General features: G+C 46.6%; 4 protein-coding genes across 7 annotated transcripts in view; 2 read left to right on the forward strand and 2 right to left on the reverse strand.

Moving 5' to 3' along the window:
• Nucleotides 1-10273: 10273 nt before the first annotated feature.
• On the reverse strand, nucleotides 10274-128787 carry LOC146196564 (neprilysin-1-like). Its single transcript, XM_084598311.1, has 18 exons — nucleotides 128540-128787; nucleotides 120599-120646; nucleotides 120421-120496; nucleotides 120231-120336; nucleotides 118982-119091; nucleotides 117713-117803; nucleotides 116194-116365; nucleotides 112119-112317; nucleotides 104292-104361; nucleotides 101958-102098; nucleotides 71557-71886; nucleotides 63408-63642; nucleotides 42948-43286; nucleotides 35690-35893; nucleotides 28742-29271; nucleotides 17943-18311; nucleotides 15569-15841; nucleotides 10274-10944 (listed from the first exon to the last, which is right to left on the reverse strand). The coding sequence occupies exons 1-18, from the start codon at nucleotides 128567-128569 to the stop codon at nucleotides 10824-10826; spliced, it is 3444 nt and encodes a 1147-aa protein (XP_084454437.1). The 5' UTR covers nucleotides 128570-128787; the 3' UTR covers nucleotides 10274-10823.
• A 21349-nt stretch (nucleotides 128788-150136) lies between these two features.
• LOC146196565 (replication protein A 70 kDa DNA-binding subunit-like) lies at nucleotides 150137-181277 on the reverse strand. Its single transcript, XM_084598313.1, has 16 exons — nucleotides 181089-181277; nucleotides 180946-180993; nucleotides 180749-180824; nucleotides 180480-180588; nucleotides 179437-179555; nucleotides 172628-172678; nucleotides 172359-172455; nucleotides 168567-168738; nucleotides 167584-167785; nucleotides 163418-163557; nucleotides 161048-161117; nucleotides 159367-159510; nucleotides 156329-156570; nucleotides 155404-155520; nucleotides 150691-150777; nucleotides 150137-150406 (listed from the first exon to the last, which is right to left on the reverse strand). The coding sequence occupies exons 1-16, from the start codon at nucleotides 181119-181121 to the stop codon at nucleotides 150299-150301; spliced, it is 1815 nt and encodes a 604-aa protein (XP_084454439.1). The 5' UTR covers nucleotides 181122-181277; the 3' UTR covers nucleotides 150137-150298.
• A 172-nt stretch (nucleotides 181278-181449) lies between these two features.
• On the forward strand, nucleotides 181450-233930 carry Mer (ezrin/radixin/moesin family protein merlin). The gene is made up of 16 exons (XM_084598312.1): nucleotides 181450-182035; nucleotides 182253-182381; nucleotides 186136-186258; nucleotides 186546-186629; nucleotides 190166-190317; nucleotides 191875-191950; nucleotides 193815-193949; nucleotides 202705-202779; nucleotides 203426-203539; nucleotides 205972-206094; nucleotides 208151-208282; nucleotides 209231-209316; nucleotides 213831-213942; nucleotides 214519-214703; nucleotides 215490-215649; nucleotides 233770-233930. Exons 1-16 carry the CDS (start codon nucleotides 181949-181951, stop codon nucleotides 233818-233820), a joined length of 1824 nt encoding a protein of 607 aa, XP_084454438.1. The 5' UTR covers nucleotides 181450-181948; the 3' UTR covers nucleotides 233821-233930.
• A 7676-nt stretch (nucleotides 233931-241606) lies between these two features.
• The window catches only part of LOC146196567 (transducin beta-like protein 2), a 262041-nt gene continuing 215289 nt past the window's right edge, over nucleotides 241607-288358 (forward strand). Inside the window, exons 1-3 of one of the 4 annotated variants that reach the window (XM_084598314.1) lie at nucleotides 241846-242030; nucleotides 245293-245484; nucleotides 247722-249329. In XM_084598314.1, coding sequence (XP_084454440.1) covers nucleotides 241892-242030; nucleotides 245293-245484; nucleotides 247722-248767 — 1377 coding nt within the window. In that variant the 5' untranslated portion in view covers nucleotides 241846-241891 and the 3' untranslated portion in view covers nucleotides 248768-249329. Of the gene's footprint in view, nucleotides 242031-243167; nucleotides 243324-244040; nucleotides 244433-245292; nucleotides 245485-247721; nucleotides 249330-288358 lie in introns of those variants that run through there. The other 3 variants (XM_084598316.1, XM_084598317.1, XM_084598315.1) reach the window with 3 other exon arrangements.

Below are 288358 nucleotides of genomic sequence, written 5' to 3' on the forward strand. Positions count from 1 at the left end.
ATCGGAAACCAATCAGTAAGACCATGCCCAGTTCTGACTGTGGCCTCTTGCCCTTCATAAAGGTTCCTGAGGAGACAGATGAGGTGAATTGGAACTCCCATCTCTTGGAGAGCTTGCCACAATCTGCTGCGATCTACGCAGTCAAACGCTTTCGCATAATCAATAAAGCAGAAGTAAATGGGTTTCTGGAACTCTCTTGCTTTTTCCATGATCCAGCGAAGGTTGGCAATTTGGTCTCTAGTTCCTCTGCCCTTGCGAAACCCAGCTTGCACGTCCGGAAGCTCCCGATCCACATACTGCTGCAGCCTACCTTGCAGGATTTTTAACATCACCTTGCTAGCATGCGAAATAAGCGCGATCGTGCGGTAGTTGGAACAATCTTTGGCACTGCCTTTCTTTGGAATGGGGATGTAAACTGACCTCCTCCAATCCTGTGGCCACTGCAGGGTTGTCCAAATCTTTTGACATAATGTATGCAGTGTATTAACAGTGCTAATAAAATCAGGACAACCTTAGACTACAATCAAGCAAAGGATCAAGCAGGCTATATCGATCATATCCATACCATCAACCAGGTGATTAAGAAACGCCAGAGTATAAAAGCTTCCAATCCAACAGATCAGATAGAATTGGCAGATATATCAAAGCTAATCAATAAGTGCAAAGTGGCCGATATAAAGAAGTATAACATGGAGAACGTTGAGCATGCTGTAAAGAAGAGGCATATAGCAAAAATCAGATGTATGCGCTAAGGGACAAGGCAGGTAACGTCATCACGAATATAGACAAGATAGTCAAAGTAGCTGAGGAGTTCTATACTGATCTCTACAGTAGCCAAAGTATTCAGGACCGTAATGAGATTGGCGGTAGGGAAAAACAGTCAGACGTTCCACCAGTTACGGGAAAAGCAGCTGGAGATGATCAGATAACTATATATTTGTTGAAGGACAGGGGGAGGGGGATATCGTGCTAGAAAAACTGGCCCCCCTTTATACGCAGTGCCTGGTGTCATCGACGCTACCGGAATTATGGAAGAACGCAAACATTATCCTCATTCATAAGAAAGGGGACGCTAAGGACCTTAAAAATTAGAGACCAATCAGCTTACTGTCTGTTACGTATAAGGTATTTACTAAGGCAATTGCTAATAAAATCGGGACAACCTTAGACTACAATCAAGCAAAGGATCAAGCAGGCTATATCGATCATATCCATACCATCAACCAGGTGATACGAAAATGCCGTACGTGAAAGTGCTGGAAGATATATATAGTGGCTGCAGATCAAGCATAGTTCTGCATAAAGAATAAAATTCCTATAAAGAAAGGTGTTACGCAAGGAGACACAGTCTCCCCAGTACTATTCACAGCTTGCTTAGAGGAAGTATTCAGAGACTTGGAATGGGAGCAGTTAGGGATAAGGGTAGATGGAGAATACCTCAGTAATCTGCGATTTCCTGATGACATTGCTTTGCTAAGCAACTCGGAGGATGAACTGCAAATAATGATTGATGACCTAGACAGGAAAAGTAGAAAGGTAGGCTTGAAAATCAATCTGCAGCAGACTAAGGTAATGTTCAACAGCCTCGGGAAGGAACAACAGTTTACGTTAGGTAGCGAAGCACTGGAAGTAGTAGGCGAATATGTCTACTTAGGACAAGTAGTAATCGCAGATCCGGACCATGAAAAGGAAATAACAAGAATAATAATATTGGGATGGAGCGCATTTGGCAAGTACCTGCAGATTATGACTAGCAGCTTACCGGTATCGCTCAAGAGGAAAGTATACAACAGTTGCATCTTACCTGTACTCACCTATGGGGCTGAAACGTGGAGGATAACCAAGAGGGTTCTATCTTAAGTTGTGGACAACGCAGAGGGCTATGGAGCGAAAAATGGTAGAGGTAATGGTCCATAGGGTCACGAAGAGTCGGACACGACTGAACGACTTAACTGAACTGAACATTAAGAGATAGGAAGCGTGCAGAGTGGGTCAGAGAAATAACTCAAGTTACTGACATTCTAGTGAAAATTAAGAAGAAATGGGCACGGGAAGGACATGTAGTGCGAAGAGAGGATAACCGATAGTCGCTTAGGGTAACAAACTGTATTCCACAGGAAGGAAAGCGTAGCAGGGGGCTGCAGAAAATTAGGTGGGCGGATGAGGTTAAGACGTTCGCTGGGGTCAAGTGGATGCAGCTAGCACAAAACCGGGTTAATTGGAGAAATATGGTATATATATATATATATATATATATTGCGAGCACTGTATGGCGCTTCATCTTTCACACGGGTGAATGGTGAATGTGCTGCTTCATTTGCATACTGCTCTCTCCTGTATATACCCATCGCCATCGCTGAGTGTGGTTCGCTACAGTGTGCGACCAGGGCTGCAATAAACCTGATCCGCCAAGCCCGACCTTCCATGTGGTGGAGGTGCGCCTTGATTTCCCCGCAGCTTCGTCACCTGCATCTACCGCAGATGTTCGCCGGTCTCCGCGGCGACGACGCTGATGATTGGCTCGACAGCTACGATCGGGTCACTGCTTTCAACCGGTGGGACGATTCTCTTAAACTAATTAATGTGTCCTTTTATTTGACGGATGTGGCTAAAACATGGTTCCTAAACCATGAATCGACAATTCCGGACTGAGCTACCTTTAAACAAACGTTACGCCAGATTTTCTGCGCTCCTACTGTTCGCACGGAGTCCGCAAGGAAGAAGCTAGAAGTCCGACTTCAGCGGACCAATGAGACCTATACCTCTTACATAGAAGACGTTCTCGCACTTTGTCGGCGCTTAAATGATACTATGCCAGAGGCCGAGCGGGTTCGGCATGTCCTTAAAGGTACTGGGCCACTCGCCTTTGACGCCCTGGCTGTGTAGAACCCTACCATCATCGACGCCATCATATCGACTTGCCAACGTCTGGACGAACTACAGTCGATATGCCTGCAGTCTGATCCCACTTCCTTTGATTCCACCGCCGACTTCGACCTCCGCGCGTTAATCCGCGGATTAATTCGTGAACAGCTCTTAGCTCAAGGTGATTTGTGCCGCCCTGCATCTGAGCCACAGTCTTCAAGTGCCGACCTGCGCAGCATTGTCAAAGAAGAGTAGGTCTCTATGACTTCTCCTCCCTCCCCCAACACTGGCCGCTCCTACCACCTGTCATGTGGCAACGTACTCCCAGGTCACGTCCTCGCCGCCTGCATTTGGAGCGCCTACGCCACCGGCGCCTACTAGTGCTCATGTCCGCATTGGCACCACCTGCCGCGGCGCCGACATAATACTCCACCTTGCTTCCCTGATTATCCCTGATGTTCATCACCCCTGACACAAAGTCTCGCTCCGCCTCGTGGTTATAGGCCTTCAAGACGCCGTTCTCCGCCTTTTAGCCGCTCAACCTCGCCGCTCCGCCAAGCTTCTATGACGCCCCCCTCCCCCCTCCCCTTCTATCTGAATGCAGTTTTAGGAAAGAAAACTGCACTCTTCGGCCATCCCAAAAATTGTGCGGAACGTGCCTCCAATATGACTTTAGTTTGGGTTGAAAGTTTACCTGTTGGGACTTTGATCGACACGGGCGTCGCTGTTTCAGTATACTGTGCGAGTTTTAGTTCACGGTGTCCGCCACCATGTACAATTTGCCGTGATGTCACCGTGCGCTCACCCAATTATTTTAGGCTGGGATTTTCTTTTTGCAGCATTAGCCAGCATTTTGTGCCGTGACAGGGTCATATACATGAACGAGAGCGATCCGTCTTCTGAACCTCCCGAGCTCCGTCATCGCCTGCTTTCCGCTACCGACTCAGTGTTGCCCCCTGGATGTGAACAGCTTGTCGAGCTTACTTCTACTGACATTGATAACGGGGACGTGCTAATCCTGCCTTCTGATCGCCATCTAACCCGTGGAATCGCGTTACCACCAAGCACGGCACAGCGCTTTGAGTGGATGTTCATCGATTCGGCCGCTCAAAGTGCGTTAAATTAGTCTTTGAAACTGAATCCCTCCCATCCCACGTTAAAGTGGGCTATGTGAGGCACCCAGTTCGGATGTATGTTCCAAGACCTGTTCAGTGCCACAAATGCCACAAGATTGGACATGTGAGCGCCGTTTGTCGAAACGAGGTATCCTGCCGTCGATGCGGCGGTACGCATCCTCATGACGCATGTGAGACGGAGACTGTCAGGTGTTCTAACTGCTCGGGTGCCCATGAATCGACGGCTAAGGACTGTCCTAAAATTCGGGATGAAAAACGTATACTAAAAAAGATGGTGAGAGATAACTCGACTCATCAAGAAGCGGCCGCGTCTATTCGTCGTCGCAAGCACCGTTCCCGACGCCGGCACAAGGAATCGGAAGGCAAGCCTAGCCTGGATAAGTCAACTTCAGAGTTAACGTCAGCTCAGGTGCCACAACAGATTGAGTCTAATCCCGCTAAGAGTACTCTTGCTGTAATGTCGCAGACAGTGTCACATGCCAAGGATCAGACAGAGGCTGTTGTATTACCTACCGCCTCTGATGCTGAGTGGCCAGCTCTACCATCAAGGGCCAACGCCAGGCCTAATCCCAGTTTGGTTGCCACACGTACTGAAAATTCCGACAACCCCGACAGCCAGCAGGTAAAAGAAATGCTGAAACAGCTGGTTCGTTCAATGCGGGTGCTGCTCTCCAGCATCAACACGCAAACAGCAAAGTTTGCTGTTCAGTTTTTGGACGCATTTGAGCCGCTCTTGGCGGCATTGCAATAATTCACAATGGCGCAACAAACTAACCCCACCTCTGTGACGATGCACTTGCGCCGCAGTGTTGTGATGCAATGGAATGCCCGAGGCCTGCGTGGTCGGCTGAGTGACTTCCGACAGCGGGTAGAGAAGTACCGCTTTCCTGTGATTGTGATCTGTGAGCCCAACATGCCGGCTGCTTTCCGCCTTTCTGGATATGTTCTGCTATGGTCTAGAGAAGCAAACGAAACAAGCAAAGTGCTGGTATGTGTACGCCAAGACATTGCGCACGTCCGCCATGCTCTGCAGCCCCACAACACGAACCACTACATTTGTTTGACGTTAACCCTGAAAGGACGAGTATGTTCTGTAATTGGCGCTTATATTCCACCGAGGGATGGCTTGGACAAATCATATCTATTTTCAACAATCCAGTGTTGTGCAGCTCCTCGAATTATTGTGGGGGACTTTAATGCTCACCACCCTCAGTGGGGTAGTGCAATAATGAGCAATAGAGGAAGAGACCTGGCAGACTTTATGCATACGCAAGATCTCGTCAATATAAACGACGGCTCACCGACGTTTCTACGCGGAACAACCTACAGCAGCTGCTTGGATGTGGCGTTTGTTTCCAGAAACCTCCATCCCTCCGTTTCTTGGTGTAGTGATGTGGAAACACATGGGAGTGATCATATACCAACGTACATATGCATCAAGTGGTTTGCACCTGCCACTTCACCTCGTGTGCAATACACAGACTGGCCCGCCTTTAGGGCAGCGGTGGAGACTTCCAGCGTGGACCTCCAGTCACCATCTCAAATAGAGGGACTCATTACTTCCTCTCTCAGTGAGAACACTCGCTATGTTAGTGTGCCGGTGTCAGTGTCCAGCATCGACGTGGAATTCGAGCGGCTTCGCGCGATCCGTCGGCGGGCTGAAAGGAAGTACAGAAGAACGAAATCCGCGCAAGATCTCGCACTTTCTCGCCGAGCTAAACGTCAAGTTTTGCGTCACCTGGAGAGGTTAGGACGACAACGTTGGAGACAGTTCTGCTCATCACTGGATCCCCGTAAGCCCCTGTCGCATATCTGGCATGTTGCGAGAAGCTTGCGCACACCTCCGCGAGAAAGGCACCCTTTTCGTGCCCTGGCCCTTTACCAACGCCGCAATGAAGTTGACGTAGCTGAAGATTTTTGTAAAATGGTTGTGGGCACAAACCAGGCACAGTTACCAATTTCAGAGGTTTTTGCACCACCTTCGCCGAATGATCAATACGACGTGCCCTTTACAATAGCTGAATTAGACGCCGCTCTTGCTTCTTGTCGGCATTCATCTGCACCTGGTCCTGACGGGATTACTTATTCAACCTTATCGAACCTAGGCAAGGATGGTAGAACTGCACTACTTAATTATTTCAATGATATATGGGCTTCTAGTACTGTTCCTGAACACTGGAAAATTAGCCGCCTGGTTGCTCTTTTGAAGCCTGGAAAGCCTCCTCTCGAACTTACCTCATACCGGCCAGTTGCCCTAGCAAGCTGTGTTGGAAAAGTTATGGAGCGCATGGTGCTGGCAAGACTTGAGTGGTATCTAGAGAGTAATGATCTTTATCCTAATATGATGACTGGATTTCGCCGCGGACGCTCTTCCATTGACAGCGTCATCGACCTTGTGGCGACAGTAGAACACGAAAAGCGTCACCGTCGACTAGTAGCTGCTGCATTTTTAGATATAAAGGGAGCTTACGACAACGTCCTCCATGAAGCTATTCTTGATGGACTTGACGACGTGGGAGTTGGTGGCCGGCTGTACTTGTGGATTGTAAGCTATCTCAGCGGCCGTTCTGTTTACATGACTACGCCTGAAGGAGATACTACCCACTTTCAGGTCGGTCGTGGAGTTCCACAGGGAGGAGTTCTCAGCCCAACTTTATTTAACGTTGCGCTAATTGGCCTGGTGAGTGAACTGCCAACTAACATCCACATAAGTGCATATGCTGACGACATCTGCATCTGGGCCTCTGGTTCGACGCGCCCACAACTACGTGCGAGACTGCAACGAGCTGTGTCATTAACATCGATGTACTTACGGCGTCAAGGTTTATTTTTAGCGGCAGAAAAGTGTGCAGTGATCGCGTTTACGGGAAAATGTGTCAGCCGCTACCCGATTACCCTTCATGGAGTCGTAATACCATACGTCTCCAGGCACAGATTCTTGGGAGTAATTATTGACCACCGACTATCCTGGTCGAAACATATTGCTATGGTGAAGAAGAGGCTAATTAATTTTTGCCATGTACTTCGTTACATAGCTGGCAGCAAATGGGGTCCAACTGAGCGCTCCTTAATACGCCTTTACGAGGCTCTGTTTGTTGGCTACATCCGGTACAGTCTCCCAGTACTCTCTAGTATGAGCATTTCCTGCTTGCGGACTTTAGAGAGCGTGCAAGCGCAGGCACTGAAAATATGCCTTGGACTGCCCAGATGCACCTCTAACAAAGGCACAATTGAAGAGGCACACGCTCGCCCAATGTCCATATACTTGTCACACGAACCACTTCGTGTATATTTACGAGCACTTACAAGACACCGTTTTCACCCACTCAGCAAGATTCTGGATGAGAGGCCGGACTGCAGTTTTACAACTGCACTCCGCTGCCATCAGTCGCAAGTACCGACAGGATATGCCCTCCCATATCATCCCACCCAACCACCATGGACGATGGATAAACCTTTTGTGCACCTTCGTGTTCCCGGAATACTAAAGAAATCAATGGTACCAATTAGTGGACTCAAACAACTTACTCTGGCACACATCTGGTCAGAATATCCCAGTTATATTCACATATACACTGATGGATCTGTGTCAGCACAGGCATCCGCTGCAGCTGTGGTCATACCAGCTCGGAAAACGACTCTGCATTTCCTTTTGGGACATACCTCTACATCAACCGCTGCCGAACTTGTAGCCATTCGAGAATCTATTCGCTATATATGTGGGGAACCACCTCAAAAATGGTGTATATTCACGGACTCGAAGACTGCATTACAAATTTTGGAAAACTTCTTACGCCACACTGCCTATCAGTCCCTGGCACTAAACATTATGGATCTCATCACATCTGCCCAGCTGCAAGGCCACACGATAATGTTTCAATGGATTCCTGCCCACTGCGGCCTCCATGGGAATGAGCAGGCCGATGTTGAAGCGAAAAGCGCACTCATCAATGGCTTCCAAACAGCTGTGCCTTTTTCAAGAGCGGATACGACGTGTCTTCTAAAGAGTTATATGAATATTGCTACAGCAGCTTACTGGGCTCAACCAGACGCCCGACACATCCGTCTAAGAAGGCTTGATCGAACATTTAAATTTTATGTTCCGCGTGATATTCCGCGTCATCAGACATGCTTGATACATCGACTTCGTTTAAACGTGGCTTTCACGCGCAAATACTTACATTTAATTGGACAGCTGGACTCACCGGAATGTTTAACTTGTGGCATCCCAGAGACTGTGGACCATGTATTATTGGTGTGCCCAGAGTATGCGAACGAAAGAAATGTGCTAGCTGCTTCCTTGAAGCGTTTAGACAAGAGGCCTCTGTCGGAGGAACTGCTGCTGGGCGCTTGGCAGGACAAGGGGAAGGGCGTCCAGGCAGTGCGCGCTCTTTGCCGTTATTTGAGCGCCAGCGGACTTGATTCACGTTTGTAAAGCAAGCTGCTGTGTCTGTATATATATTTCATATGCCTTCTCCCACATCGTCACCCATCATGACCTTCTTTCTTCTCTCCTTCCCCTTCCCCAGTGCAGAGTAGCAGGCCAGATTTGAATTATTCGGGCCAACCTCTCTGCCTTTTCCTTTCAATAAATCCATCTATCTATCTATCTTTGAGCACTTCCCCAGAGCCCATTGTGCTGACTAAAGGGACATGTTTTCCTTGTGCCCTGGACATTCAGCCGGTGTCCCTCACCACACTTTCCTGCAGCTTCCTCCAATGCCATTGTTCTCTTTGGCACCATCAATCCTGAGCTTCCTGCATCTCACCGCCAAGCTTTGCAGGAAGGAAGAAAACAAACAAAAAAAGAAGGGTCTGGAGAGATTTGGTGCGTTCCATTTTACGAGCCTTAATGCTTCTCTCTCGTGATTGTCTTACTGCACACTACCTCCTCATCGCCACGTACAAACTTACCCGACAACTTATCCTGCTGCCCCCTATTATGTGACGGGTGAAAAGAAACGGCATTAAAAAAAAAAAACTGTCATTTGTTCAAACGAATTCACTTGGGACGACTTCTTTCTCGGCAATTGTGAACGATGATTGATATATAAATAATTGCGATTGCGCTCACTTTTTCAATCCAATTCACTCCGGGCGACTTCATCTCGGCAGTCGTCAACTACCTTATAATCACTAATTCGTGATGTCGCATCGATCGTGTTATGATCGCGCTGTTTTGTAAGCGCGCTGTTAATTAGCAACTGAATCTTTCCTGGTGTTTATTGTAGTATATACAACTGATTTTACGTTATTTTTCGTGGTCCCCTACACAATTACGCGATGCTGATACTATTTCAGTGCACTCGAGAAGCTGACAGTCTCTCGCTCATAATAGCAGTATGTCGAAGCAAAGGTGCTGCGTCCAGCACTGGGACACGGAACAAGAAGATCAGCTGGTTAGAATGGAAAACATTATATTGCGCATCATATTTCCAGTATTTATATTTGTCTTGTTTTGCCGACCAACCCAGTCTCCTCTGAAACTTGAGGCTTCCCTTTAAATCATCGCTTGTTTGAAACCTGGAAAGAGAAGTTAAAAAACTATACTCACTGCATACTCCTATGCTGTCTGTTCTTAACGTCCCCGCGATCGCATAGTATGCAAGATGTTGATCATTCAATACTGACCACAAACCAAAAACAAACCACAAACCCATATGTATTTGTAGATTAGTCTGCGTGAATCAGTAACAGGGAAATTGTTTTCGCCACTTCACCAGCCCTAATAGTCTTATCTTTTCTTTTACCACGTATCGCACTGGCTTTCGTGTGGTTTGTGTTTTCGTGTGGTTCAATGATGGCAGGGCTTGACACCAACGCAAAGCGCCAAAACGTGGTTTCAGAATTCTAGGCATTAAAACGTGTCTACAGAAATTCAGATTTAAATCAAGCGCAGCCTGTTTTTTCTCACGCTATAATTTCGTGTTGCCCTAAAGAGGTAACTACAGCCGCCTGTAGACAAGTGCCGCGTTTCACCACTTAAGCGGTTCAGAAACGACTTAAGTGAACGAGCGGTGTCATTTCATCAAAAATTTCAAATCGATTCGTCTGAAAAACAATAATTTCTGCGCAAAGATTTCGCACCTTTCACGAAAGCCATAATGTGTATGCACTTATCTTGCAACACAGTTTTCACTACAATTTATTTTCTCACGCTGCGCTCGGGACTTGTTTAAGCGCAGCAATACGATTTCAGAATTGTGGTCATTAATGTAGTCCAATCATTCTGGCTACTATAATCATTTACTCTTCGAAAAAAGCGCCAATAATTCCTATCAACACAGATATCGAAGCAGACACCTAGTAAAAGTGCCGCCGCGAACCTCTATCGGATCGCCGCATTTGTTTAGGTTATGCAGTGTTGCCAGACACGTTTCTTCTGAGCTGCGAATTGCTTTAATACGCGCATGCTTTAATACACATAGGTCGCAGCGCACAAACCACCAGCATACTACGGCAGGAAGTCCAATTCATTGTGCACGATTGCATGCCAAAGCTGTAAATATCAATGTTTGTTTTTTGTTTGTTTGTTTGTTTTAAATATCCATGAATTTTCTTTTTCTTCACGATGCGCACAAAGCGAAGCACCCGGCACGGCACTACCATGACAAGTTGCGGCTTTTTTTTTCTGAAATGGTTGCGCACCGTGTGGCGCGAAAAGCGAACAAATAAAATAAAACATTAAAAAGTCGCCATCAGGCGCACGTCATCAAATGCGTCCATTTGACGCCGCGCCGTTCAGCAGCGCGTCGTCGCCCGTGCATAACATGCATAGCAGCACACGACCCAAGTTGGGACATCGTTGGTGTATCCGCTGGTCTAGGCGAGAACGAGGTCCGGGTCGAGTAGGGAGGACAGGCCTTTGTGCTCGACCTTCGTGCGTTGATGTTGAGCGCCGGAACCACTGCGGCGCCCCCTACTGTAGCCGTGCTTGAAAATCCTGCGCGCGAACAAGTTAGTTTCACGAAGACAATGTTAAAGGGGTCATGCTAGCTAACATTTGAACACGAACGTATTTATTGCATTTTACTTCACACGCGCGAAATCATTATTTCTCGAAATCTGAGCTTATTCGGAGCAGAATATAATTTTAATTATATCTTTTTTTATTATTTGAAAGGAGCTTGATGGTTTGGCAACCATAGGCCGCGGACGCACGCCACAATAGCCTAACATCCATGGAGGAAGGAAAGCTTAGGAGAGGCCCTGACGTCACTTTTTTGAAGCCGGCGAGGCCGCGCCGCGACCGGACGCTGCAACGTCTCTCCTCCTCCTTTACCCTTTCTCCGCGACGCTCACGTACCTAGGGCCCTTAGCACCGCTGTTGCTAGTGGCCCGAGTTTTCATAGCAACGCGTCGCCGTTGCTAATGGCCCGACTTGGCTAACCCTAAATTTTGACGTCACTTCCGCCACACTTTCTCCAATGCATTGGGAATGGCAAGGGCCTCTCCTAAGTTGTTTCCTTCCTCCATGATAACATCCCACGGCGTCTGTTATTCCAGGGGTCTGCTGCGGCGGTTGATAACAGTATTTTTCTCTTCAGCAAAATGATTTTATTTCCATATTTTCCATTTCTTTTGAAAACGCTTCACTATAATATGCGACCTTAGTGATCACGGAGAACTGGACTTGTCTGGGCTCATGCTATCTTATTAAGGCATACAATAAGAAGCATACTCGTATATTATGACAGTTACCTTCTTGTAGCAACCAAGCGCTCCCGCATATAGAAAGCGCCAGGTCCAATTCTTCCTTCCGCCGTGTGCACCACGAAAACCGGAGGGTTTAGCGTTGCGTTGCTGATTGCTGAGCATTTGCCCGCCGATCTTTCGGTCAAAACGTTAAGAGTAAAACCCAAACAAGCATAGGTTGATTCCAGAGCACATCTTATGACATCACAGGAGCATATAAAACTCTTGAACGCAGCGGCACCTCTGGAAATGCGTCAAACGTAATTATTTTAGGCTGGTAAAGCCTTCTTGCAAAACTGTAGTGTTCAGTTTGGCCACAGCCAGCGCACGAAAGCATGCGCCGCCGACGCCACTTCAGCCCGCACTAGGGCACTAGGGTGCCTCGATGTCAGCGCCGCCGAGGCACCCTAGACGCCCTAGATACCAGTGGCCGGGTGAATAAACCGGCGGTGGAAACTAGCAAAAAACGACTGGAAGATTGGTGGCTTAAAAGCAGAGAAGTGACATAATGTTAGTAATGTAGGAGCAAAATTTAATAAATAGAATGATGGTTTCGTTAACCAATCTAAAACAATAATTAAGATATAGGGAGAAAAATGAGCATGATAGCTACTGCTATCACACCGTTTCAGAGGGGACGCTCCTATATTCCATCCATCCATCCATCATAGCCCGCACCGAACAGTATGCAGACGACGCCGTCTCGCCTCCCCCGCAACCGCGCGTGCTGCGACCGGCTCCCGAGCTTAACCTAGCGTATTTCTGGTGCTTGTCCAGCAAATGACTCGCGAGTGCTTCAACGTAAACAGACACCATTTAGAATTTAGTGCGTGAGGCCTAAACTCCCGCAAGAATGTGCCGCTTCAAAGCTTACGACTGCGCCCCCCGCGTTTGGGTTTGTTTACACAGCTATTGTATGTCTGCTGCTCGTTCGCACGATGCATAAAATGGAAGCAGAGCTAGCAGTACCCATAATATTTTCTTCTTTTCACACTAGTTGCACCTGTATGGGTTTACAAACTACAACAGCGCTGCAAGAAGCGCCGAGGATGCGACGTCTCCCACCTGCTCCGGGTGCCACAAGCAGCGCCGACAGCTGTGCACGCACATTGCGATGTAATCAATCCTCGATTTGGGGTCACTATTTCCAGAACTAGACACGATGACAACATGCAACCGCTAAAACTTGTGAACGCACGCTTCGTAATCGTTGAAATTGCAGACCCGAACCTCGCATATTCGCATTAAGCCTACTCGTCGCGGAACGGACCGTAAGTTCGGCGCCGACTGACATTTCTGGCGAAGGCCATTGCTGACTAGACGGGGAAACGTACGAAGTGTACCTGCTTGTTTCCCTTTCTCTAGCAGCTGTTCAGGCCGTTAACTCATCGGTCGTCAAGTTCTTGTTCAGCCTCCGAAGTGACCAAAACATTGGGCGACCGTCCGCTGATTGCAGCCTGCATCGCAGACGACGCTCCACCATTTATGCTCTTGTGACGTCACAGAAATATCAAAATGGCGGTCGATATCAAAGGATCGAGTTTCCCGATACCGCCTAGTATCGAGTTTTTTTGTAATATGCGCCACGTGCTATGCACTAGAACTTTGCGAGTAGTCACAGACTTGCTATTCACAGAAGTATAAAACTCAATACTTTGATTGATCCTGTCATCGCCTCTTTATGGTTGAAAGCCTTACTGGCTCTGTTTGCGAGAACTAGTCCGAAAAATGTCGAAGAAAAACGTGGAAATAAAGCACCGAAGCAAAATTTAGAAGCAAACTTACGTCAGGTATATATGTATCATTTACTAAAGAAAGAAAAGTACACGATAGGGGCTATACAAAGCTGAAATCAACACACATTATTCATAAATGTATATGAATACAAGATTATATACCCATTATTTTGCAACACACACAACTACTGCAATAGCTTCGCCCGACGAGATCAACTGAACACTAAATGAACAATAAGTTGTCTTTTTTAGGCTTTGTCTCAGTAGCGCCATCAGTTGCATCTTCTAAGCTTGAAATAAGAATCTTCGCTGCTTTTCGACTTCTCACTGTTTAGTGACCACCACATACACGCGCCGACTGTTTTTCATTCTCTAAAGCGGATGTGAGACATATCCCTCCCTTGTAATAAAGAGTTCATTCTTATTCATTTATTCTTTCGTGGCTGCTTCTATCCGCATCGCTCGCCGTTCATGTCGTCAGGTTTGATTTTAATTTCCAAACCATCTGTTTACGGCAGACAACGCGCTGCAGTCGGTGCTGTTTTTACGTGAACGAACAGGATTTTTTTTCTACTGAGCTGGCTGCGGAAAGGACTATGTATTCAACATTGGCCTTGTTGTCAACGGTAATGCAACTTAAGGAGTTTCAAGCGCTCCCGTCGCGACAAGCAAAATGAAACACGTGCGAAACCGGCAACGACGTACGACCTCTCTCAGCCTTGCCGTGTAGGAGTAACTCCGGCGGCGAGAAAGCCGGCCGCACTCCGACTGTGTGCAGCGCCACCGCTGCATGCATTATGAGAACGGTCACCCCTCCCATAGGGAGGAGCGCGGAGACGGAATACTAGCAAGTTTTTCCAAGGACCACAGCGATGATGACCATTCTGCGATGACGCCATAGACATGTTGGTGAACCACTGGCTTCCATACAGTGGTGATGATGTCAGTGCGTCCGGTTGACCGCGTGGTTAGTTACGAATGACGTAATATCTATAGTGGCGCGCCACCTTGGCCACCATAGTCGACACACCTTGGTCACCACCTTATAATCGGATATAGGTCAAGAAAAAAGCTGCAAACAGCCCCCAAAGGAACCCCCCCCCCCCTCCAGCCAATGGCATTGCTACAAATGTGTGACGTCGCGTCCCAAACGGGAAAAGAAAAAGAAACAAACAAAACGTGTCGCCAGCGGTGCCACCTCATAGGCCTTCACGGCGGAAAAGAGATGCAGTGAAGCGCAGAACAACGAAGCGGTTTCGTGAAAACTCGGCAATGCTAAAATTCCCCATCAGAATTCGTCATTTTACCTGTTGTACCGTGATGAGCAAACGACTATCAATCGAATTGGGTAAATGCATGTATTTTTGCTGGACCTCACGAAGCATTTAGGAACTATTTGCCAGCACGGATTCACTCGAAGAAACCACGTTCCAAGCTCTAGGTGCAAGGCGGTCGGCCGTGACGTCATGGTATAACTCGGCAGCTATTGGTTGGAGGGGGTCCTTTGATAGCTGGGTGTCACTTTTTGCTTGACCTGTATCTGACTATAGCTTACATGAAGGTGGTCACGTGCTTCAATGAAAAAAACTAGACTGCAAAACTACGGCCGTTAATCACATACACGGCCGCTATTTCGAATTGAGAATGGTCATGAAATGTACAAACGTAAGTAGCATAAGAGCTCTCTCTCGGTAACTCTCGGAACCAAACAAGAATCGGGCCCTGAGGACCGAGCTGGAGCGATGACGTAAGGAACGTTAAGGCTAGTTTGCATGCAAACGGTTAGAAGAACTCAGCGATGAGCGTCAGTAACACGGTGAGAAATTTCCGACGCGTTGCAACCGCGTCGCTATGGCTGCTGCAACCACCACGGCCGCTCAAAACAGGCTTTCACGTCGCGGGGGCAGAAATCGCGATTGACTTTGCTTGCATGTGCACTGGCTTTTAGCACGGAGCACCACCGTCGCCCAGCCGCCCGCTTATGCCCATTGTTCAATTGCATCATTGCCTAGTTCAGCTATTTCTCCTTTTAAGCGACGTAACTACATATGGCATCGAGACTACGCCACGTCCGCTCTATTACTCATGATTTTAAAGTATACCGTCCAGAAAATGCCGTCCAATTGCAGCGCGTACCTGCACGGAGGACTGTTCTGACTGTTGGACTTAGTTGACCCGGTGCATCCGAAGGTATCCCTGAACGCTGGGACGCTCCGAACGGCAAGGTTGACCGTCTGCTCAGCAGTGAGCGTACTTCTGTGTGCACTCGTGTACGCCTGGTCCGCCACCTCGCAGTGGTCGAGTGCGAAGTATATGAAGAACAGGTGGTCAGCCGTCAAGTTCCCGAGTCCCTTGTAGCGGAAGTCCAAGTTCCAGATGCGCCGTACGTGCAGCAGCTCCCGGAAGGCCCTGGATGATGTTCACACACGCGTCATACGTACTCAAATGACGTCAAAGACCGCTCGCTCTAGGGCCATCTAGCGGTAGAATGGATGGCACGGCCGAGGCTTCCTATACACACCATCCACCGGTGACACCGCTTGACCTTCTCTCTGGTCTTTTCTTTGGTGCACGTTTCACGTCAAGTCCTGTTTCGGAGCGGTAGATATTATTACTACCACCCGCGGTTTCTCTAACGAGCACTTAAATCACAGGACATCACGTCACGCGTCGTAAGTCTCAAAGGTCGCCGATTTGTCAAGAATGCATTGATAACGTCAGTGCGATGTGACATGGTCCAGCGCCGATTGGTCGCATAGTTGTTTAACGTTATAAGATAACGTAATCTGTTCAATAAACTACTTTCCCCCTAATGCTGTCAGTTTTATTGCGAAAGCAATACTACTCTAGATTTCGAGCCTTCAGCGTAGCGCGGCCGGTGACCACGTCTTACTCACGTGACGCTGTGACGTCATCCCCACGTGACTCTAGGGTGAGAGTTGGGCTACCAACCCAAGCGGTCGGCAGGAGCTGCCAGCTTGGGTTTCTCATTTCACATGGGACGGCTATGTCAGAATCAGTCCGCTAGGACCCTGGCATTCACGTTACCCCTATAGGCCACTACGGCATGCACGTTCATACGGCTTGGTTAAATTGGTGCTTTATATATATGGGCTGAAGAAAAAGAAAAAAAGAAGAAGAATGCTCGGTCACTCGCAGCTAATGCTTTCGCTCAATATTTGGTTCCGCAGCGTTGAACCCTTGTAATTTTTTACTCTTAATTTGAATTAGGCGTCTTATTTTGCACTTCGCTGCTATCGAAATTTTATCGTCGCGGCCGACATTCGCCCCAGTTACCCTGAGCCCTGCAGCCCATTGCAAGGGCCATTTTATCCCTCTCACTTTGTGAACAACGTGAATGAACTAAGCGTGGGTAATAATTAACTGAACGTGTGAAAAATATTCGAGGTTGATACACTGTACTAACGGAACAGTGCTTATCTAGTCGTCATTGCTCGGCCATATGTCAGCTTACTAGCACAGTGGCAATAATAATAATAATAATAATAGGCTCACAGGAAGGGAAAGGCGAAGTATCTGTCACACTTGCTCTGTGGACACCTGAATCGCACCCGTAAGGGAAGGGAGGAAGGTGGGAGTGAAAGTGGAAGGAGAGAAAAATGCTTGTAATTTTTCGCCGATAACGCCAGATTTTCCGGAGAACACATCATTTAGTGCTATCGAGTTAAAAAGCAACCATGGTGCAAATTTCACTGGACACACGGTTTCAATTTTTTTCACACCCATCCCTCATATACTCCAAGATCATGTCATGTATGGAAGGAGTGGTGTCAAAAGGGAGCTTGGCTCAGTGGAAGTAGCGGAACCGATTCTACAAATAGCCGCTTTTTATATGTGCGTCCCTCTTTAGGGAAACACAATGAACTTAAAGGCAAGTGTCAATCTCCAAAGCAGGCGCCTCATATGATGCGTTAAAATACACCGGCCTCGAAATGTCACGTGCGTGCATTAATATAAAGGCTATTCTGACTGGGCGTTTATAAAAACAGATGTAGACAAAGCTTTCGAAAATTACACTTCAGTGCGCCACTATGAATGCACCTGTTCATCAAGAGCTGGCGAGCAGTTCTGCAGGAATAGCAAGGGTTTATATATTAAAATAACCTATATGAGCCTTGGAGTCATATTTGCAGTATGGTCTAATAAATAAATAAATTGTTTATGATTTATTAAAAGTAAAACTTTTGCAGTCCAGGTATCTGCTGTTCAGTTCCTGAAGCATGCACGTGAACTTGGGCGACGAAAAAAGACATGCAGTGGCATTCCAGCATTCCAAAGCTAGTTAAATATTCTAGTCGACACTAATACCACCGTTAAGACTATTAATCAATAGTGTCAATGGCTTCCGTTTGCGGCGTCCCTCGCGAATCATTGCGTGTACATACACTTCAACTGCCACTCGCTTAACCTCATTAACGCGTGTCCCTATATTGGGCGACACGAGCGCCACGGCGCTCCGCTTACATCAAGAAACGGAGTTGATCTATACCTGTATGTGAAACCCAGGGCAACGGCGTTCTCCAGGAGCTCTTTCTTGACGGCCTCGTCACCAGAAGGTAATGAATGAGGGTAGGATGATCGCGCGTCGACGAGCAGGCATTGTTTTAGGCTGTCGACGGCCTGCTTCATATTTATACCCGTCCCTATATTGCGCAGGGGTGCTTCGAGCTCATACGGGTCCTCAAAGAGCACGTGCACTAGCGTCCGGTATACACGGGTCCCGACTCGCGACAGGTGGAAGGCGAACACCGAACTGTTCATGGGCACCGAGTCGTTGAACAGCCCCGACGGCACGAGCATCACACGGTGCGGCGCGTCCAATGTTGCGTACGGGTGCAGCACAGACGTCTCGGGGTGCCTGCAGCCGAAGAATGCAAACTTTTTGTGAGAAAAGGCCTTGGCAAATATCATCTGTGTGTTAGCATCAGTTTCTAGAAGGGAACAGTAGTTCAGGCGGTAGGGTTTGATCTCGGAGCGTCCAGTAGAAAAAGCAGGGCAATCCCAGAGTAGATGAGATATGCCGCCGCGAGTTTGAGTCGTACAATGGGGGCACGTAATCATTTTCTCTGTATACTGACGCCAGCGGGCCATAATACGTGGCGTGTAAGCCGCATGGGCAATGAGCTTGTTCAAAAAAGGACATTCAATCAATCAATCAATCAATCAATCAATCAAAAGGTGTCGAAGTGGACACACACTCAGTAGACCAGACAGAGAAAAACAAATCACAGGGGCACAATTTTGGATGCGCCGCGGTGGTTCAATGGTTAAGACGCTCGTTTAATGAATCGCAGTACCCTGGTTTTAAACCCTACTGCGGTGGCCGCGTTCGGCTTCTGCAGGTCGAAACCTTTTCAATTATATATGATTCGACGTTGTAGGGTAAAGTTGTTGCTAATTACAGTACTAATTAACGGTAACTATCTAAGACCTGCAAGCAGTCCAGGGCAATCAAGCTCGACATAAGCCATCGAACTATATATTACTTATTAGCGGTCATTACGTCCAATATTAATCAAGTGAAACTTCACTTGGCATAAGCTTTCCAACGATGTGACGATGTTGTAGCGTAATATTTTAATGACAGTTAACTAATTATCAATCAATAAATAAGGCATACAATTAGTCCAACGCAAGTTATACTCAACATGACCTATCCAATAATATACTACAAATCCTTAGCGGAAAGTTTAATTTAATCCCAATGATAATTAAGACATAAAATTCGTACAGCGCAATTATTATTGCTATAAGCTATCCAGCTCTATATGACTTAGTGATTTGCTCTAACGCTCAATTTTTAATCGCAATAACTAAATAACTGCAGTCAACTAATTGGTAAAACGGTATGTTAGTCATGTTGTCATGAACGGCAAGTCGTGCTCATGCACTGTTTCCCCACAATACTCATGCATACTAAGCAGGACTTGCAACTAGGCAAACTAGTATCCAACTTAACTAGCCGATGGCTGTTTAGTGGGAAGCGAAATGGTATGACACTACCCTGTACTTTGCGCAAACGACAGTTCCGTCCCAATTTTTTATGAACTCACGTGCGTGCGTTTTCTTACAAGTACGTTTAGGACGATGCCAAAGTATTTTCCAGGTACGGCGACGTCTTTTTGAAGGAGCACATGCTGTTGTGTAAAAATTCGGGCACCCATAGGTTTTGGGAGCGAGCTCCGTGTGTGCGAAAAAGCGACAGGGCGAAGTGGCGACAGCGGCCGTCGTTTTCTCCGTCCCTTGACCCTTTGAGGGTCGAATTGTTTGAAAAGCTCCCCCAGATTGTCAAATTACTTTATTGCGGATTTTGAAACTTCGATATGAGTAAAGTCGAGGAAAAGTTGTAGAAAAATATTAGGAACCGTATTTTGAAGTCAACGTTGCTCCAGAGTGCAAACTCAGGAACCTCAGGAAACAACAAAGAGAGCAGGAATACCTCGTGAACGTGGATGATAAACAAACTAACAGCAGCCCCAATAAAGATGGAAATTAGTTTCTGTGGCCCCTGCACCGGGAGTGGCCATAATGATAAAAAGAAAGTTTTGCTCGCCTCTATTGCGACAGGGGGAAGGGGGAGGGATAACTGAAACCATGTGTGGGCCTTGCCGCAGACCGGGCCACAAGCTGCAGCTAGGAATCAGTTCTGTTTATCCCTGCAGGGAGGAGGAGGAGGAGGAAACTTTATTGAGGAGAATTTGGAAAGTTCTTTCTTCGTGGGAGTTCGCTTCTCCTCAAGCCGCCCCAAGGGTCGTCATCGCTCGATGGCGCTCGACGACCTCCTTGGCCCAAGCCGTGATTGCGTGTTGCCGGCTTGGATCAGAGCTAAGCAGAAAACGTGGATATTGACTGCATGCTGCTAGAAATTATCCCTGCAGGGAAGCGCCCATTAAGATAGAAATCAAGTTTCGCGCCTCCGTGGCTATCCCGTCGCGAAACCGAAACCGCGATAGGGCAACGGCGTTGCCGCAGGTATACTGCTCTAGAAGATATTCTAGAGCACTATACCGCAGGTCAGGCTGCAGCTAGGAATCATTTCTGTTTATCTTCGCAAGAAGGCAGCACCATAAATTTTAAGCGCTTCTTGTAAGCCCTAGGAGGTGACAGCACCTCCCAGTGAGCATGCATCCTCATTAGGGCGCGAAATTTCAAGCGGCGGATTGAAACCGTACCGGTACGGCAAAAACCTTGCGGGACAGAAAACCGCCGCCGTACATGTACGGCAAAAACCCTCAAAGGGTTAAGTGGCGAAGGACATTGCTGTCCACATTATGGAAATTATTATGATCAAGATGCTCCCGAAGAGCACGAACCCTGTGCATCACGAGGAAAGGAGAGAAAGGGCAGGGTTGGAGGGGGGGAAGCACTTCGGCGAGGATTCGAAGAAAAAAAAAGTAGTTGCCTCAGCACAAAAAGAAGAGAGGGTATCGGTTCCTTCCGACGAGAACCAGCAAATACACGCTTACTGCACGGTCAAGAGCAGTTCCATAGTGGAGGCAGAAGTTACCATTGCACTTGCATTAAATATGCCAATGTCACAGGAAGCGACTAAAAGAGCACAATACTGTCACAAAAGCGGTCGCGTCCTGCCGTGGCAGCAAAAGTCCTGGGAAAAAATTGATTCGAGTGCCTAGCGGGGAATGAGGGGCAAATGAACAGTGCAGGCTTCCATCCCCCTTCACACCGCTCCAAGTCTGACAACGCTAAGTTGATAGGATACAAGGAAATAGATAGACTGAACCGGAAGCTATATCCGGAAGCTGATCGCAAGCTCCGCAGAAAGGCGGAAGTAATAGTGAAGCGGTTGCAGATGTGAACATACACGAATCTTGAGATATTAAGTAAATGGTGAACGGAGCAATACGATGAAAACGGACAACAGTTCAGGCGACATGCATGACATAATAGACATGATATCGACGCGAACACACACAGTTGGAAAAAAACATTTAGGAAACATTAAAAACAAAGACAATTGAGAGCTTTCGATCTTCAGCTCGGACAAAAAAGTTATCAAACTCAGGCAGCTGCCTGGTCCCAAATCAAATGTGGTTGACTAAATAAGGCGCTCTCTCTGTCTCTCTCTCTCACTCTCTTTTTCTGTCTCTCTTTACATCGCTTTCCTTGCGCAACTTCCTCCTCTGGCTCGAACAGGAGCACCCAACTGAATCTTCCTTCTCTTCACTGCCGTCGTGTCAGAGTAGATATGATTTTTCTGTACACACTCCTTCATGGCCATGTGCCCTCCTTAGAGTACACCCTACTGCGCGTTCCGCGAAAGAGCATGAGGGAAATCGGATCATTTCAAGTTTCTCCGTCTCTTCCTTCCCATTGCACTCTGGGCAGAATGCTGTGGTTGTTTAACTCCTTTTGTCCTCACCATGATGCCTTCCAAAACTCGCTCTGTTCATTTATGTTGGATGTTCGTAGTGTTGTATTCTAAACAGTACTTTATCACATATAACTTCCACTTTCTAGCCGAAATATTGTATTTACTTCAATTTTTTTTTCTCCTGTTCAATGCTGTCTGTACCTTTCGAACTGCTTTTTATCGGTTTATTATTTATATTTTAACTTTAAATTTATATTTAAATCTTACTCCCCCGCGTTCAACTCTATTTCTTTATAGTATTTCCCTCTATTTATAGCCTTTGTTTTGGATACCAAACACTTGTTGCGCCTCGAGCGGTTGTTTATTTTATGTACTCTTCTTTATTACTCTAGTCAACGACAGTTATTTGTTGTAGTTTTTTCTCTATCGTTTTTTTATTGTTTTTTCTTTCGTGATATGCTCTAAAATTCTCTCACCGTGTATACAAGACATGCTATTCATATATTTCTTACTCTCCGTGACTCATTTCGTCTCAGTTTCATTTCGTGTGATATTTGTTACTTCTTTCGTGTTCTATCTGTGTGTGTAAACTTGTGCTGCAGCATGAAGATCACATGGTTGTTCCTGCACTCATTAAATAAAGATTGATTGATTATTATGATTATTATTAAAATCTTGTGGCTTGGATCTTTTCGTTCTGCAAGCTTCTTGATGCCTGGCAGTTTACAGTTTCTTTATTCGAGACGATTGACATCAAGCAATCAAGCATAGTGAAAAGGGAGCGGGAAGTAGGACAAAGAAGAGAATCTCCTCTCCTGAGGGAGATCGAACTAGTATGGACCCCAGCTCATGCGGGAATCCGGAAATAAGGCTACCCACCAATACACTCGAGAATCAGCCGGCGGAGCGGTAGCGCAAAATCAGGAACCGCGACCCTTCGGTGCGCCAGTCTTATGATACCACGAACTAACCGCACATTACAAAGCAATAATTAGAGCACTCCCACCACCCCAAAAAACCCTGACCCGACAACAGCAAGTCTTATGAAGACAGCTACAGACGGTGACCCTCCCCAACCCTAATTACATATCAAAACTCATAAATAAGGAAATGAATCCTTTCTGCCGCTTTTGCAGCGAGAAAGACAACCTCGAACACATGATCTGGGCGTGCAAAGCCCATAGGCCTCCCTCAGAACTCTTGCCTGATCCCTCTAAAGAAGCTTGGGACAAACTAAGGTCCAGCGATGACCCTGGCATTCAGTTCAAGGCTGTCAATCGGGCCGCCTTCGCAAAGGTCTCCACGGCCTGCGGCACGCTAGCTGACTTCCCCGGCCGCGGTCAGTCCCGTTCACCTTCGCCGCCCCCTTACCACTTGCTCAGCTCTGGGCGCCCGACTAGCTTCGCTGGCCGTCGTTCGCCGAGCCCTTACCCGGAAAACTGACACCAGAGACCTCTGGAGGCAATGCCGCTGACGTAGCAAGGTGCCAAGATCCTCACTCGCAAAATGTTCCAGCCGACGATACCCAGGCGCAGTCAGGCAGCGACAGTATCCAATCCGCTGTGGTCGATTTTCATGTAACAGTTGACGGCGCCGATTATTCAGGGATGAGCGGTGCATTTGCGCGAGAACTTAAGAAGATTCTGACAGCGTGGACAGGAACTCATATTAGCACTGCTGGGGGCCACCTGATTCCCCTGTGGGTATGTGCACAGCGAGGGTCCGAGTCCGCGGTTTCATGTACGCCGGTGAATTCATCGTCCTATCTGATTTTTCCAGGGATGTAATCCTGGGAATTGATTTCCTGCAGGCGAACGGCGCCATTATTAATTTCCAAGACTCACGAGTCACGTTCTCGACTAAACAGGTAGTGGCACGCGTCGACACCCGAGATCGCTGTTGCTATGCTATGCACACCGTGGCGGATGATGTCACGGTGCCACCACGGTGCAGTGTGCTGGTGCGCGTGCAGATTGACCTATTTCATGACTTTGAGGGCATAGCGAAGGACCATATCCCACTGCTGCTTGAGAGGGGTCTCATCGTTGCCCGAGGTCTCGTCCACCTACGGGATGGCTGCACTACCGTTCTGCTCACCAACTTTGCGAACGAATTTCAGCACCTCGCCAAAGACACAGTGATCTTCTTCCTCCAAGACGTCGCGGAGTGTCCACATTTGTGCGCCGTGGAAGGAACCCTTCAAGGCGATACTGGACCATCTCATGTTCGGTCACCTGTCACAATAAACACGAGTTATCGCCGGCTCAGAAGGATCTGATTTCGGCTGGCTTGGAAGACTTAGCAGACTGCTTCCCCACGTCTTCCAAAGTGGGCCGAACATCGGTCGCCAAGCACGAGACCACGCGCCCCGTATGCCGACGTCCATACCGTGTCCCTCGAACTGAACGATCAGCAATTCAGAGACAGGTAACCGAAATGCTTGCCGATGATGTCATTCAGCCGTCTACAATCCTGGTAGTTCTCATCAGAAAGAAGGACAACACTCAGCGGTTGTGTGTCGATTACACTTAATTTCGTCACCAAAAAGGACGTTTACTCGCTTTCCTGCATAGATGACGCACTCAATCGACTGCGAGACGCCCGATACTTCTCGTAGCTAGACCTAAAAGTGGATGCTGGCAATTAGAGGTTGGTGAGAGAGACCGGGAGAAGACAGTTTTCGTAACACATGATGGGACACCGTTCTGTCCGGTTTGAAGTGGTAGTCGTGTCTGGTTTACCTGGACGATCTCGTCATATTTTCGACTACCTTTGACCAAAACCTAGAACGGTTACACCTTGTGTTAAAAGCTCTCCGAGACGCCATCCTGACAATCAAACCGGATAAATGTCACTTCGGTTTGAGGAGCTGCGCTTCCTTGGTCACGTGGTGAGCGCAAAAGGTGTTTGCTGTGGGAGACACGTTTTAATAAGCATTTCTGTATAGTATTAATCAACAATTACAATTTCATTAGTAAGGCACCTAAAAAGATAGATGGTGCACTGAATAGTTCTGGCAAAGTGCAGTTTATGAGAAATTTTATTGCTTCTGCATATGCGGCAAGCATTACATGAAGCAGCAATATATAAACTCTCAAGCTTTGTTGTTTGTTCAAGGACTAACGGGGGTATTGAAGGGGATCATTTTATGCTTCGTGAGCAAGAGTTTTGAAGCGAAATACAGTCTTGGAAAAAGTCATTTGCACATGCATCTGTGGTGTGAAACTAGCAACTTATGTAGAAGCAGAATTTTATTGCCATGCTTTGCATAATTTTGCATCTGTGACATCACTTTAATAATGCACATCTGCAGAAGGTGCTTCGGATGCACCTTTCTCTCATTATGCTATTGGCATGAAATTTCCCATCATATTTTAGATGTGGTATCCTGCATTTTAGAAGGCATGGACTCTGTGTTACATCCATGCATTTCTCCGGGAATGTAAACTGCACTAAGGGCAGGGACAATAAAATGGCCTTATAAATACTCCTGCAGGAATAAGCCTCATTCATTATGTTCATGGAAAATTAATTTAAAGAAACAAATGCAAGAAAAGTAACCCCCCTCCCCCACCCCAAGAAAAATATATATAATACGATTAAAATGTGCAGTTGTTACCAATGACGGATGATCAGAGGTGCTACTAGACAGTGTAGTCTCAGGAAAAAATTAACACTATAGGCAATAAGATATCGTGAGGAACAAGAGGCACATTGTTTTCTAGGAGGTGGGTCAGACCCGTCTCACTCTAGAAATAAGACCACTGAGATGGTCAGATGTGAAAGCAAACTAAGATGATTAGGCGATGGAATCGTAACCAACAAACAAAGGCAAAAAAGTATCCTGGTAGTCTAACATCTGCGATGACTATGCTTTGACCCTGCTCCTAAAAAGGATATATCTCATTGTATATTGTGAATGTTTAACTGAGATTACAGTGTGCTAATTATGTATGTGTTAGTGGCATTGGTGTAGCTCAGATATGGAGATTTTTCGCCTATATATTGTAGGTTCACTTCTCACTATATAAACACTTGAAAGCCTGTATTAGTATACTATTTCTGTGCGTCTTCCTTTTTACCTGCATTTTGTGCAGGTAAATGTTTATGCGTGAATTAACTACCCCATGAGCAGATTCTGTGAGACTTTCTTTGTGAGAAACCAATAACAAGTACTCTTTTTGTGCAGGTCAAATACGTGGTACATCCCTGCCCTGACTGTGCGGAGAAGATTATCCAGTCTGTTGCTGCAATTTGGGTGTGCTATGAGGTGAAATAAATACCATGGTATGTTATTTTCACCGATTGTTCTGTGAATTCATTTTGTTCATTCTGCAGAAGAACCTACGGCTTTTACGCAAAATGACACGGCCCACCTCGCCTGAAACAATACTCATTTTCACAATCCAGATGACATAAAAGTATTGCAACCTTTCAACATTACATATCATTCCAGAAAACTTTGAATCATTTTGGTCAGCTTTATTCCTGCAGTTTGCGATGCAGATTGGTAATAGTACTCTTCTGTAGATAGCACGAGATGATGCATAGATACCTTGTGTAATATGGCATTACTTTAAACTGCTTACAGTGCAATATTATCCATCTGCTTGTGGTATAAGCTTGCACCATAAAGGTGCAAAACTCTGCTCTCTTTGTCGCAGTATATATTTATACTCTAATATGGTAAATTTGAGCCTGTGCGTACAGGATAAGTTTACGTTCTCAAGATTGAAGGGTATATTTATTCCATCCACAGAGTAAAACGTAGGTCTTTATGAAAGGTGTAAAGTTATACCTACATAGCTTACAGTTACACTACTTGTGAGAGTGCAAGTTTACACTACATGCAATGGTACAAATACTTAGTCTCCAAGAAACACCGTAACCTTACCCCCAAAAAGGTGTCAGCTCAGCGACTTAACCCCCAAAAAAGATACAGTTCACACCACACCTTTTTTTTAGAGTGTAGTACCTTATGCCTGTCTACTGTTTCTCCTCTGAATTCATGGTCCCTCGTTTCACTCACCGCCAATGATAAGATAGCGCCTGTTCTGTCCGCACGTCGTCCTTTATCTGTCAAGGGACTGCCGAATGAACAGTTTGTGGGCACCGCTTGTAGAACCTGATCGACGAGAAGTCAGAGTCCCGGGTCGGAGTTCCTTCATCCTCGTCTAGCTTCCTTCCGTTTCACTCGATTGGCCTCCTCATAACAGCGTTGTGCTTCGACTTACCTCGCCTTACACTCAGGGTTCGTTGCAATCTCTTCGAGCTTGGCTTTGGTGTCTCTCGCTCGAAGCTCCGGATCTTCAGCCCGGTGCTTGCTAATGGTTTCGATATCCCTCGCGGCGCCTTCTGGATTCGCACGACGACATCGGGCTCGTTCGCGTGCCAACTCTCGCTTCTTTTTCAGGACTCTCGACTTTATCATTTTCTGAACACTCAAGAAAATACCGCTAAACGTACTCATCTGTATCTGACCGCTCCTGCATACCATGTGTTGGGCTCACGCTCTCCAACTGGTGGACTGTTCCCTCGCTTCCCCTATACCTGCGCTCGGCGCATGCTCTCAAATCGCGCCTTGGGTCCGCCTTCCTGCGCGTACAACCCCCCTCAAGAGCAGCTCGCTGTTAAAAGTCTTTATGCGACCATTTAAGCAGTGTCTTTAAAAGCCTCATAAAGGCATTGATACTGTTGTCACCGACGTTGGGTTTTCGCTGAACACGACCGAGCATGTTAAGCGGGCGCAGCGAAGCACCCTAACATTTCTAGGAACAGAGTGTGTGTGTGTGTGTGTGTGTGTGTGTGTGTGTGTGTGTGTGTGTGTGTGTGTGTGTGTGTGTGTGTGTGTGTGTGTGTGTGTGTGTGTGTGTGTGTGTGTGTGTGTGTGTGTGTGTGTGTGTGTGTGTGTGTGTGTGTGTGTGTGTGTGTGTGTGTGTGCGTGCGTGCGTGCGTGTGTGTGTGTGTGTGTGTGTGTGTGCGTGCGTGCGTGCGTGCGTGCGTGCGTGCGTGCGTGCGTGCGTGCGTGCGTGCGTGCTGGTCGAGTCCAATGTAGTGGCCTCTGCTTTTACGCCAGTATGTGCGTTGTAGAACTTCACGTAAATACCTCGGTGCCTGCAACGCTTGGCTGTTACCTCTTCACGGGAGTGAAGAGATGCACAATGTTCGACACATAGAATACGACTCTCACGCTATCCCCTCAAATACCACTCGTGTTCAGGCTATATTCCAACTTCTCGGACGCGCTAGAAGTATTGTAAAGTAGACGCTTCTCTCTATCTCACTTGTAGCACGGCTGACATATTTAACAAAGTAAAAATATTGAGATTGATCGCAATATAAAAATATGGAGGGTATCTATCCTGCATGCTATGTCAAGGAGAAATCGTATGACATTAACCGGGATGCTGTATGACGGACCGTTGAAAGCCGGAAAAGGCAAACCATTAAATATTCATGTGTGGCCGATTTAAATCACTGCAGGAAGCTAGCCTCAAACTTGGCTAGCGGATGTACTACGTTACATGCAACGACAAATCATGTGGCGTCTCCCAGAATGTGTATACAAACGGTGCGTCACATATTTCATACAAAAAGAAAGCTGGCGCTACATGGACTTCCATAACTATTCCGTACGAGCAAATAGAGAGCCGGACGCTATCAGTAGAGGTGACTACACTACGAAGGGAACATTCGACTTCTGATTGAATCAGGCAAGTGCCCCAAACAAATTTGGTACTAAAAATATTGAACAACGAATGCCATTTATTTGCGAATGAGCTGCGAGGACTCAGCGGTTTACCTGCAAGCTCACTCGCCGCTTCGATGGCTAGATGGTGGCCGTTGCGATACTATCATTTTAGGGCCGTCTCTCGGTCCAATAACAGTTGCCGATAGAATTCCGCCCAAACAGCCATTTTTTCTTAATCCTATGAATGAATTCCGCACATACATACCTCAACAGATCCGCGTCACCACTGATGATACCGTTGATCCTCTGCTTCTGTCGGAGCTTGGCCACCTCGAGAAAGAAGTCAAGGGCATTGGTCCGAGAGAGTTCTTCCGCAGAGGAAGGCAAGCATTCACCATCATAGTCCATCAGGCGAACGGTGGGCCCCCGCTTAAGCCGGTAGCGCACGAACAGAGCATTCAAATCGTCCAACCAGGTCAGCCCGTGGAGGTTGTTCGCGAAGACCGTCTCGAGTTGCGACAGCCACTGACGGGCCAACACGTCTTTGTTGTCGGAGAACCAATTCCAGCTCGCCGCCTTGGTGAAGCACTCGGGAAGCAGGCGCTCGGTGGAGCGAAGGCACAGCATCTGCTGGTCCTCGTCTTCGACGTCTCCCGTCGCACGGTGCATGACGCTGTGAGAGAAGAGTAACCTGAGCAGTTGAGTAGGGCGTTCAACGCTTTCGGGAAGGTAGGGCGCCAGCCGGACCATTACCAGGAATCCCACGTAGTTCAACACGTCGACTGTGTTGCTCTCCTGCGAATGCGATAAGTTTTTTTTTTTTTTTTTTTTTTTTTTTTATGGCACAGAAGGCCGGTGCGAAATGTATACAGGAAAGTTTGTATACGCTAACATTTTTATGCCAACAAATCTGTAGACATATTAAAGATTTCCAGGGCCTCAGTTTCGCTGCAAATGTTTCTAAATTCATAATGTTTAGGCATGTATGTTACACACTAGAAGTTTGAGGGTTTGTTAGGCCTGGTAGCAAGAAACGGTCAAGTGCATCCTAAGTTTCATCTGTGTGTTTCACGCAATGCTTGTTTATCGAGACCTGTCATGGTCAACACTAGGTCGGCGCAGCCTCCAAGTTTGCATTGATATTATTAATAATTTAATTTCCTTACTCATCTGAAACTCCCAAGTTGCACATGGCACTACGCGTACACTAGGTGCCCTCTGACACGTTGGACCAAATACCAGTAGTGGCCTATAAAAACAAGCTTTAAAAATCACTGCGTGCGCCTACACTGTACAGGGCAATGTACAAGACAAGACGTCTTGGAAAAAGAATGTCGGACATATCAAGGCGAAGTTGTTTCTTTTTCACTTCGTACAAATATTATTTCGAATAGCACAGAGAAAGATATTTGACGGCTTCTATAATTTATTTGCACTAACCAACCCCCCCCCCCCCCCCTCCTCCCCCAAAATCTCTTTAGCGGACATAAAAACTTAGGAAGCAAGAGCCTCAGCTCGGAGACATTTGATAACCTCGCTTACATTCTCTTGTCCCATATAACAACCGCGAAATCTAAACGTACATTTTAAAGCGAGCAAAGGAAATGAAGGTCCCGCATTTCTTTTTACTGTGGGGAATGCATCTTTTAATTTGGAAGCATGCCAGAAACAAAATATGTATTTTTCCATTCTTTGGAAGGTGTTTATTTTTGGGATACATTCCAAGGATCAATAAAGAAAGAGCTACGACTAGAGGCTCACGGTATTCGATATTCAAGCCCGGACAAGGATTGGGGATTATTTTATTTAATAATACTCATGAACCTTAACAATGTATGGCACTCGAGAATGATCTACGCCGCAGTCGCTCTTTGTGCCTGTCCACCTTCAAGTCAGCACGAAGAAGCTCCTGCATACATCCATCCAACACCTCCTGCTCAACCGCCACATGGTCGCACACGCAAATGCGAAGTCTGGTGCACTCGCGGTCATCACCCACTGTGCTGCCAGCAACTGCTTTCACCGACGAATGGGCCTGCCGGGATTTAGTGCCGATGGGCGAAATACGCAACGTGGTGAACGGCTCCCTGGCACTGACGCGTACTTGTCTGGCCCGTCCGTAATTCCCTACGATTATTCCCGGTCGCCTTCACACCGCTACTACTCCGCGCATTTGAATTCATATTTGTATTACATACTCGTAGTTCATATCGTAGTACTTCATTTTCATATTGACTACTCCGTGACAATATGAACAACACCGATAGAACAAAATGTAGTTGTTCCGCGCACAAAAAGCGCAATGTCAGATCAGTATGGGGTACCGCTTGATACCAACGTTTTAATGAGTGATACCAATGTGGTATTAGTGGTTCCATGTGGTACTAGTACAGTAATGAGTGAAACCAGTTTGAGCCATATGGTGCGATAATCACTGCTCTCACTTAGAGTCAGTGCAGTGCGGAGTAGTATCTTATTACAAAATCGTACACTCCACCTTGGGAGATGACACTAACATACCGTGGTAATGAGGTGTGGCACAGTAGTTCTAGTGCTATGGAGTACCTATATACCAGGTAAATATAGGCAAGAGTAGTCATTCGGCAAGCTAAGCTATCAATGAGCGTAGGTGTATTATTTTTCCCCTCATTATTCTTTTCTTTTTTATATGGATGCAACGACGTAAGTGGCGAAGCAAGAGCCTTTATTACCAACCACTTCTCAACTCGGACATCTCTAGATTGACTCAACGTAGAGTACAAAGACATGAACAAATATAAACTCCCCCCCCCCCCCCCAACAGTTCTTTTCGTAATTTTTTTCACAAACACACATATTTAAGGTTGGCCTTTGAGATAGAGCTTCAGCGATTTATTCATCTAATATCGTTCGAGCTCAACAGGCTAAAGTACTGTGACAGGACCGCTGTACACTCCTCGAGCATCGAGGCTCGAAAAAAAATGGGCATGGTTATTTTTTTTTTAATTCGTCCCATTTGTGCTGAAGTTCAGCAAGGGTTTATTTTCTTTTTTTTTTTTTTGGCTTTTCGGTGGGCCCTAGAAGCTGCTTGGAGGTTTGCTATTGCCTCTTTTACATCTACGCCCCACCAAGGTGTTGGTATCCTTTTGTCTCTCCACTGGTTTATCTTTAGCACCAAATCTATTTTCTGTCTGAATTACTTCATTATACCACTTCATCATACGTCTTTGAGCGATTTGTGTCCTTTCTTATGTGGTTCCTTCCTTACCCTTTTTGATATGACCATCGAATGTTGGTCGCTCCGAAATCCGCACTGTACGTCACGTTTCCGCGGTCCAGTGTTATCCTTCCCGCTATACCAAACCTTACCATTACCCTTACGGTTAATGGTAAGGTCATCATCTATTTTCATCCCATATAGTATTTCATATAAGCCTCCCGTCATATACGCAGTCGTCAATGCTGGAATGGGAAACGCCAGATTCCCACGTGATTATGCCATCACATTTTGCTTCTCTGTTTACGATAGAAGGAGGAGGGCGAACACCAAATCCGCCTCTGAGCATCTTTAATCCCCGGCTTTCCATACGATTGTCAGCATGCTAACATGGCGCTCTGTCGCTCTGGAGCGCCCTTCCAATCCCAAACCTTGTCTTCCTTCTCTTTGTTCTTATTGCAGATTCCTATGCGAATCTGAAACTCTTCTTTCACATTGTCAACGTGATTTTTCCGATGCAGTCAACAAATACATCCATTTCTTCTATGTGAGCATCATATCTCCTAGTAGAGTACCTCCCCTTTGCCTCGCATTAGCCTGATATCTTCCGGTAGACATTTCATCAAAGCTTCGTTTCTAGACCTGTTGTTGCTTCCTGTCCTCAAGTACACTACTCCTAACAGTACTTCCTTGCCAGCCGTGTTGCATTTAACCCATACGCGCTCCTCAGATCCTTCCTTTACTCGCTTCCAAGTAATTCCATGTCTAACCAACACACCTACGTCAGCACCTTTGCGTTCTCCGCCCTGTCTATTGCCTTCCCAACTGTAACGTGGGATAAGCGGAACTTGTTCGAGATCCCCAAGGTGCGTTTCTGCAAAGCCATATATCGCAATAACCTCTGCTTGCTTCTATCTGCTGCTTGATTTCAAGCCACTTTACTGCTGATCTTCCTCCCCGTACATTTATGTAAGCGATAACCTTCTTCCTCCCTCTTTTCTTACGACTTGTCTCAGTCTCATTGTTCTTGCATGGTTGTTCAGGGCATCTTTCGTGCTCAGCGAAATAGCCTTCAGTGCAGCCCATATGTGCCAGAACCTGCCCGTCTCCCTTTGCGTCCTCTTTCTGAGCACTTTCGGGCCCCCTAAAAAAGCTACAGCTTTACCCGCAAGAACCGGCGTCACCTGGCGACAGATGGCAGAAATATTGTTAAAACGAAGAAAAATGCAAATAAAGCCTCAGCTTCTAATCGCTTCTGAGGCGCAATGGTTTAACGCTGCATTTTCTAACGCGCAAGCAGTGGTTCGAATCCGCTTTGCATTTCTTTGTGTACTTTTTCTTACAAGTGGCAGCAATTGAATAAATTACTAACACATTTCAACCGGATGCGTTCTATTTTAGGCTGCTTTATGTGATGTTTTTGCTTATAAGTAGCTGTAAAAGTAAAACCAGCCGTGTGTGAGCCGGGAGGCAACGTCAATTGGATGCTGTAGTATGGCAGCACTCAAACAAATTCCATATATATTTTCAGTAATTTTGTTCCCGCCTTCAGTGGGTGTGTGTTACATTTCGGTTGCGTTTAGAGATACTTCTGCATCGGAATCATCGTTTAACTCGCTGACACATACAACCCGTGAGGAGGAAAAAGTTCCGGGACCCTACCATTGAGAGATCAGAAAAAAGTGCTGCCGTTCTTTACAGCAAGCTCAGTTATCTCAATGTTAAAGTTTATTACGTGTGACGCGTATTGATTATATAGCTTTGATATTTCTGCAAGTTCTGTCCGATCTTTTAATTTAGAGGCTTCTATGCGCTCGCATTTCTTAAATATTTTCGTAGTTAGATTGTTTACCAGTATACTGGTAAACAATTTAACTACGAACTTGAGAGAGGATATATCCTCTCTCAATATCCTACCGCCTGCTTCCGCTACACACGCATTTATGATATCTCCAAAATGATCATTCGCTCTTTGTACACTAAGATCATATTCCTCGGTTAAAACGGAATATCTGTTATGCAGTGATATACTGTATCCCTCCACTTCCCTCTTACCATAAATTTATTATTGGACTTCTCCCTGACTGGCTTCTTCTATCTCGCTCCTCTCCTATGCGCCTGCGTCGTACTTTTCCTTACCTCCACACCATGCCCAATGCCAGGTGTACAGCTTTCTCCTACGACCTTTTTCATGTCTACTTCTGGTTCCTTCTTGGCTTGAATAAAGTTTATAGGATTCGTAAGTTATTTCCTTCTGCAAACTCCACTACTAACTCTCCCCTGCTATCTCTACAGTCTCTATACCAGCGATATCAAACATGCGTCCAACCAGCGCGAAAATTTTGAATCTTTGTTCCAAAAGCACGTGTCAAATTCACAGGTCGGCTTTAAACCAGAATATTTTTCCCAAGTGAAACCAACTGAAATGTCACGTCTTCAGGTGGCAAACGTTCTTTGTAAAAAATGAAAAGAGGCATCATCATCTCTGGACGGACACCAGCTGTCTTCCGAGGGCAATACGACGGATATATATTTTTTTCTTTCAGTGATAAGTGGATGCGGTATTTTTAACCGTTGCGCCACTTCGGCAGGTCTTGCCCCGTCGCCATCTTGAACAGACGCCTGTCCGACGTTTAGGGAGAATCAAACAGGTACCTCTTTTCTTTTTCACGAGGAATAGCAAGATGCAATCTGAAAACGATAGTTTTTGTCTTACCTTGATTTATTTTATTATTACTTGCTTGTCTTATTTTATTGGTCTTCTTGTTTGATTTCGTTATTATATTTTCCCGATCCTGACCCACCAAAAATTTTCTCAACGGAGCCCGCGTAGCAATACGAGTTTGAGAACCGGGCCGCGGGTCGCTTATTACCAAACCATATCCCGTAGGAGCACTCGAGCAGACGACACTCTGGCGCATGATTCCTCCGAGCAACGCCACCTGACGATAAATTGTGGATATATTGTCTATACGAACAATAACGCTTTTAGAAGTCACTGTCCCGTCATTTTTTGTGGCACAATGGATTAACACCACCCATCTCTGCACTGATGCCACTGAAACGTCTGTTCGACTCCTGTGTTGTAATTATTTTTCTGAATTTTTGTTCAGTTGCCTTCACCGTAATTATTTCCTGCCTTCAGTGAGTGTATGTTACCTTTAGGTTGCGTTCGCTGACACATTCCAGTAACAATCGGTATAGCAATGGTTACACTAAGCAATTACCTTCCCCGTAATTATTTCCTGCCTTCAGTGAGTGCATATTACCTTTAGGTTGCGTTCAGATATATCTTTCAGCAACAATCGCCGTTTACAGTGAGTGTATGTTACCTTTAGGTTGCGTTCAGAGAGACCTTTCTGCCACAATCGCGGTTTAGCTCGCTGAGAGCGTCGTCTGCTGCAGTGCGTCTACGGGATATGGTTTGGCAATACGCAACCGGGCCTGCTCTACGTCATATTCACCCACTGCCTGCTCTTCTGCCCCAGTTCTTGCCAGCCTTAGCATTCAAGTCACCCATCTGTGCACTATACTGTGTCCTTACTTAACCTATTGGAATTAAATTCTACGTCTTCACGCAAGCTTTCGGCTGCTCGCTTACCATGACTACATGTAGGCGCAGAGGCCCGCAAAACCTTATTCATACTTCCTGTTAAAATTAATCAAGATACCTGCCACCATCCTGTTCTTTCTAAAGAACTCCAATAAGTTATGAGTTATGCAAATAGAGCAGGAACCTTACACCTAATTCTCGTCTCTCCGCCAAACCACGAAAGCAGAGTATGTGTCTGTCATTTGGCATAGTGTGTATGCTTCACTTGTCCTCTAACCTCACTAAGCCTCATTATACCCCATTCAACGTCCACTAGTTCCAGGAACTTATCTGCAAAGCTAGCCTACTAAATAAGGTTATATCATTAACCGTTTTCAGGTTCAGCTTTTAATGACGGTTTGTTCGGAGCCAGTTAGCTACTTATAGTTACATATAGCAAGTGAAGGCATAACAGGAAAAACTACCTTCACGGCCTTCACGATGCCTCTGGGGCCCAAGTATAACGGTGAGGCCACCAGGATGCGCCACTTGCTCGTATCTTTCTTGAACACTTCGAGGAGGAAATTTTGCAGGTCGGGCTGAAGGCGCGAACTCATCATCACACTTTCGTTGCGGGGCTCCGGGAGGAACGGCTCGAACTTCGAGTGCAGATCGGCGACATTGCGTGACTGCGCAGGGAACAGACGAAGTCGCAGATTAGAAGAGAAGGTTCACGACGTCACCTTACTCTAAGGCAAGGTAAGGTAAGGACAGACACTGTGTGTCAGAAAAAGTCACTACAAATTAGCTTCGTTTAAACATCGTGAGATGCGATAGCGCCGGCCAAGGCGCACGGCACACCTCTATATACTCGAGACAGACGCCAGGGATCGTGTGTCGCCATGCAGCTGCTTACGCATTAAGCTACTTCCCACGTAAGTTGACCTTTGACATTGAAATTTGGTGGGAACATAGTTCCAACTTGACCTCGAATGTATGAAGGTCATCGGAAGCACACGGTGATCTTGGCATTTCGCGTAGTGAAGAAAACGGAGAGGAAAAGCTCGGAGTGTAGGGCGTAATTTCGTAATGTCTGGCCAGCTGCAGCGTACTAGTGAGGCAAGGGGTGAAGGATGTTGGGAGATCAGGAAAGAAATGTAGCAGAAACCAGAATGCATAAACTGCATATACAACGCTGTTAACTAGATAGAATTTTTATCGTCTATACTGGCTGTGTGCCACGTACTCATTTGCCTTCCAAACGCTGTAATACATCCTCATGTGTCAAAATGATACAATAGAAACGCCGAGATATTCCTTTACAATTTTAACGACAATTTCAGGGGCTATCTAGCAATAACGTGTAGATACAAAATGAAAGCTGAGGAGCTCTAAAATGTAATATTGGAGTCCGTGATACAACTACCAGCGGAGAAAAGAGTCTGCTATGTCTATTTTGTGGTCGTCCTGAAATTAAACTCCATATGCTTTCCGGGGGCGTTTGAAACTCCCCAAGGCCCTAGGCCCGCAGATAGCAGCAGTCAAACTGCAAAATAGACTGCCTGCCACTTCCTCTTATGAAAGCTCCGATGGAATTGCGTTTAAACGATTGCTACGGCATTTGAAGCAGCATTGTACCCTATAGACAATACCAGTGACATGTGTAAAGTCATTAGGTAGATTAATTCATGAACGCTGGTTCAAGATCAGTCTCGAAATTACTGGTGACAGTTCATTATGCTCCTGGATTTCTTGGATTTCGCTACTTACCAGGAGTAATGTTTTTCTAGAGTGCGCATTTACACTGCGCTAGCTCGCTACATTCGCATAGTTTTGCTTCTGTGGAGTTGCGTACAGTTACAGAAGCTAAGATGAAAACGAGTTCCAACCACAAAGCGCAGAAGACTCGCAACAAATGCCGGCTTTATTTCATTTCTCTACCCATTTCTCCATTTTCTCATAGGCGAAAAAAAAAAAGCGTTGAGGTAGAGTAACAGGGGGCGGTGAGGCTCCTCACGTACAGGTTTACCGGCGTCCGGGGCCTCTTTCTACATGAAAATATTACCGCTCCATTCGGGGTGTGCTTTACCCCACCACCTCCGCGACGGAGAAAAAGCCGACTGGGAGAATGAGGCCTAAGAGTGTCACATGATTTAAATGATACATCCAAATAAACCTTTCGTCTGATGGTCCTACAACCTATCATGTCATTTTTTAGCGTTCTCTCTATACAAACACACGATGGCTAGACTTGTGCAGCAGTAACTGAACCCCTGCTAGTTCCAGTGCTTCGCTGCCTAACGTGAAGTTCTGTTCCTTACCGAAGCTGTTGAACATTACCTTAGACTTCTGCATATTGATCCAATCTTACATGACGGCCCCGGTGGCATCGTGCCGGGGCGTAATTCATGGAATCGAGAAAGGTCTTTCAGAAGCCTAACTTTTAGATAGCCTTGAATCGTGGCATGCGACGATCTTGTCCGCTCGTATGACGGGACAGACCGAGTCTGTATTAATAACTTTTGAAGGCACCCATGTACCTCGACAAATTCTGTTCCGCCGCGTCTTGTACAGATGCAAGCCTGAAAGACCAAATGCTTTGAAGTGCAGCAGGTGCCGTGAATATGGTCATCGGCTGCTGAACTGCCCTCACCCTCCGACATATCAACGCTGCCCCACCTGCTCAGCCCAGCTCAGCCAACAAGATGAACCATATCGTTGCTCCGCCTATTTCTTCCACTGCGGTGGAACCCACCCAACTTTTGACCTCATCTGCCCTGTACAGAAACAACAAGACCAAAAGAGCCACAAGGCTGCATATGACCGAAAGAAGAATCTCAGGGAACAGCTGGAACCTTCTGTCCAAGAACAGAAAAAGCCATCTAATTCCCAGCGCCTCACTACAAAGCGACTATTGACTACGCGACAAAAACGTCTGGTCACCCTGGCAAGAAGAATACGCCACCCCATCATCCTCCGACTCGCGAGGACTTCCCCCCTCTGTCACATGCAAATCAAGAGACGGCACCACCCCCTCGGACCAATGTCTGGCATCAAGAAGTTCAAGAACTGCCAGCTGCCCCACGTCCGCTTCTCAAGCCAGCTAAGCTCCCACCACCGGGTAAGCCGAGCCCGCCACTTCCCATTTCCCCTCCTAAACCTTTCTCTTATACATCTTCCGATTCTACACCAGTTATCACATCTGAGAATTATATGCGCCACATAAAATATCGAAATGACCCTATTATCTGGTACCTTGCAGAAGAAATTTCCGCCATTCGCCAAGCATTCCAACTCATGCATACCCTCCTTAGCAATCTCCTGCAGGATGACGAACGCATGGATTTCCTAAATCATTCTCTTAAACGGCCCCGTCCATCTACATCCCCTGAAGCAACTGCTGCATCCTCTTCTGTCCCTCCCGAGAAGCGCGCTAACGTAGCTTAAGAATGGCAGGGAACAATCACATACACATTGTACAGTGGAATAGCAGAAACCTGCGTACTAATCGAACACTCTTTATCCAATGGCTCCTGACTTTACCCTCGCAGCCCCACGTCATTCTCATTCAAGAATCGCGTGCTCTTAAAGGTATTCCGGGCTACCGTGCCCTACATGCAGCGCATGACAGCGACTGTGCCCCATTAGTGAGCACTTATATTCGTCGGGACATCCGATTTGAGGCCATTGAAGTCCCCAGTCGTCTTGAACGTCACCTTACTGCATTTACACTGTATTCTGATCACTCATCTCGCCCTTTATCCATTCTAAATTTTTATAACCCTCCTACAGAGTACACGCTTTTCAAACCGCTAATGCACTTTACTTCAAGATTGTTTCGAGACTCCGACTTCTTGATAGGTGGGGATTTTAATGCCCCGCACGTTATCTGGGGTTACCCACACACCTTCCGACCTGGCCGTCTACTCAACCACGCATTAAACGGAGCTCAATTAACTGTCTATAACACCCCAAACTCCATTACCCGGGAAGGTTACAGGAACCAACAATCCACCATGCCAGACCTCACAGTGGGCCGCGGACTGCGAGAGGTCACCTGGCAAGTTACAGATGAAAAATTGCTCAGCGACCATTACATTATTAACATCGCTGTCCCTAGCCGTACCCGTCCGCGTAAACGTAAAATTTCCCACACAAACTGGAATACCTTTCGCACTATACGCGACACCTCTCATACTACTGGCAGTCTTCAGAGCTGGACAAAAGCACTCAAACATGCTCAGAAACAAGCTACGCTGGAGAGTTCCACTTCAGCCCCGTCAGATAATCCGGACCCTTACCTTGTACGCATCTGGAAGAGGCGGAAACGACTCTTGCGCACTCTTCGCACTCAGCCCAACAATGCTCGCCTCTCCGACCGAGTCACCGAATTGACGCGACAGGTTAAAGAACACTGCGTTACACTTGACACCAATCAATGGAACAAAATTTTTAACACCATTAACGGCACACTAAATCAAAAAAGAACCTGGCATTTACTCATAGAACTACTCGGGCCTTAACCGGCGCCTGTTCCCACTCTCGAGAAGCACTATTCTCAACTAGGCGCGGATGCCTTAACAGCCCAACTCCGCGATCTCTACATTCCTCCTCCCCTACCCAGCCTCTATACTCCGTACACTGGTGCTTCCAATGTAGAACTCGATCAGCTGTTTACCCTCTGGGATCTCGACAGGGCGCTAGAACAGCTAAAGCGGAAGTCAGTCCCAGGTGAAGACCAGATTACATACTCACTCATTCGAAATCTCTCTGACAAGGACAAAGAACATTTTCTGAGCATTATAAACTTACATTGGGAAGAAAGCACACTCCCAGCATCTTGGAAACAATCACTTATAACCCTACTTCCAAAGTCAGGCAAAAAACCTGCGCTTCAAAACCTCCGCCCAGATTCTTTAACATCATGCCTGAGAAAAACCATGGAGCGGATGGTGCTCAATCGGCTCGAGACTCATCTTGAATCCATAAATTTCTTTCCCCGTCAACAAATTGGCTTCCGAAAAGGTGTGTCTACTCAGGACCTATTTTTTCTCCTCATGCACGAATTTGACCCTCCGCCCACTTCCCAGATCCAAGCCATAGTGGCCCTTGAAGTGCGAAAAGCTTTTGATAACCTTGCCCACGATCCTCTTTTAAACATCCTTGCCTCTACTGGCTGTGCTTCAAAGATGTATGGCTACCTCACAGCATTTCTCAGCGACCGTACGGCCAAGTTCCGTCTCCCCGATTCGATATCTGATCATTTCCCCCTCACACGTGGTACTCCTCAGGGCGCTATTCTGTCACCCACCCTTTTTAACCTTGCAATGGCTCCCCTATCTCGTACTTTAGCGTCTATCCCAAACCTAAAACACACATTCTATGCAGACGACCTTACTCTTTGGTGCACTTTTGGGTCTCCTGGAGCAGTAGAGGAGACCCTACAGCAAGGTATCGATGCAGTCGTTAGTTACCTTGATAAAGTCGGGCTATCTCCCGCACCTGAAAAATCCGAATTGCTGCTGATTGCAAAAACTCGCTATCAACGCCAACATAACCAGCTGATCAATCTCATAATGGCAGGTCACCCCATCCCTCGTGTATCATCCTGCCGGATCCTCGGACTTCATATCCATGAGTCAACCAATCAGGCCAATGTATCTACAACCGTTAAAGTTTGCAATCAGCTTGCGCATCTAGTTCGCCGCATAGTCAATAAGCACGCCCGGCTACGCGAGGGTCAAGTCAGGCAGCTTGTCCACGCATTAGCACTTAGCAAAATTTTATATACGATTCCTTACCTTACACTAACTTGTCGCCAAAGACATCAGATTGAGGTTGCGCTTCACATATTGTACAAGGCCGCCCTTAACGTCCCTGTACATACGTCCACGGAGCGCCTATACTCTACGGGGCTGTTCTTGCCCCTGGGAGACCTCATACAACAACATCGCGACCGGCAAATGGCACGTCTTTCCAGCACCAAACAAGGACATTGGATACTACAGCAGGTAGCACTCAAACCTATAGACCTCCCTATAATTACCCTTCCTTCTTCGCTCCCCGATAACCTCAGAATAATCCCCATTCCAAAAAACGTTGCACCCGACACTAACACAGGCAGACGTTCCGCTCGCGTTTCCAACCATGTTCAACCGACAGATTCCACGATCATCTACACAGATGCATCACGAACTAACGTCGGAGAGGCTGCTTACTCAATTCAGAGCTGTAGCGATGTAGTGACACATACCCTCGGTCCTTACATAGATCCTCCTCTTACAGCGACTCTCGAGACCCTACCAATAGTTACCAGTATTCAAGACCTCGCACAAGCACCCCCTAACCCTTCAGGATATACCATATACACTGATTCAATACAAGCTATACGCGCCATTCACACGGGTCGCATTCCTGAAGAACTACACGATGATCTACACAGAGCTCTTATCAAACTACGTCCCAACACTGTAACACTGAGGTGGATTCCTGGTCACGCTGGAATCCCAGGCAATGAGGTAGTGCATCGCCTCGCCCGCGAACTTCAACACCGGGCGCCTGGGATTCCCTGGCCTTATCCACCAACGTGGGACACTACTCTTCACTACAAAAAAGAAATCAACGTTCACTACGACAACATTAGAGAAACTCTCCGTACACTTCCTCTTCCTGATAAATCTCTCACTACCACGCAAATCCGCATTCTTAGACGCATACAACTAAATACACTGCTTACTCCTGCCCGATCTTTTCTATACAGAATCATACATTCCCCTGCATTCCCAAATTGCCCAGAACACTATGCAAACTTGGGGTATTGCATCTTTTCATGCCCTGTCGCCCTCCAATCTCCTCACTTTCCACACCCTCCTCCCCCAACGTGGCGGGCTTGGTTAGCCTCTGACCAGCTGCAAGATCAGTTGGCCTTGGTGACCCTGGCCCAGGACATTCTTAACGCTTAATGTAATGCGTTAAATAAAGTTGTTTCCTCCTCCTCCTCCTTGATTTTCAAGCCTACCTCTCTACTTTTCCTGTATAGGTCATCAATCATTTTTTGCAGTTAATCCCCTGAGCGCTGGAAGTAGTAGGCGAATATGTCTACACAGGACAGGTAGTAACTGCAGATCCGGACCATGAAAGGGAAATAATACGGAGAATAACATTGGGATAAAGCGCATTTGGCAAGCACTCCCAGATTATGACTAGCAGCTCACCGGCATCGCTCAAAAGGAAAGTATACAACAGTTGCATCTTACCTTTACTCACCTACGGGGCTGAAACGTGGAGGCTAACGAAGAAGGTTTTACTTAAGTTAAGAAAAACGCACATGGCTATGGAACGAAAAATGGTAGGGGTAACGTTAAGATATAGGAAGCGTGCAGAGTGGGTCAGAGAAATAACTCAAGTTACACTCTAGTGGAAATCAAGAAGTAGGCCTGTGCAGGACATATGCGAAGAGAGGATAACCGATGGTCGCTGAAGGTAACAAACTGGATACCAATTGAAGGAAAGCGTAGCAGGGGCGGCAGAAAGTTAGATGGGGGGATGAGGTTAAGAAGTTCGCGGGGGTCAAGTGGATGCTGCTAGCAAAGGAGCGGGTTAATTAGAGTACATGGGAGAGGCCTTCGCCCTGCAGTAAGTAGAGTCAGGCTGATGGTGATGATGATGATTATGATGAAGAAGTGAACCCCATTTATTTTTTACCCAGTGCACTAGACGGATAAAAGCGATAAGTGTACAGACCATAGTTATCAGGACATCTTCCTCCGGATTGCGGCCAAGAGCAATGACGGCTTGCTTGAAGGCAGCTTCCAGCGCCTTCTTGACTTCAGTGGTATTCCTGTGCATCGTCTTGTACAGCCCCTCGGGTTCAGCTAGCACAGCAACGGCCTTGTCGGGCACCATTGGATCCGCGCCCACCTCCAAAGAGACGAGTGTGGCGAGCCCCAACTGGCGCATCACATCGGCTGCAAACTCCCACACCTTCTTGGTGTCTTGATTGCCAGTTTCGGGTAGTATAGGCCATGAGTTGATGCTCCAACTTTTGAACAGGGTGTGTATTATATCCACCGAAGAATCGGCCTGAAAGTAGATTTGGTGCAATTTTTAATCGCTCGAGAAAGACGAGTTGATAATCCTTTGAGGACATGGCCCGGCATGTTTTATTTAGTGTCCTCATACGGACATAAGGAATCTTAATCGGGTTCTTTAAGGTCGAAATTACTCCGGAGCCCTCCCACCCACGGCACCCCTTTCTCTTTCCGCTTTCACTCCCTTCTTCCTCCCTACCCCTACGGCGCGGTTAAGGTGTACACAGAACAAGTGTGACAGATACTGTGCCTTTCTTTTCCTGGGAACCAATTATTGTTATTTAATATTCCTCATGAGTACTTGACGTGGGACCTTCATAAAAAAGGCCTTCATGGCGACCTCATTTGGTATCATGAGGATCATTAGGTTTCAAACATTTAATTGACCCTGCCTACTCATTAGCATTCCGGGGTGGCGCAGTGGTTAAGGCGCTCGACTACTGTTCCCAAGGACGCGGGATTGAATCCCGGCCTCGGCGGCCGCTTTTCGGTGGAGGCGGAAAGCAAGGCGCCCGTGTGCTGCGCGATGTCAGTGCACGTTAAAGAACCCCGGGTGGTCGAAATTTCCGGAGTCCTCCACTACGGCGTCTCTCATAGCCTGAGTCGCTTTGGGACGTTAAACCCCACAAACCAAACCAAACAAATCATTAGCATTCTCGCCAGTACTTCGCAATGCCTTCGTAAAGGCCTCACTCCAGCTGGCCCTAGTGGCATCGATTAAGGGTTACCCATCCGCTGAGAGCGCACTACCACCTGCAGCATACAGCTAGTCTATTTGGTAAAAATAAATAAAAAAAACGTAAAGGTGCTGCCTCAGGCATTGTTACGGTGGATTCCTGTCATGCACTTTAAAGGTCAACTGAAACTTCTGCTGTTGTTGTTGTTGTTGTTTTTGTTGTTGTTGTTGTTGTTGTTGTTGTTGTTGTTGTTGTTGTTGTTGTTGTTGTTGTTGTTGTTGTTGTTGTTGTTGTTGTTGTTGTTGTTGTTGTTGTTGTTGTTGTTGTTGTTGTTGTTGTTGTTGTTGTTGTTGTTGTTGTTGTTGTTGCGAGAGAAGGAAGAAGGAAAAGAAAATTCATGGGCCTGCTTCTGGCACTACAGCTGAGCCACAATATAGCGAGAACCGAGAGGTGGTCTAAGTGGACGCAGCAGAATATATGTCAGGCTCCCGCGTGGTCCTAGCTGTAGCCGACAATGAAGCAAAGCTGCTTACTTCCAGCTCTATAATCACCAATTCTACCACAAAAGCAGAGGAGGCAGCCATCGCGCTCGCTCTCATCTCTACATCTGCCACAAAAATTATCTCCGACTCCAAATCTGTGATTCTAAATTATGCCAACGGCTATATATTCCGCACCGCTGCTCGCATATTACGCTTCTGGTAGCCCCGGCACAGCATAAGCCTTATCTGGACGCCAGCACATACCGGCCTCCCTGGCAACGAAGAGGTTAGCTCCCTAGCCCTAGGTCTTTCATTCCGGGCTAGAGAAGTGGAGCCCTATCTACAGGCAGGGGAGCGCCTGCTCCCCTTCCGTGATATTCTCTTGTACTACCGCTACAAATGAAGGAAATATACACCCCCAGCCCCCTCTCTGACCATAGCGCAGACCGTACAATGGCGAAGCTTGCAGACTCGGACTGCTCCAACCCTACACTTCCGCATGCCCGGTACCCAGACCAGTTTTCCTCATCATGCAGACTCTGCAGCAAACCAGGACGTTTCCTACATATCCTTCTTACATTCCCCACCTTTCCTCATCTCCCATCACCGAACGTCGCAGATGCCTACTGGGAGTCTCTCATAAAGAGCACTTCAAGTGAAGACCAACGGAAGGTTATCTCCAGTGCTATGAAGAGGATTGCTCTTCAAGGACTTTCTTTTGCCTTAAAAGGGTGTCTTCCATGTAGTTAGGGAGTACCCAAGTGTCATGCAGGATTCTTCGTCCCCACTGTGGGAGGAAACCCGCTCAACTTCTTTCCACATTTGGACTTGCAATTAACACTGACCCCGGCAACCAAACACGTGTCGGAAATTCGATTCAACGAGACACTTGCCCGGACCTCACATTTACACTCAACATATTCCATGTCGACTGGCTGAATACAGCGGAAACTCTTGGTAGTGATCACTGTATAATCAAGACAACAATCGCCCACAAACACAAGCCTTTGTCCCAGACTGGACAACTTTCCGCACATATCTGTCTATCATAGACCCCCTCCAGTCGGGACATGAAACTTTGTGCAAATCACTCACGTCTGAACTGAGACAACACGAAAAACACATACAGCTCATGGAAACGCAAACGGACGTGGATAACCACCTCCTACACCCTTGGAAGGCCCGCCGCAGCCTCACCAAAAGATGGCGAAAACAGAAACATAACAGACGACTCAAGAAGCACATCCTCGAACTCACACACCAAGCCGCGGAATATGCAGCCCAGTTAGCCGACACTAACTGGGTGGACAGGTGCAACACGGCTGCACGCCAAATGTCTGGCCGCAATACCTGGCGCCTGTTTCGCGTTCTCATCCAACACAAACACGCACATAAACTCAGCGCCACTTACATAAGGTCATGAACAACTTCACAGGAACGATAACACAGCTAGCACACACGCTAAGGGACCAACACCTGTGCACCACCAAGGACCCCAGGACGGTTATGTACTCGTATGCAGGCAAAGAGAACACGGAGCTGGACACACCTTCCAGCTGCACGACCTGCGGGCGGCATTAAGCAAGATGAAACACGGAACTGCACCCGGGCGCGACAAGTTTACGGTCAAGCTTTTGACCAACCTTCCCGACGCAGCCTATGCCGTGCTTCTCAAATACATTAATAGCATTTGGGATGGAGAAACTCCTCTCCTTCTCGACTGGAAGTCGTCTCTCGTGACCATCCCGAAGGCAGGCAAACCTATTGATGTGGTGAACTTTCGCCCTATCTCCCTCACGCCTTGTGTCGGCAAGCTGATGGAGACGACGGTGCGTGACAGACACCAACACAACGCATTTTCGCGGACACCTTGTTCGGTTTCCGCCCTCATAAATCAGCACAAGATGTACTTCTGCAGCTCTACCACGACATCTTAGATCCTGTCGAATGTCCCCACAACGACAAGGTAGTCCTGGCCTTAGAACTTAAAGGCGTATTCGATAATGTTAAGCATGAAGTAATCCTCAACCACCTCAATCACATAAACTGCGGCCACGAAACCTTCAATTACATAAGACAATTCCTTACAGACCAAATTGGCTTTTCTTCCAGGGATACATCACGCTCTTTACGCGGTCATTATCACAATCTGGGCAACGCAAGGTAACCTGGGCCACATAGAGTCTTGCCTGCAAGCCGCGGCGACCGTAGTCGACGACTACGCGACCTATTGCGGACTGCAGTGCGCGTACGTCCTTCCCCTCGAGACAGAATTCAGCTTCGCATAAGTCTGCCCTCGGGACCGATCCGGGAGGCCAAAGAGATCCGCGTCAATGGCCTCTTCATACATCATCAACGCAGGGCTGACACCACCCTTGCCAAACTTCGCACGGTGGGAGACCAGGTGGGCCGTATGGTCCGGCGGGTCTCCAACAAGCGGAGTGGATTACGAAGCAAGGGTTCACTGCGGCTTGCCCATGCTTTTGCAACGAGTAGAATCTTCTACTAGACCCCCTACCTGCGCAAACACGATGATGACCAATTGGAGGTCATCCACCGGAAAGTCATCAAGCAGGCTCTCGACCTTCCGGTCAGCCCGTCCAACCAGTGACTTCTGGCCCTTGGCGTGGTGAACACCATCCGGGAGCTTCGAGAAGCCCACTTACTCAACTAATACACGCGTCTTACACAGACCACGTCCGGTCGCCGCCTCTTGGACCGGCTACGTATCCAACACGAGTACCACATTGAGGAAAGGGTGAGATTTCCAGAACCCTGGAGACGCGCCCTCCTGGTCCGACCCCTTCCCCGCAACATGTCCAAAGAAGACCATAGTGGTCGTCGCCAGGTACGCGCGGAAGCGTTGGAGCGACACTATGGTCACCAACAACACGTGCATTATGTTGACGTTGCCGGCCTACACCACGGGGGTCGGTATACAGCTGCCGTCGTACACAACACAAACACAGTTAACGGCCTAACGTTCAAAGCCTACAGCACAACGCACGCGGAGAAGATTGCTATTGCTCTGGCTCTCAGTATTCCCATGTCAATACAAATCATCACCGACTCGCGAGGGGCCTGTCTGAACTATAGGCAGGGGTGGGCTCCCCCGCATCCCCGGCGTATACTGCAATCTAGCTGACGATACATAGACCCAACTCCGAATAACCTAATTTGGGCACCCGGTCACCAGGGGCTCAAGGGAAACGATCAGACCGATCAGGCCGCCCGCGCACTCTCTCCCCGGGCTATCTCCCTGTCCTTGGAAGCCTACTCCCAATTGGACAATCTGGCCCTTACATTCAAAGACATCACCGATTACTACAAGGAGGAGCACAGGCGCTACCCGGCCCCTTGTAAGGAACTGGATCGCGCTGACGAGCGCCTCCTCATCAAAAGTTTTTACCAATACTGTACTGTGCCAGGCGGTGCTTAAATATTTAAATCCGTCCTTTGATTGTGCGTGTCAGTACTGTGGGGAGGTGGCTGATACGTTCCACGTGGTTTGGGCGTGCCAATCAAACCCATCCATTCCCCCAACCCCAATCCCACCAGAGAGGACTGGGAGATAGCCCTGCTCGGCTGCCAAGACCTCAATGCTCAAAAGGCCTTGGTTCAACGGACATGGGCGGCGTTGCTTGCCAATGGGGCCCCGGAATAGGGGCTCCACCAAGTATTGTGAGGGCAGGAGTCTGCTAAGTCTCTAACCCAATCACCCCTCCGTAACTATTTAATGGTTGATGTTTTCACCACCACCACCACCATCCCACCTGTTTGTTCAATAGCAAGAAATTGTTTCTACAACCACACCTTCTGCTGCCTCGTGCGGACCGAAGAGAAAATAGAGAAGGAAGACACAGAGAGAGAGAGAGAGAGAGAGAGAGAAAGACGCGCTGTTGTTGGTGGTGTGACTGTAGGAAGAAGGAAAATAAAATACACGGGCCTGCTACTGGCTCTGTAACTGAGCCACTTCCGCTGCCTCGTGCGGACAGAAGAAAGAAAGTAGATAACAAAGAAAAAGAAGAGGGAGAGAAAGACGCGCGCCGCAACAGCCGCCGTCCACCACCTAAGCGGTGGCGGGTGAAATGACGGCCTGTTATACCCACCATTTTTCATTCCATATCTCTCTGCGTTGTCCTCAACTTAAGTAAAACGCTTTCCGTAATCCACATTTTCCTTAACGGAAGAACAATATAGCTCAGGGCATAGAACAAAACAGAACAATGGTCGCTATAGTATTACTCAGACGCGATTCCCCGGCCATGGCACAAACATCATTTTAGCATGAAGCCATGTCTTAAAGGCCCACTGTCCACCCTCCGATCGAAAATATTTTCTTCCCCGGTAACTGTGAGACTTCGCCCCTAGAACGCAAGGCCGCAAAATGTTTTTGAAAAGAGTAACTAATAACGCAGTTACAGCCACCGCAATCACCCGATTCTGTCATGCTTCTCTCCTTCCGTTCCCTCGCAAAGGTTTTTCGCTCTCCTGCCCGAGGTCGTCTAGCCTCCGCAAGAGAAATTCCCCTTCCTCCTCCGCGTTTGGCGGGAGGTGGGGCGTGGCACTACGTGAGCGCGAAAAAAAAAAAAACGGTCGAGGGAGCGCGCGCCGCTGGATTCAGTCTGGCCGTGGCGAGGGAAAAGCGCGCAGCGAGCGGTAGACAACCATCCTTCTCCCGTCCGTCAGCGAGACGGGCCAATGGACGTCGTTCGCGGTACGTACGTCATTATTGTGGCCCGTCGGGTCAACGCAGGAAACGGGGAAGCTGGCTTCCCAACGGAGAGCATGAGTGAGCTTTGAATTGTATTTTCGATGCTTTGCGGCGCGCGTGTCACTGTAGCATTTTGCACGGACTATCTCCGGTACCTGATCGAAACACTGGGCTCCTTTGCTTAAAAGGGCCTTCCCTGGACAGTGGCCCTTTAACAAGGTGGGTTGATGTGCGCATTTTAAACAACGGTTTTGCAGCAGAATAATTGTATGTTCGCTTAACGTGCTGTACTACGCAAGTGTCAGGAAACACTTGATAACGCTGTCGATACAACGGTGGCTCAGCAAGGACCTGGGTCATCTGCCTTCTGGACAGTCTATATACAGGCCATCTAAATATGAAAACGCTCTCGGGAAAATGAAGGTGTACGAGAGTCCCTTCACGGGAACTCCGGACGGTGCGAATAGATATGACAAATGGGCACTGAAAATGCGAATAAATAATACTGCTAAAAAGGGGTGGCTGACCAATTTCAGAAATAAAAAATACGAAACAAGTGGATGGACGAACAAGTGAACAAGGCCTATTCTGCTAGACTCTTTAGGGAGGAGCAGGTTATGCATCTCCCATTGAAATCATCGCTCAAAGGTTCCGAATATACTGTGTATTATATGCATTATGCTTTATATGCTTTATATGCTTTCTCGCGCAATTCAGAACCCACAATAAAAAGGAAACTGCATGGAAGCGGCTGATACAAACGGAGCTCAGGCTGAATGAACTCGCACGCTCAACAGCAAGACTCGAATAGCAAAGTCGGCTAGGCAGCAGCAAGGCTGGAAGCAAGTCTAACAATCTGTTCTGCCTAGTGATCCAGGTCACTGTGCTCCTACATGGGGAGGACTCGAGCATGTAGCTGCTTTCCCGAATCAACGAGCTCTGTCTAATCAGCCGAGTTGTGACCTCATCGTCCATACCTGGCCATCGCTGCACGATCACTGAACCGTGCATCGCAATCATCTACAAGCCGCCATGGAAACAGTACAAAGTGACGTCACCTGACGTGACCACAACAAGCGGCGTAAATCACCCGACGAAGACAACCTGCACTTGTGGGCCAGGCACCAGCAAAGGTGTAAGCGTGCTTAACAACCCGTTCAGCTTCGGGATGCCGGTCAGTAAGCTTCCCACCTTAAGAATCCCACTCTGAATGGGAGACTCACGGAACCTTTATTTGCTGGCGTAATTAACGCTGCCGCACATTGTTCCCCATAAATTCTAAACCATAAATTTACTATTCCTTATTCCTTTGCCACATTCAGTCTACTCTAGTAGTGCAACTACAACCAAAGCGAACATGAACAAGCTTTTTGTGAAGAACAGGAAAATGTTTCGTTTGATCGTAAACTTTGAGTCAACGTCAAATATGCGTTTTATAAAACATCACTTAACATGATTCGTGTGGCTAAAATTTAAGAATATCGCTTAATATAATTAACTTGCTTTGCTTCCACAGATATGAGTAATTTTTTGGCACAACTTGCACCTCTTAAAAGTCGTACTACAATTGTCAAAACCAGATGTTCTAACATGTGGTTATTACCGCAGTTTAGGACGAGTTACAAGTTGCAATTTTTGGCTCACAATCTTCCATTTTGCTTCTGAAGAAATATAGAAACACTATTAGTTTTAGTCCAAAGCCACTGAAAACTTCGTGTAAACTTCATTTATATTCATGTGTCGTTAGTTGAACCTCCCATCTTTCATCATTAACTGCTTTTATTCATTATTGAACTGATTAAATATGTTTTTCTACTGATGAACCTTTTATTTGTTTTTCTTTTTGTTTCGCTGTAAATTGTGCCTTATAAAATAATTTTTGAATGTATGCTTCTGTAAATTGTGCCAAATTTCTGCTATTGTTGCTATTTGCAGCTGTCTTGTTGCGTTATAGATCTTTGTACCTTTGTCTTCAAACCGTTTACACAGCCTTTAGCACAGGCAATCATCCACTTGTTGATATATAATTTGATTTTATTTGACTTTTACTTGCCACGACAGCTATGACAATCGGTTTTTGTTGCTGCTGCCTTGCCCAACAGCCTTGAAATATCTAATTGTTTTTTTTTTTTTTCGTGCTCCTCTCTACCTCTTGCTTTGCGATTATGTGGAAGCTAATCCCGGTTCTACTCTTGAGGAATTGCTTACTGAGCTTTGGAAAGGCCTAACAACCATCCAGGGGGTACTTGACACTACTGTTGTAAATCTAGAAGAGCTAGAGGAGTCGATAGTCAAAAACCGTTATGAGCATACAAAAAAAAAAAAAAAAAAAAAAGCTTACGGACTTTTCGGATGCAACTAGACAAATTAGAAAGCACCTCTGGGAAAGTGCTGTTCTGCAAAAGCTGGCAGGAACCAAAGTGAAGCTTTGTTATGGTGAGATTAATAAAGATGATAAAGTGTTTGAATCGGACAGCGTACACAATAAGACGATTCCTGTAGCTGGTGTTAAACAGACGCAAAGATGCGGGATCGAATACCGGCCGTGGTGGCCGCTTTTCGAACCTTTGCAGACGAAAAGCAAGGCGCCCGCGTGCTGTGCGATGTCTGCGCACGTTAGAGGACCCTACGGGATCGAATTTTCCGGAGCCCTCCACTACAGCGTTCGCATAGCCTCAGATGCTATGCAACGTTAAACCACATAGACCAGATCATACCTGGTCTTAAACAGCCGATATCCCCTAGTAGGAGAACGCCAAAGACTTTTCGATGTCTTAACATTAAAGGCCGCGGCGTAATAAATAAAATTGTACATTTGGAAAGCGTCATTATTACGATGACCACCAATATGAATCATACCATACATACTGGCAGTCCCAGAAACTTGTTTAAACCTTAGTAGTGACAAACTGAAATAAGACCACCTGTTTAGAGTCAGTGCGGGCTAAAATATTTATAAATATTCCTGAAACGGAATCCTTTATCTTCAAAATATTCCTGCAAGAAATTAAAATAGTGATTGTGGGATTGTATGACAATCGGAACTGAAACACGTTTTTTAGCTGCTTGTATGAGTTTTTGTGCCCGAAATTCAAAGTGCTCTATCCTGTTATTTTACCACGACCCAGTTGATAAAAAAAAAAAAAAAAAAACACCCGGATTCAGAATTACGCATTATCTGTATTAGTCTTACTTCTTCTCTGCTAAGCAATACTTCGTCGAAAATATAAAATCCACATATCTGAAGGCAATTCGCACCAAGATAGTATACTATGCAATACAGGTGAATGCACTTCCACAACAAGAAACGCAAGAAAGCGGTGTTAGAGGCAATGGATAGCTATTTGCCTTCTTTGTTTGTCTTTGTAATTCGAATCGTAGTTCTGTTCACAAGCTATGTCATTTTTTCAAGGATTTTGTTCTGAGGTGTATGAAAGATTTTGCGTCCCTTTTGGCACAATTCTAGCACTTGTTTAACAAAAAATCATCCGGCTTGAGCGCAAAATTTAAGAACAGGAAAAATCATAAGCGACACCCGTCACGGTCAACTCAATGAAGGTATAGTATCTAGAGTGGGCGCACTGTTGAAAGACGTATGAAGAGGCCAAAGCTTGTTACAAAATATGTCCCTGAAAAGTTTTCTACGTTCGCCCCCAGGAAAGTTTTGCCGCTCCATTGAGCCAAAAGAGAAATCCTTCTAGAGTCTGTTCAAAACTGGCAAATCTGACACTGCAAGCACCCTCAATCATTGTTTTTACTCCGCCTTTGCAAGTAATGATGGCATAAGACCACCCTTCAACTGCTATAATGAAATCTCTGCTATCAGCAATGTTTGCGCTAAACTCCAACTTATGGCGCATTCGGTTGGGGGGACGAGAGCAGAGGCGCCGAGCATTGCAGAGCAATACAGGAGCACGCCGAGGGAGGGTGTAACTGTCCTCCCACGGGAACGCTCTCTGCGTGTCGAGAGCAGCGCGCCACGACCACGTGACCGCACTTCCCTCCCCAGCATTCTCCGTCTGCCGGCAGTGGCGGCAGTTGCAACCCGCGGAGAGGCCAACGCTCCGTGAAGAACCACTTGTGTTTGCCTTTGTTCTCACAGCGCGGCGATTTGCCTCCTTTGGCCCTAATTTTGACGCCAGCAGCGACTCTCAAACATTCATACAGCACCTGAGCAATGCTTTCAGCTCGCCGAGCACCGACGCTCTGCAGCCGCCATTTTGAGTGTCGCCGACTCAAGAGAAAAAAGATGACGTGGATATGACGCTTCATGTTATGTGACTTCCTCCACTCTCGCTTTAGATGAGGGAGCAGCCGGGAGTGCACTCGAGTGCTCTGAGCGGAGCAAAAACTCTCCTCCTGTACTATTGGAAGCCAGTGATCCTACTCCTGCTCTCCCACTGGAGGGCGCCCGCTTGTCTGAGAGCACTTTCGAGAGGTGCTCTCGAGTGCACCTGCTCTCCCACTCGAATTCGCCATTACTCCGCCTTAGCCCATTAAGGCACTCAACTGCTGTACAAAAGGATGCGGGTTCAAATCCCGGCCGCGCCGGCCGCATTTTGATTGAAGCGAAAAGCAAGGCGCCCGTCTGCTATGCGATGTCAGCTAGTGCGCGTTAAATAACTTAAGATGGTCGAAGTTTCCGAATCCCTTCACACGGAGTTTCTTATAAACAAGCTATTACTCCACTTACATGCTAAACAGTTGTCTGGAGTAGATGGAATATAGAAGTGTTTTTAATAAGGTATGCCGAGTGGTGCACGAAATATCTGTCCCGCAACAGATCTTTCACATGAGCCAAATCCTAGCCTACTTGAAATAAGTACCAGCCCAAATCGTTTAGGCCCATTGCACTGTTGTGAGCATGGGAAAGAACCTTGGAGCATATAATTTCCACATGCGTCGCTCTTTCTTGAAAATCGCACAATATTTGATATGCGGCAGCACATTTGCCGAAAAGGCCCTGTCTAATGTAACCCAGCTACCCAAACAATTCACCACCTCGTGGCAGCCTTACACAATCATAATATGGCCGACATTATCTTTCAGACATGGAAAACATTTTCGATAGCGTATCTCGTTGTAAGCAATTGTTGAAGCTGAAAGCGGTGTTGAAAAATGATATCCTTCTTGTATGGAGCGATGCTCGTCTTTCACGTCTTCATCAGAATCTCAACATGGGCAATGTGTCCTCTAGACTTTTTCCAGTTGAATCAGGAATTCCTCTGGGATCGGTACTTGGAGCACTCTTATTTTTCAGTTAATTTTTGATGACACTGCTTGTGACATCCCTGTGGAATTCATATCTTTTACAGGCGACTGTGCAATTTACATCTAACAAACTATCTCGGATCGTTCGTAACTATTAATCCGATATAGTTTGCTACTGTAGCAGAGTGTGGTTGCCAGAGCGAGTGAACACGGGAACTTTTAATTCTGCCTTTAGTGAGTGGCATTCATAGTGACCGTCCTATGGTAATTATTTACTATTTGCCATGTTGTTTACTATCCTTGTATTTTTCACAAGAGATGTGTCTCTCTGTGCTTGATAAGATCTAAAGATCAAGCACAGAGAGACACATCTCTTGTGAAAAATACAAGGATAGTAAACAACTTGGCAAATAGTAAATAATTACCATAAGACGGTCACTATGAATGCCACTCACTAAAGGCAGAATTAAAAGTTCCCGTGTTCACTCGCTCTGGCAACCACACTCTGCTACAGTAGCAAAATATATCGGATTAATAGTTACGAACGATCCGAGATAGTTTGTTAGATATGCTGTAAACAAGGCAATGAATAATTTCGAATTACCTAAGAAGAACACTAGCAAAACCGACACGCTGCATAAAACTTCTGGCATATAACACCTATATCAGGTCGATATATTGAAATATACATGCCGCTGTTTGGGACCCCTCCAAACTAACATTACCAAACTGTAAAAACACAACATAGGTCGGTAAGGTTCGCTTCGCCGGTGTGGCGCAGTGGTTACGGCGCTCGACTACTGTTCCCAAAGATGCGGGATCGAATCCTGGCCTCGGCGGCCGTTTTTCGATGAAGGTGAAAAGCGAGACGCTCGTGTGCTGTGCGATAAAGATCCCCAGGTGGTTGAAATTTCCGGAGCCGTTCTCTACGGCGTCTCTCATAGCCTGAGTCACTTTAGGACGTTAAACGCCACAAATCAAACCAAACCAAAAGAGATCGGTAAGGTTCTCGCATAGCGCATATAACTGGCGCACATACCCAACCCAGTTCTTATCAGATGGCAAGTTGGGAAGCCTGGCTTCAAGGCGTTACCAGGAAAAGATGAAACTCTTACTTGCTTTACCACGATTAGTTAGGAATTTACAAAACGGTTTACACTGAAACCGCTAACCCTCGCGCAACGTTCTCCTGTCACCATAGAGTTCCTTACACTACCTAGAGGGAAAGCTGAGGGCGCTGCACTTCAGCCACCTTGGGCGCGCTAAGAATCATGGGCCGGTGTGCTACTTGTTGCGGGACAGTCGGTTTTTCTCGGTTGCGTGGAGTGGCGTTACTGCGATGTTTCTTTTTCGTCATCATCATCATCTGAAGGTGCGTACATAGACCGCGAAAGCCATAGTAGCGAAGGCGCAAAAGCAGACGTCGCCAATAAATGGTTTCTGTTTCCCGAAATGCCACTAAAAACTCCTTAAGTGATTGCACAACGATAAACATTTTCGTAACATTTTTTTTATTTCAAATTTTGCCTATTAAGTGCGAAATATGGGTATTTGTGCTGCTCAAAACTAAGCCAGTGGGAGAAAGAGCCATCGCTTATATTGGATAAATCTCACACTAGCATTCTGTTTCTCTCTCTTTTTGTAATTTGTAGTCACAATATTCAATCTTAGGAGATTATTTATGGTAGAACAACGTTTATCTTTGCATTAGTTTTGGCCAAAAGTTGTAGTTCTGCACTCGGTAGCTCTCCGGCCCATGATGTTTGAGCGCCCATGGTGGCTGAACTGGCCGTCTGAAAACTCCATGTAAACTTCCATAGACGGCAGCACAGCTTTCCCTCTAGGTAAGAGTAAGAAACTCTATGCCTGTCACCCTAAAAAAGTTAAAGCATACTTCTGGAAAAGCAACATGTTTAAAAAATCATTTCTGCCTAGAACGGCTCACCAGTAGAATAATTTACCTCCTCTTGTTGTCCAGAATACAAATGCATCATCAATCTGTCGCGCGCTGTCCTGGACATATTCAATGCGTCCACTGAAGTGTTTACTGACATTAAGGCGCTAAATCGGATTACCTATCAGTTGGCTCTCCCGCCAGGGGGCGCCGAGGAGTGAAGACGCTGCCACGTCGAGCTCTGCTGTTAATGACCTTTTTCGGCGGCTTTTGGGTGCACCCAGCAACATCTCACTTCGGACCGATTTTCGGAAGTCCCGAGGATCAAGTGGAACCAACTCTCTAAAAGGTGGGACCACCAATTTGGTCTTTACGATACTTTGAAGTTCGGAGCAACAACGCCGCCAAGTTAAGCCTAGCGTCCGAGCCTAGCGTCCGGCCTAGCCGCCCTCGAGGGAAGACCCTCGGAGCGTGGACGGCATGGACTGGCAGAGCGAGGAAAATCAGAGCTACCAGCCGAACTCTGACACTAGTAAGGACGGAAATATGGAGGCGGTTGAGGCCTTAGAAGAAAATTCATGGTTCCGCCGACAAGGAGGCAGATATGTGAAGGAATGCGACGCAGCGTCCCAAGCGAAGAAGGAGGCACCCGTGAAGGGGAGCGAAGGGACCGAGGCCGCCAAATCGCGGCAAAAAGCGATAGGAAGGTCACTCGCCGAGAGATCCGTAGGCACGGTCAGATCGAAAATACCGAAGGAGATGTTCCGCGTAGTGCTGCGACCGCACGGCGGCGCCGATCAGCTGACAAGGAAAGCGGGACCGAAGCTGCGCCAGGTCCTGGTTACGGCTGCAGGCCTCAACCTGAACGGGGAAGACAGATTCATCGCCAACCCGAAGAATCAGTCCCTACTAATTATGACCCCGGAGCTCGGCAGGGCAAAGCGGTACGAGCAAATTACGACCATAAAAATCGGGCCAGTTGAGATAGACGCAACTGCTCACGCGGCCATGCCGGAGGGCGGCAAGGGCGTCATATACGACGTTCCGCTGGACGTCAGGGAGGAGGAAATTCGGCAGGGACTCAGAGATAACCCTGGCTACATTGGAGCGAGGAGGCTCGGGAAAAAGTCTAAAACCGTGCTCATCATTTTCGAAGACCAAGAAGTCCCGCGAGAGGTGTGGTTCAACGGATTGCTATACCGGTGCAACCTCTACAAAAAGAAATTCGATGTGTGCTACGCATGCGGCAACCTAGGACATCGGTCGGACGTCTGCCCGGACCCCACCAGCCCTCGATGCCGAGGGTGCAGAATGCTTAATCCACCGGAGGGGCACGAACAAAACTGCGAGCCGCAATGCCTACTGTGCGGCGGCTGCCACCCCCTGGGGCACAACCGCTGCAGAAGCATGTACCGGACCCCGCACATTCTCAAAGTCCGACAAGCAGAGAAAGAAGCCACCCAGGCTCAAAACAAGCAGCAAGAGCCAACGAAAACCCGGGGCAGATCGAGAGGAAGAGGCGACGCCGCGGGCACAACGGGCCGTGCGAGAGACTCCAGCGCATCCGTCACCAGAGATGAGCCCAGATCCAAGAGCAAGAACAGGGGGCCGCCACAACCACCGCCACCCAAGGAAGACAAGAACCACTGGCCGAAGCCCGGGGAGACGCCGGCCGGACAAGCAAAGGCGAATGAAGAAGTTAACGCAGGCGGTAAGTCGGTCAGCTTCGCTAGCGGGGTCTCCAAAGAAAAAAACTTGGAACTTTCGGAATTACAACAGACTCAAGCCGAGCATAGCAAAGAAATCAGAATCATTAAAGAAGACATCAAAGAGATTAAAGAAACCCTCAAATCTCTAGTCGAGGTAATTAAAGAGTTAAAAGAGGCAAAAGCTACACCTGCACCGGCACCTCCGATGCTCAGGCCGCCCGTCATTCGGGGCCCCGGTGGGGCGAGCGAGAGCAATTGTGGCAGGGACAGTGACGACTCAGATGAAATGAATATCGATCAGGCTAGACCTGCGAAACGTAAATCGGACGACACTAGTGTAATTGGACAAGCCAGAAAGCACGTGGCTTTTAGAAAATTAGTCAAGGATGAAATCATAGACTTCGAATTGAACCTGAATAAGAAACTTGAGGCGAGATTTGGAGTGCTAGAAAAGATGCTTCAAGCCCTTTGCAACGCATCGGGTATACAATATCAAAATCATAATGGATCCCAAAACGTCTAAAATTTGGCAATGGAATTGCCGGTCGTTGTCAATGAAGCGATGGCTCTTGCAACAGTACGTAGCTACCCAGAACACACAGCCTTTGGCAATGGCTCTGCAGGAAACGCGAGGTGTATGGAAGCTTTCGGGGTACAAAAGCTACGATAGCGGGAAGGGAAGTAAAACACAGGTCGTGACGTACGTCAAAAACAACGTCGCCGTCGTCCAGCACGAAGTAGGTAACAGGGAGACCGAAACGGTCTTTGTGGAAATCCTGACCGGTAAAAAGAACAGAGGCAGCATATTTCTACTCAATGTGTACAGCTCCCCGAAGTGCACGAAGGCGAGGTTCGGCCCGATATTTAAGAGAGCGATTAGCCTGGCAGGTAAGAACCCACTAATAATAGCCGGCGATTTTAATGCCAGACATCGAGAATGGGGTTACACGACCAGCAGCCCGAAGGGTCAAACGCTGTTGGAAGATATCACTGAGTCAAACCTCTACATCGCTAACGACATTAGATGCCCGACGAGGGTGGGCAACAGTGTGTCAGCGGACACAAACCCGGACTTGACTCTCTGCCATAGAACTGGCATAGTCAAGTGGACGAACAAGCATCAGGATCTAGGTAGCGACCACTACGTGCTAGAGGTAGAACTAAGTAGGAAAGTGAGCGTTAAGCGCGCTGTGTGTCGGACGGAAACCCAAGTGGATTGGGATAAATTCAGACAGATCAGAGAACGGGAAGAAATTGGAGATATAGAGTGCATTCAAAATTGGGCCGCCCAATTAATTACCCATGTCAACGAGGCCACCGAAGAAATTAAAGGCGAAGCTCTGCCTGAGGCGATGGATAGCAGGTTATTCGGCATGTTCAAAAAGAAAGAAGAGCTAACGAAGAAGCTCAAAAAGCAAAAGTGGAACCGCAATCTCAGGAGAGAGATAGCCAGACACAACGTCGAAATAGAAAAATACGCCCGGAAACTCGAGTCGCAACGTTGGGATAACAAATGCGACGAGATGGAGGGCACCATGAATGGGGCCAAGACGTGGCAACTGCTCAGGTTCCTGATAGACCCGACTAAGTCCAAAACGGTCGCCAATATAGAACAGGTCAAGGCGAGGTATAACTTTAAGGGTACGGACAAACAGCTCATTGACAAGCTCAAGTCCATGTACGTAGCTCCCCCCGCCACAGCGCATTACAGAGATTACAACGGACCGGCGAACAGCGAGCTTGACGCGTCCATAACAGTGGCAGAAGTCAGAGCGGAGCTGCACGCCCTAAAAAGACGCTCGGCCCCCGGGCCGGACCTCGTTAATAACAAGATGCTCGCAAATCTGGACGACGAATCGATCAATGCCCTAACCAAATATTTAAATCAGGTGTGGGAGAGTGGTCAAGTACCCCAAGAGTGGAAGAGGGCTAAGATCACCCTAATCCACAAGCAGGGAAAACCACCGGGCTTGGAGAATCTCCGCCCAATATCGCTAACATCCTGCGTAGGCAAACTACTTGAGAAAGTTATTCAGAGGAGGCTAACCAAATACACCGAAGAGAATGATGCGTGGCCGGCTGAATTGGTCGGATTCAGGCCCGGCCTTTGTACGCAAGATACCATGCTCAGACTACATAACGATGTTGTCAGAGATTTCAGGAAAAAAAATACGAAAGCTATTCTAGGCTTAGACCTTAAGAAAGCTTTTGACAACGTCAGTCACGACGCCATTCTCGACGGGCTCGCTGAGCTTAGAGTAGGCGAAAGAACCTACAACTATATTAGATCATTCCTGCGAGACAGGACGGCGATCATCAGCTTTCAGGGCTTATGTTCGGAGGAGTTCCCGCTGGGTAACAGAGGCACTCCGCAGGGGGCTGTGCTCTCACCTTTCCTTTTTAACATCGTAATGAGGAAGCTCCCCAGTAAGCTTGGCCATCTCGATGACTTAAAACTAAGCATCTACGCGGACGATGTGACCGTCTGGATGTGCGAAGGGAACGACTCGTACATCACATCCAGGCTCCAAGAGGCAGCAAATATAATCAGCTATCACGCAGAGGACGTAGGTCTATGCTGTTCGCCAGAAAAATCGGAGCTTCTGGTAATGACCAGCAGTAGTGGGAAGATAACTCCAGATATCAAAATTAAAGTCAACGGAAACGAAGTCCGGAAAGTAGATGAAATTAGAATATTAGGTATGATTATCAACCGCAGGGGTAGTAACAAAAGCCTGATGAAGAAATTAAAAGATCAGGCGGAGCTCGTAGTCAGAGTATTTAAGAAGACGTCCAACAGAAGGAGTGGTCTCACGGAGGCTAGTAGACTCAGACTCGTACAAGCTTTTGTCACGAGCAGAATGTGCTACGCGACTCCATTCCTAAATATCAACAAGACCGAAGAACACAAATTAAACACCATAATTAGGAGATGCACGAAGTGCGCTCTAGGACTCCCCATAACTACTTCTAACGACATTCTAGAGAAAATGGGGTTGCATAATGAGTGGAAAGAGCTAGCTGCGGCGGTCAGGCTGTCCCAGAGAGAGCGACTCGCAGGAACGGCAGCGGGTAGGCAAATCCTCGATTGGGTAAACCTACTAGCGCCCGGGGAAGGCGAAAGTGTCAGAGAAAGCATAGATCGAGAAATCAGAAAGCATCTATACGTCTCGCCCATACCGAAGAACATGCACCCCGTACACGACGAGGGGAGGAGAAAAAGCAGAGCTAAGCACCTCGCTAACAAATTGGACAAACTCCCGCCGGGATCGGTCGCCTACACCGATGCAGCGATCGGGAAAGAAGGCGACGTAACCTCGGTCGCCCTATTGGACACTGGGATCGCCATAGGAATAGAAAGAAATCGAGATCTACCGCCGGTAGAGGCGGAGGAGATTGCAATAGCCATTGCCATTGCACGACCAGGCGTGAAACACGTCATCAGCGATAGCAAAGCGGCGGTTAGAAATTTTAGCAAGGGTAGAGTCAGCAATCGTGCTGCAAAACTTCTGAACGAGTCGTCTCTCGCCGAAAGCGTGACCATAATCTGGACCCCAGCACACGCCGGTCTCGCCGGCAACGAGGCTGCCCACATGCTCGCCCGCTCCTCGCTACCTCGGGGTGCTGCGGACGCCTCCACAACATCTAAAACCAAAGAATGTATAGGTACCTTTAGGGATGTAACGGACAACTTGAAGAAAGACCGGAGGATATATCCGCCACCGGTTAGATCCCTGAGTAAAAAGGAATCGTATGACTGGAGAAGACTCCAAGCTCGAAATTTCTTTTCGCCCCTGTGGAGGAGTTGGACGGGTGCCAGAGGGCGGAAGAGGGACGGTGCAGAAACCGAAATTTGTAAATTTTGCGGCCACGTGGCAACATTAGATCATATAATATGGAGATGCGTTCGTGCCCCAGGGCGCAACGCGATTAAAACTAGCGATGAATGGGAGACCACGCTAAGAAGCTCCGACGAAAAAACACAGCGATTCGCCGTCCGCCTGGCGGCCGAGGCTGAAGACCTCTTCTCCTAGACGAGGCCGGGTGTCCTCTGGCCGCGGTGTGACAGACTGCCTCCCCGGACGCCTGCGTGCGGACTCGTAGGTGGCTGCTGCACCATATTCGGCGGAAATAAATGTTCTTCCTCCTCCTCCTCCTATCAGTTCTGTTGCAACGCGTCTTTCAGTGTTTTTGTTTTGTTTTGTTTTGTTTTGTTTTTTTTGTATTGTAATGTACTCCTTGCTGGCCTAACGCTGGTTTGTCTTTACAATTAGTTACTGTTCCATACCTTTTATCGCTTTTTTCTGCGATCTTATATATGCATTGTATGCCTCCGACATTCAGCCTGCCAGTAGTTTGGGCTTGTTTTTTTATTCGCGTCCTTGGAGCATTAAACTGCGCATGAGCGCCGCGCACGAACTGCATTTTTGGTATACGTAATCATCATTGCATGCCTGCTGGCGCTGGCTTTCCGCATTACCAGATGTGCAATCAACGCTCAGTTTATTCTTTTTTCCTTGCGTGGCCCTCGCAATTATCGACGGATATACAAGTACTTTTTTAGACAAACACAAGTAAGAAAATAAAAAGGCAATGACATTCATTACTGGCGCATAACAGTACTGACAAGATTGCGTTTTGTGCGCGACATACAACGTGGTTATGCGTGCTACACCGAAAGCTTGGCTGCGGCTTCAACAAACGCAAGACCGATGATAACTCACTAGGTGCGTTGCAATTGCAGAAATTCCATACGAACTCATTACAGGTATATTTTTTATGATATTTTGAATATGGAGCACCGCAGGAGGCCATAGGTAGAAATTTGTTTGCAATAATTTGTATTCAGCGAACAAGCATGTTGTGCTACCCGCGATAGTGCCTCTCCAAGCTATAATCGGTATTGTATATTTTCGATTACTAACGTGCATAGATCATTGAAGCTGCGAACAATGTTCCCTCGTGTGACCGCTATTAAACTAACTGAAAAGGAAGTGATTTTTCTCCTCGCTTCTATCTTTTTTTTTTTGCTTGTTTCAGCGTCCTTAATTGATTACGTGTCTCTCTGTGACGTGTTGTGAGACTTCTATGTTTCTTTTTCGAGCATATTTTATCTTTTTTTTTTTTTTGCTTGTGTTTCAGCGTCCTTAATTGATTACGTGTCTCTCTGTGACGTGCTGTGAGACTTCTATGTTTCTTTTTCGAGCATATTTTTATTTCGAATCGCCATTTATATTTGACTGTCATAAATGTTACATTTGATGTAAAAAACTGCGCTTTTTTCTGTGGGTTGAGTTACCGTTTGGTACCGCCCTGTTCAATATCTTTTCAGTGAGCAGTGCTTTCTGAAAAATAGCGGTCGGATACCATCTCTCGTTAGTATCGCTAAAGCATGAGCATTCTGAGCAATAAAGAAAAAAACGCACCATTTCACGATCTGTACACGTATCGTAGATTGTGCTGGCGGTTGAAAGGTCCTGTGCTTCTCCCATTGCAAAAAATGTTCCTAGAAGTGTATGAGCCAGCTTGTCTTGCAAGAGGCTGTCCGTCGAGACAAACGTGCTTTTGAAGCGCGGCAGCGGGTGCTGCGCTGACCAGCCACCGCAGATGTGCTTGTAGAAGTCGTCGCACGCCGATGTTTTGGAGGCGTCCAGCAGTGACCTGAAGTAGTGACAGTAAAGGGAGGGCGAAGGTCAGCGACAAATCACGATTAAAACTGCAGCAGCCTCGAAGACAAACACTGTGGCGACACACGGTACGCACGATGCTACAACCAACGTTACTAAAACCAGCTTGTTCTAGTAAAGTTGGCTAAAACTGCGATTAGGATCTTGGTCTGGGCTAGTTTGTTCATAGCTGTCACGAAATAAACACAGCGCAAAGAAACAGAACACAGAACACAGAAAAAAAGACACAAGACGGGACTGGCGCTCGTGTCTTTTCTGTGTTCTGTGTTCTGTTTCTTTGCGCTGTGTTTATTTCGTGATAAAACTGCGAGCATAGGACTGCCGTGCATTGGTACGTTGTTCTGCTCGCAACCGCTGTCAGTTACCAACAGAGCATGGATTGCAGACTGGCGTTTCTGTTAAAAGGCAGCCACTGTTATCCGTAAATGCAGGTACTCAACATAGCTTCTGCAGTTAATTAAAACATGACAGTATTTAACTATTGCGCTTTCATTACTGTTTTCTTGTGATTTGCAATGTAGTCCATTACTTTGCAAGCACCAATTTCGCAATAAAACTTATTAATTCGTTTCTAAATTGCTTTTACTATAATATAACTCTGCTGTTCGTGCAGGTAAAACTACGTGCGCATCTAGTAAAGCGCATGGAAAGTAGGACTAAGTGCGGCAACCCAGGCTCAGTGTAAAGAATCAGCAAGAATGGACAGAAATAAGTAGGACTGCGCGCCTGAGACCTCCTGTACTCTGTGTTTTCGGATCACTTGCATCGGGTATACTACGGGTTGTTGCGACCATTCCTCAAGCATCATTTAATATGCGAAGTAGAGAGGGACCGCCGAATGGGGGAAAACGGCGCAAGACCGGATTCAAAACTAGTCAGAAGCGCTCAGTGGTATATGTCTTTAGGTTGCGTCGGCTGAGAATAGAGTGGATGCCTGATTACACTCATCACCATAGGACAGAAGGAAAGGCAAGAAAGGTTTGTTCATTTCGCAAACATTACCGGTCGGAAACTGCCGAAGTCGACTCTTGGGAGGACTACAGAAGCAATTTGTAACCTACCTCGGCGGCTTCAGGCGGAATAGACTGCTCGGGGCAATCAGTCACTACAGGTTCGCCCCTCGCTGTCTTGAGTGCCATGTTTTTGCCATTTCCTTATCTTTTTAATGCCTTCTAAAGGAAGAAAAAAAGCGAATAGTTGTCTGGTAAGGAATTTGGCGGAAACACGAATATGTAGGTCGGACTGTCGGAAGAGGTTGCAGTTTCATTATTTCAGTTTACTCAGTTTTTCGCATGCATGCATGAAGAATGGAAAGAAAGTAATTCAGAAAATTTCATTACTCTTCAGGATTAATAGTAATGCAGTGTCATTCTTGGGGGCGATGTGATTCGGTAATGCAACTTAATTACCTCTGCCTGACCTTTAGTAAGGTCATTTACAATCCTGTTCAACTTAACTTATTTTCAAATGTAATTTGAAAAGGGACTGCAGTGTGCTCCCAGACTTGCCCATTGGACCATCAGCATGTTTCGCGGATTCAAATCACTGATTACATTGGGCTGAAACCCTGAAGCCTGCGTTGCCCGCTGTATCGCGCACAATACGGAATGAAAGATGGTGAATTGTTTGTTTATGCATGCGGAAATGCGGCCATATTTTTCAATACAACAGGAATGGCTCTTTTCAAGCACGTTTTCAAGCACGGGAGAAAGCAAGACGGCGGGGGGGGGGGGGGGGGGGGGGGGGGTAGGGGGGGGGTGAGTGTGGCAGTCGCAAAAGTTAAAGGAGATCTGCTAGAAGGTACATCCAAAAGTTAAAACTCACGGCGAAATAGCATAATGTTTTGGTTGTCATTTTGCCTATGAGTGGGTTTTATAGTTATCTCAAATTCTTCTATGGATTTTCTATAGCCAATGATTCTATATTTTTTTCTATAAATCTTATACTCGCGCAAAGCTCTGAACATTACCTATATTATTCCAGAATTCGGTGGCTTTCGACCGATGTTTCCGCTACATCGGAATCAAAGGGATTACCACCTCGAAACAGTTGCATACAGGCAAAGGCTACTTTAAGGTTAGCAACCAGCGTTACACATCAGAGCAAAGTCACAGACAGCGCGTCTGGAACGTCAGTTTTCTCTGCGCAATTGCAAAAAAAAAAAAAAAAAGACAAAGAAATATACCCGTAGATAAGAAATGGGACACATGAGACTGTGGCGATGTGAGCCAATCGCACCCATATGGCTGTTTTAAACATCAGAGGCAAACCCAGGCAACACTTTCCTACCGCCTCCTTTAGGATGTGTTGTGACAGCGATTCATGGCGAAGTGCTCCTCTGGTGCTTATTGCGCTTTTGAAGTCAAAGTCACGGTTCAAAGTCACGGTTAAAATCAAAACGAGTTCTTGCTACTCTAAAGTTCTAACACACGCGTCGTGCCTTTGATGGGGCGTGCCTAGAGATTTTATTAATCTCAGACGGGCTGCATCGGACATCACTGAAACTGACCCTCGCCACAGACACACTTTCGTTTGTATGTTGGTGAGTACCACGCCACAAGCTTGATTACCTTTGCCCTTTCGGGCAGTCTTATTTCTTACAGGTGTCCGTACACACGTGTACACGGAAAACAGTGAGCGCAGATCCGTACCGCGAAAACCACATTTAGCTTCGAAAACTATTTACTTTTTGATGCTTTTTTGGGCATTCTCAAGACATGGAAAGCGGCTTATAAATATCCCTATCAGTATATAGGCTAGTACTGACATGATATCATCTTGTCAACACATGGAAAAGCTTGAAATGAAATTGTGGAGCGGTATACGGAATAAACGCAATTATACCTCAGATGAAATAAAGAAAAAAAAAAAAACTCGCATAGGACAAGTATACAACTTCTTCGCTTTTTTTTATAAATAGAATACAGAATTTTTTTAAACCGAACATTGCTTCAGAATGACGCGCGCGGTAACAGACACTGGGCTGAGGACTACAGTACGAACCTTGTAATAAGCGAAATGTTTAAAATTAGTTCGGTGATTGAATAAACACTTTGATGACAGTTTTCTAATGTTTTTTGAACGTATGACATATTTCCAAGATTTCTAACTCATATTTCGAATAGTGTAGCGGAGGAAATTTGTGGCGCGCGTTTTAAAAAGCACAAATGTCACCGTGATAGGCGGTTTCGCACCGTGACACAGCGGCAGTAAGTGTGTCGGGCGTAGATTGCTTCTACTGGCGCTTTCCGTCACACTGCTGACGTCATCATGTCAATATTGACAGGAAGTCACGTCAATACTCGCGGCAACATTTCTGATGCCCAGACCGGTGCACCGTGGTTACCAGTTTCGCTTCGTCCGCGACCTCGTTGATTGCGGCCGAGTCGACCGAATGCGTGAAGTCATTGGCTTGAAGTCCTGTTTCAAAGCAAGCGGCGAAGCACCGGGCGAAGCGAGACTAATAACGGTACCGCCGCGCCCTTGAACGCAACGTGTGCAGAGAGATTAAACGAAACAATTCATCCAAATCTTCATCAAAAATTCTCAAATTATCTCAGCTCAGAGATGGGAATATGGCTGGTTTGTCGTCTTTCGTTGTGGCGACCGCGTGAGCAGCGATATTACACTTGGAAAAATAAGGAAAAACAGTGGTACACTCGAAAAAATTTGGCCAAAACACAACACGCGGCGACATAACTCGGCGACAAGTAACGTTCTCGCATTTTCACATTGTGAGAACTACTTAGGTGCCTTAAAGTTTGTTACCACCAAGGTAAGTTCGACCACAAAAAAATCGAAACAATGGAGCGCGTAGACGCTGCACAGCTCGCATTTCTTTTCATAGAGATCAAAGAAATGCAGCATGCAGGTGTCAGCTAGGCAGATGAGAGCGGGAAGTCTCAGTGGCCGTGTCCGGCATCGAATAAGTTTTATTTGGGATCTATGAGTGCAGATTGCCTGCGAACGTGCCGGAAACACGAAAGAATTAACGCTAAGGTTTCTCGAATTTGTAAGAAAGGTGGAGTTTTCCACTTGAAAATCCCGCCAATAAGCTTACTATCAATTCCCTACGAGGTATTTTGAGGTAATTAGTAGTGGAATCGGAGCTTAGACTGCAGTCGACCATAAGGAGAGGCTACTTACTCGCAATCAATCATAATAGACTTATGTGGTGGTGGTTTGTGGTTTGTGGGGTTTAACGTCCCGTTCGGTGATGAAGCGATCAGCAGAATATAACCAGCCCCGTTATAGAGGGTGGAATATTTTAATGAAGAAAAACTTGCTTCCGATTTACTTTAGCCCTGCGGTTGTATATGGGGGGCTGCGAAGGGCAGAAGGTAAGAGGAGGCATAATCATTTTTTTATTGGTAACTAAGTATGCCAATTAACTTTTCTAGTTTTCTTTTCCGGGGAATATCAATATTTTGGGGATTGTATCTCACCCTCTAAATAGGGTATATACCGGAGTAAACAAATGTCCGATGAACAATCTGTAACGCGTAATACTGTGGGCACAAATGTGAACCTGACAAGCGGCTTCCCACAGGCAGCGAACGCTTCCGGCGAACATCACAACCACATAGTCGCTTCGCAGCTGCATTGTAAAAGCGAAAAATGCGCCTACTATTGGACATTGGCGCGGGGATAATCAGCGATGCCGTGGGCGAAGCGAAGCTAACATGAAACCATGCGCTTCTGTCTGGGCCTCAAGTGACGTCTGCAATGCGCCAAAATCGCTGTGCGGACTATCTACGTCAGACACACGTGCTGCCGCTGTGTTACGATGCGAAGCCTCCAAAGGCGCACTACAGTTTTCATTTTCGTCTTACTATTCGCAGGACGGGTTCCAATTGTGCTAATACAACATGCCCTTAAAGATGAAAACTAGAAAGAATTAGCGAACTAATTCATAGCATTCTAGGTTTCTAGTTTTTTTTTTTTTTTTTTTTTTGCGTCCCGTAGTCTTAAATACAATCCTTGTGCAAAAAATACCTCTAAAAACACCGTATATGGCCGTACAGATCCCGGGGCACCCCTGAACTAAGTCAAACCTTAGCAGACACGCATGTATTGCTGAACCACGGTGCGTACGTGCGTGCGTGCGGGCTTGCGTGCGTGTGTGTGTGTGTGCGTGAGTGCGTGTGTGCGTGCGTGTGTTTTTGTGTGTATGTGCGTGTGCGTGTGTGTGTGTGTGTGCGCGCGCGTGCGTGCGTACGTATGTTTGTGCGTGTGTGTGTGTGTGTGTGTGTGTGTGTGTGTGTGTGTGTGTGTGTGTGTGTGTGTGTGTGTGTGTGTGTGTGTGTGTGTGTGTGTGTGTGTGTGTGTGTGTGTGTGTGTGTGTGTGTGTGTGTGTGTGTGTGTGTGTGTGTGTGTGTGTGTGTGTGTGTGTGTGTGTGTGTGTGTGTGTGTGTGTGTGTGTGTGTGTGTGTGTGTGTGTGTGTGTGTGTGTGTGTGTGTGTGTGTGCGTGCGTGCGTGCGTGCGTGCGTGCGTGCGTGCGTGCGTGCGTGCGTGCGTGCGTGCGTGCGTGCGTGCGTGCGCGCGCGCGCTATATAAAATACAGCGACTGCAGTTTCGCCACAGTAGTTCCTTATAGGGTAGGTGATGCGGTTCTTCAATAGGAGTATCAGGCAGGGAAGCGCATTATTTCGACGTTTTGCCATGGATGTTTACCTGCAGTACAAAATACCTAAACGGGAAGAATCTGGACAGGAGTTAATGGAGAATAGGACAGTAATCTGCGATTCGCTGACGGCTTTCCCTTGCTGGCTAACTGCGAAAAAAAAAAAAAAAACACTGCAAATCATTGCAAAGAATGGCCAAAGAGACGTCGTAAGGAATGATCGGTATAAAAATTATTAAGAGTAAATTTAAAATATTGTTCAGCACTCCTAGAAAGACTCGGCGGTTTACGAAAGGCAGCGATGCATTGGAAGTTGTCTGTGAATACATCTGCTTATGGCAGGTAGTGACCCCTGACTGGGACAGAAGAGTTAAACGATTATAAGAACAGGGTGGAGGCGGCCACGGGTCATGCGTAGCACAGCACCTAACCAGTATCCCTCGTGAAGGAGATATGCAAAAATTGCATCTTGTCAGACCACCTACGCAACGAAACCATAGAGACTAAAGAAAAGGCTCGAAATTAAACTGCTCATCACACAGCCAACTTAGGAAATTAAGCTAATGGCTGTAATTTTATCAGAAAGAGAGGAGAATAGATCATAGTACGAAAGGCGAGTTCATTAATTTCTAATAGCAATCAAGAAGAAGAAATGGGAGAAAAGGTCAAGCGTAGCATCAGGGGAGGGGGTGAGGGGGGCAAGAAGTTTCCAAAGAGTTCCCACGACAGACAGCGACCATCCATTTGCTTTGCTGAAGCATATGAACTGTACGGTATGTTGCAGGACAACCTTTAGAAAACTGCTTCTAAGATTCGCGCCTTTCTTAAAGTCCCGAATCAAAGCGCCTGCTGTTTCTCTCATTTTGTAGGTACAGTGGTACAGTGGTAAGACGCTCGACTACTGTTTGGAATACCCGGGTTCTAACCCGATGTCGGCGGCTGCGTTTCGATGGAGGCGAAACGAAGAGGCGTCCGTGGGCTCTGCGATGTCAGCGCACGTTAAAGATCCCCAGGTGGTCGAAATTACTCCGCAGCCCTCCACTACAGCTCCTCTTTCTCTTTCCACTTTCACTCCCACCTTCCTCCCTTCCCTTACGGCGCGGTTCAGGTGTCCACAGACAAGTGTGACAGATATTACGTCTTTCCCTTCCTGTGAACCAATTATTATTATTATTATTATTATTATTATTATTATTATTATTATTATTATTATTATTATTATTATTATTATTATTATTATTATTATTATTATTATTATTATTATTATGCTCCGACATTCGGATAGTATATAATGTGCACTTTTTATAAAGCTTTATTACCTATCTTACCCTGTTCGGTGCCAAATATTAAAATTTACTTACCTATATTTTTGGCGCATAACACGCGCATTTTAGTACCTAAAGAACCAGCCTGTTCTCAGGTCGCAGGAGTCTTTATTAGAATGAATAATTGAAAAATTATAGCATTAGTTTCATCAATGCTATATGTTCTAGACGACTGATTCTTAATCATACAGATAGATTCGAAAGGTAGGCGTTAACAGCGTTTTCCATTCATTAGTTTGAGCCATCAAAGAAAATATCTATGATCGGCATACACTATTAATTAGGGAGATCCAGGTATAATCGTGATATCATTAACGTGGACCTAGAGCAGCAGTGGCCCCAAGATGGATCCCCGTGGAGCGGTTGCAATGTACAACTGTCATTATGATAAATAGCATGTGAACACCTAACACTTCTTTCAATTACCCTCAGTGCAACTCTTCTTTTTCTATATGCATCTAGTTTCTTAAGCAGTACATAGCGATGAACAGTGTCAAACACCTTTTTAACATCTAGAAAGAGACCAAATGTAAGGACCTTGTTTTCGATATTTGCAGTTAATTTGCATATATACTACTGGTGCCACTTACGCTTACTTACTATTAAGAAACTCTTAATTAGCTCTATTAATTGTTTGATATTTGTCAAAAAAACTTGACATGCAACCTGACATACACCTTGGTTCGACAAGTGAATACATATCCCAATTAAGTGCATGAGTTTCCTTTTTTTTTTTCTTTGGAAGGCAGCGAGCCACAGGCCAGTGCTCGTGTAAGCGCTCATATTTACGCTTGTAACATGTATTTTTTTTTCTTTGTAGGGTCATTTTAAAGTAATCAGGCAGCGATGTTGCTCAAATTAAGTTTACAAGCAACTTTTACCTCAGCCTTATTCAATATTAGGCGCTGACTTGATTAGGGTCATAAACAGTCATACTACCTGAGATAGGCTCCTTCTCTTTTACAGTAATCCGTCGAGCATTCGTACACTCCCTCCAACGGCACGGGTGCCTCGGTCGGCTCCAGTGTCGTTGGGATTTCGGGTGGTTCGGGTGGTCCTGGTGGTTCGTGTGGTTCGGGTGGTTCGGGTGGCCCTGGTGGTCCTGTGGGTTCGGGTGGTTCGGGAGGTTCGGGCGGTTCGGGTGGTCCGGGAGGTCCGGGTGGTCCGGGTGGTGCGGTTGGTCTGGGTGTTCTTGGTGGTACGGGTGTTCTTGGTGGTACGGGTGGTCCGGGCACAGTCTCTGTGGTAGTTTTTCTTCCAGTAGCAGTACTGTGCAAGGTGAGGAAATGAAATGACATCAATAGCTCCATCGTCCTGACCAACCATGCGCGGGCTCTTAGAATACCTTCGATTGCAAAATAGTATAGTGTAGTTTGTCGACTATGTTTTAAAATCATTTATTGAGTGGTCCGAGTTGAGTGAATAAAATTACAGCATAGTCCTGCCTACAAGCACTCCTCCATAATTTGCTTCAAAGTACGACGACCTTTCCGTTACATTAAAACTCAGCGCCTGCTTACATTGAGCTGACCGAACATAAATAAGTAGGGTTTAAAGGAGTATAAAAACCTAAATTTTGGATGCGGGATTTTATGGAATATAGGGCAAGACAAGAGCGTGCGTGAGCAACGACGCGGCTTTACCTACTTCCCCTAAAGTTATTGATTTTTTTTTTATCATGCAGGTGCGGTTTCCGTTTCAACTACCGGCGATGCCTGTGACGTCACTGGCAAGTTATGGTCAAATGAATCATAAAAAACCGCAATATATTTGCCGCTTGTTCATTTTTTATACCAAAAGTTATGAATTCTTATGTGAGAGCTGGCACGAACAAACAATAAAAAAGCAGCGACAATATTACAGTTTTTGTACGTCTTCAAGTAACCCAATATCATCTTTGACGTTAAACCCACCATTAGGCAGTTGAGACCGAAACTGGAACTGCATGAGAGAAAATTTACAAAGATACATTTCTCCCTTTACCTTGCTTTCGTATCTTTATTTAATATGCGGGGCATCATTCCGAAAACAGAACACACAACTAAAATTTCGTGCGTCTACTCTTTGGAATCCCAGCTGAAAAGTCTACACGACTATAAAGCCGCTGTCCAACAGTTGTTGGTCATAGGCATCATTGTAAATATAGCCGGTAGCAGGTTCCGCGGCATTGACTCAATTTAGATACACGCGTCTTGTCCTATTAAAGGACAGGGGCAGGGGGAGTAGTCAAAGAGAGTGTTTCGTTATCAGAACCCTCCCCCCTAAATTTCCTGATTACTGGATCCCCCCTCCTTTCGGTTTTTTTTTTTTTTTTTTCAGCCTGCGGCGTATAACACCCAACGAAATATATTTCTGGATACGCCTGAGTAGCTTTGGGAAATCAACCCAACCACCTTTCATCTGAGTTGGTTTGGGGCATTACGGTGGGGACGTGGAAGCTCGCTTCGCAGTACGAAGAAGCACCTTCTACCTATGAAAACTGTCTCGCATTCAGTGATGTTGATGCTAGTACGAGTGTACCTGATATTATGCCGGTAGCTATCTGTAAAGTATGGAAAAGCGTGTTTAAAAATCTACGCTTAGTTACGGGCTTGCCTAGCGTGTATGAGCGTCCTCGAGTTTCTCTGGCAGGTAAAGAAGTTTGCTAAATTGATGTAAATTCTCGCTGATTAACTAGCGACGAGGTCTTTCTGTAATCGGCGAAATATAATTACGGCCATAAGCTCAAGCGTATCATTCGGTTAATTGATGCAGTTTCGTAGGCTGAAAACGCAATAGCGATGTCAACCAACGGGAACCAACCGCACAAGGCAAGCTTTCCGGAAAATCACTTTCAGTTGTGACTCATAACCTGAGTTGCATTAAGGTATATAACACTATCACCCAAACAAATTTCATATGAGTTGGTTCGGAAAATTAAGCCCTAAACAAAGAACCAAACACCTTCAACTGTGAGGAAACTGTCAAACTAAGATGCTGTTATGAATATAGTGAGGCTAATAGTGTAATCATCCGAAATGTAACGGAATCTCGCTCTTAAAATTAGTTCGGCGCCCTCGATGAGCAGTTAAGAATGCCATGATAGAAACAATGAGGCGAGTTTGGACAATGAAGAGTATAAAAGAAAACAATCCCTTAGGGACATTATTTGGAGATTCGCGTATTGACTGTCACGGTGCAATCTTACGCAATCCGAAAAATTGCGTTCGTAAACAAATTCCCGTTCGAAATATTCATTTGTCCAGAATATCTAGGTATGGGCGCTACCCAAACTACGTTCATGTACTATCTCGCAGTGCACGTTCGTGATGCTCAAGGCTACACGCAACACAAGTAGCTAAGGCTCGTGTGGATCCGAAGCCTGTGCCCGTATTCTGCAACGGCCGACCCAAGAAACGTACCGTACTTGGTGTACTCAGACGTACTCATGTAGTTGGCGTATCCTCATCGCGCCACGGCTAGCGTTGCCGCTGTTTTCTGTGAACCGGTCACGTGTTAATGCTTTAACATTATTAGCTTCATAGGGAAAGACATGCAGCATTGGTCACATCATTCCAGATGTGAAAGTGACGTCACCAGACCAGAAGTGATAACTGTACGTGTCTGTATATCTTGATCGTGTCTCAGCAGCCAGCTCTAGACATCGTCCGGGAAACAGCTAGTCAAATGACTCAGGTGTGGCTGCGAATAAGAGTGCTGCGTGAATACAGCCCTGAAAAGGCTGATACAACACTTGATGCAAATGCGTTACCAGCTTCCGATACTATAACTGCGCTGCTTGCACATGGTATATATTAAATATATTAAATAGGAGCCCCTGTGAATTCTGTACCTCTTAGTTCTAACCTGCGTACGTGAATGTATTTTGCAACGCAAGCTGCGCCTCTTAAGGCTTCAAAGGACTCTCCTGGGGAAACCAGTAAGACCCTGATGCCATGACGCCTACATGGCGTTAGCCGAAGCATCATCATTTGCTCAGCGCATGCGCAATGGTATAGTGCATGCGCATAATGAAAGTTCCTGCTCTGGCATATATATGGTATGAAGCACCGAGGCACTGAAGCCTCTCCGCCGTCGTCATTGTGACGTCCCGCGCCAGGTGATAGGCCCATATTAAACAAAACATATAAGCAGCGTACGACCACTAACCTAATTGGGAACCACGGCGAAGCGCGCAGGTCAGCTTCCGTGGCCGCCACGTTAGGCAACCTAGCCTTCGCTGCACCCGACAGCGCACATATTAAATTACTTTCTCGCTCTGTGCATCACCATATTCATTGTGCGCAGGTAAGTCACAAAGGAAGACCACATAAGTGCAAACAAAAATTGGACCGCTTGGAAAAAAGCTGCCTACATCTCCTTGTCAAAGTCCCCCAGGGTGGATCAGGTTTGTAATAAAGGAGCAATTACACATTTCCATCGCACCAAACGGCAGCCATACGGCTACAAATGAAGCACTGGAGCTTTCTTAACAACCAAATTTGACAAAGCTGCACAGCTCTTTCATAGCCGTACGATTGTATTCGGCTTGATGCTAATGAGTAATTACTCCCCTATTTCACTTTTGTGGGTCAGGGGAGAGGAGAGCAGTTGGTAACAATGAAGGCTTCCACCTGTCAAGCCAATCCGCTCGGGCAGTCGTGCCTTGCCGCGTGTGCTGACATTTGTGCTGCTCTATGTCGTTGCTGTAAGAACGAGCAGGGATAGAGCAAAGGTTGCTGCCTGAGCTCCCGGCCTAGTTCAGAACCTTATATCACAAAGGCTGATGTGCCATGCCTCTAATCTTAGCTCAATTAATTCTTTTTGGTAAGTGGGTCGTCCACAAAAACTTTTAATATGGAATAAGTAATAGGGGTCCGAAGACCAGCGCCATTTATACAGGTCTCTATAACACCTGTTGCGGTGATAAAACGAAAAAGACATTGACCATCGCATACCCGTTCGCTGTCGTCAGAGGCAATGTTATGACTGTGGTAGTATCCGGGTTCACATTGTGAATTAGCAAGTAGACGGTCAGCACGCCAAGGATGAAAAGACACACGGCGGACAGCACGCAGCAAATGGCGATGAGGCCCTGGTTTCCCTGCTGCTGGACCACGACCACATCTCCGGGACTCTCCTTGGCACCTTTTTTTCCATGCCTCTTCTTCCTCTTTCCGTGTCCCTTTCCACGTTCCTTTCCGTGTTTCTTTCCGTCTTCCTTTCCGTGTTCCTTTCCGTGTCTCCTTCCTTTCTTTCCCTTGCGTCCTTTTTTCTTCTTCTTGGAGTCCTTTTTCTCTTTGCCTTTCTTTGAATCTTCCTTTTTTTTCCCTTCCTCGAGCTTTGGCGAGACATTTTCAGCCTCCGGCTTCGTGATGTCCTTTTCAGTCTTCTTCGGGACATCCAGCAGACATACGTCTTCGTTCCCGACCTCCGCACATGTTTTGAGGAGGGCCCCTGTCTTCAGCTCACTATGGAGAGCGCCATCCGCTTTCAACTCGCTAGCCGCAACCGCCTCGACAGGTGCCGCAACTGCGATGCCACCGGGCACCTCAGCTACTACAACAGTCGCTTTCTTGTCCTTCGGCTCTTCGGCCTTTGAACCGGCCTTCTTTTTCTTTTTCTTTCCTTTCTTTTCTTTCTTATCGGACTTCTTCCCCTTGGACCCCTTTTTGCTCTTTTTTCCTTTCTTGTCCTTCGCTTTTGTGGGCTTCTTCTCTGCGGCGCCTTCTCCTGGAGCGGTTTCACTGGCGGCACCAGCAGAAGGCACTTTAGGTGACGCGGCGCCTTGTTCTGGAGGCGCTGCTGGCTGTACGGGTTCCAACGTCGCTGATGCAGGTGCTCCCTTGAGATCACTAGCGCCCACAGATACACTTTTCCCGGCTTGCTCAGGTCCTGGCCCAGTCGCTGTCACAGTTATTCCAGGAACACTCGAACCGGCGGACGTTGTGGCGACTGCCGTGCTTGACACAATTGTCGTGGAGGCAGGAATATTGCCCGCGAGCAAGGACGGCCCCTTGTGTTTCTTTGGATGTTTTTTCTTCTTTTTCTTCTTCGTTAGGGGTGGCTTCGGTGGCTTGCTCTCCTTCAGGGAGATGCTCTGTGGGCAAATGCGCACCACACTGGGCCGTCGTTGAGTAGGCGGTGACATGACCCCCGGAGAAGTCGGTTGTGAACCAACCAAGCTTGTGGACCACTTCATTTTTTGCGACGGCTCAGAGGTCAGAGGTGACCCCATGCCCCAGCGGTGCGTGGAGAACAACAATTCATGCATATAACTGGGCAACGTAGACGTGGACCACTTGAAAGTGCTGTCACCTAAGTCGGCGGCGCCCGCTTTGTCCCGCTTCTTTCTTTTCAGACCTTTCTTAAGTTTGGCCGCATGACGAGCGGTGGCCGTATATATGTCCACTTCCTGAGGAGCAGTGGGCTCGACTTGATGCTCTGGAGAAGCCGCGGCGAAATCCTTTGATTCGAAAGCGTCTTTGTCATGATCCAGAGTGTTGGCCAGCCCGCTTATGGCCTTTTTCTTACTCGCAGCTGCTGTAGGCCGGGGCCCTTCGCCCGTAGCAGTGGAGTAAGCTTCTGACATCGCCTCAGCTTCCTTGTACCCACCGGCAGCGCCAAATCCACCGTCCTTCCTTTCACCTCTAGAGCTGCGATGTATTTCTTGGCGCTCACTAGCAACATCTGAAGTTGCTCCTGTCTCCACAGTCATCGCTTTTTCAGGGCTATCCTGCCTTTTCTGTTTGCGAGGTTTCTTTCCCTTCTTGCCCCTTATCGATTTTTTCTTCTTGGTGACCCTGGAAGCATCTTCGTGCTTTCCTTCAAACTCTGATTCCAGCAATGTTGTGGTCGTGGAACGTCCTTCTGTGTCTTTCTTTGATCTCGTTGTGCCACCTTTCATAGGCATACTGGTATACAACGCTTCATGCTCTTCGCCTGGCACACCCAAAACGGAAGCGGCTGTGCTCTGCTCCACGTGACCCACGCCTTTCTTCTTTTTCTTACGGTGTTTGGAATGCTTTTTTTCAGTTGTCTTCCCTCTACCTTCCTGTTTTTCCTGCACTGAATCCTGCACAGTCGCTTCCCCCTCAAGATTCTTGGCTTCGGCCACCTGTGATACTAGTGACTCGTGAATTTTGTCCAAAACGCCTGGGACCCCAGTAACGGTTTTAGGCCACAACGAGTCCTCACTTCCCTCGCCTTCTGCTTCCACCGGACCCTTTTCAGAGAAGACAGGCTGAGCTTTTGAAGGTTTTCTGCGTTCGGGTACGTCTTGTCCCTCCGGCGCAGCGGTTTCACCATCGACGGGCTGGGGCTTCGATGGCTTTCTGCGCTTGGATAAGTCCTGTTTCTCCTCTTCTGCAAGAACCTTCACGTCATCGATTTGGGACACTATTGATTCTTGAAACTTGTCTAGAACGCCTTGTACTCCACTAGTAGCTTCAGTCTGAATGCTTTCTCTGCCTTCCTGAGACCTTACATGCTTGGGCCCCTTTCGAGCCTTCCCTTTTTCCTTCTTTTTCTTCTTTCTGGCTCCCCCCGAAAAAGAACTTTCCGTTTCAGTGAGCTCAGCTTTCTCTTTTTTTCGCTGTTTGGACGTCTTCAGTTTTTCTTCTTCAGCAAAACCTTTTATGGCTTGCATCTGGGATGCTAGTGAGTCTTCGAACCTATCCAGAATTACCGGAACAGCGCTTACAGTTTCGCGGCTGAGAGATTCTTTGCTGGAAGCTGTTCTACCTCGCTCGACAAGTTCCGCTGGCTTGTGTCCCCGTTCTCGCGATTCTACGTGGCCTTCGATTAGATGCTTGCTGCTATCAGTGCGCGGTGGACCCAGTAGGCGCCCAACGATTTTCTCTACCTTCATCGAGATTGACCGCAGCAGCTTTCCTGCGCTCTCTCCTTCAGCAGTGGTTCTGCTGAATTCGATGCCGATGTTGACTGAGCGTTTCTGTGCGCCCTTCCCAGAAGAAAAATTGGAAAGTGCCACAGCGGAGGACACCTCTATTGAAGACTCAGCTCCGTCATCAGGGGCCGAATCTTCCTGTGGCGGCGGCTTGCTATGTTTGGCAGTTACTGGCTCCATTCTTCCACGACGATTAGAAATCTTCGACTTGTGATGTACTTTCACGACCACAGAGCTTGAATCCGAGTCTGAGGCATTGTCAGCAGCCACTGCGAGGTGCTTGTCTGATGCCTTTGAGTACCGTTCACTCCGTGGGGACTGCGGTTCCTGATGCACGCTCACCGAGAGACTGGACGAGCTGTAGGGTTCCTCGGCGAAGCCGGCCTTGGCCATCAAGCATGTCGTGTCGCCCATCTCGTGTCTTTTGCTGGCCATGGAGGTGGTGACAGCTTGGTGACCTTGCAAGATCTTTCGGAACTTTCTTGAAGCAACATCTCGTGTCCGCGAACTTGGGGCAGTGCGTGGACTGGCGCCGCCCGCTGACGGCGACGGACGCCTGCCGTCAGCGGTTGCCGGCAGCCTTGACGTTACGTCCGTCATCCTTGGCCAAACCTCAGCATCTGAAGAATCGCGTCGTCGCGCCCTCTGCCGCGTCGAAGAGCGACCAGAGGTCAAAGAGGGTAGTTGCTTTCCGACGTCTCGCGTTCGCTGTCTTGGAAAGCCCGGGCGGTCTCCGCTGCGATGGCCGCTGCCAGTGCTCTCTGCGGAGTCGCCCATGACGGCAGAGGGAAGGCTTGGGCGAACTAAATATGTCACGATGCCAGTCGATTCTGAAGCTGGGCACGCGGGCTCTGGGCGTGCCCCGCGAGTTGGGCGACGGTCAAGGGAGCTTCGTTGTCTTCGATATAAGCAGAACGTGTTAATTGGCTTCTCCCTTTTCTTCAGATTATTTTACTACAATTGTTATTATTATTATTACAAGTGTGATTCTCCTTACAGCTGTGAACTGTCGGAACATGATTGCCGTAATCTAGTTGTGTAGTTCATAAGCGTTCCATACAAATCCCCTCGCTCAGGTGCATTTGCGGCAATAAACGTTACTATTCATCCTCATCAAATCCCAACGCTCAGCTCGGGTACACAGACTAAAAAAAGTGGTGACTTTAATTGCGACTTCATGTTCGAAATGGCCAATGCTGTTACTTAGGTAACATTTTTTAATTAAAAATAACAAGTACCTACGAGCTGCGTTCGCGGGTATAAAATGAGGCATGTAGCCCCGGGCTCTGACGTCATCACCAAAATGTTAACCACCCACTCATAGGAGCCCTGTAATATCGCACCAAATACTTCATGTGATGGTAGAGCGGAGAAATTTGGAAGCTGCCGATGTCATCTATATTTCAAACCTGGAGAGGACGTAAACCCCAACCTGCTGCCCATCTCTCTACCGCCCTACACAGGCAAGCTGAAAGGATGGTGCATGACCGGCTCACCAGTCATTCATACGGCCTAGCTGCATCTTTCCTCACTTCCTTAGGGTTTCGGTTAAACATCTTCACATTAGAGGTACTCCTCTATCTAAAATTGGAAGTAATTAAATCTCCTCGCAGACTCTCCATGAGAGCCATCCTAGCTGTACTTGTGTCCGCCTATTCCTTCACGTTTAACCCTCGTTTCTCGCTCTGTACCTCGCTCTGGTGAAATGCTTTCAAAGGGGCGTTAGACGATAGAGCATGCGGTGATTCTGGGAAGCTCGCAGAAACCATGCTGGGGCCGAAGAAGGTGCGGTTAAATCCGTAACTTTCTACGAAACCAGACAGTATACCCATCGACCTGGGAAACAAGAGGTCGAACCCAATTCGTATTAGAGACAGAGGCATAACGCAAGAAGCCGTTTTTTTTTTCCTTCATCTTGGGCCTGGCGGTACGTAATCTAGCTGAAAACCTTAACCACATATATTTGCAATTCGAAATGCTCTTCACGCCGATTACATCACAATCTCGACAACAATTAGAAACATATTAGACATGAAGAATCCGAACTTCGAGCAGCTGCCGCCTTCCAAAATTATGCCGAGGGAGACGGGCTGAAGAGATCACCCAAGAAGACATAACTCATTGGCTCCACTGCCACGCCGACGTTAGGGCGCTCTATGCAGCTATTGATCGAAGTCGTGCCCAATACGTAGAAAACACAACAAATGGTCTTCATATTAACAGCCGAGGAATCAATGAAACAATCCTGGTGAGATTGGAGACCTGTGAAGCCCAAATGAATCGAAAAATCGGCAGCGTCACCCACAGCAGAACCGAAACGCTAGAAAAAAAGACTCCGTCCGCTTGGTATAGGCATTCGTGACCAGCAAGATAGTCATTACGGTAAAATATCTGAGCACAAACAAACCAATGTTAAAATTTTAACATCATCACCCGCAAAATTTTAACCAGCCCCATAGTATCACTGCGTTTGGAGCGTCTTCTCCTCAATAAAACGGCTTTCATTCTCTCTCCATTGCAACAAAGGCGGTCGTTATCGCCTTACCGGCCACGCACGTCACCTCAAACACACAATGTCTTATCGCAAGTTTCGTTTCGAAACCTTCCCTCCAGACACCTTTCTGTGACTATACTGTAAAGGCTAGGCGGGAAAGAGGATAGGCTTTTGTCCTTGTCTCAAAAATAATGGACTACCTCAACCCTACTGCATCCACACTATCCTTCCCGCTCCTCCGTTCACCCTATCTCCCTACTCCAAACAATACACTCCATGGCACGGTGACTAACACAGATCTCCTTCCCTCTCCTGCCTAGTTACCGCTGCAGAGCCAGAAAATATTGTGTGCGAGCACAGACTGGATCTCCGCTGACAGTGCCCATTTTGAAAACGCCAAGTACATAACAGAAATATAGTTTGGGTACTTGGGCATCAATGGTGCACTGGAAAGAGTACGCACACTTTGTCGCCGGAGAATGTTTCCTCTGAGTTCCTCAGTTTCCTCTCGAGGAGCTAAAACACGTAAGCTTGCTGCAATACCACAGACTTAAATGTAAACGGCATCGCCCGCCAGCGAAAAACCTCAGAAAAATATAAGCAATCAGATATAGAGGTTAAGTTAAGAGGTTAACCACCGATCTAGATTACACATCACGCATCCAGGATGTAGTAAAGAATCCCAGTTTTACGGAGAGAAGGCGCATCTCTTTATGTGATGTGGGCCTGCGAAGAAAAGCCGGAAGTCAATATAATAACTCTCTAACAATTGTCACAAACAATAACTAATTTCCCTTGTCTGGGTAGACTTACATGTGAAATATGTAATGACATCGGAGGTGCGGCATCGGAGTCATTACTAGAGACTTTGAGCACAATATGTACTACTGACAATGACCCATCTTCGTGAAAACATGATGATGTGGTCCCGATCATCAAACCCAAACGCATCCTACCAAGTTAAGCAGCCTCCTACCGACAGTTGTTTGCGTCTACACTTTGTAAGCTATACTACAATGTATACACGGCTATCATGACGGCTGAAATCGGTGCCGCTGACACCATCCGGCTCAAACTGACTTCCGCCCTTCCTTTTGTCCTCCTCTGTTCGCGCTGCCTCTTATAACTATAAATTCTAACCAACAGGCCCAAACCAAGATTATAGTTGGTTATCAAGCCCCGTTCCAATCCCTTACCCTAAGAAATCAGGACCCCTTCCAGAAAGACAATAAAGGGTTCATGCAAGTTATCACCGGTCTTCTTGTTTGACACTTAATTCACTTCAAATTAACGTTTAAGCAACCCTTCAACACCTACTCTTCCGCATTTTTTTTTACTCTATACTCACCCGCTACTTCAGGCAACACCTCGGAACCCTATCTTGTCAGTGAGCTGAAGTCACAAATCGACGTTCATTTATTGGCCCAGAATAAGAGATCATCAAGCGCAAACATTGTGCACTAAATGTCATGCTTAACTTTCAACGTTAACTAGAAGAAACTGACACCCTCCGCCGGCAGACTCGATACATGCGCCTCAAGCTTACGTAGATGCAAAAACGATACGCCATGATTTGCACGCAAGAATTGTCTGTGCAGCTTTCCTTGATGTACGCAAAACATGTTCATATGTCACAGAACCGCCACTTCCCTCTGTTAATTACAGCAGAGCTCGTAGCCATTCATGACGGTTTGGTACTTTACCGGGCCGCCTGTGTGTGCACCACCGATTCATATGATCTTATATATATATACGAAGTGCAAAACAAACAATTCAGGCGCTACAGCGTGTATCATTATGACATGTATCTACTACCCGGGAGATGGTTGGCGACGTCTTCCACATGATATGATCGTTTCTTGCCCTCTCCACGTTGTGTGGCATCGGCCACAACGCACCATCTCAGGTAAGCTGACAATACATCCGACAAACTGAACTTGAGATACCTGCTGTCTGTGCTGAAGCGGTTCGCTGGAGACGCCGTACTGCCTGAAAACGAATTTTCCGCCGCTTAACGCGTTCTTAACGGCGTCAGTCCGACCTCCCTGTTGGAATTTCTTGCCGTGAGGCGGCAGTGTTCTTGAAGATCCGGGTGGGTAAAGCGCTGACTCCTGCGATCAACGCCTCCTGGACATAGCTCGCCTCATGTGCCCCTCCTTTCCTACTCCCACTACAAAGGCGAATGCAGACCTTTTTTTTTTTTTTCTTCTTTTTTTTTTTTGGGGGGGGGGGGCAATTCAGCGCGACCATCGACAGAACACATGCTAGAGAGAGGATTACCGCCCTCGCTGGCCACCAGATACAAGAATTTGAACAGATGAGTATTACCAGCTGAGGTATTCCAAACTGGTTTTTTTTTTCATTAACGCTGTAGCGAAGTTTGCTCCGAATGCAGAAGAAAAAGAAGGCGGGGTGCCCAACCGAGGTACGTTTGTACTCACCCTTGTCCGCTGGTGCGTTTCGAACCAACGATCTTCCGAAGCCGAGCCTGACGCCCAAGCCATCATTTCTCCGTCACCTCCCACTCTCCTCCCCTCTCCCCTAGTTATGGAGGGGGATAGACATCTCCTGCACTTTGCACCTGCTAACGGAAGCCCGTGCCTCTGCGTACACTAAGCATGGAAGTGAGGAAAATGTTAATCGGATGTCACGCACTAAAAGGCCAATCTACATACGATGACGCTTTCAGTCGGTAATCAGCCAGCGGCAGCTGGGGCCATCACAGCGGCTCCGATGTTCTTTCAGAGGCATCCAAAATGCGCACTACTTCACTAAAGAGTATATAGAATTAGCCTTGCATCACGTTCAAGCTACAGCGAAAATGATCCTTAATGTTAGCCGATACAGCGAAAGCAGTGCTACTCTCGTCCCTGTTCGCCCATCGCTGTGGTCCCTGATTGCCTGGCGTCTCGGCTAAGTATGCGCACCGCTGTTGTCATTGTTAGTTGCGCAGACCGGAGCCAGGTGCGTTGCTCTGTACGAACAACTTTACCGCTTGTCGACGACACTTTTTAATGGCACACAAACATTTATTCACGAGGATTTTATTTTAATGGGCTGAAACGCTAAGTCAATTGTGGATAACCAGAAATAAATTAAATATTTTCAGAACTCGGAAATGAGAATATTTCGGCGCCGCTAACGGTGTCTATACAGCGAAATAATGAGAAGGGTGGTGGTGGCAAAAACATTTAATGCCAATGATATGAATAGTGGGGGCGAAGCTGAACCGAATATGGAACGAAAGCATTAGCAGCGGGTGACCAAGCGCTCTTCTCCCTCTTCTTCTTCCTCTTCCTCTTCTTCTTCGTCTTCTAGGCGGCTGTTGAAGGTCATTCGTGACTGCGGCTACGGACTACGCGACGGGCCGAAACGCGTAGTATAGCTTTCGCTATAAAACACAGCAGGAAAGCGAGTCGAATATCGCACCGAACTTGTACCCCCGCCGCGGTGGTGCAGTAGTTAAGGTGCGCGTGCATCACCCGATGTTAAAAGGTACCACCCAGTGGAATTAACTGCAATGTTAGCGAAAATATTTGGGATTGTTCTCCGAAAGCCATGCGCATGATTTAACAAATGGCTACCGATTTCGCGTGGTTAGGCTATATGCGAGCTAGGTGGCTAGTGCTTCGGCTTTCATTTCGGTTTCGATTTCAGGTCACACTTTCTCATTAAGATACAGTCGTAATATAGCACGTGTTAAAGAGCCCCCGAAAAAGATACAAACTCTCGCCTTAACCAAGGCGTACGAACCTGCCTGCATGGCTTAGGAGTAGTATGGGCTGGTTGGTGAAGATTCATGTGAAAACCAGCGCACATGACACCAGACACTCGCCGCGCTGGTGCAGTGGTTAGGGCGCTCGACTTCTGTGCCCAAATATCGGGATCAAATCCAGGACGATGCGGTCGCTCATCGATGAAGGCGAAAAGCAAGGTGCCCGTGTGCTCAGCGATGTCACCGCACGTTAGAAAACCTCAGTTTGTCGAAATTCCCAGAGCCCTCCACTACGGCGTCTCTCAACCCAAGTCGTTTTGGGACGTTAAACCCCTTAAACCACTGAGACACCACTGAGACACCAGACAAAAAACAAAAAGGAAACAGCGCCGGAATCATGACAAAGTCATCCGAGACGTTATGGAAACCTTTTTTTATTAGAAAGTAAGCTGAAAGTCGTGTTAGCGCACCTTCTGTTGGCCTGGTTGATAGGTAACTTTATTACTTGGATGACCAGGTGAACCCCGCTTCTAATTAGTAATATTTGTCATGTGTGAGCTTGCTTACTGGCTTCGCTAGGATCATCCGCACCCGGTGCAAAAGCATGGCGCGCACCCCCTTTTTCGCCCATGTTTTAAGCAACGAATCGCAACTTCAGTGGCATTTTTTTTTCTTTTTAACCCTTCGACGCAGCGATCGTGCCCCACGACTGACAACTCAGTAAAACACATCAAAAGCACATATTTCCGAAAGAGGCAGAAACACTAGCACGTGTAAGTTGTGAGCAAATTCACTGAACAAGCGGCTTAATTAAGACAGGTGACGGCCCTGTAGGAAAGGTATGGGAAGCCAACTTGCACCTCCAAAAAGTGCAAATTGATTTCCGCATCCAGACTGCAAAGTTACCAACGCTTATTGACGCCATCAACAAAAATATTAAGCGCAAAATCGCTTTTTGCACCTGGGAGACGGCGGACGTCTCCAGGCTCAATGTTCTTTTTTACCACTTTCAGCTGCATTTCCCATTTTAACAATGCCTTTTTCAGAGAAAAAAAGGTAAGAACCGCATAATGCACTGCATGATCACCCTTGGGTACATTCACTCTCAATTCCCCTTTTAAAGCACCTGGCTTTGCTAAAGGTTCCCTCCTTCTTATTATTTTATTTATTTATTTATTTTATTTATTCAATACTGCAGGCCTTTACGGCCCAAGCAGGAGGGGCATACAAATGACATCAGCGTATTTTTTTCTATTCAGCGCATAGTGATCATCAGACTTGCCAATATTCCACTGAGCAGAAGGCATTCCGTGCCTCTCGGCGTTTTGAAAGTGTGAGGCGGATGTGTAACTGCGCCGAGGAGTGAGAAAGGCATAGGGGATAAATGAACAAGAGAACTGCCGGAGAGATCCTGCCAGCGGTGCTCGCTTGGGAAAGGAGAGTGAACTGCGCATACAGAAATAGAAGCGATGCGGCGGCGCGGCAGCAAACGGTTGACGTCTAACGTTCTCGCACACAGGTTTCCGATGGGTACGGGTTAACGCTGGTATTTCCATGGTACACGCACGTACAGGCTCAGTCCAACGTTAAATTCGCGTGGAGTCTCTGGCATAAACTAAGGCATGTGTTCTCATACACTCCTAACAGAATAATTCGTTCAACAAGTATGTGACACTGGTCAGTCAGTGTCTCAGCGGCACAATGCACGCCTTTTCGCGTCTTTACACAATAATTGATTTCATTCCCCGCCAATTCCCCCCTCTCACTGCCCAGCTGCCACCCCCCCCCCCTTCCCCCCGATTGCGGCACCCGGTGCGGACCGCACCCTCCTCACGACGCCACTGAGCTTGCTCTTATGTGGAAGTGACGTGTGCAAGCGGCTACCTAATTTATTTGCTCGTTTTCTTCATTAAAATTTCGGTTGCGAGTCAGTGCTTGTGGTGTTTCCCACTTGTTATGTCTGGTGTCTCGGTGTGCGCTATTTTTCACCATGAGTAGCGTGTCCTAGTCGGTATTTCAGGGTCCCGGTGGGTTCGACTCCCATCTCAGAAGTGCTGCCCAAAGTGGCGAGGCTATTCAAGTTCCGGTTTCAGACATCACACCACGCCCAAACGGCTCAGTGGCAGCTCTAGTGTTAGCGTGCTAAAAAGTTATCCACTGCTCAGCCCACCTCGTAACAGAGCTTTGACAAAGCTTCACCCGCGTCACTAGATTTCTTCGTCAGCACCGGATGCTCCGTATGCCTTTATGACAATCAGGTCACTCGAATCGTCATTTCTTGCTCAGGTTGCTCCGGGTTACAAAGTACGTACGAGTGGACTATTTCTTTTTTCTCATTTATTTATTTTTGTGTTCCTGTCTTTATTTTTGTTTTTGTGTTGTTTATTTATTTTGCACTCAGGGGTATATACAGCACGTAACAGTCTCCCTCTGTTTGAGCGTGAGAGTGCCTTCCTGACTGCTACACTCCTCCGCTTGGACTCTCGCCCTCTCATACAAGCTAAGATTCTGGGCCCTTGGATGACACCTTCATCAGAAAGGGAAACAGTGAAGGCGCTCTTTAAGTTTTTTTAAGCGACTCGGGGTTGATTTCTAGACTAAGTGTACGCTCTCTACCCCCTTTCGCTATAGATCTCTGGACATGTGACAGACTTCTTTATTTGGCGCTATTTGTTTCCTTTTTCTCCCTTTGGTCCCCTCCCCACGTGTACGGTATATCATACTGGGCATCGCCTATAGTTAAGCTCCCTGGCTTTCTATTCTAGTTCTCTCTCCCAAAGAACTTGACTCGATCATTCACTTTTTACTGCTACTAAGAGACCAGAACCTTGTGGCGTGACTGGTTCTCTTTGTGTAGTTTTGGACAGTTATCGCCGCGAATGTGAAATCTACATCAGCATTTGGAGTGCCCATTCACAGAAGTGCGCTAAAGTACACAGAGTTCCGCGGGGCTCTGCACTTGTTGCCCTAGCATTTAAATATTGGTTGGCTCAATGGCTGTTACAGGACGCTCGACTTATTGATCCCAAGGATGCGTGTTCGAATCTGGCCGCTGCGATTGCTTTTCGGTGGAAATGAAAATCAAGCTGCCTTTGTGCTATACGACGTTAATGCACATTAAAGAGAACCATGTGGTCGAAATTTCCAAGACCCTCATCTATGATGTCCCCCATGGCTCGAGTCGCGTCGGAATATTAAAGCCCAAAAACTGAACGTCAACATTTACGCTGACGACTTGCTCGTCCACTGGTACTAAAAGGACAGGTTCAATAAGCTGTTATGGCTGCATCTAATAACCGACATAACGCATAAAGCTTCATGCATACCTCTTCAACATACTCTGCCACGCTACATTATGGCGTGAACTGGTGCGTTTAAAATGGCGGTATTTTGAGACCGACCAAAGCGTGGATCACTTCCTCTTGCAATGAAGTGTGAACCTGTTGATGCTTGCTACTCACCAAGTGGTGATAGCCGGAAGAAAATGAAGAGAATATCGAGATCGCGGTTTTAAGCGGACGGCTGCTTCGCATTTAGGGCACGTTACCTGTTTTACCACTGTGATTCTTCTAAATGCCGTTTCACACATGTATTCAGACTATTATGTTCGCCCGTGCACCCTAAGCTTGAATTTCGAATCGTTTGTCTTTTTTAACTGTATTGGGCTTAAAAGGAGCATGAAAAGCTTTTTACAACGACTAGAAACTCGCACACGAGCAATCGGTATTCCATCAGTCCCATCTGCAATGTGAAAATATTTAAGCTTGCTTCACTATAACACTGAAGATATAGCCGATCAGAAACCATAAAATGATGCTCCTCCTCTCCTCCCACAACTCCGCTCTGGCAAGAAAAAGAAAACAGCTCGGGACAGCGTTCACAACGCCCCGTCCCACCCCGGTAACTTGGACGCGCCCAATGAGAGGCCGCAGCCAGGAAGCCCAGCTGACGTCACTGGGAAGGGGCCGGCTATGAACGCCTTACTCGGTTGTAAGTGGTTACCAGGAGCGCTCTTTTCAATTATTTCTAATTTATACGGTCCACGCTGAGCTTTCAAATATGAATACACCCTCCATGGATTTTCTGCATTAGAATATTACAATAAACGGTGGTTCAGCTGGTGCCATTTAAAGCACGAACTGAAAAAGTTCAATGCAGTTTTCTTCTCATGCATTATTAGGTGAAACGCGGTAGCCGAAGCTATCTGAGATTATGAGAAACATCAGTGAGTGAAACCTCGCAGATTTTCCTCTCAGGCAAGACAAACTGAATCTAATCTCCTTAACAAACAATTCCGAGACCAAACTGATTGTTCTCATAACCAAGAATAACCGTGTTTTAACGCACCGACAAAACGGCACCGGCCCCAGAATCTTTTTTTTTTCCTATTATTTCGTGAAAACTTTGTCGTACTAACACTACAATGGGCGCGTAGTCATTGATGGATAATTCAGCTAACCCCATTGGTGACTATGCTGTTAATATTTTGTGTCTTCAAGTCGGGAATTCAACGTTATTTTCGTACGATTGTGGTGTTCGTTTATTTTAAATAAAGCTCTGCTTGCTCATGGGCGCAGAAAATAGACAAATAAACTTCATTTTTCAGCTAGCAGTAAACGTTTCTCGTGAGGTCATTTGAAGTGATGATGAAGTGCTTACTGATGAATTACCTTTCCAGAAATTTATTGCGAAGAAAGAATAATTTCTAATTATTCAATTTTTAATTTCAGAGCACATCAAAAAGATGTTTTAAAACATGGCAGGCAGGTTTATTGTCAAACTAGAATTATTCTTGGCTGCGATAATTTAATCTGTTCGTACTGCATTGCAACGTATTCGTTCCAGCGCATACATAACAGCGTCAATCACTAACTCAGGCGGCGCGTTCCCATCAAGATTCTTCTCAGCTCAGCAATGTCCCCAAGGAGTTTTTGTGTTTGTTCGACGTAGTTCACGGGATTAACGGCAATCGCGGAAGTCCTCAAAATGATCTCGCCCTGAAACGAAAAGAAAAACATGTGATTTTTAAAAACAACTTCCGTTTTTTTTTTTTTTTTTTTTTTTTTTCAAAGCCTTTTGAGTTAATAACTGCATGGCATTCCCTGGAGTTCCCAGTGTTTGGCGCAAGAAATTGCTTTTTATTATTATTATTTTTTTTTCAATATGTCAGGTAAGTTCATTTTAAAACAATAAAATCATCAAACCCGAAAAAAAAAAACTTTGTTCGTGGCCAAATACACTTTTGAAAACAGATATTACTGGTGGAAAAAAAAAACTAGTGCGCACGTTGAATGGCTGAAATAGCAACTTTAAATGATGACGCTGTTCTGATGATGCCTAAGACGCTCTATCATAAACTCTTTAATAAGTTGCGTGTCATTAATGTTACTAACGTCGAAATAGGAGTGTTTGCCGCCAAATCTTGTTTGATGATGTCACAAAATTGGCAAATGTTAAAACCGATTTGCGTAGTTATGAACTGCCTCGTGGCTGCCAAACTTGGCGAGAATGATAAGGTGGGGAAAAAACCTACAGTGAAATTTTGCTTTGAACAAGTGAACCTGGAAAATTTTCATAAGTTGCCCTTTGAAGATTTCAGCCAAAATTTATTGTCGTGACATGATCAGAAGAGCAGCCCATTTCATAATCTAAAATGCAATCCATTTTTTTTTATTTGAAAGAATACAAAACTCCTTACTCTAGGCATTGATCCAGGCAGATTTAATCAAGAGAGTAGTAATTCTGAGCAGGAAGCAAGCAATAACTATTAGTCATGTGACGTGAATTACCTCAAAGCGCAAATCTCCTTTTGTGAAACACGAACACTACGGGAACGCTTAAACTACGGGAACGCGATAGCATTAGAAGCTATTACGGTAACTATTAAGATTACTTTTTGGTGTGTTCTGCGCAACATGAGAAAGTATTCAGGTTGCGAACGCGCAGTGATTGTGAACAGCTTTCTTTTCTACTGAAATAGCCAGTGAAGGTCATGGTATTAGTATTTGAGAACTAATACTCTCTCAGCGCTTAGCAATTAAAGCTAGCGATACTAAACCTATACATCTATACTCATGTCACATTCCTTAGAGTTCACTTTCTAGTCACAATATATAACTTCTCAAAATACGAAGCTATTTTGGAATCTACGAAAACAGTCAACCAAAACCGAGACTCAGCTGAGGGCCTGAGGCGATGTGACTGACTGATTCAAAAAACTATTTCAAGGAGGAACTTTGAGGTGGCCGGGTGTTCATGCGTGAAGCAGCGATGACATCACGAACGTTACTTGAAAAACGCACACGCGCGTGTTGAAAAGCTGAAGCAGCGTGACTGTAAATCGTTTTTTTTTTTTCTTAAAACGTCTGTGACGATCTAATAACTTTCTAAAAAATTTTTGTTCAGGTGCAGCGAGGAGAGCTATTAATGATCGGGTGTTTCTGGCGTCGAACATGAAGTGCTGTCCGTATAAATCCTTTAAACCGAAGACAGGGGAATGGCTAAGATTAACATAAACTTGTGCCCGAATTACACGCAGCATGGCTACTAAACCTCGCATGCGTGATCATCGTTAAACTAGAAAAAAACAGCAGGTTAAATATAGTATGAATATGTTAACAAAAAACTTCAGAACTTCTCTTTAAAAAGAAGTTCAGTTAAAGCCAGTCTTTTAAAACGCTTGCGTTTTCTCTTATACTTCAATGCAACGTATCGGAGCGTTCAAGAGCTCATCTAGAGATATGAGCCACGTAGAAAAATAGTTAATATCAAAAATACATATAAAAAATAGAAATTCTCACATTGTAGAATTCCTTCTTCACTCGTAGCGTGAAAATGTATGGCCTAAAGAGGATATCGAAAAGAGTGTCTTCAAACCTCGTGTCGTCCTGCACGCAAAAACACGTAGAATTACAAAAAAGAATACTTAACCAAGAGATAAGATCTCGACGTTCTTATGTGCAAGGCATAGGCCCGGTGGCTATAAACCATGCCGGACACTAAACAAAGTTATTACTCACTCGACCATTCACTATATATATATATATATAAATTGTTCGTGTTATTAGGCAGCGCACAGCTGTGGCGACTGGAGCATATGCTCAGTATTAGCAATGTAAAAAATGACCATCAGGGCCTACTGAATGCTGAATGACCCTAATGCTCAGATGGATGAACCATCTTTATCCTGACATCCTCCTCCTCCGCCTCGACTTCCTCGCCAGGCTGCAGGGGATCGGTTGGCGGGGAGAGGAGGGTAGTTTCACACTACTGTTAAAGGCATCAATTGTACACTCCACTTAATAGAGCTGTTCAAACGACACGTAATCTATCCAAACTACCTTCCTCGGCTACTCATACACCCCTTCTTCCAATTCACCCCGCCGTGGTGGCGCAGTGGTCAGGGCGCTCGAATACCGTGTCCAAGGATGCGGGATCGAATGCCAGCCGAGACAGCCGCTTTTCGATGAAGGCGCAATACAAGTGTCCGTGTGCTGTGCGATGTCAGTGCACGTTAAAGAACCCCAGGGAGCCGAAATTTCCGGAGCCCTCCACTACGGCGTCGCTCAGCCTGAATCGCTTTGGGAAGTTAAACCCCATAAACCAAACCAAACCTTCTTTCAATTCAACCTTGATCCCATAGTCAGAGAATAAAAACCAGCCAAGGGACGAGGACGAAGAAAGACGATGTACACACGGAAGCTGTGTACATCGCTGTGTACCGTGTGTACATCGTCTTTCTTCGTCCTCGTCCCTTGGCTGGTTTTTATTCTCTGACTATGTACCAAATGACCCAGATTTCAACCCTCCTTGATCCCATAAATCGCCTATTTGGCTAGCTGCGCGCTCAAGCCCGAAGCGCACTTCTACATGTGACCAAGAACACAATTTATAATTTAAATTTCTTTTATGTGCACTTTTTACTCCGAGAGAGAACCGTGGCCGAGGCGGACGGCAAGAAATGCAAACGTACGTGAGCTGCACACACGTAGACAAACGAAGAACCTTTGGAGACTATTTCTTTAACTTCAAAATGCCAATTAAAATCTCAGTCAACCTCGATCCACTCACGAAACCCGGGAAAATGTTATAAACGATTCAAACCTTCTTATACCCTCCCTCTGTTCCGACAGAAGCAGTAGCATCAACAACGACAAAAAAAAAAAAAAAAATCTTGTGATTTGATTGGCTCCCCTTGTGTTGTTCTGATGTAGATTATCTGGGTTCGAGAGGACCAAGCGAGAAGGCGGGGAGGAAGAGAGGAGAAATTAGATGCATCCACTTGATGCCATATGCCTATCACGCCTGTTAAACAAGAAACATATACCGAGCACCAACAAATATGACAAGAGATGAGCAGCAGAGAAGAAAAGAGAAAGAAGATTCGTCGATATCTCTACATTGTCTTTAAGCAGCTTACCGACGCGATTCAAGCGCTGTTACCGATATCCAAAGAACGGTAAGACAGAGATTTGAATAGGGAGCAATTACGGTTCCCTAGAGGCATGTTTTGTTTCTTGTCTTTTTCATTTCACAAGGTTTCAATGTGCAGACATCACTAGCGCAAAGCAGCCCTGAATGAGGTCTGCACTTTTTGAAAATATCCCCGCTATTGAACATGAACTTACATTGCTGGACAAAGTGTACATCTCTCCCAATTCTTCTGCAGACTTTCCAATCAGTTTTTCACCTTCTTCACCAAAACAAACAACCGACTGTTCACCGCTAAAGTCTGCCAAAGTTACCTGCAAGAACAAGGCACGAAGAACATGTTTTAAAGTAATTAAGACTGAAATCAGTGTGTGTGTGTGTGTGTGTGTGTGTGTGTGTGTGTGTGTGTGTGTGTGTGTGTGTGTGTGTGTGTGTGTGTGTGTGTGTGTGTGTGTGTGTGTGTGTGTGTGTGTGTGTGTGTGTGTGTGTGTGTGTGTGTGTGTGTGTGTGTGTGTGTGTGTGTGTGTGTGTGTGTGTGTGTGTGTGTGTGTGTGTGTGTGTGTGTGTGTGTGTGTGTGTGTGTGTGTGTGCACGTGCGTGCGTGCGTGCGTGCGTGCGTGCGTGTGCGAGCATGAACTCTTCTCACAGTGACCTACGGAAAAAGAACTCTATAAGAAATGCCACTTGGATCGAAGTGAACGACCATAGAATTGCACCTGAGACATATTTTATGAACCGCAAGTGGCAATGGGACAAGACTTCGACACATCGCATCCCTCCACACCACCGACAGAGAGTCTGTACGCTGTGGCGTATGACAATCACAATTAGCGCACAAGAATCGCGCAAGAAAGCTCACGTGTTGTTTATTAGCACGAAATGCGACAAAAGTGTGTTTATTTACCATGTTAAGAAAGTACCTCAGGTCCAATCAGAAATGCCGGAAAGCAAAACAAATCGCATTGTTCCGTATCGAAGTATAACATTGGCTGCTACCTGCGGTACAAAGCGTAAAAAAGAGCAGTAAGCTACGTCTTGATGTCACTCATTGAAAGCTGCTTACTCCTTGAGGCTTCCCATTTGCGAATTTGCGAGTTTTATGCTTAAACGCTGTGCGTCCCATCCACACCCGTGCAGGAAACTGGGAGATAGACATTAATGGATGCATGTTCCATTTTGGCGTGGACCGTGCACTGTGCACTAGAGTGGCCTAAAATTTCACGACCGCGAACTAAAATCCTTCACGCACTCCTCTGCGCGTTCGCTCGCAACGAGCTTCTCGTCCTAAGACCAACGCCTATTTTTCCTTTCACAACTTTCAGGAAGTTAATTCTCTCTCCTCCCTATTGCTAGCTTCAGCATCTCTTGCTCCTTATCTTCTCCTTTATGCCGTAGCTGCACATGATCGTCGCAAAGCAGACCACCAACAGTGCAAAATTCCAAACGATGTGGCGAGAATCAAACCTAGTAATGCAAAGTACTTGCAAGACCGCAACGGCCATGGCACATACCGATATCAGGGGCCTCCACTTGAAATCCTTTGTTTGTCGATTGCACTTCTCGCAGTGAAATTTGCCGTTCTCGAGGTCAACTATCTTCTTGCAGCAGGATTCCTTTGGGCAGGCTTTGTACATGGCGTTGTTCTTGTTGATTACTGAAACGTATGCCTTGACGTTGTAGTAATCTGGTCCATCTTGGCCCAGACGCTCCGCCCTAGTTTGAGCCAGACTCTTCCAGCGGACTTCGGCCCTGGCTGTGAACAAGAGAGGGAGCACGCACGCAAGCAAGAGGTCGAGCGTGTATGGAGAAGAGAGTCCAGTGCTTCCAGATGAAGGTATCGTACAGGAAACTAAACTAAACATCGTTAAGCGTAGATATATCAATATTATTCGAACTACTTGTCATATAGAACGCAAAGATTGTCTCGCGCAAAAGTATTGACCAACCCGCCATATATCGATCTCCAGTTTTACCCGTCGTTCGATATACTGAACAATGTATCACGCCTTTACGTGAGCTGCTGTCCCGAAGAGCACTTTTCCACCAGTTTCGCACGCAACAAATTGAGTTGCCTGCGTAGGGTTGCCTTTAAGCAACAGTCCTCGCGTGGTGTGTTTTGTCCACTTAGCTTTCCAAGCCACTGCAGGAATGAGCTGTACCTGATATTAATGAGTTACTACCATGTTTACAGTGAAATTGCAGTACAATTAGACATCTTATTAAAGACAGTGAATAGTTCTAAAGTAGCATCCACTACGACTTAATTGCGAGGTAGTTGAGCTCCAGATTGCCTAGGGGGCATTGCGCAGCCATTCCGTCGAGAGTTGTAACGTCGCTGATAAAAGCATTCCACTATATATGGGCACTATTATGTTTACATCTAGGCTACAACTAACCTTTTTTTACCGTAATTTTTCTTACGTCGGGTAACCTAGATATATTGACTTATTTCTCCATCCGTTCTAGTTTGATAGATATGTACTGAGGTTCGACTCTACGCCACGATACGGCGTTGTCAGTTTTCGCATGCAGTAAAAAAACGTTCATATCACAGGCCGTAGATATGTCTTCGTCACTTGCAGAGTTCTAGTCTTGAATATTGTTATTTATAAAATACAGCAGGCATACCACATCGAAACAGGAGGAGTCAGTACAATCAACACTTTCCACATCCTACCATCCGCACCTGTGATATTAATCACCATGACTTCCATAGTCCACTGTTTGGGATGAAAGCAATTGTTATTTAGGAGCACGTCAGCACTTCAACAAAGTACTGTTATATGCTACGACCCTGCGTCGTAGCCACGAACTGAAGTCTACAACGGCACTAAAATGAGTCGGCCAGCTACTCAACCTCACGACAACGTCCTGGGTCGACAATCCTTCAGGTCGAAAACATCTGGCGTTACTGCGTTGCCGCCGCTTTTCTGGGCCAGAATCCTTCCATAAGAGGATTTCAGGGCACTTTTGACCTCCTGAGATTGCAAAGGAGGTATTACAGTTGAAAAGCCTAAGGGTTCAACCGAAGCATTAACCTACCTCATAAGTACGACGACCACAGGTGGAATCGGGAACTATGAAATCCAAAATGAGACGGGTGACTTTCGCCATTCTTTCACACGCTCCTCCCCACATGCGAAGCGCGAGGGAGGCTTAATACCCACGACCACTTTCGGTCAGACAGAAATGTTGCAAGCTTTTGAAGCAGTGGCTTCACTTCGGCTCTCTTCGGCGAACGCTACCTATGACCTTCAAGGCTCAGCTAAGGTCAAACCTTCAGTATAAGTTCGGAGAACACTGGATGGTCAATGGTCAAGCCATTGCATACGTCAAGGGCCAAGGTCAATGTCATTTCAAGGACAGGTCAGGTGAAGTCAATGACATCAATGTCACTTCAGGGTCAACCAAAATTTGGTCACGTGATCGACTGGGCTCGATGAGGAGCCAAAACGCGGCATTTATGCGATAGGGCGTGACGCCACTTCATCCTGCACCGAGTACATGACGGAAGGAGCCCCGGCGCGCCTAGTCGGCTAGGCCATGCTGTGTTCCCGTGCTAAGCCGCGACATTACGGCCTCTTAAATCGAGTGAATAACGGAAGTAGCGCAGGCACGCCTGGCACGAAGTCCATATGTGTTCACGTGCTAAGCCTTGATGTCAAGGGCTGATCATCGGCGCGCCTACGCACTAAGTCCGCATGTGGTGTTCACGTGCTAGGCCGTGACGTCACGCGTTCATGTGAGCATAAATAGAAGATTCGCAGTCAGATCCACGGAGTCCAGTACCGAACAAGAGTGTCCCTGCACGAGATACAGCCGGCGTTTAGCCTCGTCTGACGATCCGGACAGCATTGCGATTCGCCAGGAGGGTGTACGAAAAGTTCACGAACGGGAGAGGGCAAAGAGAGCAACTGAGACACCGGAGGAGCGGAAGAATTATCGCCAAGCGGCGCCGTGGCGACGCAGCTAGGCGGGAATGCCGCGCGGCTGAATCGGTCGGCACTGCCTCTACATCTGAGATGTGGTTTGAAGAGCAAGGAAGTTCATAGCGAGAGACCGATGAAGAGCTAGAAACTAATCTGGAAGCGGTACGCAGGACCAACAATGTCATGCGACTTAGTGAGTTCATAGCTGCTACTCGTCAGTTTAATCAACGCCTCACACACAACCCATTTGGGAGTTTCTGGAAGTGTGTGACCGACTGTGGCACAAGCAGGACCTCTCGTCGGTAAGTGAAGGCCTGCGGCCAACTATTGCGTTAGGTTTTCCAGGCTGGGATGAGGAAACGGTGAAGAACACGGTCGTGTGTCGGACGTGCTGGGGCAGTTTGTGCAACCAGAAAGGTCTCTGTTGTATATCGTGAGCAAAGGGTACAAATACCCACCGATGCCACTCAACTCGCCGCCACTAAACAGCGTAGCCGAACTACTCATATCTTCTCGCATCGCATTCCTTCAGACTTGCTGCTTCACAAACTATCGTAACGGCCAGTTTGGGATAAACGGACCGATCGTAAGTTCCCATAGACACCTACCAGATGCTTCAGCTATTGCCGTGAAACATAGGCGACCAGCGGTCGGTATACTGGTGAAGATCAAACGACGTATGTTCGCCAAGACCACTTACCTTCCACCATGTCCATTGATTGACATGCTTGAGCCTAGCAAATACCAAAGAAACGCTCGACGAACAGCATAACAAGACTTTGCCAGGCTAAACCATCGTGAAGCTACCGCTTCTCACTCGGTTTACCTAAAGCTAAACCACCATAAATATTTTTATTGTCTGTACTACTCGCTTTCAGCTGCGACTCAAACCATGTTCTAACAAAATTTGTTCCGCAGTAGGATCTCGGTTTTTTCCAGACTACTCAAGAACTAGAAACTTTTTAGAGTCTTTACATATATGTCGACTTGGTGACCTTGATATCCTCTGTGTGAATGACATGCATATGAAGAGCACATCAAAACGCTTAATGTTGATCCACCACCTGTGGTTTGACGGGTAGTGACTTGCCACATCCGAAAACCATCTCGTCCAACATAAGTCAAGACAACTCAGTGCTTATTCGCTCTGCCGGCAAGTGTACCATCGTCTGCTGCAGTTGTTTCCTTCAATGCATGCAGCATGTTACAGAGCAGCGGTGGTATGAAAGTGCGCTAGAACTCAAGCTCTTCTGACCGCACCTTCGATTAAGTGGCGTCTATGACGTTTGATCTCTTCGAGTATACTGCCGCAAAGTAAAATGGCATTACCCAGATATGTCGAAGATATTTCTTTTCCTGCTGGTCCAAGTGACAGGTGGGCCCTGTGGGGGCGGCCATCAATTCTCATAATAGCGCGGGAATCAATCCGATCATCGCGTTTTTACATAGGGATTAACATCCGAAGTTATCTTCCTTGTTACAAGCTCTTCAAGTCATCAATAGGCTGTACACACAGAATGATGATTAACTTCATTTGGGATAGATGTTCAGCACAATGCGAAGATGTTTTGCAGAGTGCTTGTGACCTGCGGCCCTTAAATACATGAGCCCACCTGTCCGCATATGGCGGTCGATCAAACTGAGATGGCTGTTCTCCTTCATTCGTCTTCATTCACTCCCCTCCTGCTTTGAAGGGGTAGCGTTCACTGAGTGAAGTTTGGAGCTAAGATGGTTTGTTGTTTTGATCTTGTCCCTGAAAGACATCATGAAGATCTTGCGTTTACTTCAAGCCCTCTGTGATCCGCCTCTCTGGAAATCACTGTGCCGACTTCTGTTCGGTAGGATTCACCCCTGTTGCTCAGTGCAGACAGCCCATTCGAGTTAAATTAGGGTCATGCTTTGAAGCTCCAACTTCAATAAGCACATCTCCCGGTTCCCTCAAGTACTGGGTATTTTTGTCAGACAGCCTGCAGAAATGTGAAAGTCTGTTGGAGAAATCTTCTATAACATCCGGTCGGCCACAGCATTCCTAAACTTTTCCTAGACTTCCTTAACTCAACCTCGGCTTTTCGACGCGCACTTTATACAGATTGTAGTCTGTACCAAGCTATCACACAAGAGGGTCGAGCCCTGCGCTTGTCGGAACATGGAACGTCTGTGCCATACATGTGAATGTATGCTTCCACGACCGACTGTTTTCAGGAGGGCTGTCTGACTTCGTGACTGCAATTTCATGAAATCGTATCAAATGGTACCATTCGCCTTGGCTGTCAGTTCAGGAATGTTAACTTGATGCACTGAACCACGCAAGCCATTCCGCGTGACTTTTTAGAGCTTGAAGCGGCCTTCAGATTCCTCAAAGGCATTCGAACAGACATGGAGCTTCCTGCCATTGTGCTGCTGTGGTTGCGAGCACAGGCGTTACACACAGTAGCATGGTCACGCCCTTAGTCCAAGGTGCCCTGCACGCGTCCTCGGACGCCTCGCAGAGTCCTATACATGTGATGCTCCCGCAGGACTGGTCTACGGCAGCTTCCAGATTCTTCACATGAGCTTTCGCTGCAGCACTCCCGCTTATATTCCCAATTGTAGAACTTCCAAATCTGCATTCAAGCAGCTAAACTTTCCAGACTTAGAATGCTGCAACTGCATTTTGTAGCGAGAGCTACATTGACCACAGTCTCGCCATTTCACCATTGCTCTCCGAAAAGCGAAGGAGGAAGAAGAAGACATATAGCTCGGTATTTGGTAGAGGCGAAAGACAACAGCGAGTTGCTGGGACAGACGGTTCATTCGAACGTTGTGACGACGGTGTGCGCCGTAGTTCCACGTAGAGACGATGTCATACCCCTAGAAGTATTCTACACAGAATGAGAATGGTCAACGACGAAAGGCAAGGGGGGCTCAGTGAAGTGATTCCCCTATGGCATAATAAAACTGAAACCATAGAATAAACTACAATGTGCCAAACCCATGTCTTTACTATCAAGCCGAACCCAAGCAAAGCCATGTAGAATTTCTGTCGCGTAACTCCGGGTTTAACTACAAGCTAAACTACAGCTAATTTCTTCTCTTTATCTTTGAGTCTGGTTCTTTTTGGTTTCCCAGTGGTGGCATCAGCCTTACTCTGGCCGCGTGCATGTTTAGTGTCGTTGAGGCCGGTCGCGTGGAAAGAACTGACCACTACAAATGCCTTGACAGCTGGTCGAGTGTCCTTTTCTCTGACCGACTATTCCGGACCCATGTAAGCAGCGGGCGCCCAACGGTCTGGTTGCTCCATGTAGTCCATGATTGAAGCCATGATCTTTGGCTAAGGAGCGGAGTGAATTACGCCTTTCGAATAGTCAGGAGAAGCGGACCTTAAGGTTCCGCGTTGCTGTTGCTGTTCCTAGTCTGTAAGGCCATTCACCAACACAAAGACCACAGCCCATGCACTACCCCCCCCCCCCCCCTTCCCATTTTGCAGCTTGAACCAACGAAGCATTCGAATAAGTTGTTTTTAAAAAGCACCCCTTTAGTAAGACGACTTTAATTTAAGGGATGTGTATGCACATACTGAGTTCGAACCATAGTGCTACTCAGTCTTGTGATAAGATCCACATTGCTTCCTGCACAAAGCTTTGTTGCCTAAGTGTGTAGCATCGTGCTTATTTTACACTGTTTCCCTAATTATCAGAACATAGCTCGATCATGTTCACACAACAGTGTTTCCACACAATAAATACCAGGTACGATGAAAACGCAGCTGAACAGTCAACGATATACAGAACAAACACACACACAAGGACGATGCTTCACTGACAACTGAGTTACATACACCCGCGCACTTTCTTCTCTCTTCTTCTCGCTTCTGTGCCTATCCCACATAACCAAAGTGGGGCATTAGCCAGGTTTCAGCGCATGTGCAAAACCTGCATGCATGTTCTCTCTTCACTAACACTTCCTTCACTTCGTTGTCCTGCCAGTAAGCGTGATAACACATTGTTCACCAGACACTTTGACCGCCAAGGCTTCTAAAATCTCTTGCGTCAACTTGTCCTTATTCTTTTTCGAAACTTCAATGTCATGCAGGTCGGCTGGGCATTTTTTTTTTTTTTCATGCATATCTTACAGTCTTTGCAGCGCACCGTAAGGTTGGTGCCAGACTTCTCCGATATTGCGGCGACGTCTTCTCTAACTTTATTTCACACTTATTTCCGTCTGGCCATCATACGTCTTCCCGCAGAACAGGGGAATCAGATACACAAACCCTTCAATGCATTCAAAATACCTCGTTCGATGCGCATTTTGGCATCTTAACTTGCTCCCCTGCCCATTGTATAAATACTGTGTTGAAAGTTAAACATTTCGATAGATTTGCCTGTCTAGTTGGACTGAAAACTAAATGAAACTTGAAAATTCTCCAACCATCACTGTTTCAATTTACAAAAAAAAAATAATAAAAAAACGATGTTTCGGAGCCATCTCGGTTCCTTTTTCAGGGGTGCATGACCAAGCAAAGTTTCACTAGATACTATGCTGAAAGGAAAATGCTTCATAGCCTACTGGTATAGGGTGCCCGTCTCGCTCCTATGATCTATAGTTCCGCTCCCACCAAAATTCTCTCAATTTCGTTTCGGGTAACTTGCTCTCTTTCGGTTATAGCAACATCCCTCAAAGCTTTTGCGACAGTTTGAACATTGATTGTCCTTTTATGAACTTTGTGATATTTCATTCATGAACTTTTATTTGATTTTATTAGAGCTTTCCCCTCCCAGCCGTAAACGCCGGTGCCAACGATGCCGGCTTTTCTGCGATATGGGGATCGATCTTTAACGCTATCACGATGAGGCGGCCCCAGGGAAAGAGAATCAAAGATGGGCATGCCTCCCAAGTGTTGCTTACCGGCTTCCCTGCCACCGGAAGAAATAGAATGCGGCTGAACTTGAGCGCCTTCTCTGCTGTACCACTCGGAGAGGGGACGGCATTCTGGAATGTCTGGATTTATGTGCAGCGCGCCTGACGAAAGCAAGGAGAGGGAAATGCCTGTAAAAGGAACAAAAATGGAGCTCTAAATATCTGCGCATGCTATTAGTAATGCGGATGCGCAGATTTCTGAATCCAAGCTCAGCTAATTCGCCAAGAAATACTCCCGAAGTTAAAATTCTCACGTTGGCATTCGGATAAGCGTGAGACTGTTTTGAGCGTTTCCTTCGGTATGTACATACGTATTTACATTACATTTTTTTTATATATATTTGCCGGATGTGTGTGAGTGGACAACATAAGTACGTACGATCCGTTAGGCACTCTAAGCAAATGCGCTCCAGAGCGACGTCACCATTCCGCTGGCCGATGACTTGCAAGGGCCTGGTCTCCCCCACTGGCCGATACGATGTGCTCATTGCGATCACTTATGTAGTACATCCCCTTCATGGATCACTGCCTTGTCGTGGCGGAGGGGCTTGCGAAACTCGATGAAGTCGTGAGCTCTGCTGTGTAGGGCCACCCAAGATAGACAGGTCACGGCAGAGAGTTCTGACAAAATGTGATTCACTGGAGAAGGTAATGGCAACCCACTCCAGTATTTCCTGCCAAGAAAACCCTATGGCCAGTCACAATACCATTAAAGGCGTGGCGTGACATGGTCTATAGAGTCACGAAGAGTCGGACACGACTGAACGACTGAACTGAACTGATGTAGTACATACACCAGTGCAGGTCAGTATTCAGTATTAACTTGAATATCGCAATCCCTTGATCCGCCTCAATCCAAGCTCTGTAGTAGATTTTGAGCCGTTCAGGAAAATGCGCGTGCTGAGTAGGTGATCCTAAAAAAGGTACAAACAATGCGAACACAGCAGCCAGCAGTTCAGAGAATCATGTCACCAACCAGCCCGTACGCGTTTTACCGAGTTTTATGGTGGTTCAAATAAAAATGCCACCAGCGTCCCTGTGCGCCACCAATGCTTCTACAGCGCTTCTGGCATTGCGCCATCTCCTTCGGGCGCAAGTTCGACCATCATCTCATCTGGGTACCACCAGTGCTGCTCCCGATACACGATAGCTACATGAGTTGGGTTCTAAGGCCATCTTGTCCGTGATCTTGATTTTCATCTCGCCCAATGATATTTGCTCCCTTAAGCTCTTTATCCTACAGTCTTGAACGGCCACCGATACGTGAAAGGCCACCGACATAAACATAAAGCCGTGCCTGCGTGGCCTAAAGGCAGCGTGTCTTACTCAGAATGCAACGATGCTGGAAGACTGATTCTGATCTCACCCTGCCATATCTGAAAGGAGATCCTCCAGTTGGCAGCCCTTACCTAATCGGCCATGTCACGTGGCCGCGTGACGTCAGACAACCCTATGGCCAATCAGTTACCAGCCATGCTAGCCACCAACTGCCACCAGCCAGATTTTTAGCTCAGATCGCTGACGCTAGATTTTCTATATAACGGCGCATTTAACGTCATCGCATCACCGCAGTTTATACATCGTCCTTGGCTTTATGCGTCGGTTCTGATCTACGTGCTCTGGAGGAAAGAGGAAGGGTAATGTGCAAATTTAAACAACAGAGATTGATAACCGTGTCTCAACCCACCTCTCTACATACGTCATGAGTGCACCTACCCTAGGCAAACTCGGCGCATAAGACCGGGGCTATATCGCACCTCTCCAGTTCGTATGTTCTTCAAGGCTCAGACTCAGCGCATCTGAAACTTTGCCTTTCGCCGCAAGTATTTGTCAAAAAGAGGTCTTTTAGTCGCGAGATCCGTTAGAAAGTAGGTTTTCGGCTGTGAGGTGCTTTAGTGGGTAGATTTTTAGTCAAGAAGGGTAATGGGCACAAGGTTGTTTGTACAAGTTTCTCGCATAACCAGAAATTCATTCGGCCACGAGGTTGTTTAGTTAGGAGATTCAATAGGCTAGGAAGACAGGAGGCTTCTTGGCAAGGTTCTTTATCCGGGAGGTTCTTGCCAATCACGTTCTCTAGCCAAGATGTCATTGGACAACGAGGTCCTTCGCCAGCAGGCAATGCGAGAGTTCTCTCTGACAACATCCTACTACGTCGGCATCGTTTGCCAAAACGACGTCCTCTTTACAGCTTTACAACTCTCTGGCTCACAGAAGCTCTCCGCGAAATTTGCGCAGAGGTTAGAGACGTTGACGAAAGCATAAAACCCTAGAAAGAAGCGTCAAAATTGGGCCGAGAGAAGCACTGTTATATAGCTGACTTACCATTGAAGTGAGTTACGCGAACTTCTTTCGCAGCCACCACGGGATTGTCGTGGCCCCCAAATTTCTCCGCCTGGAATTTTCAAATGATCAACTCCTTATTGGTCGATATGGCTTCTGCAATCGGAACTGTTTTGTTCCCCAATATCTCCCTGCCTCTTTGACCTCAATGTCGATTCCATTACCCGTCCTTAGCCTACGACTAGCACAAATCACCTGCATAAATGACACAAACATTTGTTCCTCTATGCCTTATAACTGAGTCGCTAGGTAGACACAAAATATAAAGTAGATTAGAGACACGACCAGTGACAGCATTCCACATGCAGAAAACAAACTCCTAGCCGAGCCACAGATCGCTCATCATTTTCGTGAGTAGGCCGTGTTTTCTCTACAAATCCATAATCAGGTACGCACGCATGTACAGGTGCCCACAAAATCTTGTGCAGCGTTAAAGACACAGGACATTTAATTTCCAAGCTTCCTCGAAGGGCATCCTCATATTGAAAGAGTCCCTGTGCAGGTATGTGTGACCAAGTACAAATTATAATTTTCAGTCTGTAACTGAATGCTCACAATATAACGTAATTCATATTAAAAAAAAAAAACTCTAGAAGGCTCTTTGGACCACTAAAGTGCGATGAGGCGAAAGCCTCTATTGTGCAGTGGTTCGAAGCACTTAACTAGGGCACCTCTTCTTTCTCTTCTTTCTTTTTTCACTCCCGCCTTCTTTTTCTCACGACTCGGTTAAGGTGTCAGCGGAGAATTGTGACAGATACTGCGCCTTTTCTTTGCTGTCAACCAATCTTAAACGCCGCTGAGGCCTGCTGTACTGCGTCTGTTTCTGAATGCTATTTGGTGCGTCATTCGAGGAAGCGCCAAGTGAAAGGCGCTGCACGAACACCTGGATCGGACACCCGGCGGGGTTGGAGTCCTCGTTGTTCGAATCCGTAATAACTCGGCAGTATTTTGCAAAACATTTCAGGTATCGGCTCCGGGGCGGCAGTTTCTAAATATCACTCATAGCGGGACAGCCCAACTAGCAGTCCCCCCCCCCCCCCCCCCAAATCATGTTAACCACTACTGGTAACGCAATGGAATTGTAGGGGCTTCAGGAACCGCCAAAAACGCGCGAATCTGCGCCTCTACTTAGAGACATTCGAAGCTTTACCCGGCGTGGTCGCCCTCCAGGAGCCAGGAACGATGGCCAAATTAACAAACTACACGACGTTCCAGCGATACCCCTCGTCCTGTCTGCTCGTACACAAATCATGCACGGCCACAGAAGTGGATCTAAACCTAACACTCCCATACGCGCATGTCATGGTGAAAATCTTACCTCTCCTCCGCTCAGATCCTCCCATGCACATACTGAACATATACTGCTCCCCCAAAATAAAGCGAGTTACGTTCGCAGACATATTTAGCCGCGCGCTTAAGACAGCGGGTTGAGACCCCCTCCTGATATTGGGTGACTTCAATGCCCACAGTCAGCTCTGGGGGTACCATAAAGAGGGGGTGCGAGGACACAAACTGGTGGAGCTTGGGCCTACACTGGGCCTCATCCTTCACACCAACCCCGTTTACCCAACACGCGTAGGTAACTGACGCAGGACACGTACGACTCCGGTTCTAGCCTTCACTCGCAACATACGACACGCAGACTGGGTTAACACCGAGTAACCCCTCGGCAGTGACCACTGCCTCCTCAATACAACGATCTACACACGCCTCCTCAAGCGTCCACAAGCCCACATCCCTATTTGGACTACCTTCCGGAGAAATTTTCCGCCGCTACCAAGCCGCCCATAGCACAGCAAGGGTACACCAACTGGTCCCGGTCACCGATATCGCACCTTCACACACATGAAACGCAGTCCAGCACACAGAGGCAGTAACGGACGTGGATTATCACCTCCTTCGCCTCTGGGAAGCTCGCCGCAGCCTTAGATTCCGCTGGCGTCGCTAAAAACACAACCGCAAACTTAGCGTTTTGCCGATATCACCCACAGAGCCGCCGAGTACGCGGCCCAGATCCACCCAGTACGTGGACTCGAACTGGGTAGATCTTTGCAGTGCAGCGGCCCGAAAAATGTCTAGCCGTAATACATGGAGGCTCTTCCGAACTCTCATCAATCTAACGCAGACATGCACCGAAACTCAAAAACATTTACACCGAGCAATCCACTCCTTTAAATGCAACACTATGCAGCTGGCACAGTCATTCCGGGACCGCTACTTGTGCAAAGCCAAATACCCCCGAGGATCGGTCTACTCCTACGCAGGCAAGGAGAACTCGGAGCTGGTCAAACCTTTCCAGCTTCGCGATCTTCGAGCCAGTCTAGCCAAAATAAAGAGAGGCACCGCGCCGGGTCGGAATAAAGTCACCGTCAAGCTTTTAGCGAAGCTACCTGACACGACGTACCAGTGCCTGCTCGAATACATTAACGCAATACGATTGGAAAACGACACTTCTGACTTTCATCCCGAAAGCCGGCAAACCGATTGACATGGATAACCTCCACCTTATCTCAAAATTGCACCTATACCGGGGACCCCACTCACCGGAAAAAAGTATGGGCTCCTGCTCATATGGGTCTCGATGGGAATGAGGCAGCTGGCGCCGCCGCTCACGCGCTTTCTTTCCGGGTTTCGCATCTCGACCCCCCCCAAATCAGGATCTAGAATTCGAACCCGCGTATTTTTTTTTTTAAGATTTTGTTCTTTATTATTAATCTTGCCATAGCCTTCACCATGCATCGCCCGAGTAAAGGCCTATCTAAGACAGAGGAGCGGCTTCTTCTTCGTCTCTATACCAACACTCTGCCGTGCTCGACAGCACTGAAACATTTTAATCCTTCCTTCACGGGCAGTTGTCCGCACTGTGCGGAGAAGTTTTTGGTCATCTACCACATGGTGTGGGCTTGCCCATCCAACCCAGTTATTCCTCCGCACCCCAACCCCACTCGGCAAGACTGGGAGGCGACCCTGCTCGGCTGCTATGACCTGCAGGCCGAAAGGGCGTTGGTAGAGCTCGCCCGTACAGCGGCCGACGCCACTGGGGTCCCATACTAGAGACACACCTAGTATTTGTAAGGGCCGGATCTTCAAAGATCCGGCTCATGCATACCTCCACCCCTTTTGAAACATTAAACTTGTTTCACCACCATCATCTCTATCACCTCCTGTATGGGCAAACTGATGGAGACTATGGTGCTCGACCGGCTATCCGAGTTCCTTGAACACAGGCCAACTTTCGCGGACACCATGCCCGGATTTCTCCCACACAGATCCGCACAGGATGTCCTTTTCCAACTTAACCGAGAAATTTTCAACCCAATCTCTCTACACAATTACCGGGTTGTACTCGGCCTAGACTTGAAAGGCGCTTTCGATAACGTACGTAACACACGAAGTCATACTGACCCACCGAAGTCAAACTGCGGCAGCAATACTTTCAATTATATAAGACAATTCCTTACAGACCGAAAATCCTAAAAATCCAACATCAAAATACAAGACAAGGAGCACGGACCATTCATGCTCGGCACGCGGGGCACACCTCAGGGCGCATTTTCTCCCCGCTGCTTTTTAACATTGCCATGATGCGTCTGCGGGCCAAGCTGGCTGAGGTTGACGGCGTGCAGCACGCGCTCTACGCCGACGACATTACCCTCTGGGCCATGCAGGGCAGCGTGGGTGACATTAAAGCCTGCCCGCAAACAGTGGCAAGCATAGTGGACCGCTATTCCCGGCGCTGCGGTCTTCAATGTTCCCCCAGAAATCGGAGTTGGCGCATCTCCGCCCCTCTCCAAGATGCGCCTCACAAATTTCGCTTTCGCTTCGCTTGCGAGCGATCCCATTCATGAATCAAAAGAAATCAGAATACTCGGCCTCTTCATCCATCACCAAAGACGCCCTGGCCCAACACTAGCCAAGCCCCGCCAGGTGGGGGACAGGTGAGCCGCATGGTCTGCCAGGTGTCTGACAAACGCGGGAGGTTGCGAAGTAAGGATGCCTTCTATCAAAACTTGCATCGCAAATACCCTAACCCCTGCAAATGGTTGGGAAAAGCGAACGAGAGGCTGCTCCTGCGCCTCTTCACCAACGCGATGCTGTGCCCGACAGTACTTCAACATTTCGACTCCCAATTCATTGGCCGGCGCCAGTACTGTGGAAAGGTGGCTACCACCTAACTCATCCCTTCTCTTCATCCCTAACCCTTCCCGGAGTACTGGAAGGCGACCCTGCTCAGCAACTGAAACCTACAGGCCCAAAGGGCCTTAACGCGGCGTGCGCGGACGGCGGCAACCGTCAATGGGATGACTAGGGGCTCCATCTAGTATTTATAAGGCCGAGGCAATTAAGGCTCCGTGCATACATGCCTCCTTGTAAATATCGAATAAATGTTTTACCTCCACCACCCGGCGGAGTCAGCTTCGTATATGCGCAAACCGCCTGGTGACATCATGACCGAATTTGACGTCATCATGACGTCAGTTCCGGTTATTATACATAGCCGGAAGTGGTCATGATGACGTCACATTCGGTCAGGTGATGTCATAGTAAGTCATCTCTGTCGTCATCATCACTGTCACTATCAGTGGCTACCACTATCATTAGCGGCCAATGTCTACCACTAACTAGCGACGGCGGTCTCCATGGCAACCACGCTGATATGACGCTGGACAAGGAGAACTAAGATACGTTTCTCACGTGGCCGGCATGGCTGTCAGGATGATTGACAGCTATAGTGGGACCGAACGAACGACGACAGTATGAGCCATTAAATATTGTCCTCGCGCGAGCAGAGAAAAAAAACAAAGAAAGAAAAGAAGAAGAGGGAGAGAGAAAGACGCGCGTCGCAACAGACGTCGTCTGCCACAGAAAGGTGCAATGACAGCCTACAACAGGTAGAACCGCCGGTGGCAGGCGAGCACCCGCCGCAGACGGCGGGGGCCAACCATTCCGAGCCCCGTTGGGCCCGGAGCAGCCACCCTCCATGAGCTTTTAAAGGCTTTCGCCTCAAAAAAAATAGAGGAGGATGTCTCTAAAAAGAATGGCGAAACCCTACCCTTCCTCTCCTATCACTTTGCCTCTCCTATATTGATGTTATGGACATTCGTTGCAGTGCTGCATATAATTATAATTGGCTTACAGGACAGGCAAGACCCAGTATCTGCCACACTTTCTCCGCAAGTGTGACTTCGGACGGTACACGCGCACTATCACTCCTGTTACGTGACGTTTCTTGGTGCGCGTAAATAATAATTGCTATACAGGAAGGGGAAGGCTAGGTACCTGTCTTACTTGATTCTGTGGACACCTGAACCGCGCCGTAAGAGAAGGGAGGAAGGTGGGAGTGAACGTGTAAAGAAAGAGAAGCCGTAGTGGAAGGCTAGCGAGAAAAGAAAGAGGAGACGTAGTAGAAGGCTACGGAGTAATGAGAGGGGAAGGGTGGCAGTTCCTGGCCCTATGGGGCTTGTCCTTGTGTGCGTGTGTGTGCTTCTTATGCTTTGTGTTGTTACCTGCTCTGCTGCCTTCTTCCAGCTGGGACGGTAGGTCAACGCCGCTTGCGGCGGGGGCTAGCCAGCCACTGATTTTTATCTGTTGCGGGCCGTCATTGCACCCGCCACCACTTCGGTAGTGGTGGACGACGGCTGCTGTTGCGGCGCGCGTCTTTCTCTCCCTTTTCTTTTTTTCTTTGTCTATTTTTTCTTCTGTCCGCACGACGCAGCGAAGGTGGCTCAGCTACAGAGCCAGTAGCAGGCCCATGCATTTTCTTTTCTTTCTTCCTACAGCTACAACAACAACAACGGAGTAATTTCGACCACATTCGACCACGCGCGGATTCGCGCGCGTATGCCTCACGTGCCGCCTAGCCTGCAATGACTAGTGCTCTGCCCACCGCTGCAGTAAACGCGCCGCTGTAAAAAAAAAAAAAAAAACGCACCCTTGCTTGACTATAACTCACACCCTCGAGAAAAGGTGCACTGAGGTACTGATGAACCCTTTTATTGGGTGCGTTGCGCCCATTAAAAGGGTGCACCCTTTTTTGCAGGGTGCGAGTTATAGACACGAAATGTATATTTAAGGGTGCGATTTTGTTTACAGTGATATATAGCGTTAGTACACCACATTGGTGCACCATATAGAGCACCATATTCGCGCTTTCTATAACAAAGAGGCTTCTCTTTTTGCAGATTTTGTATATCGAACTTTTCCGCGATTCGTTTCGATTCAATATATCAGGGATCAACTGTACGAAGAGTAATTCTGAATATGTGAATTACACGGTGCAGAGATAATTTTCAAGCAATGCAGACTGAAAGCAGGCAAGACCGATTTCCTGGCCAAAGTTGAGTGGGATGAATTATGACAGCGTCTGTTGTGCAGTTACGAGCATGCGATGTACGAGACCTTTGTATTTTGAACGGAGGTTTCACCTCCAGCCCCGGCAGCGATTCGATGAAAAAAAAAAAATGACATGTCTCATAGCAAACAACCCTCACTCTACGCGTTTCAGCGTTTCACCGGCCTCTCAAGCAACACTAAGGATGATAACTGGAAGATCGCGCGCCGTGTGCAATCGCACCTGATCTCCCCAAAGCGTGAGGTACACCTCAGTGCCGCTCTGATCCATGAGGCACACATCCCGCTTCTTCAGCTCCTGGTTTGTCTTGCGCGAAGTCACCGTCTTCACCTCACCTGGCGATGTGCAGACTCCGATCACGTCTGCGAGCACAGTGCATATTACACATACATACATACATACATACATACATACATACATACATACATACATACATACATACATACATACATACATACATACATACATACATACATACATACATACATACATACATGCATGCATGCATGCATGCATGCATACATACATACATACATACATACATACATACATACATACATACATACATACATACATACATACATACATACATACATACATACATACATACATACATACATACATACATACATACATACATACATACATACATACATACATACATACATACATACATACATACATACATACATACATACATACATACATACATACATACATAGACCTTAAAAACCCAGTTGACTTTGGTGACCCTGGCCCAGGACATTCTCGACGCTTAATAGTGCGTTGAATAAAGTTGTTTCCTCCTCCTCCTCCATATACATACATATATCTGCAACACTCAGGAGACTGCTGGCGTGCCAACTGCTTTGGCTGTAAGCGTGGCAGGTAATAAACGATCTGCAAAGTGTCTTAAATCGCCACGTGAACAAGAATTTTAAAGCCCGCACGTTGATCTCAATGGCGCAGCAGAAAAAAAATACCATAGGCTTATGGGACGTATGGCAACATATGGGACGTGCCTCTTTTTACTGAGGGACAGACAAATTTCAAGAACGTAACGAAAAAGCAGCATAGCATTAATGATGCATACTACAATCGCTCGCTGTCACGTGTTAGTGTCGATCTTCTAGATATGTTAAAGAACTTAACCTACTCAAAAAGCATATGGCGAAGTATTTTGTATTCTGAATAAGGCAGGCGCAGCTAGCGTAGGTTTTAGTGAACATCATTGCTAGATAGAGGCCTTCGCCCTACACTGGACACAGTACGATAAATGCTCGCAATCGTTCTAACATCGGCTGTAAGTAAAAGCAACACATAAAACATGTATTTAACTGAAACTTTTTCACTGAGTAGTTCCTTACACGTATGCTTGACAACGACATGCTAATTTTTTTATAGACATGACTTCAGTTTATGTTACGAAAGAAGCTCGAAAGAGACGGTGTGCTCACCGACCACGCTGTCCTTGCTCGCTTCATGCAGGCGTGAAATAGATGTAAAGTTGAACCGCAGCGCAGGGATGTTCGAGGTGTCATCTTCGCAGGGCACGAAGGTTGTCCCCGATGTGGCAATCATCTCGCAATCATTCTTGATAGAAGACGAGTAATTTGATGTAACCCTCCGGACATTGGCTTTCGAAATGTAGTAAACCTAAAACACAGAAGTAGAGATATGCGGCTTTGTGTAGATGTCGCTCCCTCAAATCAATGTTGCCATCTTTTTCTTTACCTCTCGCCTCTTTGTCTTGCTGTCGCGCTGGAAACTCGCGTGCAACGCTAACTACATTGCTGCACGGACACTGCTGTGTTTCCAGGGTAGACATCGCGCACTATGCGATTTCACGCTTCCAGTTTCGTTCGTTCGCATTATAAGTTACATTATCACCCAAAGTGTCCGAAAATGACGTGTAAGGCCCCAGTATGGAGAAGCCAAGGTGGCGATAGAGCAATCCTGTTCTGCTCTGATTTAAACTGATTTGTTTATAGGAAGGGAAAGGCGTGGTAGCTGTCTCACTCGTTTTCTGTGGACACCTGAACCGCGCCGTGAGGGAAGGGGGGAAGATGGGAGTGAAAGTGGAAAGAGAGAAAGAGGGGCCGTAGTGGAGGGCTACGGAATAATTTCGACCACCTGGGGATCTTTAACGTACGCTGACATCGCACAGCACACGACGCCTCTTCGTTTCGCCTCCATCGAAACGCAGCCGCCGAGGTCGAGGTCGAACCCGGGTACTCCGGCACAGTAGTCGGGCGTCTTACCACTGCACCACCCCGGCGGGGCCGAAATTACTCCGTCAGTGCATATATGAGGACGAAAGAGGGGAAGAAGACATGGAGAAGACGGGTGGCAAGGGGAAGCCGCAGTCTTCCATTAAAGTCGAGAGGTGGGGAGGGTGCAGAAGGGGCACAGCGTGTCACGTGGGTTGATTCTGGTATTGGGGGATTTATGCGGGTATGGGGTATCGCAAGATTATTGACTTGATAAAAAAAAACAGCGCTACAGACGTGGACGGAGGTCAAGAACAAACAGGACGGGCGCTGACTCACAACTGAACAGATCGCTTTAACAGATAATGAGGTCGGGTTTCTTGAACGTGATGCGTGTGTCGGGTCATCATGATTTGGTTTTTTGTTTAATGTGTGTTTTGGTGCTGCTTGGCTGGGTTATTTATATTCTGTGTTTTTTCAATGAGCTTCAGTTGCGAGTCAGCGCCCGTCCTGTTTGTTCTTGACCTCCGTCCCCGTCTGTAGCGCTGTTTTTTCATAAATGTCACCGTACCAACTCGCCCGGATGTCTCTTCTATTATTGACTTAGTGGTCAATGGCTCCCGCTCCAAGGGCTTGAACACCGTCCGGGTGGAACACTAATGCTTACATACACATGCCGAGCGAACCGCATTTACCGAATGTGAATTCCAAAATCCAGCGTTTTGCTGGCGTGAGCGGAAAATCACAGACACGCCCTTGGCACGTAGTAAGCGGCAAGCGACATGCACTGATCGGTAGGCGAGTTCTGTGACGCAACGAGACCAGAGGGAAAGCCAGGAGCTGCCAGTTCAGGCTTCTGCTCAGAGACGGGAGGGTGAGATGGGAATATAAATCTTCGCTCCAGGACCATTTTATCCCGAGTAAGACACTGTATACTTCTTGGCTACGCAAGCACGCGTTCGTACCACGGCTTGGCTAAAAAGGGACTTTGTATCTATGTCGGATGCTCCAGAGCGTAATACGGTAGCTTATGACTGTATGCCAATTAGTATGTGTGGCACAAATTAAGGGTCCATTTCTTAAGCAAGTAGCAAAGTGCATGTACGCGAATCAGGATCCACAAAGGGTGAGCCGCAGTACAACTCCTTATCGCGTCACCTCCCCCCCCCCCCCACCCCCTCCAGCCATTTATTTTCAACACGAGCCTTTATCTCGTGAAACTACTAGCAGCAGCTCCATCTCCCTAGCTGAACTAAGTTTGCTATAATGCCTGTGGTTAGCGCTACATGTCAAAATAAAATCCCCCACTGTAACGGTCGCTGCTTCTTGCCCATGGCATGTGCGGCTTCAGTTCTCGCCCCATGGAGAAGAGAGAACGACTGTAAAGGGCCCACACCAATCGTCAGTCTTAAAGCAACCGTGAAATGCATAAAATGAAGTTCTGTATATAAAGAAGACGAGCGATAGGTACTTCCGCAATCATTAGAGCTTCATTTTGGGCACTTTGGCGCATCTGAAATTTAGGGAATGTAACAGTGCGATAACATGCAACCGCGGGACATAAGAGAACCCGACGTGACACAAGAGCTTTTGCACGACGTGTTTTCTTGTATTCCGTGGTTGCATGCCTTTGCGCTGTTCACGTCGGGTTCTTTTGTGTCTCGCGGTTGCATGTACGTCTTTGCACTGTTACATTCCCCTAAATTCATGACAGTCAACCTATCGCAAGAATTTTTGAGCTAGCTTCGTTAACATCAGAGATATCGGCGATTGAAAATTTCGCCTTTCCTCTCCCCGCTCCACTCAACGCTCCGGAAAACGACTGCGCCGCGCCCATGAAACGCCATCGGATGACGCGGAGTTCGTTTGCCACCGGTCAATGGCTTTGCAGCCAACGATATAACAAGGCGCGCAGGACACCTCCTGCAGGGCTACCGAAAAAACGTTGCAGCAGCGGTAAAGCGAAACCGCGTGACGAAAGCAGTGATCTCCCTTGCGCGTGCCTAAAGGGTTTAGGTAGCGCGCGAGTTTCGCACCGGAAGTGTGGTCATCGTGTCCACAGCATGTCGCGTATGATCTAGAGGAGAATAGTTCCAAATCTCACCACCACGCGAGGAAGAATCAGCCCGGGAATTTCAAAAAGCACTGTTATAAAGATTTATTATAGATCTCTGGCTTCGTTCCAAGGAGTTATACTTTGGACGAATGCTAAGGAGCATTTGTCCTACGCATTGAAAGCATTTTTCAGTGGCCTTTTCAGTCATTTGTTGTATCTTTTAAGGCTAACACTTCACAGTTTCGCAGGGGCATCGTGTCGGATTTGCGCGACACGCTGCAACATTGACACACTCCCATCCTTCCCTGACGCCCCGGGCCATCGTTTTATCATACTTCTTCCATCTACATCTCATCTACCGCTTCCTTATACTATCGAATAATTAACCGGAAACATTACGTAGCTAAACCTTGATTTTTTCCTCTTTTTTTTTTTTTCTACATTTGGTCCGACTTTCACGGCCGATCGCCTACCATGTTACATTGTTTTCTAGCCGAAAAATCCTGCTTCAATTCCATTCCCCCTCCCCGGCAATAGCGTTTCGCTTTCTGTCTCCTTATTTCCTGTTCACAACGAAGCGTACAGTGTGGTTAAAGTAAGACAGCACTGTGTTGCAGAAAAAGGTTTAGGTTAACCAGCTCGATCAAATCTGGCGTCCATTCAGGTTTCTCATTTTGGGGATTATAGATCGCTTTCATGTAACACTTTCAATGAAGTACTCGCTGAGCAAGCATCTATGTCAGCGTGTCTCAAGGCCATTCTCTTTTCGATACACTGCGAAGGCAAAGCAAAATTATCAAGTCGTATGGCACAACCCCTTGATTATGCACAAGAAAGAACCGTATATCATATGGAGTGATTGACAGGTCCTTTCTTTAAGTCATCTGCAACCTTTCCCAGAGAAATACTGAATCCCAACAGTCAAGGCAAATATGATCTATGGTCTCCGGTTTATGGTTTATGGTAAATTAAGGTGTCCACCTACCATGGGACAAAGAAGACTTTTTTCCTCAACATGTGGTTTAACGCGTAATGTACCACTGTGCAAAGGAAAATAAGAAACCTTTTCTTGACGATCGTAATAGCATCTTTCTAACTCATTTTAAGAGGTCCTTACCTTCCCCTCCATAGTGTAATGAACGATACAAAGGCACTGGCAACGTTACGCCAAGCAAGTGCCTCTACAGGGGCTTTACGTTACAGCACTTAGATATTCCAGTGAGAATCTCACTCTTAAAATGTTACAGGCATGACTATTTAGCATACCTTGCTGTCCTCAACGGTGCTGTATAGCCGGTCGCACTCGTTCTTGAAGGCCACGGTACGTATCTCTCCGCTTTCATCCAGCAGGATCATGGAAAAACGTTTCCCTTGACTCTTGGCAGTGTTATACTCATGGACGCCCGATTTGTTCGTAACACGTGCTCGGATGGTCCACCTCGAGCGTGCAAGGAAGAGAGGCAAGTCAGCCCACAAGAACATTCTATAGTGCAAGCAAGTCTTCGTTCGGCGGTTCAAGCCACACGCAAAACTCTTAGGACGCCATTTTCATCCTAACCATTCGCTTGAAGTGAACACAAAAACGCCACTCTCGACTTTAATTTGAATTCGTGCGAGACGTCTTTGTAAAAGGTAAATATCTCGACCACGCTCATGCTTGTTGGCGAAAAAATGAAACCATAGGTCAAATTAATGCACTTCGGCGAATTTCGACGATTTCCGGCTCCCGTCCACCTTACCAAAAACTAAATGTTCCTATGACAAAAACGCAAACACCAAGGATATATAGGCATGCCGAATATATATATATATATATATATATATATATATATATATATATATATATATATATATATATATATATATATATATATATATATATATATATATGCTATGACTTGCTATATATAGTCACCAAGACAACCATGAGTGCATGACCAAGGTAAAACCTGATTAGGAGATTAGGAGTAATTAACCATAATTAAGAAAATGACCATTATGGACTACAGCTTAGAAAACGATAGACTTGGCGTGTCTTAACACACGTTGGTGGAATTACACCGTCATAAGCCTCAGATTGCTAAGATTACTTAAGCCTGCACTGGTCCTAGCTGAGTCTACAGCTCTGTAATGTGACATTACAACAGTACAGTGCCGTCTGAACGATTGCCGTCTGAACACACATAAGTCACAGTTACGCCTTCCTAAGCCTAATGAACCTTCATTAGAAGCTCAGCTAAACGACTAACTAAAACTATGGGTTACGATTTGTTTTAGCACGTAAAGCTTGTACTTAGCTATGGAGAAATGACTTTTGCGTAGACATGCTCTTCTCAAAGATTAGGTTGAATACATGAATGTAAGCTTCCTAAGAAGGCACAGCTTAGAAAGCTGGATACAGTATACGGCAGGTAAGGCAAGATAGCAGTAGTCTACGTTGCTTTGTTAGATCACGTTTCTTCAGCTCATGCACGATCTATTCGAAGGAAAGTGCAACAGCCGAGCTTCACTGTAACGGCAAATGCAGTAATCGTCTCATGAAAAACACAGGTCTCAGATATCCACTGACCGTCACCGCGATGCGTCCTTGAAATAAGACTCCACACACTGCCATGCACTGAATATGAGTTTAGACAGGGCATTACGAGCATAAAACTGAAAAGTGATGCTGTCATAGTGATGCTGCCACGGAATGAAAACAGTTCTCATGGCTTTGGAAAAAAAAAAAGCTGGTTAAAAGAAAGCGCTAGCATGCTGTGGTCAGTTGAAACAGAACTTAACTTACCCGTTGTAAAAGGGATATAACAGTGCAATAGGGACGATATCACCGACAGAAGTGAGGCGCGGACAGTTGCTGAATGCAGGTGGCGCTGATGCTGAAAATGAACGAGGTTGTCATTTATGATATCGGTGTACCCTGTGCGTCCATTTGCAAATAACGTAATCGTGACCACATCGTGACTGATAAGTTCGCATGTAACATGTTCGCACACATAACTTTGCTCAGGCTGGACAGCGCTTCGCGTATACACTCTTCAAGCAAAGCTTTTGCGTCTCTTTAGTTGTTGTTGTTTTTTTTTTTTTTCACTTTCTAACGAATTGTCACTACCGCATGTATTATTCCACATTTTTTCATGTGCATTCCTTAGCTCTTGGCTCCCTCCGTGTGCATATATAACTTTGTTTTTAATCTAACAAAGTTACTTCAATTCTGTGATAATTTTGCGTATAAGTACACGTAACGCGGGTACAACACTGCTGCAGCAAAGCTGCTTCACGCACGCTGAAGAACTACCTTTACTGCTCAATCAGCAATGGCAATTGTCTCAATGAGGGCATTGTAAAGCTAGGTTGATAAGCTTGCACGTACGTCAACAGAACTGATTTGCTGAATGCGCATGTGTCATCACTGAGTTTATCCCGCTCTCATTTTTTAGCTCCTCTCTTCTATCGCGATATGGAGCATGCATTGTTGCTTTGTGTATATTTACCCATATTCCGCAATTCTATAGTCTCAACCGAAAAGCTATAAGCTAAGCTTTTAGATGTTCTAACAGTACACTTGCAGCTATTATTATCACGCAGTTAAATGCGCGACGACAGAGCTGCTCTGCGACAGGCTAATCAATTCTCAATCACTCTGCAGCTATACCAACAGCGACGCCCCCAGCAAAGATTCTTCGGACTCGAAGGAAGAAAGGTCTGGCGTAAAACAGGGCTGCTTTGCTGGGGAGAACATTGATGTGCTTCTGAGGCATATGCTCTGCATTGCCGCTGTGTAGAGCACTCGGGCGGCGCCTTTCTCTTTTAAAAGCAGATCTTGATCGGAAGCAGAGCCACATAGATCCGACAGAAATGAGGGCACGTGCACAAAAGCTCAAAAGACGTGGACGCATTTCTATATTCAATTTTGACCATGTGATGTCCACTGCGAGAGCGCTTACGCCAGGGCGATGCGATTGTACACTGTTGTTTAATATCAACAAGAAAAACAACAAACATGAGGACGATGTATCGGTGAAAAGATGGCGATGCGGCTCAGAGCTCTCCTCACCTTCACATGACGCACCTGGCAATGAGGATAGTACAGGATAGTTTCCCAGCACATGACCCAGGGCGCTTCCTTTTTGTATGACTGTCAGTCCTAGCACAACCAGGACGTTCCTGAAAAAGTTCAAGGCATAAAGGTAAGTAAAGGACAGTCACAGCTGCCCAATACTTTCAGGGCCGGCGAGGTAATTAAAGGACGATCACAGCTGCTTAATAGTTTCAGGGCGGCGAGTCTATTACATATAGCAAGCCAATTCCTTAGCATAGGGTTTATATATAGCAGTGTCTTAGATAAAGAGCGAATATTACGAACAACGTGTGACCACCAAGTCACTGCAGATGCATCGGTGTGCATAAAAAAGTCAAATCAGGTGATAGCTGTCACAACAGACGTGCTTCTCAGCTAGAATGTATTCCCTAAAACTGTTCGGTCGCCCACAAAGGATCGCTTCCGATCTTTCAGTAGGCAGGCCAATTTAAATTACTATTGCGGATTGCGGATTGCTTAACCAGTGCTTATAAATAAGAATTTTATCACAAAAAAGTGTTGTATACTCGCCTCTCTGGATTTAATTTCCACCGTTCGGTTCCCCCCTTCTTTCGAGCCGCGCGCTTCCCGAGAATGTCGTGACTGTGGTTCGTTGATAGTAGTCCCGGCACGTCACGAAATGACGTCATGACGTATTCAGTTTCGTGTGCGAATGCGGTCCAGATCAAATGAGGGATTTCTTCTAACTTTTCCACTCCATATAAACACTCCTGAGCGCGCAGGAAACGCTGACAGAGCTTCAGGAAGGTAGTCTACGCGAGTATAGACAGTCAGCATTTTCCTTTAGTATACATCTGTCTTCTCTTACCGCCGAATCATGTGGAGCGGCGAGCATATCTTCACCAGCACAATGCAGTGCTCGCTGACCTGAATGCGATGGCCATACGCAGTTGACTACAGGCCGCATCACAGAGGCTATTCGGTGTTTGCTGGAAATAAATGCTTTCTGCATGTAGTACGGTTACAAATTACGTAAAAAAAAATAAAACGAACGGAACTCCGATCTGAGGCGAGTGATTCGGTAACGGATTTTTTTTTTCTTTTTGTGTGTGTGTGTGTGGATTCAAAGCTTTGATTCTCGATCCGCGTCGTCTTCTAAAGCGTCGCAATATATCGTCCGTACTGTGCGTTCGCCCCAATATCCGCACCAAATGCATGAAACTACATCAATTGTAAACGTCCGCGAAAATTGTTGGAAATGTACCCAAGCGGCGCGGAGTAACACAAGTAGTGGTCCAACTGAACCACTGCGAACTTTTCGATTTCGTTGTTGTCGACCATAATGTTGAGCTTGGTCCCCAGCATGGCACCTGCACAACGAAGGCGAAGCAGTTATCAATGCACTTTAACCAACGTTCAAAACTACGAGGCAAGCAACAAAACTCGTAACTCACGCGTGCACCGCTGCTGTCCATCCCATAGCGTTATTTTGTACCTGTTGCCAGAGGGGCTTGGTATGGGAGCTAAATTCTGCAAATGAGCAAAATATTGATGCGAGCAGGGCCGCTACCATTTACGGCAATGGTTCAATGCAAACACAACATGTCAAGCTGAGCTTAAACCGGTACTAACCAATATCTGTATCCAGGGCTTGTCGACTTCTTGTCTGCTGAAGATACGCTGCGTAGCATAATAATAAGATAAGAATAAGATGCGCTACGAAGCCTATAACAGATTTTTTTTTCAGCGCTCATTCGTAAGCAGCGGATTTTACGGCTTTCAGAAATGTAGGCCTCTTTATTTCAGAATAACGTGAAATTTATTTCTCGTTTTCGCAAAGTAGCCCAATGCACAAAGTACAGGGCCAACCTTTAAATTAAATATTTGATTTGCCGACCCGCTCTTATTAAACAACATACTTAATAACCTTTTCTGTGACAGTTATAGAAAAACGACTGCTTTTAAATAATATTTTTACTGCGCTTGAATCTAAATAAAAAGTGCTTGAACATTCACGGCATTTTGTTCATCAGAGAAAGCTTAATGCTGAGGATGCGTGCGGCGACGTTAATAACAAACGTGCGTGGAAGCACACGCAAAATAGAACGTTTAACCATTTGGTGCGAAGGGACCAACAAACAACCACCACGCCTTGGTTCACGGACCCTAACCACGACACTGTCAGGAGGTCACCGAGGAAGCACAACTCAACTCACTCGTACTGTCTGGCGTCGGTATTGACAAAAGGAAGCGGGCGCACATGAAGAGAAAAAAAAAAAAAAGGTAAACAATTTAACTTAGGTCAAACGCAAATTATAGGTACACTATCACTTCGGTCTTCACTTCGCTTTCGGGTAGCTCATAATCACCAGCCTGTAGTCGTACTCTACATATTCATATTTACAAACATGAAAAAGAAGTTTCCTTGCGCTTTCGTTTGCCTCGGTGGCTGTAGGCTCCCTGCTTATGCAGTTGGCAAAGGCTACACGAATGCATTTATTTCATTTTGGTTTAGTTTATGGGGTGTAGCGACGTCGGCAATAGAGGATCCTCTGCACCCGCCAGGCGGGCCCCGATGCGCGCACTCGAAGCCCATATACAACAGCCGTGTTTCTCCGGAGACAGAGCACCGGGACGGTAGGAATGCATCGCTCTCCGGTTTCGCATGTGTCTGCAAAGAGCGGAACTTCTCGGGAGAAACCGCCAGACTAAACATTGCTAACGGCGGGCAATGCCCCCGCGGGGAGAGGCGATCATCTCAGCTGTCTGCCGCGTGAAAGTAAAACGTACACGAGTGACACGGCTCGTAAAACAGAGAGAGGGAGCGCTGCGCGTCGGGGGGCTATGCTACGGCGGGGAGGGAACTCGAGTTAGAACGGAGCCGCGTCTGTGAGCAGTCGCGTGGTTTGAAGCTCCCGCGGTCGCCCTAGGGCTGCGCGTACTTACGGGCAGTCGTGCGCGCCTGGCCCGATTTTTAACGGCTTGCGAGCCGTGAGTGTACCGTGCGCGGAACTACTAGTACGTTGCGGTGTACTGCTTAACAGTTAGTCTTTTGTGTGTGTGTTGTATTATGACCAAGGCAACCAAATACACGCCTGTTGTGCTATCTTGAACGGCACCGTCTGCTGAGTACCTTCTTGGAAGCCGCTCTCATCCACGAGCGGACACCCAAACACAGAAGAGAACATTACTTGGGGTTTACCACCCAAAAGCGACGTCGACTCTGGGGGACGGCATAGTGGACGGCTCCATGCAATTTTGACCGCTTGGGCTCTTTAACGTGTACTGACATCGCACAGTACTCGAGTGCCTTAATTGTACATGATGTGAATATGTCAATAGACTGACGAATAAATGAAGGCATCAGCCGAACTTGACACTCTGCATGTCATTGGAAAACAGGTAATTTGAGGGTGCAGGCGAAACTTTTTAATAAAAAAAAAATCATTTTTGCTGCGAAGAGGGCCTCCTGGGACAAACAATGAGACACGAAATGAAGCCATAGCAGATATAGAAAAAAAAAAAAACGAACTCCTCGCCAACCGAAACAGCGTTGCAGGCAGGAAGGTTATCGCTCCTGCTTCGCCAGAGATCTTCCCCGAAAGCGTTCGCGCTTCCTGTCACTTAACGTTACACCAAACATTTTCCGTGTACAGCTCTCTGCCTTGTCCTCAATTTCGTTTGAGCCTTTTCATTATAGCCTCGAAGTTCCAGCCCCATTCCTCTGGCAAGCTGTTATTTGTGACCTGAAAGCGCTTGCAAACCCTGATCCAACCCAATTTGATTCTTCCAGTTATTTCCCTTTCGTGGTCCGGATCTGCGTCCACTACCTCTCCAAAGTGGACGTATTCCCTCACCACTTCCAGCGCCTAGCTCGCTGGCTATCGTCTACCGTTGTGCCATTTCGAGGCTGTTGGCCATACCTTTGGTCTTCCGCATACTTATCACTATCAAAATATGTGTGGAAGATCTCTTTCACAAGAAAACTCGATGTCGGAGTAAACGTTGTAACGAAAGCTGGTAGTTGGCAAGTGACATGATAGGGCTCTGATTGGTCGGCGGGTTGTGTGACGTCATGACACCACGTGACATGGCAAAGTTGGCAGGTGTGACTAACTATAAGCAGCTCCTGGAAGGGTGGAATGGGGATCGAACTTACCGAGACTCTTCGATTTCAGGAAAGACGCGCTATTCCTAGGCCACGCAGGCACGTTCGAACGGCGCGGTTAAAGCGGGGCTCTACTCCATGTCGGTTGGCTCTTCTGTTGTGTTGTGTGGTCATTCCTGTGTTGGCGTGCCGGGAGGCGACCACCAATCACGAAGGCCGGGAGGGAGAGCGAGGCGACCAAGCCGCTCCAGAACAGAACAGAAACTTCTTTATTTCCAGCACATATCCGCCTGGGCTTCAGCTTAGAGGGCGCCACTGGTCAGTCAATAGGTGGTGACCCCAAAATCTCCCCCCTCAGTCACGAGTTCAAGCGGTCCAGTGTTACTACACGGCGGCCTCTACGGGTAAACACGACACCACCACCAGAACGTGAAGAAGGCCCTGCTGTTCCAGGCGGCGGATAAGGTGCTGCTGCCACTTGTGGCTGGAAATGTGCGGGATCTGCTGCCCTCAGCAGAATAGGAACAGGATATTGATGATTCCGCTGCAGAGTCGGTATTCGCTCCATTTCGACGAAAAAGGGCTTTGGACGCTGTGCCTTGCTTAGAACTGTAGCACGCACCTGGTCAGGTCGAGCCCAGACCTGTTCATCGGATTGAAGTGATGGCAGATCCCTGACACGATGACGTCGGTTGAAGTCCTTCGCAGTCGTTAATGCTTCGCAGTCTTGTAATGGCTATCTTTAAGTGCTACCTCCTTCCTTTTTTGCAAGTGTGGGCTAAGCTTCCCATCCAGCTTTGAGACTCGACTTCTCAGTTGCGTTCCTATATGTTCTGAGCCGGTCTGAAGCCACTCCCGTCTGGTGTATCCATATAGTTGAGAAGGGCCAAATGAGGATCTTTTGACTTACGGAAGTTGCCTTTCCCAATTCGGATAATTCGTCCCGCCTCTCAATTAGACTGTGAGTAATTGGGGATACTGGTGATGTGGTCGCAACCATAGGATGCAGCGAATGCGACAAACTTATGCGAAGAAAGGGGTGGACCGTTGTCTGACTTTACCTGTTAGGTGTCCGACGATGGGCGAACAAGCTTTTATGCGCCTCAATGACCACTGGAGCTGTTGCACTTTTCAGTGTCACCACCTCCGGGAACCGGGAGTAGTAGCCCACTACCATCAAGAAGGTTTGAGAGTTGTGGTGAAAGAAGTTCATGCCCAGAACTTCCCAGGGACGACCAGGGAGGTTTGTAGAAAGGCGTGGTTCTGCTGAATTCACTTGATTAAGAGCACACCTCTCACAGCTGGTCGCGAGAGAGGTAGCATGTGCTGTTGTGCCAGGCCAACATACAGATTCACGAGTGAGGGCCTTGGTTCGACTGATGCCCTGATGTCCTTTATGAAACGTCCATTCTGCTGCCCTTATTGCTGAAGGGATCAAGAGGCGAGTGCCTTTTAGAAGACCATCACAAGCAGAAAGTTCATATTTCACTGATTCCTACTTTGACACGAGAAGAGGCATCTTTGACTTCTTTGGCCAGCCGTGATGCTAGAAAGAGATGAGCGTGCTGCATTCTCCATCCCAACTTTGGGCATTCCTGATATCCTGCATGCTCACAGGAAGCACATATGAAGCGGAAGCCACGACTTCGGTAGCAAAAAAAATTTAGTTGTGGTTTAATTCTGGTTAACCCTAGTTGAATTACGATAGCAACGGTGGAAGCTTCTTTTGTCGGCTACATCATTCTCCTATCGCCCTCTCAGTGTAAGGTGCTGCATTATTGGGGACACTTAAGCTCATCCTTTAAGAGTATGACGCGAGAGCGTAAGCTACCAGCCCACATATAAATGAGAAGGGTTCAATGCTGCTGTACCGAATGTGGAGCGAAAGCATTAGCTGCCGGTGACCGAGCGTTCTTCTTCTTCGCGGCTGTTCAAGGTCAAACGTGGCTCTTCCCGGGACGACGCGACGGGCTAAAACCTGGCGCAGTATTGCTATCGCAATAAAATTCTACGGAATCTACTGGATGCACTTTGGGAGGGATGCGGGACAATACATCCGCTGTAGCCAACTATTTTCCAGATACACACATTATCTGAAACTAGTAAGGCATTGTCTTGAGCCTGAGTGTTTGCATCCTCGGAGAAAGCACATCAAGTTGCATTACGTCAAACAATGATACGAGAGGAAGGTGATCTGTTTCTACGATGAAGGCGATGCCTCTGGTGAACTCGTCGAACTTCTGGATGGCCCACACTGTAGCCAAGGCCTCTTTTCCTGTCTGACTGTACATTTTTTCTGTGGTCGTCATTGAGCTTGAGGCAAAGGCTACTGGCCTGCTGCAAAACGAGCTTTTCATGCTGCTGTCACTTCTGACACCATGTTGTGTGGGAGTTCCCGCGCTGGCGTGCCGGGAGACGACCACCAGCCACGAAGGCCGGGAGAGAGAGCGAGACGACCACGCTGCTCCAGAACAGAACACAAACTGATTTATTCTGAGAACCCCCGGCTGGTCTTCAGCTTAGAGGGCGCCACTGGTCAGTCAATAGGTGGCGACCCCAACACTCCACATGATATGCTGGCTCGTGATTCTATGCTAATGATTACTTCTAAGATAATAGAGGCACAGATTACGAGATTAGAGATTAAGAGACCAACATAGTGCTTGCGCGCGAACGAAGGTCCGCAAGGAAAGGCGCAGACGGGAGTCATAACGCTGCTGCGTCATACTTAAAGCAGAGTGTTTACTTTGTAAGGGGTATGGGTTCCGCATGCGAAAATGCGGGCATGTCCCTCGAGTGACGCAGTGAGGCGAGCGTGGAGGCAGGCCGAGCACGTGATTTGGTTGGAGGCGATGGGGAAAATAGCTCCTGATGGCGGACATGCGTGGGGTGCCTCGATCGTCCAAAGGAGGTGCGCGGACATCGAGGCACTCCTAGACAGGCAAAGCGTGTGGACCGGAGAGAAGGGATGCGTCGCTGAAAGCAATGTCCTCGTCTTTGACTAATCCAGAATGGTAACCCGATTTTCGGCGCCCATGAATCAAATTCCGAACCTGTGCAAACCTACACAGACGACATTACCCCGCGCACTACAACAGGTAGCGACTCCCAAATAGAAGGAACTCTGCAGAAAGCCGTCGATATGGAAGAAACTCACTTGCGGATAGAGGCCCTAAGTGGTCACTCAGAAACCAGAGATTCTGCTCTTTAGAGAGGCTCCAGAACACAGACCAAGCAAGGAAATTGCAGATATGGATCTCTATTCGCAGCGCCAACCAACACCAGAAGTTCGGACGCTCAGTTTCATGGGACCCCTCACACAAGGAACAACCTGCATGGAAACACTTAGAAGTCTGGACCTAGCGTCGAACAGAATATTAGACTCCTACATTTCAAACTAACAAGGCATGATGTGGTCTGCTCATGTATATCAAATAAACACAGAGAAATGCACGAGGACAACATCCTCCGCCTCGTACAGAGGTTCATTATCAGCTGCATTACTCAAATGGGAACAGAACTGCGTTATCCCATATTTATGAAGCACGAACTTATAACGTTGTGTGAAACGCTACTACTAAGTTAAAAATACATTAAATGTCAACATGATCCCTTCAAGTACCTAATATATCACCTGTTTTAAAAACTCTTTATTAACATTGTGTGTGTGATTGAGTAATGTTCATGAAGCACGAACTTATAATGTTATGTGAAACGTTACTACTAAGTTAAAAATACATTAAATGTCAGCATGATCCCTTTCAAGCCCCTAATTTACCACCTGTTTCAGGGCTTTTTCTCGGATTCTTTAGCAGTGATGATAGACTTCAACTAACAAAAATTTGCAATTAAACATCTTTGCAAGCCACATATTATATATATATATATATATATATATATATATATATATATATATATATATATATATATATATATATATATATATATATGTATATATATATACTTTAGGAATCATTTAAAAACTGCACTTGTTTACAATTCGCCACTAACATACTTGAGGCCACTGCTCATGGGTAGAATATATAAAGATCAGCCTGGGTTACAGCATCAGGTTAGTGCTTGAGTGAGACATGCTTCATATATAGTTGTGCGCTATATTGTACTGTGCCATGGTTGCTCCTGTAGCATTCTTCACGCAAATTTGATGAACCTGCTAGTGTGCATGCGCGTAATAAACTGTGAAGTTCGGTCCCTCATTGTTGTTATTTTACCATTATTTTAAGTTGTTGAATTGTTATGTAAATGTATTTATATTGTTAGAATAGCATTATAATTACGTGTATGCATAGCGTTTCAGCAGTGTTAGAAAAAATTACATTAGGATCATAGTATTAACGTTAGACTCCAACAAATAAATAACGTTATTATAATGTTTCGGTGCTGCTTTGGGTAACAACGAAACAAGACAGCAAACTCGCAAAAAACAACAAAATTTGCACTCGAATTCGCTCCCGCTGAATCTTTATCTCCTGCAAAATGCATTTCGTTTCAGCCAGCCCACAAAATGAGCGAGGAGAGAATTGTAGGCGGAGCAGGAAAGGATGAACTGCATCGTGACGGTGCGCCTCACCAATCCCCAATGTGACAGATGTGCGATTTCCCATGAGGCAACAAAACGACATCGAAGCACCTGTGGCAACCGACAGACGATGAATCACATGCAACGTGTGCGAGCTGTTAGAAAAAAAAATTCGCTTCCGCCTCCTCGTCGTAACCAGCTAGGCCACTCAGCCAAAGGTATGCAAAGGCAGTTAGTGTGTTGCAGATTACGCCGTTTTAGACTTTAGGGAGGCCGTGTATATTTTTATTCGGGTGCTGAACCAAGCTGAACACAATTTTTTCTAGAAAACTTGTTACAACATAAACACCATCTAAGCCTAGGTAGCTACACGACTAAATTGTGATTAAGAGTGAATACCATGAAGATACTAATTATAGCCATTAGGAGTATATATTTCATAAATTTATTATCGAGTTGAAATAGTGGCACCTTATTGCAAAATGCCCTGTCGCTACGGCTCAGAACTGCTGAACCTAAGAATGCGTATTCGATCCCGGCCGCGGCAGCCCCTTTTTGATAGAGGCGAAAAGCAAGGGGTCCGTGTAGTATGTACTGCCAAAGCTGCTCAAATTGTCACGAGGCTTTGGTACTATGCGTTGCCAGCGTACGTTAAGAAACCCCAGGAGGTCAAAACTGCCTGAGCCCTCTACTGAGTTGCTTGGGACGATAAGTCTATAAAAATCCAAACGTTGTCAAAATTAATTTCCGCGCGAAAACTGCTAACATGAAACCACGGGAAGCAAGCTTCAAGTGCATTTCGCAATAAAACCGGTACTCTTGGTACTTACTACGGCGTAATACGAACGCGTCTCAGACGGCCTTCAAACCAACTGGCGGATCTAGACTGGCCGGGGAAATCGAATAAAATGAATCTGGTTCCCACCTCAATCGCTCCAGTTGCTAACCGCTCCATCGCTTAAGTCGTTGTCTTCGAAGAGTATCGGAAAAAGCGATTGGGGAGGTGCCTTGTCGACAGTATAAAACAATTGTGACAGATAAGAGAGTAAAACTTGTGAAACACGGCGCAGACATTGGTTTCGACCTTTCACACCACTCTCCCAATGCGCAACGACATGGGAAGCGCGGAAGTGATGTTGCTGCCACTACATATTACAGGAAACACACACACACACATACACCACGTAATACGCGCGTCTCTCGACGAGTGACGCTACCGACTCGAGCAACGCAGCCTTCGGAACGTGCTTCTAAATACGGACGGAAGGAGATAACTACGCATGCGCTCTGATTGCAAAGGGGAGCCCACTGCACCTACTCGTCGTGCCGTCGCCTGCGGAGTCGGGCGACGCTGCCGGGAGATAAATTCGCATTCGCACCGCGTGTAGCGAAGGCCGCTCTTCCGCTCTAACCACCCCTTCACGATCGAAAAACTTGTACATACGTGCGTTCTGCGAGTTACCTGGCTTGCAACGTCCACATCTCCAAATAATAATAATAATAATAATAATAATAATAATAATAATAATAATAATAATAATAATAATAATAATAATAATAATAATAATAATAATAATAATAATTAGTTCACAGGAAGGGATCGGAAGGCGCACACTTGTTTCTGTAGACACCTCAACCGCGCCGTAAGCGATGGGTGAAGGTTGGAGTGAAAATGGAGAGAAAGACGAGCCGTAGTGGAGGGCTGCGGAGTAATTTCGACCACCTGGGGAGCTTTAACGTGCAGTACATCGCACAGCACACGGACGCCTCTTCGTTTCGCTTCGATCGAAACGCAGCCGCCAGCGGTCGGGTTCGAACCCGGGTACTCCGGCACAGTAGTCGGGCATCTTAACTACTGCGCCACCGCGGCGGGCCAAACTCTCCAGAATCCAACTACGAGCCGCGTCATCGAGGGTGCACCTAGAACAAGCCCAGCTGAAAAGTTTTCAGTTGCTAAACTTCTGTATGTCCGCCGCGGCAGCTCAGTGGTTAAGATGCCCGACTACTGAACCGGTACTATTAAGGGGGTCAAATGGGTTCTTTTTGTCATTTGTGCCCTCATAGATGTGCTAGCAAATATTATTTCGAATACTTAAACGGATGGAGGCGAAACGATGGTGGTGGTGGTAGAAAACATTTATATAGGACAAATACAGGAGGTTATGCGTGAGCTGACCCTGAAGGGGCCAACCCTCACAAACACTAGGTGGAGGTCCCTAGTTCGGGACCCCAGTGGCGTCTGCCGCCGTTGGGCCTTCAGGTCGGAGCAGCCGAGCAGGGTCGCCTCCCAGTCCTCCCGGGTTGGGTTGGGGTGAGGGGGGATAGCCGGATTTGAGGGGCAGGCCTACACCATGTGGTAGATGTCCGAAGACACCACCCCACAGTGCGGGCAGCTGCCAGAGAAAGCAGGGTCGAAGTGTTTTAGAGCTGCCGGGCACAGCAGTGTGTTGGTATAGAGGCGGAGTAAGAGCCGCTCATCCGCCTTTGAAAGGCCTTTACACGGGCGGGGGTAAAGGCTGTGGCTAGATTGGTAGTGATGAGGCGTCCGTGTGCTATGCGATGTCAGCGCGCGTTAAAGATTCCCAGGTGGTCGAAATTACTCCGTAGCCCTCCACTACGGCTCCTCTTTCTCTCTTTCCACTTTCACTTCCGCCTTCCTCCCTTCCCTCACGGCGCGGTTGAGGTGTCCACAGAAAACAAGTGTGACAGATACTGCGCCTTTCCTTTCCTGTGAACCAATTAATACTTAAACGGGGTATGTGGGTTCAAACCCTACCGCGGCGGCAACTTTTCGGTGGAGGCGAAACACCAGTGCGTCAGTGTGCTATGCGATGTCAGAAATCGCCATGTGAACGAGAGCCCTCCACAATGGCGTCCCTTTCTCTCTTCCTTAAGTAGCTCAAAACTAAACATTTGTACAACACATGTAACTTAGCAAATAATAGATTATTGATGTTCGGCAGGCACATTCATGTAGTCCGTTAATATACGACTGAAAATTAGCATAACAACAAGTACAGGTGTACCATGTAAATGCATAACACATTCTAAACTTTCTTTGCCATTAACAAATTAGGCTTAATGTAATTGTTAGTGCCAAAAGGCAGTGCCAAAGATTGTTCCAATTACCGCAAGATCGCGCTTATTTCGCATGCTAGCCAGGTGATGTTGAAAATACTCCAAGGTAGGCTGCAGCAGTATGTGGGTCGCTTCCGGACGTGCAAGCTGGGTTTCGCAAGGGCAGAGGAACTAGAGACCAGATTGCCAACCTTCGCTGGATCATGGAAAAGGCAAGAGAGTTCCAGAAACCCATCTACATCTGCTTTATTAATTATGCGAAAGCGTTTGACTGCGTATAGATCACAGTAGAATGTGGCAAGCTCTCCAAGAGATGGGAGTTCCAAATCACCTCATCTGTCTCCTCAGGAACCTGTATGAAGGGCTAGAGGCCACAGTCAGAACTGGGCATGGTCTTACTGATTGGTTTCCGATTGAGAAAGGAGTGAGACAAGGCTGCATACTGTCGCCCTGCCTATTTAACCTATATGCTGAGTGCATCATGGGGAAGGCCGATCGGGACGAGTCTTCAGCTGGAGTGAAGATTGCTGGGAAACGTAATAACCTTAGATATGCGGATGATACCACTTTAATGGTAGAAAGTGAAGTGGAACTCAAGAGACTTCTGATACGCGTACAAGAAGAGAGTGAGAAGTTTGGGCTTAAACTGAACATTAAAAAGACAAAGATCATGGCGTCTTGCCCCATCAAGTCCTGAAGCATCAAGGGACAAGAAGTGGAAGCTGTGACAGATTTTCTCTTCTTGGGCTCCAAGATTACCCCGGAAGGAGACTGCAGCCATGAAATTAGGAGACGCCTGCTTCTGGGAAAGAGAGCCATGGTTAGCCTTGACTGCCTAGTAAAGAGCATGAAGGAAAGAAGCCAACAGTCGGCGAGGCCAAGGAAAGCATTGGGGATTATATGTTTTATGTCTTTTTTTTTAATTTTTACTTGGATAATCACAGAAATGAGTAATGCAATCTGCTTTATCCAAGTAAAAATTAAAAAAAAAAGACATAAAACATATAATCCTCAATGCTTTCCTTGGCCTCGCCGACTGTTGGCTTCTTTCCTTCATGTATTATAACGAGCACCCTCATTTCCCCTTCATTTATCTGCTTATAGCTTACGGGGGTCTCGGTTCTGGCAGTCTTGAAGCCATAGGTAGCGTAAGAGGGTTCTAGCACAGCTTTCGCCCTCGCTCTTGATCACGTTCTACGTGACGCTGGCGGTAACACAGGACGTTCCACGTCCGCCGCTATAGTTGAGGGCGGCGCTGGTGAACACTCTCAAGGTTCGTATACAGACAACATAAATACCCAAACAAGTAGCAGGGGGGACAGCGGCCGATGTAGCTCAGTTGGAAGAGCACCGGACGCGATATTCGGAGGTCGTGGGTTCGGTCCCCACCATCGGCACGTTGTTTTTTCTTCTACTTTGTGTTTAATTATCCTTCCCCTAAGCAGATTGCATTACTCATTTCTGTGATTATCCAAGTAAAAATAAAAAAAGACATAAAACATATAATCCCCAATGCTTTCTTTGGCCTCGCCGACTGTTGGCTTCTTTCCTTCATGTATTATAACGAGCACCCTCATTTCCCCTTCATTTATCTGCTAGTAAAGAGCAGAGACACACTGCCAACCAAGATCCGTATAACTCGTGCTATGGTATTTCCACTTGTGATGTATGGATGCGAGAGTTAGACTTTGAAGAAGGCTGACCGCCGAAGAATTGACGCGTTTGAATTGTGGTGCTGGCAGAGAATCTTGAGAGTTCCTTAGACGACTAGAAGATCAAATCAGTCGATATTGTCGACCATAAACCCTGACTGCTCATTGGAGGGTCAAATTCTAGTTAAAGCTCAGCTACTGTGGTCAGCTGATGAGCAGAGAGGAGTCGCTGGAGAAAGATTTGATGTTGGAAAAGGTTGAGGGTCGCCGGAGAAGGGGTAGGCAGCGAACGCGATGGTTAGATGGCATCCTCGAGGCGCTGCAGGTGAAGTTATGTGATGTTAGGAAGATAGTGAGAGACCAGAAAGCGTGGCGTGATATGGTCCATAGGGTCACGAAGAGTCGGACGCGACTGAACGACTGAACTGAACTGAAATGTTTAGTTAGTTAGTTAGTTAGTTTAGTTATATGGAGTCTTATGGCGCATAAGCAACTGTGACTATCATGCGCCAAACACAGTCTGTTATGTTAAGCGCAAATATGTCATGATAGCTATATTCGATTTAAAACATTGACTTTCTCCAAAAACGTAAAAACAAAAGAAAATTGGCGAGTGCTTGTTCGCCTAAAAGCAATCCAAGATGGAAAGGAATGTGTTCATTGTAAAATACAATAAAATATTTTGAAGCGAAAGCTTCACTAAGCCATGTAAAGCCAAGGTCGTCATGCGTGGCACAAGACGCTACTGGGCATGCGCCGTAACCAGCTGATCCGTTCCACGGGAGTTCTGCCGCTGTGCTCGCTACATAGAGAAAGGAGGAGGGTAGCGGCGTCCCAGCAGTAGTGCGTGTCGGCGCGGAGATAAGGGTAGTTTCCGCACAGCATGTGTGGGGATCTTTAACGTGCGCTGACATCGCACAGCACACGGACGCCACTTCGTTTCGCCTCCATCCCCAGGTGGTCGAAATTACTCCGAAGCCCTCCACTACGGCACCTCTTTTCGCTTTCACTCCCCATTTCCTCCCTTCCCTTACGGCGCGGTCAAGTGTCCGCCGAGTAGTGTGACCGATGCATACTGTACCTTTTCTTTCCTGTAAACATTATCATTATTATTATCATTATTATTGGCAATCGGCAGCGAGTGCGCAGCCTAACGCTGGCACTGTATTTCAACAGGTAGCGTGTCATTTTTTTGACCGTGATCTCTCAAACTTGAATTTGCCGCTGACTGCACACAGTATACGCTTTCCCTGTATAACAATTGCAGATTTTATCACTTGTTTCAAAACTCTACCTGATGACGGGAAATTTATAACCTGTACTAGCTGAAACTTTTCTTACCATTCGGGTCAAAATTGTTCCGGAATTGCGTCAAACCCCTTTAACACAATGGGCACAGCAAAACGGGACGTGTGGATATGCGAGACATGCAGAGAGGCAAGAAAAAAAAGAACGCGCAGGCGAATCCAATTCTCAGACTAATGCTTCCGAGGCCAATGAAGGTACAAGCGTGGTATCGGCATTGCTTTTAGAACTGCAAAGTATCAAAAAGCCTAGCATTTTTACCGATGCTTCATGCGAAGGTTGGTTCACTGCTGCTTTTGAGAACTGAAGTTGTCGCTTTAACCAACACACTTCGTGAATTTGAGAACTCAGTGAGCTTTCTGACGGAAAAGAGGAAAAGTACGATTCTGCATGTCATTGAAGAAATGAAAACAACCAGCACAAGCAAGCTTTCACGCTGGGAAAGTACGCGCACTGAGAACAACTGTACGGGCTCGAGCCGAGCAGCTTGAGCGGGTGCCACCGGAGATAAATGACTGCGAGCAATACAGTCGTAACAAGAACATGAAAATTCATGGTCTCAAGAAAGTAACGGGCGAAATGTGGCGTTACGGGAGATCACTGAAAAACTATAACTTCCAGACTTTTCCCTGTCAGGAATTGAAGCATTCCATCTTCTGTAGGGCAGGGGTGATTCTATCTCGACGGTACTGGTGCGCTTCATTCCCATTGTTTCCAGGAAAAAGCTGTTCGAAGCCTGCAGGAAGCTTGAAAATCTTTGCGAGCCTGGAAAGCGCCAAACGGTATTTTTCAACGAAAAATTGATAAGACAGAACGGAGATCTATTCTGGCGTGCAAAGATGAGAGCCAAGCAAATTTAGTGCAAGTTTGCCTTTTTGAGGTAAGTTTAAACGCAGAAAGATCTACGTGAAAAAGGTCGAGAACTCCTCTTCTCCGGATAATCAGGCCAACAGACCTGGCTTAAATTATCTAACTGCAAAAAATAACACCTTTTGCCAGTTCCCAAACTTTCAGTATTTCAAGGACAGATTTGGTCACAACTCAGAGAATCGTAAACACAAATGTCAGAAGCTTTCGAAAATACTGGGAAGAATTTAAGCTGGCCACATCAGCAATCGGATTTGTTGGCGTATTCGTCCTAACAAATTAATGTTACAGATGCTTGCATGCGCACATTTTCAGTGCCGGGCTATCAGTGCCGAGTTCGTCATGGAGTCTGAGGTTCGACGTGGTTATAGGGAGGTCGAGGTTCTTCTTCGCTATTTCGCGCGTGATCACCTCTAAGATGTTCTTGTCGTGTTTCTTGAGGTGGAGATAGGGGTTCGAGTACAGTATTCTGCTTGTTACAAAAGCATTGTGAAGTGTTCTCACGTCGGAGTCTGAGGCAAACTGTTTATTCCAGCGAAAGCGTACAAGCAGGGTAGACAGTCCAGACAGAGAGAGAGAGGGAGTAAAGAGAGTTCAGTGTCCTCGCGTAACTTCGTACATGCTAGGACCGAAGAGCTGCGGGGACGCGGGGATGAGGTGTTGAGCGAAATACGATGCTCAGGCCAGACAAAGTACAGCACGGGAAGCGGCGCTTGGAGCGGCAGCATGTGCGATACACAGTTGGAGCGGCAGTACCACGATACACAACACTCCTCCCCCCTTGCTAGACGTAGTAGTCTCGCAGGTGAGAAGGAAACTTCCTTTCACGGGCGGAGCGTCGAAGAACGGTGCCGGTTGCCGGAGGAATTCCGTCGGAGGCATCTGCGTTCTCTGAGTCGGAGCGGCTGTGCTCGGGTTCTGGTGAGTCGGCGTCTGGCTCGGGCAGGGAAGTGCGAGAAGGTTGTTCGTTCTGCTCTTCCGACTCGGAGTGCGGCTCAGGCATTTCGAGTTCAGGTGCACGGCGAGAAATATCGGGTAGGTTGTAGTCCCTCTTCCTAAGGTGGTCGACGTGCCTGCGCCATAACGTACCGCAGAGGAGTCTGACTTCATAGGACACAGGCCCTTTGCAGGAGCAGATGATAGCGGGAAGCCACCGAGACCCATATGGCGAAAAATTCCTAGCGAAAACTGAGTCACCGGGCACAAACTTGCGGACCGGTGTAGCGCGGAACTTCTGTGACAGCTGGTCACGTCGCGGGTCGCCCTCCTGGGAATCAGGGTGCAAGTAGTCTAGGGCAGACTTTAGCTGACGTGAGAACAGTAGCTCCGCCGGGCTTCTTCCTGTAGTCGTGCAGGGCAGCAAGTGCTGCTGGAACAGGAAACGACTCAGCTGAAGTTCGATGTCACCTCCTTTCAGTCGTTTAAGGGCTTTCTTTGTTTCCTGAACGAAGCGCTCGGCCTGTCCGTTAGAAGATGGATGGTATGGCGCGACTAAAGCTTGACGAACATTGTTCCTGGCGAGGAACTGTCGGAACTCAGCTGAGGTGAATGCAGAACCGTTGTCGGACACGACGACGTCAGGAAGTCCGTGTGTGGCAAACAGCCTTCTGAGTTCTCGGATGACGACTGCAGCTGAAGTAGTGTTCACCACAAAGACCTCTAGCCATTTCGAGAACGAGTCCACGACAATAAGAAATATCTTGCCCTGGACTGGTCCAGCGAAGTCCACGTGCAGCCTAGACCACGGTCTCGTAGTCTGCTCCCAGGGATGGACTGCAGCGCGTGGTGGAGCGTTCCTGGATTCTTGGCAGGTCTCACACGCACGTACGGTGCTCTCCACATCGCTGTCGAGTTTCGGCCACCACACGTAACCTCGCGCGAGTCCCTTCATGCGAACGATTCCTGGGTGTGATGAGTGAAGTAGCTGAAGCACTTCCATGCGGAGTTGCGGTGGAATCACGACCCGGGAGCCCCACAGAATGCAATCACGATAAGCGGAGAGTTCGTCGCGGCGCACGAAGTAAGGTTGGAACTGGTCCTCTACTTTTGTTGGCCATCCAGTACGAATCCACTTGAGTACTCGAGACAACACACGATCCTTTTTTGTCAGCTGAGCAATCTTGGATGCATCCGCGAAGGCTTCTGGTGGGCTTTCGAGCAGCAGTACGTCTGCCATAGTGGGACTTTCAGCATTTGTCGAGGGCAGCGGAAGACGGCTGAGTGAATCAGCGTTGCCCATTTGACGCCCTGGTCGATAGATCAGCTCATAGTCGTACTGTGCAAGGAGCAAATTCCATCGAAGCATCCTCGGTGAAAGCACGCTAGGTATTGGACGACTGTGATGCAGCAGACCCAGCAGAGGCTTGTGATCCGTGTAGACCTTGAAATGCCTTCCATAAAGGTATTGATGGAACTTCTTGACGCCGGAAACGACAGCCAGAGCTTCTCGGTCTGTCTGAGAATAGTTCCTTTCGGTGGAGCTGAGAGTACGGGAACCGAAGGCAATAGGAGATTCGTGTCCGGTAGTATCCTCGTGACTAAGGACAAATCCTATGCCGTAGGCAGATGCGTCGCAGGCAAGCGTGAGCGGCTTGTGCACGTCGTAATGGACTAAGACATCGGATGTCTGTATGAGCTCTTTGGCGCGCTTGAAAGCGTCGGCTTCTTCTTGGCGCCGTCTCCACGACTGATCCTTTGCAAGCAGGCGGTATACGCGATGCGCAAAACGCCGACAGCGCCACCTGTCGCCAAAGCCGCAAAGCGTAGGCGGGCTCGGTCGGGCGCTGTTCATGTCAGCGTCTATGCGCGCGCGCCGTGTTTTCGTCTTTGGTCCCGGTTTAACAGATATAACGCCGCTGTCAAACTTTAGCAATGTCCGGGAAGAATTGCTGCGTAGTTGGTTTTTCGAACACACATAAAACCTTGCCAGGAACACGTTTGTATAAGTTTCCAGTGATGCTTCACGAGAAGCAAGGGGGACGTGAATCGCAGCTGTTCGACGCAGAAAGCAAGCAATCGCACCGAATGACTTTTTTCAGGTTAATGTCATTTTTTCGACGCGCTGCTACACGACCAAAACTAATGCCATTTCCAAATTATGGTAACTGTGATTGGTATGCAAATATTGGAGAGCCTTCAATATGTTGCGAAGATGACGGCGCTGTAAACGAAAGCAGCCTTTAAATTGACAGTCATGTCTTGCATACCTTGTAACCAACCTCTTGATTAGGACTATCAATTACGAAGTTAGCGGCTGTGTCGGCGGCGTTTGTATACGAAAGGGTACGGAAGATACGCACGTCTGCGCTCGGCTGCGAAACGCGTACGAGTTTCAACAACGTACACTTTCCGCAGTAAAGCAAGTGTCAAGAGCAACACGTAAAATAGTCAGTATCAAGTGTACTGTCCGACGGCACTTTTATAGAACCTTCGAGTGTCGCCCTACGGCGCAGCATACTACAGCCCCGTTGACTCCCGTACGTTTTCGCCAGATCGTTCGCTTGGCGTATTAAGGCCCGTCGAAAAATGCTCAACTTAGCCTCATCAAGAAAGCATACGGAATTCATAACGCTTGCCACATCGAATGCCGCGTGATTACCGCAACGACGCTGCCCGCGAAGGCGGCCGACGACGGCGTTCTGGCAGTGTGCTAGGTCATAGTCGTTGTTAAAAGCCGTAGCTGGAAGCGCTTTAGAAATAGTAAATTTCCTATTCATAAAACTGCCTTACTATCAGTTCAATTGTCTCGCAAATTGTGTTACAGTAAGCTGAAGGTGTAACTTCGGCGACGCTTTAGCAGCGGAGCTAGAGAACGAAATCGGATGAGCTGCGTCACACCAGCAGCAGCCTCTAAAAGCAGAAATTTGCTTGTATTGCTGTTAACACTTCTAAAATCTCGTTACATAACGGCGATCTTCAGTAAGCGATATTTTTTTTTAGATTTCTTCCTCAAATTAAGCGTGTATTATTTAAGATGAACAGAGCATGCTTTTCTGAAGGTGGCGCCAGAAATCCGCCGTGTCGGCGACTCGGCGCCTACGGACCGCGGCTAGGAGCGACCTGCTCCGCCTGCGCTGACTGCAGTGGCTACGGGTTGGCTGGCAGCGATGGGTGCCGGTTTTTTTTTTTTTTTTTTTACGATGGCATTTAGCATAGTTCACATAGATGACTAGCTGCAAAATGATAGGAGCACAGTAGCATTTAATGCCGGTGGCACTTTTGTAATTTATTTTGGGTGTATCTTTTCACCGAGTCTCTGGTGTCGACATAGCACACTTCCTTGTTGATCGCATTCGGATGAGTACCTCAAACTCACTCGATAACTAATGTCATTGTCATTAAATTTCATTATATTTTCTCATGTCACAGCAAACATATATCATTTTGAACGAGCGTCATTCGATGGAAAGGCATTAAATTCGCCGTGCGGCAGGCCTGAGTGATAACTATGTTTTCAGTGTTTTTTACTTGTCAAATTGCACCTTCCGTGAACACTTCTTGTTTAAACTTGGTCGCCTCCTCTAGCTGGGAAGATACAATACGCATTAAATTTGTGAAACACTTAGCCAGACGCTCTTTAGCGGCATTGACATCGCGCAGCACACGGTTGCATTTTGTGTTTCGCCTCCACCTAAACGCGGTCGACTTCGGTCGCGATAACTCGATCCTGCTCAGTAGCCTGAGCCACTGAAGCGGGTTATTGAAGAGATATATTTGCCAATATGGGTTTTGAAATTGGTCATGCAATGACTTTGATGACCAGAGTCAGTATTAATTCCTGTTGCCTGGCAAGATTACGAAAACATAACATGTCGCTGCACTTGCTATTCAGATTGAACTCTTGCTACAGGAACCCAATATGCGCTATTTTGTGATGCTGAGAATGCTGGTTTGCAAGCGGCTTTTCCTGCGGTCGCACCGGTACGAAACCGTTCGCAGTTTCGGCGACGCTGCCTAGTTTACTGTAGCAATATATTGCATGTAAACGAAGCAAGAATGTGCCATTAAGCAAATAAAGAACATTGGTTCATAGGTCAAGGAATGAGCTAATTAGCGTGGCGCTGTGATGGAAGCGGGGCACTCAAAATTACCTCCACTTCATACGCAATCTTATTGGCGCTCGTATGCAACATACAAATTTGATGCATATGGAGGCGACGTAGTTCCAGACGGCCGTGATATCGAACACATGTCCACTATTATCAAGTGCGATCCCTTTGCGCACACTGTCACCGCGGAAGTGCCCGCGAGACGCGCACAAGCGGCAGATCGCACGCGCGCACCACGGCCACGCTTGCCGCATGAGGCCCGCCTCGGGTTCCGACGGCCGCCGCTACGCGGCTTTCAGTGGCGCCCCTATAGGCGCTGCGCATGGCGTATAGAGGCTCGAGGGTGTGAGCTGCACCGTGCAAGAATCTGTTATAGAAGTTTAGCAGTCCGAGAAAAGACTGAAGTTGCTGCTTGTTCTTTGGACTGGGAGCTTCTTTAAGTGCTTCGACCTTTTCTTCGGTCGGATGAATACCGGCGGCGTCAATGCGGTATCCAAGGAAGGTGACTTCCGGCGTGCCGAAGGTGCATTTCTCTCGGCTCAGACGAATGTTGTCGTCCCTTATGCGTTTCAGCACAGCTCGCAGGCGATTGTTATGCTCGTAGGCATCTTGACCTCCCACTATAATATCGTCCAAGTACACGTTAACTCCAGGTAGTCCCAAGAGGAGCTCTTCCATGTAGCGCTGAAATATGGCTACGGCGGACGACACTCCGAACGGCAGGCGAGTAACTTTGAACAGTCCCCGGTGCGTATTGACTGTCAGGAGATCGGCTGTTTCATTGTCCACGGCAAGCTGCTGATAGGCTTGATTGAGGTCTAGTTGTGAAAACACAGTGCATCCAGCAAGGTTCGAAAGAAGCTGATCGATGGTTGGAAGAGGATAAGTTTCCATCTTGATTGCTTGGTTAACGGTGCTTTTGTAATCACCACAAAGCCTGATCTTGCCGTTCTTCTTAACGACGCAGACTACCGGTGTCGCCCATCTGGAGGATCGCACGGGCTGGTAGACGCCTTCTTGTACGAGACCGTCGATGGCTTCGTCCACTCTGGGCAGTAGAGCCACCGGAACTTGACGTGCTTTCATGAAGATGGGACTGATTTCAGCCTTGAGCTCGATGCGAACGGATGGTCCCTTGCTCTTCCCTAGTCCTTCAGCGAAGACTTCTGGGTATTCAGAGACAGCGTTCAACAAGGTCAGCGGAACTTCGATTTGAGACGCGTGGTTTATTCCGCAGAGTGAAATGCCCAACGCCGAAAACCAGTCTCTCCCTAACAGGCTGGTGCCATTTCCTCGGACAACGAGAAGGTGTAAGCGAGCGTTCTTCGTTCTGTATGAGACAGTGACTTCCAATGATCCCGCAATCTCTAAGCATTCCCTTGTATAAGAGCGCAGCTGCATAGAAGATGGCTTTAGGTCTTGCCTTGACAGCCGAAGTTTCTGCATGGTGTTCTCGCTGATGATGCTGCAGGCGGCCCCGGAATCAACTTCCATAGTCAGAGGCCTACTGTTTATCAAGACGTCCACGCAGACTGCCGGAGAAGTGACGTTGTTGGCACTACCCGTAGACCTGTGGTCTTGAATTTCGCGATGAAAACTGACCGAAGTCGTAGAATTTACGTCTTGAGCCGGATCAGCTGATTGCAAGATTTGGTGGTTGCGTCCACGAGAGTGCTTGTTTTTGCGGGAAAACTCCTTTCGATTCTGAACAGGCTTGGGAGGTTTTTCTTTTGCTGCCTTTTTCCTGCAGGCCTTCTCGAGGTGTCCTTTGTTTCCGCAGTAGTGACAGATGGCGGAATGGTAGGAGCAAGTACGAGCGTCATGCTCGCCGGTGCAACGCCAGCATTGCTGACTCGGAGGATGGTTGGCTGGCTTGACGTCCGGGCGCTTGGGGTTCCTTTGCAATTGATGAGTTTCCGAGGGGACCCTCGAGCGGCGAACCTCTTCTGTCTTGGCGGCCGCTTCCTCTGCAGCACGTGCCAGTAGGATGGCCTTAGAGAGTTTTAGATCTGGTTCAGCCAGGAGACGTCTTTGAATAGGCTCTTCACGCAGGCCACAGACTAGGCGGTCGCAAAGAAGTCGATCCAGCCAATCCCCGAACTCACAGTGGCGGGCCAAGAGTCGAAGAGCGGCGAGATAATCCGGTACCGATTCGCCAGGGTGCTGGTCTCGCTTGTTGAAGCGGAAGCGTTCCATAGTGACGGAAGGTTTCCCGATGAAGTGGTTGTCGAGCTTGGAAACAATTTCTGAGAAGGGAACCTCCGAAGGTGCCTTGGGTGCGCAGAGCGAGCGAAGCAGGGTATACGCGTCGACACCGCATACGCTGCAGAGGAAAGCCCGTTTCTTCTCATCGGACTGGATGTCGTGGGCTTGAAAGTAGAACTCGAGGCGTTCTAAGTAAACTGGCCAGGAGGAAGGCTCGGCGGGCGAGAATTCTCCGATCGTGGCCGAAGGCAGAAGCGCTGCCATGTCGACGGCTGTGCAGGGCTGGAGCGGATCCAGGAGCTTTGCCTGAGGCGGTCAGTATTGACTGAACTTGCGCACTCGGGATCGCGGCGATCCCATCCTCGTCGCCAGTGAAGTGTTCTCACGTCGGAGTCTGAGGCAAACTGTTTATTCCAGCGAAAGCGTACAAGCAGGGTAGACAGTCCAGACAGAGAGAGAGAGGGAGTAAAGAGAGTTCAGTGTCCTCGCGTAACTTCGTACATGCTAGGACCGAAGAGCTGCGGGGACGCGGGGATGAGGTGTTGAGCGAAATACGATGATCAGGCCAGACAAAGTACAGCACGGGAAGCGGCGCTTGGAGCGGCAGCATGTGCGATACACAGTTGGAGCGGCAGTACCACGATACACAACACTGAGAACAACTGTACGGGCTCGAGCCGAGCAGCTTGAGCGGGTGCCACCGGAGATAAATGACTGCGAGCAATACAGTCGTAACAGGAACATGAAAATTCATGGTCTCAAGAAAGTAACGGGCGAAATGTGGCGTTACGGGAGATCACTGAAAAACTATAACTTCCAGACTTTTCCCTGTCAGGAATTGAAGCATTCCATCTTCTGTCGGGCAGGGGTGATTCTATCTCGACGGTACTGGTGCGCTTCATTCCCATTGTTTCCAGGAAAAAGCTGTTCGAAGCCTGCAGGAAGCTTGAAAATCTTTGCGAGCCTGGAAAGCGCCAAACGGTATTTTTCAACGAAAAATTGATAAGACAGAACCGAGATCTATTCTGGCGTGCAAAGATGAGAGCCAAGCAAATTTAGTGCAAGTTTGCCTTTTTGAGGTAAGTTTAAACGCAGAAAGATCTACGTGAAAAAGGTCGAGAACTCCTCTTCTCCGGATAATCAGGCCAACAGACCTGGCTTAAATTATCTAACTGCAAAAAATAACACCTTTTGCCAGTTCCCAAACTTTCAGTATTTCAAGGACAGATTTGGTCACAACTCAGAGAATCGTAAACACAAATGTCAGAAGCTTTCGAAAATACTGGGAAGAATTTAAGCTGGCCACATCAGCAATCGGATTTGTTGGCGTATTCGTCCTAACAAATTAATGTTACAGATGCTTGCATGCGCACATTTTCAGTGCCGGGCTATCAGTGCCGAGTTCGTCATGGAGTCTGAGGTTCGACGTGGTTATAGGGAGGTCGAGGTTCTTCTTCGCTATTTAACGCGTGATCACCTCTAAGATGTTCTTGTCGTGTTTCTTGAGGTGGAGATAGGGGTTCGAGTACAGTATTCTGCTTGTTACAAAAGCATTGGCCAGTCGTAGAGCGTCAATTTGCTTCTCAGTCCCACTTTTTTGTTCGAGACTCTGCGGACCATTTGTCCCACCTGTTCTCCCACCTTTTTTAGCTTGTCGAGCGTGGCCCATGAAAAGACCCAGGACTCTAATTTCCTCTCTCTCGAGTATCGGTTCTGATCCAAGTCGCAATTATATCTTATCTGTGCATTTTTTGGAAGGACGAATATGGACCAATTCGGATTTTTTTTGTTGAGCAATGAAGGCCGCATTTTTTCGCGTACTCATTCACAGCGGTGGATGCCTTCTGCAAGCTGGCCTAAATTTCTCCCAGAGAGCCCCGTGTGGCCCATATGGAGATGTCGTCCACGTACAGCGCGTGCTGCACACCCGAAACTTTCTCCAGGAGGACAGGAACATTCTTCATTGCCATGTTGAAAAGAAGCGGGGATAGCACCGCTCCCTGTGGTGAGCTCTCGTGCCTAATAGAAAGGGACCGTGTTCTGCGTTCTGGATTCTTACGTAGGCCTGTCTGTCTGAGCGGAAGAGTTTTATATACTCGAATGCGTTCTTTCCACACCCCGTCTCCGAACGGTGTGTCAGGATCACCTCGTGCGTCACATTATCGAAGGCTCCCTTCAGATCTAGGGCCAGTACTATCTTATCCCCGTTCGGATGTTCTATCGGATTTAGTATCTCTCTGCTAAGCTGTAGCAGGACGTACGTCCTGAGCCGATTTGTTTGGCTTGAAGCCGCGTACATATAGAGTAGGGGAAGACTCGCTTGTTTTCTAGATATTCGGTGATTCTGTCTCTGACTATTGTTTCCATCAATTTGCCCATGCACGACGTAAGCGAAATGGGCCTAAGGTTGTCCGTATTTATATGGCTTTGCCCGCCTTTGGGATAGTGCCGTCTTCCATTCGGTGGGAAGAGGAACTTCGCCCGTCCAGATCGAATTAAAGTGTCCAGAAGGGATTGGTACGCGTGCTCTTGTAGGTTTTCTAGGAGTTTTACCGTGATCCCGTCCCTTCCTGGCACGGTACCCGCATTTCCTTCTCGCTAGGGCCGCCTTGAGCTCGTATAGTTTGAAAGGTTCATCTAGCTCGATATTTTCGTCTCCATTTTACCTGTAAGCTTCTCCTCTTGGGTCTTGGGTCGTGCTCAAGACTTGGAGCTTCAGCGCTAGAAGCTGGGCCGTATTTACTTGAAATGCGTGTAAAATTGCTCTCTACAGGTGTTTCTGCGTCTCGGTGCGTGTCATAGTTTGGATCTATGAGCGCTCGAAAGAGACGCCATCTGTTTCCTGCGCGAAGCGCGGACCCTGCGATCCAGCACCGCACCGTCCATCTGGCGGAAGAGGCCGCAACAAGCCAAGGGCTACCTGCCAGCCTCTAATCCGCGGGCGCACGACTCCCCGACGCCCATTTCCGATGGAAATAAAGGTTGTGCGACCAACCAGCCATGGGTTTTTGCCAGACATCTGCCTAGCATGCCATGTTGCACCTCTCTACCTAGTTAGCGTCCGCGAGTTGTGCCGCGTATTCTGCCGCCTCTTTCGTTATTGCCGCGATCCGAGTTCTTAGCTTGCGGTTATGTTTCTGCCTGCGCCATCTTTTGACCATGCTGTGTCTGGCTTTCCAGAGGTGGAGGAGGTATAGGTGTCCACATCCATCCCCGCCTCTGAGAGCTTTACCCGCATTTCCGTCAAACGGAGGCTGATCAGCCTGCTGTTTGGTCCAGGCTTGGTGTCCCTGCTCCTGAATAGAACTATAACCATTATATTCTTTTCTGAATTTTGCCCAGTCTGCCCTGTCGGTCTCGTAGGAGTTTAGTGCGGATGGTTATGTTGATCAGACAATGGGCGCTACCGAGTGTTTCCTCCGTATTCGTTCACTACACTCGCCTTGTGTTTTTCGAAAAGATTAAGTCCGGACAAGTGTCCCTGTGTGCCGAGTTCCCAATCCGCGTAGGGTACGCTGGGTCGGTGTGTGGGTTTAGGCCTAATGTGGACACTGCCTCCACTGGCTTCCATCCTCTTATGTCCTCTCTGTGATAGCCCCATGAGAGGCTCTACGCGTTGAAATCTATCAGTGGATCTCGTCCCTCTTCCCTGATAGCCCTGCTCAAGAGTGTGGTTGGTTGGTTGGTTCATAGGAAGGGAAAGGCGCAGTATCTGTCACACTTGCTCTGTGGACACCTGAACCGCGCCGTAAGGGAAGGGAGGAAGGTGGGAGTGAAAGTGGAGAGAGAAAGGGGAGCCGTAGTGGAGGGCTACGGAGTAATTTCGACCACCTGGGGATCTTTAACGTGCGCTGACATCGCACAGCACACGGACGCCACTGCGTTTCGCCTCCATCGAAACGCAGCCGCCGTGGTCGGGTTCGAACCCGGGAACTCCGGCACAGTAGTCGGGCGTCTTACCACTGCACCACCCCGGCGGGAGGTTATGTTTTTTTTCCCTTAGGTGGGCATAGACGTTCAGGATGTGAAGCGGCGGATCATCCTTTTTTATGGGCAGGAGAATCACCACCACGTATGAAAAGCTGGCTTGTAATTCTGGATCTATTAAATTTGCTGTAAAATTTTTGTGCACGAAGATGGCTCACGTTCCTGCCTGGCTCCTGTACGGCCACCACTGCCGGAGTATGCTCATACATGGAAAGATGCATCCTGAGATCTGCTCTCTTAGTCCTTGATAAAGCCTCGACTATTTCACTGTGTTAAAATTATAGGGCTCTCTTTAGTTCGTCCCGCCATGTTGTGCCAGGAGATTGTTATTCTGGAGGGGGAGCTGCTGCATCTTCTCGCCCTCACTGAGCACCCTACGCATCTTGTGGGTTAGGGGATTCGTGGGTCTCCTTGTGTTAGCATACTAGCAAACCGTCATCGCTTTCGCTGTCGTGATACTGTGGAGGGAATGGATTCTTGTATCTTTCTCACTGTAACTTATTCTACAGTTTGCTTTCCATGCTAGGCTCTGTGTCGCTTTCCATCGCCTTCTTTTGCTGAGGAGGCTGGGATTTAGCTAGTGCATTTTCTCTAGTTTGCTGGTTCTCTATTTGTGCTTTTAGGGCTATCTGTTTGCTCAATTCAGTCTCTACCGAGTTGTTTAACATGGAGCCAAATTTTAACCTAAACAATCGAGAGGAACTGGGCTAGTATGGTCAAGAACGGGAAGCAGCAGCTGAGTGGGGTCGCCCCTCCTCCTCCCAATACTACCTCTCCACCCACACCCATCGCGCAGGCCGGAACAGAAGGGAGAGTAGGTATATTTAACTGTGGTAATTCCTGGCATATTACATATGTAGTATGAACTGTGAAAATGTGAAAGCTTTCGTTTGTAATTTGAGCCATATTATTTGATAACGTACAGTCGTGAGCAGAAGTGTATGTAACATGCAGCCGGTGGCGGACCTCGGGAAAACTGCATCTAAATACCATCTAGTGACAGCGACAGATGCATGTCGATGAAATGGAGCACCGTCACAATTGTCTTGATCCCAGACAGCTACCTGTTGCTAGAGAGCGCTGAAAGGCAGTTTTCCTGAGTTCTTCTACGAGCTGCGTGTTGTATACCACTTTTGCTCATGAGTGTACCTACAACAGTCTTTGTAACAGCTTTAATAAAGCAAGGCCTAATTCCAGCCGTCATAGAAGCAGGGGGCCCAATGTAGATTCATGCAAACATCTAACCCTGATAGCAAAACAGCATAAAGTTGCTATGGTCTCAACGCTGCATTGACAGATGATAAACATTTATTTGGTTTTTATTTACTGTATCCACCTTCGTCAACTTCAAGCGCGCATCTGCGTCATCAATTTCAGTATCGTAACCATCAGTCGAGCGGCCATAACCAGGTGATCAAAATTTCCGGTCCTCTAGGGTTATGGCGTCTCATAGCCTATGTCGTTTTAGAACGCTAAACCGTACAAATCAAACCAAATATTTATATCCACCGCTTACCTCCCTCTGCGGCACAGGTCAGGTGTCCAACGAGAACAAGACATAAGACGGGTTGGTGAGATTATAGGGTTTGTCATCCCAAAGCAACCGTAATTGGTCTAACTGGTTTAACTCTCTTATGCATACAGGCCTCATATGAGGTCACACTAGCCGCATGGAGTTATCCGAGGATATGTCAAGGTTCCTAACGTTTCACAGATGACACTAGCCTTAGATGTTATTTTTTAAAGGCCAGAATCTAATGGGGAGCAGGCTTGCTTGAGGCCATTGAATGTTTCTAAGAAACAAGCAAAGTACAACTCTTATTTAATGTCAACCAGTATTGCCATTTCTTTTTCTCCTTTGTTATGGCCTGCATACATGTCCTCAAATGGGGATATTATGCTTGAAAAGCATATCCTAATTTATAGTGCCACCTAACAAAAACTCATTTGCAAAGTTCCAGGCCTGGGCTCAAAGCACCTGCATTTTTCCTGCGATTTTCATGCGTAGTGCAGGCTGTCGTGGGGGAATTCGAATGTAAGTGTTGCACTTCCATTGCCCGCATGGTTTTCCAAAATGTCTTCAAAGCAAAAAAGTGTCCAGGGAGGAAATTAATGCTCTTTTGAACCTCCAATTTGACTCTCATGATGATTCTGAAATGGATGATTGGAAGAGACATCTTGGCACTTCAAGCAGCTCAGAAGAGGAGGGTGATGACAGCAAGCCAGCGAGCCTGTACATAGTAACGGTGCTTCAATAAATTTGGCCTAAGGGCTACCTCGAGGGCTTCTACTGCGAGAAAGTACAGCACATTGTGGATCGCCAATAAAGACGACTATGCAGGGAAGCCTGCTGGGTTTATTGGTTAGCACAGGGTCAATGTGCACGACACATATACCGATTGACTACCTCCTTGCCGTAATTCCCGAGTCTTTACTTTAGACTACTGTTTTCCAAACAAATTTGTATGCAGTTGAAAAAGACAACAGGAAAGAGAGCAGTGTAATCGATGTTTACCAGGCCGCACTCCGTGGAAGTTTACAGCAAAAGCATAGAGGGTGTCGACATCATGGATTCCTTGATTGCAAGGTACAGAAATACAGTCCGGAACGAGTGAGAATGTTCTTCCATGTACTAAATGCAGCAATTGCGAATGCTTCGACAGTATGGAGATGGAACAAATGCAAGGAACACTTCATGACCCAACCTGAGTTCTCGAGTTAGCGTTGCCAAGAAGCTCATAATCCGCGTTGAACCAGCACATACCTTGATGCGATGAGACTGCTCATCCAATGATCCTGCACCAGCTTCTATATAGAAAATAGTGCTCCACCATATATCTCTGGGAAAAAAAAAATATATATATATATGTGACGTCGGGCCGCATTTTCTAAACAAGAGTAACCAGAAGTAAACTGTCAAGTCCTCCTGCCTGCCGTAGCAAGACAAGGTACCTCTGCAGTTGCTACAACGTCCCTCTTTGTACCAAGTGCTCAGAGTCCTTCCACAGCGCATAAGTGGGGTGTGCAAGGCCAATCATCAACCTTTCACTTTAAATTGTTCCTTGTTATGATGTTCTGGCATGAGTGCCCTGCATTTTTGAGAGTATTACTATTTTGATTTCTACATAAGCCAATTACCTATAAGGCATGGTGTCCTCCCTGGGGACACATTGAAAATACAATGAGGAGGTTATTTTTCTAGATATTCGTGGCCTAGAGAGATATTTTTGGGCGAGAAAAAACTTTTCATCCACTGTGTTTAATTCGTGCATGAGAGGGTTAAGGAACAACTGGGATCCAGCTGGTATCAATTGGGAATTGTTCCTTAAACCAGTTACTTTTAACGTCCACTGACATCGCATAGCACACGGACGCATGCCTCTGGAACTTGAAGGTGATAACTGAGGTGATGTGGCCGGGCACCGTCGGATGTAAAATGGCGCGGCAGCAGCCTAACCCTCTACCTTCTAAAACCACAGACTATTAAGCGACACAAATTCCGGTACTTCATGCTGACAATTTCCGTGAGTTTCTGAGGATAAGAATTCGTCGCTTGAACCCTATTATTATGGCTGTCGCCTTAATAATTCATAACTGAACTTATCTCGAGCGGTTTCGGTTCCAAACGTCAGCAGCAAACACGTTACAGACATGCTGAGGTCACGTGAGGTGTGCAAGAACTTTGCTGAGCGCGCTGCTGTAAATCCCCTCTATACTCTGCTACCGTTCTCAGCACCATCGTCAACATTTTTCTCCCCCTCCCCAGTGCTGCTGCTGCTCTTTCCCTCAACGCCCTCAATGCCCTCCAGCGCAGCCGCTAACATTTCCCTCGAACCTCAGACTGCACTCCATCGCTCTTTTTCAGAACCCTCCAGCGGTGGTGGTAAAAAAGTTTATTGCCTCTGAAATTAGAGAATTACATAGAAGTTGCTCTGGGGTCAGGCTTAGTGCCCTTCCCTTCACTAGGTGGAATCCCTAGTACGGGACCCCAGTGGCTTCTGCTACCACCACTGCTCGTTTGACCCCTGCCTTTTGGGCTTTCAAGTCTGAGCAGGCGAGTAGGGTCGCCTCCCAGTCCTTCCGGGTGGGGCTTGGGTTGGGTGCAAGAGCACGGTTGGAGAGGCACGTCCACACAATGTGGAAGAGGTCTGAGGACCTTTCCCCATAGTGTAGGCACTCCCTGGAGAAAACAATGTGTCAGTGTTTTCACCAGCACACTTCGTTATTTTGTACCTCACAATGTGACCTTAAAAAAATGATTTAAGGCTCTCGCCATGAAAAAAAAAAAAAAAAAAATTTTGGTGAGTCTACTCCTTTGAAACTTGCCACTCGCTTCCAATTTCGAAACTGACATTACATGCAAAAAAAATATAGACAGCGTATTCTAGAAGGCTTTTATTATACAGTCATGATTACAGATTATCGCTCAGCTGATTAAATTAGTCACTTTCATGCACAATCAGAGTAATGTTGAAACGCTGGGTAGACCTTTTTGGATATTTGTTCTGCACCCAGTTTTTTCTTTGGTGCCTTGCTTGGCAATCACAGAAGTTTGCGAAGCTCAGCAATGTCCTTGAGTAGCTTCTGTGTGTATTCAACATAGTTCACCGGAGCGACTGACATAACGGAAGTCTTCAGGCGGCTCTCGTCCTGCAATAAGATTAAAGAGCAGGGATGAAGGCAAAACTTGAAATCAGTTGTACAAACTGCTTTGCAAGAAAACCACTTCTATGTACTATGTAAACGTAAATAGGTCTAGCTTCTGCTCAATACAACGTAACAAAACTCATTCTTTAGTTCACATGGATTTTATGGACATGATGTTCATGCTGATTAAACAGCCTGAATTTTTGAGTTTATATAACACAAAAATGAGTATGCAGCCCACTCAATATTTTGGTTGTGTGATAGGAGCCATGACTGCCATCGCTCACATTAAAGACTTCCATCTTGGTCCGAAGCCTGAAGATGAAGGGCTTAAAGGGGACTTCATTCAGGATGTCTTCATATCTGCTGTCCTCCTAAAGTACCAAAAGAGAAAAGAATGGGGGCCAAGAAAACTTTATCAAAACAAGAACACACCAGTCAGGATACAAGTGAGCATTAGAAAACAAACTCTCTCTTCAGGTGGCCATGTGGGCAATAACAGCAGTGGAAGTACTTAAGTGAAGAAGCTTTGAAATGCTCCAAGGAAATAAGTACTTGATCATGGAAAACGAAACCATTAAGGTAAGAAGTGACTGCTCCAAGACAGCTTTGTCACCATATCAAACAATGAGACTGCCTTTACCTTTCTTCCTCCCAAACCACTCACAGTCACAAAGCAATGAGCACAACAGAAAAGTACATACCAAGAAGGAACTTTGGTAATGTGTTGCATACACAAATAGCAAGCACTCGTTTAGTTTAATTTACAGGATTTAACATGCCAAAGAAACTAAAGGAAAAGAAGGAACTTTGGTAATGTGTTGCATACACAAATAGCAAGCACTCGTTTAGTTTAATTTACAGGATTTAACATGCCAAAGAAACTAAAGCTATGAGGGTGCCGACTCCAAAAATTTTGAATACTTAGTGTTGTTTACCGTGCACCAACATTACAAATGGTACGTATGGGTGCCTTTCCACCTCCATCAAGAAGCACCCAACGCAGCCAGCATCAAACCCATATCCATGGGATCAGCAGTCAAGCATCCTATCTACTGAGCCACCGTGGCAGGGCAACAAGTACCTGTCCCAACACAAACATGCATGCCATAATGCAGTAGAGTGTCAGTAAAAAAGCGTGTGAAATATTTTCGTCATCCAAAATTCATGTGATTCAAAATAACACAAATTGAATACAAAGACAATGAAAATACATCCATATTTGCATGGCACAATTGTTTTCGGCAGAAAAAGACCATATTGCTGATTTGTGCTCCATGTAAAATGCAACCAACTGTGTAAAACTGCCCATTCACCGTAACTATGTCTCGCTGTCTGACTACTATGATGCAGAGCCTCAAGGGTGCTAGACGTAGCTATGTCGCCATGCTTCCTCTTTGGGTCTTTGTCACCTTCAGGATTCCCAGTTTACCTTTAAATGAAAATTACTGTCGCGAACTAATTTTTCCGACTCGCCTGACTGTTCAGCTTTGCCATGGCATCGTTACGCACTCCATAGAGTCAATGTATAGCGCAGACCAAATTTTAGACGCTTGAAACTTTTCTCATTACTTTCCGGGCTTTTTCTCTCTATAGTAGGTCAAAAGCTACAAAAAATTGCCACATCGCTGCAATTTCGCTTTTCTGCAACCTCGAACCCGTGTAACATGCATCCCGCATACCAAACGCTAGCTGTGGCAAGTTAATGGACCCGTTACTCCCCGAAATTGGGCGGCCTGGGCCCTGCACCACTGCACAGTTGCATCGGCCATCGGCGACAGAGCTCCGCAGGATGGAGGACGAGTCAGGTAGCACGAGCATGCTTCTATCTCTTGATAATATGTTAAGGCATGCATGTAGTCGCGACGAGAGCCAGCAGCGCGAGTCCGCTTGCAGACAGCAATGCGCAAGCACGGAGAAAAAAAACTGCACGCCTGTCTAGTGCTTAGAAAGCGCCTGCTGCCAACAGACAACAGACACTGATTTTATTTGTTTTGAAATACACCGGTGTCCCAACTAAACACAACCTCCAAGAGAGCCTTGCGCTGGCTGGACAGCAGCTGGAACTAGAGAGATAGTGCCACTTTTTCTTTTTTTGAAACCAACGCGCAGCAGACTTTCACTGCACCTGCGGAGACAGCCGGCACTTTTTTTTTTTCCCACACGGAATAAAAAAGGCGCTGACAGAGTCACGAGGGAGCAGCAAGTCTTTGCTCAAACTAGCTTGCCGGTGTCCAGTATCTCTTTTTGTTTGAACATCGCACCGCTCTGACCGTTGCGCGGTTTTTCCCTGCTGCTCCAGCGAGGAGACCGGCTATGAGAATAAGGAAATTGACGCAGAAACAGGTGAACCAGTTTTTCAAGCTACTCGGTAAATAGAGTGATGTAAATTTTTATTGTGAATTTCTTTCTTCGGACTGCCTGGCTTTCCACACGTTTTTTTGGCTCCTTCAGTGTCCAGAAAATAGGTCAGCAACTCTACTTTCCAACGATATATGGGCAATATTTTAATGCAAAATAAAGGCATGAACAAATGTTGCATCACCAACAGTTGGGTTAGTAGTGTGGCAAAGTCTGTTGACTGCCATTGGAACAAGCACCACTTGGTGCTGGGGGATTGGATATATCTGCATTGGCACAGCAATTTTCAGCCAAAAATGTCCGCAATGTTTGTCTGGACCTTGTCTCAATGTCGTGAAGTGATCCCTTCTGAAAGCCATTAATAGCGAGCACCCACGTGCAGATGCCCCGCTTTTTTGCCTGCCTGCAGCATATTGTATCAGCATACTTTGCTCAAGAGAGTCTTAAAATCCATATTATAGTAAAAATTGGATCAACTGTAATCGCATTGTCAAGATTCTGCTACTCCCCACCCCCTTTAACAAGTACTGGTCGCCTAATGGTGATGATGAATATATAGGTTTTTTTTTTTGACAGCAGAAGTGGAGCTCTGGCTAAATAGTAGTGTAGTACGAGTACAGTATAGGAACAAAGTACAGCTGTCTATGCAAGGTGGAGTCAAAGGCCCATTTTCCGAGCATTTCACCTCAGAAAGGCTGGGCACCAGGCCAGGGAAAGCCTACTAGGTACCTGGCCGTGCTGACTATCAGGCACCAGTTATGTATCTATTTTCTGCGATGCTGCCTCAATAATGCCTCAATATTGTGAGACATCTAAAAAGAATTTCTCCTAAACCCACAAGGGGAACAGAGAAAGTTCATATTGAGTTTTAGCTGCTTCCCCTTGCAGACGCTCTTCTCTTATTTCTTCTTGTCTCGTGCCTTCAGTAGCACCATATCATTTGCCAAAGCCTTAGCCAGTGCTGTTACCCATGACATCCCTACTATACCCCCAACTTACCATAAAAATCCGTATATAATACAGGGAGTAATTTCGAGATACCAAAAAATGAAAAAAAAAAAAAAAAAAATGTTTTCATCCACGCAAAAGGCGAGCGAGGAAAGATCAGCAAAAGTATAAATTTGCGTTTCATTTCCAAGTTTCCCCGCATATAGTACCGCTCCGCACTCTCGCATTTAACGCCACCTGCACACCATACATTGGATAGTGCCACGAACCTTCATGTGCCAGCTCTAGTTCCCAACCCTGCTCGCGCAAACATGCTTAATCGGAGAATTTCACGCACCCTGAGAAGAAGAGCAGCTCATTATCGCCCCGGCAATCACGGAAGCCACATGGTCCTTTGCCAGTTCTAAAACCGGTAGGCCACTACAAGCTCGGACGCAGAACGGTAGCGCAAGGTCTGCCAGCCATCATGTGCCGGGCTCACGCCTGTTCCCAGTCGGGCGGCGTGTGCGCCAGGAAGTGTTCTCAGATTCAGGGTTTTTGTAATCGTTGTCGTATGGCACGTGTATCACCTGCTGACAGTTCCTTACTATGCTAGACACATCTTTCTGTATAAAATCTTTCTCAGTATGGCTAAGCGTGCTCAACATCCTGCGCGACCGGCAGCGTTCCTTAGGGCGTACTGGTCAAATGTCTCCGATTCGGCAGTAGGGAATGGCCAGCATGACTGGAGAGGCACATGAGAGACTGGTGCAAGGTGTGCTCAGCATGCTTCCGGTCGTGTGCGCGCTGCAGGTACAATGTTCACAAAGAATGCAGAGGCAACGTGGTGAAACCGACACAATCGGAACAGTCAGCCGACGCCACTGCTCAATAGTTTCCTCTCGCAGGAAGCCTGATGCTGACAGCGCTGATTAATAACGAGGCCACAACTGCGAATTCAAGCTGAAATTTGTTCGTGTCTGCACATAACATGAGGCGGAAATCTGACTTGATATAATAGCGTAAGAACCTTATAATATAAGCGGGTTTTTACAGTAGATAATGCAGGTTGGCGCAAATCCTGAAGCTCCAGCAATGCCAGCTGCAGTGCTAGCTGTACTGTTTTACAACATGACGTGTTGCGGCACCTGTAGTGTCATGCTTGTTCCTCTCCCTTCATCGTCACCTTGCAGAGCAACTTTTCCTTTCTTTGAACATGAACCAACTGGCCCACAAGAATGTCCTTCTCAGGCAGAAGAGCTATTTTCCTTTGTGTACGAGCCACTTAGAACCAGGCAACGTGACTAAGGTGTTCGCATTGCTACAGTCTGCCCACTGAACTAGATACCTTCCCTGTCGGCAGCTATCTGCATGCTTTTCTCTGCATTCAAAGTTTAAACTAAGGTCACGCATATTTTACTGCAAAGTGATAAAACAAATTATAAAACAAGTCCCGCCAGTAAGCTCTCTCCATGCTTTCTCGACTTCCACTGGTGACAAACAGTCCTTCATAACCACACTTAAGATGCCTGCAATACAGAGTGATTCATACACCTGTGTCTGTCGAGAAAGTACAGCATCCCATTGTTTCAGTACACAGCTTGTAATGAGCCGTCGGGAAAGACAGCTGACCTACTGAAAGCCAGCAGTATCTGCAGGGAATAGAAACTGCACAATGTTCACGGCAAGACGTATCTATGAGCTCACTGTACCTTGCTGGACTTTGAATACATCTCGCCCAAGTCTTCTGCTGACGCTCCAATAAGCTGCTCAGCCTCCTTGCCAAAACAGGTGACCCACTGGCCATCACTGAAGTCTGTCAGATTTGCCTGCACGCGGGCAAGAAAAGTGCAGCAAGGAGTTCTGGGTTGCTCGTCCTTACACACGCAGTGTGGGAAAAGCATGCATAATAAGAGCCTGCATTGCATGTTCCACATAAAAGCATATTCTAGGTTTACACACACCAGCGGAGTAGCAGATAAGAACATTCAGTGCTTACATTTACTTCTCAGAAATGAAAGAGTGCATCTTTTGTATTTCTGTGCTAACGAAATCATGGTTTATTTCTTAAGACTTCTTTTTTAATATAAGGACTTAGTTTCTTTTCTCTTCAAGTGGTCACCTTCAAACAAAAAAAAAACTTTTTCTTTTCATGACAGCCATTTCATCACTTTCTTATACTCTTGTTTCTGGTTGCATCATCACCATTCAGACACTGCTGTTATTTCTATTGTCTTTCCCATGTGTTAAAAGCCAGACTGTGTGCATTGTAGCTTCGCCTCTTTAATAACTGTGATTAGAAGCTTTCTTTGGCCTCACACAAGTACATGCAGCTCACTTTGATACCCTCAAAGGCTCTCCAGGCCCGCAGTGCCCACTGCTAGCTATGCACTTATGAGGCGGTGTATTCTTCCCATGTTTTTCTCGCAGGGCCTTACTGGAAGCCACTGGCCTTACTGGAAGCCACTAAAGTCAAGAACCAAAAGCTCGCCTTTTTATGGCACCTAACATTTTTTTTCTTTCAACCTTGCATGTCAGCCACAGAAATACCGTACGTTGCTTAAAAGCTGGCCCACTAAGGTCAGCCACCATTCCAGCCACCTTGTAGCAGCCTCCACCCGCCAAACGAAGACATACCGAGACAAGAAGCCTCCACTTGAAATCCATAGTCTCCCGAGCACACTTCTCACACCGGTAGTAGCCGTTTTCCAGATCAACCACTTTCTTGTTGCAGTTCTCACTGGGACACGCCTTGTAGAGGCAGTTCTCCTTGCGGATGATTGACACACATGCCTTGACACTGTAGTAGTCAGGCTTATCACCCTGGCCCAGGTTTTCCGCCTTAGCCTGCGCTAAGGTCTTCCAGTTGGCATTGCCGCCTGCATGAATGACGCTGGGAATTATCACTGGAAACGACTAGCTACAGTACTTAAATCTTTGAGGAACATGCCCGTAGGCCATCGATCCCACATGATTGGTAGTTTTGCATGAGCTACCAACTCAACTTTTTGCACATTCAGATATAAAGCCCTTTTTATGAGATGGTTCGGCAAATGCAGTTTTGGTTTCTGCGTAGATCTTTGTCATTTTCGCAGAGAGAATCATTTTGATGGTGGTGATCTCAAATATAAACATCTCAGAGCATGCAAAGGAATAAGAGTCGGTTGCATGCTTCCCACTGCTTCTACAGCAAATGTTTTGATGACAGCTGTAGCGAAGAGTCAAACGAATTCAGGAGTTCTAACTTTGCTCCAGTGATGATTCAGGTATAAGCCTGGAACGTCAACTAGTGGCCCAAGGTGAGCATACTTCTGGTTTTAGTTCGTTACAGAGTAGTTGTGCGTGCTCACAACACATTCTCACTATTTTACTTCTATTCTATAGGGTTTCAACAACCTATGCCGTTAATCAAATGAACTTCCATCAACGCAGAAGTGGATGGAGTTTTTGCCTCAAGGGGAATATGGCATGTACCTGGGTGACAATGTTAGCATAGAACCGAGCAAGTCAAAAAATTTATCAGCCTTTCAATGCTTTCTTTTTTCTTCTTCAACTCAGATCACTGAATCTGCGTAAAAACGAACAAATATGGGAACAAGAATCAACTAATGCTCACTGAGACAAATCCTGGGAGAGAGTCAGCCCTAGGGAAAGGTTTGGTTTATAAGGTTTGGTGTCCCAAAGCGACTCAGGCTATGAGAGACGCCTTAGTGGAGTGCTCTGAAAACTCCAACTATCTTGTGTTCCTTAATGTGCACTGACACCGCACAGTACACTGACGCCTTGCTTCTCACTTCCATCGAAAAGTAGCCATCGTGGCTGGGATCAACCCATGTTTTTAGATTCAGTGGTCGGGAGCCCTAACCAATCACCGAGTCGCTGTGGCCAGGGCCCCAGGAAAAGTTCAAGTTCACTAGGTCGAGTGTAGGGGTGTGCGAATATACAAAATTTTGAATACAAATCGAATATGTTTGTTACTCGGTTCATATTCGAAAAACACATTCAGAATTTTCGTATAGGTATTAAAAAAATTTTGAACATGCCGCAGTTTCATGGACTGCACACTTCACCGCAATGCTCGACGGCGTTGACTATGCAGTGAAGCATCCTCAAAACGCTAAGGGACTGTTGTGCATGGAGGGACCTTATCTTTCGTGAAGAGAGCCTTCCCAAAAGTGTGCGCAAGGCGAAGCATTTGACGAAACCGCGACAAAAACATCGTTCTCACTTGTATTTCCTCTCAAATGCAGACAATCATCATGCAGGTGTTCATTAGATAAAATTACTGAGATGCTAACAGTTTTTGGCATTTCTTTTTTTCAGGCCAATTCGATAATTTGAGCTCTCGGTTGATTCAGATATTCTTTCTGGTCCCACGAAGGCTGAATGGATGGGAGTTTACTGTATTCAACAGCAATATAACAGCTCCAACCCGTTTCACACAAGTCTATCGATAGACTACAAAACCCGGATTACAAAAACCGGAATATGGAATCCTGCATAAAATTTATACTGGACCTTTCAGCAGGGTGTACACTTCTGTGCAATTTCTGTTTAATTTTTATTTGCAAACACTCTGTAAGTATTGAGATCACAACAAGATGGATAATGTAAGTTATTTTTAATTTCTCGTTCTTTTTTTCACTGAGCAGACATTCTATTCAATATTCGAAGCCATTTTTCCCCCATATTGGTATTCGATTCGTACTTGAAAATTTCAATATTCGCACACCCCTCATCCAGTGACATGCACGAGCATCGTGAAGCTTCTGTGGCTGAAACTGTACTGAAATGTGAGAAATTGGTATTCGATTCGTACTTGAAAATTTCAATATTCGCACACCCCTCATCCAGTGACATGCACGAGCATCGTGAAGCTTCTGTGGCTGAAACTGTACTGAAATGTGAGAAATCTCTACAGCGCTCTCCATCTGCCACGGATCAGATCAGGCCACCATTCAGTCTTTTACCACTGCACGGAACTGGTACTTGGGTTGCACAAGATTGCGTTACAGATTTTTCTTCACATCATACATAACGTTTAAGCAAGTTTCTTTTTCTGCATTTGAAAGCCCATCTATTTAAACAGCTACATTTATAGCAGAAGTATAATTTCATTTAATATAATATTTTTCCCTAAAACTCCTCGTAACTGCCCATGTTTTCCATTGTCCCAAAGATATACATCCACAAACCTAGATACACGGGTTAAAAAGTTCAAGCTATACAAGACTGATTAAACTAGCTATAACGGAGATAAGGCATGCAGAATAAGCCTGGGCACTGACATCAGTGGCTCACAAATTGTTTATTGCAATCAAGTAGCAAAATGAACGCGGTGAAAAAAGCCAGTACTCTGATTTTAACACTGTTTCTTCATTTCATTAAACTTCTGCTTCTTAAAGAACATACTGACTTCGTAACAGAATATGCCAGACTGAGAAAACAATAACTAGAGACATAAAGACAGTATGTCAGAAGGGTTATACAGCATAATCTTGCAAGACGCTCGAAAGAAATCCGAAAAAAAGAAAAACGAAGCCAGGACCCTGACACTAAATTTTCAATTTATAATTTTAGGTTTGACTTTGAATGCGAAAATTATATCCAAAACACGGGTACAAGTGAAATGACCCCTAACGCAGATGTTTTTGCTGCTCGAAAACCTCACTCACCCATGGCTCCACCGGCGCGAGTCGAGAGTGAACGTGTCTGCAGAAGTGCACCCTCTTTGGTGTACCAACCAAGCAGCGCATGGGATTCTGGAATGTCTGGGTTCACTTGCAGCATGCTGGAGCTAATCAAAGAGAGCGAGACCCCTGCAAAGGAACCACGGTATGAACCAGCACTGCCTCCTTGACAATGCCACACAAATGCATCCACAATACGTCTTGGAACCTCTAGTGATGTTCCATTCAAGAGATTTCTCCTTTGCCGAAAAATTTCCAAAGTAAAAGTTGACGAAAAGGGAATCTTTACATACTTTCAGGGATATTTAGGAACCAGAATTTTCTCATTTTTCGCCAAATTGTTGCAGGGTAAAAAGGCAAGAAACAAACACTTTTGTGTACAAGCTGAAGGGAAGCTGAAGTGATTTTTTCGATACTTGGACGTGATACAGCGGTTCGAGTGCACTAAATATGTAGCTAAAGCCTGCGAACTGGTTTTGTGCTAGCATTTAAAATGATGACGTAATCACAGATTAAAAGTAAGGCTTCTCCTCAATGTGCCGAAGCAGTGCAGAAGAACTCACAATGACGTCATGGTTGCCGAATCTTAAGATTTCCCCTCAATTTGCCCAGATACCATTGCGCGTCGTCCAGTGATTCTAAGCAAATCTTCATGAGCTACACATTCCGTAGCATCGGTTTTCTGTATTCAGGAAACCATTTCTTTGCCTGAAGCGTAGTGCCGCTACGCATGATGTCATTGTTGCAGCCCCAAACCGGTGCGGTGCACTCCGGAGAAGTTTGAACTCCTACGGAACTTAATTCAACAATTGCATCAGCAGTTCAAATGCTGGCACAAAAAAACTTTGCATTCATTATCTGCAAATTTCATACATTTCTCTCCTTCAAGCTTGCCAAAATCTGAAACCGCTTCAGCTGCCCTTTAAGGATATTTTTGGTTACGGCATGAAAACATCACTGGGGACTTCCAATCAAGGAGAGAGAGAGAGAAAAGCTATTGTCTTTCCTAGCAACTTCAACTACAAATGTATAGGAAGAGGTCCCAAATTAGACACCACAACAGGAATACTTCACAAAAACGAAAACAGAACTAAACAAAAGCAACCGCACACAAAAGCTAAACCTTTGGATTAACGAATTGAACTGCTAAGTAACCACGCCATTATCTCAGTTTAAATGTAGGAGAGCACCAACATACTTCTATATATAGGCAACCAGAGCAACTGATCTATTTTGCAAATATAGATGACTTAAAGTGTGACACGCAGTTCACTTATCAAGATAAATATATACAAAGCATGAATTGTTATAGCAGAGCAAGGTATAGATTAGCAGAAACACAGTGAATACTAAAAAATAAATATAAAAAGTACCAACTCAAGAAGCAAACTTCCAAGGCATTAAGCAGCCTTATTTAACAATATGTCCTCACTCAAGGCTCTAATCCAAGTCACAATCCTCAAGCATAGATATCGGTTTTATCCTTTACAGACAACCTGGTCAACAGATAAGACAACAATGTTAAGATTCTATCCAAACACTTAACAAGTCCTCCTGATGAAGGACTAGGTCTCACTCCCACACATTTAAAGGCATCAAGCGACCACGTTTCTACAGAAAATGCCAAAGGCAGAGGCACACAGTCAGAAGAGCACAATAAACTTACCACTGAAGTCTGACACGCGTGCTCCTTTCACAGCCACAACAGGGTTGTCACTGCCATCAAACTTTTCAGCCTGTGGGTTAAGAAGCGGAAATAAATGTGGTTAACATTTGAACTTGGGATGCTTAGGGTAGCATGGTGGCTAAACTACCCAACCTTGCTACCTTATTAACTCAAAGAATAAGGTTACACCACTGCAAAACAAAGAAAAGCTGATAAAATGGCTGCGTTTTAACACTTCAGGTAGCACTCCTCACAATGTGGTATCCCAGTTTAAACCTGGCAACATACCAATGACAAAGATCATTCTTGTACTAAGACCAACAGTGTGAATCAGTTCAATCAACGTCATCACAAAACATGGCAAAGAAACCTAGCAATGCACACAATACATGCGGTGTCGTACTCTAAGAAATAAGCCTTAGTGTCATGCGCAGTATTACTGTGTAGGGGAAAAGATGCAAGCAGGACAACTCATCCCCTACTATTCTGCACAAACTTCCCTCTTCTTTTTCACTAAATTCAATAAACTCATTAGGGAGATTTAGAATAGGGTAAGCCTATCAATTGGGGGATAGGGGATTTAGTAGAGCATAACTGCACAGGCCCAGAATGCGCCTGTAATTAGTAATCCCTTTGCTCTAGAACTTGCAGTGACGTGAGACTAATGATAGTCACTTGAGCGAACATATACCTTCAGAGTAGGGTGTTGCCGCTTAAAAAGATTAGAGGGTCTGTTGGATGTCTCTTAAAGGGCCACTGTCCAGGGCATGACTTTTTAAGCAAAGGAGCCCAATGCTTCGATCAGGTACCGAAGATAGTCTGCGCAAAATGCTACAGCGATATGCGCGCTGCAAAGCAGCAAAAATACAAATCAAAGCTCTCTCATCCTTCCCGTCGGGAAACCAGCTTCCCCGTTCTTGGTCCGTCTCGCTGACTGACGAGTGAAGGATGGGCGTACACGACAATTGTGTGCGCCGCTCGCTGCGCGCTTTTCCCTCGCCATGGCCGGACTGAATGCAATGAATGCAGCGGCGCGCGCTCCCTCGCCCTTATCGTTTTCGCGCATGCAGAGTGCCATGCCCTACCTCCCGCCAAACGCGGAGGAGGAAGGGGAATTTGGCTTGCGGAGGCTAGACGACCGGGCAGGAGAGTGAAAGACCTTTGCAAGGGAACGGGAGGAGAGAAACATGACAGAATCAGTTGATTGCGGTGGCTGTAACTTCATTATTAACTACTTTTCAAAAACATTTTTTTTTTCGGCCTTGCGTTCTGGGGGCGAAGCCTCACAGACACCAGGGAAGAAAATATTTTCAACCGGAGGGTGGACAATGATGGCCCTTTAAAAGGAAAATGACGAAAACCTACCTTCCTCTTCTATCATTTGCCTCTCATTGTTTGCCTTTTATCGGCGTTCGTTGCAGTGCTACATATAAATATAATTGGTTTACAGGAAAGGAAAGGCGCAGCATCTGTCACACTTTCTCCGACAAGTGTGTGTTTGAAAGGTACACTGTCGCTCCTATCGCGTGGCGTTCCTTGGCGCACGTTGATTGCAGAGGGCAGGAACGCTGCTAGACAAGATGAAACTTCTGGTTGGTCGCTTTGAATTCGGCGGTTGGTGACGTCGCTTCTCTGTCGACCAATCAGGTGTGCCACTCGCACGGACAGCTTTTGTTGACAATACGAGCCATTAAAGGCTTTCGCCTTGAAACCAACGTAAAGGTTGGTCCCGGCAACGACTCGCTGTCCTCTTTGTCGCCACTGTTGTGTGCATCGACACACTCGGCCACAATATTGTCATCGGTCAGAACCGCAAAGGTCAAAAGGCATCATCCACACAAAAGAAATAGCGTTCGCAGGTTGTACAAACGGAATCGCTTGTCGCGCTGTATGCAATCTTATTCCAGTCAACCGCGAAGGGAAGCAATGGAATGAAGCATGAAGAGCGCGATAACATTGACAGTACAAAAGAACAAAAGCAAAGCGCGAAAAAAGAAGCCACTGCTGATTATGATGAATATGCAGCCTGCCTAAATACCCACCGCGCGCGGCATGTGGCTAAAACTTTCAACAGTCCAGGCTAAGCCAAGCCGCCTTAAAAGTAAACATGGCCGTCGGCACTTGTAACTCAGGCCGGTTTTTAGTGCCCGTTCACAGTGTATCATGCGGGAACGCCCCAAGTTACAACTTAACAGTGGGATTTCTAATACACAGGACTCTATGGGAGCCATATCAGGACTCGCCAACAATTCATAGCAGCTGGAAAAATGTAGCACCCAGGAAAGCAACAGTAGCGGTTCTATTGTAGTAGATATGCAGCAGCTTGAACACAGAGCCATGCAAAGCAACTGTTGACTTGCATTATCGCACCTGATCTCCCCACATAGTGAGGGACACTTCAGTACCACTCCGGTCCACAAGGCTCACATCTCGCTTCTTGAGCTCCTGGTTTGTGTTGCGCCTCGTCACTGTCGTTACGTCGCCTGCTGTCTTGCAGATTCCTATCACGTCTGCAAACATCCACAAACCATATCGAACACAAAATGAACTTCTCAATACAGCACAGGTCTCGCAGCAAAATTTTTTCGTCAAAGCACTCAACAAGGGCAACCTCAGAGCACTGCAAAATACTGATTTGCTACTTTCCTACATATTTTCTACTACACTTTCGGAAACCTTTGCCTGCATTTATGAGCTAAAAAGTGCCAGCAAGTTTGGAGGCATAATAAAAAGGGCCAACAAAAATACAATAAAGAGTAAAGAAGGCGTTGGTAGCTAGCTGCATTTAATAACTATTGATAAGCTGCTTACAAACAACACATATGCCTAGCTAACCCTAAACACAAACACACGCAACTGCAACAGCAAACATGAAATGCAACGAGCCATGGCAGCTTTGGCTTGATTTAGCTTTGGATGGTGCTAGTGTGGCCGCAAGCTCTGTAGCACTGGTTTCACAAAAACTATTCTCGCATGGGCAGAGACAACTGTGAGCAAATATTCGAAATTTCGAATGCGAAACAAATATATTTGTTATTCGATTCATATTCAAAAAAATATTTGGAATTTTCCAAATATTCGAAAATTGCCGAATACACCGAAAATTTTTTTTCAAATTCACCACAGTTTCTCTGCACTGCGCGCTTCACCACAATGCTTGAACTCATGAGTGTGCAGTGAAGCACCCTCAAACTGCCACGGGGCCGTCTGTTACGAGGGACTGTCCCTTTTATGAAGAGGGCCTTCCTGATAGTGCGTGCAAGTCGAAGCTTTCGAAACCGGAAGACAACGTAGTTGTCTCTTTGGTTTCATCTGAAATGCAGACAATCACCGTGTAGGTGTTCATCACATAAAATTACTTAGACACAAATGGTTTTTGGCCGTCTTTTTCATGCCCATTCCATAAACCGAGCACCGAGCTTTTGGTTAAGCCGGATATTTTTTTTTATCCCTTAACGGCCAAACTAACAAGAGTTTACTGGCATTCAGTAGCGATACGACAGCCCCATCCAGTTTCATGCAGGTCCTTCCTGTATCTGATATCCTGTATAAAATTTAACTGGATTTTTCAGTAGGGTATATGCTTCTGTGCTTTTACAGTTTTTTCTTGCACATTTTATTTGCAAATAACATGTGAATTCTGAAATAAACAGGTTGAACAATTTTTACTTTTTTTATTTTGTTTTCTCCCCTGTTCAAATATTCAATATTTCTTTCCCATATTCATATTCGATTCGTATCCAAAAAAACGTTTGCGCACCCCTGGTATCGGGAGTTAAAAGGCAGTGGTCATACAACCAGAAAATTCAGTATGGAGTCTCCTGGGTAAATCTGGAGAGATGGCAGATATGCAAGATATATATTTGTAACCTTTAGTATCATAGCAAAGATGCTATCTGGTCCTGCGACACTAGATCTGCTTAGTTTGTCTGTCAAAGCGCAGATGCCTTGAGATGCTGACAGAGGCTATCGCTGGGAAGTTAAAACTTTGTAAGGCTGGCATATTCAATGCAGGCTTATGTGTGAAAACAGAGGTAAAATAAGAATTCATGATGATGGAGGGAAGTTCAGGAGCCACCTGTGAATCATTGGATTTGAAGAGTAATGCAGTGCAAGCTGCCTGACTTAGACACTTTTTCTTTAATATTTGACTTAGAGCTATGAAACTCTGGTTAATAATTCAGTTTCTTATGCTGATTTCAAATCTGCAATTAGTTTTATTGTAAGTTGCATAGTTTTTGTTCTGTTCAGTGACAGTGTGTAAAATATACACTCTTTTGCCCCCCTTCTTTGTCATACTAAACTTCCATAAACACACATCGTTGATGGCTCATTTTGATCCATATAAACTGTAGAGTGCCAAAAACTAATAATAAAGTACATATAAAGAATGCTAATGACGTGAAAAATTTGAACCTGGCAAGTCCACATTTCAAGACACCACCATGTGTTAATTTTTTTTTTTTTGTAAATATTTGATCAGTATTTATTCTTGAAAGAGATAACGGCACTCCTCACACCTCAGAGAAAATGTGTGCAAAATTTCATTCAGATATGAGCATCAGAAGTACCAAAAACATGAAGGGCAAACGCTAAAAATTGCCCAAAATTGCATTTTGAGAAAAATGCATTTGAAGTTAAAATTGCATGTTTATTTAAAAAAGAGGGCTTCAATTCCTATCAAACTTTGGAACAAAAGAAGAAAATTGTCCATAAAGCAGCCACTGGCACTAGAAACTTCCTGCAGCATATGTCGCTCTCTCATGACCCTTGCGAGTGGACTTCGACATGTGCTTTTTTTCTTCAGTGTGCGGCGATTTGCATTCGCTTCCGCAGTCAGCTTCAAGGACATTTGTTTCTGCATTGTTATTTCTCTAGATGTGCCAAGCTATGATGCATTGGCTTGTGGAGTCCAATAATTGAGGAAAATCGCACTAGCCGCTCATATCCAATTCCTATAAAACAGGCCGCCACAGCAGCTTTGACGTTGACGGCGAAGCTTTCATCCGAGCTCCCGTTCTCAATCTCTGCTCGCATCCTTGCTCGCATCCCTACACGCCATAACTCGCCGCAATCAGTATGTTGTGGAAAGCACACATTGCGGGCAGGCAGAGTTCTCGCAGAGTAGTTCAAGAAACGAAGCGAGCCTGCGCTTTGCGGCCGGTTCCCGAATTCTGGAAGTCCTGAACGCTGGCTTGGGCAAATCGCGCCGCCCACAAGAACGTTCACCGCTGTCAAGTCAGTAACTACAGATGACGCCTCATCGCAGGCTATTTCCTCACCTTAGAAATGCCCAATCTTTTTTTCCGAGGCACTCACACAATCTAACGCCGCTTCAAATTCCTCGGAGGCATCTGAAACGCTGGAGGGATCGGCGTCGGTTCCACTAGGCCTAACTGCCACAGGTCGAGTTGTCACTGGACGAGCTTTCTCTTTCGATTTTCGCCAACGTCCTCTATATTTGTGAACAGAACGGTATTTCACTCCTCGGTGACTGCGCTGGTTCAATTGTGCTTCATCCATGACGAAGATAAAGTTGCCGAACGATCGTCACTCGGAAACGCACCTCTACGTAGCATGGAGGCAGCAAGTGGGCTTCGCCACATGCGCGCGCGCGGCGGCCAATGGCGAGGCTTGATTCGTACCCCGTGATTTAAAAACCAGTCGCAGCGCTCGAAAAACGCAACGTAGGCATGCTTTTTTTTATTATTGCTTGCGTTTTAGACGGCGGGCAACTGTGGTGATTGGGAGAATGCGGCTTGGCTGAGCTCCTCATGTGATCCGCAACGGCGATCAACTGCGCTATGCCGACCGCGGGACGCTCGAAGATAGCATACTTTCGGTCATTTAACCGCTACCGTGTGCTCTTTAAACGTAATTTCAGCCTATTTCCTGTTTAAACTCAGCTTTAATTTTTATTTTCATGAAAGTAGAGATACTAAACTTGACAAAACAAGTAAAAACAAAAAATCAGCCATTTTTGAAAAAACCCGCGTTTTTCGACCCGCATCTCCCCTTAAGGTTCCACGCAGATCACTGTGAAAAAAAAAAAATTATTTCTGAACACCTTAGAAGATATGCGTATCCTTGTAGGCATGTAAAAAAGGTTTCTTTTTTTTCTCTTTTGTTTGAAAGTAAACACAGTCCCTTTAGCTTCAGGAAAAGGTTGCTGTTTATTTCAAGAAAGCATCTTCAAGCAGTTCGGATACGAGGACTTGTTAAAATCACCACGAAATGCATATCAGTTGAATGCATGTTGCAAGTGCATTCAGAGGAAGATATACAGGCATAAAATGAGTGAATACAAAGAAAGTTGAAGGGGACAGAAATAAACATCCATTTAAAGCTTGTATTATTTCTAATTCAATTTCAGATATATAAAGAAAACAAGAATGGGGATTAATTATTTTTTGAAGCTTCTCCTGTAAAATGCATGCATATGATCAGGCATCAATACCATAAGGTGCTTGCAAATATAAGTGGGCAGTCTATCAGTCAAGTACACAAAGAGGCAGTAGAAAAAGCAGCAAGCTCACCAATGACACTGTCCTTGCTCACTTCCTGCAGGCGTGAAATGGGCACGAAGTTAAACTGCAAGGTCGGAATGTTTGGGACAACATCGTCGCAAGGTGTGATGGTGGTCTCGGGAATGAATGACATCTCGAAGTCATTCTTTATAGATGAAAATGAGTAGCCTGCTCGAATGTTCTTGATAACGGCTCTGGAGATGTAGTACACCTGCAAATGTTTCGGGGTAAAGCAAGTTAGCCAAGTAGTAAGGGAAACTGTCTAAAACTGCGTCCACCACAGTTTCCACAATCATGCGCCAAGTGAAAATGCTGAGCGAGTTGAGTACAAGCAATACAAATTCCTTTTTCGCAGCTGCTTTTCCAGTGTCAGAATGTACCGAAACACACATAAGATGTTATAACCTGGTTTGGAGACACCTGAACCTGCCTCCCCAAGGCACACTGACTATGCATAAGATGCAGTGGCCTCGCATGCGGGAGGTGCCAGGCTCGACCCCAAGTGATAATGGGTGCCCACTGGTTTTCCCATTGGTACAAGCTTTCAGCCTGTCTGGTGCTTAGTTTTTCATGGAGCGAAATGCTTGGGAAAACTGTCCTGGACCCTAGTGCCCTAGCATGTGTGATTCGAAGGAGGGGACTTCAAAGGAAAACGCGCTGGCTTAAGAAAGAGAACACGCAAAAACCTATTTATTAAAAACACCTCATAGAACCTAAAAGCGCACAGAGTACAAGAAAAGACTTAAGTATATGAGGCATAAGAAGTTACTGCGGAGTGAAATACAAAGCAAAAAGCAAACAGAGGAAGGATATGTACTGACCCCATCTCGTAAAAGTCTAAGCTGTGGTAGGAAATGAATGGGCTGTTTCTGCCAGAAAACCTTTAACGTCCAAAATTCAACTATCGAATAACATTTCTACGAGGCTGCCATGTCAGTTCCAGTTCCCCACAGGTCTGGAAATGAGTGTTCACAAGATGCAGTTCAACTCACCTTGTTGACCTCAACGATGTCGTAAAGACGGTCACATTCAGCATTAAAAGCAGTCGCCCGTATCTCTCCACTCTCGTCCAGCAGGTCCATCGAAAACAGTTTCCCTTCCCCCTTGGAGTTACTCCACGTACGAATGCCTGACTTGTTTGTGACACGTGCTCTGATGGTCCACCTTCAAGATGTGAGGAGCAAGGTTTTTTTTTTTTTTTTTTTTTTTTTCACACACAAAACACGTCCCCGACAACCAACAATATTTAAGAGTTTATTTCTGCAAAGTAGTGTGATTATCTGGCTGGTGTTAAAGTGCCCTTGAGCCTCCCTACATGCAATAAGTTGAAAGATAAAGAACTGCAGGAAGGGGGTGGGGGGGGGGGGGGCAATCCCAATTACCAATCACAAAGCCAAGCTACACCAACATAACACCACCTTTCATTTCATGCAGTTACCTGATGCTTAGTTTGCATAACAATAATTACATTACTATCATTACACATCTCCAACACATGCTACCATGTCACACACCTAATTGCATTCACTCCTTCTATAGCATGCTAGAACCAAGGTTCTCCCCACAGTGGGTGGAAGTGGTTTCACCACCCACCCCTCAGGCCAAGCGCCCACCTCTCGAGCTTCAAGCAAGTTTGCTATACTCGGAGACAACTTTTTGTGACTGTGATGTGACCAGTCATGCCATTTCAGACACTGCTGCGCGCATCACTGCCCTTTTAGTTTTATTTTGGGACAGTGTCATTTCGCTCTAACGCCTACTCTTATTTTTCTCTTTTGCATCCACACGCTTCCTTTACTCTTCAAGAATACCAAGTTCAATGGAGCCATTCAGGTTTAAGATATTTCATCGCACGGTCACAGCCCATGTGACGAAGCATCTTCAGAACGCAACGAGGCAGTTCGTGACGAGGTACCATTGCAACTGCATCGCACTGCACAAAAGGAAGCAGTGGAACTCTGCCATTTTGGAGCAATTCTTTTGACGTTCCCGACAGCGTGCGTAAAAACAAAGCACCTGATAAAAACAATTTTCGTTGTCGCCTAGCTTTCCCCTCAAATGAAAAGACAACTATGTTCCAGTGTTCGTCACATAAAAGTGCAGTGAAGCAAATCATTTTTGCTCTAAGACAATTCAATATTTCGAATATTTTCCATGAAGGCTGAATTAACGAGATTACTGTATCCGCAATATGGCCGTCGCTTAATTTTTTTTACTTAATTTCATAGCTGTTTATGTCTCCGAAAAGCTGCATTTTCGTTTTTACGCAGTACTACCACTACCGCAGTGCCTACTTATGTAACACACGTTTTCAAAACATTCTGTTTTTCGCCATGGTGTGATACCAACACAACATGCACTCTACTCACCTCCACCTCCACCAGGTACCTCACACACTCTAGCACTAGCAAGGCATTGACGCGAAAACAAAGTCAACAAACAGTGTGGAGTAGTCCATGGGTAGAAAAAGAAAAGATGTGCAGTCAAATCCCCTTCAGGCGCTGTGTCCACATATGTGGACGTGACCCAAATTTTCCTATATCTTTCAATGGAGTGCGAATTTCTGCTTTTGAATTTGGCACCCGTAACATTTGGAACCGCCCTGTCGAGTACATGGTGCCATATCTTGTTGCTACAGCGAAACGTTTTTGTAAACAGCAAGCAAAGATGGACGTCGTAGCGTTTCACGCCAGGACGAATCAGCAGCTCTAATTATTGCATGCCTCTTTCTAAACCGATGCCTAATAATACCATTTCTTGTAATGAAGGTGTCAATAAGGGAATTTAGATGTTACGTGCCAGATTTCGTTATCTTAGACATTGAAAAAGTGCTTCAGTGGACTTTCAAAGTTTCGCGTCCACAAATGTGGACACGGTGTCTTAATGCCGAAATTGTTGAAGTGGCCGCGGCACTTCGTTATTTCATGCAGAGCAGTACGTAATACGCTTATTTGCGTGCAGGTGTCATAGTCTTGAAAGCGCAAGGTATTCTGAGAGGAAAACATTTATTCATGCCTAATAATTAGTTATAAAATGCAGAAAATGCTAAAATGTTTTCATTCCTGTAGCAGCTTTGAGGCGCCATGTCCACATGCGTGGACGCGAAAAAAATAAATATTTTTGCATAATTTTTTATATTTGAATTCTGCATGGCCTACTGATCACGCCTGGTGCAAAAAAAAAATTTTCTTTTCAAAAACTTTAATTGGGATATGTGCAGAATTTTTTTTTTCTTTTTCCTTTTGAAGACGTCACCGTGTGACCATTATTCAGCTTATACTGCCACTCCCTACACCTTCCCCTCAGTCCTTAAAGGAAAGGTGCATCGGTTTTAGATTTCGATGAGTTTCGAGCGGTTGAATGATTATAACTTTACTTAAAGCATGCGAAATATCTTGGCGCTAGCATTTGAAGCAATGGCGCAATTAGCGATTAAAATCACCACGGCTATCAGGCTTCACCGCACTGCACGGTGACGCATGATGACGTCACTGACGGTACCGGTACGTTTTCTGCATAGACACACTTGGCTTAAAGAAATGAAAAGAAGGCTGTCGAAAACAAAGCCCTAGAAATGTTGATTAGCACCGTCAGAAAAGGTGCAGCAGAATGTGGGCGAAGGCAACGAACATCATAAATAGTACCGTCCGTGACGTCATCACTGAACTTCTCCGCAGAACTTTAGTGCTGTGAGGAGAAGCTCAAAGTGTAATCGCCGATTACGCCATCAGTTTGAATGCTAGCGCAAAAACACTTTGCATGCATTACCTACAGCCTATGTAGATTTGAATCCTTGAATATCGCTAAATTCTAGAAAAGTGATGCAGCTGCTCTTTAAGTGTCCATCTTTCAAAATTTCCAGGGGCAAACCCCAACTCCAACCAAACAGCCTTCCTGGCCTATGCGCCCCACCTCGCATGAGGGGAGCGTTCAACCTTCAATATTTGCCTAAGTAAAACTAATTTATTTTAATGAAGTATTTCAGTATCCTTACAGAAATCTCCTCTCCAATCCTGACTACATTTGGACTCTCTACTTTGTTTTTCAGGTCCCTCGTATTATTTCCGGCCCGGACGACAGATGTAGGATGACAAATGGCAATGATGCTGGCTTTCCTGCCTAACGAGCTCCTCAACACTGTTACGTTAATGCTAGAAGCAACAGAACAGACTTCCTTTGCTGCATGTGTGCCCTTATTGAGAACTACATGTGGTGTGCCTCGATACAGGCATCTGTGCCTGTTTAGTTGCAATGCAGTCAAGAAAATGTGGCTTCGAACAATCTTTTGGCCTTCATAGCATTAATAATGATTTAATAATCAGGAGATAAGAAAAAAAAATGCAGAATATGAGCTTTTAGCAATCAACTTTGGCCTGTTACATGGCACAAGTATGGAAGACTCAACATCTTATGTCTAGAAGAACGCACATGAAAAGAGGAGCGCATACTCCAGATCGGTTATCAAAAATACGATATATTCTGGCCCCACACACAAAACACTACCTGCTAATGATCACTGGCATTATGCAATAATAAGTATTTGCCAGACCACTGATAGAAACCTGATACTGCAGCGAGTGAGTTGGGTAGCTTCTGAGACACCCTTTGCACAAGCTAATGATGCAAACAAAACAAAACAGCTCAACTCTCAGCACTAGATAAGGGTGTTGGCCTAAAGAGTACACTATAAAAGCAGAAACAACTCTCACGTAAATGAGCTTGACCCTTCAAAAGAACCTTTTGGACAAACTTCAAACAGATAGGACAAACAGATAGGAGATCACCTGTTCTGATATGGAGTGAGGCTGGCGATAGGTACAACCACAACATCATTGGTAGAAGCTGGATATGCTGCCCGTCCATAGGATGGCATCGATGATGCTGCAAAAAAGATTAATCTATATTTAGATGCTACTATCCTTACCAACATTTCTTAAAAACACATAGTCACGAGCATTCAGCGGACAGACTACTGCCAACCAGCAAAGTATCTCTGCGTTACAAGAGACTGCCAAGAAGGAACAAAATTTAGAACATAAGCTCCTCTACTTACACTGATCATGGCCTCCATTTTGCTGAAACTGTGTTTTGTTGGCTCCAACATCTGCAAAGTATATAAAGGTTTACGTTTATGAAGTTTAACATCCCAAAGTGACACAGGCTATGAAAGACGCCAACCAATGTATATGAAGCTTTAACATATTGTTACGTGGAAGATTTACAGTCCCAAAGCTGTCCGCACAACTAACGTTGATGAGGGCACTGATTTCACAACACTCAGCGTCGTCGTCTTCTCGGAGTCTGTTGCACTTCTTCATCCTCATCACGAACAGCGAATACAGCTAAGTAACACTACCCCCCCCCGCGGGAAAAGCACAGTCCCGGTGCGGTCTATGTTAGCGAAATAGAACGTTGATGATAGGGCTTCAGACGGGACACATGCACTATTTCGGAGGTTGGAGCTGTGGACGTGGACTTCGGAACCACAGATTCAACTTCGTAGGTGACGTCGGTCACGGGGCGCAAAACACGGTAAGGGCCAGTGTAACGGGGCAAAAGTTTTTCACACAAGCCCACTCGACGGCACGGGAGCCACAGCAAAACGAGAGATCCAGGAGTGTAGTGGACATCACGGTGGCGGCTGTCGTACCGGATCTTTTGAGAGTCTTGGGATGCAGAGAGCCTGGCATGAGCTAACCGGCGGGCATCATGAGCACGGGTGACGGCATCACTGGTGTAAGTACTGGTGGCGTCTGCCGCGGGTAGAGAGGTGTCGAAGGGTAGTAACGGGTGTCGGCCAAATAATAAATAAAATGGGGAGTATCCAGCGGTAGAATGGACAGATGAATTGTAGGCGAATGTGACAAAGGGGAGATGAACGTCCCAATCTCGATGGTCGTCAGACACATACATGGCCAGCATGTCTGTGAGAGTACGGTTTAGACGTTCCGTGAGGCCGTTGGTCTGGGGGTGATATGCGGTGGTGAATTTGTGGCGGACGGAGCACGAACGGAGAATTTCGTCAACCACTCGCGACAGGAAACAGCGGCCACGGTCAGTTAGTAGTTCGCGAGGAGCACCATGATGAAGAATTACGTTTTCTAGAAGGAAGTCAGCGACGTCTGTGGCGCAGCTGGTCGAGATGGCTCGGGTAATAGCGTACCGAGTAGCGTAATCGGTGGCGACGGCGATCCATTTGTTCCCCGAGGTGGAAACTGGAAAGGGGCCAAGGAGGTCAACGCCTATACGGGAAAATGGGTCAGTTGGTATGGGTATTGGCTGCATATGACCTGAAGGCAAAATTGTGGGCTTCTTCCGACGCTGACACAGTTCACACGCGGCAATGTACTGCTGGACAGAGCAGTAGAGCCCCGGCCAGTAGAAACGTCGGCGCAGGCTGTCGTATGTTCGAGAGACACCCAATTGGCCAGCCGTGGGAGCATCATGGAACTGTTCAAGGAGGGTGGAACGCAGGTGTTGTGGAACGACGAGCAAAAGGTCTGTGCCATCTGGTCGCATATTACGTCGGTATAGGGTGTTCTGGTGGAGCACAAATAAGGCGAGAGATGGGTCAGGGCGGTCGGAGGTAAGACGGAGGATAATGGAATGCAGAGAAGGATCTAAGTGCTGTTCCTTGGCAATGTTGGCAAAGGCGGAGACAGATAAGACATATGCATCATCGTCAGAGTCTGTAGGACTAGGGGAGTCGACGGGATGACGTGACAAACAGTCGGCATCTTGGTGAAGCTGGCCGGACTTGTAGACGACGGAAAAGGTGTATTCTTGTAATCGTAGCGCCCAGCGCCCCAAACGGCCAGTAGGATCTTTGAGAGAGGAAAGCCAGCACAAAGCATGATGGTCTGTTATCACAGTAAAATGGCGGCCAAACAAATAAGGGCGGAATTTCGTAATAGCCCAGACAAGCGCCAGGCACTCTCGCTCTGTAATAGAATAATTTTGTTCGGGCGTTGACAGGAGGCGGCTGGCATACGCAATCACCCTTGTACGGCCGTGTTGTTGCTGAGCGAGAATAGCTCCTATTCCATGGCCACTTGCGTCGGTACGGAGTTCAGTATTGGCGAAAGGGTTGAAGTGGGCCAAGACTGGTGGAGTAGTAAGAGCAGCAATAAGCTTTGAGAAAGCTGCAACTTGTTCAGGCCCCCAATAGAATGAAACGTCTTTCTTGAGGAGTTGGGTGAGCGGACGAGCAAGGACTGCGAAGTTCGGGACGAATCGTCGGAAATAGGAACATAGGCCAATAAAGCTTCGGACATCGCTGGATGAACGCGGAGTGGGAAAATCTGTGACGGCATGTATCTTGTCAGGGTCAGGCTGAACACCGGAAGCATTAACCAAGTGACCAAGCACTTTGATTTCCCGATGGCCGAAACTGCATTTCTTTGAGTTGAGTTGAAGGCCGGCGCGGCGGAATAGCTCGAGAATGGTAGAAAGGCGAGAGAGGTGGCTGTCAAAAGTGGACGAGAAAACAATGACGTCGTCTAAGTAACAAAGACAAGTCGTCCACTTGAAGCCGCGCAGCAATGAGTCCATCATCCATTCGAAAGTTGCAGGGGCGTTACATAGGCCAAAAGGCATGACTTTAAATTGATAGAGGCCGTCAGGGGTGATGAACGCTGTCTTTTCACGGTCTCTCTCGTCGACAGAAATCTGCCAGTAGCCGGAACGAAGGTCGATGGATGAAAAGTAGCTGGCTCCGTGCAAACTATCAAGCGCGTCGTCGATGCGCGGAAGAGGATATACATCTTTTTTGGTTATCTTATTCAAATGACGGTAGTCAACGCAGAATCTCCAACTGTTATCCTTCTTCTTGACCAGCACGACAGGGGATGCCCAGGGGCTACTGGAAGGCTCGATTATGTCGTTCGTTAACATCTTTTCGACCTCCGTTTGAATGACGCGTCGCTCGGCAAGCGAAACACGATAGGGCCGCCTGTGGATCGGACTGGCGTCCCCGGTGTCAATGCGGTGGGTTACAACTGTCGTTTGACCCAATGGGCGGGTGCCGAAGTCAAAAAGGTCACTGTAGGTAAACAAAAGCTTGTGTAAATCAGCGGCGAATTCAGGTTGCAGATCAGCTGATATCATGCTGTCAAGCGGATCAGGGCGCGATGTGGACGACGAGGGGGTGTTGGCAGGGACGGCAGTTGTATGATCTGTAGACAGAGCTGAAATGGCACAATCGGTCATCGGGGACAGCGAAGCTAATGAAATTCCCTCGGGCAGAACTTGAGTTGAAAAGCTGAAGTTGAGGACTGGGAGAGTGGTGCGGTTTTGGGAGATGTGCACAATTAGATGAGGAAGGATGACGTGCCGCTGCAGCATGACATCAGTAATAGGACAAGCGAGATAGTCGCCATCTGGGACGGGTGGGAATGGCGACATAGGGATGTAAACGGCAGTTTCTGGAGGAAGGCGGCTAAACTGTGCTGATCGAAGTCGGGGTGAGCAGGAGGGGTCTTCAGAGCAGAGCGGGAGGTCCAAGCGAAGTAGGCCACTAGAGCAGTCGATAAGGGCAGAGTGGGCTGTTAAGAAATCAATGCCAAGGATAACGTCGTGGGGGCATTCATGTAGGACGGTGAACAACACTGGGGCATGACGGTCAGCAATTGTAACTCGCGCCGTACACATGCCAACCACGGCAGCAGGGCTGCCATTGGCGACGCGAACTGTGGACGAGACGGCTGGCGTAAGGACTTTCTTGAGGCGACGACGAAATGAGGAGCTTAGAACGGACAGTTGGGCGCCTGTATCAATTAGAGCAGAAACGGGAACTCCATCCACAAGGACGTCGATACGGTTATTTTGTAGGGCAGGGGTCAACAGAGGCTTTTCAGTCCGGGTCATAAATGCAGCGTCACCTCCGGGAGCTGCATTGGCTAGTTTTCCGGTAAGTGGCCAGAGTAGGACGTTGGCGAACTGCGGCGAGGATGAGGAGAACGCGAACGTCGTGCTTGCGGGGATGGTGAACGGTTGGCAGGACGGACAGTGGAACGGGTCTGGTCGGGGCGAGGTGGGGAATAGCGAGGGGCATAGTCTCCGCTGCGGTCAACGTAGGTGTACTGACGAAATGGCGTGTACCAGCGACTACGGCAGTGGCGGGAAATGTGGCCAACGCGAGAACAAGTAAAACAGATGGGGCGATTGTCGTGGGTACGCCATTCATTTGGGTTGCAGTAACGATATCGGGGCGAGAAACCGGCGTTGGTTGAGGTGGCAGCAATTACTGGAGGGGCAGGTCCTGAATCCGTGGTGTCGGTGGTGCTGGTAGAAGGGAGGCCCATATTCGCAACCTCTTGGCGAACAACAGCCTTAATAAGTGATATGGTAGCCAGGGTGTTGTCGGGTGTATGCGACAGCGAGGCCGCGGGAGTCATTGCCTCAAGCTCTTGGCGGACGATGCGTGTCAAAGTGCTGTCGTTCACAGGCGGTCGAGGAGTCGGGATATCGATACAGGAGGAGCTAGCAGCCGTGTTCGGCAGCCGGTCGAAACGGTGATATATGCGCCTCTGTTTCGCCTGCTCGAAACGTCGGCACACCTGCAGCACAGAGTCCACTGTGGAGCAATCCCTGCACAACAGGAGGTTGAAGGCATCGTCGGCAATGCCTTTTACTATATGGCCGACTTTATCCTCCTCAGGCATGCCTTGGTCGACTTTGCGGCATAGAGACAGGACGTCTTGGATGTAAGTGAGATATGACTCCGTAGACGTTTGGGCCCGAGAGGCGAGCGCTTTTTTGGCGGCAATGTGGCGGCCAATAGGCTTTCCGAATAAGTCGTGCAGCTTTTGTTTGCAAATATCCCAAGATGTTAGCTCGTCTTCGTGGGTTTCAAACCACACCTGCGCGGTCCCAGCCAAGTAAAATATTACATTCGCGAGCATGAGTGTGGCATCCCACCTGTTGTGCTTGCTCACGCGCTCGTATAGGGCTAGCCAGTCGTCCACGTCGACGTCGTCGGTCCCGCAGAAGGTTCCGGGGTCACGGGGCTGGGCCATTACAACAGCAGGGGCGGCGGCTGTAGAGGTAGAGGCGTCGGTAGTCATCGTGGTGGTTCCGATGTGGCGGCCGCTGCGGAGATCCAGCTTGTGACAGGGGATCGAATAGATTAACCTCCACCAAGAGATGTTACGTGGAAGATTTACAGTCCCAAAGCTGTCCGCACAACTAACGTTGATGAGGGCACCGATTTCACAACACTCAGCGTCGTCGTCTTCTCGGAGTCTGTTGCACTTCTTCATCCTCATCACGAACAGCGAATACAGCTAAGTAACAATATTTTCAGTGGCTCGGAAGCTCGGCAATTTTACAGACTGCTCTCGTATAAACTGCTCAAAGCTTGCAGTGTCAGTGTTTCACATAGAAATAAATGTTGATAAAATTAGAATCACGACTTGAAAGAACCAACAACCAGAAAGTACCAAAAGACAATATAAGAACGCATTATTATGGCCTACATCTGTAGCATCTTAGATGTGGACCCATTCCCTCTTTTAGTGTAGAGTTTATTTCTGCCAGCTCCTCACTCCTTGCAAATTTTTGTTAGTTTTTTTTTCTCATGCTGTTCGTGCTCATTTTCTGGATTTTAGTTCCGTTCAAATTTTATCCTAGTAATGCACTATGACTCTCTCTGCAGGGCATATAAACGTTATTTATTCCGCGTGTCAGGTTTCATCTTTTTTCTTGCATTCCTAGGTAGCAGGGGATATTCCTCCCCATCTTCAGATCAACCAGTGATTTAGCTGAGCTGCCTCATCGTTGTCACTTACATATGAGCCAAAAGTCACGAACCATTCCTGGATGTATTCATCCGTCAATGCACGAACGCACCTAGCACGATAACTAGCCCCAGCCACAGTGCTCTAGACCATGGCTGTGCTGCTGATACCAGAACAAAAAGAGGCGGTCATAATGATAATTATGATGCGGATTTAGAAACACCTGCTCTAGAGCTGCCTGAAATTTACCTAACATGTATACTCTATACAGACGACGCGAGATGCCTGTAACATTTCTTTTCAAACAAGTAGTATAGGGAGTGGTAAGAAGTGAGTTAATATGGCAACACGACTATACTCTGCAATGGCAGGGGGTGTACATGTGGGGTCTCATGAGTTATCTTGGGAGTGGTAGTGAAAGGGTTAAGAAGTAATGGTTAGTTCCTCTCTTCAAAGGCAATTCAAATGCAAGCCTCCACCAGCATCAGTCTAATGAACAGTGCCATAATAAAAACTAAAGTAAAAGAAAAAGCCACTCTTTTTACTGCACTATACAGCTGCAGCAGCTAATTTTGCAATAGTGAATCGACATGAAATGAAGCATTTAACTAGACAGAAAAACAAGTAGTACTGCATGAGAAGGTGACAACCTCACCACTATTTGCATGAGAAACAATGATTTTATTAGCTAGAAAGGGACAACAGTCAAAATGCTGGGACTGGCCCCATTCACCGCTAGCACAAGCAGACAAGAATGAATGAAGTGAACTTTTTTCTTCTCTTGATTGCAGATATCTGAAGCTAAATTACATCGTCATCAACTTCCTTACAGGAATTATGAACTCCTTTTCATTACTGACGTCATGAGTTTGACTTAGTGACGAGGAAAAAAATGTTCCATCTAGCAAGCCAAGGACTCACCAACATGTTAAGCCAAAAATAGAAGTTTTTCAATCCAATCCAATTCATCTTTAAATCCATTTAGCAATAATAAATATATTTTGCATTTACAATGGTTGACATAGCTTGAAAGAGCAAAACAATCCATTTGCTTTGAGACTAGTCATTTTAGTCGTCTGTTTAAAGACACAAAGCACACAAGCATAAAGCTTGGTGCTGTGCTCACCTGCAGACCCAGCAGACGGTGCACCACCGGTGGAATTTGGTATCACAGGGTTACCCAGCCTGCAGCCCACCGCGGAGCCCTTGGCTATTACGGTCAAGTCCAATACAATTAGGACTTTCCTGAAAAGATGGGGCATATTAAAACAAGAGTAGACAACAAACAAAGCAGTTTAACAAACCAAATTCTCTTCAGCGCTTAAACTGCTATAGCATTCAACTAATTAAAAACCACAGACCAGCCAACATATAGAATGATGATGTGCACACAAAGTGCTAACTTACAACTACCTATTTTCACTCCACAAACAGCCTGCTGAAGTAGCCGACAGTGCAAATAAATATATACTGAAAAGGAAGCAAGACTGAAAAGTAAGGAAGGGTCTAATCAAAAGAAACATCACCAGTCAAAGTCTGACCAACAGGCAGTAAAGTTTTTTTACCTGATAAAAAGCACAGAAGGCATGCTAGCAGGTTCATTTTAGGGAGTGGAGGATGTTAAATGACTCAACGAATCCCATGGTCAGTTTCACTTATGATGTTACCGTGCTTATGTTCTAGTTCAGCTCAGTTCAGTCGTGTCCGATTCTTCGTGACCCTATGGACCATGTCACGCCACGCTTTCTGGTCTCTCACTATCTTCCTAACATCACATAACTTCATCTGCAGCGCCTCGAGGATGTCATCTAACCACCGCGTTCGCTGCCTACCCTCAGCCTTTCCCAACATCAAATCTTTCTCCAGCAACTCCTCTCTTCTCATCAGATGGCCAAAGTAGCTGGGCTTTAACTTTAGAATTCGACCCTCCAATGAGCACTCAGAGTTTATGGTCGACAATATCGACTGATTTGATCTTCTAGTAGCAGGGAATTAACAAAACGTAGACGATCAATACAACTGACGAGACACAATGCATCATAATATGGCATATTTGCTTTGAATTCTTGCGTTTGCCCTTTCTCCACACTTCGACATCAGAAATTTTCAGTTACATGGATCTAGAACTGCGCCAATTACAAAACAATCCATGTAAACGCCAATATTTACTTGTCAGGGCTCACAACGTTGCACATATACTTGTCCAACTGCACCACGGCAAATTTGTCAATCTCGTTGTTGGTGATCATGCCGTTGAGCTGGGTACCAAGCATGGCATCTGCAAACAAGCCCAGAGCCGATAACTTGCAGAAGCCATGTGCAACGCTTACGAACAAAAAAAAATAAAATAAAATGAAAAATAAAATAAAATGAAAAATAAAATAAAATAAAATAAAATAAAATAAACGAGGCAGACTTGAAAATTCAGTGCAGCTTACATGTGTGGCATTGCACTCCATCAGATAGCAGAAGTCTGTACCTGTCAGCTGTGTTACTGGTTATAGGCTTGAAATTCTGCAAATAACAGGAAATTATCGAATGTGGCTGGTCAGCCAGCAGCGTTATAAAGCGAGCACGACAAATAACTGCAGCAGGCGCACAAAGAAAAGACAATACAAATCGAGCAGGTACTAACCAAAACCTGCAACACGGGCTTGTCAACTTGCTGATTGTTTAGAATACGCTGAAAAATCGAGAGAAGAGAGAGGACAAGATCAGCGCGATTCGCAAAAGACAAAAAGACAATCTGCTCCGCTTGAAGATGCTTCAGTGCCTCACCTCAACCGCTCCGGCTGTCAAGCGGTTTTCCATAGCTCCTTTTCAGCAGCAGTTGTCGGAAACCTCTTAAATGAGTAATAAACAGAAGCGTGAAACAAGCGCGCGGATGGTCTGTGTTATTAAAGAGCGTGCTCAAACAGGACCAAGGCCATTTGCCAGAACGCTAGAAGCGCGCCAAATGCGCTGCTATCGCTGGTTCCGCTAGTTTCGGTTCGAAGGCGCTACCGTCGCCACTGGTACTTTTTGCGGTTTTCCCAAACAGCTAAAAAGTCGTTTCGCTCATGCCCTTGTTTCTTTCTAATACTAGAATGTAGTACAAAGGATGTTTGTTCCAGCATATATCTTTATTTTTTCAAAAAGAACCGTTAAGTGAAGCGCAAAGTGCAAGATTGGCTGAGATATAACTGGAGGGAGTATCTCCCACGCCTAGCGATTTTTTGCACTGTGCGCTTCGCTCGCTCGGCAACTACGTGCGCAGTATCCGTCCCTTCTCTCGTACTCCGTCCCATGATCCGTCCAGATTCCGGGCAGAAGGGTTATTTAGTGCTCTTTTCTGCCGACGAAGTTTGTTGGCCCGAGAAAACTGCTCCACAGGTGCACGAAGACCACCCAAATGTTTGCGGGTGCCGTTCCGTGAGATTCGTTGCGGTTGTCACGATGTGTTCTGGCGGCCAAAGATACGCATCGGGCTATCCGTTCTTGCTGGAGTGAACGTCATCCGCTAGCGCTATGCGAGGGACGGCGGGTGTTCGCCGTTTCCTGACCTAGTAATTATTAAACTAGAGCTCGGCTGAAGATGATCCCAGTTTCATTGCCAAGCTTATGATAGCGGCTGAAAGCGGTCGCTGACGGGGCTCATCATGCCGTTCAGAAAGAATCGGAAGCCGGGCAAAGTTGTCCCAGTTCGGGTGTCGACGATGGATGCCGAACTGGAATTTGATCTTGAGGTAAGCGCTTTTTGGCTGCATCATTTTATTCCTTTGTTCAGCTTATGACTCAGCACAGGTCACTGTTTAAAAGGTCAATTCAAATTTTGTGACGTTTCGACGTTGCCACGTGCCGGCGACGCCTAGGAATACTTCATTGTTACTTATGTTCGAGCGTACGCAGTACTAAGGAGCTCATCGCGCGAGTTTTTTTTTATCTTGTTTTCTTGTATTGTAGCCAAAAGTCACAGGTCAAGAGCTTTTTGACCTCGTCTGTCGGACCATCGGCTTGAGGGAAAGCTGGTACTTCGGTCTTCAGTACATCGACTCAAAAGGATTCGTCGCTTGGCTGAAACTTGACAAAAAGGTAACAAGACCGTGCTTGATTGCTCTCTTGTCAGAAGCAGCGTTTAACAGTGCACATGCCAGTCCCGCACCGCGGAAACAGCTGAAACGGGCTGAACGCTACTCCCGCGATTTTTCTATGGTTCGTTTGACATGTCGAAGCGGCTGTCATATTGCTCTGCCGTATTCCTGAAGGTGCGTACTTGCTGGCTGTAAGCGCAGGTGAGATGAACGAGGGCTTTGTATTGAACTTTTATTTGATATATGGTATGTATACGTGACCCTTTTGTGACTAGATGAAGCTGAGAAAGCTCAAGGAGTGGCCTGTGCGGCACCTTACATGGGAAGCCTCGAGTGATCAACGATCTTTGCCATTTTGTTGTTTTTATACGCTCTCCCGAAAGGGTGTCAGATACTTTGCATGGTGACAGCTGGACATTTTAAGCAAGAGTATAAAGTATTGATAGGTATGTATAAAAAGTATTGTACAGTTTGCCATATCTGCTGCACCTACCAGTTCTGGCTGCAGTAAAGCTCTGTCATTAGCTCAGTCATAAATTCATTGACCTTTTATTCTGGTGTTGTGAAACAAAGTGAAAGATGTTTTCAAACGTGCATTGTCATATCAGCAGCATTTGCAAACACCATTTCACAACAGTGTGTTGTCCCACATGCACAGTTTAAAACTTATGTACACTTTGTATCCTGCATGTTAGTCCCCTCGAGTTTGTCGTACTGCTCGCTGCGGGAAAGGCAAAACTAATATTGCAAAACACCATTAACAACAGATCTTGCTTTTCTCTCTACACCCAAGTAGCACTTTTGCCCCATGAACTGCACTAAATGTGACAGATTACAGCTGATAGCTTCTTCATTTGTCGATAAAGGGCCGTAAAGGTGGTTTAAAATGCAGTGAGGAAAGGTGCAGAGATTGTATGTGCGTGATAAATGCTGCTACTCTTTATATCTTGGGTGGATTTTTTTTTTTTTTTTTTTTTGCCAAATTAGCACATTAATATTTTCTCAGTTTTGCTTGTAAGGTAATTGAAGAAAATGAACATTTAAGTTTAGTTGTAGCTTTGCCAACAGTTTTTGCTGCTTCGTTGCATGAGTGTGGAGTAACCGACGGTAGTAATTAAACAATATCACATTGGACATACCAGGTTGATGTTGCAAGTTACAGCCTGTGTGATTAACCTTGTGGATGCTGCTTGCAATTGCTGCATGGTAGCAACAGGTAAATGTTAAAGTACAATAGTCACCTCCTGCTGTCACCATCTGGAGTCCAGATCCAAGTCCTGGAGGAAATTTAAAAAGGTGTGAAACCTCCTTTCTGCGTGACTGGTTTCCACGCAGATAAACAATGTCTTGAAGTGAACTGTGAGGACCTCCTGTCTTCCTGAAGGCAGCAAACAACACACACCTTAAGCTGAAGAGCTTTAACAGCCCCTGTTGTGCTTTTTCTTTTGATATTTAACCAGGTTTTATAATAACTGTTTAACCAGTGTGTATTACAACAATTGCAAAGCTTCTTGAAGAGATTATCTGCTTGAATTATGAACATCATGTTAGTCTTTTTGAGGTTATCTGCCTGTTTTATGGATATCACATTATCCTTTTGGTCTTTGGGCCACCAAATCAATTAAGTCACCACTGTGTTTTGTGGCGGTTAATCTGAAACACTAACTAGCAGGCTTGTTAGGGTGGCAGATTTAGAGGTTACTACTTGAAACAAGTATATCAGGTTTATATGCTGTATTGTGCGAGTTGGAAGTAGTTCATTTTGAGGAACAATGCAAGCAGAGACAAAGGACCAACGAAAAGAAAGACCCCCTTGTCTCCTTCCCTCTCCTTAGTCCTTTTTTCTTTTTGTGCTGTTCCTCAAGAAGGTAGTATATCAGTGGTTAGAAAGCTAGATCTGTGATGTGAGTGATATGAAAAACAGGGCAGAAAATAAAAAAACGACTGTTCTTCAATGAACTTATACATTAGTAGTACTGAGTTTTTCGAGAAAGGAAGCTTCTAATTATGATTAGTTGGGTTTATGGGCTGTAAAGTCCCAAGGCAACTTGGGCTATGAAGGACACCATAGTGGAGAGCTCCAAAAATTTTGGCCACCTGAGCTTCTTTAGCATACACTGACAACACACGGTATACTGGTGCTTTGCTTTTCGCTTCCATCAAAAAGCAGCTGCCACGGATTGAACTCGCATCTCCGGTATCAGCAGTCTAGTGCCTTAACCACAGAGCCACCGGGGCTACTACTCATTATGTAACTTCGTTGTCGTGTGTTAGCATTTATTGTGCATAAGCAATCAATATGCAACTACTGATTTTGCCATATTATAATCTTAAGTTACTCCTACTTCTCTCATTTTGGTTGTTCTATATCACATCTTGTGTAATATTATTGTTTTCTTTTTGTAACTAGCATTGAACAATCCTTTTAAACTCTTGACTTCTCTGTTCCACAATAAATACAGAGCTACAAAAACAGTCCTTAGGTTGGGCAGTTCAAGTGGGTCAGAGAAGGAACTCGAGTTAGACATTTTAATGGCAACCAAGAAGAAATGTGCACGGGCAGGGCATGTAGTGCGAAGAGAGGCTGGTCGCTTAGGTTAACAATTTGATTTCAAAGGAAGAAAAGCGCAGCAGGGGTGGCAGAAAGTTAAGTGGGATGATGAGATTAAAAAGTTTGCAGGGAAGTTTTAAAAAGCATAGGACTGAGTTATTTGGAATAATATGGGAGAGGCCTTCGCCCTGCACTGCAGTGGGTATAGTACGGCTGATGAGGATGAAGAGTCATTCTCATTCTTTGGTTAATTATGTTTAGTATTTTGTCACTAAACTAGTGTGTTCCATTCCATGTTTATTTCTGCTAGAATGTTGCCTCCACCCTCATCACTCTCATTGTCACTGGTTTTGCTTTTCTTTTTTGTCTAAAAGAAAAAAATTTTGCTTGGGAATACTGTAGTTGTCACTTGTTGCACCAGGCTTTTGAGTATGAATCATGGCGTGCTTTAGAACATAGTAAATTCTTACTACTTATAGATAAAACACTTTGTGTTACTTTATGTACAAAATAATACAGGAGATTCCATATCCGTCGCCATGGATGACAGTGCACTGGTTAGCACACTCAGTTAAGGTACATGCAAAACAAATACCTCATCATAAAGTAACTGATAACACAGCTGCCTCTAGCTCAGTTGATAAAGCACCATATGGGATATATTGAGGTCATGACTTTGATATTTGTTCTTCTACTTTCTAATCAGGTGTCTTTGAGACATCTCAGCCATTAAACAGCTACACTACTGATTTTCCATTGATCACCACAAGTGAAAAAAAAAGGAAATAGAAAATTATACTATGTTTTGCTTGGTATTGTGGCTGTTGGGCTTGTCTGCCATAACAAGCCTCTCATTCTCGTACCATTGTCTGTTTAATGTACTGCTGTGAACTGATATTTATGTAGCATTTAAGCCACAGTAAATCTGGATTCCACCATGACCTTGGCAATCATCTTACTTAAGGTCAGCTGGTGCACTGCACTCGTCATGCAGACAGGTGCAGACTGCGGTGTTCACTTGTAGGCCCCAGAAAAATTCTGCTTTTTAGTGACGTTTGTGCCCACTAGCTTGTATGAGCTAACTGTATACTACTTCTGTATTTAGCTTATAGCAGAGGAACAGTTTTACACGCCATGTTCATGGCTCTTTAATTGTTCTTTCATGAAGTGCTTGTCATAACCACGACACACCGATCCTCTTCAGGTTCAAGACCAAGACGTGCCCAAAAAAAGTCCCTTGAGCCTGCTGTTTCTGGCCAAGTTTTATCCAGAGGATGTCTCTGAGGAGCTCATACAAGAAATCACTCAGCACCTTTTCTTTCTGCAGGTGTGTTTACTCCCATGCTAGTGTTTGTATTTGCTGCCTTTACCTCATAAGCTGAAGTGGAAATGTGCTGGTGTAATCGAGGACGTGTGATCACTTCAGATAAGGTAGGGGCATATCCTGAGCCGGCCCTGACATACTTTGCAGGAGCTTCATGAGAATAGCTCTCAATTCCTGATAGTTTGTTTATTGCTTCTGAATAGCCATAGGGAACACCCTGTTTTTACCTTGTAGCCAAGGTGTGTGGCTGACAAGTGTCCTTGCTTATGTGTACTTTATTTTTTTCTCAGGTCAAGCAGGCAATCTTGAGTATGCACGTGTACTGTCCTCCTGAAGCCTCTGTCCTCCTGGCATCGTACGCTGTTCAGGCAAAGGTGAGCAGCCTTTAGAATTTAGTCAGTTTATTGGGGAACTGTGAACTATGCATGTGTAATGTGCTTCAGCATCTTATTGTTTTTCCTTATGCTTATTCTTTGCAGTGTTCAAAAACAATGTATTGCTTCCACGAGATGACTGATTGTGTATGCATAAATGCTTTCCCTTTCAGTGCACTGGTGCATAGTTAAGCCTCTGAGTGTGCTTTTATCAATATTTCTTCTAAAAAAAATCATGACTCTCTCATCCTCTTATTTGTACTTTTCTTTGGCACTTCAGTGACACAGCCCTTCCTCTGGCTGTGGTCTAGAAAGCCTAGCAATCAGTACTGTGTATAGTTTTTCTTTAAGGAACAAGAGAACAATGAAATGTTTTGAAATGTTTCTGCATATTTCCTCTGCGTTTTCTTTTCTGTTGGTGTTCGTTTGCTACTCTTGTTTGTTGCGTGATCTTGCAAGAGGTAGGATCAGTGCTGACCGTGTTTGTACTACATATTTTTGACAGACAAATGGGCAGGCATACTAGTGATAGAGAGCAAAGCACATATTGAGCGAGCTCGCAAAAGCAAAAGAGGAATTTGGCGACAGTAAGGCTAGTGATGAGCATCGGCCGTGCTTTGTTTGAGCAAGACACAGAACCAGATAACCTCCAGATAACTTGCGGGCAATGTTGCTAAGAGTCTCGTTACGTCTTAGGATAACCCTCGCACGATCGTGCAAAATGGGAATTGTTAGACTCCACTGAGAGAAGCCCTTATCTAGCTGTTTACTAGATTTTATTGATTATGTGGTGTGCAAGAATTACAATTCTGTATTGTGATGTGCATACAGAGGCTAAGTAAAACCTCTCCAAGGTAGCAAGCAGAAAATGATAGACAGTTTATCTACAGCAGTCAAAACAAAACTCAGCCTGAGAAGTAAACACGACAAAGCTCCGTAGTGAGCTTTGTGGGGGTTGGTCGCAAGTACAGAACCTGGGGTTTCAAACTATTTTTCCCCTGCTGCAGCCAAATCTTCCAGCTGCCAAGTATCAAAAGGCAGCGCCAGCACAATGCCACGAATAGGTTCTTTAGTCACCTTCAGTCAAGAATAAGACGCATGTTCTAACATTAAAGTTTTCATTGGCAGCAGAGAATTGAATAACTGCAAAGTACTGTGATTGACTGACTTGTTAGTTTGTGTCAAATATGGAGTGTGTAGATTTTATTTGTGACAGAAGTTACTTTCTTTTTTCTTATTTTTTTTTTCTTTTTCAGGATAAAAGGGTCGGGCTTGGGATATCATGCCTAACATCCTTGTAGGTTCATATCACCCATGTATGCACCCAGAAAGCTGTGCGCTATAGTGTTGACATAGTGCAGTTAAATAGATGCTCATGGTTAGAACATGTCAGTGCTGGTGAAAGGTTTGTTTGCTTGCTGGCGATTACACGAGCAAATAAATAACGGCAAATTACCAATTCGCTGATCAAATCTGTGACTGCTCAATGGCTATGACTTTAGGCTGCTGAGACCAAATCCACGAAATTGACTCCTCAATTTGACAAAGGCAAACTGTGAATATTTTTCAGCCACTTTTGTAATTTAGTGCATTGAAGAATCCAAGGTGGAGGAATTTATTGCTAAGCGGTTCACACTCAGCAAATCAGAGCCCATGTGGATCATCAGGATTTCACCCAGTTACCGTACTGAATTAATCTTCAGAGCATTTGGCAGGTTTTGCTTTCCCGGGCTGAAATTCTCCAAATGTGCGCAAGTGTTTGTGTGAAGTATATATCCCTTTCCACCTTGAATTTTTTGTAGGATACAACAAACATCATGCTACTTTGTTTTGATTAAGAGGCTGTTACGAAGAAGAACATGCGAAAAAATGCCAAAATACAACCATTTATTTCACTAGGAGCACTACATGATCTTGTTTACATTATTGAATGAGCGAAGATTTACAGCAACTCTGGTGTTTAGTCAACGCAAGTGATTTAATTTGCATTAATTGCACAAAAAAAAATCTTAAAAGTTATTTTCCTTACTTGAGCACTTTGTGTGTGGTGATCTCTCCTCATGGACGATGTCATTTTTTGTACAACTCCGTCCTCAAGGCAGAGTTCTCGAAAGTGGAAATGTATTGATCAAAATATCGCTCATCATTTGGGGGAGCCACCAAAAATGATTTGAATTCTTTTTTTCGTTTTACACCTATTTTTTTTTCTTACATCCAGCACACTGGATGGTGGGTTATAATAGGATGTAAAATCCCGCCTCGTTATTATGACACCTGTTAACATTGAATTGTGAACAGCTTTTCTGGGGACTTCACTTTTTCAGTATATTTACACCTTGCTGATATGGAAACTTGCTGTCCAGACAATGAACAAGGAGAAAATGCACAGAGGCCATTAGGGCCCATTGATACTTGTCACTGTAATATGGATAGTGGTGAAAATTAAATCTTTGCTTCCTCAACTAGGTGCAGAAAAAGTGCAAATGACTTTTTTTTCATTTTCATGCTTTACAGTGTCAAGCTGCGTGAGCGCACCTTACCATTTTCTGTATTGCATGAGTGGCAGAGAAGAAAACTTTTTGCTGCCTGTGCCGCATAGAAATCCACATCCAGCCAACACACTGGTGCTGTATAGCTCTGGGTTGTAAGATGTGAGCAGTTGTATTGAAGTCATTAATCTATAAGGCATCCTGAAATGTTTCATAGGCCACTAGATGCGTCAAGTTGCACCACATTGTTTCATAGCAGTGGTGACTGGGATAATGGACAGGTAACTCCCAAAATTATGTCCAGTTTTAACTTCTCTGGCCACCACTATGCACAAACACTTTTTTTTTTTTTTTTTTGCAATTCGTTTTTGTAGGTGACTTGCTTTGTGGATGGTTTTGCTTGGGAACTGGAGTGCCCATATTAACATGTGCTCCGTGACTTCATTTGCTCTTGAACTCTGCATTTTCTTCTGGCACTTATATGTTCACCAGCCAGAGAAGAATCTCTCATGTAATTACAGAAACTGCAGTGAAGGTTTGGCAATAGGTTGATGGTAGTGCTAGCTACACAAGTTTCGGTAGATCCTTTCTTCAGTCCACCTAAAGTATGCAGTATATATGAATGCTTTCAGTTAGTGCGTTAATTGGGAAGTTATCTTGAGGAATTTTGGCAGTTGGCATTTGAAGCTAAACTGTCTTGTGATAGACTAAAAATTAAATTTGTTCCGTAATGGCTAGAGCACAATGTTAAGTGGTTGTTTTTGAAGTGTTCAATCATTTATATAAATATAAAATACATAGTTAAATATACTAGGGCCGATAGAAGTATATATGAAAAGTTACCGATATTCGTAATATATTTGGTACTGTGATCGTTAAACACCTAATATGCTCTCAAAAATTGCGAGCAATCCACACACCCCAAAAGAAGGCTTCATTCACTGTTGTCAATTTCTGGCTTCTCTCTGTCTGAAAATTGTGGAAATTGCACTCTGGTTTTGGTGTTGCATAAGTAGGTGCCTTTTTTCTCTCTCCCTCTCTTTTTAGTATGGGGACTACGATGAGACAACGTACAAACCTGGCATGCTGGCCAATGATGACCTGTTGCCCCAAAGGGTCATTGACCAGTACCAGATGACACTGGAGATGTGGGAAGAGCGCATCAAGGTCTGGTATGCTGATCACAGAGGCATGACAAGGTGAGAGGAGGAGCCATCTTAGAACATTTTCCTCTATTTTGTGTTAGTACTTTATGCTGGAAAATGTGGAGAATGTGTTTAAAATGTGTCGAAAGGTCTAGTTGTACTTTGGAGTGTGTGTTAGTGCTCATGTCATTCACCCGTCTTCTCATCCTGTGTTCTGCACTGCGTTGCTCTATCCACTTTGCTCTGGTTCATGGACATGTCTTGTTTTTTGTTTTTTCCTTTATTTAAATGAATATGAGAATCTTGCCTGCACTTGTAAAGGTATCAATGTTTTTCTTTATGATTGAATGTAATCATTATGTGCAGTTTCTAGGTGTTCTATAGGAATGTTTTATTTTCTGTACTTACTATCACTGAGTTGTTTTTGTTCTTACTTCTGTAGTGGTCAAGTTAGGGGCCATATATGGAAGCAATTTTAATTTGTAGGCTTCAAGGCCGATGTTGCCAAACATTTCGTAGTTAAGGAAATGGGGAAAATAAAAACGATTTATGTGGCACCTCACAGAAGTCATTAGTTTTTGCATCTGCTCAGGCACACACACACACACACACACTCGGAGCCCTTCTTTCTACTGTAAGCCTTTTCCATAGTGCGTCTTGTTAATTCCAGTTGAAACAGCACCTTGTAGTTATCAGTACTCTTAGTTAGGTGCATGGTCTCTTCGATTTCTTGGTGCCATCGCTGGCTGCATTCATCAGCAGATCTTGCACAAACTTCGCAATAAAATTATCCGCTATCACCATAAAAATCAGTCTATCATCAAGATTATCCGCAGCAAAAATTCCTCCCCGCACGCGCGAATGGCACGAACCGGCCAGTGAATGACACACAGCACAGAGAGAAAAAATGCAGGTGGCTGGGCCACTAGGCCTGCTGGTTGCTGCATATAGAGCCACAGCTTTGTGGTGGCGCTCGGTGTTGGCACGAGATATGTGATAATGATAGCTATAGCCCGCAACATACAAACAGAAATGGCGGTTTCTGTTTTACGCGAGAGTTGCGGCACTCTTAATTTCAGGCGAATTCATAATACTGAGGTTTCTTGATTATAGAAGAAAAGAATAAATAGTGTACATTATTCTGAAATATGCGCTGTATTGAAATTCGTAGTTCTGAAATATTTTTACATTGAAAATCAGTTAAGGATTTTCAAGAAGTTTGTTAATTTGAAAAGTTCGTTAATGTGATGTTCGTAGTAATGAGATTTAAATGTATATGTACTACTGGGGACAAAAGTTGTCAGGACACGAGAAAGCAAATTTGGTATACAAGCGCCACAATCTTTGGCACTCTCTTGATTTCACTAGTTGATGTCACAACATGAGAGTCCGACTTTCAGACCGTTAAGTCTGGTGGTCTGAGGACACCGGCTAACTACACAGCTATTGGCTTCAATTCCCAATGATGCATCCTGGAAACTTCTGTCCCCATTAGTACATACTGCTTACTCTTTCATCATGCTTTGTATCTTGTTGTATGTTGTTGAATAGCTTAGTGTATGCATGCTCTCTGCAAAGTGGTTTTTAGAAAGCATTTTTTTGACGTCATAGGGACGAAGCTGAGATGGAATACCTGAAGATCGCCCAGGACCTGGACATGTATGGTGTTAACTACTTCCGCATAAGCGTAAGTTAAAGCTTCCGAAAGTCAAACCGTGCTGCATGCACCGTGCAAATTTTACAGCGGCAGCTGTTAGTGCTGCTTCGCTGTGTTTTTGTGTTGTAGTCTTGTGTGCACAATGGACAGCCTCTGAAATGCTGCCAGTCATCAGAGGTGTGGAGGGAAAGTGCAGAGGTGAAGGGGAAACGAAACAAATGGCTATTGATGAGCAACAGGGAGACAGGTACATGCTCTATCACGGCCACATATGAAAGAGCTGACTTGCTTCCAGTGGGCCTTCATTGCGCACCATTATGAAATCCAGACCATCAGCCACACTTAAAGAATGGCAGGTACGAGACAAGGAACACAAGCGAGAGTGGCCTGCGACTGTGGGCTGCAAAATATGCCAGCAGGAGAGTGAGACAAGCAGTGACCAGTATCACTTGGGGTGGTGTGTCAAGCACAGGTGGTGTGTTGAGTCCAACTAATGGGAGTGCCGTGGCGAAGTGACACTGAGCTGCTCTCACGTACTCGGCCATATTTACTAGAAAGCAGTCACTCCAGTTCACATTACCACAGGCATAAGTGAGTGGTTAATCTCTAGTTCACTGAACTGGTCACTATTTAGTCACTTGCTATGCCTATTTCTGGTTTTTGGGGATGCTAATTGCTGCTGGTTTCATAAACAAATGGCCATATACGCAGAAATAAACAACCCAACCTATTTTATGAAACTACACCGAGGTGCAGAAGAATGCATCCGCGAATGTCCAGCGTTGTGTTGTGTGCTTCTCTCTTTGCCTGAGTCTTTCCGCTCTTTTTATTCTCTACCAATATGTACCAACTGGCCCAACTCTCCACTCCACGGAATGCACCCGCGGATGCCCAAGACTTAATCCTGCTGTCATAAAGAGCGAAGCAGAATAAACTCTTGGAAAATGTTTGAAGCAGGCAGCGATTATCAGTGCTGCATGAGAATCGGTGCTCAATTCAATAACAACACTACATTCTTTGAAAGTTGGCATGCTCTCTATATCATTTTCGATGAAAATTGTTATGCAGAACTCTTGTGCGCTATCAATGCACGGCTATGAGCAGCTCACCCCACCACAAACAATGAACAAGGAATGAACACCCAAGTGAAGTGCTCCTGGGTGCCAAACAAGCCTCAAAGAGGAGCAGCAGTTCATAAGTACTGGAACTGGTAGTCGGGTATGTCTAGTTAGGCCATGTGGCAACCACAGATCCGGACCATGAAAGGGAAGTAATTAAGGATAAGATTAGGATGGAGCACATTTCACAAGTACTGTCAGATGATGACTAGCAGCTTATCCGTAACGCTCAATAGGAAAGTATACAACCGTTGCATCTTACCTGTACTCACTTATGGGTCTGAAACGTGGAGGTTAATGAAAAGGGTTCTACTTAAGCTGAAGACAATGCAGAGGGCTATGGAACGGAAGATGGTAGGTGTAACGTTAAGAGATCCGAAGCGTGCAGAGTGGGTCAGAGAAATAACTTGAGTTAATGACATTCTTGTATAAATCAAAAAGAAGAAATGGGCATGTAGTGCGAAGAGAGGATAACCGATGGTCGCTTGGGGTTACAAATTGAATCCAAAGCCGAGAATTAGGTGGGCAGATGAGATTAAAAAGTTTGCGGGGGTGAAGTGGATGCAGCTAGCACAGAACCACGTTATTTGGAGATGGAAAAGGCGTTCGCCCTGCAGTTGGTATAGTCCAGCTGATGATGATGATGGTGGTGGTGATGATGAAGTTGGCTTAATGATGCAAGCATTGATTGTTTGGCATGTTTATAGCTTTGGGCAGGCATCCCATGGAGTTACACAGAGTGCTGATTTCTCCAAGAGTATACTCTTGTTTTTCAGAACAAGAAAGAGACAGATCTTTGGCTCGGGGTCACTGCATTGGGACTGAACATCTACGAGAAAAACAACAAGCTGTGCCCCAGGATCTCTTTTCCCTGGAGCGAGATCCGCAACATCTCATTCGATGACAAAAAGGTAAGCTTGACGTGTGTCTTACTGTTGCAAAAATTTTTCATTCCCATCATAATGTTCCTGGCAGCACATGATAGTCGTGGGCTACTATGTATGCATGAGCAGTGAATGTTCAGTCTGTGGATACGAAGCAAATTACTTAGTTTGTTTCGATAGTTTCAAGGTGAATATTTTCAAACCGAGATTAATAGCTTGTGATCACGAAGTTAGCACTCTACTAAAGCTCAGCAGCGCACACTCTAAAAGGAATTTTGAAGTTAACTACAAGATAAAATAAACGCTTGTCAATTTGCATTTGGCAATGTTCAGTCAGCACAGAGTTAATGAGCACTGAAAGTTGTATTGAAGCCTTTTTGCAAAATCCTTCATGTGCTGGCTGCATTTGAAATCTGTACAATGCAGCTGAATTTCTTGTTTGGTATAGTAAATAGCTCCAGATGACGAAGAAAATTGAATACCAGTAAAAAAAAAAATGTTGATTTTATTATTTATTTATTTATTTAACAGGCTGTTCCTTGAGTTTGAGAATGCGTGGTGTGCAGGAATATAGTTGGAGCATGTTTAACAGTGGCTGAATTTTTGAACCCGTCGCAACTGACTGCTCAATTTCTTCGAGCTCACTCAGGGGGCATACGGTTGTGTGACAGCACTGCACACGTGCCATCACATGTCAGTACCATTGCCAAATGCCTTTCACTGCACGAAAGTCGACAATGTTAATGCATTAAGGGGGAACATGGGTCTTAAAACTAACTTTGTTATTTACTGCCCAAATTTGATGAAACCTCACATAATTATTCAGTTGTTTCTGCTGATTTCAAATATGCAAAAATTTATCTTCTATGGCAATTAGTTCTAAAGGTATTAGAGAATTATTACTATTGTCTGCTCAAACAATAGGGGAAAAAATGCTCATTAGAAATTAATTTTTAATATGCAGGTAGATACTATAAAGTGTGAGGAATGCAATGTTGGAAGCACATTTTTTATTTTCACTTGTAAAGCTTTTATATCTTATCTTGAAATCCTTACACAATTGCCATGCCTGTGAGTGTGAAGTTCAGTGGGCTACTAAATCTCTATTATTAGCTCAATTTTAAAACTGCTTCCAACATTGCATTCCTTACACTCTATAGTATCTATCTGCATATTAAAAATTAATTTCTGATGAGCATTTTTTCCCCTATTGTTTGAGCAGACAGTAGCAATAATTATCTAATACCTCTAAACTAATTGCCATAGAAGAGACATTTTTGCATATTTGAAATCTGTAGAAAAGCTAAACAATTCTGTGAGGTTTCATAAAATTTAGGTTATAAATAACACTGGAATAATACTGGAAGCGGCATGTGGCAAGCCAACCTGCACCTATCACAGGACGCAGTATCCACTTTGTACTTGTGTAGACCTTCCTCATGACATTGTATGTTGCACTAGTATTCTGGACGAAGGTGCATTGCCGGCACAGGCCAGATCGAGGCACAGGGAAGTGCGAGCACGCCATGTTCCTTTGCCACATTAAGGGGGGAGCCGGGTCTTGAAGACGAAAAAATTGCGAAAAAAAAAAAGATTTTTCAATTTCATTATTTTTGGATTCCTTATGCTTTCCTGCATCTATTACCGAAAATTCAGCCCCCAAAGATGTGTTATAACTGAAATATTGACTATAATATAGCTCCAATGACGAGGATCGCGCGCATGCAATGCACCAAATTCGCCCGTTTTGTAGCGTCCGCGGTTTCAAAACCTCGCGACGGATCGCGGCCATCTTGGTCTCATTCGAAGGAGCATCCTTTCGGTATAGTGCTCTAGAAGATTGGGCAGTGTGTCGATCGCGCCGCGAAATGCATGGGAGCGAGGGGCCGCTTTTGCGATGACGGAGGCGCCGCAGCGCAGAGGGCGCCACCAGCACCAGTGTGTCAGTCGTCCGGGCGCCCGCGTATGCGCGCTGTGCGGTGGGGCGGATACCGCGCGGACTGTACGTTCTTGTTTGCTTGTGCGTCGTCTCGAGCTGTTCGCGACAAGATTTTACAAATATGCCGGTTAACGGTGCTCAGTACTGTTAGCAATCACCTAATTTATTTTCCATTTTAGCCATCGGCAACACCTCGGGGAAGTAACATGACAGGAGTTCGTTCCGAAGAAAACAGCTTGGAGAGGGCCGGCGTACGAATCGCACAGCACGCTTCACTCGCCGTACAGCTTGCTTTAGCATTCCTAAAGCACCTAATTCACGTCCAGAAATGTAGTCGTTTTGAAAAGAGGGCAGGGTGGAGGCAGGATGTATGAAGAAGTGAAACATACAGCACGTGCGTTCGAGCGCTGACTAAAACTGGTCACAGTAACCCCATTATCAAAACAGTCCAAAATGGTATATTCCGTTGTTTTCCACGCCAACTATGCCGACTACAGTACGTCATTGAAGCCACAAGAGAAGTCGGCATTCAGTTAGAATGAATTAAATGTGGACTACCCCGCATGGAGGTAGAGATATTGTAAAGTAAGGGCATGAAAGACGAACGACACCACGCCAACTGGCTACTGAATAACGGAACACAGTGGGTCAGGAAAGGTGGAAGAAGTGGGAGGTAAAGGTTGCACAGAAAAATAAAAAGAAACGTGTCGCCTACCAGGGAGGGAGAAGGGTTGGTGGAAGGCACGCAGCGCCGTGAAAAGAGCGACCGCGAATTTGAACAAAGGTTCATTTTCGTGCGGCACGGCAAACGCACGACGAAGAAAGCAGGCAGCTAAAGACAAATAAAAATGGAGATATATTAAAAACAATAAAAAAAAAAAAGGAAACAACCGAGCATAAGAACCAAGTGAAGGCCCGGGAAGAGGAAAGCTGTGCACAAACAGGCTGCAATCGAACGCGTATAAAGATATAAGCATTGAAATTTAAGAGACAACAATTTGTGAAACTGTACACTAATCCAAGAACACACCATTTTCTGTTCTCTCAATAAGCTGAAACATTGTTGTAACGGGTAGCTTTATAAATACCCAGAGATGTGCGCTATACTTATGACATTTAATCTCAATGCGTTATAGTTTAACAATGACCTAATTATTCAAGAAAATGTTTCCATTCTAGGGTGCGCAAGCCACCGGTAATATGCAAGTCATTGCCTCCAGAAGATCGCTTTGGTCCTGTTTTATGTACATACAAAATAAAAAAAATTAATAGCTTTGAAAAAGAAATAACGACGGAAAATAGAGGACGCAGAGGCTATAGGGTACGCTTAATTCGCTTCCGCTAGATCATCCTTCTGCGAAAAAGAGGTTGTGAGGCCGGCACGGTTTCTCACCACGAACAAAAATAGCGCTATAGGTTCGAAGCTAGATCGCAATTTATTCAAAAATTTGGCTCGGATGCACGGTCCTTTTCGACTGCTTTACACTTCAGATTTTGCAAACTTTCTATAAAATGTGAAGGTTCAAAAAGTTTATCTACTTGGAACACCAGAAAAGCTCCCACTTGAAGCAATGAAATTTAATGTGTTTTTGCGGCTTTGCTCTTTGCGAAGTAAGCGAATCACGACAAGAGTTCCCAAAGGGAAAATAATTAAATTTCCTTGGAAGTATTTCACGTGTAATATCAACCTTGTTAACAATTATAGTCTGGTTAGTACTGCAAAGAGCACCCGCGGCAAGTAGCCCGATTATATATAGTCCGGTAAGCAGTAGTTGCAAGTATATCCAGTCGATTACTCATATTTCATACCACACACTCAAAGAATAAACACGTATTATGTCTGCATTTGATTTCGGCATTATATTAATTGCTTGCGTATTAGATGCTCGTCATCTTTTTCGCATTTTTCCGCTTTCTCTCGGTGCGCAGAACTGCATCATACCTGCCAATTCGACGCGCAATTATCAGTGCTTTTATTTTTGTTTGCTTGCTCTGTACCATTTGATGCCAGTAAAGCGTCCGCACTCAAGTGCCCACTATGAACGTATTACGTATGTGACAGGTTTAATTTTTCACATTTTCTTTGAAGTAATGCCGCAGCTGTACTTGATTTTTTTTTTTCATCTAAACAGCTGGTTCACCCTTTGGTTAGTGGCACGTAAACAAATGTCCGTGGTATACGTATATGTTAATCACGAACAAAGAATAAATGCTTGAGTCGCGTATACCTTGTTTATTTTTTTTTTCCGGTAAATACCACAGTGTTTTAAATTAGTGCGGTAGTGAATAAATGTGTTTTGCTCGCACACTGTATTTGTAATTTATATAAGCGGTGATTAGGGCACATAAAGAACACCGATTAAAGAGATATATTACAGATTACTTACAATTTAATATAAACGTTGTTATGTATTAATAAGTGCAAGCTGCAAAATGTAAGCAGGTGTTCGTAAATAGGGTTTGTAAAAAATAAGTGTTCCTAAAGAGGCATTACGAAGCACAACTTTTGATTCGCCTGTACACTGTTCTTCTCCGCGTGTTAATAGCGCTCCTGGGCAGTAGCCTTTATTCCCTTACGGGAGAAACGAATGCAAAACATCACGCTTCGTTGCAAGCATTAAGTACAAATTGCTGATCTGGACGATTTGTAACTGTCCGCAGGAAGAAATGTTGAGAGTTTCAGATAGCGATTCAAACATCGCGCGCTGCTCCGAAGGACTACCCAAGCGTGCACGATGTCTCCAGATAGACGTAAAAGAATGGCAGGGATCAGTTTAAGCACCTGGAATAAGTTGCCTCTTTATAAATTATCACACTAATTGCGTAGCGTCTGAAAATCGCTCCAAAGAGAACCGCACCCCTCCTCTGTACCCCCGCTATCCCGCGGCTGCTACGCGCCGAGCGGCGAACGCGGCACCCCTGTTGCACGTCGCGCCCTCTCGCGGGAGTCGGTTCTTGTCATCGCAAAAGCGGCCCGCTCTCCGGCGCCGGTCGTCACACTGCCCAATATTCTAGAGCACTATACTTTCGGCTTGCTTTCCCGCCAAGCAAAGGCATCCCAGACTGCCCAGCAAACAAAATACAAAGCAAAAAAGAAAAGCAGCATAGAGCTACTCCATTGGTCCCTGCATGGCGCGAATTCAAACGGCCGCATCTCATTGGTCGGCGGCTGTTTCCGGCTGCTCCATGCCGGAACACGGACGACGCCATTTTGTCAAGGCTTGGGTAGTCGCGATGCCTTGAAAGTTTCACACCGTGCACAAATTTGGCAAAAAACGTAAGAAACGTGCCGAAAAGCGTCGCAAAGTGCCTCTGTCTTCAGCGGCAACCGCCGCGGACCCTTCGCGAACGTCGGAGTGCACAGCAACAGCGGAACACGGCTCGGCAAGTACGGCGACCTCGGACCTGCCGCGAACGCCCGAACACGGTCCAGCGAGTGCGGCGGCCACCTCGGCAGTTCCCGAAATGGATGTTTCGGCTAGCTTCAGCTTGCAACCGGAACGCACAAGAGTGAACGCGCACTTCTTGTCAAGCGAAGAGTGCGAAGTTCTGACGCAGCGAGCGGCGAAGAGAACGGCTGAGTTGGCATCAGTTTCGGCGACGAAGCGAAAAATGGAACTTCTGGCAACGGCGCCTAGTGCGCCAGGCGTTTCGTCGACGGCGTTCACGATTCTTGACCTCGATGCAGTGAACTGTTTACTGCGTTCTACTGGGTGCCTTACGTGTCGCGGGACCGTGAAAATCACGAAGGACAATGCTGAGTATGGACTAGCTGCAAAGCTAAGAATGAAATGCATCAACTGTGGTGAAATTGGTGCTGAATGGAGCTCGCCTCGGGTCGCAGGGCAGTCGGAGGCAAATTGCAGGCCTTTCGAAATAAATTTGCTCGCGGCGCGTGCTGTTCAAAGCACCGGACTGGCACAAGCAGCTCTGAACGATCTTTTCGCAAATCTGGGAGTGTCGCATAGAGGCCTTCATAAAAAGACCTATCAGGGCTACCTGAAACAGAAACTGAACCCGGCAGCAACACTAGCGTGCAGCAAGACCCTGGATGAGTGTGCCAAAAGAGTGAAGGACCTCTACAAAGAACTGAACTTTGGAAATCCAGGGAACATTGCTGTAAGCTTTGATGGAACCTGGCACACACGAGGGCACTCATCTCACATTGGAGTTGCTGCAGTCACCAAACTTTTTTCGGGATATGTGCTGGATTATGTTGTTTTGTCGAATTTCTGCCTGGGATGTTCATGTGCACCAGGAACTGACAGCCAGGAGTATCCTCAATGGAAGGAAAAACATGAGTGCCAGAAAAACACTAGCAGCAAGGCAGGCCAAATGGAGGCTGAGGCAGCCCTCATTCTGTTTCAAAGGTCACTTTCTCGCCACGGCCTGAGGTACACCACTATGCTGTCCGATGGTGACAGCAGGTCGTACCTCGCTGTACAAGAGGCCCAAGTGTATGGATTTATTTCAGTTGACAAAGAGGACTGTGTAAATCACGTCCAAAAACGAATGGGCACAGCACTTAGAAACCTCGTTTCAAAAAAGTCCGACGAGCGCATCGGTGGCAAGGGTCGGCTCACTGGAGACCTCATTTCAAAGCTGACCAACTACTATGGATGGGCACTGAAGTCAAATATAGGAGATATTGACAAGATGCAGAGGGCAGTCATGGCAACGTATCATCATGTAACATCAAATGATGAGAAGCATAACCACACCCTCTGCCCAAGTGGTGCTGAATCTTGGTGCAAGCACAATGCAGCCATAGCCAGAAATGAACTCCCACCCAAACACAGGTACAGTCTGCCTCAAAATGTGTGCCAGGCATTGCTTCCAGTGTACGAGCGCCTTGCTGACAAAAGCCTTTTACAGCGATGCCAACGTGGCAAAACGCAGAACTCTAACGAGGCCCTTCACTCTCTCATCTGGAACCTCGCACCTAAAGACAAAAATGTGTCCCTTTTTGCAGTGCAGAACGCTGTAGCAGAAGCTGTCATGCGTTTCAACTTTGGCACACAGTATGCCAGCTCTAGCATACTAAGGGAGCTGCAGTTGGAACCAAGTGACAACAGTAGTTCTAGAGCTGCCGAGAAAGATAGGGTTCGTGCTGTGAAGTCCGAGAAAAAGCGTGCTGCGTCGGCAGCTTTCCAGACTTCCGTAAAGAAAAGGCAGCGTGGAAAACCTGATGAAGACTATTGCCCTGGGGCTTTCTAAGCCTTCACATTACATAACCGAATGCTTTCCTCCTCAATAAGTCCTCTCATCTCATCGTAATTAGTTTTTTGCGTTTTTCTCAAGAACAAAATTTTGGTACACTCAAATTTTGTGAGAGGTGGGGCTTCACAACTGCTCAATAGATTTTCATCATTCTTGTTTTATTTGAATCCTCTATCTGTGAGGTTTGCAATAAAAGCACAGTGCAACTAATATTTGACTTAGAACGTTTCAAAATTTTATAGCTATTGCAAAAAGGCAGCTTTCAGTTACTGACTTGAAAATTTGAACTTCCATAACTTTGTACAGATTGAACACAAAATGATGAAGCAAGTCTTAATTCAAACCTTAGGCTTCCAGGGACACGCTTATATTAGTTTTAGCTATTACTATGAAGCAGTTCTTTTTCTATTGTTTTCATAACAATCAGACATAGTAATTAGCATAAAATATGATCTATACACTACAGAGTAAATCTGACTGCATATTTGAAATCAGCATGCAAAACTACATAATTCTGGAAAGTTTCAGGTTGGTAGCTCTAAAAGTAAAAATTTTTTACTCAAGACCAGGCTCCCCCCTTAACTGCTGCACAACGGCATGGGGTGCACCGATCGAACAAAGTCCTTTCATCCAAACACACGAATAAGTAGCAGCAGAGCTCGCGAGAGGCATACTCCTAAGCCAGAGATGAGGGAATAAGCAACAAGGGAGATGAAGGCTACGTACGTACGTCGGAACGCTTTACTGCACCGAGACTTTCTCGTAACGCTACCTACAATAATTGGCCTTCCACCTCTAATCTAAATTGAGCTGCTAAAGAGTGTTCATAATGTATCACCGACTTTGAAGTTGTTTTCTAGCAGCACCACGACTACAAAAGCGAACAGCGACATAGTGCGCGCGCCTTTGGCATGTTGGTGTAGTTCTGTGTTCATATTTTTTTGTCTTCTTCTCTGTCTATTTAGGCCTTCGTTATGGCAAGCAAAGCTCATTTGTCGTAGCTGTAAATTCGTTCACGTTTGGCCCACCACACCCACTTGATGCCGAAGTGCCAAACAGAGGCTGAGTGTGTGGAAGCAATTACCTCATATGCTTAGCAGTTTATGTGCTGCAGTCAGCAGTGCGATCGTGCGGAAGTGTCGGGAGTGTTCATAAGACTGTCTGGGGCTTCTTTAAGCAGATAGTAAATCCGGAAATGAAGGGTCTTATGTTGCTGGATTTGATTTTTCAGATGCTCAAGCTGCCCTAGATAGGTCCAAATAACCAATTGCCGGTTGTACTGGATCAGTGATTGCTTCAAGTGTCTAATTAATGGCACCTTTCCCTTCATTCCCGAACTTCAAAATGCTTCTGAAATATTTAAGGTTTCCAAATATTGCTGTTCACTTTGAAGACTGAATTGAACACTACATATTTCACTTTGATATTTGAAACATTTCAATATTCGCACGCCATTATTGAAGACCATTTACATTTGTTTGAGCGTTGCCTCCTCTTGTAAAGTAACGTCCTGCAAGCAAGTTGTTCGACATCACATACCCATAGTGGTCAACAAGATCTCGATTGTTTTGTGGTAGCCATTGTCCATTCTTTCTGTGATGTCTGCTGCCTTTAAAATTGCAGTTCAACATCAAGCCAGTGGACAAGGGCGCCCCCTGCTTCCAGTTCTACTCCTGCAAGATACGAATGAACAAACTGGTGAGCTACACTGAGCTCTAGAAAAGTTTTACCGTTGTAACTGGCTGCAAGTAACAGCTTTTTGTTTTAGAGAGTGCATTGTTGGGCAGGTCAGTCAAGCATAATAATAATGGGTTGTTGTGTTCTCTTGTTGTCCTTGTCTCTTTACCCATTATATGTATCAAACTTTTTGTCAAGAAGTTAAAAGTATGCCATGGCATGAGTAATTCTTTGTTCACAGTGTAAAATATATGCACGCTGCAGTATGCAATCCCTGTATTATGGCTAAATCGGCCAGCCTTAGCACTGTCATCATGTCTGGGCTGTGGCATGCTGAAATCATGGCTGTATGTGTAAATCATCAATATCAGACATTATCATAAAGAAGTGCAACAAAGATTTAGTGGAATGGAGTCAGAGGTCACAAATGAAATCAAAACAGGGTGGAAAAAAAACTCTAAAGGTGTTCAAGAACTTTTGTGCGATGAAATGGTGTCATCCATCCACATTAAAGTACCAAGTGCCGTAAACAATGGTATGATGCACGGTGTTCTATTGAAAATCCCCTCTGTGTTGGGGGGAAGGGAAGGATGGAAACTATAATGTATATTCAGAAACTGGAGGCAGCTTGCAGTGTGTTCATTCGTGCACCATTTGCTCCCCTTAGATTTTGGATCTTTGCATTGGCAACCATGACCTGTTCATGCGTCGACGGAAGCCAGATTCAATGGAGGTGCAGCAGATGAAAGCACAGGCCAAAGAGGAGAAGCTCCGCAGGCAGGTAAGCCATCTCTCCACTTTTGAATGGCTGATGTCTTAGTCGGATGTCGGATGCAATAATAGTGTGTTTGCTTAATTCTAGTTCACCTTTTTGCTTAAAAATTCGCCCAAGAGTGATATGTTGCTACAGTCAATTACAGAAACAAAACTGCACCAGCAACGCCCTATTTTCATTGGCATCACAAATTGGCAGCTGGGTATTCCTTGTGTGCTCCTATCGCCTACATATCCCGCTGCAGTCGTGGACACCAATAGGCCTCATGAGCATCTGAAATGCTCAATCATCAAGGGGCCAACCTGGACCTGAGCCAATATGGAAGCATCAGTAGAGAAGATGCACAAAATTGACTGCTACACTGGATGAAAAAATTAATGACTGTCCTTTGTGCAGACGCAAGTGGCAATGGTTGGCTTCACATGCGGTTGTTGTTCCTGAAACTTGCATGCTTGATTGGTGGAAGCAGGTAAACTTGGAAGCGTTTCAGTGGTCCAAAGGAAGGTCGATTCCTAAAATAAAAGGGCTTGCCAGCTTTGTGCAGCAGCAATGGCCTAACCACAGGCCTGTCACCACATGCTTGAGTACGAACTTTGTGAAAAGGCATGGATTTTTGCTTCACAGGCAAACAGGTTTGTGCCAGAAAGGCACTTGAGGAAGTATAGCATCACTTGCTTCATTGTGATGTTAGAGCAGTTGCAATAAAAATTAACCTGTTCAAATTATAATAAAAATTTTTCTTTATCAAAGTATGAAAATCTGGTGTTTTCTAAGTAAATGCAGTAGTCCTCTCATGCAAGTAAGCAAAAAAAAAAAAAAAATACCCCTTTTAATTTTTTTTTTTTACATATTCCTTTATGCCCTGAGGCAATAAACAATGTTACTAAAAAAAAGTGTTAGGTATTGTGATAATAATAGTAATAATTTTTATTGGCAATTTCTAGTTAAATTTTCAGTTAAAGGCCCGTCAAAGCCACTGGCAAAGTTGATGAAACAGCACAGGGAAAACCAGTGTGGAGAAAGAAAATGCAGAAAAACAAACTGGTATACATTAATTTGTACACAATTAGCTAAGAATAGGTAGCTGCATTTGTTAATAAGAAAAAAAGGTTAAATTCAGCAGAGCCAGCAACACAAATGCAGCAAAATACTAATTCAATAAAGTTTCCTTGAAAGGATATCAAAGGGATGTGACCGGTGTGAATCGTACTCTGTATGAAAACACAGCTTCAAGATGAGAGTTTGGTGCTGCTCTTGCTGTCTCTCTTCTTCTTTTTTTTTTTTTTTTTTTTTTTTTTAATCTGAAGCTTATTATTCTTAAAGAGTGTACCATCATTTAATGGGCGAGGTGCACTTCTGCAGTAACGCATACCATTATAGGATCGTCTGGTACCGTTTCTCCTGGTTCCAACTTTTTCTCTTTGCTCCTCTGTGTTGATATCGCTTATTTTACAGACGCATATTTGGGCTTTTACACTGTTGATTGTACCGCATCATCACACATGCACAACAGGTAGCTTACCACTAGCCAGCATATAAACTGTAACAGCATATGGTAATTTTTCCATATCTGGGTTCATGTGATGCATATGTACATCACGCACTGGTTTTGTATTGATGCAGTAGAATCATTAATGTGGAAGTACAAATAGATAAATAGATTTGTATTAAGCAATATAAACACAGAGACTTAATGTATTTCAATGGAACAAGCAGAGAGATTTGGGACAGGAAGTTGCAGAAGTAGGCTATTCTCCCATGACCCTTTGCTTTGGCATCGGAAATGCACCTCACCTCTTACAGTAACGACCTAGTGAAGTACAGACCTGCACAAACGGCACTGCTCCAACACGCATGTCCTAGTTAATTGCTTTAGACACTAGCGAAAAAACAATACTGGAAGTGTGGTGTTGGTATGTATTTGTTAGTACTGAAAATTATAGGCAGTTGTACACCTTCATTGGGCCAAATTTCAGCGCTTATAAGTGGGAAGCTTAACCAAGAACAAACATCTTGCAGTTTGCATTCAGCGTTGCAACTGTCAGCAATTAAATTGCAAGTGCAAGATATTTTTCGTTAATGATAACAGCAGACGAACAGAAAAGGTAAATGCCCTCAGTGGCCAGAAAGCTAACGAAAGTTGGTGCACGCGGCTCCGTGGGACCTCGCTATCTATGTGGGCCTGTATGTAGTTCAGTGTGTCTGGGTTACAATTTATGTGGGTGCTGGCATCCCTAGAGAGGATATGCATAGAGCCTGAAGCGTTGAGGGTGCAATTTGCCATTTTCATTTTACAATTTTTTGCTGCCTTTCATTTGTGCACTTTGTGATGGGCAATACAAAAAAAAAAAAAAAAAGAGGGAAGAGAGACAAGATGTCGAATTTGCATGGGGCCCGAAAAAGAAGTTGTGGGGTGTGATGGCCGTCTCCGTGCACAGATGGAGCGCAACAAGCTGACCCGCGAGAAGCAGCTCCGCGAGGAGGTCGAGAAGGAAAAGGCTGAGTTGGAACAGCGGCTGCTGCAGTACCAGGAAGAGGCTAGGGTCGCCCACGATGCCCTGGTACGTATCCAATTTCAGAATGTGCACTGGGCTTGCGAGAGTAGAGCAGTAGCACATTCTTCATTGTTATAGGCTGCCAAGAGCTGCACGAGGGTGTCACTGAGTGGCTCGACAGCAGTTTGCATTGCCTGAAAAGTGGTCTGACTACATTTTCATGCTGCTGCATTTGGCCTTATCAGCTCCTGAGTGGATAATTCTGAAAGCTAAACATGCGATCATGAAGCATGCTGTTGACTTTATGCAAATAAGCAGTAACGTTGGTAGCTGTAACGCAGTAGAATCCTTGCAGTTAAAAAAATATATAATAGACCAGCCAGGAAATGTAGCCGTTTATTTTTCTTGTAAATGTGACGTGTTTCTCTGAAATTTGCGATGCTTTGTGGTTCTGGCGATCATAGGACGTCCTGAACAATGGCTGTGCAGCTGCGGAAGCAGCCTTTGGGAGTAGGGAGGCTGCAATGAAGAAGGAGCATGAGCAGAACGGGCGAAGTCGCGGCACATGTGCTGTTCTTCATGCTGCTGGCACCTTTGCATGTTTTAAACATGAGGCAAGAATAAAATATATGGGTGGTTTAGCTTAAAATTGATAAAAAAATTTGTGCACTAACACATAATTTGCATGGTTTGTTTTGACTTTAAGTGGTTTTTCTTGACTTGAACTGATTTGCCACAGTTGATATATGCTGCCAAAGTGGAGAGGAACTACTTAGATATAAAGCCCTGCTTCAAGCAAGATGTACTACCATGCCTGCATGGCCTAGAACTAGTGTCTCTGGGGCTCCAGGTGTCCCGGTGGGCAGCCCGCTGAGCAATCAGTGCCTAGCCATGTCACCTGCCAGGGACATGCTTGTGAGGAGGATGGGGCAGACAATCAATGGCCTTTTTGCAGAGTGGAAGCCCCAGTGCAGCACTCTAAAATGCCAGAAACAAAAGCCTGAAAGGCAGTTGGCGCAGCCACGTCTTGTACAATGCTGCTCGTGTGCTGTCTGCCATGGTAGGGTTTCATTTCTGCACATTTGGTCATTTGTGTTCGCATGACAGTGGTCATGTTACTGTACATAGCTGCAGTCATGAACTGATAGAGTGTCGACCTTTGGTCTGGCCTCGCGTGCTGTCGCCATTTCACGCACGGTGAACGTCGGCTGCTAAAGTGTCAACACTTGGTAAAGCACTGTTGTAAAAAGATATTAGTGTCACAGCATGCGGGGAACGCTGGCAGATACTTGCTAAGTTTTTATTGTATGGGTTTCTGTGGGCGCTTGAACAGGACTGGGTGATGAAAACATAGCAGCTGGGGAAACGCAGAACCTGGAACGTGACGACAAAATTCTCCTTTGATTTTTAAAAAGAGTGCAGCTCTTAGACCGTCCCCATCGCTGTTGGCTTAACCAGTGGGCAGCTGTAGGATGGTCTAGGAGGCCACGCTAGCACATTTGCCACTGACCGGCACGGGGCGCAAGATTAGCCTCGCCATGGTCATTTGGAACTCATACATCTTGGAACATCTGGTGAATGGCAGCGTTGGGATCCTGAGGAACTCCTTAATGCTATCGTGTCCTAGCACCTAAAGGCAAAGCTTAAGTGCATCAGTGGCGGCCATCTTATTAGAAGCAGCAAAGGCCAGTGTGGGGCATAACATACTACTCGGCCTCGGGCAACCTTTCATGATCATACAGAAAATTTACATCATGGACAGGTTGATGGACTGCAGCATAGGAATCCTGAATAACCAATCTATGCTATCGCATTCTTATTTAGCCCTTGCCTCAAGTTAGCTGGGACACTCAATATATATCCTCTCACTTAGATGGGGAGGATGAAATGCAGCTGGAGAGGGAAGAGAACTGCAGCAGAAGATTGAAAGGCTGGAGCTTAAGGTGGAAAATGGAAGGGGAGGGCACAACGAGGGCAGCGAAGAGCGGTCACACTGTTTTTGCCGGCTGATGCTCACTTGTCAACCTTTTATTTCTAAATTCCTTTTTGTGATCCTGCGCCTAGCACCTATCAACTTCACAAGAGTGGGAATAGTGAATAATGCATTGTTTTTCACTTGCAGAGGCGATCAGAGGAAACTGCTGAGCTTCTTGCTGAGAAGTCTCGTGTGGCTGAAGAAGAGGCCATGTTGCTCACACAGAAGGCAGCTGAAGCAGAAGCTGAAATTCAGCGGATCAAAATAAGTGCCATCAAGGTAAGCCGATTTGGGTGTATGATAGCACCGATAAACCGCCTGGAGACATTCTTTGTGGAAAAGCAATTCTGTGGCTTGCATTGACTGTGCTGTGTGAAAATTTCACACCAGCGTGTATGTATTGGTGGTGCAATATCTGTTTTGAAATTATACTTGGTCATCGTGACGTCTCGTGTACTGAACTTGCATTGTAGCTTCAAGGAGTATAATGTCAAATCAGCACTTGCTTGCCTGCACTGAGATAAATGTTGCAATACTTAAGGAGTGCTGCTCTACTACTAAGTACTCTACCTGAAATCCAGTTCACATTCGTGGAATTCACTAAATACAGTAATTGAGGTTCCAGCCTGCGTTTTTTTTTGCTAGGTATATTGCTATACAATTGTTATCTTACATTGTTTCTGACACACTGTTTATATTTCTGGGCAGAGCCCTTATGCCTGCCCTGGAGATAAAGTATATAGAAGGGTTCAAAACTTTTTGTAGTTGAAATATTGCCATGATGTGGAAAATGGTGAAATCGAGCAGAACAATCAAGCAGAACAGACAATTGTTCAATGTCTCGAATTACGCACAATCCAAATGTATTTTAGAAAAGATATACTCGTAGTGTACTGCGTGGTATATGCAGTGAGTAGAATCAGCTTTGTTCAGTCATGTTCCGATGGCAGAGGATGTTATGTTCGTTATACGGCGATCATACACTTTTTCTATGATCTCGCAGTGTGCCAGCCTCCACACTTCAGAAGATTATGTGTGGGGAGCAACATTAACCTTTAGTATGCACCAGGCTCAAGACTTGAGTCATGCTGATTGTTCACGTCGATGAGCACGGATGCACTGAGCGGCATGTGTTATAGCTTGTGTGGATTGCTAGCATTAGGTACTCAAGTAAAGGTGCACTTATTTCTTTTGTGACTGAGAGTGTGTGTGCTGGCTGTTTTGCAGACAGAAGAGGAGAAAATCATGATGGAGCGGAAGGCAAGGGAAGCAGAGCAGCTGGCGGCAAGGATGATTGAAGAGTCTGAAAGGAGGTGAGACAGCTCGAAAACTGCTGACACGTTACAGTGCAGCTGCTGTTTTTGTTACTTTGCGAGTAACCTATGGGGGTTATTCTCTCAAGAATGTGCCACGGGAGGGGGGGGGGGGGGGGGGGGGGGGGGGGGCGCTAGACGCTACAGTCACTGACTCGGTGTCAGTGGCAGTCTCCCTGGCGGAAATCATGAGCCACCACGTACACAATCAACCGCCAAAGAGCCCCGAGTAAGTTGCAAGACATGCACTCCTCGACTCGGACCAAGGAAAGGAGGTGTCCCGGTTAGGCCTAGAGAAAAGCCCGCGGCAGCATCGCTGCAGGAGACTGAGAAGCGGTGGGGATGGCCAGCGTGCCCTCTCCTCCGCCAACCTCCCTAACAGCGCAAGTAACTCGCTTTATAATTGTGCTCTGCCGTTATAATGGGGGCAGGGGTTTGTCAATCCCCACATCCCCCTCCTTAAAACCGCTGTACAGCTAAAAGTAGCTGCGTTCACCGAGGGATATACCGAGTGGGGCCAGCTAGAGGCAGTTTAACTTTCAAACCTATTTAGAAAAGTGCCAATAGTATATAAAAGTTGCAGACAGCTCACAGCCATAGGTGCAAAGAGGGAGGCAGGGCCGAGACCATGGAGCCAAGGGCATACGTGCAGCGACCGCAGCAAGCGCAGATCCCACTCCTTCACCATCAGTCAGCCGGGGGCAGCTTGCCGGGAGCGCAAGGGCGGCGGGCAGCACTGCGTCGTCCCATTGCATAGTTTGCAGCAGGCTTCCCGTCAGCGGGCCGATCACTCACTCTTGGCTTGCCTCTTTTCCCTTGCAATAAAGGGGGGGTCAAACTGCTGTCTCTGGAGAAGCTGCGACGGCGGTTTTGAATGACGTCAAGGCGGCCTCTTTGCTGCAGCTTTCGCTGAGGTAGATGCAGGGGCCCATACCACAAACTCCAGCTCGCTCGCCTCGTGGCTAACTGGAAACTTGGTGGCCTAGTTGATGGTGACAGCATGCTCTGGGTGCAGGAACACAGCCGCTCCCTAGACGGCATGCCCTTCATGAACTGCTCGCATGCACAATCAACCGCCGAAGAGCCGAGCGAGTTACGAGGTGCGCACTCCTCGACTCGGATCAGGGACAGGTGTCCCGGTTAGGCCAGGAGGAAAGCCCGCTGTGGCCAGTGTGCCTTCTCTTCCGCCAACCTTTCTAACAGCGCGCATAACTCACATTATAATTAAGCGCTGCCGTTATAAGGGGGCAGGGGATTGTGAATCCCCACAAACCATAGGCGCATTGCAGCAAGCGTTTCCATTTTGGTCTTTATAGCTTGAAAAGAGCTCCAAGAAGTTTCGAAAAGTGCTGTGGAACATCGCTTTTCTTGGCCCCTCTTTTTTCCCATGTAGCAAGCATGACAGTAGAACACGCGAGTTCATGACCCATCAGAAATGTCCCAATTCACCAATATTGGCTGGCTGTGTGGTAAAATAGCCTGCCATAAGTAATTACAGCATGATTAGTGAGGGTAAAGTGGGTGGGAGGATTGATGCGGCCCTGGGGATCCGGAGAGCACACCAAGGCTCCAGGATTCCACAGACCCGTTTGAGATCCCCTTCATTACAAGAGCAAAGAGCCACCTCAGTCCTGATATCAGTGGTAGTCATCAACAGTTCTGTAGTAAAACATGATAATTCTGCCTGCATTAATTCGGAAATCCAGATGATTCGTACTGCCAGTACAGTATTGGCCAATGGTCTATATGTCTGTGGCATTGGACACTCGTTGATTGCAATGATCTGGGTGTAACGCTGAATATTGGGAACAGACAATTGGTGCAGCAAGAGTTTGTTGAAATAGTCCTACTCAAACTCAAATTTCATGCTGCAGCGTCACCCCCCACCTCTGACTTACACATGGTGGCAGGCTTGGTGAAAAAAAAATTATGGGGGACACTCTGCCTTTAATGGTATGACATGATAGCATTAAAGGCTCCCATCTGCCGCTCCCCTTGCAGTTACTTGTTCACATACATGCAGTCTCTACTCGCTTAATTACCAATTCCTTAATTTGTGCCTTTAATATCTCACACATTCTTATTATCATACAGTCATAAGCGATAGCGTTATCCAGGTACCGATCATAAGCGACCACTAGGCATAGATTTAAAGCCCCAAATTTAACCAAGCCGTGTGAACGTGCCTGCCTGGACTAGGAGTAGCATGCCTAACTTGGCATCCAAGAACCTTGGAAGTTGATTTCTATCCCACCCTCCCACCTCCCACACGAGTTGACAGCTCTTACCAACTTTCTGATATCATGTGGTCTCGTTAAGCCGCACAAGCTATCAGAGAATCAGTGCTGGACAACTTAGCCTGCCAGAGCCATCCTCGTGACTTTTTTTTTGCTCAATGCCAGATTAGCTGCAGAATGGGGCCTTTAAGGGGGGAGGCTACCTTTGAATACCAACTTTGTTGTTTCTTGAGATAATTGAATGAAATTTTCAGGGTAGACTCATGGCACAGCCATTTGAATAACTGCAAAGTTTCATGGAGCTGCGCACATTGGTAATCAAATTAGAGAAGTATATCAGAATGGTTCACATGGGTTCCTTGTTTAATGCCTGGTGAACTTGCAAAATGTGTTGGCACTATGAAATTCATTATGAAGGTTCCTGAATAGGTACCACAGGGCAAGACAGAGCCCTTTTTTTTTAATTTCCCTGCCGAAAACTTTTAGCAGTGCATTGAAGTTAGTGCCACTAATTGGACTTGCATTAGCCTAATTTTGATTGTTTATTGTAAATTCCAGACTCAATAATTTTAAAAAATGAGCTTGTCTTGCCCTCGGAAATTTATTCAGGCACACAATAAAAAAAACAGGTGGGAATCCGATTAGCGGTTCCAGAAATATTGCGGGAATAAGCAACCATACCATGAAAAAAATACGTTCTGAGAAAATGGCCCTTGAAGTTTAAAACAGCATTTTCAAGTCTGAAGTTTGTTTTTCACTGCAGCACGTTGTGCCTCCATCTCCCCGATTCCCTCGGAAAGTGCATTTTCATGCGAACAGCGGACGACGCTGACGACGCGTTATCGCTTGCGATGACAGACGCGATACGGAAGGCCGAGATCGCCGAGGTTGATAAGGTCGGTACAGCAGGCACGCTTCAAACGCCGGCTCCTTACGTTGACGCGAAATATACGCAGTTGGAAGTGGCAGCGCAGTCGGTCTAGTAGTGATGGAGCAGAAGCAGCACTAATAGAAGCGTCTCTGCGCCCGTTGACAACGCTTTTCGCTAACTTCGCGATTCGGACGGCATTCACAGAACGACGACGTATGTAGTGTTTTGAACTTCTTAGCGTGCATCGTGGCCGACCGTGCAATAATCCACAAGTGCACATAACCGTTCAAAACACGCCACCAGAATTTGTAACGAGCGATGATCACGGCGATCTCAAAATGGTGAAACGTGGAGCGATTCAGCGAGCGTACAAAGAACGCCAGCTCAGTAGCAAGCCGGAGCAGACGACGCGCCAGGGAGGGGCTACCGCGTCAGCGCGCGCAGCAGCCAATAGCAGTCGCGCGATCCCCCGCGTTCTCACAGAGCGCGCGCTTTGTCCAATCACAGCCTGAATTCGAGACGCGGGAAGCTCAACAATCTCTGTGAGGACCCAATCACAAGCGAGCCACGCTTCTGCTACGCCGCGGACGCCGCCGGCGAAGGCAATATGGAAAAGGGCAAGCATTCACAAACAAAACAAGACCAAGATGGCGGCGCTCGGTTCAACGGCAGAGAAATGGCGCGCGCGCGAAGTTTGGGTACTTTTGCCGTTCGCTCGCGACTCTGGGGCTGCCGCGCCCAGTTGTATATTTAATTTAAAGCAGTTCCACGATGAATTAGGCGTTTATAATTATAGGAAAGGTAGTTTATAACATATACAGCCGAGATATGTACTTTTTGAAAAGCCGACTTTTTCGCGATTTTTCGACTTTCAAAGCCCGCGTCCCCCCTTAAGTTACTGCAATAAAATAGACGGCCCCATCTTCGAGAATAGTCCGACTGCACAGTTTCATTTTCGCTCTTCCGAGCTTTATGCTAGCCCACAGTGACGGCGTTTATCCATCCTAGCCTGGCAGCATGTCATTTTGGGTGGTAATTTTCGCTGCTGCACGATTTTGCTCGCTGTTATCCACGTGGTTCGTCCATTGCACTAAGACCGCACACTCGTCACTTGTCGTTTGTTCTTTGTGTAGTGAACCCTCCTCAAACACAGTGCTCTATGGCATGGGCTGAAGAACATAGCTATCTCCAGAAAGTCTGATTTAAAACAATGGTGCAGCTACCATTCTGCTAGCCAAGGATAATTTCATATTACCCCTGCTTGTCAGGATGAATCACCTTTGACTTTCCCAGAAAATGAATGGCTATGTCCCTTGCGAGAATAGTGCACTGGGGTCATGTCTGAAGGCATGCTTTGCTGCAAGCACGGAAAGTGCTACTATCGCCCTTATTTATTTTTTCTGCAGGGCACAGGAAGCTCATCAGCTCAAGGATGAGCTTTTGCAGGCCCGCCTCGCTGAGAAGCAAGCCAAAGAGAAGCTTCTGGGAATTTTTAGAAGCCCCTATGAAATACGAACAGTATGTGCTTCCTCTTTTTTCTCTCTCTCTCTCTTATATCCTGTTTAGCCATTAGTTTTTGTTCCCTTGTCCATTAATATGCCACTGGACTTAGATGGGTGTTTAAGTAACTGGAGAGCAGTTAGTAACAGTGTCACAGTCTCCCACACTTGTGTGGTTTTCATAAAGAATACATTTGCATGGGCCTCCAGAAAATTCTAAGAAATATTTCATTTTTATTTGGCTGCAGCTAGAGAACAAGTTTTGATAGCTTGTAGCATGATTGATTTCTTCACAGTGCATAATGTTTAGTGCTGCAGTGGTGGAGTGAAGGTGTGAGAAAGAGAAGAGCATACAGCCACCAATTTTTCTATTTGGGAAGTCCCAAAAGGCAGTTCGTGGGACTCTTTCTTGCATTCTGCAGAACATATTTCAGGGACCCCTTGCTCTGTCCAAAAGGGCAGTCCATAGGGCCCTTACATTCTGCGGAACATACTTTGGGGACCCCTGCTCTCTCTGTTGTTTTACTTACGTATTGCATTTTTTTTTTTTTTTTTTTTTGGTCCCCTCCTTTGTTTTGTGCCCTCTGCAATGTAGACCTATGACAACTCGGTGATGGTCCCCGATGTGCCAACAATAGCCACCAGCAACCTGCCTGCTGGCCTTGACCACAGCAGCTTCGATCTGGACGGCTCTGTTCTGCACTCTCCAGTCAGCATCAGTTGCGACTTCACCACAGACTCCGACATGGCGCAGCTTTCTATGGAGATAGAAAAGGAGCGGTAAGTGAGGCCACCACCTTTTTTATTTCGAGAGTGTGTGTGTGTGTTGGCTAAGAAAAAGGGGGCTACTTTCACCTAAAATAGGGCTTTAATAAGATAGGGAAAACAAATTGATTGCAGATGATTCTCATCACCTACCGCCCCTCCGTAGTAGAGCAGTGGTTAGGGCGCTCGACTACTGTGCCCAAGAATGCGGGATCAAATCCCGTCTGCGGCGGCCGCTTTTCGATAGAGGCAGAAAGCAAGTCTAAGGAGTTCACATGCTGTGCAATGTCAGTGCCCATTAAATAACTCTAGGTGGTCGAAATTTCCAGAGCCCTCCGCTATCACATCTCTCACAGCTTGAATTGCTTGGGACGTGAATCCCGCTAAACAAACAGTCATCACTTACTGTTGTAGCAAGTGAACTACGATTACATCAGAACTAATTTTTGTACGCAGATCTCTGGTAGGCTATACTGCCGTTCCCCTTCAAATAGCGGCAGTAGAGCCCTTTTCAGTTTGAGCGTCATAAGCTGTGCCCAAATGTCTAAAAAAAGGGGGGAAAAAGTTTATATTTTGGTATAATCCTTTCAGAAGTAAATGCATATTTTGCTGCTCAGCAAGCATGTAAACGCAGCCATTTAAAGATTATTGATTTATTTTTAAGGGACAAAGAAATTATGTTGTTGTCTTATTCTGAGTGCTTCTTTTATTCCCACTCTCTGCACTGCATTGCCTTCTTTGCTTCTTTAATTGTACTTGTGAAAGCACTGCAGTTTTTCTGTTCGCCCTCTGGTGTTACAGGGTGGAATACCTGGAGAAGAGCAAGCACCTTCAGGAGCACCTGCAGGAGCTCAAGTCTGAGATCGAAGTCCTCAAGGTGGAAGGCAAGCTCACCTCAATGGACCTCATCTATGAGGACAATGTGCTGCGCGGAGAGAACAAGTACTCCACCCTTAGGAAGGTGAGCTCACTGCTTCTTGACATGCCCCTTCTCTGTGGCTCTGCTGTCTTGCCATTCGAGGCAACTGCTTTGCGCCACTTACAACACTCAATGGTGCCACACTTGTTTGCAACTTCTACCTGAAATTGAAGGCCCTGGGCTTTTAATGCCGGATAACAAAGAAGATTGTAATTTTGCTTAGCCAGGCTGCATTTGAAGTGTAAGGAATTTTGCGGGGGTATATTCCATGTTTGTCTTATTCACCCAGGCCTCCTTAAAATTCTACGGACATATTTTAATGGCCCCGCCGGGGTGGTGCAGTGGTAAGATGCCCGACTGCTGTGCCGGAGTTCCCGGGTTCGAACCCGACCACGTCGGCTGCGTTTCGATGGAGGCGAAACGAAGTGGCGTCTGTGTGCTGTGCGATGTCAGCGCACGTTAAAGATCCCCGGGTGGTCGAAATTACTCTGTAGCCCTCCACTACGACTCCCCTTTCTCTCTTTCCACCTTCACTCCCACCTTCATCCTTTCCCTTACGGCGCGGTTCAGGTGTCCACAGAGCAAGTGTGACCGATACTGTGCCTTTCCCCTCCTGTGAAGCAATTAAAAAATATATATATTTTTTAATGTGACAGCATTGAAGATAGCTGGCAGCTGAAACAGCCAACCACTGGCTGGCCGTATGGCGTGCGTGCATCCAACTCTTTTACAAAATGTCAGGCTGAATAATAATCTTTAGTACCCATGTCACCGCCTGTCAGCTGAACAAAAATTTGTATTGAACAAGCTGGACTTGTCACAAGCCAGAAATGGCAGTCGTCTTATGACATGCCTGGCTCGTCCAGGGATGCTAGGGGGTTAACACATAACAGAATCCTGGGGCACGGCCAAGTCTCACATTTTACCTCTGTCGAAATGCAGACGTTGCGGTTGCTATCAAATGTGAACGTGTGCTTGGCAGCAGAACACCGTAGTCAGATAGCCACTGTTGTGAGTCTTAGCTGTGTAACGGATAACTTGCCCTTCCATGTCTGAGAACAGCATTTGGAAAGAATTGGGTCATTATGTAGCACACTCCTTCATGTTGCCTTGAGACAGCTTGCAGCTTGGTTTTAATTTTTGTGTTGTCGACAGTTGCTGCCATGACTGCCTTTGTGTTATGAGGATTTCACGGTACTTTTGCTAGGCATCTTTCAGGCTTCAAAGTTGCCATGTGCAATTGCGCTTACTCATTGATATCTTGGTGGTAGGTAGGCCATGTGACTCCAGTGCCAAGACTGTGAACATTGTAAAAAGCGAAACTGTTGCGTCTCTCTTGTGCCATGATAAACCTGCAAAGAGTAGAGAGGATAGCGGTACTAGGAGTGGTTTGCAATAGAAATCTCATTTCTAATGAACTTGGTCGGTCCACACACCGTATGCTTACTTACAGCTGTGAACACCTCTGAGATCTAGGCACTGCGGTCTCCAAAAGGCTCTCTGTATACCAAACCTTTGCTTTGACAGCTCAGTTTTGGTGCTGAGCGTGGTGAGTGATATTAACTTAAAAATTAAAATGTGGATTGTGAGCAGCCTTCGGCCTTCTTTTTTTTTTTACTTATTGCTTGTTAGCTGTAGGTACAAATGCAGAAACTTGTTATTCATTTGCTCAGTGATTACGAATATCGACGGTGGATTTGTGTAGCCAGTGGCTCATTTTGTTAGGCAGTTATATTCACCTACAAGGTCATGCACATGCACGAGGTTTAGCTGCATCAGATTCCAGTAATAATTACACATTTTGTGGAACCTGCTGCGAATGGCTGTCCATAAGTGACCACGTGCGTTGCTTTTTAGTGATAACATGAGGGTCCCATGTCATGGAAAACCCAGCATCGCCAGCATGTGTGTCGTTCGTAACCCTACACTTCTGTGACCGAATAGTGCCAAAAGGCACCAGTTCGAGCAGGGATCACCGAGGGGGTGGAGTGGGTGGCGTGAGGTGTGATGTCACAAATTGCGTGGTCTGTGGTTGCTCATGACGACAGCGGAAACGGCTCTACAGCGGGCTAGGTGTTAGTAGTCACCTATGTGCAGACATGGCAATCTCGCCGTTGACATGAAGCCAGAAGTAGAGCTGTCACGCACTCTGGAAAGCAACCCCCTGGTAGCAGCCACACAGATGCGCTTTATCCCCCTTCAGGCGCTGTATCCCTGTATGGGGATGCAAACTTTGAGCAACCTGCTATGCAAAAAGGTAACGTAGAACGCTATTTTGAATGTTTCAAAAACACGCCCTGAGCCACTTTATTAGACAACTGCACCATCATACGCGAAGTGAAAGAAATCCTATCTGAAAAGCACTTTAAAAATAGACACGGCAATGTTCTACGGAGCTAACAGTAATTGCTTCTTGTTTTTGTCGCTTTGAAGTGTTGAGAATCTACGCATTTATTTATTGGAGGAAGGGCTCATGACTGTGAGATAATGGCTATCATTTTTGTTACGAGCTTATTCAGCCTTGCATATAATTCCGAATGTTAGCGTCTGTTCGGGGACAGGGCACCTTAAAGCTGCTTCTCCCGGCACACTCCTTTTCTGAGTGTTCGGCGTCACTTTCTTACTTTGTGCCCTGCTGTGCAAAAAAAGCAACAAAAGCATCGTTTTGGATGTTTCAAAATACGCCAAACTCTCCTTCCTTATGTCACTGTACCGCATTAGGTCAAGAACCAGAAAGTGGCTGGTGAGGGTAATTTCTCACTTTCCATCTTTTGCGCTGTGCAACAGCTGGATAGAGTACCTGTGAGACGCAAGTGCTGAGAAGCTTGCACTGAAAAGCATTTTGAACATGACGGCCTTCCAACTGACGTTGGGAACAGCCTAATCGCGTGCAGCAAAACACCTCAAAAATAGCACATTGGCGAAGTAGTGAGTACCCAGAGCCTGTTGCAATGAAGGCTAGACCGCATTTGCTACTGACAGTTACCATTAGGTACGGCAGCTACAACCACTGGCCGGAGCATGTCAACACACCGAACTCACAGCGCTGCCGCCATGAAGGATGCACAGCGAATTGTCGGATTAGCTGCCAAAAGTGCCACATCTTTTTGTACATGCCTGGTCAGAGCAATTGCTTTGACCTTTTATGCAGTAGGTATACTCTGAAGTGATCGATTTAATTAAAAAATCAAGCAATAATCCGTGCATCATCTTTTGTGCCTGGTATCTTGCTAAGCACTATTGCACTTTCTGCTAGTAGCATGATTTACGGTTTCTGTATTGAGGACATTGCAAAAGACAATGAAAAAATAAAATTTTTCTTTGAGTTTCTTCAGGGCACATCATCTGAAGCATAAAGAACAGAAAATGGCCCTCAGATATTGTTTGCATTGCAAAGATTTTTTTCGCACCTGAAGGGGATATGTATGTCGTGCAGTCTTTTGTGTAATAGAGATCTAGCATAGCGTGGTCCACAATCTGTTAGTGATCCGCTACCGCTCATAGCACTGCGCATGCCCGGATTGCCTTGGCGATGCTAGATAGCACCTAGGCACTGTTGATGCGTAGTAGCGGGTCACGGTGATTATCACAGATCGCACTATGCTATATCTCTTTAATAGTTGTTATTTTAAAAGACCGAACATTGTCCACGTCTGCATAGGCACATGTAATTGCTGACGGTAACAATTAAGGCTGTCGCTTTGTATTCAGAGTTTGCATCGCTATCTCACATGACCTCCAGTCATCTGATTGGTTGAAACGCCGGAATCGGGTGTTGCCGCTAAGGAACCGGAAGAGATGGCAATATCATGTTCCGGCATTTCAGCCAATCAGATGGCTTGAGGTCACATAAGATAGCGACACTTCGATAACGACACGAACTCGGAATGTGGGCCCAGATCTTAAGGGGGGACGACCAAACATCACGAAAAAATTACTTTTTATGAACGTGATTTTCGAAATTAGTAGCTCTTTATCTACCTATCAGCTAAGATTTTAATCACAGTGCCAATTTATATAATCGATGTCGCCCGAATTTGGGCCGAAAACAGCCATCAAAACAACAATTTTCCACTAGATGTAGCTCCCATTTCATGCGCGGCACTGGAGCCATCTTGGTTTCATTTGAAAGAGCCGCCTTTTGTCTTCAAATTGTCGCCTCTGCTGTTTCCATTTGCCCATTGATCGCATAAAAAATAACAAAAAAGAAACTGTGGCACTCGCAATCACATTCGCTTTCGGGGTGCACGTGATGGCAGGGCATCACCGTATTGGTAAAGCTGGCTGGCGGCGTCTGCTCAGCGCACTTGAGCCGCGGGATGCCGGGGAGACAGCGGAGACGTGATGCCAGTCACGCTTAGTGGACGAACCGCAAGGTGCATTATGGGCAATGATTTTGGGAAAAAAAAAAAAAAAACATTGTTGATTAGTCATCTCAAGTGTTGTCCTGCCCCGGCTGTATGCGCTCAGGCTGACGAAAGTTGTGCATCGAACGATCGAGCGTACGAGCCTGAAGTAGACCTTGCATATTCCCCATCACGGGAGACTGGCACTGCCAGCGGTCGTACCCGCCTCGACGCAGTGATATCGCAGGCCACAGATGTGCAGAAAGATAAGCTCAAAACAGAAGAAGCTTAAACTCGCAGCAACTCCAGCAACGAAGCGGTAGTTGGATTGTTTTCGGGACGATGACGGCAGCGCGGCGGACAGTCCACTTGACGAGGCAGAGTTCACAATCTTCAGATGTAAGCAGTTTGCCGAGACTGGCAAAATGTAAAACTGGCGGCGATATTCGCGTTGAAAAAAAGGTGATCGTGAATAAGAAATCGCGGTCAAACTTATTCTCCAGTGCGTAAACTGCGGGGCCACATCGTCTCCATAGAGCTCGCCGCGCATTTGCGCCGATTGGATGCGTTCATAATCTTTAGTGAATGCGCTTGCTTCCCGTGCAATGCAGAGCACTGGAATGCAACAAACAGCTCCAAATGACTTTTTTTTTTCCCCGCAATGAACGTTTCTCACTGTGGTCTTGATGCGAAAACGTGGCAAAATGACGTACGGGAAAAAAAAAAAAAAGTTTACTCGAGCAGTCGAAAAAGTGACAACTGTGAACGTGCTGCAACTGCAAATCAAAATGAAAGAGGCAACAATTGGACACCGGAAAGCAAAGAGACTACATCCGTGAAAGTTTCCAACCATTTTAAATTGCAAATGAGTGCGTTGCACCAGTAAATGTCTGTTAAATAATCCCCCATTTCTTTTTATCTCGACACCCAAAGCACATAAAGCTAACTCTGTCTTTTATTTTATTTATTTTTTATTTATTTTTTTATTATTTTTTTTAATTGGAAGCTGAATGTATGCTGTGTGAAATGTTGGAAGCAGGTTTTTTGTAATTATTTTGATGTGTATATTCCCACTTGGTACACACGCTTTGTATGAAATTAATAAGGCTGCGAAATGAGTGCTAATTAATATATTGGGAAACTGCTCTCAGCATTTCATTCTTTACTCTTCTGGCTATCTAACCATGCTTTAATGTTAATTTTTTAACTACCCATTATCTCAGAATTTAGACCTTAAACAATGGAAGTTGATTATTAATTATATCGCAAACTAATTAAGCTACAGTAAAAAAGATTGCATATTTGTAATCAGCATGAAAAATTCAGTAAGGCTGCGAATATTTATTTCGATTGGCCAAAAAATAACAAAAATAGCTCAAAGACCCACATGCCCCCTTAAAATTCCCCAGGATATTTCTGTGATGCTACCATTGTTTCTTTATGATAAATACATCCTGCAATGCTTCAGGTTAAAACATGTCAAGACCTTGCCAGCCCCTAATGTGAAAAATACTGCCATGCAGAGCCACCAAAACACTTGCTTTATTATACCTGCATTTTATAGTAACAGTGTGTGCTGATGTTCAGGATAGGTCAGGCTTGTTGACCTTTTGCAGGCAGTTATACTTGGGTTTCTTTTTTTTATTGTCCTTCAGTGAAGGCCTTACTTTTTCTCTTGGTGTTCAGTGGAGGTAGCAGCACATTGATTTGTGTAGTACAAGTGCACTTTAGCGGCAGCCCAACTGCACTAGTGTACTGACAAAAGAGGGCTATTCTTCTTAAGAGGGTCATCTGTAGTTTCTCTGACCCGGCCATTGTCACTGTTTTTTTCATGTCGCGTGGAAAGGAAAACACACTCTGCGACAAGTCGCTCAGCTATACGCTATCACGACCGCACAGTAAGCTTGTCTCAGAAACAATCATCAGCAGTTCATTGAGCTTGATAAATGTGTTTTGTTTTTGTCTTATCAGCTTTTCAGCGCAGACACTGCTATACACAGCGTTAGGGGAGAAAAAAGAAATGAAGAGAGGGCGTGAGAAAGGATGCGATGAACTTGGCTTTTTACTACAGGATGTGAAACACGTCATGTTTTTCACATCAAGTGCTAAAACTATACAATATACTGTGATGCTCACAGCAGCTCTAAAATGTACTCAGTGAAGGAAAGCTTGTACTTCAAACCAATAAGGCTGTAATTATTATGCATATTAAACATGTATCAAGGACGCTGCAGTTGCATGTTGAAGCACAGGAGACTGAGAACTCTCCTCACATAGCTTGTTGGGCTCATCATGCTGAATATCATGCCTTGGCTGCTTTACAAAGTCAACTTTATGTGCGTGTGGGCATGTTTGTGTGCGTGTGTAGTGAAAAGTCTGTGTGGAGGGGGGGGGGGGGGGGGGGGGGGGCAGAAGGGAGCAATATCTTTGAACCTGCTGTTATGTTGTGTGTAAATGAAATACTGCACACTGCACATTCCTCCATTTTCAAAAGGAATGTTGTTTTAATAAACAATTAAATGTTGTATTTTGTCACCATTTGGGCTGTAGGAATGGGTGTGTAAACAGCTATTTCCTGGTGTTTCGTGGCCATGTTTTGTACGATCACTGCCTTTGTTGTCAGGCATTATTTACTATTTTGTGTCGAGCAGTGTTTGTAATATTAAAATTAGTAATTGTTACTTTGGTCTCTGGAGCACTCTCTAGTATCACTATTTCCCGCTTTGGCTTTAGCAGTTAGTGCACACGTAAAAATCTACGACTGCTCAGCTCATGCGGATTTTTGCTAGACTTGCGTGGCGTGTTACGGGTAATTCATTCTTGGTAAAATTGGCAGTGAAGATGCCGTTCAGTGCACTGTTTTCTTGAAGCTGTTGTGTGGTTCCGGTTCCTTGTGGCTATGACTGCCGAGAAGAGGTTCATCACACACCTTCGTCTGCTAGGAATGAAGTTGCTATTGATAATTCCTTGACTACCGGTAGTATTACCGGATGTGGTGGCCTTTCACTTCCGTGGCCAGGTTTTTGCTTCATATCAAGCCACACATGACAGTATATGTATAACCGAGGCGTGCAGGATGACACAGTGCAATCTAGTTAATTAAGGCTTTCTCTTTATTCAAGCACGACTTTTTTCCATTAGTATTTATTATATTGAAAAGGCTTCCCTTAGTTCATACTCAGCATAGCTCGAGCTTTCCCTTTTTTATTATTATTTTCTTGCTTCTCTTGTGAAGAGTTGACTGTAGCTTTTTCTTCACACCAGTGCCCCCCTCTCGTGCTACATTTCGCAAGCTTTTTTTATAGTTTGGAAAGAGTAACTGCATAAGAGGTAACCTGTTGTAAACAATTGAACTAAATGCTTCTGATTGCATTCTATAATTTATGAGGCTGTGATTTTCGCCTTAAATGGCATAATGAGCAAGGAAGTTGCTGAACTCAATCCTGGTCACCGTGAAGAAATTTCAGGATGGGAAGGGATTTGGGGGGAGGAGTGCAGAAATGTATATGTGCTGTGCGATATGAGGGAGTAGAAATTAATCCAATACATTTCAATGTGGCATTCCTTGTAGGCCACCTGTAGCTTTGCGATGTTCACGTACCTTATAGCAAATGTTTAATATTAAATACCATACTTTCAGCGTCGCATATTTTAAAATTGTATGTCCAATCCTTCATTGATTCACTAATTACAATGTAGTAATTACTCTCTGCTGCACAAATATGTGCTATTGGCGTGCGAACCGTACCACCAGGAAAATTTCCTGAATAATCTAACAGTCCGAAATATCCATGAACTTTTAGAAAATGCAGTTTGCTGTGAAAAATTGGCCTCAGAAATCTCAAACTTCACTGCTTCTTGGCATCCGTTTGCTGGCATCAATATTCAGTTCTGTTTGATCGATAGTCTTGCTTTCGTGTCCACACTAGCTCGCATTGCCAATACTAGACATGACCATGAGTCTTGCCACGAACGCATTGCAATGCTTGCTCGAGCCACGCGGGGCAAGAATGGAGCTGTGCGGGTGCCGCGATGGTCCCAGAGACCAAGAGTTAAAGAGGCACGTGTTTTCAGAAAATAGTTTATTGTAGCTCTGACCGTGACACAGTCGCGTTTTATTGTTGCTAGTGGGTAAAGCGTGCACGTCCCCTTTCATTATAGTGCAATTCGAGCAACTGGAATACCATGACTGTGCCAAAATAAAAATTACTCCAGCACGCTCACGTGCCGTAAACTTTTGCTTTTTGCTGTCGACATTATGTTTTCCTACTGTGCGTGACGGTTCCTCGGTAAAGTGCCAAATATTGTGCAGATTCAAGAAATCAGTCGGCTCTACTACGAGGCACATGTGGTGTAATGCTATAGTATAAGTACACACTCTTTTTGCTCTCTATTACTGACCTTTCACAGCTTCAGAGCCCAACATGCAGAATGGCTGCAGCCTGTAAAACGAAAGAAAGAAGATGGTTTGCACGGTATAAAAAAGAAGAACCGAACAAGGGTAAATAGGGTACGCCTCAGGTCGCAGATGAGCCAACGTTTCGACAAGTGCAGCTGTGCACTTGTATACCGTGCAGCCTGTAATGTTATGTGGGTGTAGTTCAGAATTTCACAGTGTAAATTCGAAGATTACTGGGCACTGTATGCTCTGTACATTTGCTCCAGTCTGCTACAGAGGTAATTGTTTTATGTGCCTTGTAGACCGAGGTATCGCTGTCACAAATTTAAAAGTGGTGTTTACTTTCAAGGATGCTAACAAAATCAGTAGAGGAAAAGTGTTATTCAAATGTGTACACAAGCTAACATTGTGGCTCAAATGTGAACCCTAAGGGTGGGGAAACATGGTCATTTAGGGGATAATGGCCGCAAGATGTTTAAAAAAGGAATTTCTTCGATTTTTTTCTTCGTCTCTGGCCAAATGTTCTTTCGTAGTCTGTCCGAGAACCACAGTATAGCCTCAGTGAATACTTCCACGTTTGGAAGTAGAGGTGGCTTTATCACTGTAAATTTTTTCTCCATATGCCCCATGACACTGGCTGACCTTTGAAAAGACGTGAAGATAAGCAAACAAGTGCTTTGTTTCTGCAGTGCTTTTATCAAATTTCCGGCTGGCAATGAAACGTTTCCAGCACCTGCTACTGCCAAAGTTGTGCAGCTGTGCGCAAATGTCGCTGTGGCGAAGGTCTGTTTTATATGAGTTTGGAATGGTTTTACTGAAATTGTTAGCGCCATGAGCACTTGTAGGTCAGTGAAGGTGCCCTCCGATTGAAGGTCTTCTCCCTGTCTCCTTTTTTTCTTTCCCCCACTTTTCTTTTTTAAGGCCTGTGCAAAAGTGTGTGCATATCCAATTCAGGGACAATGCTTCATGTGGCCCTTGCGCATTTTGAATATTTTTTCAAAAATAATAGATTTAAGCTTATGAAAGTTAATACACTACAACTTTGTTTTGTTCTGTAGGTGGATGGCACTGTGCTGCTTTAGGAAGCTTTATTTTTTTATGTTGAGGGTCTTTTTTTTTTTTCTTTTTTGGCTGTTTGTCAGTTTATAGTGCCGGTACTGAGCTGTTTCGTTGTATACTTGGTTACTTTTCCTCTTCTTTTTTTTTTTTCCTCACTTTTCGGTATTCATTTTTAGTAGTAATCTGTTAGCGTAAACTACATTGATCTTGGTGAGCCTCATTTATGTTTATATATTTAACAATCCACAGTGTTATGTGGATCACTGGCTGAGGCGCTTGCATATAAAGCCCAATTACACGCGTTCAATCCTGACCACAAAGACCCTGTTTCAATGGAGGCATGGTGCATGACGCCCGCGTGCTGTGTGATGTCAGTGCACGTTAAATAACCCCAGGCAGTCAAAATTAATCTACAGCCCTCCACTATTGCGTCCCTCTTAATCTACATAGTGCCTTGGGACATTGAATTGCATATGCCATTTTTTCCTCCCCCTCTCTCTCTCTCGTTCGCCATTTTGTATGTAACCTGCTGCCCACTATAATGCCCTTGGGCCCTGATCGTCCAGCAGTGAACAGCTAAATATAAATTGCCTCGTAGCACTGATGCTGAAAAAGCAAGAAGAGAGGAGAGTGGGTTCAGCAATGTAAGTTATTAGCCTACAAATCAATCGTCAGGTCCAAACTGGAATTTGCATAGCCCATTTGGAATCCTCATCAAGCTTACCTCATTAGTGCCCTCGAATCTATTCAATATTGCGCCGCTTGTTTTATTCATTCATTGTATTCTTATGATATCAGCATTTCTTCCTTAAAAACAGCATTCGGATCCCCCTTATCGCTCCGTCGTTGCATTGCCAGCCTATCTTTATTTCACAAACTTTTTCACAGCCCTATGCACAATGCACTTTATATTCTTCCCCCCGCACGCATATCTCATTGCACCAGCCATCAGCTACAAGTTGCTCGTCCACGTACCGTCACGTTTTCAAATTCCTTCTTTCCTCGAACAGCTGCAGACTGGAACGGCCTTCCGGACAACATTGCTCTCATCACTTGCACACCACAGTTCATTGAAAATGTCAAAACTTTCCTGTTATTGTGATTATGTATTCTTGCTCTTGCCACCCCTTATGTAACACCCGTTTTTAGGGGCCTTTAAGGTAATAAACTGAAATGAAATGGTGCTGCAAGTAAAATGGAGAATAGGAGATAGGCTTTGTCGCAGCACATAATGCGAAGGGAAAATTAACAATCACTGCCTGGGATAGCCAGACGAGTCTAAAAGGTTTGTGGAGATAGGTTGGCTGCAGGTGTCGTAGAATGGGTTTAAAATTAAAGGTCAGTGGGAGGGGTCTTTACTACATCACAGAGGACACAGGTGTCTGGTGGTCAGTCATTCATAGTACAACTCATTCCCGTTTCTGCACACTGGGCACTTATTTCAACCAACAACATCACCTCGGGAGGCTCAGCCAATCTCAGTGTCACCAGCAATGTAGGATGCAATCGGAGCACGCTTAGAAAGCATTATGAGCCCAGTAATGCTTAAAAGTTTGGTTAGCGTGGACTTCGTCAAAAACTGCTTTCTTTGTTTTGCAGCCCTCTGATAGAACATTTGTTCAGTGTTCAAGAAGATGTGTTGCACATGATGTACACTTCATAAGTGTCTTTTTATCTTTTGTCATGGTGACATTGAATGAAAAGGTTGGGAATTTTCATAAGCTTTATCTACATTTTTCTCAGGAAAGAGCATTTTTGAAGGTTTATGTGCATTTTCTCAAGAACTATAAGGCTCTAAAAGCACAGATAATTTTCACGTATTTCAGTCGGTGCTTTCTACATGATTGGAACTGGAACCCAAGTCCATTTATGTTTTATGACTAAAATAAATTCATGGGTGGCAGTTCTATACCCCAGGGCAAGAAAAGTTTTTTTTTTCTCAAGGCACATTTGTATCCTTGATTATGTAACATATCTATTTCCACTCTTGTACAGCATTTCATGACTCTTGGGTAAATTGTGAGAAAAAGGTACATAGTTGGAAGGCATCAAATAAACAGTACTGAACAAAGTTTCATATAGTTCTGAACTATGATTGATGCACGCTACATTTATTTAGAAGACTGCTAGCAAGTCTTATAGCCACAGCTTTTATTGTGACCACTCTACACCTGTCTTTGAAAACAGTTTTGAAGCTCTTGCCCCCTCTGTGAAGGCTTTTTTTTTTTTCTTTTTCTCTCCAGTGTCACCGCATATTACTATAGTTGCAACCCATGCACGCTGGACTGTAATGGACTGTAATGATTAAAGTGCAGATTCAGACCAGTTGGCATGCTGAAATTCAGGCAGTGTCCGACAAACCACGGCGAAAGGCCTAAAGCAGTCCGTGCATCTCGTACCTTCCATCAGTGCTTTGGCTGTGTGTGTGTTGTCGTTTTTGTTTTTTTTTTTGTTTTTTTTCCCCCCACTGCTGTAATGGGTTTATTGGGAATTATGAGGTTTCGTAGCTGTGGCCTGATCAACTTTTCTAGGTGACTGTGACAGTATTGGACACAAGTAGGTCTCGTCTGCAAAGAGCGTAGTCATTTTTTCACAGCTGCCCCATCCATGTTTAGCAGAGTCTGGCCACGGTGTCGGGCTGCCTAGCTAAATCAAGCGCTGTGGAAAAGGAATCTGACACGCTAGGCTGCCTGCATAGAGGACATGCAACACTTGTCTGCCGCCCCGAACATATTTCCTTTAGGATTTTTTTTCTCTCTCTCTCTCTAGCTGAGTGCAATAGCATCAGCCACCTTGCTGCCTCGTTGAAAAGTGGGTAATAGTTTTTCGGGGTCTGCACAGCAGCTTGTGCTGCGTGCCATTGGCACGATTGTGCCTCATCAGTGCACTGGTTAAAATTTCCAAATAAGGTCGCAGCTCGTTTCGGAGCCTCATAGCATAGAGACTGTTCTATTGTGCCAGGTTAGTGTAGGAGTAATGTATTTTTTTTTATTATTTTTATTATTTTGGAAGGAGGGGTAGGGGCTGTTTTTTAAATACTGCTTTCAAGTAAAGTAGCCTGTGCTCCAGAACTAGATTACCCTCTTGGTTTTTGTTCTTTCCTGCCCATTTTGCTTGGCGCTTTATTGTTTATATAAAGAACAGGGATAGTGAATATGGTGGGTCGTGCCTAATCAGGGAAGATACCAGCTATTTATTAAGACCAGGCTGCTTGCACATTTCCTTTAGATTTTTTACACACAGGCGGAGTCCTGTGGCACATTTTTTCCGGTACTACTATTTGAGATGGTGCCTTCCTGTTTTGTTTGTGTGAGGCGTATGCAGACAAAGTTGGTGCTGTGAACAAGTTGTGCTCTAAAATATGACTGTGCTCCGTTATTTAGGCGGATACTTTAACTAAATGTGACATGAAATGAAGTCTGCTGCCGCGTGCGAGTTACATTGCGAGATCTGGGTATGTGTAAACGTACAATTTAAGCAGGCTTTCAGTTTGCACCTGAAAACAAGATCATGTATAGTGCGCTTGTCAATATTTACCTTATTAAGTAAATATATTTCGGGGTGTGGTTTAGAGCGTGCTGTGTCTAGGTGATCACGGTCGCACAAAATAACACCCTGTCATTGTGTTCCCATAACTTCCCATGCTGCGCAAACTATGTGCTTAGCCCTCATTGCTCATCTTGTTGTGCTCACTTCGAAGTAATGTTTACAGAGGAGTGCTGCCATGCACAACATGCCCGCCTTCTCTGTGCATCTAAACTTGTGGTGTTTTTATTTTGTTTTCATATTTTCTACGCCATTCACCCCGTATAAATTTCTGTGAAATAATTAGCGTTTTGGAGAAGCATTTCTCTCATTCCCCTTCTCCTTTTGTCGCTGTTGTTCTTTCGCCAAATGTGAGCAAGGGATGTTTTCAAGTGAAACTCATCGAGATCCGGTACTTTTTTTTTTTTTTTTTTTTTTTCTTTATTCTGTGCATCCAGACCATCGATCATGCTCCGCTTCGCTCGCATCAGGACACGCGTGTTGGGCAGTGTTAAGGCGTAGATGTACTACAGTGCCCGCGCGCGCGAACATCTGGAGGCCGCGGATGCCTGAGCGCGCTGGAAATTGTCCAGAATGCGATATTTCGCGGTGGCCAAAACAAAGGATCCCATCGGTGCGCCGCCTGCGGCGAGCCGTGCCATTTACTCTGCGCGCGTACAGAAAGATCTCTCGGGAAGCACGACCGCAGTAGTGTACTGGTTTTGTTACATGGACTGTGTTTCTATTATTGCTATTTTTCCCCTCGCTTTATATCGTTCGTTTCGTTTTCCTGTCGCGCGCGTCCCCGAACGAGGTCAGCCCTGCTTGAAATAAGGTCGGCCATCTTATAAATGAGCGCCGAGGTGTTTTCTCCTGTTTGGTTTAGATCGGGACAGCTGTGTTTTGAACGGGACTGCCGGTGGCGCAGTATATTGTCACGCGCTCGTTACTCGGCGCGCAGTCATGCTGCTGCTGCTGCTTGAGCGGCAAGCGTCATCGTCGACCTTCTTGAATTTTTAACGCATTCTGCGCGTATTTGAGTTTTTCGCCTTTTTCTTCTTCTTTCTTTTTCTCTTTCTCTTCTCTCTCTCCTCGCTCAGGTTTCTCCAAACTGCGAACTTCTTCGAGGCCTGTTGTTGCTGCCCTCCCGCCTTGCTTCTCGGCGGCCACCTTGCTGCGTTCTGCTGATCGTCTTCGGGCAGCTGCGCGTTGTATTCTTAATGAAGGGCGCGCTTACTTAGTTCGCTGCAGTTTATGGACTTGCTCGTCATCGATGCTTGCGCCTCGTGTGTCTCCCGTAATTGCTCACGGCTTGATCGTTTCGTACAATAGCTGCAAGGCATGTGCCGTTTGAACAATCGTTAAAGTGCTGTTCCATTCTGGCAGTTTGCTTTTCTATTGTGTTGAGCTTTGAAGAAAAGGGAAGCTTCGTACGAAACGGTTGACAAGAAATTATTTTGGTTCCCTGAATTTGGAAGTGGAAACGGCTGCTGATGAGAAGAAAGGCCTCCCGGTCCTTTGTGGCGCTTCACGGTCTGGTAGCACATGACGTTGTCTGATCTTTTGAGTGTCCCTTCTGTTCCTGCTTCACTTTGTCTGCACTACGCCTGTGTATGGGCGAGCTGCACTTCAGCAGCTGGCATCGCTGATGTTTGGCTTTTTTCGTCGTGTTAAAGATGTGCTGTCCAGAAAGTGTTGAACGTGTGTCCATATTTCGAGTTTGCGTCGTTTTCGGAAATTTCATTTTGGCCCTCACCTGATTGGTGGAAACGCCGAATCCGGAAGCGATGGCAGCCGAACTGACATCCGGTTTCGGCATTTCCACCAATCAGACGGCTCGAAACGAGGGCGAGCACGACACTCCCTGTTATGTACATGAATGAGGTGCCACTCGAGAGGTTGCGGCTAATGTAGCAAAAGTATGTTCCTGGTTGCCTGCGTCCTTATTTGCGTCTAATTGCCCTCACGACGATGCGTTTCTTTTAAAGGGACACTTTCTACACGCAGTTTTATTTTCTATTCAGTTCAGATATCAATTCTCTGGTGCATTCTGGTCATGTTAAAGTTTGTACCAGAGCTCTCTGTTATTATTACCCAATGAGAAACTTGGCACGAATGAATAAATTACATAATCGAGCGCTTGCACGCTTCTGGTCGTGGTTTTTAAGCCAAGGCCTTGGAGCACGGTCGATCAGTAGCTGCCGATCTTCCCTCGTCGAGTCGTGATTCGAACCATTCCAGGAGGCAGGACCCAGCTACCTACTCCACCGGGAGGAACAGAGCATTCCTGTATTTGGTTGGATAGGGTTCACGGCATTCCGGGCACGTGTCTCTGTAGTGTGACGAGCTCATTTGTGGAGGACGTGTAAGTGGGGTCCATGTGTCAAAAAAGGGCGGTCCGATTGGCCGAAATTCGGGCGTTTATTGGTTGTGACGACGTCCGTGGGTACTAAGTTTAAACTGTGTCCAAGTTGCAGAACTCTGAGATAGTTCATATGCGGCCAATCACCTGGCAACAGAATCATTCAAATAGACGCTGTGTTGAAAATTCGTAGACATTGCAGTTGTACAGATGCTGTGCGATGTCAGTGCACGTTAAAGATCTCTAGGTGGTCGAAATTTCCCGAGTCCTCCACTACGGCGGTAGTGGCGTCTCTCGTAGCCCGAGTCGCTATGGGACGTTAATCCCCACAAAACCAAAGCAACATAAAGTGAGAGGTAAAAAAGAAGGGTAAGCTCTGATTTTTCCGGCAGCAAGGGGTGTATATATCGCCGAGAAATCTGTATTTAAATGTTTTCCCGGCACTTGATTCAAACTATAGTGACGTCAGGACTGGGGGTAATTCTGCGGTCGTAGATCGGAAGCGGTTGGCGCCGTAGCCGAGCGTAAGTAAGAACATCCCTCTTTGATGTTCTTCTTTCAACCGCAAACAAAGCCCTCGCTCCTAAAAAAAAAAAAAAAAAAAAAAAGAAATGAATGAATGAATGAATGAAAGGCGACTTATACGGTCAGTGGTTGATTTCGTGGCCAGTCTGCTTTAGTGTAGCTTGATGGTCGATAACGGTGCACCCGTTCTGTTTTCTGCGTCCGAGCCGCGGCCAGTGCTCCAAGCGCGTCAAGTTCAGTTCGGGCACTTCGTGTGCCCACGAATTGCCCGCGTTTATGGGAACCTGGCGTGTTTTGTTTTTGACGGAATATTTTCGAAGCAAAACAAAAAAAAAAGGTTAAAAGAAAAAAGTGCATTCAACTTTCCTCCTCTCTCGAATTTGGTACCCCGTAGTCGAGAATGTTAGCGATCTGACTGAGAGGTTAACGTCTTAACAATGCCAAGAATAAATCTCACCCTAGTATTTGACTATATTTAATTCATATCTTAGTAAACGGAACGTACGTGTCTGGCGCCGTGGAGCGTCTGGGGATTTTCCTCGGTGTTAAAGACCTCAAAGAAATGTATGTTTCACGTAGTCAGTTTTGTCGGTGAAGCTCTGGCACGAAAGCTTGATTGCTTTGGTTGGGCTAACCGCAGCAATTAAATTTGATATGGTTTTATGAGGTTTAACGCGGCAAAGCGACATCTTTCATGAGGGAAGCTGTAGTGGGGGGCTCCGGCAATTTCGACAATCTGATTTTCCAACTGCACTGACATCGCGTAACACCGAACATTCCAAAGCACAAGTCATTGACCAGCGTTCACTGTGAACACAGTCGAGCCAGAACGCGACACTTTCCGGTCGGCAGTGATCCGGGTTATCGCCCCTTTGTTATGCTCAGTAGCATTCTTATGGTCGTTATCAGGAACAGAAAATGAGTGGTGGAAAACAAACACGGGATGAGACCGTAGCATTTCAAAAGCGCGGAATCTAAAAAGAAATCCTTTTACAGCCAGCGGTGGTGAATGTGTTGCCTTATCTGCCTTGTCCTCCCATTTTCAGCTTTGAAATAACTGTCCTATCATTTCGCACTCATCACTATCAGCAGCAGCAGCAGCAGCAGCATCGGAAGCTTGAGAAAGCACGTCGCTTTTGTTATCAACGTGATTGAGCAGTGCTGCTGCAAATCCCGTTGTAATGTCTTAGCAAATGATGCATGGTGGCGGTCGCGTAAAGTAGCGCTCACGCACTTCACCTCTTGTCCAGACGGTGACGTGATTGGCGCCGTTGCCGCATGCAGCTACAGTTCCTGGAAAATGTTGGGTAATTGTACGGTTTAGACCCTCACATTCTAGGCACTTGACCGCAGCAACTGGCAGTGATCTATCTAGGTTGGCCACTGCGAGGGCATCAGGACCCTCATGGAGCGAGCATCCAAACCCCCTCTTGGTGAATCTGGAAGGAGTGAAGCGCCACCTAGATGCTGTTGAATATTCTGGACTTCTAGGAAACGGTGGCGCTGCTAACGGTGACACAGTAAAGCGTTGACACAGTGCACTGCATTTTGGAAGCTGTACTCGCAGTCGGAGGCTTGACATTTTCTTCGCAGCCCGCCTGGTCTACACGACGTTATGGGGCAGAGAAATTGCGCGTGCCGTGATACAGGCGAATGCCGTCTGAGCAATCGAGTAGAGGTACCGGTACTCCGGAGTACTTGAAGCTGCGTCGCTCGCTGCGTTTGCAGCTCTGATCGCGTACAAACCACGGGTGACGTTGTTGCTGTTTGCTGTTCCCCTAGATAATGACGCGTGATGATGATGATGTTCTCTGTCAAATTTGCACATACTCACGGCAGGGGATTGGCCAGCGTACATGGCAGATACTGAATATATGTGTGCAAGTAATGAAACATGTTCCTCACCGTTAACTGTTTTCTTCTCCTTTTTCTTCTCTCTTCTGCAGACCAAGTCTGGTTCGACAAAAGCGAGGGTGGCCTTCTTCGAAGAGTTATGATCCCTACTTAATATTTCCTTGGCCGGATGTGACGTCCCGTGTGCGGCGCTTACGCGCACCACCGTCTCTGTGTGCTTCTGTTGTGTGCTTTTTTTTTTTTTTTTTTTTTTTTAAGGAACAAGAAAGCGGGACGAAAATTCGCCGCCCAGATGATTTGACAAGGAAGAACCGTGCAGCTGGCTGCGCTGGCCCACTTTTAATCTCTCTCTCTCTCTCTCTCTCTCTCTCTACGCCTCTCCTACGTGTGCAGCCGTTCTGGTCGTGTAAATTTTGTAAATAAAATTATCGCTGCCCTGCTTTTGTTGTGCCCTGCAGTGCTCGTTTCTCGGGTCACCTCGTGATTCCGAAAACAAAAGTGGGTTTCTGGCGCTGAAACGCCGAGGTAGCCAAACCGCATGGTGCAGTTAGCGACTTTTACCTGTGTGCCAGTCATTGTAGATTACGACTTGCGAGTGTTTGCGAGTGTTTGGCCGAAGTCACGCGGAAAACGAACCGTCCTTGGGTTCTTCCGGTGTCCACCTATGGCTTGCCGATAAAAACTGCAGTTCGTCGTCTTTCGCTCATTCCAAAGACACTGAAATGTGTTGCTTGTTTAAAGGTTTAATTAGTCTTTTTGGCTGTTTTTGTTGCTGGGTTTATTGCACTGCGGAATGGACCATTTTCAAGTAGTGCATGCGCGAACCCTCCTCGGCCGCCATTTTCGCCGTGATATGCCACGCGAAAGTAAGGGGAGGGCTTCGCTGCACGTCTTTTCCAGGAAACGACGCCCCTGGCTTCATCGACGCGACGAACTGCTACACAATAGCTAGTATCTTCCTATTATGTTGTATGTTGTACCGGCCTCCCCCAGCTTGCCTCACTAGAGAAGACAGCCAAGTTCACCAGCTTTTGTCAACTTCATGGTTTAACGAGGGGGGGGGGGGGGGGGGGGGGGTTGTGTGGTAAGGTATGCTCAGAGATGACTCACGCGTCTCTGCACAGGCTAGGCGAGACCAATCTTGTACGCTTTCCTAGTAACAACGAATTTCTGCACAAATTCTCGGTAACCCGTCCCGTCAATCGTACTTCGCCTGGCGGGCACGAGAGGAGTGCGTTCTACTGGAAAGTTCTATTGTTGCCAGGCGCGAGCATGCCCGAGTCAGTAATTTTGTTTCACTGCTCGCGAATGGCGTGGTATTCAACTCCCCTCTACATGAAATTTCGGCCCAAGCAGACTGCCAGACTGCATACAGTGAGTGTGTGACCTGTGTAAGTTTCACTAGTATGTACAAAACACTCACTGTTGCGGGGTGCCCTGCCTGCACGTATTTAATGGGCCTTTTTCAAGTAGCACTACTGCACATACGCAAAGTGTCCTTGGCCGCCATTTTCGCCTGGATGCCACGCGAAAATAGGACATCGCTGAACGTGCTTTTCCCGGAAACAACGCGCCTCGCTTCATCGAGGCGACGAACTGCTGCACAATAATTGCTTGCAGTGCTAGCGTCTTCGAGGTCTCCCCAGCTTGCCTAAACACAGTATACACGGCAAGGTTCGGCAGCTTCCTATTGTCATTGTCATGGTTTAATAGGGGGTGGGGTGGGGGTATTGTGTCGAGGTATGTTCAGAAATGACTCGCGTGTCTCTGCAAGGCTAGCCAAGACCAGCCCTGCACTCATCTACTGTTTTGAAAATAAGCCCGTTCTGCTACTAGGAACTACTTTCTACACAAATTCTCGGTAACCCGTCTCGTCAATCATACTTTGCCTGGCGGCCGCAAGAGGGGTGCACTACTGGAAAGAGGTCCATTCCGGCCCCACTTCAGTCATGTCGCCTGGGAAGGGCATAACTACCATGACCTTGTATGAGAAGACGCGGAGGAAGACTTGTGTCGCTGTGTCTCCCTATGTTTGCTTTCGCAACCAATCTTTACTCGGGATCAGAAGCGCCTCTTTATCTCGAAAGGAAACGAGGTGGGGGTCTCGGCCCTAATCTGCATCAACTTAGGACGGGCGTTGTAAGCCTCAAAGAGCGCAGAAAGATCGAGACGTCAGGCATCTCTTTCATCCTGAAGTTTACAGTTCATTTAACCCATGACTTCCGCCCTCGCACAAGAGAGAACGAAAACGCTTGGAGAAGTACGTAGACGAAGTTATCGCAAAACCTTTGACGAAAGCAGGAAAGGACAACACAGCTCCATCTATTACGTTATCAACTAGTAGCCTGACAACACGCAATTTGAACATGGAGGAGACTACAAACCTCCCTAACCCGGTAGTTTCCTCCCATGTTCCCCAAACAATTTTCTCCCGAATGAAAACTGTGGGTGTAAAAGCTATCCCCAGCCATATGCTCTGGGGATACAAGGAACCTCCCCCCCCCCCCCCCCCCCCCCACACACACACGCGCGCATACAGACATTCAGAATTGGGGGAAATCCTGCTTCCAGACCACTGAGAGACCCTACTGCTGCTGCGCTGCTTGGACCCGGACATATAAGACCAGATCATCAATTGCGCCATAAGGTCGCCTGTCGGCTGGACTTGCTGTACATCTAGTAGGGCAATATAACCCGGAACTTATCTGGCTGCATAAAGCTCATTCCCTCTTTCTTCATTTGAGGTTAGGTGAAGGTGATTGTACACTTTCAATATCTGTTTATTCTGGCAGCCGTACAGAGTTTTCGGAGGGAGAGAGTAGGTGCCGCTTCTCGTGACAAGACCACTTGTTTGATTTTAGTTGAAAACAAGCCTTGCGGAAAATTTCGCTTGACGATTTTCGCAGATGGTTGAGTTTGAAGCTGCCTTTGTTATTTCATATTATTCTTTCTAGACTTCAAAATCTCGCAACAGCTGTTTGCTAGCCGTCGTCATCCTACCTTGCCGTCATCCTTGGCTCTGATGAGTCGCTAGTTAAGTTTAGTTTCGTATGAGACAAATTAAGATGATAACAAAAGGCATGAAAGATGCATTTCTCAGCAGTCGACGGTATAATCTGCATAAATTGACCTATTCGTCACCTAGCAAAGCGCTCCAGCAACAATGCCACGTTGTTCGTTTGGTGCAACCGCATTCCGAAGGCGAGACGCGGACAACTAAGGAAAATGTTTGCATTTTTGAGATTAGTGAAAGTATCCACGGCTTCGAGGAGAAAATTGAGCCAAATACCTGTAGCTGCCAACTGAGAAATGGCTTTTCTCGCTGACGCTCGGTCACCTGAGAATCTAGAATTGGAAACTTAAGGGGGAAAAAAAATAAAAACGTGACGAAAGTGAGCGCTGACGTTCGCGCGTTTCAGATAAAGTTACAACTCTTGCAGCGCAGCACGAGCGAATAAGCCGGACCGCTTTCCAGCTCGTCTCAAATCGCTATAGCACATAGAGCACGTTTCCCAAGAAGCTGATGATGTTTCTCCAAATTTGATCCGCAATCTCGAATAGGACATTGAAATTTGGTTCTAGTGCTTCAGCAGGCTTTCCAAACGTTTTTAAATTTTGCAATTACCCTTTGTTGTACGAGTCGACGATGCAGAGCCCGAGTTGCAAATGGTGCTGTTTGAACTTTAAATCACCTCATTACGGGTTCGAAGGCATATGTGTCCTGGAGTTCTGTTCTATGAGCAAATTATTTCCAAATATGCGGCACCATGCGACAAGAATCATTGCTGCGTTCGGGAGCGGACATTTATGCGAGTACCTCATCTCGGCGCAAGGCATAATGCCAAACACTGGTTCCGTTGCCACTGCGGCTTTAAACCTGAAACCTTGCAGCATACTTAGAACTTAACAATGTTAATTCCTGAAATTCAAAAATGAGGTCTATTCTTGACCACGACAGTTGTCTTCGTTATTTCTTTTAATTAACACGCTGCACTCTTTACGAAAAAAAAAAAAGAAATCTTCAATGGCAATGTCCCTCTGAGCTCTTGCTTGCGAGAGGCGAAATTTTCTCGGCCACCACTTTTGAGACACCTGGGCTAAAAGGACTCAAAGCTAAGTTTGGCTTCGCTTGGCTTCTCTTTGTCAAGGTTGTCCGCTTTTGTCGAATAGCCTAAACGTTCTATGTTGGTTGGTGTTTGAAGAAAAAGAGGGAAAAAAACATCGTTGCGCGTCAGCAGGGTGTACTGGACCTTTTTCTAGGGTGCCTCGATACCAGCGCCGCCGTTACATCGAGGCACCCTACCTTTTTCCGGTAGCGCACCCCTCTCGCGGCCGTCAGGCGAAGTACGATTGACGGGACGGGTTACGTGGAATTAGTGCACAAATTCATTCTTAGTAATGGGGTGAGCTCATTTTCCAGACAGTATAGTGCTGGGCTGGTCTCGCCTAGCCTGTGCAGACACGCGTGAGTCATTTATGAGCATACCTTAACTATTGACACACAGCTCCACTCCCTGTTAAATCATGACAATGACAACAGGAAGCTGGCGAACCTGGCGGCAAGCTGGAGGAGGCGGAGACGATACAAAGCGTCCATTCGGAAGACCCAGCTTGTGCAGCAGTTCGTCGCGTGGATGAAGGGGGGGTACGTCGTTTCATGGAAAAGCACGTGCAGCGAAATCCTCCCTTTATTTTCGCTGAGGGGGCTTCGCGCATGCGCAGTAGCGCTACTTGAAAAATGTCCAGTGGACACGTAAATATACGTCTAAAATATACTCTCTGCTCCTCAATTCTTGGTCGATCTTCCTGGTTAGGTGGGTATGCACGCCGTCTGTTTTATTTGGTGGGGGGGTCAGCAACAACAGTGTGTACTGCTTAGTCCTCCCGCGCGCTTTGCCACGCTTTCATTCCCTGCATGGAGCGGCGGGAGAGGTTTCCGGATTATGGGATGACCCTTTTTTAAAATGACACACGTAACGACGCAGATGGGCACCTGTCTGTTTTGTCCCTTCATTTCATAGCCTGTTACTATGTAGCGATTATAATGCGTATGCAACGGTTGCACAAGGCAGAGGAAGTGGCTATTGCACTGGCCATTAGGCAAGGAAGAGAAACGGGAGAGAGCCTGACGATACTGTCAGACTCTCAATCCGCGTGCAGAAATTTTCAGCGGGGTAAATTATCTAAGGTAGCGCACCAAATCCTTTTTTCCACAAGCGAGCCAACAAAACAATACACTCAAACACTAGTGTGGATTCCGGGGCATGCAGGGATCACGGGGAATTCGTACGCAGACAGGGTAGCACGAGGACATGCAACCTACCGTGCGCCCAACAGTCTCGCGACAGAGGACCTGATTCCGCTTGACCCTGACTACACCACAATACTACAACACTACAGAGGCTTGCGGAAAGTATATCCGGAGCCGCATAAAAAGCTCAGCAACGAGGAGGCCACAGATTTGAGGCGGCTACAGACTGGCACCTTCATTAATTTACACATATTACACATGATGCATCCCACGACATTCAGAGACGAGTGCCCGTGGTGCGGGAAGACCCCTACCCTGTACCACATAACATGGGAATGCAGCTCACATCAACTACAAAAAATTGAAAACCCAAATGAAAGACAGTGGGAGGCTTTGCTGGCCAGCTCTGACCCGGAGGCTCAGCTCTACCTGGTCACAAGAGCTCGCAAACTGGCGAAAGCCAGTGGTGCCCTGGACTGGGGGCGCCAACCACTCGTCAGCCTCGGTTGAAGAGGCGAAGAAAAAGATCCCAGAGCCGTTAATAAAGTTCACTCACTCACTCACTCACGGTTGCACATGACCATATCTGTTAAGTTTTATCCCCCTTGACGCTTTCTGGTAAGTATGAAAAACAATCCTGTACCCAATAGGTCATCGTGACGCCAAATTATTGGCGTCAGCAAAAGCCACTGATAAGCTTTGAAAAAAGAACAGGTTTATATGGGGACATTAAAATGTCAATAATTTGATTTCTTACCGATCTTGGTGCGCGTCATTACCTGCAACACTCGCGTAAATAGACGTATTTAAGTGCGCAGATGTCTAACATCCGCTTGTGTGGAGAAATAACTTCATCGGGCGAAGCTCCGCGGGCTCCTGGCTCTGTACCAGACGCACGTTTTCTGACAACGCACTTCTTTGCAAAGACGTATGTTGTTATTTGCTCATCGCTTCAACCATATAGCACTCATTACATTATTTTTTTCCTATGGGGACAAGGCCGTACGCACAAAGAGACACAAAGCGCGTTAAAATTTCTTTAAAGAGAATGTTGTTGTCCTTTGAACACCCCAGTGTTGAAGGTTTTGCAGCAATGTTTTTATCGCTGTACCGGCCAGAGTCACGCGATTCAGATTGTTTCAGAATAATACGGCCTGTGTTATGGCTACAGGTAAAGCGCCTGGCTATCTCAAGAGGCGTTACGCGTTACCGTACTGGATTGTAACCATAGTTAGCAAAAGTGTAGAGAGAGTGCGGTCGGCGTTTCTACTAATTAATACATTGACTCCACAATTTTTTTCCACACGGTTCAGTTATTTTTAAGTGGCTGTAATAATAATAATAATAATAATAATAATAATAATAATAATAATAATAATAATAATAATAATAATAATTGGTTCACAGGAAGGGAAAGGCGCAGTATCTGTCACACTTGTTTTTGTGGACACCTGGACCGCGCCGTACGGGAAGGAAGGAAGGTGGGAGTGAATGAGAAGCCGTAGAAGAGGGCTACTGAGTAATTTCGACCACCTGGGGATCTTTAACGTGCGCTGACATCGCGCATTTTCATTATTCTAGTTCACTATAGTCTTGGGACTGGACTTATCGCAACTGTCCGCAACATTGTTTCGGTGCTCTTGCTGCTGTGGTCAAGGAATGCATAGTGGGAACACTGCAGTCTGAAAATTGGAGTTTTGCAAGCAGACACCGTTGAGGTCGTTTGCGTAGCATTCAGAAGCAAAACAGTAATATCACTGCGCCTATATGACTTGTTCCCTAATGGTTATTGTGGCCGATTGGCAGCCCTCAGACTTTACCTATACATGCACACTCCTCATCAGTTCCCCGAATAACCCAGTCAATAAGCGCAATGTTTCATTCCTTCGCAAAAAGTCAGTTCTCGGCGTTGCGCTATCCGCATACATTGCATTCAAAAAATATCGGGGCATTGAAGGGAGAGAAAAATGAAGTGTGCGGGGATTAAACTTATTTGAGCGAATATTTACCGGAGCTCTTCGAATCGGAATTATATATTGCTGCTACCTTTCCCGGCATTTGGAAACGGCCTTTTGTCGATACAGGTGACTCTTATCTAAAGGCATGTCGGTTTGAACATTTCAATCTGTTGTGTTCCTACTTGCTGAACGCTCCGAAAGGGACCGCTAAAGCAGAGATAGCGTTGTGTGGTGCACCAAACTTTTGCTCCCGACTGTACATGGAGGACTATGCAACGATTTTCGTTGCCCGATTCGTCACTGTTATAGAGCGCACCGAAGATTTGTTCCTGTCGCTTGCTATTTTTGACAGGTAAATTTGTGAACTGGGGCAGTGTAGTGCCTGTATTCTAGCGGTATGCCGTTTATATATTTTTTTTTCTTCAGAATTTCCCCCATGGCTGATGTGTACTTGTGGGAAGCAAAAGTTTGCCGAAAGAACGCAATTAAAAGCATCTGTCGCACTTCTCGGAAAGCGAAGGAGAGCAGTTGTGTGTTAAGGGGAAAAAAAAAAAAAAAGCGGCAGCTGACGACAAGCTAGACAAGCTCACCACGGGGCGGGGGTTTTGCCATTGAGCGATTGGACATACGTCACGGCATTTGAGTTACGTGTACATTCACAGCCGGCATGAGGCTCCGCGCTGCCTATATATTCTTCCGCGTTGCCTGCCTGCAATGTCTCTCCTTAAAAACCGTAACGAGCTTGATATGAGGTTCCGACCGCGGTGGCGCGATAGCCCAGCTTTCCACGTGTTGAATGCGCACTCCTTGCTCTCGGAGTCGGAAAGCAGCGCGAAACGAAATGGAGTACTAGCCACACTGGGCAACACGACGCGAGCGCCATCTGCGCAAGGCCAGCGCACCGGTTGTTGTATCGCAGGTTGTATCTTTTGGCGCGTTGCAGCGGTGTCATCATCTAGTGGCTTGTGTACTACGGAGAGTGCTGTGGCACATGGGAGCAGCAGCATGGCTGACGAACTAGTGTTTATAACTGGCAGCTCGCCTATGATAGTGCTTTCCGCCGTCCTCGGCGTCCTAATTCTCCTGGTCATTCTTGTGGCCGGCCAGAAGAAGGAAGATGCAAAGAAGGAGCCTTCCGAAACGAGTGAGTATCAGTGCATCATGTGCGGTGGCTCTTACGGTGCTTGCCCAGCGTGTGAGTGCGGATCAATGCATAACGCTGAGCCGCCGATTCCGCGTTTTTCTTGTCTACATAATGCTTGCACATTGTTTAACCGCATCGCTGTTCGCTTACCTGCGAATTTTAACGCCGCGCCTGTTAGCGTTCTTCCCAGAGGTGTTCGATTTCACGTGGCGGCCCCTCATGGTCTAGCCGCGTGCGCACTCAAAAGTAATGTCGTGATCGTTGAGGCTTTGGAACTTTATTTCTTCAGAACTCGTCGCGGAGAGAAGAAGAGGTGGAAGAATTCGACACACAACGCATTTATGGGTGTGCTGGCTCGCGTGTTTGCAGTTTGCCACAGACATTGGCACCTGGCTTTCGATCGCCCGTCTATTTTCTTTTTCGTCCTCTCCCCGCACCTCTACAACCGCCGCCGCCACCACCGCCGATCGAAACGGAGCGCAACCGAAGGGCGCTTCGTGTGGTTGGAAAAGGCACTGTGTGTTCTTGCACTTTGAAATATGTACGCACCGCACTCCTCTTAGAGTACAGCATGCTTGCAAGGATGCTACTGAGCTACTTCTTTTTTTTTTTTTTTTTTCTTGTTCTGGTCCGTTGATTCGGCCGGTCCAGTCCGCTAGCAGCGGTCTCCGCTTGCTTTAGTTGCGTGTGTTTTGGACAAGGCGTCCTGAGCGAGCACGCTGTTCACCGGGTGGGCACAAGCGCGCACTGGAAGGGTAGAGAGTAAAACAGAAACGACGTCGAGTTTAGAAAAATAAAGTAAAAGCGAACGGGGAATGCCTGGAAGCGTCAATGAACCGGGAGGGTTCTTGAATGCTCTGCAATCGTCGACGAGAAAGACAGTTTTTTTCGCGAACGCCGGTCAGCACCCGCCCGGCGTCGAGCTGGGAGCTGTGGAGGCGGTGCTTCGAAGCGAAGGAGGAAAAGAGAGACGGCGGGATTTCCGTGCAGTGACCGCGGCGGCACGGTGGCGATGGCTGCCTGCCACGGGCCTCCTCTTGCCCTCTCCTTTCTGTCGGTATTACCCGCCTCTCCTCGGAGAATGCGTCATCCGAGTGAAACAACGTTCACGATTTATTAGGAAACTTAAGCAATGACGCTCGCCGCAATCGCGTTGGTGGGCAAGGGGGTGCTCGCCGTGTTTGCGCTGCCGTCGTCTGCTTTATTCGCTCGCTAGCTTTCGCGGTGGCAGATGAATCGTTCACCGCCGACCGTGCGGCATCGTTCGCCAGGAACAGCTTCGTCGTACGAAAGGCAAGGCACCGCTCTATCCTCATGCTCCAAACCGAGTCTTCTACCTCGCTGCACATCTCCGTCGTTTTCAGTGGACAAAATTGGGAGGGGAGGCTAAGTGATTACGGCTACGCGATTTGACCTAACCCGGTTTCAGGGAAGGCCGTGGATTGGGGTCAGTGTCAGTCCGGCAGGCATATGGGAGATCCTGCTTGTTTAGTTCGCTCGTAGATAGCAAGCAAGAGACAAGAAAATACCACACGAGATGAGCCCTCTCTCCGTGCTTCGCCTTCTCTTGAAACATGCGCTTCGGGCCAGCCGCCTGCTTTGCTTTCTACTGACCTGAAGGCCCCCTTTCTGGCTGTCGTCTAGCCGCGTGCTGGTGAAGTTGCTCTTTCGTAAACTCCTTTTGCTACCCCGTGCTCGTTTTCTTTTTTTTTTTTTTCTTTTTTTTTTTCTTTACGCTTATACGAACGCCCCGGCCAGCTCTCTCTGGAGCGAGCAGCTGAGAACCCATGAGTTGAGCGCTGGCGTTGTGTGACCGCGCGCGCGCAACGCGGAGTAGCAGGCCACCAGCGTACTACATACTTCGGACGCGCGAAGCGAGGTTATTCGGCTCGTTGCCTCCTCTTCCCCGGGATGAGATAGATACAGTCGTGACGAAAAATGTCCCCCTGAAAGAGCGAAGGAAAAAAGAAAAGCAGAAATGGGGGGGGGGGGGGGGGGGGAAGCGGCTGTTGATAGAACGATAAGCGTTTCTGCAGACGCGGAGGCTGCCTTTTGTTTGGCGCGTGAGCATGGTTACAATCGCCACCGCGTGCTGCAGGACACGTCAGCAGTGCCTTGATTTCCCTGTCGGTGTCGAAAACTCATCCCGCTTGGGTTGTGACTCATGATTTTTTTTTTTATTTATACAAAACAAGTTCGTTCTTGAAATCAGCTGCGCTGTCCGATAAAATTGACCTCGGGTCTAGGAATTGTGAACTTTGGCTGGCCCACCTGTGTCTATCGCGTGCGTCTGTTGTGGTGACGGCAGTGTATCACTTCGGCCTTCAGCCGCGAGGACATAGCCTAGGATTTTCAGCTATGAAGCGGTGCCTTCGTTGATGGAAACAGAGCTTCGAGTATCTGTGGGTGCAGTACAACAAAGCTATACCTTTTCAGAAAGCAGTGCCCTGTTTGTTTAATCCTAATGGGACTGGCACGCAGCACACTTTGTTATATTTTGCAAACAGTGTATATCTTCTGTGTCGACAGTAGATTGTACTACAAAGTGTGGCATATACAGTGGCTGTTTGGCGGGGAACTTGGAACCGTTTCTTCTAGTTTGTTAACTCTTGCTTGCTAATTAGAAAGTCCCAACCTTCGTGTCTGCTGTTCTTTTTTGGTGCGAGGAAGGTTCATTTTGGGTCATTTTTTGACAAATTCCCTGTGTTCATTACGCTGTTCTCCTGAAGACCATTAGCGATATAAGCTGCCGAACATTTTGTTAAGCTGAACATGTCGCGAGATTCTTAGAAAGCTCTAGAAGATTAAATGTCACCAGGCAGTGCATTATTGGCCTGATCAGCAGCTTTCTTTGACATTTAAAAATTTCGTCAGTCTCTTGTTCTCGTTTTTGAAGCACGCGAGGGAAAGCAACAGGTGTTAAATGTCTTGCATGAAAACTTAGTGATGTGCACTGGTATCTGTTGTTTGGGTCAAGGCAATATCTTTGAGCACTAGATCATTTTTATCATTGTCTTGCTCTCTGGCGCCCTAGTTTTTGTGGCAGTGCTCTCTAAAGGACAAATTGGAATGGAAATGTTGACAGTGTGCCATGCAGTGCAGCAGTCCCGTATCAATAAGCTTCGCTGATGTCAGGCATATATAAGAATTGTGCGATTTTACTCCCCCACGTGATCGTAGCGTTCCAGCCCTGTTACTATCATGCTGTCGAGGATGGACATTCCTGGCGACATTCAACATCTTTGACGTGCTTGCCTTGCAGCCAAGGAAAAGAACACTGCGCAGAAGGAGGTGCGAGCAGTGCCCAAGAAGAAGAAAGTTCAAGAGAAGAAACGGGATTTAAAAAGCCAGTACTTACACCCGTGGCTAATGACCACATTAAAAGGACACAGCGGCAACATCCTGGACCTGGACTTTAATGGCAACGGGAAGTACTTGGCGACTTCAGCTGATGGTAAGTTTAAAATTTTTCCCAGCAGGCGTGTCCGACAGTTTTTTTTTTCTTCTTTTTCGCCCCTTATTTTTTTATACGTGAAACTTTACAGAGTAGAGACACCAAATATTGTGCATAGAAAACAGCACGGGAGATGTATAGAAGGTGCGTGCCATAATGAACCAATTCTTTTGAACGCCTTGTGCTGACATGGACAGATGTCGCGTTTGAGTACACTGTTGCAGTACGGTATAATTTTATTTACCAGGAAGTGCACTTTGTCATATTTCCTCAGCTGGATACAATTCTTCCTCTTGGTACCTTCCATTTAATTTTAGCATGCTTTTCCACCAGAAATTTCCACTGAGGAAAGCACTGTACTTTAGAAATTTACTTGAGAGATGTTGCCTGGCACTACGATATCCTGTGGTGCCTGTGGTCATGAAGTTATTGGCAACTTGTTTATTCTTCTTCAGAGTTCATTTTTTTGTGTCCAGACAATATTTAAATAAAGCAACTCTCAAAGCAAGCAGATAATTTTTATTTCAGCATAGAGTGTAAATAGCCTTTGGAATAGGAAGGAGCATCTGTTATTCATATGAGTGGACATAGTTTGAGCCTCCAGGAGGGGCACAAAATTTTAGCATAATTTTTAATTCAGTTAAGCTTTGTCTTTGATGTAAAGTAATGTGAAGCAAAATGGACTAACTGAATTCTTTTGAGGCCTTGTTCCTTTTCTCTTTTGAGAAACTGACAGGAGGTGCCCTGCACCTCTTTTTAGTATCCACTAATGTATTATACATAAGCCGGGTGCTGAAACTTGCATGCCGTGCTGCATCAGTGTACTTTGCCTACAAACCATTGAAACTTTTCGTAGTGTTTGCAATAGAAGTCTTGCTATCAAACTCTGCGATTGCTATCTTTTGAGCAGTAAGACGAAATACTTTGGCATTTACATTGCGATGCTCTCTATCATTACCATAGTGTCGTTGTAAGGAGATCGTGCGGGATCAGTCTAGTTGCGCTTTCTTTCTCAAATGACAAGTTTTGGGATCACTGCCTTGCTTAAGAATTTCAAAGCTTGATGCTCACAGTCATATTTTAAGTATAGATTTCATGGAGTATCGACCTTTTCACAATTGCCCAAAGGGCGCTGCCAAATTGGAGACTGGGCTGTGCTCGTAACACAGGAAAAAGCTATGGATTCTCCCCCCTACGCCTGCTTCACAGCCCAGTCAAACCGGTTTCTCATAGGGTCGTGAAAAGGTTTATATATGACAGGTAACAGGTTTATGAGATACACTGTTGCATTGCAATAGGTCATTTGTAAAGATAACAAGAAGCGTGCACCACAAATCACTTTTGTATAGTTTTCTTCCAGTGCTGTTATGAAGAACGCTCAGTTACAGCAAGCAAACAGAATGAGATAATTGGACCAATTTCAAACCTTATACTGTAGGGCCCCAAATACTTTCAACTGTGCAGACATGCCCTGTTTATCTGTTTTTCTAAATGTGTTTCTGCACTACATGTAATCATCAAATATCCTAGTTTGGAATTGGAAATTAAATGGTATTCCACATGCCTGTAAAACACATAAGAATGTGACAGTTAGCTTCTATATTTTATGGACCGCATATTTACAAGTTTGGTGTGTGTGCCTGATTCACTGTCTTCTGATACTTGATTGCATAGCCCCACTTAGGGCTCTCTAGTTCTCTCTCTGTGGAGGAGGGGAAGAGCAGTATTATGTGGGGAAACCTACCCTATGTTCCACCCTTTTTTGTCAGGAGATTAAGGAAACACCTGTGTGAGCATGCTTTTCCCACACCTCCTGCGATTGGTAGTTTCTATGCATTTGAACCATTTCACTCTTCCATTCACTGCCTAATGCTGCGTGCGTGTGTGTGTGTGCGAGGGCAATGATATCCCAGTGTGCATGTGGCCGGTGACTGGTTTTGTGTGCGATCTGTGTGTGGCAAAAGCTGCCAGGGTTGCGGAAGGTATGTGCAAGTCGCTTCGTTTACCCGGCCCAGAAATGCGGTGCTTGCTTTTTTTCCCCCTTCCGGTGCTGGCATCGGGTACTGTCTATCCGTGCTGTCCTGGACCGGCTCTTCACCGGTGTAGAAAAGCACAGTTCCTCCTCTTAAAAGACACTTTATCCCCACGCTCAGTGAGAGAGAGAGAGAGAGTCGGAAGGGGCCAGAGAGAGAAAGTGGCGCCCGACTGTATTGTATTGTCTCCCTTCCCTCCCGGAGGTCGCTGTCCGCAGCGAGCCGCCAGCTGGCAGAAGGCCTCGGCGCCCGTCCGCTCGCCGACCGCGCCCCGGGGTCCCCCGAGCCCGCTGGAAGGCACCTGGCGCCTGCCGCTGTGCGCCGACGACCTGTACCACCAGCTGCTGCGCTACAGGCTGACCCCTCAGGAACTGTACCGCTGCGGCTACCCGCGCCCGTGCCCCGACGAGCCGGGCCGCGCCGTGTGGTTTCAAGCTGATGGCGCGTCGGCCGACTCGAGCCGCAAGACCTGCTGCCGCTGCGGTTCTTCGTTTGTCATCACGCCGGGCGGCGAGTACTACGCCAACGACGAGTGCATCTACCACACGGGTCGCCGCGGCATGGCCGAGTTCTCGTGCTGCGGCGCTACGGCCGAAGAGCCGGGCTGCCAGCGCTCCGAGTACCACGTGTGCGCCCAGGGTGCGCGGGGCGAGCGCGACGCGCCAGCCCGGGGCTTCGTGCGCACGCGTCCCCGCCACGGCGTCGCCGGCGGAGTGTTTGCGCTCGACTGCGAGATGTGCTTCACCATCCGCGGCCTCGAGGTGTCCAAGGTGAGCGTGGTGGGCGCCAACGGAGCGACCGTGTACGACTCGTACGTGAGGCCCGGCAGCCCCGTGCTGGACTACAACACGGCCTTCAGCGGCGTCACCGCCGACCACCTGCGCAATGTGCGAACCACGCTTCAGGATGTGCAGGCGGTGCTGCTGCGCCTCTTCACCGCCTCCACGGTGCTTGTGGGCCACGGCCTGGAGAACGACCTGCGCGGCCTCAAGATCTTGCACGATACCGTCGTGGACACGGCCGTCGTGTTCCCCCACCACCGGGGGCTGCCGTTCCGCCGGTCGCTGCGCTCGCTGGTCGGCGCCTATCTGAACCGCGAGGTGCAGGTGGACGGCGTGCGGGGACACGACAGCGTCGAGGACGCCCGCGCCTGCATGGAGCTCATCCTCTGGAAGGCGGCGCGCGATCAGAAACTGCGCGAACGCAGGAATCGCGGTGTCGGCGGCCGACTCTTGCAGCCGTCGCTCTGATTAGCGGGACGCGGCAGCCGCGTCTTTTCCCTGTTCTGCTGCGCGAGTGTGAGTGAGAAAGTGTGGTGCGGAGGATAGAGAACCGCGACGACCCTCGTGCGCCGGCTCAGTCCTTGCTTTCTCTCTGGAAGATGAAATAGATTTGTGCTGCTCGTCGGCGACCAACGCACACTGCCACCGCCCGCTCCGAAACGAACGATGATCCTCCTCGGCGTCCCGCCGTTGCCGCGCCGCGTGCGCGGGTTGTCTTTTTGCGCACGCGACCCGCGTCCCGGCTGGTCCTGTGCTGCTGTGAGCGTGCCGCTGAAGGACTTTGGACTTGAGGAGCGGAGCTACCCAAACCACGGTTGTGAAAAACGTGTATTTTTTTTATTATTATTCCCCGGGGGACTCTGTGCCTCAGTGTGGGTGGACTTTCAGAATGATGCCACTGGCCCTTCTGCTTGGATACCCTTTGCTTTTATTCTTGCGCAAAAAGAAAAAAAAAATGTTTCGGAGTATATCCGATTGTGGGAAGAAACGAGGAAAGACGTAGTTACGAGAGGAAGCCAGGAAGAGCCAACAGGACCGCGCATCGACCATCATGTACAGTGTTTTATTTATTGTCACGTGCCCATCGTCATGCTGTTTTTCTACGAATGTGTGCGGCTGGGTCTCGTGCAGCTTGCGGATCTTAATTTATTGATATATGACCTTTTTGTATGAGGTTGTTTTTTTTTTACTGCCATTAAACGGAAGAGATGTTTCGGCAACGAACAAATCTTTTCCACAAGAATGAACCTTATTTCTCTCTCTCACTCTCTACCTTCGTCGTGTGTGCTCGTTTCGGGGTATAGCGACCGTGCACATACCTTCCCATCCCGGCAGCTTGTCCCACATAAGACCTACTACGTGCTGCTAGCCTTTCGTCGTCTGGCATCCGGCGTGACCTCTTTGGTGGGCAGGTAACCGTAGCATCTCATGGTACGCACACAGTGGCGTGCTCCGATCGGCAATCCTTGGTTTGCCAAGAAGCGCAAAGCCAACGAGAGCTATAGGTCTAAAATCGCACATTCACAAACTCCCCTTGATTCGCAGAGTAAAGTAACTTGGCTCTGAATCGCCGATTCGAATACGCCAGAAGTGCGCGCACCGTGCATCACTCGGTGCGTATGTGCTGTAATGACGTCGCGTGATCGCTGTCGGTGGTTGCTAAGAGCTTGTAGCAGTGTACTTGTATAACCACGAAAAACTATCGCCGCGGTTTGTATCGAGGCGTACGCGGCAGGCATGGCGCAGACACGTCCTCATATATCAGCGGGATCGCATATTGTGGGGACTACCCGTGGCCAGAAAGGCTTATTATATAAACCGGTTTTTTTGTTGGGATCGCATATTGTGGGGACTACCGGTAGCCACTAAGGCTATATAAACCTTCGGTTTTTCGTTAGGTTGGGCAAACCGCAGTAACGCATCGCCGGTACCTCTCATGATACTAGAAGCCGTTCGTGTGTTTGCCTCCAGGAGAATCACCAGTGACAGAAAAAAATCTAGAAGTTCTGGCTAGTGTGGCATGGTTCGGCAGCGATACAGAATGACTCCTTACAAGGTGCCGGCTAGACCGCTCATCCTTGATTAAAACAGCGCAGAGATGTGGACTGTAGTGTGCATATCCCCTCTTCTGTCTCCATCCCTTGCACTGTTTTAAAGGAGGAGAACGGCCGCGGAGTGAAAGTTGGAAGTCGATGCCCTCTGTGTGTAGTTCTTACGTGTCTTCTTGGCTGCTGCTCTTTCGCGGTTTACGAGTTTCGGTTGTTGTATGTCGAAGGTCGCGTGCTTGCATTCGGCTGCATCCCAATGTTTAAAGCATTTGCTCTTCACCAAAGCCCAGCACAAGGCTCGTGCTGGACCCAGATGGTGGCTGGCGAAAGGCAACAGCACTTTTCGTCGAGTAGAATTTTCAGGGAAATGAGGCTGACGATCTTATCCTCGGATATATTGAGCTGTCGATGGTTTCCGGTCAGCACTGGCGCGTCACAGAAACAGAGGACGCCGAGTAGCAGCTAGGCGGGGCGCGAAGACAGTTTGTAGAAGACATCCCGCGTGCTCTTATCTTGGTCAGTGCAGAAAAACAAGAAAAAAAAAAAAGACAGACGAGATTAACACGCGTGTTCGATGCTAGTTTTGTCTCAGAGTCCCTTTTCTTGTCACTTATTTGCCTGGACTTCGCATTGATATTTGTCGCCAACGGGGCCTTTTGCTACGCACTGTCTTCGCCGCTCTGTGTATTACTACCTGCTGGGCTGATCCCTACAGCCAGAGGCGTCGCGCTTTCCGCCTGGTTCGAGATTTGGTTTCCGCTTTCGCCGGTCATGTATACACCCGAAATAGAAGGAAGAAAACCAAAGCGTTACCGTTTCTTCCGATCTCGTCGGATGTGGCTACAGGATAACACAATGTCCGTCTTCACGCGCGCGCTGCTTTTTACGACCCAGGAAGGCCACGGCGGCCGCTCGCTTCTAATCAGCTGCGCTCTCTGCAACGCTAATCGTCATCTGTTCGCGCTTTTCCTCATGCTGCGGGCGGCTCGCGTGGCTCTTTAATCTTCCGCATTGTCTGACGTCCACGGGCCTTGCCCCTTCCCCCAAATCTTGGCACACGCCGAGTGCACATTTCCTGCCCGGAAAATTCGCCGCGTGTGACGTCGTGAAGAAGTGCTCGCGAAGCGCTCGGCGACTGCACGAAAGCTTTCTCGCGGCCTTGCGTCACGGGGGCCGGATGTCAAGGCAGCCCCCGAGTGACCGTCATGTTCACCGGCCTTTGCAGGAGCTCGGCCTTTATCATTAGCGGGCGAGCTAGGGATAAAGGTTTGGCGCCATTATAGTTAAGAGAAGCGCGTATAGAAGGAACGATTACAGCGGGCGAAGGACCCGCGATCACTTCTTGCTGCTGCGTTTTTGTCCCATTTCATCCCGCTTTGCTTTTTCGATGTATTCTCTCTGCCATGTCTATGAATGGCGCTCTCCAGAGAGTATTTTGGCGTTGGAGAGAGCAGACTGCGGTCGGATTTAATTAAGGAAATGGCAAATCTTCCTTAACCGAGGTCCTCTCACCAATGACGTCAGTCTATTACCATGACGGAGTCGTCAATCGCCATTGCTCCCGCTCACGTCGCGTCGCCAGATTGACCTGTACCGCGGTTAGCATTATTTTCTGCCGGAATAGTTGGTTTGTAGTGTTATAGTTTTAAAAAGAAAAAAATAATATGCGCGATAAAAGGTTGGAGCTACGAGAAAAGCACGAACGCATGGAAGTCTTCCAACTCTATTTGGAAGTCGGAAGGGAATAAAGAATAGGAAGTGTGCGCTGTGCGTCATGAGTTTTTCTCATCACTCCATCCTCGTATTTTTTCGCGTTCTTCATCATTGTTCAGCAGGCCTGATTTGAGGGGAATTTGCCGCTTTGATCTCGATTCGCAATCGACTGTGGTAGCGCATGCTTCATGCCAGTGGTGGGAAGATTTGGTGCAAGCAAGTATTCGCGGAGTGCACTGCAAGTATTGCAAGAGTAGCCGCTATGGACTGAATCCAGAGGTCATGAGGCCTTGTGTCTCGCACTCTTGTTCACGAGACAAGCTGGGAGCACGCTACCGAAGGTACTATGGACCAAAGAAGAGCAGATGTCCAATAAAAGGTAGGGCCGACAAACTAGGGCGTCTGCATACCAGACGACGAAATTGGCCTTATGGGGACGAAGGCGGTGTAAATGCGTACCGGGAACGTGATAAGGTCGACCAGACATGACGAGGGATTACGACTAGGACAAAGAGGAGGACTTGTCAGGAGCGCCGACGTTGGCATAATTTTTACCCCAGGCGCGGGTACAAAAATGCCGCTCGAACGGTGCACGAGGGAAAACGGGAGGGGTTGACACGGAGATAACAAACGACACACCGTAGAAGTTTCACGATCGGACATGTACCGTCTTTACGAAAATCATATATATAGCCAGGCTGCAGTGGCGCTATCATGCAAACCCTGAACCTCTAAATTTGTAAATTTAAGGTGACCACATGTCCGTAACTTTTGAGACGTCTTTACGACCTTGAAGGGCCACATAATTTGAAAGTTCTCACAATCCCCAGGGGTGTTACAAAATATAAGAAGCCCGGGAGACCTTGTTGCGAAGTGCAGACCCTTCGATCCAGCGAAGCACCATCTGGCGGAAGAGGCCACAAGAAGCCAAGGGCTGCCTGCCCAGGCCTACGCGCCGGGAGCGGTAAGAAGGAGCCCTTTTTCCGATGGAAATAAAGGTTATACAATTAGGCAAATGGAAGGCTTTACGGGCTCCATAGTACGAGTGAGAATCAAAGCATGAAGCCCTTTTACTTTTGATTAAGACGGCCCACAGTGCTGTCCGTCCTGTAGCATTGGATATCGAATGCCGATTTCCTTATATCGCGAACAACGCAAATGACGAACAGCTTTCTCCTGTAACGTTGGCTTCGGCACATTGCGAATGCATTACGCATTGAGAGGACTCATACCCAGGAATTTAGTACATTTGCTGGGAAAAAGGTTTTGGGTGTAATTTTTTTCACATATTATCTCGGCTGGCCTTCTTTCAAAAACGCGTCCCATTGGCTACCTGCAGCAGGCTGACTTATTTGTTGTAAGTGCTGGAGAAACTTTAGAGGCTAATTTGAGCTACACATCGGAAACTTAGACCGTTCCGATCGACGTGCGCATAACAGCATCTTGTAATACCCCAGAGTTGTCTCGCTTATAAGAGGCTCCAGAATCCTGGACCTTTTCTCGACTGACTCAAGGCAGTGCGGCACGCGCCACCATTTTCGCCGTGATGCCACGCAGACCAGTTGCAAGACCTACAAGCCAGGTTCTCTGCGAGGCAGAAATTCATGCGCAATGGCGGAAAGACCTGACTTGAATAGAATAATTAGGTACAGCGCATGCATCTACGACAGCCCACGAAGCTTCGAATGTAGTCCCTGACGCAGCGGCCATTGTGCGAGAGCAGATTCTCGGACGTTCTTGACGTGGAAATAAAGGGGGGAGCTCTGCTACCCTGGCGCGGAGGACAGGAGTTTTGTAATAGGGGGGGGGGGGGGGGGGGGGGGCAACCGTTTAGGGGTGTAGGGTAATAGTATGGCGGCAATGCACACAAGCAGAATGCTGCCGCGAATGGGCGAGGGGTGCGGTAATTACCCTGCCCGTCAGGTGATGTACCAGTGCTGCTCGCAACTATTACCCCAAAGTAAGCCTATGCCGCCATAGTGCAGGAATTTCTGACTTGCTGCACGCGCTCTTCCGGGAAACTGCGCCCCTGGCTTCATGAACGCTATGAACTGCTGGGCTAGCATCTTCTGGGCCTTCGGTATGGACGCATTATATTGTCCCCACCTCAACAGCCTCAAGCTTGCCTCAACAGAGAAGACAGGACCATGCAGGCTCGCCAGATTTCTGTTGTCATTGTCATGGCTTAATGGAGGAAGGGGTGGGGGGGGGGGGGGGGGGGGGGGGGGGGGGGGGGGGGTCGAGTGTCAAGGTATGTTCACAGATGACTCATACTTCTCTAATGCTAGGCGAGACCAGCCCTGCACTCAACTACTGTTTCAAAATAAACCACCCCGCTACTATACTTCGTCTCAGAAGATGTTTGCAGCACTGCGAACGAAAGGCAGAGGCACCCCGGTCCAATCAGGATCGCGCGCACTACAATAGGCAATTGTGCTCCTAGGCGCCGCTCGCCCCCCAAATTGGCGGGGGTGACAGTAGGAGCACAATTCTCTATTATAGTGCGCAGGGGCGAGAGGCACTTAGGAGCACAATGGCAAGGGGAACTGCATTTTGGAAACTGTGTAAGGACACGCGAGCAAGGGGCATTTGTACGAACCAGACAAGGAACAAGACGTGGACTTCAGGCGGAGTCAACGTTTAGGGTTATAAAAAGGTAGAAAATCTCGTAGCTCAGTCCACGGAACACACTAATCGTCATTGTCGCTAACTTGAAACTGACAATTCGCTGCGTGACGGAACTCCTTTGTTATGGATATCGTCAAGGACGGGAAGCTGACAATCTTATCACCTTATTTGTTGGCGCAGGCTGCTGTTCTAAGAAATTTTATCTGGCTCCTCTAGGAGAACTTTTTCACGGCAGGCTTTTGTTGCGTTGTTGTCCTTGTCAACGTTTACGTGCGCGGTGCCTGCGCGGTGCCTCACTCAGTGTTCATTCAGTGACACTGACGGCATTTATTATTGTGGTACGACCTCTCTTTACTGGGATAGTATCAACAGCAGTCTGACAATGTATCACTGACTCGTGTCTTTCTTCGGGGATATGACGACTAAGGCGTGTGAGGGCCTTTGTTTCGTTGGCATGTCTATAACGATTGACAGAAGCAGGGTGACACCCAATTAATCCGCACCCCCCCCCCCCCCCCCCTCTCTATAGTTTCCCTCCTAGAGAGCCTTGGTTAGTACCAGAGGAGGAGGAATAAACAAATTTGTAGCACCGGCTCGAGAAATAGGACCAGGTGGTCTTGATGCCGAAAGCCCAGTGTGTGTGTGTGTGTGTGTGCGTGTGTGTGTGTGTGTGTGTGTGTGTGTGTGTGTGTGTGTGTGTGTGTGTGTGTGTGTGTGTGTGTGTGTGTGTGTGTGTGTGTGTGTGTGTGTGTGTGTGTGTGTGTGTGTGTGTGTGTGTGTGTGTGTGTGTGTGTGTGTGTGTGTGTGTGTGTGTGTGTGTGTGTGTGTGTGTGTTAATAAACCCCGTCTCCCTCGCACTCTTCGTTTTTCAGAGTCCCCGAGTGCTTGCTCGCGCACGGTCGGTACGCGTAGAGAGTGACACTGACGGAAGCGGGTCACATTTTCGTATTTTTTTTCCGTGATAGATTCCTTCGCACTGTTAGTAGAGAAAGCTGTACTGCAGAGCCTCGAGGCTAACGTATAGCGCAACCTTGCAATTGGCGGCGTACCTTGATGTGTCGTCAACAAGAGAGACAGAGAAAAGAACACGAAGTTAAAGCTATATAGAATTACTGCTTTCCCTGTCGTAGAGGAGAAAGTGCGAAAATGGCAGACACGCTGAAGGCAAGGAAAATGGGGGAAGCATGAAGAAAGGTGCGAAGCCCCGAGCTGTGGGAGGCCAAACGTTGCGACATTCGCTTAGGGACGCGCAGCGAAGAGCCCTTGAGGAGCGCATGCCTGAGCGAGGGCCTTCGGGTGTGCATTGTCTTTCGTGCAAAACGGAGTGAAGGCCCTGCGCGAGTTGTACTTTCATTTCGTTTTGTTCTTTTGTTGTTTTTGTCTGGTTTTTCTTGTCCGACAGTATATTGCAGCCAGACTGAAGAAACACAGAACGGCGTTCAAGGCTCACAGTGTAGGGGGGCACGTGAGTCTGGCGTAAAAGTTCACAGCGGGAGCACTGGCGACACAATGGGTTGCAAATACGGGCTGCTTATAAAACTCTCACCCCGCTGGCACGTGTACTGACACTCGACGACAAATCTGGGAGCTTTCCTTTTTTTTATATGCTCTGCATTTACAGGGCTAGCCATTACCATATCCCAGTGGGATATTCAACATAGCCTGTATAAAAACGGTCACATTAGTCGTAGAAAATGTGCCTGTTTCGTATGTGCCCTCTTCATTATATGTTCGGTTCTTCCACACCGTCGCGTGGCGAAATGTAATTTCTTATGAATGCGTTAATAGGAAATTGTTGGTATATGAACTGTGCATACATCAGTGACTGTTGTATAGTTTGCTGCAATGCGGGGTCAAGAAACGGCTTTGGATCTTCCTAGCGAACGTGCAAGGGACGATCGCGCGTGGAACTGGTGGCGATATGGGGACGTTTAGCGGAGAGGAACTGTGATGGAACCAGTCCCTTAAGCCTGAATGCACCAGCTCGCGATTTAGTGATGACATGATATTATATTATATATGATATGCGGTATGCCATATGCATTTATTATTATTTTTTTTTTTACGTTTAAAAGCGATATGTGCCACTTCCGGACCTAGAACCCCAGTCGAAATGCAGCCACTGCGGCCGGGATTCGACTCCTGGACCAGAAGTTGAACGCCAAAGCCGGTGCATACCGCGGCGTGTTTTTCAGTCGATAAGCGCAAAAGAACACGAGGTGGAGGTGACACTCTCAAACCTGCTGCAGTCTCAGTGCTATACTGTTGATCGCCTAGCGCACCACCTTACTGCGACGTTCGCGACGAATTCGCAGCGATTTCGAGAGGACGTCACAGTTCGAACTCCCAAAAGTCGAACGGCTTGACGTCGAGCTGTCGCTCTAACGCCCCTCTCTGTATCTACTCCGGCTTCCCTTGCTAGTACTTCTTGACCCTCGGCGCCGTTGTCTCATCATCTCGGCGTAGCGAGCTATCGCGTCAGGGGCCCCTCATTGACGCCCGATTCTTGGCGCAGTTGCTACCTGAGTTGCTCGTTTTCTTGTCGGCGACAGCAAAAATTGTAGAGCGCACTTTGGACCACTAAATTGCGATTAGGCGAATGCCATTAGAGCGCGGTGGATCGTAGCCCTCCCTTACGGCACCTCTATCTCTCTCTCTTATTTCACTCCCACCTTCCTCCCTTCCTTTACGGCGTGGTGCATGTGTCCGCGGAGAGCCCCGCCGGGGTCGTGCAGTGATAAGACGCCCGATTACTGTGCCGGAGTACCCGGGTTCGAACCCGACCTATTTCCACTTTCACTCCCACCTTCCTCTCTCACCTTACGGCGCGGTTGAGGTGTCCACAGAAAGCAAGTGAGTCAGTTACCGCGCCTTTCCCTTCCTATAAATCAATTCATCGAACCCGACCTCGGCGGCTGCGTTTCGATGGAGGTGAAACGGAGGCGTCCGTGTGCTGTGCGGTGTCAGCGCACGTTAAAGATCCCCAGGTGGTCGAAATTACTCCACGGCCCTCCACTACGGTACAGTGGCACTACGGCTCCTCTTTCTCTCTTTCCACCTTCCTGCCTTCCCTTACGGCGCGGTTGAGGTGTCCACAGAAAACAAGTGAGGCCGTTACCGCGCCTCTCCCAATTCCTATAAATCAATCAATCAGTCCGCGGAGAATTGTGACAGACACTGTGCCTTTTCTATATCCTGAGAATCAATTTGAAATGCCGCTGATGCTTGCTGTACTAATGCCTCCTGGACATCTGGGTCTGCTTCTGTTTGCTTTTGTGGTGCGACGTTCGAGGAAGCGGCAAATGAAAGGCGCCGCGCGGGATCGGACGCCCGGCGGGTTCAGCTTCGTCTATGCATGAATCGTGTGGTGGCATCATGACCAGTCTTGACGGTACATGGCGTGTCCCTTGTATCATAGGCTGCCCTGATGGGGCTGGTGCAGGTGGGTCGCCGCTGCTTGCGGCGGGGGCTGGCGTGGCACTGAATTTTTATCTGTTGTAGGCCGTCATTGCACACGCCACCGCTGGTGGTGGACGACGGCTGTTGCTGCGGCACGCGTCTTTCTCTCCCTCTTCTTTTTCTTTCTTCTCTACTTTCTCTCTTCTGTCCGCACGAGGCAGCGGAGGTGGCTCAGCTACAGAGCCAGTAGCAGGCCCGTGCATTTTCTTTTCCTTATTCCTACAGCCACAACAACAACAACAACAACAACGAACACAACTAGCATTCCACTGAACGCATCAAAGTTCACCAGCGTTATATAATTCGTTTCAGGAAAGGAAAGGCGCTGTATCTGTCGCTCGCGGTATCCTCACGGTAGACAAGGGGAATTATGATGAACGTTTCACGATCCGAGGCTTGGCGTGACGCAGTTGGTAAAGCGTTCGCCTGGGGATCCAAGGGATGGAGGCTCTATTTCCGATGGAGACAAGTTTTATTTATTTATTGTTAACTATCTCCCTCGAAAGCATGACACCTTCCGCTGACAGCCTCTGCCGACAGCTCCTGCTGACAACGATGAGGCACAAAAGACTTTCGCCCTAAAATTCGTATTTTGCGCACTGCTACTGGCGACCCATCTCTTCCATGCATAGCAACGAGCGAACGACCGAGTAACGATACGGTCACGCCCTCACTCTGTGATGCCGGCGTAAAAACCTTTATTCGGATGTAGCGTTATAACAAGTCACGTGCCCCGGAGACACAAGTTGTTGAGCGCCTCTGGCAATAGGATAATGATGCTATAGATGTCGTGCGCCTGATGAATGGCGACGGGCGACGGCTGGGGCTTCTGGCCGAGGCGAGCCGCGATTAAATGCCGCCGGCTCGGCGTCCCCACGAGAGGAGCTCTTGGCGGAGGTCTGTGTATACGTCTCTCTGACGGGCGCGCGCCTTCACAAGCGCGTCATCGTCGTCGTCCTCGGGCGATGTGATAGGCAGCCGCTTCGAGAGCCCGTAGCAACAGCTTCGTCCTTCCCGCGTCTATTTCATCATGTGCGAGTCCTGTGAATAATAAAAAAAAAAAAAAAACGATTTAGAGCGGATGGTCTGCGGTCCCCTACATGACGCCTCAACTGACGCCCCATCTGACTGGTTGCTGTTGTGGCTTTAGGAAGAAAGAAAATTACCGACGATTACGTTACTTCCTAATGCGAAATTTGAGCGCAGCAAATAAGCTGTTTCACCTTTTCGATAGATTGAGGCAAAGAAATCGAGCAACACATGTATGCGCTATCACAGATTTTTTTTTTTATTTTTCACACGTATTCCTTTAACAAAGACTCCACTAACAGTTCTTGACAGTCATGAAGGAAGCTTTGTGGTCGGAGAAATAGACTGATATATGTTCGACTTGGTACACCAATGCTTGATTCTCAAAGACGAGATCTATACAAGTGCCTCGTGAGGTTGTCACAACCGTGGGACGCGTTACGAGCGAGAGGAACGGGATGTTCTCCCGCATAAGTGTGAAGAAATTCCTGTTTGTCTTTATGTCAACATTAAAGTCCCCCACTACTAACATCGGTGTCGGGTCGGGCGGTGCACATAAACAGATCCGCCGCCACCGATCTGGCTCTCTGATTGCCACCGCACAGGGGTTGCATTGGAGGAGGAGCGAAGAAAGGAATTAAGTTCGAGCCGGCGCTTTGACAACCGGAGACTCGCAGGAAGAGGGGGGAGGGGGGCGGCGTGTACACCCAGCGGCAAACGATGGGGGCAGAAGCGCGCGCAGCAAGCGGACAACGCGATAAAGGGAGGAGGGATGAGGTAGCGGCGACTGACTGATGCTGCTGACGCCGATAGTGAGTCAACCCCAGCTGCGGAGTTGGTTTCAGGGACAACGCCGCCGATGCCGACGCAAACAATATGATACCCTCGCTTCCGCAGCGCCAAGAACCAGGTCTAGCCGTGGGAAGGTGGTCACATATTCGTCGACGTGCCGGGGCCTACGTGAAATAACCGGCGCGTCGGCAACTGAAGAGCACCCTATCCGCCACACAGGAACAGGGGGGAAGGGGGGGGGGACCCTCCTCTCCTCTTTCTGCATGGCGGCGACGGTGTTCTATGCAGTCACGTTATCTTGACTCTCTAGCGGCGTCAGTGGCATCCAGCGGTATCAGTCGGTCGCTGCTAGCGCTGGGGGGATGAAAGGGGGGCGGAGCTGGTTACGAGGCCGACGCCGACGCGAAACCCAGGAACGGACGCCAAAGAGCTGCGCTCTAAAAAAGAAAAGAGTGGGATTTGCATTGTTCAGTTGCGACCGAGTGGCACTATAGGCCACGTTGCCTATATATATACATTGTCGAGATTATGCACATTTCGGATGCGTTGGTGGCGCCGGCAGCAACGGCGCGCGTGCACTTGCCCGTCTGCCGGGGATCTAATGCGAAATGTATTTTATGTCTGCCCCCTCCTTATTTATGTTGTACTTTTCATACATAACCATCTCTTTGCGTTGTAGACAGGTTCTCAATGTGCGGTCAATCACCGTCGTTGGTAGGGGTCATGTTTGCTAGAAATGCAACTCGATTATATGCTGAACCCCGGCCGGAGCCTCTGGGAAAATATCGTTGATCAGCAATATGCGTCGCCTCTGTTGAGGAGCGTATTTTTCTTCTATATTTATGCAGTTCGCGACTGCTGCGCAGAAGAGGCGGGATTTCGTGTTCACTTTTTTTTTTTTTTTTTACTGCCTTTTCTTTTTTTTTTTTCCTAGTTCGCAGAATATCAGAATAGATGATTAGTTCACGGAGCTTTCACCTCGGCCCACCGCGGTGGCTCAGTAGTTACGGCTTTCGGGTACTCAAGCCGAGGACGCGGGTTCGGTCCCGCTCGCGGCAACCGTGTTTCCGCGGAGGCGAAAGTCAAAAGGCGCTCGCGTGCTGTGCGATATGACTGTACTCAGAATGATAGAAGTTCCCCAGGTGATTTAACTAATACCGACCCTTTCACTCCAGCGTTACTCATAGCCGATGTCGGTGTGAGAAGTTGAGCCCTACGAATCAGACCAAACTGAGCAGAGGTCGCGCTATAAGGCGTGTCTTGACGGCTTTCTGCGGCGCTGTAGTTTCATCTTAGCTGCCGCAAATCTTTTGCACTGAAGACTGGTCTACTGTACGCATGGACGGGACAGCAGGGAAAACGACGCACACATGCTTCACGCAAGCAATGCTCAGCTACTCTGCGCCACGCGCAGTTTCGCGCGGCGCACTTCTTGTTCTGTGTCATGGCCGTTGTTTCGCTTTTGTGTGTGCACTCGTCACTCCTGCAGTGTCTCACATCTGAGACAGCACTATATCCAAGGTAAACAATGATTCATTCGCTATAGCGGGAAGCGCACCTGTATATAGTCTCTGCATCACCGTAGAAGCCGCGCAGCATGTGGGCGGGAAAAATACTGATGACGTCACGCGTAAGCTCACCAAGTTCATTGATGGGTCCGAACTCAAGAAAGGTGTGCACGCGTATGCAAGATTTGAGGTCATAATTTTTTTTTCTATCTTTTCTTGGCAGAAGACCTGCGTTTTCTTTTCCCGCGAAGATCGCGGCCGATGGCTTTTCATATGAAACGGTCGATGCACTATCAGCAACAAATGAAACGCGGACGGCTCAATTGAAACACGAAAGGCAGAATGAAATAGTTCTTGCCCGGGAAAGCTCAAAGTATAGCGCGTCAGTTTTACTTTGAAGAAGCTGCCTTTCAGAGGTGCCATTCAACCTCGCTTGCCATTTCTTCTCCAGGAGCTATTATATTTGCTTATTTTTTTTTTTTATTTATGTTGGCATTTCAGTTCTCTTTTCAGCGTTCCATTTGGTTACCGATAGTACTTGCCCTTCTATGCCGCTGCTCAGTAGCGAAATATCATTTTGAAAAAAAAAAAAAAAAAAAAAAGGAATTCTTTACTCCTCTGGTTAATTCTTGACATTAATAGTCGCCCGCGTTAGAAACCAATGCTCGTCTGTGTCATTGTTTTGTGCTTTTGTAAGCCTTGTCTTCCGCTTTGTGCTCCATACATATCAGGCGTCTCAAACTGATACTGCTACGCGCTCTGCATCGAGAAAAGTTGGTCCTCTGGCCCGAAAATAACAATTGAAACAAAAAATAAGAATAAAACAGTAAGTAACAATAGTTTACCAAAACGTCTCGAATTCCCAGGCCGCAAACTGCCAAATTCTGCGCGGAAAAATAACGGCGCGTGCACCATTTGGCCTTGATACACCGTACGGGCGCCGCTCCAAGATGGCTCGGAGAGAGCTAGTGAAAGTATATAATGGTTAATAAATAGCAGAGTCACTTATCCTCGGAAGAAAAAAAAAAAAAAGGTTTTACTCTGAGATGGAAGAGAGGGCAGGTAGTCCGGCGCCTTGCTCTTGAAGGAGGTAGCTGGCGTCCATCCAAGTTCAAGGGGATTAAGTGATCAATGCATTTTTCATTTGCGCTGAGAGCGTGTACCGGACAACGCATGTTCGTTGATTTCAGTTGGAAAACAAGTCTGGTGGTAAAGGCGACTCGTGAATCTGCCACGTGCTTTCGTATGCAAAAGGCCCCTGATCTCAATGGCTGTGGGGTGGCGAGAAAGGGGAGGGGTGGAGGGGGTAAGGGGAGAGCGCCCTTGCATCATGTTACGTAATGAGTTATTGCTCTCGTTGGTACACACAAATACAGCAGTATGATCTTGGAAGGGAAGATAGCACGTTTTGAAGCTAGTTGGAGTACACATTTATTGGAAGGGAATTCTGCCGTGGGCCGAATCGCAGATTTCGAGGATCCGTCGTGTAAATCCGCGTGAACGGGATTGCATTCTCTGTGCAGGAGGTATGGAACTGTCGTTGGACTAGTTGGTAGGCGTCGGGAAAAATAAACGTTGTGTAACAACTCTGCCGTCTTCCTGGGCGCTGACATGCCATTCACGAAGGCCAGTGACGGAAAAGCTTTGTGAAAGGAGACACTCAGCTAGCATCCGAGGGAAAAGTGGTTTTAAGGCGAGAGCCAACCCCGAGTCTTCGTGTGATTATGGTAGTGCAACTGTAGCCAGTTGTAGTCGTAGAAACCTCGAAGCCAAGCTAGCCAAGCTAACTAAGCAAGGCGAAAGGAAGGAAGGAAGAGAAAGAAGAGATAAAGAAGAAAAGACGTGAAAGAGGATGGGGAGAAAATGGAGGGAGGTGATGTCTATCGGCGATTGTCTTAGTCATGTCATATTTTAGCCAATAATTTTCTTCCGCAACCAATTTGAAATGTTATATAGAGTATTACGTTTCGAGGGAAACGATAGAAAAAGAACAAATATTACGTTTCTCAAGAACATGGAATTTAACCACGAAACGCTTGTTAACAAATATTTCTTTTCGTATTGTTTTCTAAGGGGTAGGAAACCAGTTACCTATTGTTTTTTAGTCTCTTTTTATCTCAGGACGTCTCCCGCTTGGCGAAGGTAACCGTTGTTATAGCTTTTCGGCGCTAAACTAGAGAGTGTTTAATGTACTACAGAGCTCCTAATTGTCCCCTGCATACCTGTGTTATTCACACGAAGAATTCCTTTCCAGGTACGTGGCCTGGTGTATGCCAACGAACGAGATATATATAAAACGAGAGAAGAAGCGACGTTACTGGGACTGTGCTGAAAACAAATTGGAAAGCAAAAGTGGGCAGCCACTCAACGCGAAATTTTCGCAGCGTTACACTCTTCGCTCGTCGCTGAGCAAAGCTGAGCTATGGAGCGATATGCCCTGCGGATGTCAGAACATATTTTTGTTTTGTTTTGCGAAGGGGGAGACTTGGTACTAGGACGAAAGCTTTAATGGCCCACACTGTATACTCCAGGGATCTTGTGTCAGGTTTAGGCAGGGGAGGACGAGTTTGCAATTTACGGGCTGTGAGATCGTCCTGGAAACGCGTGTCTCGGAGCGGAAGCACTGCAGTTACTTTGTGCTTACATTTGCTTTATGCTTCCAGTTTCTTTACGCCAACATTTCTTTATGCTTACATTTTTTATGCTTCCATTGCTTTATGCTTATTTTCTTTACGCCTGCATTTGTTTATGCTTACAATTTCTTTATACTGACATATGCTTTCTGCTCACATTTTCTTTATGTTTACATTCGGCTAATGCTTGCATATATTTGCTGTTTGCTTACAGCCGAATGCCGACGATTTGTATTCGAAGGGATCTTGAGAATCTGCTCTGATTTTGCGTAGTTCAAGCGGACTTGCTCGCAGCCAAATGACGTTGGCGGACATAATGCGGCAGAGTAAGCTAACTTCGGATGAAGCGACTTCGAATCACTGAGATGGCGCTGTATTTCCTCCCGGAAGCGAAGACCCATATGCGTGCGGTTTCCGGAAGGACTTGCTGTACGTGTCCGGCAATGTCTGTCCAGAGTAATTTGTTTAACGGCAAAACACAAAAATAAACTCCTCGCTGTGCAGCGTGGTAAACGACGTGTCCTGCTTTGCGTGATGTCATTTAAATTTAAGTCTTGGTTCTAAGTACACGCGAGGTTTCCGGTGCGCTAATGTGTCGGGAAGGGCCGACTCGATATTACAGCCGGTGTCCACTTTTCGTATCTAGCTTTCTCCAGAAGCCAGTAATTAACTGCGTGCTACAGTTTAAATCGTTATCGATTCGGAGATAAAAGTGCCGGAATGCGGCAATATCCATTCGCGCCTCGACCTGCCAAGGTTTTTGGCGATTACGATTGAAGTGGGGCGAGTCGCTCTTATCGGCTTGTTTTTCGGAAGTGCTTGGGCGCGGGGCCGAATCCGAAGAAAAACGCTTTTCATTTAAGTGTGTCATGCGTGTGTGCGTATTTAAGCCACACAGCGACGAACGTTAGGGTTAGGACACGTGTTGGCCTCTCCTTCGCTTCGTATATGAATATGTATTGTTTCAAGGGGATTAACGAGTGGGGACAGCCTTTTTGATTAGTGCCGGCGTTACGCTGTTTTTTTTTTTTCGTCATCGATCGGTGCAGTTAGGTGCACGCCGTTTTCTTTTTTTTTTTTTTTTTGCTTTCGCATGCATTCCGATGACTGCTGAAGAAATCGTTGAATTTCTACGGTACGTAGACGGGGCAGCTCTCAGTGTCGTGACTGCGTGGCAGACTACACCGCTGAAGTCTGACCGATTGCTGTAATGGGGGGCATAGTTTGTGGAACATTGGTGCGAAAAAGGAAGAAAAGAACTCATGAAGGAAATATTTAAAAAGAAAAAAAAAGTGGAGAAAGAGAACAGCCATGGTATAAATACTCAAGGAATGTAACTGGAATGCAAGGGAAAAAAAGAGGCAAGGAAGGAAAGACAGAAAGCAAGGAGGAAAAAATATAAACGAAGATAGTCAGGAGGAATGGATGAAAAGGATGAAGAGAAATAACGAAGAGAGAGAAAGAGTGGTGAGAAGGAAATAAACTAGAGAAATCTAAGGGCGTGTTTCATTCGGCGACCCAGAGCAAGTTTTCCTCCTCTGCGAAACCGAAGTTAAATCCTTTCAGTGGGCGATCTGGATTGATATTTCCTGAATTCTGATTCGACCGCGAGGTATATCTTGTGCCTTCGCGTATTCGTCTCCGGATTACCGTTTGGAATATGCCATAGGGCGCCGGGAAATGGAGCTGCCTGTTCTTGGGCCCCTCGCTCCAGTAAATTCTTTATTTTTATTGTTCAGCGTGGTTTCAGGGAGCGACGGCCTGTATTCGGCAGAACACACCTATAACTGTTTCTCGCTGTAAAAGAAAAATGGTGGACGAGATAGCAAGGAGAAAATAGACTAGAACTTCAATTTTATACAAGGAGAATATAGAATAGGTAGGCCTGTCGGTGTACACTGCGCTCCTAAAGCGAAGCACCAGCTGCCGGCCTGCGTGAAGAAAAGGGCACACGCAAAGCGTGTTCGTCTCCGCGTGCCGTTTGTCGTCTCGCGCCGCGCCATGTGTTAGCTTGCCTAACCACTTTAGATTCAAGCTTGTGGAAAAGGCTCTTAGATATGTGATACGGGCCAAAATGAGGTAATACAGAGTAGGGCATAACCCCGGGTCGACGCTTGGCAAGCGTCATTACGCATTAAACCGTCGTTTGCCGGCATTTCATTAAAGTTATACAAACCATACCGAGCCTTTCATGACGCATATCTTGTCTCTGGCGCTTTCTTCAGCGCTGCTTGTTATGTGTGCGGTGAGGTCGTGAACTGTGCGGAAGCAGCTCGCTTTCGGTTCCGCATTGTCGTTATCTGCTCCTCCGAATGGATGACCCCCGCGGCTGTAAAAATGATGGCACGGCGGCGCGCGGGTGGTGTAGGATCTTATCTCGCTGACACACCGGGTTGCGATAGAATTGTAGCACAGAGTTTCGGAGTAAGCTTCCATGATATACGCCAGATGTGTACTGATCGGAGCCGAACGGAAGTTGGCCGCGAGGATGGGCTTAAAGGAAATTGGTTGCAACAACGCGGTCGCGGCTCCCGCAAGACGGGAACATCTGGGGGTCGTTGCAGGAGGCATTGTACTCTTCTTCAGTAGGCGCATGTGTAGAGGCTTGCGATGATGATGATGATGATGATGAGGTTAATCACACAGCACTTCCGCTTGTTGTCACAGAATGGCCGCAACTATTCTGTTCGGTTTCTTATTCGATTCCGTTCTGTTCGTCCTTCATGACGTCACATCATGCGCCTCCTCGGTTTCCCCCGCCGGTGTTAACTGTTATTACACAGGTTCGCCAAGTGACATCTTTGGCGCTGTTCGCACCCCCCTGATGGGGCTGGTACAGGAGGGTCACCGCTGCTTGCGGCGGGGGGCTGGCCTGGCACCGAATTTTTATCTGTTGTAGGCCGTCATTGCACACGCCACCGCTGGTGGTGGACGACGGCTGTTGCGGCGCGCGTCTTTCCCTCTGCCTTTTCTTTCTTCTCTATATTCTCTTCTATCTGCACGAGGCAGCGGAGGTGGCTCAGCTACAGAGCCAGTAGCAGGCCCGTGCCTTTTCTTTTCCTTCTTCCTACAGCCACAACAACAGCAACGCACGGTAGCGCGCCGCGGCGTTCGTTCGCTTGCCCGCCACAGCGTTGAAACAGCGTCTTTTCTTGTGCCGAGCGGTGGTTCGACGTCCGTGGATGTATAGTTGGAATACTTGCTTTCGGTCGATCCTTCAGCATTCACAGCGAGCGTCATCGCATGCTCGCTCAAGAATGCCGACGCACGAGCGCCGCTCGGCTCATTCGCGCGCCGATCCGCCGTTTGATGAATCACCGACGCCAAACTTATACATCTTCTTTCTCCAAGAGGCGCGTTTCACCTCTTGCTCGGAGCGAATTGGCTTGGCGAGAATAAAAGCGCTGGGGCGCGGAATGAGCATTGCGTGGATTTGCGTCAAAGAAGCACTTCGTCATCACGCGGTCTAGAGTACAGTGATGCATAGCCGCTGTTGACTGAGGAGCTCCGCGCATACTCTCGGCATAGCTCCGTTTGCTGTAGAGTTTGTGACCGTTGTCACCTATCCCTGTGTACAACGCGGGTTCGTCACGGTTGTTTATTGGTTTACTGCACTGGGTGCGTTGCAGATCGCATTTCTGTACCGCGGGTACGCTGCGTGGCATGTCGCTCTGTCACCACCTACTAAAGTCATCTCGCGACGCCTTTCGCGTTGACGCAGCTCCTTGCTATACACGGCATTACACAATTGCGAGGAATTTCAAAAAAAGGCTTGCTTTGTACTCTCGGTCGTTGCCGTCCTTGCTTCTTTACATACCCGACTTGTGATGCACGAACGTCGCCGAATCTCACCACCGATGACGCAGATCGCTTGCCGTAACTATCTGATTGTACCTTTTGCGGGCGACGCGTGATGGAGCCAGGAAAAAAAGAATAGATATATTTCTAGGTGTTTCTTCATCTTCCCTCTTCGGGGTCCTAGAGCAGTAGTGGTAGCTCAGTCGCTATCGGCTGTCCACCTTGCCAAAGTGGAGGAGAGGGGTGGGGGGGGGGGGGTAGAATGGAACTAATTGAATCGCATCGCTTACGTGCTCGTGACGAGGAGACCAAATCTGTAAAAAAAAATGTAAATTGGTTTATATATGAAAGGAAATGCGCAGTATCTGTCACATTCCTCGTTGGACACCTGACCAAATTTGGCTGTTATAAGCAATGGCTGCTCTCTCACGAACTAATGGCGATTCCATTGGGTTATATGGAGCGCGCTCTCTCTCTCTCCAAGTCCGCGGTGGAGCAAAATGGTGGCGGTGATGATGATGACATTATATTTATTTACAGTTCGAAGGATGGGGGGAATCAGGCGGCCTCCGCTGCCCGTGCCATTACCGGCAGGTCTAAATCGGCGCATCAGTGCGTCCCACTGTTCCGAAGTAACCGTGCGGATGTATTAAGTGTGGTTGACGTTTATGTAAGTATACAACCTTTGCCAGAAGTGTAACGCCCATGGGGTCTGCTTCTGAGCCGCGTAGTGGCACTATTTTCGCAATAGTCGAAGTCATTTTCATTGGAGAGGATAGGGCAAAAAACCTTCTTACCATCGAGAGGCTCAGAACGCTTGAAATGAATTACATGCCTCACGAGGTGGCTCAGAAGCAGACCCCCTGAGCTGTACACGTTTGTGAAAGACTGTACATGCCCGTAGAGTGAGAGTCACATTAGCGGGTTCATTGCGAATGTTTACGTTCATTGGAGTAGAGATTGGGGCAGATGTTGGCGTACATAGTGAGGTTATAGGTATGTGCATGGATAGCAGGCGACGCCATACATGCACCTGGGTTCTGGACAGCATCATCGCTCGCCTGGTACCTGCTGCAGGCCAGTCGGTACACTTGAGCTATTTCTCGGTAGTTGTAAAGCGCATCTTTGTGGACACTCTCAACAATCCTCCCTGCCTTTGCCCGGTAGGCTAATTCGCGGCCGGTGTTATGAGCGGAAGTGTTGCCGGCAAGGAGGGAGGGAACCGGGGCCTATATGAAGGTCACGAAATGGGATTTTGGCTTTTCGTTAGGATTCGTTGCGCACCGGCAGGCCTTTGTGATGTACGCCTCTCGGAGAATCTATCTGCTGGTGGACGTGGTGGTAAGCCTTGCATATTAGGGATAGAGGTGAGCTTCGACCATTTCTAAAGTTGTGTTGGGGAGCCGTAGCGCTGAGAGTTTCTCCGTAGAGGTGCTTTGCTGGAGTCCTAGTGCACTTTTGTATGTCCCTCAGATTAGGCTGTTGAGTTTTTCTCGGTCGGTGATATACGGTTTTATATAGGCGCCCACGCAGTTGATGTGGCTAGAGTTGAAGGTTTGGGGGAGCCGGATGAGGTTTGATTCATTCATGCCAGCGTGGCGGTTTGAAATGCGGTGGATAAGACGTGTCGTTTGTTGAGCGGCTGGCTTCATCTTATGCAGCGTGTTTCAATTGCGGCAGTTGTTTTGGATAAACACTCGAATCGTGGAGACCTCGTCTATTGGGTTGCCATTAAAGTGCAGGTAGATGCGGACGGTGAGTCCATTGGATGCCCGGCCTGTGGTAGTAGGCGGATAACTATGTATGTTGATTTGGCGGGCCCGCGTGGGGTAACGTATTCATGAACGGTATTGATGCTTCCTGGAGGATATCTTCAAGCGCCCTATCGCAGCCCGCTTCAGTAAAAAGCGTAATATCCCCAGTGCAGAGGCTGCATTTAAGGCCCGGAACTGTGTTCTGTGATTCCTTCTGGTAGGCGACAGAGCGCTACGTTAAAGAATTGGGAGAGTACAGCTCCTTGGGGGGTGCCCTTTTCCCCCATGAGGATTGGTTGTGATGGGTGCTCTTCTACCTGAAGGACTGCCGTTCGATTGGTCAGAAAGTCTTCGATATCAGCGTACATTCGGCAACCGACCTCGGGACGTTGGAGATTCTCGAGAACGTTGTCAAACACTTTGGTAACGTCGAGGCCCAAGATAGTCCTGGTCTTCTTTGGCATCAGAGTACCTTCCATTGAGCTGAAGCAGGACCTCTTGGGTAGGTAGCCCGGGCCGCACACAGGTCATGGTGGGGTGTATGACGTCCCCGCCCTCCACATGGTCATGTGGACGGTAAATAATAAAGTGAGGGAGGGTTTAGATGGAATTGTCATGGAGGTTGCACAGTGTTTTGTTAGTAATATCGTCAGCTCCTGGTGCCGATGGGAATTTTATTCTTTGGGGAGTGGCTATGGCTATCACCTCCGCCTCCATGATCGGGGCATCGAGCGCTTCTATCATTTCTCCGGTGTGCGTCAGTGTCGGTGTGGGTGTTTAGTCGCCGAGGTAGAGATAGGGCTTGTAGTTCAGATAGCAGGGCTTCTGAGGCCGCTGTGTTTCCTGGTCGAGCTGCGCTATTCAGAGCTTAAGTGCGCTATTGTACTTTCGGCGTAGCCAATGACCGCGGAGACCGTTACGTGCTTGCCACGTGTCTAGGGAGTATAGAGACCGTGCCGCCGCTGTCCACTCAGAATTCGGGATCTCGATCCAAATTGTCCCTTGAACAACGCTCTTCGATTTCGGGGAGCAAGAAACCCTGCCTCGTATGGCCGATTGACGTTCGCCATTAGAGTGCAGGCAGGTGACACTGTTCTTGCGAAGCGCAGTATGTGAACATGGGAGTGATGTGTTTCGACGTATACGATGCGCCCGTTCACGCCTTATAGACCCCCCCCCCCCCCCCTTTTTCTTTTTTCTTCTCTTGGTCTTGCTGGAAAAATAAGCAGCGAAGCAGTTGGTAACGTACTACCAGTAAGGGATCGCGTCTTGCCTTTTCTCTACAACTTGATTAGACGCACGAGTGTGCCAGCTTTTGGTGGGAGCGGCACGCTGATGCGTCACCTACGTAGACTGGCAAGCCACGCGCTCTCTGTTTTGCCCGTATGTAGGCAAGCCGTGCTTCGCGCAGATTAATAAAGTAACGCCAGCGGCAAGCGTGCGTTCTCCTCCGGGAAGCGGCAGCGGCAATGCGCGTGAAACAGGCTTCCGGCGACCGTCGCTTCACCGCGCTTGCTCATCGGAGGCTGGCTGCCCCTCCTCCCCATCTCCGGATTATGACGTCACGCCGGCATATAACGGGCACCGCGTGGCCCTCGGCTGCCTGCGACACGTAGTAGAACGGGTGTGTGTTGCACGCCTCGGACACGTCGCTGTGCGACGTCACCACTCTTCGCGTTATCGCTGTTCGCTGAGTGGCGCGGACCGGAAGACGCGTCACTGACCTGCCTCTGTTTCCTTGCGCGTCTGAAAGCGCGCTTCGCGCCGGATAGCGCCGGCAGAGAGACTGCTTGAGACGATGGAGCGATATAAGTGCTTTTATCGAAAATGTCGACGACAAACTCTTCGAAGGAAATTCCAGTTTCTTCTATTAAAGGCCAGTGTCGAAAGCCAATTGCATAGCGATATAGTGCTCTAGAATATTGGGACATCATCATCGGTAGCAGCAACCTGTTATCTGCTGTACAAGGAATTATTGCAAAGTGCTTTGTCTGCAAAGCGCAATGTGTGTTAGTCTTTCTATCTGTCCGTGTTTCTAGCGCTATTTTGACATAATTATTCTGATTTGCCATTCACCGGTGCTCATTATATAATGAAGCCACATGCTAGCGTCTTTTGATTGTGCTGAGTGCTATGTCGTATTTCACATCGTGGTGTCGTGTGCTTTCTGCGCATCTATGTGTGTGGTGGGGACGGCGTTTAGCTTATTCCCCACCCATGCAGTCTTCGCCGTTCTTCATATCGTTGCTCAATTCTTTTTTCATTGCAAAATATTACGGACTCTTTGAGAAGATGGAGGGTTATCAGAAATGTCAATCTTCGACCGAGCAAACATCATAAATGAAAAAAAAAAAATAATAAAAACCTTATCCCCTAGTTGTTATCACGCGGCCGTGTTGATGGGAATGCGTGCGCATAGAATTTATCGTGCTACACTTTTCGTGTATCGTTCACTTAAACTTGAATTGACAAGCTCGTGTATGCCTGTCGCCGTCGTCGTTTTCTATTATATTTTTCTGATATTGTTAATGAGTTCGCTGCATCTTCACACTTCATTCAATGTAGTGTTTAGTTTCGTCGTAGTCGTTTCTTTGCGAGACAGCCAAACTTTTCACTTTCCATACATGCATAGGCTTGCTGAGGCCGATCGTCGATCTTCTTTGTTTCCAGACTCGCCTCTTTGTATCGAGAAAACCACAGCTGCTGCTAGCAAGTCAGGCCTCATTTCTCAAATCGACTCGATCCGCTGCATAGTTGTGACTGTAGTACAGGGATTGCTGGATGTTTTTTCTTCTTTCTTTTTTTTTTAATTTAGTGTAGTCGATATTGGCGACCATAAACCCTGACTGCTCATTGGAGGGTCAAATTCTAAAGTTAAAGCTCAGCTACTTTGGTCATCTGATGAGAAGAGAGGAGTCGCTGGAGAAAGATTTGATGTTGGGAAAGGTTGAGGGTCGCCGGAGAAGGGGTAGGCAGCGAACGCGATGGTTAGATGGCATCCTCGAGGCACTGCAGGTGAAGTTATGTGATGTTAGGAAGATAGTGAGAGACCGGAAAGCGTGGCGTGACATGGTCCATAGGGTCACGAAGAGTCGGACACGACTGAACGACTGAACTGAACTGAACTACTTTTTTAAGAATCGTATGTTGCGTCGACGCGTGAAAGTGAATCGTTACATGAATGGGAAAGTGTCCACAGAACCGAGGCAATGAAACCCAGCAGCGAGCGATTTTGAGGCCATTGCATAGTATGCAAGCAGCAGAGGATGCTATATGCACGCGGCGCTAAAGGAAAACCGCGCACTTCCTTCGCGGGATGCACATTTCCCATAGTTGTATATCCACCGCACAATTACATGTATGTGGCACTGCTTTCTGCGCGTAGCTGCTATCCTGGGCGAGTGAAATGCTAAACAAAAAACCGCAAGCGTAAAGAACAACCGTGCAATTGGGAAAGAAAAATTCCGCATCGATGCTGCTGTTGTGACGCACTCGAACTCAGACAGTGACCCCCTTAGTCGCACGAAGAAAAAAGAAAGATGATGATAAATGCCGTCTTCCCGTATGGAAATAAAGAAAAAGTGTCGACACGTGCAGAATGTTCAAGAATGAAAGAATCGGTGAAAGCGCGTTGCGCCTAAACATTTTCGCTCCGCGACCGCGTGACGCTTCGCCGTTCGCTTTTCGGAGAATATTGATACGTTTGTCATCGATCACGATGCTTTATAGAGTGCATGCACCACGTACAATCGACGCGAGCGTTGAGCTTTTTTTTTACATCAATATGAGAAAGCGCGCACAGACCTCCGCGGGATGCCTGTTGGTGGCAGTCAAGCAGACGCTTTATCGAACCGTATGTTCGCACGCCTTGTCTCGACCGCTGATCCCGCGCCTAGAGCTTCCGTAACGAGACAGGCACGGGGTATATATGGTAAAACTGCGATGATTCGATCTTGCGGACTTGTGATTAATTATTACTGTCTTTATTGCAGTTTTACTAATACCAGTGTCTACCAGCACCGATCTACAACTCTGCACTCAGCTCCGGGGATTTTCTCTTTTTTTTTTTTTTTTTTTTTTTTTTTTTTAATGGCGGAGCTCGTCCTTTTTATGGTAGAAGCTCGATCGACACTCTCCGGGCATTCTTGTAAACTTCGAATGATTTCCTCTTGTGGCCGATTTCCCTGTTAGAATCGGATCAGCCGTCATGGCTCCCGCCTTTTTTTTTTTTTTTTCGATCTCTCAGCAGAGGTACGAGGCGTGAGCAACAGCACGGAGTGTTTTGCAGACAATCGCTTGGTAGCTGGCCGCTCTGCCGCTGGCGTAGTAATGCGCGGCACAATAGGCACAATTAACAGAATTTTCGCTCGTATCGGTATAGGTTCAAGATATGCTTAAACCATCACACTTTTTTTTTGTTCTGTTTCTGATTAACCGAGCTCCTACTTGACATTTTATGTATTTCATTTTAATGTTGAACTTTAGTGCGCGGTGCATCTGTTCGGCCTTCCAGAAAGAATCCGCGTCCGACAACGAAAACGTTTTTTCGCGTTTTTGCATGCAGGCGTAGGTGCGCGTTGGCTAACACGCTCAGCACTTGTACATCGTGTATCGAAAGGTTCTTTGAGAACAATGGTCTCAATGCAGCCGGCTTTGATTCTTTTAGTTTCTTCCTTTATCTCTCTGTCTCTCTCTCTTTCCATTGAGCTATTTGTGCGTGTGTCCTGTCCTGTGCACTGCTCGTGAATGCAGAGGTGCGGAGAAATAAAATAACAACTCTGAATTTTAATTCAAAGACGTGTCTTCCTGAATAGAGTGTCGAGTTCGATGGCTTGGATATGAATGTGCGCGGGATAAGTAAAAAAAAAAAATAAATGTCAGTAAATGAAATGAATACAATACTGTATAGGAATGTGGATGGTACGAAGTTTTCAATGTTCTCATTTATGAATGTGAGGAACCTTTCGACGACTTCTGGGAGGTCTTTCTTTTTATTTCTAGTATACCTCTGCTGACGGCTGCAGATTAGTCTTGGTTTTCTCTGCTTTCTTTCGCTTTTCTTTCTCTTTTTTTCTTCATTCAGTAGCAAAGCACTGTGCCATTACTTTAAGATCATCATGTAGTAAAGATAGTAATGACGCTTTGAATTGGATCTGGCGAAGGGGATCATTTATGCAGCAAAACGAGGTAGCACTTCGACAGTCGGGCTGCGCTGTTTTCGTTGGGTGTCCTCATTAGAAGAGGTGCAGGCCTGACTAAGGCTCGCGAATACTCTGTTTCTAATATGAAGTAGTGTACTCGTCGGCACTTTTTGCAGTGTGCTGTTCTTTACGGATGTTTGCTTGTAGCCGAGTGTCAACTTCGTCTTCGGAAGGGCCCACAACCCTCAAAATGTGCTACAGTGCTGCTCTAGAGCAAAAATATAACGCTGATGTGGATAGGGACGAGGCGTGTTTGCAAAACTTGCGCAAGTTTAACTGAACGTTGCTGCGGCAGAATGATGTACACAGAGTAAGTGCAGTGTGAAAAGGAGAAAAGATTTACGGTTAGGTACACCCACATGGTGCTTAGCTCTAGAGTATACACGGAGTAGCTGGATCTTAGCCCCTACCGTTGCACGCGCCAACCACACAGCTGCTACCCCAAAGATCGTTATGCAGCCTCACACGGCGATTTCGAAGGTTTGGCATGCGCAAATAAACTGGCACTACAGGCTTCAGTTAAACGAAATCCTTACATTTACTTACACTCACCGTAACATGCTTGTTTCTATTTCACAGGTATGCACGATACGTTGCAGAACACGTGCGTTGCTGTGGCATCATATCTGAATGAATGAACAAAACTCTACTTTTTTTTTTTTTTTCATTTAACTGAGGAGGCACCACGACCGACAGTACTATGATATATAACTGCATGGACTGAACTGTGACGAACAACGCACAGACAATACCGCGACATACAACGCTACGACAGTGCGCTACAGACAACAGTATAGGGCCGCCGACAGTACCACAGACAACAGCGTCCCAACTTACGAATGGCTGGTTTTATTCTGTTGTATTCTTTTATAGGGATGGTATATATATATATATCGGGTCACAGCCGGGATTTAAAGGAATAAACACCAATATTTCAGCCTTCAGAAACGCAATAGGTGCAATGCCCCAATCCACAATAAATATTTTATTAAACCGCTGCATTCTCGCCTTCAGCTTCGGAAAACCATCTGTAGCGATACTTAGTTTGCAAACCAACTCAGTCATGCAGGTTTTGTTTCGGTTGTCGGGTGTCGGACATTCGTGTTGCATATAACGACTGTCTCACACCCGAGGCAATTTTTCATTTTCCTTTTACTTTTTTCCTCCAACACACAACTCGAGGGCTGCTGCGGCAACGTGCACGCATCGCTGGTTGACCACAGAAGGGCTCTTGCGTGTCTTTACCTGGACACGACCGGAAGACTTCGCGTTCCAGAAAACAAGAACTTCTGCATCGACTATAGTAATATACCATACCATACCATACCATACCATACCATACCATACCATACCATACCATACCATACCATACCATACCATGCCATGCCATGCCATACCATACCATACCATACCATACCATACCATACCATACCATACCATACCATACCATACCATACCATACCAGACCAGACCAGACCAGACCAGACCAGACCAGATGGTATCAGACCGTACCAGACAACAACCGCGCCTTACCGCATACAGTATTTTTACCGTGGTTTCGGGACATGATCTGTTCTCTCTCTACTTTCTACGTGTGATTGGAATCAGTAGACATGAATTTTGCAGGTGTAGGACTTGTAATTTTTGCTTTGCAGGTGTAGCACTTGCAGTTTTGAAAAAGCGACAAATGTCGCTTTTTCAAAACTCTAACTCTTATGAGAATGTACACTCTGAATTGATTTCTTTCTACATCTCTATTGCCACGTTATGCTGCGTATGCGCTGTCTGGTTTTGAGTTCTTCTTTCCCTTCATTGACGACTATAGTCGTTCGACGGTCATCTTCTACATCTTCTTGCCTGAACAGGGTATTATCGAGGCAGGCCTCGCGGTCACTTTGGCCAGTTTGGCGAGGTCTACATGTCGCTCCTCCCATGCATAAGGTCCTGTTATGCATATGAGTAACAGCTCCTTGTATTGCGATATAGTTTTCAAAAGGGGCTATAATCTCGTCGAATTTACGAGACGACTTTCTGTTTTGGTGGTTGGTTTGGCTTGTGGGGTTTAACGTCATGGTGTGGTGTATGTTGGTTGGTTTGGTTGGTTTGTGGGGTTTAACGTCCCAAAGCGACTCAGGCTATGAGAGACGCCGTAGTGGAGGACTCCGGAAATTTCGACCACCTGGGGTTCTTTAACGTGCACTGACATCGCACAGCACACGGGCGCCTTGCTTTTCGCCTCCATCGAAAAGCGGCCGCCGAGGCCGGGATTCGATCCCGCGTCTTTGGGAACAGTAGTCGAGCGCTGTAACCACTGCGCCACCCCGCGCGTGTGTGTGTGCGTGCGTGCGTGTGTGTGTGTGTGTGTGTGTGTGTGTGTGCGTGCGTGTGTGTGTGTGTGTGTGTGTGTGTGTGTGTGTGTGTGTGTGTGTGTGTGTGTGTGTGTGTGTGTGTGTGTGTGTGTGTGTGTGTGTGTGTGTGTGTGTGTGTGTGTGTGTGTGTGTGTGTGTGTGTGTGTGTGTTTTGGGGGGTGGAGGGAGGTGCGTTCCGTTTGCCTTTTTCTGGGGGGATGGTTGCTAGCATTTTCCTTAAATCTCATATATTCTGCGTGTTTCTGAAATAATTCGCCGCGCAGAGTGTTTGGATGTGATTAATTGTTCCCATTGTGACGCCAGCATGCTCTTTGTGTAAGTTGTTTGCTACGAGGCTACTGGCTGAATTTCCTAGTTTGTTTTTCCTGTGATATAGATTGTTTGCGTGCCGGTACAGATTTTGGCGGATGCTGACGTGTTATAAGCACGCGTGATATGTTCTCGTGACGCCAGGGGATGCGTTGCCAAGGCGTTCATGCCTGGATTCTCTTAAAGGTCTGTGCGTAATTGGGTCGTGGGGTGGCGAAATTTACCCCTTTCTCTGCGCTCTATCTGCGCGTTTCTTTCCTTATCGTTTTACGTATGCTGCACTTCGTGTGGGTTTCGCGGTACCTCGAGATACTCTTCGAGATGTTATTTGATGTCACTCCTCATGTGCGCTTACGTAAAATTCATCTTCGGTGTTGTGGGTACTTGCGTTCGCGTGCAGTGTCGCTTTGTTATTCGCAGTAGCATTTGGCTAGGAGAACTGAAAGAAGACGAGTGCATCTCTTCGTGTCTTGAGTGTGGCCCTGTGGCTGCAGTACCGCAAGAGATGCTGCACGTTTTAGAGAGACCCATCGTGGAGGTGTAGTGTTTTCCACGTCGTATTTGGTGCCAAGAAATTAATTTGAGAGACACTAAAGCTCCGCCCTTAAGGATATGTTGCGATAGTTCTAATGGCTCCTGCCTGCGGCTCTCCTTTCATATCCTGGTACGCGCACATACATTGACTTGCTACGCGCCTAATCACTGAGCCCTAAATTTATGTCTCTACTATCTTATCATGCCCACTATAGCATGCAGTCGGAAGTTACGATATGTATACGAAGATGCACAAATATAAAGCCCCGCTTTCACCAAGCAGTACGAACATGATAGGGTTATTGTGTCTGACTCGTGGTTCAAGTGTTTCCGAGGGACTCCTGTCTCAGAGCAGCTGACCTCGTTGGCAGACCCCACAAACTCGGCCATGTCATGTGTCCTCGTGACGTCACACAACCCGACGACCAATCAGTGCACGGCCACGTCACCTACCAACTATCACCTGCATGAGGCATGCGCGGGAGTTTTCGTTCAGAACGCCAACGCCGACGCATACTTTTCTGTATGAGGGGGGCCCCTAACGCTGCCGAATTAGTAACCCCAGTCACACGGTCTCTTTCGATCCTAACTGAACTCCATTGTGCACCGAAGTCTTCAAGCACGATCGATGGCATCCGATGGTATATACATGAAATGAGAATTTGCCACCATGTTCTTGACATGGCGCCAATTTTAAAGCGATGTACAGCGTAATAGGTCCCGTTCCCCCTAGAACCCGACAGTCTGCGTTGTGTGCGAAAAATCACAGGCATGCCCCTGGGGACATGACCGAGTACTGATTCCACAATGGGTTGTGACGTCACGAGACCACGGAAATGGGTAAGTTGGCAGGTGCTGCCGGTCGGGCTTCTTCTTTGATACGGGAGAGTGACAGCGGAATGCAGCCCTCCGGGACCATTGGATCTCGTGTTAAGCAGTCTACCCGTAGACTTCATATCTATCTTTCACATAACGTGCTAGCTTACGGCTATACCTTAATGTGTGTGTGTGTGTGTGTGTGTGTGTGTGTGTGTGTGTGTGTGTGTGTGTGTGTGTGTGTGTGTGTGTGTGTGTGTGTGTGTGTGTGTGTGTGTGTGTGTGTGTGTGTGTGTGTGTGTGTGTGTGTGTGTGTGTGTGTGTGTGTGTGTGTGTGTGTGTGTGTGTGTGTGTGTGTGTGTGTGTGTGTGTGTGTGTGTGTGTGTGTGTGTGTGTGTGTGTGTGTGTGTGTGTGTGTGTGTGTGTGTGTGTGTGTGTGTGTGTGTGTGTGTGTGTGTGTGTGTGTGTGTGTGTGTGTGTGTGTGTGTGTGTGTGTGTGTGTGTGTGTGTGTGTGTGTGTGTGTGTGTGTGTGTGTGTGTGTGTGTGTGTGTGTGTGTGTGTGTGTGTGTGTGTGTGTGTGTGTGTGTGTGTGTGTGTGTGTGTGTGTGTGTGTGTGTGTGTGTGTGTGTGTGTGTGTGTGTGTGTGTGTGTGTGTGTGTGTGTGTGTGTGTGTGTGTGTGTGTGTGTGTGTGTGTGTGTGTGTGTGTGTGTGTGTGTGTGTGTGTGTGTGTTGGGGGGGGGGAGCAGATCTGCAAAGGCAGCCGGCGAACGGGAGCTATTATAATGCTGTTGCGTCATACTCTTAAAGGTGGAGCTTAAGTGTCCTTCCAGTTTGTTTTGTTTTTTTATCGCCCATGCAGGGTTTCGCCAAATACTTCCGGCAGATATTGGCAGCCATGACCATCGCGTGCAGTGCTTCTGCGATTTCGCCGTACATTGTATTTTAGGGCGTCGCTTGTCATTGAGGCGGTCCTGCGACCGTGCAGTCGACACATCGAACTTTCGTTGAAAACAATATATGATCATGAGGTCTCAATTACCGCCCTTATCTGACACCCTCCAATACTCTTAATTAGCACCCTGGTCTGTATATCGCCGGCGCACAAGAAATAAACCTTAGTTTGCAACATCCGCTGCATTTTTCTTGGGGAAGAACAAGAGGTAGAAAAAAACGTCGTTTTTGCAATTTCGTAAGTTTGCAAGTTTGGAGAGCACTGCCGCATGGACACAAAAATTTTGTCGCACGTCACTATGTAATCAATGCATCTATGGAACTCAAACTCTTGATACGCACAAAACACTTCATCTGTAAAGAAAAAAAAAAAAGAATAAACTTTGATTCAAATTTGAAGAAGCTGTTTTTCTATTTTATTAAAACTCCACTGAGTTAGAACTTCACTGAAACTCCACTTTGTGCTTGGTGACTATGAGGCGCCAAAGATGTTGCGTTATGTTATTCAAAGTTACAGAAAGGTTACAGTTACACTCATTTCTCTCTTTCCACTTTCACTCCCACCTTCCTCCCTTCCCTTACGGCGCGGTACAGGTGCCCACAGAACAAGTATGACAGATAGTGCGCCTTACCTTTTTGTGAGCCAGTTATTCTAATTAATTACATAATTAACTTATTGGCCTCATTATTTTTCTGCAGCAACATTACGTCACCCTCTATCGATTGACACCACTCATTAACCTCTACCACTTATCAGTTACAATTGCTGCGGTCTGCGGACGCGGTCTGCGGACACGGTCTGCGGACAGATGGGAGCGAAAAAGCAAGGCGCCTGTGTGCTGTGCGATGTCAGTGCACGTTAAAGAACCCCAGGTGGTCTAAATTTCCGGAGCCCTCCACTACGGCGTCTCTCATATCCTGAGTCGCTTTAGGACATCAAACCGCGTAAGCCGAACCAAACCAAACCAAATTTTTCTCAATGCTTGTAAAGCCTCTTTCCTCTTGTTAGTGAGGCTCGTAATGCTTTAAAATGGGAAGAAATTCGCTATTTCGCTTTCCCGAGAACAAGCCAATGATGGTTCGACTTTCATATTTTTTTCGCTGTGAGATGCATTAGTATGCGCGATGAATCTGTTAAGTGTCTTGCTTTTTTTCGTTAATTATTACAAAGCTTAATCTAATGTGATTTTGAAGACGACTTCAGAATGTGCATATATGTACTTTCGTAAGCAAGAGTGTAGAGGCCCACCCTCCTCCATATTCCGAACCTTGTCGCACCAGTGTTCCTGCTTATGTCTCACTAGAGTGAGCGATTGTGATACAGCTCACGAATCTGATGTATAGTATTCTTGAAATGCGTTGTAGTCACGTCAGTTGCATAAGTTATCTTGATATAGCTAGGAGCAATGTCCTCGAGGTGAACCTTGAAGAAGAGCAAGTGACGGGATCAGGACGGTGTTCATTCTGAAGAAATATAACAAACTTCTTCGCTTCAACGGCTGCATACCGTCGAGACCGCACTTGTTTCGACCGCGCGTGTTAGATGTAAGTTTATGAAAAAAAAAAGGGGGGGGGGAAAGAAACCTTGAAAAATTAAGTGGGGGAGTGTGGATGTGGGAGGAGGGGGAGAACGGTTTTTTTTTTTTTGTCGAATTTAGTCCTTTTATGGCAAAACAAAGAACAGAAAACAACGCCAAAATTTGCAAACATATTTTCCGGCACACATTTTTTTCATTACGCTCTGTAAAATTTGGTGTAAATGCTTTTTTTCTTAGTCTGCTAAGCATCAGAAGCTGTCTACATTACGATAAGGGTGATCAGCTGACGTCAGTCGCGAGTCGGTGACTCCATGCAGATTTCCCCACCACTCGTCTGCATCATGTGAAAAGAAATGTTCGCTTTACGGCAATGTGCTTACGAAGCATTCCAACATATTTGCGGGACGAGTGTGCAGAAAGAAAAGAAAAAAATTTAGAGAAAGAAAGAAAGCGTTTCCTGTACCCGCCGGGGTGGCGCAGTGTAAGACGCCCGACTACTGTGCCGGAGTTCCCGGGTTCGAATCCGACCACGGCGGCTGCGTTTCGATGGAGGCGAAACGAAGTGGCGTCAGTGTGCTGTGCCATGTCAGCGCACGTTAAAGAACCCCAGGTGTTGTTGTTGTGGCTGTAGGAAGAAGGAAGAAGGAAAAGAAAATGCACGGGCCTGCTACTGGCTCTGTAGCTGAGCCACCTCCGCTGCCTCGTGCAGATAGAAGAGAATATAGAGAAGAAAGAAAAGGAAGAGGGAAAGAAAGACGCGCGCCGCAACAACAGCCGTCGTCCACCACCAGCGGTGGCGTGTACAATGACGGCCTAGAACAGATAAAAATTCGGCGCCAGGCTAGCCCCCCATCAGGGGAGAGCACCTCCCCAGGTGGTCGAAATTACTCCGTAGCCCTCCACTACGGCTCCCCTTTCTCTCTTTCCACTTTCACTCCCACCTTCCTCCCTTCCCTTACGGCGCGGTTCAGGTGTCCACAGAGCAAGTGTGACAGATACTGCGCCTTTACCTTCCTGTGAACCAATTTTACCCAGGAGTCACGAATCCGACCAATGCAACGCGTTGCTTAAATTGTGTTCTAGTATAAATGCAATACGTCACCATATCTTTTCCTGAAAGGCTTTGCAGTATCTTAGCTTTTGCGAAAGGGTGTAGTTACAAAATAGACGTGCTAATTGAAAGTGTGCGTCATCGTTATCGTCCAAAGTTTAGTATTTTTCTTTAGAAAATAGAAGAAAAAAACCTTCGTAAAATACTTTTTCCCGGGATTTTGAAATTAACTCTCTGCGCGCGGCACGTGTGAGCGGAGACGCCCCTTCTTCTTGAGGGAAACCGAGAAAAAGCGAGGCAACTCAAAACAAACCCGCCGCCTGCCGAGCCCGGAAATTTTAATCAGGCGCGGAGCACGAGGTCCGACAACAACCGCACTCCGGCACGTGTCGAAGGTCGTACAGCTCATACATAGGGGAGACAACCTGGGCCAGGGTGCGCTGCGCCGCTCTGTGCGCTTTCGAAGTAAGGGAAGCTCGAAGTAAAATATTATATGAGGAACACCTGAGGAAATTGGACTGTAGCAGGTGGGCAGCTAAAGTATTTAAATACCTATACCAAAAAAGCGTTGGATCACAATGGAGGAAAAGAACTGAGAAATTAACCAGTAAGTATGCTAGTCACAAGGACGGAGAAATAAAGAGTGTTAAGCAACAAGCAAAGAACACAGAAGGTAAAAATTGGATAAATCCTATTGAAAAGAAACAGAGTGTGGAACTATACCGAAAGTGGAAAAGGGCCGATCAGGAAGGAAGCTTTCTTTGATAACTCAAGAGGCAGTGCCCTACTTCTTGAAGCTAGGTCAGGGTGCCTTAGAACATGCACGTACCGTGGTACGCGTTACTCGAAGGCTGCATAAAAACACCGTCGTACGCCACTCTTGAAACTGCCTATATGTTACTTGGTGCTCTTCAAAACGTGCTCAAAGTGCACTTTGTTGATGTGGGCTAGCTCATGCGCTTAAATCGGGCGCAAACGTGCAGCTACGAAAAGAAATTTGACCATGAAATTACACATGTGCAATATGTGGTAAATCCACAGAAACAAATAACCATCTTATTACTCGAATGTGATGGTATCCATCCAGAAGTCGATGCAGGCGCAGTCGCTCGTCTTGAGGCCCTGGGGTTTAAAGATACCTGTGGCCAGGTGGAACCTGCGGTGGAAGCTAGCAAAAAATGATTGGAAGATTGATATCTTAAAAGCAGAGAAGTAACATAATGATAGTAATGTGGAAACGAAAATTCAATATATAGAATGATGGTACAGTTAACCGATCTAAAACAATAATTAAGATATAGGGAAGAAAACGAGCAGGATAGCATTTGCTAACACCCAGCTTGAAAGGGGACGCTCCTATATTCCATCCATCCATCCATCCATCTGTCCGTCCGTCCGTCCGTCCGTGGAGACTTTGGCAAAACGTCCGCGCAGCGCGGTGCACGTAGTCTCCTACGCTCTGCATTTCAGCACGTGGTTGAGTGCGCGCGCATGGTTGCTGCTCTCCTCCTCCGCCGCGTTCTGGCCGCCGTTGCTTTCCAAGGAAGAAGGCAAACAAACAAACAAAAAAATGTTTAAATTACGGTGCACTTTTTCATACAACTTGTGTGCTAAACGGTAACAGGGTGGTTGTCGACCCTCTGTAAAGTATCTCATACCGCTCGTATCTCGCACCGCTTTTTTGTCCCTGGCGAGGTCGCATGGATTGCACAGAGTAGCTGTAGAACTAAGAAGACAAAGGTTTCCATAGAGAGATGTCCCTGTCTGCATGGAAGGTCGTCAGACATTTCTTGGCTGTTCGTCTCGTGAAGAGAAAGAAAACTGCGGCAGGAATGGCATGGAGCCGCTGTGGGTATGAACCGACGGGTAAGGCGGTATGTTTTGTGCCTTTGCAGGGAGCACGTCAAAAGCGCGCCGAAGACGGGCACCGCAGCGTCGGTAGCATCCTGTGCAGTCATTCACCCTGCTGAAGCGAATGGTTCATCCTAGGTGGCAACGTTTAGTTTCGTTGACCTTGTTGGGGCGTTGCCTTAAACGTCTGTCCCCAAAGGGTTGAATGGGCCCCTTTCAAATGAGTAATCACGAAGGGTAGGAAAGCTTCCCCACCGGCACCCGGAGCACTCTTCGCTGTGTACACGCGTATCAGTGATTCTCCACGAGAAGGCTTAACAGCATGGACAGACACAACAGGGCCTTCACATTATTCTTTACTCTCCCGCACCTGAACAACACAAGGGGTGCCGCCTCGGATCTCTCAAAATACCTGTCGCTTGCCTCTTGCCTTCGAATAGCGAATCCACGTTAAAGATTTTTTTTGTTTTTTGTTTTTTTCAGAGCCTGCCAAAAGCGCTCTTTGAAAACAATGTTCGCGGCGATCGTTTTGCAGGACCTGAAGCGGCACGCGGTGACGACAGTCTATCAGTTAATCATAATTTCTCGCTTTCGAAATCACCGATAAAAATCGCTTTTCCAACCAGCTTCTTCGTCAGCCGGGGAACCGAAAAAAGTAAAAATGAGAAACCCCACCAGCGTAGAGCGCCGGCTTCATGCTACTATAAATGTCCCATTGTTTGTAAAAAAAAAAAAAAGTGAGTTGCGTGAACTTATTCATCAATCACACACCGGCACACGTACTTCCCTGGTTGACCGGCCAAACTTTTAACCGTGTTTTCAAACCTCATAGAAGGACGACGGGTAGCCGTAAAGGGGATCCCGCGCCTCTGTTGACCAATGGCTGTGGTTTGTGAAGTGTGGTGTTGTTTTTACTGTAATTTGTAGTGTTTACTTCTTTTTTCTTTATGACTGCGGCGCCAACACGGTGCCCGCCCGATACGAAAGGTAGAGTCAATAAATAATGATCATCATCATCATCGTCATGTGACACATAAGAATAGAGGAATGTAAGAGACCGCGCGATACAGAGAAAAGTACGCGTTCAGCAACCTCAGGGTTCTCGAAGAGTTTTGAGAGCCAGTTCCTTGTCCATTTACAAACGCTTTGTCGCTAGCGTGTAATAGACTGATACCTCGGAGACAGCACCGGATGCGAATCCGAAATTTGCAGCAATAGTGGCACGCCTCGTCGTCACTGACGGATGGAAGCACCTCAGGAGCCAGTGCGGTAGTGTTGCAACCAGAGCGGTCGCCGTCGCGATGTTCGATACGTGCTGGGGGAACGTGTTTTTTGTTGTTACATTCACCGACACGAAGGCGCGCCTCGGAGTGCGTCGTCTTCACTCGACCGTGCAATCAACGCGTGTCCTTTGTTTTTTGACCGCGTGCTTCGGGAGAAGCACGCCAGTTATCGGCGGCTGCATTGCCTTATGCAAATAAGCTTGTCGAGTATATGATATATGAGGAAACAGCTTGGCCCTGGGCGTTGGCCCCTGACGATGCTGACGGAGAGGGATCTTAAGTCAAATGTGTCTTGTGCCGCCGATCCATGCCTTGTCAATGACGAAAGCGGGGTGAACGGCATGCCACGCAGGCTCCAGGCTTGGGCGAACGGCGGGGAACAGAAGACGTATTGGACGACGAAGTCTGGATAATAAAGAGCGGGAGAAAGAGGGATGAATGAAATTCAATTCAGTTTTCTGCAAACTTTTGCGTGTTCTTGACCTTACTGGCGATATAGCGCAAGCGAAAACTAGGGGGAGGGGGAGGGGGGGGAAGCGAGAGACGTTGATAGTGCGCTACGTATCTTATTTTTGCAGAAGTGCAATGCTTGTTGTAATGGCTAAAATGCGTACTGAACAAACTGTCGTTTAAAAGCTCGTGTCAGCGAATAAATATTGATGAGATGCAGGAGCTACGCCAGAGAGTGGTTGTCGGCGGAGTTTCATAAAAATGGTACGTCCCCTGTATGCGACGCCTTTGTTGGAGATCGGCGCGTTGTTGGCTATGGTTACACGTCGCGCAAAGTGGGAGATCTACATCGTGGCCCGCAGCGAGCATTTTCAGCATTTGCAACTGCATCACTCACTTACGCTCTCTCTCACTCAATCACTCGCTCGCTCGCTCGCTCACTCACTCACTCACTCACTCACTCACTCACTCACTCACTCACTCACTCACTCACTCACTCACTCACTCACTCACTCACTCACTCACTCTCTCACTCTCTCACTCACTCACTCACTCACTCACTCACTCACTCACTCACTCACTCACTCACTCACTCCAACGAAGAAAGTTTTACACTGAATTGACTGAATCAGTTGTGGCAAGTTTATCTTGTTAAAGCGTTAATTTATTTTTAAAAACCGGATTACAATTGCATAATTTTGAGATTAACATTCTTATAATCTACAATTTGGTAGCGAAAGCACGTAGACTTTTTTGGCTGACTTCATGTACGTGCGTTCTGCAAGGGACTCAGTTAACAACGGGGGAACGTAAAATCGAATGAAAATGTGTAATTTTCTTGGCCTCTAAATGCCTTTAACCTCTAAAGGCCTTTAACATCGCGCAGAAAGAGGATATCGCCTTTCGTTACGCTGTTCTACAAAGTTGTGTGAACGGAATTCTACACCGATGGAGAGATGGTTTTCTTCGCAGGTCATCGCAGCTTTTTCTTTTAAAATGCCAGATTCGATCGTTGGCTTGCCATTGAAATGTTATCTGGTCGATCTCGAGAATATATGGCCCGTGTGGTGGCGCGTTCAAGGTGAGCATGGCTCAAGTTAAGCATGGAAGGCACACCGCACTCGTGGAGTGGGTGGAGTTGGAGAGGATACTAGAGCCGCCTATAGGAACAAATTATAAAAGTTATTTTATTGTTATTTTGTTGACCTCTGGGAACTTACTCTTTGAGAGCAGCTCTAATATGCTCGGGGAAACTGGAGTGGTGAAACAGGGGATAAGGCGTCCCGCAGTTTCGTAGAATGGAACACTGGCAGCCATTTTCGTAAATTGAGACCAAATAGGTATACGGATTTAATGCGCCATTCACAAGGTAATGGTTTGTTCCTTATTCTGAAACATGATAGTTGACGTTAATGGTTAGCAGTTTACGCATTTGATAGCAGTGAATTTTGCAATTTTGGTAATTCTGCATTCAAGAAAATCAGTTTTAAAAAAAAGTCTGATTGAACATTATCAGCCACTTTCACGAACTGAAACCAGATACAGGTATTTATTTATTCCAGATGTCGTTCAGCATGCTCTAGTGGGTCAGGCGCGTTTCTTAAAAGACGCGAAGAATCACGGGAGAATTGTCTGCTAGGTATACTTCCGGTTTCAATTTCCATCTACCACTCGCCGGTTTCATCACTGTCACCTATACATGATGGCACCGTTTGTCCAGTCATTCATCTGCGCTGCGGCGTATACGCTGCATCGTGGCGAGACCTGCATGTGCGTGCTGCTTTCGTTCGTGACGGGAGCGCTTAAATATAGACAGGCTGGATGTTGCACTTGTCTGCTGGAGGCGGTTTCGTTAGCATCTGAAGGAATATGACGCGCACCAGTCTTTAGGCATTCTTCTGTAAAACCATAGAGTTCCTTACACTAACTAGAGGGAAAGCTGAGGGCGCTGCACTTCAGCCACCATGGGCGCGCTAAGAATCATGGGCCGGTGTGCTACTTGTTGCGGGACATGCAGTCGGTTTTTGTTGGATGCATGGAGTGGCGCTACTATGAAGCTTTTTTTTTTCATCATTATCATCTCGAGGGGCGTACATAGACCGCAAAAGCCATAGTAGCGAAGGCGCAAAAGCAGACGTCGCCAATAAAAGGTTTTTGTTTCTCGAAATGCCACTAAAAACTTTCTTAAGTGACTGCACAACCATAAATATTTTCATAACGTCTTTTTGTTTCAAAGTTTGCCTATTAAGTATGAAATATTGGTATTTGTGCTGCTCAAAACTAAGCCAATAGGAGAAAGAGCCATCGCTTATATTGGATAAATCTCACACTGACATCTCTTT

The sequence above is a fragment of the Amblyomma maculatum genome, chromosome 3 (genome assembly GCF_055883805.1).
Source record: "Amblyomma maculatum isolate TAMU_Amacu chromosome 3, ASM5588380v1, whole genome shotgun sequence".
Taxonomy (NCBI): Eukaryota; Metazoa; Arthropoda; class Arachnida; order Ixodida; family Ixodidae; genus Amblyomma; species Amblyomma maculatum.

Excerpts from the sequence above, each read along its gene's own strand:
- LOC146196564 (XM_084598311.1), bottom strand. The coding sequence starts at position 128,569 with ATGGAGCGGTTAGCAACTGGAGCGATTGAG. Across the intron at positions 120,647-128,539 it reads TAGCAACTGGAGCGATTGAG|CGTATCTTCAGCAGACAAGA; the intron begins GTGGGAACCAGA and ends TATGCTACGCAG. Across the intron at positions 35,894-42,947 it reads AAGATGTCCTGATAACTATG|TCACGCAATGTCGCCGATCT; the intron begins GTCTGTACACTT and ends TTCCCTGCGCAG.
- LOC146196565 (XM_084598313.1), bottom strand. The coding sequence starts at position 181,121 with ATGGAAAACCGCTTGACAGCCGGAGCGGTTGAG. Across the intron at positions 180,825-180,945 it reads AGCCCGTGTTGCAGGTTTTG|AATTTCAAGCCTATAACCAG; the intron begins GTTAGTACCTGC and ends TGTTATTTGCAG. Across the intron at positions 156,571-159,366 it reads TCGCGCCGGTGGAGCCATGG|GCGGCAATGCCAACTGGAAG; the intron begins GTGAGTGAGGTT and ends TCATTCATGCAG.
- Mer (XM_084598312.1), top strand. The coding sequence starts at position 181,949 with ATGCCGTTCAGAAAGAATCGGAAGCCGGGCAAAGTTGTCCCAGTTCGG. Across the intron at positions 182,036-182,252 it reads AACTGGAATTTGATCTTGAG|CCAAAAGTCACAGGTCAAGA; the intron begins GTAAGCGCTTTT and ends CTTGTATTGTAG. Across the intron at positions 186,259-186,545 it reads AGCACCTTTTCTTTCTGCAG|GTCAAGCAGGCAATCTTGAG; the intron begins GTGTGTTTACTC and ends TTTTTTTCTCAG.